At 38.1% G+C, this 288358-nt stretch overlaps 1 protein-coding gene across 2 annotated transcripts; it reads right to left on the bottom strand.

Moving 5' to 3' along the window:
• Nucleotides 1-63506: 63506 nt before the first annotated feature.
• Nucleotides 63507-226889, bottom strand: Nek7 (NIMA related kinase 7). 2 transcript variants are annotated; one of them, XM_045138193.1, is made up of 10 exons: nt 226783-226889; nt 154983-155067; nt 137571-137711; nt 122314-122376; nt 119128-119238; nt 103127-103235; nt 102341-102448; nt 89020-89114; nt 85053-85166; nt 63507-66554 (listed from the first exon to the last, which is right to left on the bottom strand). In XM_045138193.1, exons 2-10 carry the CDS (start codon nt 155037-155039, stop codon nt 66444-66446), a joined length of 909 nt encoding a protein of 302 aa, XP_044994128.1. In that variant the 5' UTR covers nt 155040-155067; nt 226783-226889; the 3' UTR covers nt 63507-66443. The 2 variants fall into 2 exon arrangements, with proteins under 2 accessions (XP_044994128.1, XP_044994123.1); XM_045138188.1 differs by lacking the exon at nt 226783-226889 and adding an exon at nt 226049-226345.
• Between the last annotated feature and the right edge of the window lie 61469 nt (nt 226890-288358).

Below are 288358 nucleotides of genomic sequence, written 5' to 3' on the forward strand. Positions count from 1 at the left end.
ATAAAAAAAAAATTTTAATTATTTATTTATTTATTTGAGAGCGACAGACACAGAGAGAAAGACAGAGAGGGAGAGAGAGAGAATGGGCGTGCCAGGGCTTCCAGCCTCTGCAAACGAACTCCAGACGCGTGCGCCCCCTTGTGCATCTGGCTAACGTGGGACCTGGGGAACCGAGCCTCGAACAGGGGTCCTTAGACTTCACAGGCAAGTGCTTAACCGCTAAGCCATCTCTCCAGCCCCAAAATTTTTTTTTTAAAAAGAGTGGTGACAGCAAATTATTCAGGTCCATCAAAGACAGTATTGGCCACTTGGAGAACTCAATAATTACAGGCCACACATTGTCAACAATTATTTCTATAGGAAGTAATATCAGCCTGTTTTTACAACAATGATTTCACACCTACAGAAACATTCTTCATCTGCTTCAACTGTGTATAGCCTTGTGATTAGGAAAAGCCAATCTCTCCTAGCCAAACATATGACTAAAACTTTCAAGTACTCAAGTGAGGATAGAGACCGGTTAACATCTCCAATATGGTGGGCACTGGTCCCATGCGACTCCTGAACACTTCTGATCTTCTGGTCTGAACTGAATGTGCTGCAAGTGTAAATACACACCAGACTTTGAAGTCTCCATCTGAAGAATGTAAATATCTTTATATTGTCTATTTAAATGGTATATGTGTTAAATGTGTTGTTAAAATTAGGTTCTTTTGCCTTTTCTTTATATCATGGCTTCTATAACACTTAAATTACCTTTGTCACTCACATTCTATAGATGAGCCATTCAGTGCCCAGCAGTGGCCATTATTCTCAGTGAGGGTCACTGCTTGTCTCACAGATTCCTTGCTGCCCATCGTACTTGCTACTACCATTACATGGCTGATTAAATAGTAAAATGTGATAGAAAAGGCTATGCCATTTCTAGAAAAGACTTTTCAAAAGTTGATTCTAAAATAATTACTATAAATTAGGCATAGATGTTAAAAATAGGAAAAAATCATGTATACCCATTGTAGATCTTAAGAGTTAGAGTGTTGAGTTTCTTTTATAAGAGTCTCTTTTATTTCCACTTCATGTAAATCACAACTATATGCCTATATACTAGCTATCATTTGGATAAGTATTTTCATGCTAACCAGTAAATCTTATACAAAGGGTGGCCATAGGCTTGGCATCATATTGTTGAATGATTATATGTTTAGACACTCTAGTTAACATTAAAACCTGCATCGTATAGACATAATTTTTCTGTCTCTCTACTTAAGTTACTGTTTCAATAATGAACAATAACCAACAAGTCGTCTTATGTAGGATTAGAGCAATCTTCTCATTGCTACTGGCTGAGACAATGGGAACCAAACAACTTGCTGCACTGGTCCAAAGATGCTGACTCGTGCAAATGGAGCCAAAGGCAGCCCCAAGTCTCTATGCTCCAAAGCAGGCTACCATCAGGCAGCAGTATTATTTGCTTCATAAAAATAACCTAGGCCAAGATTTATAGTTGTGTGAAAATAACTAGTTCATCCTAATTCCTCTAAAACCACATAGATCTCTAATAGGATTAATTCATGTGATCCAAATAAACCTTTGGCCAGATTTTCAAAACATAGTCTTGATTTACTATAGAAAACTAATTTAAAAAAATATTCTCCAAATGTGACGGAATTTTCCCATTTGGCCATTTCTCTCTCATTTAGAAAATGTAAGCGGTCAATACAGAACATAACTAAGCCCAACTATTGACCTCCACTGGTCGATATGGATGTTCAATATTAGTCAGACATAGCTCAGCTGTCAGACATGCACTTGAGGAAAAGATTACTGTTTCAGTTCCTATTACTTATGCTAGGAACCACCTGACTCCCTGTGGTCCTTTGTGTAACCTATCTGTCATATTCAAAGCAAAGCTGCTTTCAGATGCAATACTGACCTTCGAAAGCAATCCTAGAGACAGAGATATCGCTTTTGGTCTGAGTATTTGTGCTTCAGCTACACATTTATCCTGACTCTTGCCAATCACCTGGCTTTGGAAGAAACAGATGCAGCCATGCCCCAACAAAGACCTGTAGGATAGGTCAAGGCAACACTATCAGTATAAACCTTCATGCTCTACGTTTGTGTGTTTTTAGCGAAATCTAATTGTGGGTTGTTGTTTTTTTTTCATTCTAGAAAACAACTGTGATTTTCAGCTGCCAAGTGAAAAGGTTGACAAAGTGAAGACAGAGAAATAACAGCAGCATTATCTGGCCAGTGACTCTTGGGGGAGTGAGACGACGCAATTCCTTCTTCCCAGGCACAGAATTCCTGCTGTGTGGCTCTTCATGGCTCTGTTTTGCCCATCCACAGACACAGCATGCACACAGGTATGCACACACAGAGCAGTGTGCTAAAAACATCATCAAACAAGCATGGCTTTCCAGTCCAAATTATACATCACAAGTGGCATATCTTAGTAGAGAGTCCTAGCAGAAAACTGCATAACAAGGTGGCTTCACCTGTAAGCTCAAGACACTTTATCCATTCCTACCAAAGCAGACAATAACAGTGTCTCTCCAGATAAATCCTTACAACCTGAGGGTTTATATGTGACACTGACTTCCTATATAGTCTTTTAGAGGAGTTATTTTAAAATAGTAAAATAATTTCTTTTTTATTTTTGACACTTTCATATATGTATATAAGGAAATTTTATCTCACTTCCCCACTAATAACCCTATCTCATCCCCTCCTCATTCCACTAAAATTCCTTTTTCTACTTAATCCTCATCTCTACTTTGATGACATTTTTTTTTCTGTTGCTTTGCTTTTTTTTTTTTTGCTTTGACCATTTGGTTAGGTTAAGATCATTTATGAGTATGGGTAGGAGGTTATTTACTGAAGATTGGGCAACTCACCAGTGGCTCCACCACTGAAGGACATGCTTCCTCTCTTCCAGTAATTATCAATTGTCACTAGCTACTCTGGGAGGTATGAGGGTTTCATGAATCATTGCCCAGAATGAAATAGTGATAGGCTCAAGAAATCACATCTGTTCTGAGTTCATGAGTATAACAGCCACATTTCCAGAAGACAACATTCTGCAGGCCCCATTCTCAAGTTCCTGCTTTCACATTCTTTATGCCTACTCTTCTGTGAGGGTTCCTTAGCCTTGGAGGGGTGAACAAGATATTACATTTAGGGCTGACCACACACTACTCACTTGTTCTTCGTGACTTTGTCAGCTGTGCATCTTCGCATTTACCTCTGCCATTTGTATGAAGAAACTTCTGTGATTGAGGCTGTGAGCTGTACCAATCTAGAAGATCAAACAGATATTTAAAAGGCAGTTTGACATGTTTTCCACTGAGCATAATTAGAATATTGAATTCATCCTTAAGGCCTAAGACCACAGCTATAGGCTTTGGATCAGATTTATGGTACCAGGTATGATTTCTTTCCTGTGCACTAAAACTCAAAGATACTTGGAGAGCAGTTGGTTTCTCCCATAACTTTTATGCCACTATTGCATTAATGGGCACATCTTACATTGCATATTGGCTATGAAATATATAGGGAATATGGCTGTGTAGGAGTTATAATGATTTTTCTCCCCCAGGAGCTTCTATAGAACCTTCTGGCATAACAAAAGCTAGCAGCCAGGAAGGAAGTTTCCAGCTTAGTTTGAGCTTATTTTCTTAATGTCTTGCAATTGGAGCATGTGGCTTCCTCAACAGGAAGGACTTATCATCTAGTTTCGATGAGCTAGGGGTAATGACAATAGGAAATATTTTAGGGTCCTCTGTAGACTCTCTGTCCAACAACTCATTGGGAAGTATATTATCCCTGGTACTATGGCTTCTGAAAGTAGTTTTATTCGCCCATAAATGGGACATTTTTTTTTTTTTAAGAAGGGCCTCATTTTAATCCAGGCTGACATGGAATTCACTATGTAGCCTCAGGCAGGCCCTAAACTCAAAGTGATCCTCCTACCTCTCTCCTGAGTACTGGTATTAAAGGCATGTGCCACTATACTTAGCTTGTTTTAACATTTTTTAAATTTATATTTTATATTTATATTATAATTTATATTTTAAGTTGGCCTATCTAGTAGGTTTCCATATGGCTTATTCATATGTCCTTAGTTTTAGTTCACTTCCCTCTACCCCTTCCCTCCCTCATTTCTCTGCCACATCCCTTCCAATTGATAGTCTAGTTATTCAGTCATTGAGCCAAGTGTTTAGTTTTTATTGGACCAGTAGTACTTTCTAGTAATGAGATAGACATGAGGACACAAGGACAAATGAGACATATCCTCTGATCTCAGAGAGTTCTGTGATACAAGCCGGATGTCTATAATGAGGACATGATGATGAAAACCAGAAGCATAAGCAAAATGTTACAGTAAAGATTAGCTTCAGTGAAGATGGAAGATTTAGTTGTAAAGGATACATAGAAGTGTTAAAGGAGATAGAAAAAAAGGGAGAAATGAAAGGAATAAAAGTGTTGGAGGACTGTATATAACATGCTGTGGAGTCTCATTATTTTCAAAGGCTATGCCCACTAGCATAAGTTTACTAGCTCAGAAACATAGAAGAGAATATCAAATATGTGTTTTAAGAAGAATTCTAACAATATCTGACACTTATGAGTGCTCAGTGTATTTAATAATGGAACATGAATACAGAGGTTACATTGGAAGAGAGACATGCTGTAAAAAGGGAAACTAGTGTCACAATTGTTGAAATATATATGAGAGAAATAATATCAACTTATAGGCAAGAACAGGTTAAGTTAACAACAGAAAGTGACCCAACACTCACTAAGTAAGTATAATTTGCTAGTGTAGAAGTTAGCTGATCGGGAGAGAAATAAAATTTCTACAACTCCTAGGTTCCATGCTTGAGTGATTTGATTGCTGATAACATTAATAAGCATCAAAATAAAGATAATAGATAACTTTGTATTATAAAATATGTGTATTGATAAAATAGATGTATACCTTATCTCTTCCATAATACATTGGTGTTTATAAAATTATGTGCTTATTTACTGTTTTATGGTCCATAGTTCTTGGCATTGACCAGTACTCAGTTTCCATTTTAAAAAGAAGGGACCAGAAAGGAGGAGGGGTGGGGAAAAGAGGAGCAATAAGAGAGGGAAGGAAGGAAAAGTGAGGAAGTGAGGTGAGACTGAGTGTATCTGGCTCAGGAGAGATGCACAGAGGTATGCAAGCACAGCCGTTAGAATAAACCACAAATCTGATGTGTGCATTATAGAATCAGTTACTCACAGCCTTACCTCTTCTACACCAATAGTAACTGTTTTAATCAATAAATTGCTCCTTGATTGAATGGCACATTTTAACATAGTCTTGTGTCTATTTCCAGTGATGGTGCATCAACATTACTGATGTGTCAGATAGTGTCTGGAATTTAAGTATGTTTTAAAAGCATCCTATAGGAGTAGCCACTTCACAATTCTTTACTTGAGTTCTGATAGACAGTGCTATAGTGTCTCCAATATCACATTTCCACTGTCCATTTTATGGGATACAACAGAAAAATTTGGAATAGTACAGACAGTGTAATGGCCACAGAGAAATAATTCCCTGAAAATGAAATTATTGGGCTTACAACAAAAATAAAATGTAGTGTTTTCTAGTAATAACTATTAATTGACCAATTTAATGTTTACATATTGAGCTCATATCTCATAATTTTAATGCCAACTTTATGAACTGTTTTGAATAAGAATTAAAGCTATTAGTATATCATAGGAAGGAAAGGAGAAATAACAGAAGAGCAAGAATCGCTGCATGTTTCAATATGTACTGTCAAATATAATTCAACACTTAGCACAATTTTGTCTTTAACAGAGATCTGACTTAATTTAAGATGATTGACATACTCTCCCTATTTCATCTATTGTAATGTTCTTCAATTGCCCAAGCATTTCTTAATCAAAAGCCAAGTTCTGCACTGCCTTTGGATATCAAAGGAGAAGGTTTCTATAGCTATTACTGAATCAAAGACCGAGTCTTTGAAGAACCTAAGGTGAAACATTGAAAACTCCTTCTGGGATACAGATAAAACATGCCACATGCGTGTTTCCGCAAGTATCCCGGGCAATCCATCAAAAGACTAGTTAAAACACAGGCCCACACTCACTCGGTGCATGGATTCATCTCTCCTATTCTTTCCCTGCATTTTCTTCGAGGCTGCTAATTTACTAATCTTACGCACACAGAGTATCTAGCTGGACTAAGGAGAAAATGCCAGTCTTGATTAACGAATCAGGTGAGAAAATGACCCGTGAAATGCTTTCATTTCAGTCAGCCTTTTATGCTAAGGAGCGAGGCCAGGGAGGGGGAGACATCGTCATGGAAGAGCCAAAGGTACATAATGATGAGATTTCCTGCATTAAGTCATGTGCCATAATGTCACTCGGTAAAAGTTATTTAATTACTTTGTTCATGGAAACTCAAGCCTTTTTGGTTCAAAAGAAGACATTTATAAAGCCTACTGAGAATTAAGGTAATTAGCACATATCCTTTTATTTGAAAGCTCAGTTCTGTGAGATGAATTATATTATTCACATCAGAAATGACTTGACTTTTTTTTGTATGAGAGCTAGTAAAGAGTCTTTTTTAAAAAAATCTTTTAAAGATGGAAACCTACTTATTTGAAAACAGAAGTTGTTAGCTTGCTCCTTGAATTTAACATCTGGTAACATTTTCATCTTTTGCAAACTAGTAAAATGTTATAGTTTTTTTGACAGTGGGAGCTCAGTGCCAGGAGAAATTTTATCAGTACAAAGAGACTACAAAATAGGTTTCTTACTGGGCCACAGGGTTTCCTAATCCTTATCTTACAACATAAAAGGTGCTGTGGGGAAGGTGCTATTTGCCTATAATTTCTCTAAGAATTAATTTAGGGAGAACTTAATAGCAAAGAATGGGATACAAATTATTCCCATATACTGTGTTAATACGTAGAGTGAAATCTGATGTTTTAATGTTTTAGTTATTGAAAAACTTTATAAGTATTGCTATTTCACTGGTATTGCTTTTCATTCTTATTCAATCAGTTGTAGCAATCTTTTATTGAGCTGTATTTATCATTTATTGATTTGGTTTTTCAAGCAACAAGATAATTTTATTACCATATGCTATTCAAAGACAAAATAGTAATGCTATCAGCAAGCTTTTAATAAGGAATAATGAAAACATTTCAGGACCACTGAGTAGAATATCTCCTGGTGCTCAGTATACAAATTCTGAAGGACAGAAATGTTTACCTGAAGCTGAAGTATTTGCAGAGCATAGGGTAGGTATCTCAGGCTGGGGCTTTAAGTCTGGATTTATCTTTTGGTTCTGGCACTTAAAGTTATAGAGATTTGTTCAAATACTCTAAATTCTCAGTCTATACTTTCTCTTCTATAAAACCATGAATTAAGATGTTAAAATTAACAAAAGTTATGAGAGGCAAGAAGTGCTATATGGAGTGAAAGCAGTTTAAAAGTTATCTAAAAATTTCAACCTGCTGGGCTGGAGAAATGGCTTAGTGGTTAAGGTGTTTGCCTGTAAAGCCAAAGGACCTTGATTCAATTCTGCAGGTCCCACATAAGCCAGATGCACAATGTGGCACATGCATCTGGAGTTTGTTTGCAGTGGCTGGAGGCCCTGGCCCGTCCATTCTCTCTCTCTCTCTCTCTCTCTCTCTGTCATTCTCTCAAATAAATAATAAATTAAAAAAATTCAACCTGCTCATACACAAATGTGTGAATGTCCATACATGCACACAGACCTGAAATAATTTAATATTTGACCATGGTGATACAACATAAGAAAATGAAACATTTATCGAATTTGTATACAAATAAATTACTCATCAAGGACAAAAAAGCAGATAAGTTTGGGTTAAGAATTGTGCCTAGGCCTGATTCATCTGCTGCCTCATAGAAACAATTAACAAGTCAAAAAAAATTGGCATATTTTCAAAAGCAGGCTAAACAAAAGCTATTAAAACTTTTGAACAAGGAAAAAACAAACCACAGTCTCATGTTTTTTACAACACTTGCATGAAACAGAAGCAAGGAACTCACCTGGATAGCTGTTATACAGAACAAAGAACCATTTCATTTTATTGTCATCACAATCACATGATTGTTTACATTGTTTGAATACGTACTCCGTGACTAGCATGTGGTAAGTGTTCTTCATATATTATCTTACTATATCTTCAAACTTCAAGAATGCAATGGAGGCAAAGAAAGGTATGCATTTCCCCCAATTCTCACTATGCTAAAAAGAAGTATTAACCTCACACCACCAGTTTATCTAACTGCAAAGCAAACAGCTGCTCAATATAAGATGGACCTCTAAAATCTATTCTATTTAAGGGTCTACAAAATTATAACAATTAGGACAGCTACCAAAACCAGGTGTTTATGAAGAAAATATATCTACATGTTCCCATGAATTAGAAGACAATATGTGACTATTGCCACAGTTTTATTTTTCACAACAAAAAGTACTTGTTAAGGGATGGAGAGATGGCTTAGAAATTAAGGCACTTGCTTGTGAAGCCTAAGGACCAAGGTTTGATACTCCAGGACCCAGCTAAGCCAGATGTACAAGGTAGCGCATGCACCTGGAGCTTGTTAACAGTGGTTATAGGGCCTGGTGCACCTGTTCTCTCTCTCTCTCTCTCTCTCTCTCTCTCTCTCTCTCTCTCTCTCTCTCTCTCTCTCTCTCTTTCTCTCTCTCTCTCTGTCTTTTTCTCTCTCACTGTCTTTCCCTCTCAATCTGCCTCTCTCTCAAATAAATAAAATATTAAACAATATTTGTTGAAATAATGAAAATTGGAAAACTTGAAAATGTACAGTTAAGCTTATAAATACAATGGTTACAGTAGTGCAATATTCACTCTGAGAACACGTACCACTAAAGTGAAGAATGAGGATAGATTAAGTTAAATTTACCTTCAGAATGTCTAACAAAAACATTAACATGACTTGAACCTAAAGCTTATCAAACCAGAGATCTATAATGACAAATCCCTTACATGTTACATCAATAGGAATGAAACTTCACTCACTGGTTCCACAAGACAAGACAGAAAAAATATTTGTCTTTCAAGCCTTGAGCAAGGGGAAGAGGATGGAAAAAAATTATCTGATGTTTAAAAATACAACAGTCACTTTACCTCTCTTAGTTTTTAATAGTTGTTAGCCACAACTTTTACATAAGAAAGTAACAGCCTTGTGGTCATAACTCTCCCAGTCTAGATGTGCCGCTCTGGGCTATTCCTTAATCCCAAGAAGGATGACATGATTTGAAAAGCACCCAGAACAATTCCCAGCTCCTAGTAAATTAGCTTTCTGATTAGTATATCTTTTATTTGCATATTTAAATGGAAATCCTTGTATTAAAGGTAACTGAAATATACCGGCTGGTTACCATATGCCATGTGGTGAAATAAATTCCTTCTGTGACTTAACTTATTTAATACTTGAAGTACTTTCTGAGGTAAATATTAGGTGAGAAAACTGTGGTTAGAGAAATTAAATCACTTTCCCAAGGTCACATGGCTGATATGCTGTAGAAGTGAGACTTAGCCTAGGCCATCTGGCTCCAGAGACCCTCTACTTAATTAGAGCACTGAGAACTGCTCTCCTAAGTACAGGAAGGAAATCTCATCATTAACCCACTGGGGAATTGGTTAATGATAAACATCAAATGGGTCCTTAAGTTTATTTTTAAATTAATCAACACAAAAATATCTTATAATGCCATCAATTCAAGAGGACTCTGTGTGTGTGTGCATTTAATTTGTCAAAGACCATTAATTTGAGTTTAAAATATATATTCAAATTTTTGTGCACTTTCAATATTGATCTATTTAACTATAAACAAAAGAAAAAAAAATAACTACATGGATTGGCCATGACCTTATTATGTTACTTCATTCCCTAAAGAAACGTTACATCTTAATTATCAGCTTTTTATGGGACTAAAGGCAATCACTTCTACCCCTAGTTATCCTTATGCTGTAAACCTAGAAAGCCATTGATAATAGCTATCATGTATTGCAATCTATCACATTCCATGTAGTATACTAGCCCAAGGCATCCCAAATCATAAGATAAAATATTCTATAGGAGGCAATTAAGAGCAGCAAGGAAAAAAAAAAAACCTCCCTAAACCACTAGGTTGATGCATTTAACTGTTCACCAGGTTTCCTCTTTTGGGTTGCAGAATTTCTCATAACTATTAAGAACTTTGCCAGTGAGTATGCTGTGAAGAAGGGGGCTTAGCAAAGTGGCTTTTCCCATGTTTATTTGGCCATGGAGACTTTAGCTGGTAAAGCACTGGTTTATGCCTCCTGGAGTTAAGTGATCTCTAGAACACATGGGGCTTGTATATGATCTTTGTTTTACATGTTTACACTTTTCAAAGACAGTGAGCACAGCCTTTGTTATGGAACTGAAACTAACGCTGTAAATGCCAAGTCACTTTGCTGAGGCCACAATTATGATGTGGCTGTGGATTCAAATCGCATCCAACTTGGTAGAGGTTGTGCTTATTCCACCACACCATGCCGCTTGCCTCACAAAGAAATGGAGCAATGCTGTCCGGAAGGCTCCAGAGCCCTCTCTGTCCCAACACTGCTTCTTACCACCAGCCCACAGGGCAACATTTGGATGCCAAGGGAAAAAACAAATACTTGATTTGTACCCTTAACACTTTTTTTTTTCTTTTCCTGACCCACCATCCCAGGGAAAATACATCTCATACATTTGATGCCTGACTTTTTTTTTTCTTTTTCTTTTTTTATTAGTTTTCTATTCAGCAAATACAGGCAGTTTGGCTCCATTATTAGGTTCATCCGAGACCTACCCCCTCCCCAGTGGCCCCTCCTTGTTGATGTATATGGGTCCTGCATTGTGGAGTTAGCCCACAGTTATTGGTACAATAAATGTCTCTGCATATCATGACCCAACATGTGGCTCTGACATTCTTTCCATCCCCCCTTCGGCAAAATTTCCCTAAGCCATGTTGGGTTCATTTTTGGTCTGCTTCAGTGATGAGGTGTTGGAGGCCTCTGAGGCTCTGGCTCTCTGATTTGGTACAAGGTGATTTTTCTCTGTGTTGGTCTCCTTCCCCTTGTGCTGGTATACCTCCAAAGGGCCCCCGACTGAAACTAAGGAAAAAATGATGCCTGACTTTTAATTGTAAGATTATTGGGGGAAGTTCTGATCTACCAGAGACTGAGCACAAAATTCCCTTCAAGGACACCAAGAAGTACAAACATAATTTTCCTTTGGAGAGATATGGGCCCCGTGACCTAATTGAGTCAGAGTTGGGCCCTTTCCAATCCTGGGAAGGCTGTATGAATCTTGTCCCTCTACATACAGCATTTGTTGGAATTAAATTAAAGCCCTTCCCTATTCCATTGTACTCATAAATACACCATTTAATGCATTTGAAAGAACTCTGTAACTACTTTATGTGCTCTAATACGACACAAACTTTTATCTTCTCATTTAATATTATAACAGGTAGACATGCTAATTTTATACTAGGTGTCAGATGCTTTCTTTTGCTTATGCTAACAGCAACTCTATAAGGCTTGCAAAGAAAGAGAAATTCCTAACTTCTCAGGATTTCATTTATTTGTGAAATAGTTAATCCTTGTCTCTTTTATTCTTATCTAGAAATTGGTGGTTATTTAACCACAGAAAATAAAAATGTATTAAATGCTTATACAATCTTGAAAATTTAAGTATAGTGCACTTGTTTTCTCTTATGAAGCCACCATTGTGTTTATTTCCATACATGCTGGTAGCACTAGTCAATGAAGGTAACTGTTATTATGGCATGAGATTATACAGAGGGTTTGAAACTTTCATGCACTGTCTGTCCACCTCAGCACTCTCTTAAGATGTCATTAACATATTTACTTTAGTCAAATCAATGCAGTTCTTTCTAAACTGTGAGGTAACAAGAACCAGATCCTAAACATTATGTAATAAAATAAATCATTTTCTCCTTCTGTGGCATTTCTTACCCCTTTATGTTTAAGATTACACCATCATTTAAGTGGATACCATTTCTTATTTTCTACCTCTGATCTGCCTGAACTTCTGAATTTTTAAAGTAAAACTTCTTAAAATTGTCCTGGGAATAAAGCTGAAAACAATACTTAAGGAACGAAACTAAAGCCATGTCAATTTTCCAAGCTGTTCATCCTAGAATTATCATCTAAATATGTGTGGCTCACAACTCAGAAAACAATAATAGAAGGCAGAGAGCATGAATTCCCCTCAAAGCAAGCACTCAAAACATTTTAAAAATATTTTGTACAACAAATGCCAGCACATTACATTTCACTGTACTAGAATGCCCATGACATCCCATTACATGTGTGTACTTGAGGGATGCTTTTAGTAAGCATGAATATTGATATATCTATAAAATTATTTGTTCTAATTGGCATTACCCAAAGAAATTTCTTGCTTCATTTTCTGTTGTCATGTTTATGTTTATGGAATAAAGAATGTAAGTCAGTATGATGTTTGAATTTTCTCAGTTACATAGAAATGGAAAGCAACTGAATTCAGCCACAACCTGAGTAAAGAATGCACAGAAATAACAAGAGTAAAAGAAAGATGAAAAATACATAGAAATACCCTAGAGTTCAGCATAAGATTCCAGCTATTTCCACTAAAAGCTTTATATTTGATTAATAAATTCTTCAACCTTCAAGATGAATAGATCTTTTAGCAAAAAAAAAAAAAAAAAAAAAAGAAGAAGAAGAAGAAGAAAAAAAGAAAATGAATGATTATTTAGACTAGGCATGGTGGTGGCACATGCCTTTAATCACAGCAGTTGGGAGGCAGAGGTAGGAAGATCGCTGTGAGATTGAGGCCACCCTGACACTCCATAGTGAATTTCAGGTCAGCCTGGAGCCTGAACTAAAGCAAAACCCTACCTCAACAAAAAGAGAAGGGGGGGGGGGGTGGGAGAGAATTATTATTTAAAATAAATTCATGATCAGGGATGTCAGGAATGGGAGGAAAGCTCAGTGGATAAGACACACTGCTGAAGCCTGAGCACCCAAATTGAATCCTCATGGAAAACCTGGAAGCCACGATGAGCTTCACTTTTAGCTCTCTGATGGCAGGGTGGGAGTTGGAGACAGGAGAATTTCTTAAAAGCTCTAAGCAAGTACAGCAAAAAGAATAATAGCAGAGCAAGATCAAGAGAAACCTTGCTTCAAATGCGGTGGAACTATGAGGGACGGACCCAGTGCTTGTCCTCTGACCTCCATAGGTGCGCCACCGCACAGGCCTGCACTCACATACAGGGAGAGATGCACAGACATGTGCACATACATTCACACATGAAAAAAGCTTTTGCTTTTGATAAAATTTGGTAAAATGACATGTTGATTTCTAGGATGCACTGCAGTGAATGTCAAATCCAATTACTGCTAATAGGGAGATTACAACAGGCCACCACTTTTGTGTTGGGGAGGAAAGATGGTTAAAGGTTAAATCTAATTCAAATAAAAAAGAGGTAAAACGGGAAAGTGTGGGGGTGGGGAGGGAGGGAATTACCATGGGATATATTTTATAATCATGAAAAATGTTAATAAAAATTAAAAAAAAAAAAGAGGTAAAGGTCAAGCATATAGGATACAGAAGACATAACAACTTTAGGAAAATCAGAAGTACATGTTTTCCCGGGAGGTAAGCTACGACAGAATACGATAAAGCATTGGCTTGACCATGAAGCTTGGGGTAAAAGATCCATCTTTTGTTGGAGCTCTTCTAAAATCTGGGCTGATTGGTAAGTCATTTTTCACATTCTGTGACACAATACATGACACAAGCAAGTCACCATCAGGGAAGACTTACTTTGGTTCATGGTTTCATAGGTTTTTGCCCTTGGTCATGTGGATCTCTGGTTTCTGGACTTATGATGATGCAGTGCTTCATGGTCAAAGCACACGGTAGAAGAAATCTTCTCACTTCCTGGCACCTAGGAAGCAGAGAGGTATAGGGAGAGAGGGAGGAGGAAGGTCAGGGAGGGGGAAAAAAGAAGGGGAATGAAGGAACAAGTGCAAAAAGTAAAAGACACCCCTCCCCCCGGCAAAGACAGAAAACATTGGGCAGAGAGGTATAGCCAAGGAAGAGTATCCCTCTCAATGCTGAGATCCAGACCTTGACAAAAAGGGCCTAGCCATGTGTCACAACCACCTCGACCAGCAATAATGACACGACCCAAGAGCTCTTCTTTAAGCAGTTTATTCAGGAACCCTGAACAATCTTCTGACCCAGGGGAGAGCAGACCCACAAGCTAAGTAGTCCTGCGCTAGCCAACCCTAGTGAGCCACGTGGCCCATGCAGATAGGTCCATGATTAAGGAAGCAGAATTAGTTAAGCAGCCTCAGCCAAATAAGGACTTGTTTATCCCAGAGAGCGCTGCTATCGGGCTAGCGGAAGGCGGAAGCCGGCACCATCTTTAGGGCGCGGCACATCGCAGCTCTCCACAGTTCCCCCTTTTTGTTTTAAACGAAACAGGTGAGAGTAGAGGTCTGAGCTCTGTAGTGAAATCCAGTACCGATTTTTCCTGAGGCGGGAGTAAGGATGGATATTATGGGGAAAGGACGGTACTAACCCGCTTTCTCTCAGACATGCTCTCGTCTAGGCTGCTAACTGCAGGCGGCATACCTAGAGTGCAGTGCTTTGCCTCACAACCTGAACGTGCTGCGTATTCTAGCTCTTCATGACAGCAAGCCATGCATAAGGGGACTGTCCTGCCTCAATGGCTGTAAAGGCCTGAATAATCGTAGCTGCATTCCTTTGCTGTGTGACCCTCATCTTGCATAGACACCACAGGCCCACCAAGAAGGCCAGCACTAGGAGACCAGCCATCGCTCCCAATAGCACCATGACAAAAGGGAGCCCACCTAGGCTGAGGGGGAACATCCATGCCATCTCCATAACTCCAAGGCCATCGACCATTAATCCAGGAGGCATTAACTGAAAATTGGCCTGGGCTCCAAGGGGCTTTCATCCAGGCAGCAGACTGATTATAAAGCATCACACATGGGCTTATTTGACTAATATTACCTACCAGCAAAAAGCACAAACTTCCCACTAGTGGTACACTAACATTGCCTTCAACGGGACTAATTTCCCCATCCAAGGGCAAATAGGAGGGACCTAGACTTTTATTGCTAGCAAAAAAGCAAGGGAAAACTTGGGCATTATATTGAACCGGAAGAGGCTTTGGAAACACCGACAAGATCCCCCATCGAGGTTCCGCCTGAGTCAGACTCCACCTCAGGCCTATCAGCATCCATAGCGGAAGGATCTTCATGTTGGACTTTTCTGGTCAGTCTCTCGGGCACCAACACTGGATGCTGACGATCCTGCGGAAAAACACAAACAGACCCTCTCGTCCACGTCAATACAGGATCAGGGCCATGCCACATCTTTCCATTTAACATACCCTTTCAGGGATCCACCTTGACGTTGATGACGATCTGCCGTGGAAAGGCCATCCACGTCCAAATTTTAAAAATTAAGAGTAAAAAGAGCTAGAGATATTCTTTCCTTGGGGATGCAGCCTTGGCCTATTCCCCCTTTTTGTTTTTGTAAGCATTCTGTTAAGGTGTGATGAGCACGTTCCACAACTCCTTGTCCTTGAGGATTATAGGGTAATCCATGATTAAGCTGTACCTCCATCTGTTTGCAGAAGGAGGTAAAAGTCTGAGCCATGTAGGCTGGTCCAATATCTGTTTTTAGTTGTTGCAGCTTCCCCCATGCCGCCCAGGCTCCCAAGCAATGTTCTATGACATTGCGAGCTTTTTCTCCACTCATGGGGGTAGCATAAATGACACCTGAGCAGGTGTCCACAGAAACATGAACATATCTTTAAGTTTCAAATTCTGAAATATGTGTTACATCCATCTGCCAGATCTTAAGCGGCATCAACCCTCCAGGATTTACCCCTACACTGGGAGGATGATGGTGAATCACACATTGAGGGCAATCTAGAACTACCTGTCTGGCATCCGCTCGAGACAGATGAAATTTCATTTGTAAGGTCTTAGCGTTGACATGGAAAGTCTGATGAAATTGTTTGGCTTGATCTAAAGACGAACTCAAAAAAATACATTCCATCCTGGTCCATTGGTCAACCGCATCATTTCCTTTACTTAATGGCCCAGGCAATCCTGTATGCGCTCTAATATGTTGAATATAAAAGCAATGTTTTCTATGCCAAATCAAATTTTGTAACTCTTGTAATAAGGCATATACAGTACTGTTATTCTTTATAGGGCCTGCTATTTCTAAAATTTTTACTGCATTAACTACATATGCTGAATCTGAAATCAAATTAAATGCAAATTGACAATTTTTAAACACTTCTAACACGATTTTCAATTCCACAATTTGAGGAGAGCCTGGTTGGTTGGCAAACCTTCCCTGTCCTAGCAACATATCTCTGTCCCAGACGGGATTTCCATCCCTAGCATTGACAGCAGCCTGCTCTGTAGCAAATTCAATTGTAAAGGCTCTCCAATCTAAATATTGTCCTGGACTCAAGCAGGCTCAGGCTAGTCCACCCCAATCATTTGGGGTCATGCAGTGCCTGTTCAATGACTCTACTTGGGCTATGGTGAATGCAGCAGTTATGCCATATGTTCTGACTGACTCAGCTAGGGACTTGATGACCTTAAAATCAAGAGGCTCCTCATAGTGGTTACCCTGAGCATCTTGAAAAACTGGACAAGCAAGTTGTAGCTCTGATCTTACAGCTCGCCACACTTACGGGCAAAAGGGACATCCTGAACCTCCCGAGGGAGCTGGGTTGCCTGACTCATCGTACAATGGCGGAACAGAAGGGATCTTGTTCAGTTGTCCCGCTGTACTATCAGGCCCTGACTTTTCTTTTTCCTTCTTCTTATCCTTCAAAGAATGTTTTTCCATGCTCTCTACCAAAGCTTGCAGCTCCTCATCTGTATCAGAGCAGTCCGTGTCTGTTGTTTCCCTTTCTCCTGACTTCTCTGATCTTTCTTCCTTTAACATTTCTAAAGCTGTTTGTCCTTCCTCCACTGTTCTACAGTACCTCTGGTTCTCGAGACAGCATCTAATCAGCTTCCAGATTGGTCTAACTCCTGCCTTTAAAGTTCCCTGATCCCAAGCGAAGTCCAGATCCCTCCCTAACTTATCCCAGCATGCAACTGTTAGGTTACCCGACATCGCAAACCAGAGGGCGACAGTATCGCACTCATTCAAAAATCTCTCTAGGTTACTTTTCTTAACTTTTAAATTCTTTGACAAAAGCAGCTCCTGAAGAGCCAAAAAAAATTGGGTGCAAATGAGAAGCGCCCATAGTTACTTTTACCTTTAACTCTGCTCACTGGTCCGCAGTGACTTTACTTTCGGTTCGCTATCACCGCGAACTCTTCTTCGCTCTCTTTTTATCTACAGAGTAGAGCACAAGTTGTCGCTTCCCCGCGATCTTTATTGTCCCACCTTACCTTAGGGAACTTACCAGTGCTGCCCTGACTGCAAAAAGTTCTGAGCCTCCTTCGAGAGAGAGGTTCCCCGTACGGGCCACCACTTGTCACAACCACCTCGACCAGCAAGAATGACGTGACCCGAGAGCTCTTCTTTAAGCAGTTTATTCAGGAACCTTGAACAATCTTCTGACCCTGGGGAGAGCCGACCCACAAGGTAAGTAGTCCTGCGCTAGCCAACCCTAGTGAGCCACGTGGCCCATGCAGATAGGTCCATGATTAAGGAAGCAGAATTAGTTAAGCAGCCTCAGCCAAATAAGGACTTGTTTATCCCAGAGAGCGCTCGCTATTGGGCTAGAGGAAGGCAGAAGCTGACCATCTTTGGGGCACGGCACATCGCAGCTCTCCACAGCCATGGTTTGCTGAATGGCAGTGAAGTTACTATGGTACCATGCTGGTGGAACTTGTGAGGAATCAATACTTCATGGTGTCAGGGAAAGCTGTAAGGCTGTGACTGAGATGATGTCGTGAGAAGGCAGTCCACTATGAGCCAAATGGTGTATTAACTCCTGGTAATGGGGCCAGTGTGCAGTGCATGTGCCTAGTAACAGAGAAGTAGGCAGGGCTGCAGAGCTGAACTGGTGAAGTGTCTGCCCTGCTGTAGCTGGGGGCAGCTGTACCTCCCTATGAGGCACACTAGAAATGGGAAACAAAACCCTTTCTTCCTGCAGTGTTTCCACTATTAGAGCTTAATATGCTAACAAGTGTCCAAAAAAAATAACCCAAAGGCCAGGTCCTTTTAAGTAGAGCAGGCATTGAATTTACAGCTGAAAAGTAATAAGTTTATAAGTGGCACAGTCAACTGTTTTGCCTACTCAGCTTTCTCTACACATCCACATTTGTAGCCATTATTTTAATTCCAAAACATCAACAAATTGACTTTCTACTTTTACATTAAGAGATCTCTATCTTGTACTTATAAATTTCTAACTCTTCTCCCAAAATGAGAACCACCATCCAGTCTTTGTATTGCCTCCGCCTTTATTAATTCTCACTTGTACTCCTTTGCCATCATACTGCAAATACTATTACCTAAACACTAAATTGTAAAGCCAACACCCATCAAATTGAACATAAATACAAACATGAAGGAGCAAGAAGGAAAAAGAAAGTAAGTGAATAAACACATATATGTTGGGAAAAGGAAATCTGGAAACTACTTTGTTTCTCTAATTGGTCCTGAGTTTTTAGCTGGTATGTAAGGCTTCTTATTTAATATCCATTCTGTATTTTCCTTGTCCTGGGGTTAAAAAGTTGGCTAATCTGGGTTCTTTACCTGATGGCATGTGGAAACATTCGTTGCCGACTGTCTGAATATTTCATTTTCCAGCTTGGTGCTTGTTGCGGTTTTCCATTAGTATTTGTTACAGGGCATAGAGGTACTAAAAGCACCCTAAAAAGCACCCAGACAGCATCCTCTTTGACCTCCTTCTGTAACAGCAGCTCAGTTTATCCTGTGCAGCCAGGTATAACCAAACAGGTCACTCATCTTTGTTTGCCTGTCAGTTCAGTATGTAAAGAGGTCCAAATATCCAGGTGACAGTCTTCCAATTTTGTGGAATAAGTGAACCATCCTCTACAGGAAGTATATCCACCTCAAAAACTAAGACTCATAAACAATCACAACTCAGAGTTTTCTTCTGGGATAAAAAGGAAAAAAGAAGATATTTGAATAATGTGGATGGATTATAGTAGCTTATCCAAATGTAGTACCTACCACCTCAAAGATTTTTTTTAAAAAAAGATTCTATAGGTCATGAGTAATGTAAGAGAATTGTTTTTCACTTTGAAGGACCTCTCAGTGTGCTTCAGACAGACAATTGAGCTCCCAGAAACCCTACTGAGGCAGCAGGTTCTTGTATATCTGGGAGACTCCAAACTCCTATTTACATGATCCTATTAGGACATCATCATAATCCTTGCTGCTTCCTTCTCATAGAATCCACCTTACAATGTAGTATGCCAGGAGTAAGTAGATATGCTTGTGTGGTGCTCAGTGATTTCCATACTAGACATACAGGTCAGCAATCTTATGCAGAAATAACTTCCAAGTCTCACTGTGCCTGTTCTCAGAACACAGAAATGAAGAGATAAAATATGCAAGAGCAGAAGCCAATTTTGGGAAATTCTTCCAGTTGTCACATACATAATATGTGCAAGTAAGATTCAGGTCTCATAGACACAATCAAATGGAAGGCCTCATTTGTTGATAAAACATTTACATTTATACATATGTGATAGATTCTGTCTATGAGAGTTTAGTGAAACAATCCAGTAAGAAGTTTTTGGTTCTAGGTAACAAATCCATACTAGTAGTATAAATAACAAGAACATTTGTGATGTGTTATGCATCCATCTAACAATAATTTTTAAAACATGTTAATCATTAAAAAAGAGATAATTTTCTCTGTTGTCTATTAGAAAGATAGCATTCTTTGTCATTAAAAAACTAAGAATATATGAACAATTAATTAAGGAAAATATTTTTCAAGATTTTGTGATGGCATCTGCAAAACTTAGATTTAACTCACTTCCAATATGCATTTACTTTTTTTTTTTTTAAATTTATTTATTTGAGAGCGACAGACACAGAGAGAAAGACAGATAGAGGGAGAGAGAGAATGGGCGTGCCAGGGCTTCCAGCCTCTGCAAACGAACTCCAGACGCATGCGCCCCCTTGTGCATCTGGCTAACGTGGGACCTGGGGAACCGAGCCTCGAACTGGAGTCCTTAGGCTTCACGGGCGAGCGCTTAACCGCTAAGCCATCTCTCCAGCCCTGCATTTACTTTTTAATCTAACTCTATTTTTATCATTTTCCATGTTCCTTAAAATTTTGGCAAATTATATAAGCCTTGGGCCACTCCTACTTAATCCACCCCTACACAGATGGGACATGCAAAGATTGACCTTGTAGCTGGCCAAATACATTTGCTTTAATACTGACTTGTATTTAAAAGGAAGCATTATTCATGTGAATATTTATATATCAATCTGAGATTTAGGCTGTTTTCATCCTGAGGCAATGGAAACAAATCTAAAACTGCTAATTATTATAGAAATCCTCCATCACAAATATTCTTTGCCAAAACCACTTACCTCACCCCTCTCACACAAAGCAAAGGTCTTTGCTTTCATTCAATTCCTTATGTTACAGTAGTATGTTTCTAGAAATTGTTTTATCTTTATTAAGCCCGAAGAGTAAAACATTGTTTTCTCAGGGCTGACCTCTGGCCCCATAAGCAGTTGTGCCTGAGATGTAGCAATCATAGACCTGTATATTTCTTGTTTCAGAAATTGACATAAAGTATCTTGTCCTAAATTAGTTATCTTATTAATAATTGTTTTCAGAAAGATGAATATCAAATAAAATATCTTGGTGACAAGGATTCTGGTTATCTGATTTATACATGTGTTATATGAGATTTTGGTCCTCTGTTATACAAGGATTCCAACCTAAATCTTCAAAGCACATGGAATCCTACCAGCCTGTAAATGGCAGAGCTACCTGGCATTGGAGATTATGTTATTCAGGTAGACTTTGGAGGAGGACAGAGAACACATAGGAGCAGCAACATACTGTGTATTCAAGAAGGAATTTGGGGCTGCCTCCTTGCTAAAACAATATACACACAATCAAACTTTTATATGTTTTTTTAGTCCTTACCTTTTCTTAACTCGCTTTCAATATATATTCACTTTTTAATCTAACTCTATGCTGATAATTTTCCATATTTTTCTTTAAAGGCTTTCAATCTTTCTCTCTCTCTCTCTCTGAAATCTATTAGCATCTAATGACTAGTCACCCTTCACCAAAACATCCAGTGATAAGGTTAAAGTTTAAAACACTTTAGATAATGTAGTCCAGGGGGAATACCAGTTTGGACCTGTGGTTGGTGTTTTACTTGACGGTCCAGTGTTTATTTAAAGCTCTTTTCACATATATACATATATGATTATATGCACATATATAGGAACGTAGAATTAGATAGATGAGCTCAAAACTCAGATTTTATATGTTAAAAAATTCTTTCAGGCTGGAGACATGGTTTAGTGGTTAAGGCGTTTGCCTGCAAAGTCAATGGATCGCAGTTTGAGTCTCCAGGACTCATGTAAACCACATGCTCAAGGGGGCTCATGTGTCTGGAGTGTATTTGCAGTGGCTGGAAGCCCTGGCATGCCCATTCTCTCTCTCTTTATCTCTGACTCTTTCAAATAAATTATATATATATATATATATATATATATATATATATATATATATATATATATTCTTTCAAGGTCCTATAAAAAGGAGTTTATATAGAACTATGCTAAACCTTGAGGTATTGGGAGAGCATGAGTTTAAAAGCATAGCTGACAAACACTGGGGTGTGACTTAAGATTCTGTGTGCAGCTGAGAGTCTGGAGAATAACACCAAGTGTATAGAAATGAAAATGATTTCATATGTTGCAAAGGATTAGACATCATCCTTAACTAAAAGGCCATGATGGATGTATTGGATAAGTCATACTTTTAACTGAGGATTAATACAAATTGCATCCTTATTTAAACCACATTAAATAGAACCTTCACTGGCATGCAGTATTTAACAGATATAGCTAAAAAGTCTCATTCCACATGAAAACATATGGGACAGGAGAGTACATCCTGAAGCCAATTTCTTTTGGCCCCAAATTCTAAAAACAGTACATATTGAGCCATTTATACTTAATTTTCATTTTTAATTGGACTCTTTTTAAATTTACCTTTAGCACATAACAAGCATGCATATTGATATAGTATATTATGACATAAACTGATCCAATCTGTCAGTAAATAAGGTAAACTTTCTTTGAGAAATTCTCTCTTTCTGTTTTGTGAATCTATCTCACATGCAATAACTATCAAAACATATAATCTTTATAGTTGTTTGTTTTGTTTGGCTTGGATTTTGTTTTTGTTTACCAATTGTATAAATTGAGGTACTACTATGAAGTGAATATTTCTGTCCTCATAGATTCACACCTAACCTCATACACAACAGTTATTAGGAGTTGAAATTTTGGAGTTAATTATATGTAAATCAGTAGCTCTCTCCACATCCCTAAGCTGACAATGCCTTGCTCTTGGACACCCTGGACATCTTTTCAGAATAGGAGGAATTCATTTGTATCATGCTGGCTACTCAGACTGTTATATATTTGTTATATCAGCCCAAACTGACTAACGTAGCTATTTTGTCCCAATCCCTTAAAGTCACTGCCTATGTTTACTTTAATCTCCTTTCTGTCACATCTCCTTCCAGGTAAACTAGTGTGCTGGGATGTATTTGAAAAGAAATGGATCTAAGATTTGTAGTGGGGGTTAGAGAACGTGGTTATGTGGATCTCAAACTACTTCTATTTCTACTTGAGCTATTGCTAGCACACCTGCTTTAGTAGAGATAATTTTATGACTATGCATAATACCTAGTACCACAACACATTTAGATGTTGACCTTGGTGCTTCCCCAATGACTCTCCACCTTATTTGGTTTTGAGATAAGGTCTCTCAGTGAACTTTATTTGGCTAGAAAGTCCTAGGGATCCTTGTGGTTCTGCTTCCTCGATGCTGGAGTTATAGACACCATCTTGCACACTGCTGTCTGCACTATCTCCCCAGCCCACTTTCCAGTTTTCTCTTCTCTTGTGTTCTCTCCTGTACCCTTCCCTCCTCCTTCTCCTCTTATTCCTCCTTATTCTTTTGTCCTCCCCCCCCCCTCTTTATCTTCTTTATGGAAAGGATTTTGTTATGCAGCTTGGGTTGGTGTCCACCTCCAAGGTAGCCCAGGTCGACCTTGAACTGTCAATTTTCCTGCCTCAGCTTCCCAAGTGCTGGAGTAACAGGCCTATGGTATTACACCCAGACTTTACCATCTTTGTAAATGTTATAATCTGTGATTTATTTTTTATTTTTAAATAAGCATTTACTTTTTAACTTATTTTTGCATTTTCATTTATTATCACTCACATTGTTCTATGTGAAGGGCATGAGAGAGCATTATATGACTAAATAATATTTGATAAGTTTTCAAATAAAGGTATCTTCTTTGGAAGGCAACTATACTCACCACTATACTTCTAATGTTTCTATTTTAGAATGCACTCTGTGACAATTTTTACTTCTCATGTGGAAAAGACACACCAACCTCACCAAAGTTTTACCTTGCTACCTTGTTCAGTGAACTCTCTCAGTTGTTGCCAGAATAAAATTCCAGTATCTCTGCAAGCAGAAAAACTTCTCAATAGAAAGTTGTTTCTCCCTGAGGGTTAAGAGACAAATACATTATGAGAGTTTTATAGAGGCTTGATACTTTAGCTATATTGGTCAAGGTTCACAGAGCAAGGAAGTGAAAGCAAGAGGAGAGAAACAGAGAACGAGATCATGGAATTGGCTCACACAATTATGGAAGCCATGAAGTCCCATGATCTGACATCCACATGCTGAAAAACCAGGAAGGAAGTACTGATAGCTATGTAATTATCAGGAGCACTAATGTCTGATGACAGGAGAGGACATATAGTACAGCTCAAACTAAGAGCTCCACCTCCTTTTCCTAATGAGGTCACAATGGATTGGACAATGCATGTCTGCATTAGTGAGGCTGGATTGCTTTTGTTCAGTCCATCAATGCTAATTTCTTCCAAAACATGCCCGGTGACAATGCTTTATCAGATATCTGAGCACCCCTTAGTCCAGAAAAGCTGACACATAATAGGAACCACATGTCAGCCTTGCTCAGCTATGATGAAGATGATTGTTAGGGAGCATGGATTGGAATAAAATATAAAATATATATGTAAATGACACTGAGATGCCCATCAGTCTGTACAGCTTAATAAAACAAAATATAGTAGAATCACTGTTGATATAAATTCAAAACTTAAATTCAAGCTTATCTAAAATTCTAAATGTATGAACAAACAGAAATTAGTTTATTTAGTTGAAATTATGTAATTCCAATTAAATCTATTTTCTTTGCAATTGGGTTTCTGTCATTTTGCAGATCTATAATAGACTCTGGTAGTTTGTGGTCCTGAGTTATTAAGGACTGTGGTACTCAGCATTAAGTGGCACAGAAAATCTGGATTTTTCTTTTAAAAAAAGTAATTATTAGTTTTACAAAGCAAATATCCACTATATTAAAGAAAGATATTTTTTGCCACTTAATTAAGGGCACCAGGAACCCAAATTATCCATGTGTTAATCTTATCTTCTGTTTCATAGAGCCATTATTATTTTTCTTCCTTGTTCCAAATCTAGACTAATCTAGACATTCTGGCATCTTCTCTCTGAGATATAATGATTCCCACAAAAAGAGACTTGAGAAGCTCTGAGAGGCCACCATGGTATAACCTCTGGTTAATGGTCTTTCTACATAGAGACTATCATTTCCACACTGAATTCTGAGAATCACATGCTACTATCTTTCCTCTTTAGGTAGCCTTCAGTATATGACAGTAGACCACCAAGTGAACATCAGGTTGGACAAGCCAGTTATATAAGATCCTTGCTTCTTTAGTCATCCTATGCTCATTGTCTAGAAACCACGAATGTTGGCAGGATAGAGTCTGGTCACTAGTAGGGACTCCACCCATCCAGTCCTCATCCATCTAAGAGGATAGAAAGTTGGCCCTTATCTGTATGAACTATGTTGAAAGCAAATAATTTTCTAGCTTTGTCAGTCATGTAACGGGTACTATGATAGGGTCATATTTTGCCCTCACAGCCAAACTGAATAAGAAACTGAGGCTTAGAAAGTTGACTCAAGACAAATAAACTCTAGACAACAGAGAAAGAAATAAGAAGCTGACCTGATAACAAAACCTGGACACTCTTTTCCTCATATCTTGTCAGAAATATATAGCAGATGATAACAAGGTACCACTCACAAATTAGCAATACTTTGAAAGTAGCATTAACTGTTTGAATTAGATGCTTTTTTTCTGATTATTTAGGGTGACTCCTACTATAAAAGTTTCCCTCTAACTTCCCTATTCAACCTACTTATATAGAGTACAAATGATTTTAATGGCATCTTCAGTATAGCACAATCCTTATAAAATGTACATAAATTATTTTTAAAGGTATAACAGAACCTCCCCAGGACATTTTCATAGATTAAGTGTTAGAAATGAAATACTGCATTCCTACGTCATGGTCCTTTTAGGGAAGCTATAATGATGATAATTGAGAATTCTGCAAAGTACAATTTATGATACTGCAATTCTTTAAGTCAGTTATTTTTAGTAACATTTTTAAAAAGGCACAATTTGGCTGCCTAGAGTGGACCATTCTTCAGATCCTATCACCTAGCAATAATGTCCCAAGCAATCAGGAATATTTGTGAACCAGATGATTGACAACAAGAAGCTTCCTCGTTGTAAATTCCTCTGTACTTTGGAATGGAGTATAATCTGTAGTAGAATATTTTCCAAGTCCCTTGATCTCATCTTTAAATGAAAGGATTCTTTAGAGATCCCGATGTTTTAAAAAGGGTGATTATCAATAAGGAGAGGTTGACTTGGACTCATGGGTAGTTCTTTAGAATGCCAGCAGCCAGCATGGCACTTCAGAGATAAATGGGTGAAAGAATCAAAGAAGAAATGAGATCCACTCCTGACTCCTGCCTAGCAGAGCAAAAGGCGAACACCTGCTTGCTCAACTTTTCTGTATTCAGTAATACATACACAAAGCTCAGTGGTCTCTCGGCAGCAGGTGATCTGTAAATTCCCTCATCTGTTTGGTTCTGCTTTAGGAGCAGCCTTACTGAGCTCTATGATATTGCTGTTTCACAATTTCCTATCCTGCTTCTTAGCCCTTCAAAGAATAAGGAAATCAATAAAATTTTTTCTGTTTGTTTATGGCAATTGGGTCTGCAGTCATTTTAAAGCCTGCTTTCCACACTGGCACCAACAGCTAAGGGAAAGTAGACAGGCAGAAAAGCATTTCTTTCGTCGGGAGCTTCGTTATGTCTTTCCTTATTCCCTGTGGCTGAGTACAGGATGATTTAGCAACACAGCACAGTGAGGGGGATGTCATGATGGGCTCTGACATTGTCTGCCTGGGATGAAGTGAGGGCCAGAATTGTGGTGATGGCTGATCACGCAGGACAGAAGTCATGCTGGCATCTCAACAACAGGACTTGTTTGCCTTGTTTGCCAGCAAATTCTGGGCTTTGTAAATTTGGGGAGATAACATTTCTAGCAGTAATGTTTATATGTTGTCAGGTTAGGCAAACAAATAAACAATCTTTTTTTTTTTTTACTGTTGAAGATCCCCAGCCTATGACTATCAGAAGTTTTCTTATAAAGAAAGATACTGATACAAGCTACAACTTATAAAACTCATTGTTACTTGATTTTGCATTATGCTTTACATCATTCCCTATTTTCATAAATATGTTCAATTGGAACTTTGAAGAATATTTTCCTTGAAAATAAATACACTAACTTGAATACAAGCTTAATTTTTTATTATTTTATTAGCTACAAATGGGAAAAACAATTGGTTTGCACAAGAAAACCCACATGAAATGGAAGATTTCTCCTTGGGTGCAGACAAAGCACATAAAATGTCTTGTTCTATATCAGGGCTGAAAGTAAAATGTACAGCCATCTTCCTTTCATTTTATTTTTCATTGCAAGAGGATTCACAAATATTTACTATTCTTATGTTGAAAACAATGTTGTTCTAGGGCTCATCCATAACTCCCTTGGGGAGATTGGAGTTGTTCTTCTTTCTGGCTGGGTGGCTACAGTTAAATAGGTATGAATAGTTTAAAATACTCAAAGAGTGCTAAAAGGAGACATGGGAGGGTTTTCTATGGCTCTCTCCTAGGGTTCAGAATTATAAACTCAAAAGTTGCTTCAGGCAAATGGAAAGAGGACTTCCTCAGTCTACTTACCCTGGGCATAAATTGTAGGAAAACAGTAGTTAGAAAAGAAAAATACTGCTTACTGACATGAGTGTGTTAGAGACAGAAACAGACGTCAAGTTCTTAGTGATGAACCAGAGCAGTAAAGATATGATAGAATTGGTATATACATGGATGCAATAAAACTGTGCCAATAAAAGATAGAAACTATCAGGATTTGAAAACAGAAATCAGAATTAAACTATATCATGGTCTAAAAGTGTAAGTGTTATGTGCCTCATTAGCAAATCAAGAACATCCTTTAAGCTACATAGTGTCAATCATTTGCAACTCTAAAGAAAAATTTTGGAATAGCATGACATGGAGTCATGAAAATGGCCAAGGAGATTTGAACTGGTTAAATGAATAGTGTTTTATAATCTAATGAGAAAAGAAGAGGAAAAGAAATAAGTATATCTACTTCCCAACATTTTGAGGGGGTTACTTACAGAATTTAAGAATATTTTTATGATATGCTAAGAAAATATTTAGTAATAACTTTAAGTTAGAGTTGTCAGTTATTTGTTGAGGACGGACTCTTGTAGATGATTACTGGTCCATTATATACACTGGCTTTTACAAACATGTACTTAATGTATCAGTGCTTATTTGATGACTTCTATGTGTCCACACATGCTGAGCTGTGCTACAGCCTCAGACATTTTCCATCGTCTCTGTTGGGCCATACCATTTTCCCCCTCCACTTCAGCCCTCTTTGTGTGAATATCTGGCATTGCCTAATGGTGGCATACCCCAATTTGTCCTGTTTTACACACAAGCTCTCTTTTCCTTCTCCATTGTATATTCCAAAGTCATATATTTAGAATTAAATAAATATTCCATCATAAATATCTTCCTCTGGGAAGTGGCATAGAGAAAATTTAAGTTGTTTGTTTCAACAACATAAAATGTATTCATTATACTCTCATTTAGTTTGGTGGAACTATAGCTGTTTTACTACTTCTGCATGAAGATTTTCATGGTTAAAACTGAAAGATCAGCTACTTAGACCCAGAGTACAAAGAGCACACACTAAATACAACCCTGATAGGAACTTCCATAGAAATTGGACAATTATTATTCAGCTGAATCATGATTTTTTTGTGACAGGGTCTTTTGCTCATGTAGACCAGGATGGCCTTGAACTCACTATGTAGCTGAAGCTGGCCTTAAGCACTTGATCTTTTATAAAAAAAAAAACAACTTTTTATTCAATGTTTATTTATTCATTTGAGAGAGACAGACAGAGAGAGAAAGAGGCAGAGAGAAAGAGAGAGAGAGAGAGAATGGGCACGCCAGGGCCTCCAGCCACTGCAAACAACTCCAGGTGCATGTACCTCCTTGTGCATCTGGCTAACGCGAGTCCTGGGGAGTTGAGCCACTGGGGTCCTTAGGCTTCACAGGCAAGCTCTTAAATGCTAAGCCATCTCTCCAGCCCAACCTCTTGATCTTTTTGAGTCAAGCTCCCCAGTTTTGGGATCACAGGCATGCAAAATCAGATGATATAACTATGACTCTTTATGAGGAGAAAATATCACATGTCTTTGACTCAGATTCCCAGATGGACAGTAAATGGCTCCTGCTCTAACTTGTGGGTTCATGTGAAAGTGAACTGGGGGGTGGAAAGGTCTCCATTAATTAGCCTTAGATGAACACTAAAAATCAGATTGTACTTTTCCATAAAGACTAACCAGCAAAAAAGTTGGCTTCTTTTCAGAGTCAGTTTTTCTTCATTGTTGAAAAGAAGATATGGGGATGGAGAGTTGGTGTAGAGGTTAGGTGCTTGCCTATGAAGCCTAAGGACCCTGGATCAAGGCTCGATTCCCCAGGACCCACGTTAGCCAGATGCACAAGGGGGCATATGCATCTGGAGTTAACTTGCAGTGGCTGGAGGCCCTGGCACGCCCATTCTCTCTCTCTCTCTTTCTCTCTCTGTCGCTCTCAAGTAAATAAATAAAAATAAACAAAAAACAATTTTAAAAATAAGAAAAGAAGATATAATCTACGTGCAACACAAGCAGAAGAATCAAGCAGGACCACATATCTGTCTGGGTTTGTGAAGTAAGCACAGCATTAGTGTTAGTCATCATGATCTCACAACATGGAACATGCAATTGTTGCCTTCTTGTTGTTGGGGCAAACACTTGACCAGATGCAGATTATGGGAGGAAAGGGTTCATTTCAGGCCTACAGTTTTGAGGAGAAGCTTTATCACAGCAGTGATAAATAGCTTACATCATCCCACATCCATAGCAGAGACAGAGAACAGTAAACTTGAACTGTCTCTGAACATCTGGTAGGGTAGGTTAGACTCATCAACCCCAGGGTCTACCCCTAGAATGACACCCTGTCTAGGAAGGCTCCTCTTCCCAGTGTTCTGCCAGCTGGGGACTAAGTAGGATACTTAATCACAAGCACATGAGGCCATGGAGGACATTCACATTCACACTGTCACACAGCTTACGGGAGAAAAGGACTTCTTTCAGGCATACAGTTTTGAGGACAACTTTCATCATGGTGAAAAATCATAGCAAAGCAGGCAACCAGCTTACACCTTCATATGTCAGAACCAGGGCAGGAGCAGCAAGAGTGACCTAGCACTGGACTCATAAACCTCAAAGCCCACTCCTGAGTAACACCTCCTCCAGCAAGGCTCCAACCCCCAAAAGCTATCTCAGCTGGGGGTGAAGTAGGAAGCTTAATCACAAACACTAGAGGTTACAGGAGATATTTTACACTCAGATCAACATAGAAAGTGTACCCTAAAACAATGTCTCCACGTGCCTAGTCATCACATCCAGCAAGAAAACTTGTCTCCTCATGCTAGTTCCCAACTTTCTGTGGACCTCTTCTCTCTTCTTTTTTATGACTTCTTTCCTGTGTCTTCTGGGTCCCACATTAGAAAGAGCTTACCATGTAATTTATACCTAAACAGGATTTTATGAGGCCTCTTCCTCTGGTCTCCTCCATCTTCTCAATCACCATGTGGAGTCTTTTCTATTGAATGTTTCTTCTACATAAGGCTTTCCAGCAGGTACGTTACACACAGTATCTCTAAGTTCCTGATATATTTCACAGAAAAGATTTTTAGCATTTTTTGCTGAGGGTTGTGGCACACCCCTTTAATCCCAGCAACTCAGGAGGCAGAGGTTAGAGGGTCTCCATGAATATAGGCCAGCTTAAGGCTGCATAGCGAATTCCAGTTCAGCTTGGGCTAGAGGGAGACCCTACCTCACAAAAAAAAAAAAAAATTAACCATTTTTATAGTGTGGAAATTGAGCCTGAGAAAGAGTAAGTAAACCAGTAACTAAAACTTGAAAAACTTGAGAGGATACTAACTTACATTTGTGCAAAGTGGTCCCTTCTTATTCACCAAATATTGTATATCTGTTTAGAACAAATTCCATTACTATATAGAAAAGGAAGAGGCTTTTAGTGGAAGGGAAGTATTGAAAACTAGGATAAAGAGAAGGCACAAGTCTGTCTCCCTTCCCCATGTGAAGGCACTGCCTTGTTCTGTCGTTTATCAAGCAGGCCTGGGAGAGTATATTGTCAGTGGTTCCAGGCAGTCTAGACGTGCACTTGAATCATCTGTAAATACCAGCTTGCCAGCAACTGAAGAATTCAGGACTGTTCCAGTATAGCACATCAGCAACGAGGAAGCCCCTGAAGCAGTGAGAAGTTGATTTCTAATACGTCCTTTCTTACTGGGACAAAGTGCAGACAATCCACAATGATTTCAGAATCATCTCTGAATAACTACTTGTTGTACAATACTGACAAGGTGACTCAGTGACAAGAACTCCACACAAGCCCTCCCCCATGCCAGTGACACTGCTTCTCAGAAGTGTTGTCAGCCTATGGCCTACCACACACCAAAAATCCTGTACTCTGCCCAGACTTGCATGAAGGGTTTTGTTGTTGTTATTATTTTATAAACAACCACTTCCATTAGTAAAATTCTTACTTCATGAAACTTTAATATAGGTTCATTTCTTAGTCAATTATGGATACTAATATGTAAACTTAATTTTAATGGCTAAGAGGGGGTTTAGTGTCAAACAGAACCTTGTTATATGGCTTTTTAGTAGCTCCACTGGAAAATTCCTAGACATATAACTTTGGTGAAAGCCAAAATGCAGGATCCATTCTGACTTCTATAAATAAATTGCAAGTCTTGGGTCCATCCACACTCCACAGAGAAAACTCACATTGTTCAGGTGTATAAGGTACCACTAGTAATAAATAAGGTAGAACCTGGGAGATTCAGAATCTTTCTGGGCTCTACCTGACAATTATTTTCCAAAACAATGTTAGCAGATCCAGGTAATAGTTATAAAGGGACTAACCAGCAATCCAAAGTTCTATAGTTTCAGGGTCTAAGGTCGACTCGTGTTCCCTTCATGTTCATTCATTAGTGTGGCACCCAGCTCCCTGTTTCTGAAATGAATGTCCAACCAAACCCAGTTTATGGGAGGAAGGGGTTTATTTCAGCTTACGGATCCAGAGAAAGTTCTATCAATGGCAGAAGCTGGCTCCCTTTCCTAGATCACAGCAGAGAGAAACCACCAAACATCCAACACCACAAGCAAGCTTGAACTCGCCATAGCTCAAACTGCTCTCTCCACACCTTAGGGCTAAACTTCAGGATCTGCCCCCATTGACACCTTCTCCAACCCAAGGGCTGGAAACCCAAGTTACAAAGTTTAATATCAATAAAACATCTGAGTCTATGGGGCCATACATTTACACTATCAATTTCAAACTACCACAATTAATAGCAATGACTCCAACTGGGATGCTAGTGACATGGCGGAGTGAGGATGAACAGAGATAGAGACAGAACAGCCAGACCCACCAAATCTGGAGATTTGTAGGGAGAATGGTAGACATGCCTTTGGAAATGGCAGAGGAGCACAACAGATGTTTAGAATGACTGACTAGGTTTGGTGATTAAAATTAGTGGGATAGCTCCATAAGTCTTTGTTACTTACTACTATTTAAAAAAAATTTTTTTTTAATTTATTTGAGAGCGACAGACACCAAGAGAAAGACAGATAGAGGGTGAGAGAGAGAATGGGTGCGCCAGGGCTACCAGCCTCTGCCAACGAACTCCAGACGCGTGCACCCCTTGTGCATTTGGCTAACATGGGACCTGGGGAACCGAGCCTGGAACCGGGGTCCTTAGGCTTCACAGGCAAGCGCTTAACCGCTAAGCCATCTCTCCAGCCCACTTACTACTATTTTGAAACGTCTTCCATGAGTATCTATTTGCTCATTGCTGTAACTATGAATGTGTTAATGTACTTTCCAAATAGGTATTTGCATACAAGATTAAGGACTTTAATCTGAGAGGAAGTGGCTGGATTAGCCAGGTGGACACATCATAATTCCAGGAGCTTTAAGAGCAGAGACTGCTAGCTGCAGAGTCAGGGAGACTCTGGAATAAAAGGCTCTGTTTACTCTTTCTGACTCTCAAGATGGAGGAAGGGGCCTGTACAAGTCAGAAAAGGCAAAGGAATGTCATCTCCCCTACAGCTTCCAGAATGAACACTGACAGGTTGACACCTGTGAAACTCCTGTGGGTCTTGTAACCTACAAACAGTAAATAAAACATTTCTATCTTTTAATTCACTACAGTAGTAGCAGGAGGAGGACATGAATATAATACTATCCTGGGCTAAATACTAAAGCTATAATAGTCCACATAGTAGACTCAACAAGGTGACTAATAATGTGAGAAGGTTAGAAATTACAGTGTCCTAATCAGGTGAAAAATACAGTTTATATGAGTACATGATAGTGAGCGAGCTGCTTGTCAAGGGAATTCCTTTCTATTGTACTGTCTGAATCATAAAGGTAGACAACTCCTGAACCTAGTTGTCTACCTATACAATGTGTTCTTCACAAAATTACAAGGGATTGTATAACTTCAGTACCTTTAACTACTGAAATAAAGTAGCACTCAAAAGTCAATTTTGAAAAGGATAAATCATGCTGCAACATTGTTCAGAAAAACTGCTAAAGGAGATGAGCGAGACAAATCTCTAACAATGAATTAGGTAAAGATAATAAAACAAGTGTCATAAGGAAGTAAATACAGAAGACTGACATTTTTGAAAACTTGGTTATTTATGAACCATTACACATAGATAGATAGATAGATGATAGATAAATATATAGATAATAGATGATAGGTAGATATATGGATAACTTTGATGACATATGAAAATAATAGAATGATAAGTAGATGATAGGTAAAGAGGTGGATGGAGAAGATAGATGATTGATAGACAATAGATAGATGATGTATGGGAGCTACATGACATATAGATGATAAATAGATGATAGATAATACAAGATAGAGGACAGATAGATGATAGATGTTAGAAAGATATATGCTAGATACATGATGGGGAGATAATAAATAGATGATGAATGATAAATTGCGTCACAAACACCAACAAATAAAACATATGGCTGCATTAGTTGCTTTAAAAGTATGAATTTTGTTTTGTTCTGTTTTTGTTTTTTGTTTTTTGTTTGTTTTTTGGTTTTTCGAGGTAGGATCTCACTCTAGCCCAGGCTGACCTGGAATTCACTATGGAGCCTCAGGGTGGCCTCGAACTCATGGCAATCCTCTTACCTCTGCCTCCCGAGTGCTGGGATTAAAGGCATGCACCACCACGACCAGCTAAAATTATGTTTTAATGTTCAGATTTTATACAAAATACTAAGGTGGTTGAAAGAGAGAGAATGGGCACACTAGGGACTATAGCCACTGGAAACAAACTCCAGACATATGTGTCACCTTGTGCATCTGGCTTATGTGGGTCCTGGGGAACTGAACCTGTGTCTTTTGGTTTTGCAGGCAAGAACCTTAACCACTATCTCTCCAGTCTAGGGTCTGTTTTTAAATATATAACCATAGCCTTTACTGATCTTTCTTTGGACACTACTTCCATGTATGACATCAACCTAGTTCTCAATGTCATGCTTCTCTACTATCTATGAGGATTTCTTAGTTTTTCAGTTTTTGACTTTGGAAGCTGGGCAATTCATTCTTGGGGGCATTCCTATGCAACACAATGTTTATCAGCTACTCTGATTTTGACTCATTTAATGGTAGTAGTCACTTCTCCCTTCCCACCTCTCTCTCTACTTTTGAAAACCAAACCTACCTCTAGACAGTAGCAATATTGAGGGGGAAAGGATTGTAAACCTTACTGGTTCAAAATCACTAGCTTAAGTGACTAGTAATCAATGCAAAATAAAACCATTGAAAAATATATTCCTTTGGAGGCAGAAAATTGCCTTATAATTCATGGTTGGAATGTCTGTTATTGACATAAGAAAGAAAAAGGCTTTCATTAACAGAGCAGGGGGAATAGTCTCATTGTGTAACCTATTGTCTGCCAATGTGGTGCACACAGGTCTTTCACTGCAATATCAAGCCTATTTCACCTTCATAGATAGAATTAAAACAAAAATTTTTAAATACTTGTAATTTCTAGAAAAGACAAAGTATTTTGCCAGTCACTTTTCTAAATAATTTTATAGATTGTACAACTCTATATGATTTTAAAAGACAAATCATAATATAACTCCAAAATCATATAGCTATTATTTCAACCAAGGGTGAGGATTTTAAAAAACTCACAATATAGTAAGTGCAGAGAGACTTAAGAAGATGATAAAATTAATCCTGTACCATGAGAAGTAGCTTGTGAAAAAATTCCTGCTATGTAAGGTGTGTGGCATCACATAAGATACTAATGCTACACAACATTCTACTTTAACTTTCTAAATTTATTTGGAAAATGTTTAGCTCCCAGAGAGGGAACAGTTAGAGAAGAAGAGTGGAAAAGGGAAATCTTTTTAAACAATACTATGGTTCCTTTTTATTCTTACCATGTTCATGTAACTTTGGGATTTATTTGCAGCACATATTGACAGTGGTTTTGAACAATGACATGTGTTTGATATTTTAAAGGAAATATAATTTTGAAATTTCTGAATTTTTTGAAGTGAAAATATGATGAATGAAATATGATAATGAAAATTAAAAATGCCATCATATAAAATTTAAAATGGATTCAAATCTCTAAAGGCTTACATAAAAAGTAGAGCTGACAGACTTCTGTGGTTAACCTGTGTTATGCCTGTGGGACAAAATGGAGAAAGCATCCTTGGCTCTTTGAGCAGATGATGTATTAGAGAACGGGTGGCATGCATAAAGCCCATAGTAAGCTGGCAAAGCACCTCTGCTTTATAACCACATGCCTTAGGGGTTGGCCATAGGTTCAGCATCTGCATCACTTACAATTTCTGGTATTTTGAAGTTAGCATGGGCCGGAGAAAAAAATATATTTTCCTGAAATTTTATGAAGAGAGATCAGCACCTCAGATTTATGACTTACACATCCAAAATCATTCTTCTCTACAGTTGTCATCAAATACTCAGAGGGGAGCATGGCTTCTGTAAGCTTGTGGAACAAATCTTAAGTTGTTCATTCCATAGCCAACCTGTGATGTGTAATCCTAGATTTCTGGGGGGGGGGGTGGGGAGGAGATGGTGTTTAAAGTATACTAATCTCACTTTCAGAAAGTGAATGCATTTGAATTCCTCTTTTTTACGTTACTATATATGAATTCACGTGGACTAATGTATTAAAAGAACAAACCTCAGAGTACAACACACACATGTGCGCATGCACACACCTGCATATACAAACGTGCACACACAAGAAGGTCATATGTTCTTTTTGCCATGGAGAGTATGAAATTACATTTACCAAGTGAGTGGATAGGTTGGCAATTGAAATCACACTGTTCTCTGCGTCTCAAAACGCTAGCATGAGGGTCGTTTCTAGTGATTGGTCGTCCCTGGAGAGAAGCAAAGAGCAGAGGGGGAAAGCGCTCTGTCCAAACGCACCTGAGCTGGCTGCTGGATCAATGGTCAGTAGCAGCAGGGCTCTGCTTAATGAAGCTCTCCCGTGTCACCGTCTTGCTAACAACAGTGGGTAGCGCTGGTGCCGACGCAGAGGAAGCAGAATCTATTGGAAGACAAAATAATTGCTTCATTTTCTGGTACAAAGATAGAAACCTGATTTTTTGTGTACATGAGAGCGAGCCTTACATCCTTCGCTGGAAGAGAGCCTCACACAGAATAGAGTCAAACATGACAGAACTGGTGCAGGCCACTGGCTCAGAACTCCAGGGGACTGGCTAGCAGGGCTTTGCAGTGGGAATCACCGGCTCTGTGGGCAAACACTTCCCCAAAAGCGTGCTGTCTTAACTACTGAGAGCAAATTGTTTTCATTTGTGCTTTGCCATGAGACAGTGTTTTGACAAATCAGCAGAAACAGGGGAAACCCCTACCGATGTGACTTACACCTAATTTATCTCCTTATTGCCTCATTATTATGGGGTACCCTCAGCAGGGAACCCCTCCTCAATGCTGTTGCTGGCAGAGTTTTCAGAGATAGGAAGAGAATGGAAGTGGCAGGTGTAACTCAGTATCCACAACATGTTTACATTTTCTTGAATTTCCTTTCTTGCCTTTGAGGCAACAAGCAAAGTTTAAGGCAATTATTTCCTTTTATTTCTTTTTGAGGTGTTCCCCCCAAGTGTCACTAAGATTTAATTAAAAATAGACCATCATTTCTCGGAAGTGAAGCCTAAAAATGCTCCGTATAGTCTTCCCAAGTTTTCGGAGTTCTCCACTGTAGGCGCCTTCAATCTGGATCAGGTAGAATGCACAACAATGGCTCGATGCCTGGCTAGGCAGCTGGGAACTCACCACCGCAGGTTCTGAGTCTCCAAGCAGCCCTGGCATAATAGAAGAGCCTAGAAATGCCCTTGTCCTGACAGGCTTAGTAGAAAACCGATGGATTCTAATGGATGGCTATCCAACTTGCATTGCAAAAACTTCATGGCACAATCAGTACTTTTCAGCCATGATCTTCCTACTTTTTATGCTAGTGGGGGATGAACCGAGATCCTTGCACATGCCAGGCAAGTACTTTACCACTGAGCAACATCCCTAGACCCCATTATTTTAAATGAAATATAATTCTTCCAAAATGTCCTTTTCCCTTTAATTTTTTTTAAAAAAAATAGTGTTTATGTGTTTGTATGTGTGAATGGATGCATTGGGTATGGGCAGAGGTGATACATGTTACATCATGTATGTGGAGGTCATTGGACAACCTAGGGGCATTTGTCCTCTCCTTCTGTCTTCTTTTGAGTCAGGATCTTGTTTATTCCACTGTGGGTGCACTACTCTAACTGGCCCATGAGCTTCCAGAATCTCCTGGTTCCTCTTCCCATTGCCATGGATGTATGTATGTATGTATGTATGTATGTATGTATGTATGTATGTATATATATATATATCACAGAGGATGTGATCCAACTACTTTGCATCCAGATTAACATGGAATATATGGGATTGATCTTGGGCCAGCCTGCTCATAAGCAAGCACCTTTAGCTGCTCAGCCATCTACCCAGCTCTGCTTCTTAATTTCTTTTTCATTGATTTGCCGCCCAAGTGTTTATTTTGACCACAGAACAGACAAGAGTCCATTTTCTCTGCCATTTATGTCTAGGCTGTGGGTACTTGAGAATATCAATATTTTGAGCTTCCTTTGCCTAATCTTTTAAAAAATATTTTATTTTAATTTATTTGATATAGAGAGAAATTGGCAGAAAAAGAGAGAATGGGTATACCAGGCCCTCCAGCCACTGAAAATGAACTCCAAATGCATGTGCCCCCTTGTGCATCTGGTCTACATGAGTCCTGGAGAACAGAACCTGGGTCCTTTGGCTTTGCAGTCAAATGCCTTAACTGATAAGCCATTTCTCCAGCAGCCCCTTTTGCCTAATCTTGTTAAAAATTTGAGTAATATTTTTAATTCCTTAGTCAAGTATTTATGACAATCTTTAAAAATGAATATAGGGCTGGAGAGGTGACTCAGAGGTCAAGATATTTGATGGCAAAGCATAAGGACCCAAGTTTGATTCCCCAGTACCCACATAAAGCCAAATGAACAAGGTGGCACATATATCTGGAGTTAATGTCAGTGGCTAGAGGCTCTGGTGCACCCATTCTCTCTATTTGCTTCCTTCCTCTCTCTCTCTCTCTCTCTCTCTCTCTCTCTCTCTCTCTCTCTCTCTCTCTCTCTCTCTCTCCCCCCCAAATAACTAAATAAATTGAATTGGGCTGGAGAGATGTCTTAGTGGTTAAGGTACTTGCCTGCAAAGCCAAGGAACCCAGGTTTGATTCCTCAGGATTCAGATGCAAAAGGTGGCACATGCATCTGGAAATTCATTTGCAATGGCTGGAGGCCCTGGTGCACCCATTTTCTGTCTGTCTTATCTTTCTCTCTGTGTGCAAATAAGTAAATAAGATTTTTTTAAAAATTCATTATGAAGTTAGTCTAATGTCAGAAATATATACATAGATACTCTTGGATGTGGAGAAAAGATTGCATTTCCCTGTGGCAATTGAGGTTTAAAAAATATACATATTTCAGTCTGCTGAGGTTACATAAGGGATCAAGAAAATTATGCACATCAACAAATACTGTGTATTTCTCAGACATTACTAACTAAGAATTTATTGTTAACTTCCATTGTCTTCTCCATCCTTCCATCATTCACTAAAATAATATGTAGGTAGCTTTCTTCCAGGAATTATGTTTTCTACAACTCAATTTGACAAAATTGTGAAATTCTACTTATTCTGTCTATCCTTCCCCACGTTTCTGTTTACTCATCCTGTGTACTTCCTTTCGATAGAAGCACAGTCCTTCTAGCTATTTTCCATTGCAAGAGTTCATTTAGCACATGTATTTTTACAACAAAAAACCCTGTAGCTTTAGTAGCTGATTTCCTTTGGATATTAGGGAATAGTTGAGAAGTAAAAAGCACTTCATGTGCCTTCTGCAAGGGGCCAGTCTTACACCCTCTTGGACTACCTGGAATTGCAGCCATACCCAGAATCACCCATTTCCCCCAATAAAACCTATAATTCCTGATCTCTGCTGCTGTGCATGACTAGGGATGACTGACCAGGGCTCCTCTGTGGTAGGCACACAGTGCCTGCCAAAATCTGCCAAATACTCACACATGCAGGGGATGTGAGGTAGTGCACATCCCAGGACCTGAACAACACAGCCCAGTGCAATACAGGACAGTGTAAAATACTTCTCTCTTCCATGATTCAGGTAGTCAGTTCAGGTGTGCATCCCACAGCCTAAAAGTCTAAGCAGGATCAGCTCTCAGTGGCTTTCTCAGTGGCCCTCCCTGTATTGAAGAAGTGCTCATGGACTGCCCTCTCCTCCTTTCTTTTCACACATTTGTTTGTCCCTCATTCTCATACCATATGATCACTTGCTAAAATAGACCACTGGCATGCCACCCATTATCGCAAAGTGCATTTGAACCAGGGTGCCAGGCTAAGGTATTTATATAATTCATGCATGTGCTTGCATAACAAAGGAAGATTTTTAAGATGATTTCAGGCTGTGGTACATGCTTTAAAGAATTAACAAGTTAGTGAGGTTAGGGATGCCCGTGGAAGAGTGAGTGCCATAAGCTCAGGGAGAACTCTTAAACGACACAGTAGTGAGAGGAAAGAGGTGGCTGTTTGAAGGTCTGAGGGCAACAAGTTACTACATGGCCTATGAGCATGTACAACATCCCTGAGGAAACTTAGGGATTTGTGTCCTAGAAAGGGAAGAAGTGGCCGTACAGGTGGAGCACAGTGAGTGAGAGAAATAATGAATGACCATGTCGTCCTTTTGACCTATTCGGGCCATAGCACTTTGGATTGCATGTTAAGTACAACTAGAATATACAGAAGCATCTTAAGAGGTCTGAATAGAAAAGGCTAAACTGTATTTACTATGGTTAAATCATAATGATTGTTGCATGATGTAGCAGTTATTTTCTCATTGCTGGAAAATCATCCAACCATAAGCAAATTAATGGGAGGAAAGGGCTTATTTCAGCCTTACAGAATCTAAAGGAAACACCATTAAAGACAGAAGAAGCTGGCTCGCTTCCATAGCAGAGAGACATCACCAAGCAGCAAGCATACACCAAGAGCCAGAACTCAAGTGCTCTGAACACACCATAGGGCTGGACATAGGATCGAATCCCCGTGATACCTCTCCCCCAGCAGGGCTGTGCTTGCAAGGTCAATGATAAGTAAAAGAAAATGAATTGTGCCACAATAATCATGGGCATGCATATTATGAATCTTTTTGTTGTGCTGATTTCATTTTGTTTCATATATGTGAGCAGCTGGATAGCTGGGTCCATATGGCTGATCTTCTTGTAGATTTTTTTTTAATTTTTATTAACATTTTCCATGATTATAAAATATATCCCATGGTAATTCCCTCCCTCACTTCCCCCACACTTTCCCATTTGAAATTCTATTCTCCATCATATTACCTCCCCATTACAATCATTGTAATTACATATATACAATATCAACCTATTAAGTATCCTCCTCCCTTCCTTTCTCTACCCTTTATGTCTCCTTTTTAACTTACTGGCCTCTGCTACTAAGTATTTTCATTCTCACGCAGAAGCCCAGTCATCTGTAGCTAGGATCCACATATGAGAGAGAACATGTGGCGCTTGGCTTTCTGGGTCTGGGTTACCTCACTTAGTATAATACTTTACAGTTCCATCCATTTTTCTGCAAATTTCATAACTTCATTTTTCTTTACCGCTGAGTAGAACTCCATTGTATAAATGTGCCACATCTTCATTATCCACTCATCTGTTGATGGACATCTAGGCTGGTTCTATTTCCCAGCTATTATAAATTGAGCAGCAATAAACATGGTTGAGCACGTACTTCTAAGGAAATGAGATGAGTCCTTTGGATATATGCCTAGGAGTGCTATAGCTGGGTCATATGGTAGATCAATCTCTAGCTGTTTTAGGAACCTCCACACTGTTTTCCACAATGGCTGGACCAGATTGCATTCCCACCAGCAGTGCAGAAGGGTTCCTTTTTTTCCACATCCCCGCCAACATTTATGATTATTTGTTTTCATGATGGTGGCCAATCTGACAGGAGTGAGATGGAATCTCAATGTAGTTTTAATCTGCATTTCCCTGATGACTAGTGACGTAGAACATTTTTTTAGATGCTTATATGCCATTTGTATTTCTTCCTTTGAGAACTCTCTATTTAGCTCCATAGCCCATTTTTTGATTGGCTTGTTTGATTCCTTATTATTTAACTTTTTGAGTTCTTTGTATATCCTAGATATTAATCCTCTATCAGATATATAGCTGGCGAAGATTTTTTCCCATTCTGTAGGTTGCCTCTTTGCTTTTTTCACTGTGTCCTTTGCGGTGCAAAATCTTTGTAATTTCCTTAGGTCCCAGTGGTTAATCTGTGGTTTTATTGCCTGAGCAATTGGGGTTGTATTCAGAAAGTCTTTGCCAAGACCAATATGTTGAAGGGGTTCCCCTACTTTTTCCTCTAGCAGTTTCAGAGTTTCCGGTCTGATGTTAAGGTCTTTAATCCATTTGGACTTAATTCTGGTGCATGGCGAGAGAGAAGAATCTATTTTCATCCTTCTGCAGATATATATCCAGTTTTCAATACACCATTTGCTGAAGAGGCTGTCTCTTCTCCAATGAGTATTTTTGGCATTTTTATCGAATATCAGGTGGCTATAGCTACTTGGGCTTACATCTGGGTCCTCTATTCTGTTCCACTGATCTACAAGTCTGTTTTTGTGCCAGTACCATGCTGTTTTTCTTACTATGGCTCTGTAGTATAGGTTAAAATCAGGTTTGGTGATACCACCAGCCTCTTTTTTGTTGCTCAGTATTATTTTAGATATTCGAGGTTTTTTGTGATTCCAAATGAATTTTTGGATTGTTTTTTCTATTTCCATGAAGAAAGCCTTTGGAATTTTGATAGGGATTGCATTAAATGTGTAGATTGCTTTAGGTAAGATTTCCATTTTCACAATATTGATTCTTCCAATCCAGGAACAAGGGATGTTTCTCCACTTTCTAGTGTCTTCTACAATTTCTCGCTTGAGTGTTTTAAAGTTCTCATTGTACAGATTCTTTACTTTCTTGGTTAGGTTTATTCCAAGGTACTTTATTTTTTTTGATGCAATTGTGAATGGGAGTGATTCTCTGATTTCATCCTCTGTGTGTTTGTTGTTAGCATATATGAAGGCTACTGATTTCTGTGTATTTATTTTGTATCCTGCTACATTGCTGTAGGTTTTGATAAGCTCTAACAGCTTGCTAGTAGAGTCTTTAGGGTCCTTTATGTATAGAATCATGTCATCTGCAAATAATGATAACTTGATCTCTTCCTTTCCAATTTGTATCCCTTTTATGTGTGTCTCTTGCCTTATTGCTATGGCTAAGACTTCCATAACTATATTAAATAAAAGTGGGGACAGTGGACACCATTGTCTTGTTCCTGATTTTAGTGGAAAAGCTTCCAGTTTTTCCGTATTTAGTAATATGTTGGCTGTAGGCTTGTCATAAATAGCCTTTATTATATTGAGATATGTTCCTTCTATTCCCAGTCTCTGTAGGACTTTTATCATGAAGGGATGTTGGATTTTGTCAAATGCTTTCTCTGCATCTAATGAGATGATCATGTGATTTTTGTCCTTCAACCCATTTATGTAATGTATTACATTTATACATTTGCATATGTTGAACCATCCCTGCATCTCTGGGATAAAGCCTACTTGGTCAGGGTGAATGATCTTTTTGATATACTCTTGTATTCTGTTTGCCAATATTTTGTTGAGAATTTTTGCATCTATGTTCATGAGGGAGATTGGTCTGTAATTTTCTTTTTTTGTTCTATCTTTGCCTGGTTTTGGTATCAGGGTGATGCTGGCCTCATAGAAGGAGTTTGGTAGAATTCCTTCTTTTTCTATTTCCTGGAAAAGCTTAAGAAGCCATGGTGTTAGCTTTTCCTTAAAAGTCTGGTAAAATTCAGCAGTGAATCCATCCGGGCCTGGGCTTTTTTTAGTTGGGAGATTATTGATAACTGTTCGGATCTCCATGTTTGTTATAGGCCTATTTAAGTGATTAATCTCATTTTGATTTAATTTAGGTAGGTCATATAGATCAAGGAAATCATCCATTTCTTTCAGATTTTCATACTTTGTGGAGTATATCCTTGTATAGTATGTCCCTATGATTTTTTGAATTTCTCTGGAATCTGTTGTGATGTTACCTTGTTCATCTCTGATTTTATTAATTTGTGTCTCTCTGTCTTTCTTTTGGTCAGATTTGCTAAGGGTTTATCAATCTTGTTTATCCTTTCAAAGAACCAACTCTTTGTTTCATTAATTCTTTGGATTGTTCTTTTTGTTTCTATTTCATTAATTTCTGCCCTAATCTTTATTATTTCTTCCCGTCTACTGATTTTTGGTTTTCCTTGTTCTTCTTTTTCTAAGGCTTTAAGGCGAAGCATTAGGTCGTTTACTTGCGACCTTTCTAATTTCTTAATATAGGCACTCAAGGCTATAAATTTACCTCTTAGAACTGCCTTCATTGTGTCCCAGAGATTTTGGTATGTTGTGTTCTCATTATCATTTGACTCTATAAATTTTTTGATTTCCTTTTTGATTTCTTCATTGACCCATTCATCATTTAGTAGTGTATTGTTTAGTTTCCATGATTTTGTGTATGCTCTATAGCCTTTCTTGCTACTGATTTGTAGTTTAATTTCATTGTGGTCCGATAAAATGCAAGGAATTATTTCAATTTTCCTGAATTTGTTAAGATTTGCTTTGTGTCCTAATATATGGTCTATTTTAGAGAATGTTCCATGTGCTGCTGAAAAGAATGTATATTCTACAGCCTTTGGATGAAATGTCCTGTATATATCTGTTAAGTCCATTCCTTCTATGACCTCATTTAGTCCAGATGCCTCTCTGTTTATTCTTTCCCAGGATGACCTGTCAATTGACGAGAGTGGGGTGTTAAAGTCACCCACCACCACTGTGTTTGGTGTTATCTGTGGCCTTAGTTCTAATAGTGTTTGTTTGACGAATTTGGGAGACCCCATGTTAGGTGCATATGTTTAGGATTGTAATGTCCCCCTTTGGAGTGTGCCCTTAATCAATATAAAGTGACCTTCCTTATCTTTCTTGACTAACGTCGGACTAAAGTCTACCCTGTCTGATATTAGGATAGCACCCCCTGCTTGTTTTCTAGGCCCATTTGCTTGAAACACCATCTTCCAACCTTTCACCCTAAGATAATGTCTATCCTTTGTAGAAATGTGAGTTTCTTGGAGACAACAAATTGTAGGATCCTGCTTTTTAACCCAGTCTGCAAATCTATGTCTTTTCATTGGGGCATTGAGGCCGTTGATATTAAGAGATATTATTGAAAGGTGTGTATTTACGTTTGCTATTTTTTTGTGTGTGTGTGTGTTTCTGGTTCTACCTGCGCTCTCTTCTGTTAACTAGTATTTGAGTATTGCTTGTTTTTTCTAGGTTCCTTATATGTGTGCTTTTCCCTTTCTTCAGCATGGAGGATTCTATCAAGTATTTTCTGTAGAGCTGGTTTTGTCTTCAAATACTCCTTTAACCTGCTTTTGTCATGGAATGTCTTTATTTCTCCATCTATTTGAATGGATAACTTTGCAGGATAAAGTAACCTTTGTTGACACTTGTTATCTTTCAGAACTTGGAATATATCACTCCAAGCCCTTCTGGCTTTAAAAGTTTGTGTTGAATAATCTGCTGTAATCCTGATGGGCTTGCTTTTGTAGGTAACTTGATTTTTCTCTCTAACTGCTTTCAATATTTTTTCTTTGGTGTGTGTGTTTGGAAGTTTGATTATAATATGGCAAGGAGAGGTTCTTTCTGGGTTTTGTCTGGCTGGGGTTCTAAAGGCTTCCTGTATCTGCATTGGCACCTCTTTCCCAATTTGGGGGGAATTTTCTCCTATGATTTTGTTGAAGACGCCTACTATGCCTCTGGAGTGGAGTTCTTCTCCTTCTACTATGCCCTGAATTCTTATATTGGATCTTTTCATAGTGTCCCGAATATCTTGAAATTCCCACTCATACTTTTCTATAAGTTTGTCTTTCTCTTTGTTGGACTGCATTAGGTCTGCCACCTGGTCTTCTAGCTTAGATATTCTGTCCTCTCCCTCATCCATCCTACTGGTGAGATTTTCTACAGAGTTTTTTATTTCATTAACTGTGTTCTTCATTGCTAGTAATTCTGACTGGTTTTTCTTTATTATTTCTATTTCCTTATTTATGTCTTGTATTGCCTTCTTTATTTCATGAAATTGGTGACCTGCATCTTCTTTGATTCCTTTGATTTCCTCTTTGATTTCTTCTTTGATTGTTTTGATGTGTTCTTTGACCTCTTTGAACATATTTATAATCATTCTTTTGAACTCTTTCTCAGGCATTTCCTCTAACTCTTTCTCACTGGAGGACATTTCTGATGCATTAATACTTTTAGGTGGATTTATATCGTCTTGCTTTTTAGTGTTTCTTGTGTTATAATGTATATATTTTTGCATCTTGGATTAAGTTAATGCTTGGATTTTCTAGCTAGCTGTGTATTCTTAGCTGTATCAATTGATTTGATGTAATATATTTTCAGGGTAGGACCTTAAGGTGTTAGGTGTGGCTCTTAAGACTCTCAGAGTATCTACAAAGATGTTATTAGGGGTTGAGTTTCCCTGCTATAGGAGTATTCAAGCAGGCTGAGTGGAATAAAATACAGGTAGATTCTAAAATTTAAGTAAACACTGTACACATTCAATCAAAAACATCCCCGAGTATGTACGCAAGAGTAGTTATTATAACGACCAGATCCTCTGTCAACAAAGAGGTTAAGATTTCTGGTCTGTTGAGGGATCCAAGTCAGCTTGTGACCAAGTGAGACCCTTCCCTGGTGCAATCCCAGTTACCTTGGATGATTTTGGTCTCAGTCAAGTTGCTGCCTGGGTCGTCGGGCTGCTGTTCTGATTTCTGGAGCTGGGCACTTGCTTTTCCTGCGGGGCAAACGGAGCCTGGCAAGTGTGGCCCTGCAGATCAGCACCCCTGCTGCTGGAACTGCTGCTGCTCAAGCTGCCCCTGCTGGGTCTGTAGCCACTGCTGCTGAAGGTGTTGCTGCTGGACCCACTGATGCTGCTGCCTCTGCTGCTGCTGTAGCTGCCACTGCTGGAGCCACCACTGCTGCTGAAGCTGCTGCTGCTGTGTCCACTGCCGCTGCTCCCCCTGAAGCTGCTGCTGCCGAGTCTGCCGGTGCTGCCACTCCTGGGTCTGCTGCTGCTGGGGCCACTGTTACCGGTGCTGGAGCCGCTGATGTTGCTGCCAAACTGTGCTCCTGCTTGGGTCCCGCTGTCAGCCCAAGTTGGCGTGGCTGGGTCCCGGGCCGCTGCTTTGTTCGCTGGAGCTGGGCTCAGGCGGTAGGGGAGGGGAGGGAGCCGCAGCTGCTCTGGTTCTCTCGCTGCTCCAAGCGTTCTTCTACCTCACGGTCTGCTCCTCTGTTGCTCGCTGCCGCTCTCCCCTCACGTTTCCTGAGTTGCGGAGAGCTCCGGTGTGAGGGAATGCTCCGGCACTTGGCTTTTCCTGCGGCTGGAGCCGAGCCTGGGGGCTTTCTGGTGCGCCGTGGCTGCGGTGGTTGGCCGAGCTGCCGGAGCTGCTTTTCCCGCCTGTGCAGACTCTGGATGCTCTGGAACTCTTCTACTTCTCCGCTGCCACTTCAATTTCCTATACACCTCACTTTTTAGTAAAAGTGTGTATTTTGCTGATTTTTTTTTGGTCTTTTTTCCCCCCTAGGCTGCTTTGGCGTGGTACCTACGCCGCCATCTTAACCGGAAGTCTAGTTTTTTTTTTTTTTAAATAAAGTATTTTTTTTAATTTTTAAAAAAGTATTTATTTATTTATTTGAGAGTGACAGACACCGAGAGAAAGACAGATAGAGGGAGAGATAGAGATAGAGATAGAGAGGGCTTCCAGCCTCTGCAAATGAACTCCAGACGCGTGTGCCCCCTTGTGCATCTGGCTAACATGGGATCTGGGGAACCAAGCCTTGAACCGGGGTCCTTAGGCTTCACAGGCAAGCACTTAACCACTAAGCCATCTCTCCAGCCCTCTTGTAGTTTTTTTAAGAACCGTATTTATTTATGTATTTATTTATTTACAAGTAGACAGACACAGAGAAAGAGAGAGGGAGAGAAAATGGGTCTCTAGCCACTGCAAACAAAATCTAGATGTAAGTGCCACTTCAGGCATTTGGCTTTATGTGGGTACAGGAAGATTGAACCCAGGCCATCAAGTTTGCAAGCAAGTGTCTTAACCACTGAGCAATGTCTCCAGACATCTTTTTGTAGTATTTTTGAATATCTCCTCATTGTTCTCCATAGTGTCTGTCTGTTCTAATACATAACCATTCTTTGTCTCCATAAGGAATCATCTCCAATGTGTTTTGTTTGTATGAAAGTCATTCCAACTGGTGGACATGCTATCTTACTCTAGTTTTGACCTGCATTTCTCTGGTGGTTGGTGATATTCATAAGCATTGTTTCATATATGTTAGTGTTCTTTTGAAAAGTGTCTGTTGTGAGCTGGAGAGATGGCTTAGTGGTTAAGTGCTTGCCTGTGAAGGACCCCGGTTCAAGGCTCGATTCCCCAGGACCCACGTTAGCCAGATGCACAAGGGGGCTCATGCATCTGGAGTTCATTTGCAGTGGCTGGAGGCCCTGGCGTGCCCATTCTCCCCCCCGCCCCCCGTCTTTCTCTCTCTGTCTGTCGCTCTCAAATAAATTTTTAAAAAATTAAAAAAAAGAAAATGTCTGTTGTGATTAGCTCATTTTTAAATTGGAGTAAAGGGGAGTTGTGTTGTTAAATTCTTTGAACTCTTCATATATTTTGGATGTTAACTCTCTTTGGATAGTTGGCAAATATTTTTCTCTAATTTTGTGTGTAGTTTCTGTATACTGAATGTTGCTGACTGTTTCCCCTACTCAGAAAACAGTCTTTACCTTGATGTCATTCCATTTTTCAATGCTTACCTGTTTTCTGTTTGGGTTTTCTAGTCAGATAATTACTACCTACAACAGCACCTTGTGTTATTTCTCACATTTTCTTCTAGTACAGTTTCAGTTCTCACATTTAAATGTTTGATCAGTTTTAGTCGATTTCTTTGTGCATGATGAGAGATGGGGTCAAATCTCCAGAAGGCATGTAAACAGGTAGGTAGGTATGGCCATGCACACCTGTAACACTAGTCCTATGAGGAACATAGGTTTGGGATAAACACACACACACACACACACACACAGAAAGTTAAGCTCCAGGATCAGCAAGAGACTTTATTTTTTAAAGTTACTTTTATTTATATATTTGCAAGTAGAGGTGGGGGTGGAGAGAGAGAGAGAGAGAGAATGGGCATCCCATGGCCTCTAGGTGTTGCAAACGAACCCCAGATGCAAGTGCCACCCTGTGCATCTGTCTTTATGTAGGTACTGAGGAATTGAACCTAGGACATTAGGCTTTGCAGGCAAATGCCTTAACTACTGAGCCATTGTTCAAGTGCCAAGACTCAATTTTTAACGTGGGTTTAGGGGAATCAAACTTGGATCCTCACATTTAAAAAGCAAGTACATTACACACTGAGTTTTTACTCTTGCAATGTCTTTACTTCTCCATTTCTGAAGGTTAGCTATGCTGGGTAATTCTTGGTTGCAAGTTGTTTTATTTACTTTTTTTTTTTTTTTTTTTTTTAGGACTTATAATAAGACATTCCATCTCTTCTTATCCTGTAGAATTCCTGCTGAGAAATTTGCTACTACTTTAAAAGAGATTCTGTCAAATGTAATTTGGTGCTTGTGGTGGTTTGTTTTAGGGGTCCCCCATAAACTTAGGTGTTCTGTATGCTAGGTTCCCAGCTGATGGGAGATTTGGGAATCAATGTCTCCTGGAGGGAATGTATTATTGGGGGTGGGCTTATGACTGTTATAGCCAGTTCCCCTATGCCAGTGTTTGGCACACTCTCCTGTTGCTATGGCCCAACTTATGTTGGCCAGGGGCTGATGTCCACCCTCTGCTCATGCCATTGGTTTCCCCTGCCATCATGGAGCTTCCCCTCAAACCTGTAAACCAAAATAAATCTCTTTTCCCCACAAGCTGTTTTTGTTGGGTGATTTCTACCAGCAATGTGAACCTGACTGCAACAGTGATTTTCTTTTACAGAATTGTTTGTTTCTTGAATCAGAGTCTAGACTCAACTCCATGATCCTTCTGCTTCTACCTCGTAAGTGCTGGGATGACAGGCATGTACCACAACATCTGGCTTTCTCTTGAAGATTTAAAATTCATTGTCTTGTCCATTTGATAGTTTAAGTATCATATGATATGCTGAGTGTCTTTTCTCATCATGTCATGTAAGATTTTTTGATACTCCTATATGTGAATGCCGATATATTTCCTTAGATTTGGGTAGTTTATGCTTTCATCTTATTGAATTGTATTTCTATGCTTTTAAACTTTTAATTACTTACAATTTTGGGCATTTCAGCAATGTGAATGTTTGTTCATTTAGTGGTTTCCCAAAGATCTTGAATATTCTCATTATTTTTCTTATTTCTTCTCCTCTTCTTTTTGTGGGTGGGGGGAGAAATTATTTTAAAAAATGTTTCCTAGTTCAAATATATTCTTTCTCCTATTTGACATAGTCTGTTGTGGGCTTTAAATTGCTATTATTATCTAACTGATATATTTTTGTCTCTAAGATCTCTTATTAATCATTTTTCAAACTCTGTTAAGATTTCCTACGTGTCATGTGTTTTATTCATTGTTTTATTTAATTTCTCACCTTTATTCTCTTAATTCCCATTTTATGTCTGTGGAGGGGGGTGTATATACATGTGTATGTGTATATGTATGCATGTGGAGACCAGAGGATAACCTCAAGTGTTACCACTCACTGTTTTTTGAGACAGGATCTGTCATTGGTCTAAAGCTCAGCAAGTAGGCTAGACTCACTGCCCAGGGAACCCCAGGTTATCTCCACAAATACAGCACTGAGATCACAAGTACATGTGCCCATGTCTGGCTTAGTTTATGTGGGTACTGGTAATCAAACTCAGGTCCTCATGCTCACAAGGTAAGCACTTTACCAATTGAGCTGTCTACCCAACCTGCATTACACTTTAAACAATAATACTACTAAATTCTTTATCAGGCATTTCATTCATCTTGATCTCTTTTTCATCTATTTTAGGAAATTTTCTTTCAGAATAGTTAAGTTACTTTGTTTTTTGCATATTTCTTGTACTCCTACAATGCATTACATAAAATGTATATGACAATTTAATCTTATAGATCAGATATCTCTATTATTTTTATTACATGGACAACTTTGTAAGAAGCGTTCTTCTGAGGCTGGTTTTGGGATATCAGTTATAATGCTGTATTAACTTTGATTCTATGTAGGTGCCATAATGCAGTCTCCCCATTCATTTCATGACTTTGTATAGTTAGCATGAGCACTATGCAAACAGTATTAGAATCAAACTGACCTACTATCTTTGTAAGGTACACAAGACAGGAGATACTCTTTGGCAGTTTAGTAAGATGTGGTGTGGATAACAGTGAATGTGAGGTCTTCACTCTATAGCTGTTCCTATAATGGGAGTGACAGTAAGATTTAGTTGATGTGAACAAGGTCTTCAGCTACTATTACTGTTAGTTAGAACTAGCAAGGTTCTTGGACACCAGCAATGCTGGTAATGGTAAAAGGTCTGAAGTATGTGTTCCCACAGCAGTCAAAATGCAGTGTTGGTCAAAATGCTGCATGACAAGGAGAGGGCCTTGTAAGAACTACAGCATCCCCTCAGAATGTCTTGGAAATAGAACAAGGTCAAAGTCAAGTGGGTGATACAGTGGTAACAAAGGCAAATGTGAAGTTACAGTAGGTACTATGTAGTTATTATTATTATTATTATTATTATTATTATTACTATTATTTTGGTATTTCTTCTCTCTGTCTCCCTCTGCTTGCAAATAAATTATAAAAGATCCTTAATATCTGCCAGGCACAAAGTTGTGCACTGTCTCCTCACATCATCTGTGCCTGTAGGTAGAGTGATTTAAAATCCCCATAACCACTTTCAGCTGTAGAAATGTTCTAAGAGCAACTGCAGGACATGGCAGATCCAAGCCAAGTGGCTCACAGTTCATCCCTGCTCTGCATGTCTGAGGGACAAGCAACAGCAAGAGAAAAGGAGTTGTTCATGGCCAACTCAGCAGGTCCTTATCTACGAATGGAACATCTTCACAAATCACAGAATGTCTAGCTCTTCCTGTCGGTAGCAGGTGCTTGAGTATGACATAATGTAGAAGGGTGGCAAGAACACTATGAGCATCTTTGTCCTGGTACTGGTACCATACCACAGAAAGTAAGGCCATGCCATCGATCTCAGAGAAAAAGCACTCCAGTCACCTGGTTCTCGTAGGTGGTTCTCTATTCCCTTCTATCACAGCACCCATTCACTGTACTGCTGGGCCCCCACAGAGCTTTCTACAGAGATATGTTGCTTCATTGAGTTTTTGAGGCAGCTAATCCACATATAAGTGAAGTAGAATGTCTGCAGAGTCCTAGAAATGAACATATGCATAAAAGTCTAACTCCTACAATAGTCCAAGCTCAGATAATAGCTCACACCTCATGATGGCTCTTAGATGTAATACCTTGGATGTTTGCTAGAAGATGTTATTAGATATTTCTCCAAAGCAGGGTATTATGACAATTGCAGGTTATTATCTAAGCAAGCCCATGAATATTGTAAAACTACAATAGTTAAAGTTAGCATTCACATTGATTGTTTGGTGGGAACTTTTTCACTATTACTCCTACCACAATCTCTGAATTTTAAAGGTTCCATTTTCTCTTGCTGTTTTCCAGTGTTTTACCATCACTCACTTCACAATAGATCTATATAGTTGTTATTTTGGTTCTTTTTCGGGGGAGGGAGTGTGCAGTCAGCATATTTATTCCACCATATTGACAAGACACTTCAGGTCTCCATTTCTACATACTATTATCCAAAATAGTAAAGCAGGAGCCAGTCTGTTGCCCCATTTAGGAAGGGGAAAACAAAAATATAATATGATCTTTCAATATTCTGTCAGAAAGTAGTAAAATACTTAATGGTTGGAGCTCACTAAAGAACTAAAGGAGCCTTCACCAACTGAATAAGGAATAACTGATATCTAAACGAGTATTGATAGCAACATATTAAAACTTTCTAAAGAAAGTAAAGATTGGGCTGGAGAGATTTTTCAGTGGTTAAGGCACTTGGCTGCAAAGCCTAATGTCCTTTGTTTGATTCCCCAGTATACATGTACAGCCAGATGCACAATGTAGTACATGCATCTGGAGGTCATTTGCAGTGGCTAGAGGCCCTCGCATACCTATTATTTTGGTATTTCTTCTCTCTGTCTCCCTCTGCTTGCAAATAAATTATAAAAGATCCTTAATAATAAAATAAATATTCCCATACTGTGATAAATATTAAATAAATAAGAGCTAGACGTGGTGGTGCATGCCTTTAATCCCAGCACTTGGGAGGTAGAGGTAGGTGGATCGCTGTGAGTTCAAGGCCACCCTGAGACTGCATAGTGAGTTCCAGGTCAGTCTGGACTACAGTGAGACCCTACCTCAAAAAATCAAAATCAAAATAAAATTAAATAAATAAAAACATAAATTTGATGAAGATAGAAAGTAATTCCTTAGAGTAGAAGGTGAACAAATACATGTAAAAGGAAGATGGACTTGGAAAGTCACTATTTGCCAATAACTAATTACACTTAAAGAACATTCAGTGGATATGAAAACCAATTTCTTAGAAAACAAAACATTTACATATTCACATGTCACTTATTACAAAGAAAGAAGAATAACTTTATAGTTAAAGTCAGTAACAGTAATGGATGATAGACATGGACTTCACCAGTGACAGAAATTGACAGTCTTGCCTCATGATATGTTTCACTGGGACAAACTCAGTATTGCTTCTGTGATAGAGCCGCCAGCATCTAATCATGAGAAAATGCCAGGCTTTCCCAAAGTGAAGGGCATTGCACAAAATAACTGGCTTGTACTTTTCAAACTGTCAAGGTCATGAAAGGTAAAGACTAGGCTGAAGAACTGTTCCAAATTGAAGGTGAGTAAAGAGATGTGACAATTAAATGCATTTTATCCTTCATTTAATTCTAGATTGAAATAAAAACCAGAAAAATTGGGCTGGATAAATGGCTTAGCAGTTAAGCGCTTGCCTGTGAAGCCTAAGGACCCCGGTTCGAGGCTCAGTTCCCCAGGTCCCACGTTAGCCAGATGCACAAGGGGGCACACATGTCTGGAGTTCGTTTGCAGTGGCTGGAAGCCCTGGCGCGCCCATTCTCTCTCTCCCTCTATCTGTCTTTCTCCCTGTGTCTGCTGCTCTCAAATAAATAAATAAAAATTGAACAACAACAACAACAAAAAGAATATTCAATCTTAAGTATTAAAAAAACCCAGAAAAATAGAATGAAAGGAAACTAGTGAAGTCTGAATATTATGCATAAGATAAATTTATACTGCATAGATGTTGGTTTATTATGGTTCTGTGATGATAGGATAGGGTTCCTGAGTGTTAGCAAAGAAAACTAACACACTTGAAGACACTGGCATTATGTGTGCAGCTCCCTTTCAGTTAGCTCAGAAATAAACACAAAGAGCTATAAAGCAATGTGGGAAAATTTTTACTTTGTAGAAACTGACTCAGGATTCATAGGAGTTCATTGACTCAGTCTTTTGATTTTTGTACAAGTTTGGGTTTGTTTTTAAATTAAAAGTTGAGCTAAAAGGTGAGCATTGAATCAAATGAAATAAAAAATAGTTATTTTAATGAAAAAATCCTTATGTCTTTGAGCAGGAGCTGCTTTCTTGGTGAACCTGGTACCAGCACAAGGGTGAAGGAGACAGACATAGAGAACACTCAACTCCTACCAAATCAGAGATCCAGAGACAGAGAGACTCCCAAGATCTTCATCACTGAAATAGACCTAAAGTAACCCAACATGGCTCAGGGAAATTCGTGGAAGAGGGGGCCAGAAAGATTGTTGGGTCATTATGCACAGAGACATTGCCTCTCCCCCATAACTGATGGCTAACCCCACAATGCAACACCCACAGTTCCCATAGGGGGATGACAGGGAGAAGGCTAACACTGGGACCATCATGGCTGTATACACATTATATACATAACTAATAAAAAATAAAATAAAAAGAGAGGCTGACTTTGATATAAATAGCATACAATGAGAGTTCAGGACCAAAAAGAAAGGATTTATTTTACCTTAATTTCTACTGGAGGCATTGAGAGGACTAGTGTTCAATTAGTAGGTTTTAGTGAATGATATTTTATTTCATTGAGACATGGAGTCCCATGTACTCCAGGATGACCTTGAACTTGCTATGTAGCTGAAGATAACTTGGAACTTCTGATCCTTCTTCCTCCACTTCCAGATTGCTAGGAATATAGGTGTGTGCTACCATATTCAGTTTACATAGTACAAGTCCTCTACTAACTAAACTAAATCTCCAGCCCCAAGAGTATTCTGCCCTGGGTAGGGAAATACAGGTGAGTTTGATCCATCCTTTTGCTTTTGTCAGCTATGGTATGAGAGCAGGTGCTTTCAATCTCACCACTTCTTAGGTATGATAATTCTTTGTTGTAGGCTCTATCCTGTGTGTTACAGGGGGTTTATCAGAGCCCCCTACCCCTTATCCACTAGAGGCCACCAGCACGTGACCTCTAGTTATGACAACCAAAATTGTCTTTAGGTATTTAAAAGCCTAGAGGCAGGTTTTCAAGAAAAGCTAAACATGTGGGCTCTGTGAGATATATAGGGATAGATTTATTAAAAATATTCATTGTGCATATTAAATCCAAGTTTAACTAGACACCTGCATTTTTATTTATCTGGCAACTCTACTTGTAGAGCAAAATTGGCCTCTTGGTAGCATTACATTAGAACAAGTTGGGCATAATTTTTGAAACCCAAATGTAAAAATAAAACCAAACATAATTCAAAAAAATCCTTATGGTTTATATAGTTAAAAAGATAACTGTGCATATGGGCTAATAATTGAATCAGCCACCCTCTGCTCTTTTGTTTTCCTAATGTGATCAGTGTCAGCAGCCAGTTTCTACCCTTCCTCATCTTCCTCCATGTTGATTTGAACTTTAAATTAAAGTATGCACATTCTTAGAACCTCATTTTTAAAAGTAAAGACAACAGACAATTGACTGGGAACTCATTAAGACTATGAAGTATTATGGACTTTGGGGATCAGATTGAAAAATCAATCCCTTTTTATTAATTGTAGTATGAGGAAAAATAAATTATTCAAACAACACCCTATTTAGATATTTGTAACTCTTCTTCCACTATATAGCATGGTTCAATAAATATCTTCATCAAAACATTGAATCAATATAGTTCCTTATAAACAGCTGTTTGTTGCTATGCGGCAAATTCTCCAAACTGAAATTATTATGTTAAAGTGGATGTATGTATTTATGTAAAAGTTATACCAGATTAATTGCTTTTTACTTAAACTTGTTTGAACTGATATTTAACATGCAAAAGTTATATATACTAATGGAGTAGCATATAATGTTTCCATATATAAATACATTGTCTACTATTTAAATCTGTTTAAATATATCTATTTTAGCCAGGCATTGCGACACATGGCTTTAATCCCAGCACTTGGTAGTCAGAGGAAGGAGGACAGCTGTGAGTTCAAGGCCATCCTGAAAGTACATAGTGAATTCCAGATCAGCCTGAGCTAGAGTGAAACTCTATCTAAAGAAAAACAAAAAACTATCTCCTCCAACATTTATCATTTCTTTATGATTAAAATTTTTATTAACATACAAAGAATTAAGTTTCAGTATGGTGTTTTTCAAAGAAATTCTTTATTTTCAATCGCTTATCTTTTCCTCCTATTCCCCATTCTGTCATACCCTTTCCCACCACAATTTTCCTTCCACTTTCATATTAAGAGTCCTCCTGTTTAACCTACCTTTCTCTATATGTCTTGTTCTCCTTTCATGCTCTTCTATACTGTTGCATCCTGTACCCACTCTCACATCCCATAATTACATACATAGAATTATTAAAAGATCCAACTATGAAAGAGAACATGTGATTTTTTTATCCTTCTGAGCCTGGGTTACCTCTCTTAGTATAATTGTTTCCAGTTCTATCCATTTACTTGTAAATCCCATCAGTTCATTTTTCTTTATACCCAAGTAACATTCCACTGTGTATATGTACAATTTCAGTATGCAGCCATGCTTTTTGTCACTATGGCCCTGTGGTATAATTTCAAAACAGGGATTGTGATGTCTCCATTAGTATTCTTTCTGCTTAGGTTTGATTTGGCTATGCATGATCTTTAGTGTTACCATATGAATTGTTCTTTTTTTTTATTATTCTGGGAAGAATCTCATAGTAAGTTCTATGGAATTGAATTGAATCAATAGATTGCTTTTGGTAATTGGCCATTCCCTCAGTTTTAATTTTTTTCTGATCCAGGAGCATGGACATTCTCTCCATCACCTGGTTCCTTTTTTATTTCTGTTTTTGATGTTTTAAGTTTCTGTGTAGAGAGGTCTTTCACATTGCTGGTGAGATTCATTAGCAGGTAATTTATTTTTCTTGGAGACTATTGTGAATGCAGTATCATTCCTTGTTCTTTCTCAGCAGGTTTATTATTGGAATATATGAAAGCTAGTAGTTTTTTAGATGTTGATTTTTTGTGCCTTTTGACTGGTGAGAGTGCTCATTAACTCTCAGAGTTTTCTGGCAGATTCTGGAGTACTTTTGAATAGGGATACTTCTACTTCTTCCTTTACTAAATTTATTCCTGTTATATCTTTCTCTTAGATAATCTTGTTCTAGCTAAGACCTTAAATGCAATATTGACTAAGAATGGGAATAAAGGACACCCTTGTTCCATTCCAGATTTCAGAGAAAATGTTTTAGTGTTTCCTCATCTAGTATAAGGCAAGCTACATGTTTGCTATATATAGCTTTTATTATTTTGAGGTATGTTATGTTTATTAGTAATTTATGTAGGTCTTTCATTAGGAAGCCATGTTGTAAAATGCAGAAAGCCTCGATAAAGATGAATGTGCAATTTCTGACCTTGTTTGTTTATATGGTTTATGAATATATATGATTGTCATTTATATCATATATATATATATGTATGTATGTGTATGTATGTACGTATCTATATATAAATATAAATATATAAATGATATACATATATACACACAATTTGTGTAAAAGTATGTACATTCATATGTTGAATAAATCTGACTCCCTGGGGTGAAACTGACTTGGTCATGATATATTACCTTGAATACAGTTTGCAAGCATTTTTTTAAAAAAAATTTTGTTCATATTTTTATTTGAGAGCAACACAGAGAGAAAGACAGATAGAGGGAGAGAGAATGGGCACGCCAGGGCTTCTAGCCACTGCGAACGAACTCCAGACGCGTGCGCCCCCTTGTGCATCTGGCTAATGTGGGACCTGGGGAACCGAGCCTCAAACCAGGTCCTTAGGCTTCACAGGCAAGCACTTAACTGCTAAGCCATCTCTCCATCCCATAGTTTGCAAGCATTTTGATGAGAATTTTTGTTATCTATGTTCATCAAGTAAATTGAACTGTAGTTTATTTTTCATGTCTTTATCCAGGTTGTTCTTTTTTGAAGCAGCATCTCATTTTAGACCGACCTGGAACTCACTATGTATTCTCAGGCTGGCCTTGATCTCACAGAGATCCTCTGCCTTTGCCTTCTGTGTGCTGGGGTTAAAGATGTATGCCATATGCCATGGTTTTTTTAATCTAGTATTTGTGTTAATACTGGGCTCATAGAATGAGTTTGGTAGTGTTACCACCTTTTATACTTTGTGAAACAGTTGGAGAAGTGTTGATCTTAGATCTTCCTTGTTTGACAGAGGGGCTGGAGAGATAGCTTAGCAGTTAAGCCCATGCCTGTGAAGTCTAAGGACCCAGGTTCAAGGTTCCATTCCCGTGTCCACACAAGCCAGATGCAAAAAGTGGTGCATGCCTCTGGAGTTCATTTGTAGTGGCTGGAGGGCCTGATGCCCTTATTCTCTCTCCTCTCTCAATCTCTCTCTGTCATTCTCATATAAATAAATAAAAATAAACAAAAATAAGCAGTAAATAATTTTTTAAAAGAAGTTTGACAGAATTCAGAGGTGAATCTATTTGGTCCTGGGCTTCTTTTGGGGAGAATTTTAACTACTATTTCAATTGTGGTGTTTCCTATAGCTCTGTTTAAATGATTTATGCCTTTTGCCTTTCATGTAGATAGGTCATATGCATTTAGAAATTTCTTTCATTTCATTTTAGAATATAAGCCTTCAAAATGTTCCCTAATGATCTTCTGAATTTCATTGGGCTCTGTTTTGTAAAAAACTCCATGTTCTTCTCTAATTTTATTTGAGTTACTCTCTCTCTGACTTTAGCTGAGTTTTCAACTTTGTTACTTTTCTGTTGTTGTTTTGTTTTGTTTTTCGAGGTAGGGTTTCACTCTAGTCTAGGCTGACCTGGAATTCACTAAGCATTCTCAGGGTGGCCTTGAGCTTGCGGTGATCCTCCTACCTCTGTCTCCAAAGTGCTGGGGTTAAAGGAATGAGGCACCATGCCCAGCTGAATCTTGTTAACTTTTTCAAAGAGCCAACTCTTACACTGATTCTGTGTATTGTTCTTTATTTTATGCTTCATTGATTTCTGCTCTAATGTTTATTATTTCTTTCTACGGGGTCTGGCATTGATTTCTTCTTGTTTTTCTACCTGAAGTTTCATTACTTGTTTACCTAAGATCTTTGTAAATTTCTAATTTGAGTACTTTACTATAAAGCTTCTCTTAGGATTGTTTTGTTATCATTTTAGTTTGTTTCTAGAATTTTCACTTCCTCTGTGATTTCTTCCATATCCTACTACTCATTGAAGTGTCTTGTTCATTCTCCATGTGTATTGGTTATTTTCTCATTGTTGGCACAAAATACCTGACCACAAGCAACTTAGAAAAGAGTTTATTTTGGCTTACAGTTCTAGAAGGTAGAGTTATCATAGTGGAGTAAACATGATAGAAACAGGAAACAGGAAATAGAGAAAGAGAACAACAAGCAGGACCAAGTTCAGCACCTCAAAGTTGGCCCCCCCAGTGACATACTTCCTCCAACAAAGCTCTGCCTCCCAAAGATTCTACAACCTTCCCAAACAGTACCACTTTGCTGGGGACCACATGTTCAACCACATGAGTCTCTAGTGGAGGGAATATATCCAAACTACACCACTAGGTATTTGTGTAGTTTCTGAAGTTTCTTTTGCTATTGATTTCTACTTTTATTCCACTGTGGTCTAATATAATACAATTATTTCAATAGTTTTTTGTATGTGCTAAGGTTTGCTTATAGTCTATGATGTGATCAATTTTTAGGAAACTTCCATGAACAGCCAAAAAGAATGTATACTATTTCATGGGCAGAATATTCTATCTATCTGTTAGGTTACATTGCTTTATGTTGTAAATTAGCTCTGAGATATCTATGCTGACTTTTAAAGTACTTATCTAGATATGTGATTGGGGTCTCTCACTAATAATTGTGTCAAGATCTATGTGATCTTTTATGCTTTTCAGTGTTTTATTTATGAAGTTGGGAGCCACAAAGTTTGATGCCTAAAATGTTAAGTCGTTAGGAGCTTTTTTTTTTTTTTAAATTTTAATGAATTGTTCCCTTTTGGGCTTCCTTTTGTCTTTCGACTTCGTAAGTTTCAATCTACTTTATCAGATACAAGAACAGCTTGCTACACTTGCTTGTTTACAGTTTCCCTTTGCTTGGTAGAATGTTTTCTTATATTTGGTCTTCAGTTTTTGAACAACTTTGCTAGGTAGGTAAGTTTTTTAGGTAAAAGTGATAGATCCTCTTTTTTAGTCCAGCCAGTTAAGTATCTTGTTTTTTTTTGTTTTTTTTTTTTTATGGAGGGGGTTAAGGACATTTATATTAAAATTTATTATTGTCTGAAGTTTGCAGTGCCTGGAGGCCTTCGTGCCCCATTGTTTCTCTATCTCTATACCTCTCTTGCTCTCATCATCAATCAATACAAAAAGTTATTATTGCAAGAGGATTTTTCTATGATTTTTGTCAGTCATGTTCTGATTGGCTGGGTTAGTAATGTTTCTCTTTCACCTCCCCTATTAGTTTGAGGAGTTTACTGGTTGGATAGGATGAACATGGTTGGTTCATTACGAGGTCTACTTTGTTCCTCTGTTCTTTTCTTGGTGAGTATTCTTACATTTGTTCTCATGGTGGAGACTGGTTTGCTTTTTCCTCCCTCTGTAGAATTACCTTACGAAACTTCTATAGTGCTTGTTTAATCTCCTTAATTTGTGCTTTTCTTGAAATAACCTAATTTCTCCTCCAATTTTGAAGGACAACTTTGCTGGGCATAGCATTCTTGGTTGGTAGTTATTTACTTTGAGGGATTGAAATATTTTGCTCTATCCTTTTGACTTTTAGGGCTTCTGATGATGGATATTCTGATGTTACTGCCTTTGTATGTGAGTGGAAGGGCTTTTGTTTTTACAGCATTTAGTAGTCTTTTATTTTGTATTTTTGCCATCTTGACTATGATGTGTCATGGATGAGTTCTTCTCTCGGGCTCTAAATGCCTGTTGTGTTTATGTATCAACTTCTTTCTCAAGGTTTGGGAAGTTTTCTGCTATGATTTCATTAAACAATCCATGTATTTATTTATTTTTTTTTTTTGATGTTCTCTTAGTTCACTCTTCTACCTCACAGATAGTAAGGTTTAGTGACAGTTTTGTTTTTTCATAGTTATCAAAAGTCATGTCAAAAAATAACAAGGAACATTTATAGCCACATCTTCAGTATTAATGGTACCACTTTTCAAATTCATTGTTTTCTTCAATGGTGATAAGCAATTGAACTTCCATTAATTCTCTTGTTTGAATTTTTACTCATGAACTTGGAAATATTCACCTGTGTGTGGTGAAGTTTATTTCTATTTTAATTCTGTTAATATTGTGCATCAATATGTAGTATATACTGCCATTTATGACTTGGACCCAGGTTTGATTCCCCAGTACCCACATAAAACTCAGATATATAGTCTTGAATTTTTTGCAATGGCTAGAGGCCCTGGTGTGTCCATTCTCTTTCTTTCTCCCTTTTTTCTTTCTCTGTCAAATAAATAAAATATTTTAAAAAATGTTTGAGAGAGGGAGATGGAAAAAGAGAGAGAGGAGAAGAGAGAAGAGAAAAGAAAGAACTGGCATGCCAGGGCTTCCTGCTGCTGCAAGTAAATTCCAGATATATGTGCTACTTTGTGTCTGGTTTTACATGGTGCAAGCAAGCACCTCTAACTGCTGATCCATCTTTCTAGCCCCAAATATGATTCTCATTGAGCCTCCCACCTAACATTGTTATCTTGCCTTTTAAAAATGATTTTCCTTAACATATTAATTGTACATGGTAATAGGGTATAGTACATAAATCTACCCAAACATACAATGTGCATCTATCATCCCAAACACCATTTCTCCATCCTTCTCTGACTCAGCCTTATACACACAGACCTACAACACACAATAATAAATATTCTAGTTTCAGGTCCAAGTTATTTAGACTCAACACATAAGGAAGAATATGTGACATGGTCCTGAGTTCTGTGTGAGTGACTTCTAGTTTTGAATAATCTTTGTTCTTTTCTTTTTCCTTCTTTATCTTTGTGGCTTGAATTACTGTGCCCCTCAGAATGTTTGATTACTTTCTGTTTCTCTTTTGTACATTCCCTCTTCTGGTAGGATTAACTCTTTTATATGCTTTCAAGATGGGGTTCCTTTTCTCTCACGTTTGGATGTAGAAATCCCATAAAACTGTTTAGTTAAGTCAGAGCTGGTGGCCTTGAAACTTACCCAAGTCTCTATTTCTCTGCCATCTCTGAAGGTTAGTTATGCTAGTTATAGTGACCTTGGGATGTCAGCTATTTCATTCAGGACTTGAAATGTGTATCTCTTGGTCTTTAGGGTTTCTGCAGAGGAAGTTGCCCTTTTTTAATGGGGATACCCTCAAATGTAATGTGCCAGTGATTTTTCTCTACCAGATTTTAAAATTCTTCACTTTCATAGCATCCAATAATCTGTTAAATCATTAATTTACCATGAACTCACATACAATTAAAAACAATGTGAAAATTTCATGAGTGTCTTTTGAAAATTTAAGGATTTATCTGGAATGTTTTTGTTATATTTTGATTTAAAAAGTTAATTGCACTGATGATGGCTGGACTATTTATAAACCTATATGCCTAGTACTTACTTTTCCAACTAACATATAATTTTGAAATACCTTTTATCCTTAAGGTCTGCATGCACTAGAGCAATCCTCATGTGAAAACATAAAATATACAACCTGTAATATTGTTGACAGTCCACTGCAGAGACAATAACTGAATCTAAATGTTTAAGTTTTAAATTCTAAATGTTCAAACCAGGAAAATAAACATTCCCTTTTCAACTTTTAGAAGATTTCTTTGATTCAACAACAAAAAAATGAGATCCAGAAGGGACTCACAAAACATGCTTTCTTATATCATACATATTCAAAACCTATTTCTCAAAGTCTGCCAGTGTTATCATTCTTGCTGTCTCATTGCTTAGGCTTCTTCAAAATGGCAGTTATGGTAACAGTTAAGAACTATTTTTGTAGATTAAGTGAAACAATAGTAGGCACTGGGGGAAAATTATAAACACTCAAATTTACAGTATTCATTTTTTATTCTTATATATTTATATTATGATATTGTACAGCTTTCAAAGCTAACAACTGAATCTTTCTGTATGTGTATTTAAAGCATAACAAAATAAAAGTATTTCACAAAAGAAGTTCATATTACAGTACTATTGAGATATAAGGCATAGAGTATGCATTTGTGGGTTATAAACAATACATTCATTTTAAAGAATAAACATTTAATGTGAATAACAGCATTCTGGTTATAATAAATATAGTAAATGTTAACAGCAACACCTGCAATGTATGGATACAAGAAAGGTGCTTTGTAATAGATACTATGTAGGATGGCAGAGCATTCATGAGATGGCTGCAGTATTTTACATCTCTCCAGCCCTCTTACTAAATTTACAGTCATTGCACACTGTTCAGCACTTTATTTATATAGGGATGCCCTTTGTTCAACAACCTCTAAACCTCAGCATGCAAAACAAAGTTACTCCACATTTTCTCCTGGGTACCTGGTACCAATGTTTGAATAAGGTCTAGAATAAGTAGAACATTTTGTTTTACCTGCCACTCAAATCAAATGTTTACTTAATTTAAAATTTACTTGTAAGTAGAAATATAAGCAGAATATTGGTGATTATAAAGATTAGAACTTCCATAATTCTTTGAAATGATCCCATTCAAAGCTGAATTTGGTTTTACACAGCGGTTTCTTAAGAAAAAATATGAACTTGAATTTAAAAATATAGCTGAAATAAAGTTTACACATGTATGAAATAATAATGGATTTCCAGACCATTAACTTCTTCAGCTATTGCTTTTTAGTGGACAGTTTTACTAAGAAGAGCTTTACTCCTTACTTTGAAGTCACTGTGAGGGGTTAAGGTAATGAATACTATATCCACATGTTCTTAATGGGGGCAACAAAAAGAAGACTATCTGTTCCAAGTAGAGGACATTGGACCTCAGCTAATTCTATTACATTAAACAAAATGACACAAATGGTCAATACATGTAACTCTACTCATCCTTCTGGGATAGTCAACGGATGTTCAGTGAAAATGTAAAATCTGGGATATATCCAGCCTTTATTAACAAAATTAACCACATTTCTTTTGTTTATTCCAAGATGAGATTACCCTTCAGATATCACACATAACAATTAAAATTTTAAAATGCACGGGTATTTTGAAAACTTCCAAATTACTTAAAATTATTCAAATAAATGTAGGAATAAAAGTATGTGAAAAATCAAAACCAGAACTTACATCTAGTACAGCAGGTATTCGCTAAATGTGAGGTTTCTAAATCGGCAGGATAAGCCGTCCTAAAGTTCCATCATGGCACATACAGTGTTCTATAACAGTGACTATCACTCAGCCTTTTGGCTTCACGCTTCTGTGAGGAACCTGGTTGCTATTAATATGAAGGCATCTAGGGAAAACTTATCTCCATAAGAGCATTCACTAGACTCTGCCCATTTCCTTCAACTAAAATAAGCATTATCACTACTGTCCTCTTCATGCACAGACCCAGTATTTTGCTCCAAAGCCTCTCAAAAGAAATGTTATTTTTAGAACAATTCTGGGTGCAGTAATGGCCAGATTTCATGTCCTTATGCATATTCTAAAACTATAACCTTATCGAATGACAAAACTCTCAACATTCACAGGCACATTTTAACATACATCCCTTCTCCCTCTCTGACAAGACAAAACACAAGCATACAGAGTGACCCAAATTTTAAAGTTAAAAAAGAATGTTTCAATCCAAGAAAAGTGTTGGCATATCAAATATCTTTTAAAAGAATTATGTTCTCAGGAAATTAGAAACATTAATGAATAAAATGCACACACAATATAAATAAGAAAGTAACTTGAATATAAAAAAATTTCTGTAGGGGACCAATCAAAACTTCAATAAAAATCTATGAATAAAAACATATGCTTACAGTATAGTGTACAATTATGAGTTAAAATGCACTTATATTTATAAAGAAACTGAAGTATAGTACTGCAAGATTATTCCAAGAATATCTTTCAAATGTACAAATAATAAAAGCACACAAAAAAGCCTTGGGCAATGTTCAACTTTAAAAATTACTACCACACCAGCCCAACAAATCCTTAACCACTTTTTAAATGGGTTCATTTATACCATTTGAATGCAAAGAGAATATCAAAGATATTAAAACACAAGACTTTTCAGTGTCTGACTTACATTTTGTAGCCTTATCTTTTCACATTTAGTCATTGAATTTTGAATGTATCAACTAAGAATTTCACAAATAAGTGTTTCACAAATAGTTTATGTATACATAAGAATTATATGTGAAAGGTATAATGCTAAGAACTAAAACATGTCCCTCAACCCCCACCCTCCAACAAAAAGAAAGAAAGAGAGAGAGAGAGAGAAAGATAGAAGGAAAGGAAGGAAAGGAAGGGAAGGAAGGGAAGGAAGGGAAGGAAGGGAAGGAAGGGAAGGAAGGGAAGGAAGGGAAGGAAGGGAAGGAAGGGAAGGAAGGGAAGGAAGGAAGGAAGGAAGGAAGGAAGGAAGGAAGGAAGGAAGGAAGGAAGGAAACAAACTCACAAAAGTTCACAATTGTGTTCACTTCAATCTGACTAAAAGCCAACAAGCCAAAGGGTGACTTTCCTCAGGTCTGTATATCCATGTGCTGAGGTGGAGCTTCAATATTTGACACTAACAGTACATCAGAACACAATTCATCAGCAGAAACCTCCAAATAATTCTAAAATTTTTAGCCACTGAGAACTATCATGTTACACTTGTCATTCTAACATGCAATATAATTATATCAAAGTCATTTGTTTGGGTTTGCAAGGTGGTTCAGACTGGTAGAAAAATGAAGCTTATATGAAAACTGGTTAAGGATTAAAAGCATGTGAGCTCTGAAATATTCATTGTAACACCCAGACAATATTGGGGAGGTATGATTTGCACAAAAATACTTTAAATTATTTTGGTTATGTTCTTCATGAGCTTGAGAGTTTAGCTGCTTGCAGTGCATGCGTGCATCCTTTTTGCTACATCATAAACATAGGTGATATCTGGTCGTTTCTCAGGATCTGGGTTGATGCACACATTAACTAACTGTCGTAGCTGAAAGAAAAGAAAAACAAGAACACTTAAACCAGTCTTCTCAGTTTTTAACAAGAAATTCTCAAAAAAATAAGAAAAATATAAACAATACATTTTCTATTTCTTTTTTTTTTGTTCATTTTTTATTTATTTATTTGAGAGCGACAGACATAGAGAGAAAGACAGATAGAGGGAGAGAGAGAGAATGGGCGCGCCAGGGCCTCCAGCCACTGCAAACGAACTCCAGACGCGTGTGCCCCCTTGTGCATCTGGCTAACGTGGGACCTGGAGAACCGAGCCTCGAACCGGGGTCCTTAGGCTTCACAGGCAAGCGCTTAACCGCTAAGCCATCTCTCCAGCCCCATTTTCTATTTCTTTTAGAGATAGTATTGTGGCCAACAATTTCACAACCAGGCAAATGTTCTGAGAGGTATTTTCAGTGGGGTACATTAGTGTCAAAGAAGTATTTTCCAAAATGTTAAGTGTTTACATGGATTCTCTCCTGTTGGGGGACGGTGGGGGAGGGCTCATTAATCCAAAGGTACTAAAAAAAGGTTTTTAACTATAAGACTACATGGCAACTATAGATATACACATATATTTGATCTAAAATTTCACTACATTAGCTCTGGTAAGTCTAAATTTTCATGAAAGGAAATTAAAGTAGATGTTTATAATACACTTATCCTGAGTCATTTCATATATACATATATATTTATATATATGGATATATACATATAAACAATATTTTATATGATGAAAATATTCCTCTTAACTAAGAATACTAAATGTTCAGCAAGGTAAATTCTTTTTTGGTCCAGATCTAGCCTTCAGAAGAATATTGAACTTTATTCTCAATTCTGATAGCTATGAGTTTAAGAAATAATTTGTGTATTTCTAACATTGTGTATAATCTTTCATATTCAGATCCTTTTTCCTGATACCTTTGTCTTCAGGAATGATTTAGATATCTTGAAAACTTGTACTAACTCCAGCAAATACAATACTATAAAACCTAGTAAATTATCAAATTCCAGTAATTTCTTTCTTTTTTTTTTTTTTTTTTGGTTTTTTGAGGTAGGGTCTCACTCTGGTCCAGGCTGACCTGGAATTAACTCTGTAGTCTCAGGGTGGCCTTGAACTCATGGCGATCCTCCTACCTCTGCCTCCCAAGAAATTCCAGTAATTTCTTTAGTCCCTAACTTTTACTATAAACCAATTTTCAAACAGAAGAAACAGAATTTATTAATAGTGATCTTAAGTAGGCTAAAGCCAAAAGAAATGTGCAGGAAAAGCCTGCCACAGAGGGCTGGAGAGATGGCTTAGTGGTTAGGCACTTGCCTATGGAGCCTAAGGACTTCAGTTTGAGGCTTGATTCCCCAGGACCCATGTAAGCCAGATGCACAAGGTGGCGCATACATCTGGAGTTCGTTTGCAATGGCTGGAGGCCCTGGGACGCCCATTCTCTTATCTATCTGCCTCTTTCTCTCTGTCTGTCACTCTCAAATAAATACATAAATAAATATATATATATTTTTGAAAAGCCTGTCAGAGAAAGGGTAAGGAGACAGTGGAGTAAACTGTAGATCAGCCTTACTGAAGGAACTTTTCAGCACAGTGCCATGAAGGGTATCACTGTTTCTCCAAGTTTACTTCTTTACCTGTTAAATAGGGAGGCTAGTCACAGTTCTCATAACTCCTAAACCTTAAATTGAATTATTTTATAATGATCTAATCTCAGCCTCTCTTGGAAATTGAACAGTATTGGATGGTGATATAATACATGTTACGAAGGCCTGAAGTTTCAATTTATGTTCCTTGCAAAAAAGTACAGGATAACATTGAAAGGTCTAACTATTAGAGCAAATATAAGACATTTTATGATGGTGATCTGAGACATACAAAAAAGAATGTCATGTTTCCAGTTCAAAATACCCAGTCATGAACAATTCATAAACAGTAGGAAAAGCTCTCAGATAATCATATTTATATTTAAAAAGGTAATATGTTTTAACAGGTCATAAGCTGTCATATGCTTAAAAATAAAAATGATACAGGCAGGCAGCAGAAAGGATAGCAGGAAAAAGAAACTGTGATACAAACATTCATTGTATTTAAAAAGTCTGGTAGATAGAGTGAGCATTATTTCCTTTCTAACACCTCTGCATCCTCCAGCCTTGTTCAGGAATCTCACCTGTCCTGCACATTAGCTCACGATAGGGCAGATTTGGCAGCCTACTACATCACTGACTAGCCCCAAACGCTTACCATGTGAAGAAAAACCGCTGGAACATAGAGGTGTACCTAAAGATGACAGATTCTCAAGCTCTCCACAGAAAGGACAAGGGCAGACAGACAACAGGAAAAAGGACCAACTGAGAGATGGTGGAACACCAGTGAATGGGTTAGAAGCCACTGTTTCCTGCAGGCGGGGGCCTTTACAAGGGTGAACAGAAGCCCTCTGCTAGATGGAGGCAGTGTATAGCAAGGCAAGTTTTGTTTTTCCCTCTGTATTTGTCAGTCTAATCTCTACCACATATGAAGATTATTTTGTCATAAAATTTTCTTATTCACAGGAATTACTGACAGATTTATCACTGTAAGATATCAAATATGCAAATGATGGGATGTACATACTTTACATATTTATACATGGAATAATCTGTCACTATCTTTCCTAAACTATTTTGTATTGCTACCAAGTAATAAAATATGTCATGTAATAAATTAAAATGCGCAAATAAAAGCAGTAATACAAAATGCAAATGTGTTTATATGGTGACTCTTAAAAACTGGGACTGCACCAACACTTCTGAGGATAAGCTCTGCCAGAGTCACTGTGTGGGCAGCATCTCTCAGGGAGGGAACTATCCCAGAAGGACGGCTGACTGGCCAGTAGGAAAAGTGAGTAACTCACTGAGCTCTTTATTACCCAACTCTTTCCATCCTTTCTTTCAGTCCATACCCTCCTTTCCCTTTCCCATTGATTCATTCATGTATTCACTCAAATTCTTAATAGAGTCTTGTTATGTACCAGTTGCCTTATTAAGTGGAAATGATAAAACAATCAGTGAAACAGACATAGTACCTGACCTTATACAGTTTACAATCTAGTAAGGGAAGACAGTAAAAGAGCAACAACAAAAAGATATTGAGGAAGGGATGGAGATATGGCTTATCAGTTAAGCGCTTGCCTGTGAAGCCTAAGAACCCTGGTTCGAGGCTGGATTCCCCAAGGACCCATGTTAGCCAGATGCACAAGGGTGCGCACGTGTCTGGAGTTCGTTTGCAGTGGCTAGAAGCTCTGGCACTCCCATTCTCTCTGTCTCTCTCCCAATCTCTCTGCTTCTTTCTCTCTCTCTGTCACCCCCAAATAAATAAATAAATAAAAATGAAAAAAAGACATTAAGGAAATAAACATTTATATCATACAAGGCAAGGTGATACGTATCTCAAGGTATTTATGAGATAGAAGAACAGATTATATGCCGGGCGTGGTGGCGCACGCCTTTAATCCCAGCACTCGGGAGGCAGAGGTAGGAGGATTGACGTGAGTTCAAGGCCACCCTGAGACTCCATAGTGAATTCCAGGTCAGCGTTGGCTGGAGTAAGACCCTACCTCGAAAAACCAAAAAAAAAGAAAAAAAAAACAGATTATGTGTTGCTTTACAGAAAAGAGAATCATTTTCTTGTTCTACAACATTTTTAACCTAATTTTCTCACTTCATGCACTAAGGACAGCCAGGTGACATTTGTCCTTTACTTGGATGTACCATCCTACACAAAGCTGCTTATTACTTGACCTTCATCTTTACTGTCATTCTGTTTTAGTTTCTGCCTTCTAGGGACAGTGCCTTCTACCTCATCAGATATGGAATCACAAGCCCCTGTTCTCCAATGTCTCATGTTCCCTTCTTTCATCATGTTCAATAGACTGACATTGCTGCTAAGCCCTTTCATTTTAGTTAATCCTCTCTTGCATTTACATCACATAGTAGACCTTCATTTTTCCTGATGTTTCCTTCCTAGTTTTCTTTTAGGTCTGTCTTGATCTGACAATCTCTCTGATGTGTTCCAATGTTCCTTTTCCTCTCAATCTCATTTATTTCCCTGGCTTAAGTAACACATATATGTTGAGAAATATAAGCATGTATTTAGCTAAGACATCTGTGTGGCTCCTTTACCATATCTCTAACTGCCTTCAGCAGTTATGAATTATGAAGTTATGAATTGTCATAAGTATACTCATAAGTATATTATTTCTTCACTTACCCAGTTTCTGTCCTAAATAATGTCTCTAATTTCCCAAGCTCTAAATATGAAATTCATACAAGAAACCTCACAGTTCCTTCTACAACAGCCACCAAGTCCTACTGATCCAGACTACTCCACTCTCCCGTCATTCCAGCCGAGTGAAAAGCCTGGAAATGCACTGAATTGTCTTCCAACTGACAGCTTCCTTCCAAGCTCCTTAGCATTTCCTAAATAGTAAAGCTGACTGAATTTCTACTGTAACAATTTCAGGTTATCCACTGCTCTCTCCATCTTAGCATAGAAAAACATGGACCTCTAAGTGTTGGTTTCTACTACTTTTCTAACCTCATATTGAACCCTAAACTTCTCCTGCTAGTCTTCGCTCTAACCCAAGTCAAGTTCTTGTACTTTAGTACTTATCGAACTTTTCCTGCTTCCATCTGTTTATGTTGGGTCTCTCACAACTGCTGGCCCTCTTGCCTTTCCTCTCATCTCATGGTGCTTATCTCTTCTCTAAAGCCTTTCCTCACACCCTACTTGCTGCACAGAAATTATTTTCTGTTTGGCCTCTATTGTGTTTCAACATATTTGTGTTTACAAGCTGGTTGATGAATGAGAGAATTAATGGGTAACTTCTGGCTTAGAGGAAAAGGAGAGGTTTTGTGGAGGTGTCTTCAGAGCTGAGATCTAAACTGTGAATACAATCTTAATAGATCAAGGTGGTGAAAAGGAGCCCAAGAAGGGGTAACAGATTCAGCAAAAAGAGATTTGTTCAGCAAAGAAGATGACTTTGGAATGGTTAGAGAGCAATGAGAAAAGAATAAGTTGGGGAAGGGAGAGAAAGAAATCAGAGACAGAGGCAGACTTGGAACTCATTCTGCAAGCAAAAGGAAATTGGTATTTAAACCATGGCACAGAGATCATTAAAGTTCTGTGCCAGTACATAGTTTCTTGGTAGAAAGAGGAAAAAAAAAAAAAAAAAGGACTCCACAAAACACTCCAGTAACTCTAAGACTTCAAAGAAGAAATATTACTCAGTTTAACAGGTATGTGAAAGAAGAATGTGGCCAGTAACAGAAGAGGGTAACCCACAGGTACTGTCCTTGAAGAAGAAAAGGGACATTGAGCTTTGAAGATGTCACATTTAATATATTTACATTTTGAAATCTGGACGGAAATATCCTAACTTTTGAGTTGAATTTGATGTCCATACCTAGATAACTGAACTGATATGTTAAATAGGTTTTGTGATGATGTCTGGATCCTAGCTTCTTAATCTGAGTTAGGAACCCCATATAGCATCACACAACTGAATAACTAAATGTTGGTGTTGCAAACATATTTGTCAATAGTAAAAGGTTTCTGAACATGTAGTGATCAAAAGTTAATTCAAAACCAACTGAGTAATGTGTCTGAAGTATTTTCAGTAGCACTTTGTGCTGCATCCAGCAACCTCGCTGCATTTGGTTCAGCATACAACATGTGCACTCTCCACTGCACATGCCATCATGTCCCAACACCAGAGAATGCTGCCTGGAACTGTATGCTATGACTTGCAGTGGTTTTACCATGCTACAGTTTAACGTTCTCATAGAAGCATCACTCACTGTTTGATTACAGAAAACCTAAACTTAACAGTTCTTACCATATAAGTTCCAAATTAGTATATCTTTCAATTGTATTGTGTCTAAATGTTTGATTGTAAAAACTGTTGGTTTTAGTTACTGACAAGTTTCATTGAAACAAATTGCTAAGTGAATTTTGGCTTAGTTATATGAGGTCAGGATTTCTAACAATTTCTGAAATAGCCATACACATAGTCTTGTCATTTTGTATTATATTAAATATGAAGCATCATTCTTAGGCTGACAATGATAAAGTCAAAATGTCAATCAACTCTGAAAAATGTTGAAGATGCTCTATGGCTTGCAATATCAAATATTTAGCCAAGATTTCTTTATGTAAAACTAAACAAGCACATCCATTTCACTGGAATGCAAATATTACAAAGAGTTTTTAATATAAATGCCTTCATTATTAGATATCAGTGTTTTATTTATATACATATATGCATGTGCATATATATTTCCTAGGCCACATAAAAATTCCTGAGTGGAAGGAGTTTGAGTGAAAATAGGTTAAGAATCCTTGACCTGACTATGAAGATAAATGAGGTGGCTAAAATAAAAAGTTGATTACTAATAGCAAACATAATTTCGTGATGTATGGTTCTCTTAAATATTCATGGGTTAATGTGGCCTTAAGTGTAGGTATATGTTTTAGTTACATGACTACTATTTAATTAAAATTTAACATTTTTTACTCCTGATTTCTTTAAAACACTATAATTTTTCACAAAATCACATTTTACAGAAAAACTTAAGAGCCTAACATTTTGTGCAAGCCTTTTCTCATGTCCATTGTGGAAAGCTTGGTCGCTTACTTTGCATTTTGTTTAGAATTCCTCAGGCATTCCAACACAGCTGTGCATGCATGAAGATGGTCCATGACACTTAACTGGTTACATGCCAGTTGGGTTGGGGAGCATCTGAGCTCCAATTGGGATGATTCAGTTACCATCAGATCATACAAGTACCAGGTTGTCACCAGAGTGGAGATGGAGAAAGCAACTGCTCTCATAGTTGATTCCATTGGCAAATTCATACATCCCCTGAGCACAAGGATGGAATGCTTCAAACTTCATTAAAGTGCCAATTGAATTGGCTACTGATATTCCATCATCAAATCATCAAAATAGGACCCCGCTCTCTGACAAAAAGTACATAAACTTGCATAACATATCACATGGTGGTCCATTAAGTCTTTTGCTAATATAACTTATTATTTACATCTTTGGGTAATCTATCAATTCTGTCCTCTATTCAGTTTAATTACCAGAGACAGCATTTCAGAGAACACTACTTCACCCTGCTGTCAAATTATTTCCCAAACTGTTCTCATGCTTACTTTTAGATTTTCTCAAGGAGCACTTAGGGAACTGTATCAAAGCTGCTGCAAAGACAGTGTCTCGTATACTATACATGGATCACATGATGGAGAGTGATGCTATCACTGAATAGAGAAAGCACTGTCTTAGCAGAAACAATTTGGCATGTATGTCAGCCAAGAGGGTGAGTGTAGACATTCCCTTCCATCCGTGGCATCTGTCTGTCTTTTTGAATATTCAATAAGCCATGTTTTCTTACTTTTTATTGTCTCAAAACTTTTTAAAATAAATCATTTTTTCAAATGAGCTCACAAAGTTTCCGGTATAATTCTAAATTGCATAGGTAAAGATTTATATATGCCAAATTCTCAATTTGATATAGTTGAAATATAATTACTGGTTGCCCAGTATTATTTGCAAGCAGAGAGAGAGAGAAAGAGAGAGAGAGAAAAGGAGACCCACAGAGAGAATGAATGAATGTCAAAATGAGTATATCAAGACTATTTGCTTCTACAAATAAATTCCAGATGTATGTACCACTTTGTGTATCTGGTTTTATCTGGGTTCTAGGAAACTGAACTCAGATTGCCAGGCTTTGTAAGCAAGCACTTTTAACCACTGAGATATCTCCCCATATCTGGAAAAAAAAAAAAATCTTTATAAAGAACTGCAATTCTAGAAAAAATAAATTGCAGTGGACTTTTTGTATAGGAAGGGGAGAAAATCTCAACAAAATATTTTATTGTATGAAAAACCACAAACTGCTTTATGTCTAATTTTAATAAATTGGGAAAGTGAAAATTCATGTGGATACATGAATACTCATTTATTAAACACGAAATAAAATTTAAATACATGCACACCTTATGTATTTTTCTTTCGGTGTAAGTAAAATTATACTGTCATTTTTAGATGCTATTATTGCTTATATTCCTGCCTCTGGGATAAAATATTTTAGTATCAATCCAAAACTTCGCAATGACTAAGTACCATACTATTAACCATGTTCAAGCAAAGTATGTTCATATAATGAAGTAAATAATTTTACCTATTCCTTTATGTAAGAATGTTAGGCGGGCTGGAGAGATGGCTTAGCAGTTAAGTGCTTGCCTGTGAAGCCTAAGCACCCCGGTTCGAGGCTCGGTTCCCCAAGTCCCATGTTAGCCAGATGCACAAGGGGCGCACGCATCTGGAGTTCGTTTACAGAGGCTGGAAGCCCTGGTGTGCCCATTCTCTCTCTCTCCCTCTATCTGTCTCTCTCTCTGTGTCTGTCGCTCTCAAATAAATAAATAAAAAATTTTTAAAAAAAGAATGTTAGGCAATTGTCTGTTATTTATTTATTTTTAAATGGAATAACGTTAACCAAAGAAGTGAAAGATCTATACAACAAAAACATAAAAACACTCAAAAAAGAACTTGAGGAGGACTTGAGAAAATGGAAAGACCTCCCGTGCTCCTGGATAGGCAGAATTAACATTGTGAAGATGACAATCCTACCAAAGAAAATATATAGATTTAATGCACTTCCAATTAAAATCCCTACAATGTTCTACTCAGAGAAATAAAAAATGATCTCAAATTTCATATGGAAAGGCAGAAGGCCTCGCATATTCAAACATATACTCAGCAAAAGAAATACCTCTGGTGGCATCACCATACCTGATCTAAAGCTATATTACAAAGCCACAGTAATAAAAACAGCATGGTACTGGCATAAAAACAGGAGTATAGACCAATGGAATAGACTTGAGGACCCGGACTTTGGGTCAAGCAACTACAGCTACTTGATATTCGACAAAGGCCTGAACAATATAAGCTGGAAAAAAGACAGCATCTTCAACAAATGGTGCTGGACAAACTGGATAACCACATGCAGGAAACTGAAACTTGATCCACTTGGTACCAGACCCATAGCTGGAGCTGGGAAACAATTCAGAACCATATCCAAACATAAGACCACTCTCCAATATCAAGCTACCATCAATCATGGGCTACAAGAGGGCCTATACCTATTAAACTCTCTATAGAAAAGTAAGGGCTATCTCATTTGTCCTGGTGCTAACTTACTCTCCGTTGGAGAGTCTGCTTCTCTTTTTCAGATAGATGCAGATCCTAAAGAGACAGCCACCCCATCATACCTCAAAAGGGCCCCGGCTGAACCTAAGGAAAATTTGTGAAACAAGTAAGGGTGCTATTTTCCTGATGAACCAGATACCAGCACAAGGGGGAAGGAGACCAACACAGAGAAAAATCACCTCCTACCAAATCAGAGAGCCAGAGCCCCAGAGGCCCCCAACACCTAATCACTGAAGCAGACCAAAAATGAACCCAACATGGCTCAGGGAAATTTTCCAGAAGAGGGGGTGGAAAGAATGTCAGAGCCACATGTTGTATCATGATATACAGAGACATTTATCATACCAATAACTGTGGTCTAACTCCACAATGCACGACCCATATACCTCAATAAGGAGGGGCCAATGGGGAGGGGGTAGGTCATGGATGAGCCTAATAATGGTACCAAACTGCCTGTACTTGCAGAATAGAAAACTAATAAAATAAATAAATAATTAAAAAGCAGATACATTATGACTAATAACTTGAGAGGGAAGATCAAAATTTACTTTATCCAATTAAATTATCAGAAAAGTCATAAAATCGCACAACATGTAACTATGGACAGGAGATATTGCTCAGTGGTTAAAGGCAGTAGGTTGCAAAGCCTGATGTTCTGGGTTTGATTCCTCTGTACCCACAAAAAAACAGATCCACAAAGTGATACATAAATCTGGAGTTTGTGTACAGTGGCAAGAGGCCTTGTCACATGCACCCTTTCTTTCTATCTCTCTCAAATAAATAAATAAATATTTTAATTTTTTTAAAGACTGTAATGAAAAAAAGTCTAAACCTGAATTGAGGTAAATAGCTTTCCATGTTTATGTATTAAATTATAAAGACTAATATATTATCAGTAGATATCATAGCATTAATAAAAGCACAAATGAAAAAGCATCTTAGAAAATTTACTTGGAATGCTCTTCACATACTGTACTTGGTTGCTTTGAATATAACTGTCACAAAAGGCCAAACATTTTGTCACAGGACACTGCTAAATTTGCATGCTTCTGAGATATTTAAAAACAACACACAAACTAGCGGAATTAAATAGATTCAATACATTTCTAAAGGATTATAAAATTGTTGTTTGCAATAAGGAAGATAAAATGTTAATATATCTTGATCTACATATTTCCGAAGAGATATCAAAGCACATGGCTTAAAAGCTGAAATATTAAAAATAGTGGTAAGAGTCATTGTTGTCAGGGTGATATTCCAATTACAGTTCCACTTTAGTCACATACAGGTAATAACAACAGGGCTCTTTGTATATTATGGCTTTAGGTCACTACCACAATTCTCAATAGAATAATAAAGACTAATGCTATTGCTACTGTTTCTTTATCACCCTCATCTTAATCCCTCTGAGATCAATTATGTTACACCATCCTCCCAGATATACCCAATTTCCGTCACCCAAGCACACATTTTAGCACCCCAAAGTGGGCCTAATAACATTAAAGGACACTGTATTTTGGAGCTTTATATATTCACATTAAAAGATTAGGCATATCCAATTTGGACACCAAAGTGTCACTAGTGACTGACTTGGGTACAGGGAGAAAAAAAGCAGGTTATCTCACATACATATAGGGTAGTGTAATGTCACGCATATAAGATAATGTGATGTCTCTATTTCACAAGTGAAGGTCATTTAATTTCTTTTAAGAATGGCAAGTCTTACAGAAAGTTATATGGTTTCCTAGGATCCCACAGTATATGTGGAATACAGGGCAATGTTTAGATTCAAGTCTCTTAAGATGCAGAATACCTCCAGTGTTACTTGTGAAGCATATGTGAACAAAGAGTCTGCTTAAATGTATTTTTTTAACTTTATTTTTATTCATTTATTTGAGGGGGGAAAGAGAGGCAGAGAGAGAATGGGCACTACAGGGCCTCCAGCCACCTCAAAACTCCAGATGCATGTGCCCCCATGTGCATCTGGCTTACATGGGTCCTGGGGAATTGAACCGAGGGTCCTTTGGCTTTGCAGACAAATGCCTTAACCGTTAAGCCACCTCTCCAGCCCTTAAATGTATTTTTAAGTAAAAATGGATCATTTAAAGTTGAAAGAGCTAAACTTACAAAGCAACTTTTAGTTAGGTAGGCAATTGATATTATAAGTGATGAGAAAAATCAAACTTACTAAAATAATCTTTGGGAAAAAATAAAATGCTAATAATAGCTTTTATAATAACACTGGATACCAATTTTAAGAAATAATAGTACAACTGTATAGCAGCATTGTATATTAAAATAGTTCATATTGGGCTGGAGAGATGGCTTAGTGGTTAAGGCACCTGCCTGTGAAGCCTAAGGACTCAGGTTCAATTCTCCAGTTTCCAGGTAAGCCAGATGCACATGGTGGTACATGCATCTGGAGCTCATTTACAATGGCTAGAGGCCTGGTGCGCCTGTTCATTCCCTTTCTCTCTTTCTCTCCCCGACCCCCGTGTCTCTGATAAATAAATAAATAAAAATAAATCTTAAAAAATAGTTCATATTCTTTTCTCACTTGGCATTTGACTACAAAAGGACTGTAGAAACATTTGAATGAATATACCTATACCTTAAAATAGCATTTGTGCCACATAGTATCATTCATTCAGGTATACTTGGGATGATATATAGTAGAGCAACTTTTCCAAAAGATTTAAGGAATGCTGATTTATTTTCAGTAACAATTCTATAGAATTTATAGAAGTCTGATATGAGAGGCTACCAACTATAAGATAAAAAATGTTTAGACTCATTTAGTTATTTATGACAAAAGTTCTATAAACTTATGCTAACTTGAAATGGAAAAAATAATCTTTATTGGAGGCTTTCATCTTTTTTTATAAAAATGTAATTATTGGGCTGGAGAGATGGCTCAATGGTTAAGGTGTTTCCTGTCAAACCTAATAAGCCAGGTTCGATTACCATGTACCTACATAAAGCCAGATGCACAAAGTGGCTCATATATCTGCAGTTTGTTTGCAGTGGCCAGAGGCCCTGGTGCATCTATTGTCTTTTCTTTTCTTTTCTTTTCTTTTCTTTTCTTTTCTTTTCTTTTCTTTTCTTTTCTTTCTTTCTTATTTTCTTACTCTCCCTCTCTGCTTGCAAATAAATAAAAATATTTTTAAAATATTATTTTATTAACATAAAGTTCTCTAATGAGGAAAAAAATTAAAAAGTCATATTTTTGGCCACCAACTCCACTTTCTTTAAAATCTTGTTTTAACATATTCTGAATTTAAAACATCGTCAGGTTAACATTTGTTATGTTGTTAAAAGATTTCCTTAGATATAATTCTTCCCTTAATTAACATGTAGAAAATCAATATAAGTAAAATTATAACAAACTCTAGTAACTTTTGGTCAGCATATTAGCAATCAACACATCTGATGCATGCAGTATGCAGAGATAATTCCTGCCTTCCAGTTTACTCACTCCTTCCCTTCAGGGTGGCACAGACCCCTGCTTTCCATGAGTCATCACTGTGGGTACACATCTGCTTTCTAAGTAGTCACCTCTCTGGATCCCAGACAATGTGCTAAATGAAGGGGTTAAGAATTGAGAAGTCAGTGGAATTCAGGAGGTGCTGGTGATGACCACCTGAGCACTGAGGCTGTGAGCTCCTGTAGCACAAGGAGGGAGACTGAGGCTCTCAACACTTGAGATCTCCACTAGCTCCCTTGTAAAATGGGAATAAAGCCACCGCCTTGATTTTTCCACATGTACGTAGAGGACAAAGGACAACTTCAGGCGCTGCCGTCTATCCCTTTATTTTATTCGAGACAAGGTTGGCCTGTAGATTGCCACATAGGCCAGACTGGCTGGCCAGAAAGCCCCAGACAACCTCCTGTCTCCACCTCCCCACAGCTGGTATTACACGTGGACCCCAGCACACCTGGCATTTTTACATGGGATCTGGGGATCAAACTTAGGTCTCAAGCTTTCATGGCAACCACTGTGACAGAAGTATCCTCCTACCCTCCTGCCATTCTTTCTTTAACCAAAAGGTCATCACATGGATTAAAGAAAATGGTGCTTTCAAAAGTTGAAAAAAACCCAATAGCATTATCAAAGAAACATAAAACATATTCTCTCCATTAACCTAGAAATGCCTAATCAACAATAGAAAAAAAAAAAAACTACACTTTACCCCTCTTTTTTAAATACTGTGAAAAATTAAGGCTATTTTTGTTCTGAGAACAAAGATGATACTGCCAGCTCTGATGCATGCCAGCGAGGTCCATGACTGCTACACTACTATCCCATGGATGGCCAGAATAAAATAAAACAGACAAAAACTTTGTTCTTTTGTCTTTTATTTCTATAACTTGCCATAAAGCAAAATAAGAGGCCAGGATGAAGGGCACAGTACTACTAGGGAGACAATCTCCAAGAGTTTCTGATAGATCATTGCATTGGTTTGATTCAAGTGTCCCCCATAGACTCAGGTGTTCTGAATGCTAAACTCCCAGCTGGTGGAGATTTGGGAATTAACACCTCCTGGAGGCAGTGTATTGTTGGGGGTGGGCTTATGGGTATTATAGCCAGTTTAACCATGCCAGTGTTTGGCACACTCTCCTGTTGCTATTGTCCACCTGGTGTTGGCCAGGAGGTGATGTCCACTCTCTGCTCATGCCATTGTTTTTCCCTGCCATCATGGTATTTCCCCTTGAGTCTGCAAGCCAAATTAAAACCCTTTTTCCCATAAGCTGCTCTTGGTCAAGTGTTTTCTGGCAGCAATAAAAAGCTGACTTCAATCATTTCACTCCGTTCTCATTAATTCTTTGGTTGGATATGATTTTTTCAGATAGATATTTTAAAGGATAATTTCTGAAGAGGAGACATAGGAGACACAGTCCCAATTAATTTTTTTTTTAAAAAATACTTTTCTATACTTAACCTAAAGACTTAAGATCAGAAAATGAATGGGCATTTAATGTAAAACACAATGAACTAATATGAATTCAATGAGTTAATAATTCTTATTACCAAATTACATTATTTTAGTTGTAAAAAGCAATAGCACTAACTAGCGAGTTTTTAATGCACAAGGACATTGGTTCAATCCTTAGTACTGTCAAAAAGTAGCTAATTATGGGCTGGTGAGATGGTTTAGCAGTTAAGCGCTTGCCTGTGAGGCCTAAGGACCCCGGTTCGAGGCTCGATTCCCCAGGACCCACTTTAGCCAGATGCATAAGGGGGCGCACACATCTGGAGTTCGTTTGCAGTGGCTGGAGGCCCTGGCATGCCCATTCTCTCTCTCTGTGTGTGCAGGGACAGGGAGAGAGCCATTTTGGGGAAAAGATTAAAATCTTTTTTTAATAAACCCAATATTCGTGTAAAGCCAGGTGCACAAAGTGGTGCACACATCTGGAGTTCATTGGCAGTGGCTGGAGACCCTGGAGCACCCATTCTCTTCTCTCTCTCTCTCTCTGTTTGCAAATAAATAGATAAAATATTCTTTCTAAAATGTTTTTAATAAAGAGTAGTATATTTTAATACACTACTTTAACAGTAGATTTGAGCTGATTGTTATGCAAGATCTTATTTATTTAGCATTTTTTATTTAACTACTTTTTAAAATATTTATTTTTTTGAGAGTAACAGAGAGAGAGAGAATGGGCGTGCCAGGGCCTCTAGCCACTGCATATCAACTGCAGAGGCATGCACCACTTTTTGTACCTTGTCCTATGTGAGTACTGGGGAATGAAATCCAGCTTTGTAAGAAGTGCCTTTAACTGTTGAGTCATCTCTCCAGATCCATAAATCTTGACAGATGAGCCTGGGTCAGGTTATGAGCAGCCTTTTGACTTATAATTCTTTATACATAGCAAATGTTGAACAGGTATTTGCTTTACAATCACCTGCAAGACACTAAGCTATCTAGGGGAAGGTATCTGTTGTAAACGTAAGACTTTTTTTTTTTTTGATGATTTTATTTTTATTTATTTACTTATTTATGAGGGACAGAGAGAGGAAGAGAGTGAGTGAGAATGGAGACTCCAGAGCCTCTAGTCACTGCAAATGAACTCCAGACGCATGTGCTACCATGTACATCAGGCTTCCATGGGACCTGGAAAATCAAACCCTGGTCCTTAGGCTTCACAGATATACATCTTAACCACTAAGACATCTCCCCAGCCCTCAACACAAGATTTTTAAGTGCATTGATTCTCCACTCATATATGGATGAGCTTGTTATTGAGAAGGTAAAGAATACAGAACACATGCAGACCATAACAAAACAGTTCAATGCAAAAATCATAAGATACATTTCCCAATCTTTCATGCATAGCTAAAATATTTAAATCTATAATCCTAATTATTATATGCATAGCATAGTAACACCAGAATTCAAAAGTAAATTTGGTACACACTGGTTTCCCCCCCACACACAATGGCTTCACATTATTCATTATTGGCTTTAATGCTAAACTGTACTTATGTTTTAGGACATTAAAAAAATGACAGCTTTAAGCTCTTGAGTTTTTTTTTAATGCAATGATTATATTTTGAAATAAAACTTGAAGTTTCTTTATAAGTACTATCTACTGAGAACAGTTGGTAAGTATAGCTGGCATTCTTAGGAAATGATCCTTATGAGCTTTTCTTTTTTGAGCAGGAACCTTAAAATGTTAATAGTACCTAAATAATAGGCCTCAACATACTAGGCAGATTAATTTGCTTTTGCTACAAAACAGACAATGAACTGGTCTTTGAGTTACTAGTTTTTTGTTGTTGTTGTTGTTGTTATTTATTTATTTGAAAGGCAGAGAGAGAGAGAGAGAGAGAGAGAGAGAGAGAAAGAGAGAGAGAGAGAGAGAGAGAAAGAGAATAGGCACGCCAGGGCCTCCAGCCACTGCAAACGAGCCCCAGACGTGTGTGCCCCCTTGTGCATCTGGCTAACATGGGTCCTGGGGAATCGAGCCTCGAACCAGGGTCCTTAGGCTTCATTGGCAAGTGCTTAACCACTAAGCCATCTCTCCAGCCCAACAAGTTTAATTTAAATGAAAAAGTCTGTACCTCAGTTTTCATTGGTTTCTAACAAATTAAATACCAATTTGAATGTGTAAAATAACTAAAGAGCCGACCCCATAAAGAAGTACTTAAGATATCATATGGTAGCACTAAATCTGTTTGGGATTTTATTGCTACCACAAATTCTGAATAATTATTTTACAAACAAATTTAGTTCCTATTTAATGAGAGAAAATATTATCACATCTGCATTTCAAAGCTCTGGTTCTGAGAACTCTTCCACATAACTGTTCTGATTAAAGTAACATTGTTACACAGATTGCATATTTTTAAATTCATTTCTTCAGTGAAAATTATTTTCCATGTTTACATAAGATATTATAGCTTCTTATTTCACCAGGGCATGACTACAGATGTTACCAATATGAGGAATTGCACTGTCTTTTTTTCTGGAAGATATACCACATAACATGTTTTGCTTTATAGCTCTTTTCAAAACTGGTAACTGTAGAGAGTGAAATAAAAAGTAGAATCTATTTTCTTTTCCCAACTTGAAGACCTTCTATCTGGGCCAGACTTTGATATCTGCCCCTTGGCTGAGAACCCGCATCTCCAACTTCACACTTAGCTGCAGTGAAGTAGCCCTGCAGGCAGGCCTACTTCAACGAACCACTAGTGGTATCATCATTAAAATCCTGCTGAAGGTCACCATGGTAACCGCCTGCTGAGGCTTCCCTGCTGCACTCGCATCTCCTAATCAGCTACCATGTGAAATGCAAATTCAGACAGTCTGAAAATTAGTCAAGAAGAATAGGGGATGAGGATGCAGATATGTGAAATATTCATGTGCTTCATGGAAAAAAGAAGACAGCATGAATGACACAACAAAGAAAGGCCCCTGACATTCTTGCTATCATTTTGCATTATTGTTCACACCCTACTGTATTTGCAGGCCTACAGTTCTGAAGTTGGTTTTGTGAAATGCCATATTTATATTCCATACCCAAAATAATAATTAAAAATGGCTAACATAAGAGCATTAACATCAAATAAAGATAATATTTTTCAATTATCACTTGTTGTTAAGAGTATATTCTAATTATCTAAATACAAATGCTATGAAGAAAAAAAATTGGCATCATTGATTACCAGCATCAAAATTATTAGAAGAAAATATACTTGAATATTCTAGGAACAAAAATGTTTTATATATAGTAAAAATTCTTCAGAGACATTTATTACTCAAATTATATACACTCCAATTTTCCTTGCAATATACTAAGACTGGATGCTGCTCATTTCACTATAGAAACAATTAGAGGATCACCTAGTACGTGAAAATTATAATTGTGTTGTATTTTTTCCTTTGCTACTTTCTAGTTTCCTGGGGCAAAAAAATCTGTTGCTCATGAGGTGAGATGTCCTATTGAAAGACTGAGCTTTCTCTGAACAGGTCCCAGATAGGAAGTTTAAAAAAAAAAAAAAAGACAGAAATGCTTTATGAGAAATCGTAGAGAACCTGACACATTTCTATCATACATGCTTTCTCCTTAGCTACTGTTACAATAATTGTACTACGATTAAGCGGAAGATACACTGTTCATGAAAACCTGGATGTGGATACGCACCAATGCAACTCATTCCAATGGGTCAGTAAGGGGAGACAGGACTCAGTCCCTGGTCTTAGAAAATCATCAGTCCTGTCCAGATACATTTAAGTCTATAATGGCAACATGAAAACACTCACTTAAAACAAGCAGATAATAGCAGTAGAGGTGACAGACAAGTACCATCGACAGAGAAAGTAGTTTAAAGAAGGCCTAAAGGGCTAAGAGATACACAGTTAAGTTTTAGAAAACATGGATGAGAAGGAAGTTGTGCTAAAGTAGGTTTCAATTGTTTTGTGGCCTGAGAAAGCAAGGATGAGGAGTTGTCCTGTCCCCAGACATGCAGATGAACTAGAGGCTGGATCTGAACATTAGCTCTGGCTTTCCAAGTTCAGTCTGCTGTTGTAAAGTCAGCTCCTAATATTGTGATCATACTGTGTTAGGTCCCGTTCCACATTCTCAATTGGAGAGTTAACTCCCTAAACATCAAGTTTCTAAGAATGAAAACAATGAAACCTGCTATTTCTGCCAAGTACATGATTTACTTATATTTCTGAAGTAAAACTCCTTAACAGAACATATTCATGAGACAAACATGCAGTCCGAGAATTACTCACTTCCTCTGAGTAGTGATCTGAAGGGAGAGGTGGGTAGTCACACTGCTCTATCTTCTTACACAATGAGTATAAATTCATCTTGTCACCATAGAAAGGACTTTGTAATGCAGCCATCTGAAAAATCAAGCTGATATAGTTACACAGTAACTTTAAAGGTATAATCTGTCTGTACTTCATCTATAACACTGGGGTAAAAAAGGATTATAAATACTTTACAATTAACTGAACATTTAGATTTTACAATATCATTTTCTAAAATTTATTAAGTTCCAAAAATTTTATTTCAAGTCATGGGCTTTTTGCAGCTTTACAAATTCCCTAATAGAGAAATAGCTTATTTCTTTATATACAATGTAAAACAATATTAAGAAGCAATATATAATAACAAGACTTCCTTGTATATATAATGCCATAAGATCGGTAGCATATGTCATGGCACAACAGATATCATAAGGAATAGCTTAACCATGGGATGGTCAAAACATAACATAAAATTGAAGCTACAACTGAATTACAATCTAGAAGTAGTTTAGGGGAGACAGTGCAGCCTTTTCTTACAAAATATAATTCTTCAAGACTATGTTTTTGAGACAAAGTCTTATTTTGAATCTTGTAACTGATCTCCAAATAGTTTATTACCAATTGCAATTTTCTTTTGACAATGTCTCAAAAAATGCTATGTTCCAAACATCTGCAAATGATAGGTGGAAGCCAAGGCATCTGAATAAGTTTTATGCAAAAAAAAAAAAAAGAAAAAAAGAAAAAGAAAAACATGACTCAGGAGACTCTTTAGAGAAGACATTACAAAATTTAAATTTATTTTAAGACAAGGTTCTAACTTGACAATTAAAAGTGCAAGGAACTACTGCTGTAAGCAAGGTTACAAACTAAAATTCACGTTAAAATGTTCGCATCCTATTCAAAACCTCCCAAGTCTTTGAACCACAGCTGCAAGAATCCAACATAGAGTGTGAGGCTGCCCCAAAGTCAGTCACCCTTTTCTACATGTGCTAATAAGTTTGATTTTGGAAGGACAATGTGTACATTCCCCAGACAGGCAGAGTGTGTGTGAAACACGCTGGTCCATGCTGTGCTACTCAGTGAGCGTCAGTGGGGACAGGACAAGCTGAAAATGGCTCTCATCTGTCTTCTGTGCACCACACAGGCTTTAACTCCTTCCCAGCCTCTGCGGGAGGGGCAGAACTATGAAGCAGCTTTTCAGATTTCCACCTAGCCTGGATTGTATTTCAAACCTACATACATCTACACAGAAGAACCTTGGAATAGTTGTTCCATATGGTGAAAAAAAAAAAAACAAAACTTGAATATCCTAAACGTAGAAAACACTATGTGAGAGGAATTTCTAAAGGAGGGCTACCAGAATATGCATAGTTTTTATTTAAAATGCAAGGACATTTCATGATAAAATAACGTTTAAAATGTCACCTTAAAAAACAATGAGTATATAAACTATAGTTCCTCCATACTTGTAAGACCTTAAGTAAACATACTTACATTCACTATCATATACTAGGAGTTCATTAGAGTACTTTTGTTTCAATACTGCAGAGTGTTAAATAAAATCTGAACGTCCCCTAAGGAGTTAAACAGGAATAGTATATTTTCATGCATCCCCTGCTTTGACAGATGAAAAATGTCAACTGTCCTGTTTTTATTTTCAAGCTTTTGCACTATTCATCTGGTTCATTAGTGCATCTCGATGCTGCCCCTGACAGCTGCTCGCCCTCTCCTCCCAGCAGCTGAATTTTTCAGGCTAATTTGATCCTCCACACTGAGACGATCGCGAGAATGATTGACTTGCTCCCTGACCTCCAGGGTCTGACTTTCCTGATTAGTATTCTGGGGGTGTCGGAGGGACGAAAGCCCACTGTCTGTCTTCAGGGCTGGTGGCAGCTCTCTTTTTTTTTTGAACTGTAAGCCACCAACCTACAACCCTGTAAGGATGCAATTGCTGCGCTGAACAATAAAGGAAATGTGTAAAACCTACTTTTCCATGTAAAGGTCCATGTAGCCAAAGCACAGCATCTTGATTTTAATTAGTAAAGTCTACTTTGTTGCATATCAATTAAAACTGTACTGCTAGGTTTTTTTTTTTTTTCTTCTTCTTCAAAGGTTTCAGGAACATTTGAAAGTCTAATTTTCTGAGTTTAAAATACGTTTTCAAAAAAGGCTTCCTACTCTTTCATTGTTAATAGTAATGTCTAGTGGGCTATAGTACAAAAGATATATGTGATATTAGGACCAATTTTTAAAGATAAACTGTTGGGTATTTCTATTCACATTTCATTTAAAAATAACTAAAGAGATACAGCATAGGTGGGGAAGTTAAACCATGAGATATACTCTCCTTCCTGAATAGAAGAACTGAGAAATGCACTGAGATGAAAATGTGTCAGCATGGCAAATGCTGTACCTAGAAAGCACCCCAATGCTTACAGCTCATGAATGTATAAAGGTCCCTACAAATAAGTTTCATCTTGCTTATCATTTGAGGCACACAGAAAAAAGGGACCTTCCCTCTCAGAGGCAAATTTAAAATGTGAAGAGTTATTTCAATTTTGAAAGTTTCATAGACCTGAAAGATTTATGCAAAGTTACCCCCAAACCACCTCAAATGAACTTTATTTTTCATTACTAAATTTCATCTCATTATTAGAAACTAATTTGTTGTTTACTTTTATGTATTTAAAGAACTGTTTCTTTGGTAATATCAGACTGTTGCCTGAAGGACTCTAAATTACCAACACAAATAAAACACTTTAAATATACAAAGTAATTAAATCTTAAATAGTAAGAGTCAAGCCAATTTCTCTCAATGATATACCTTATTACTAGCAAAATATAATATTGAGCACAAACCTTTTGTTATCTTATACCTAAGCATATATTTTGATAAATTACCAAATCATGCTTTATAATAAAAACTGAGATGGGTTTACTCGAGTATATTTTTTAAATCCTTTACTTTTGGGAAGTTATTACTAGAAAGAACACAATATATATTTTCAGGCCCCCTAAATTAATGGAAATTAGAATGTATACACAGTACAATAACAAAAAGTCACAATGCACATTTTAAAAAGCATGTCTTGATACTCCACTTCCAAGGATTGGTGGTATAATTAAAATAGGCATTTATCACACATTCATTCAGGCCAGGACAAGGGAAGAAGAAATATACTGCTTTTTATATACCCACTTTAAACTTCCTGCTAGGACATGAAAAGTACTCTGACTTCCATCTCCTCACTTCACTAAAACTTACTTAGATGTCAACATCTTTGACTCAAAAGTCTGTATTTTCCTTTCATTCAACTAAAAATTATATAAGTCCCTTGAGCTACTCTTTTATATGACTGTTTACAAAATAGTACACACTATATTAGCAATATGTTTTTTATACATACAAAGTACTACAAGCAATATTTCTAGAGTGCTTACCTGTATAACTCTAACTTTCTGTGATAAACATCATTTTCCTGGAACTTTGTCAATACAAATTGTTACTCAAGCTATCTAAATGGTAACCCAGAAGAAGTGTCTATGTGCATGGTTATCTTTAAGCTGAGTTAAAGTGTAAATGAGAAACAGAATACTGGCATTTACTATGCCTTCATATTTTAAATGGATTTATCTATTTGCCTACAATGCACTTTTTCACAAGTGATCAAATATGTTGTAAAAAAGAGGCAGTAAAGCATTATAGTAACATGAAAGTTAATATTCACAAAGTAAAATCCTCATTAGAAAATACAATTTGAAAACATTTTAGGAAATAAGTATGTGGAAGCATTATACAAAGGCCATTATTCCAATAAATCAATCCATCACAATTTAAAAGCTAACTCTAATACATCATCCAGAAAAAGAGGTGTAAGCCTTAAAGACAAGAGAAACAAAGTAAGAGAAAATTCATCAGTACATGGAATTTATCAACACTGCCTACCTCATACAGTAGACAGCCAAGAGACCAGATGTCAGACTTGAAGTTGTATCCATTTTCATGTATTCTCTCAGGAGACATGTAATAAGGTGTACCCACTGGTGGGGGGGGGGGCAAAATAAAACAAGATGGGTATAAGAATGAAGATGTAGCTATGGTGAAAAGTTAAACACAAAATTTTATATTAGAAATGTCATTAGGATCACAGAATTATTTTTGAGAATACTGAAAACTTTTAAATTTCTTCCTTACTCCTAATAAAAAGTACATAGTGGTTTAAGCTCTAATAATATACTCTTTTGATCAGGGAGAATTTAAGGAGCATAACTAAAGGGAAACATGAAAGGAATTTTAACAAGAAAAACCTATGAAAATGACTCACAAAGACATTTTAAATATGACTTTTGTATCTCAAATAATTAAGCCTGCTAATAATTTATTCTAAAACAAAAGTATTACATGCCAATTTAGAAGAGTGCATATAAGCACTTTAAACAGAAGCATCCCGAGAACATAGTTCATAAGGTAGCTGTTCGCACTTGCTCTCGTACACGTTAGAAGGAATATGGGGGTCACTGGTACAGCAAGGGTCATGTGAGAAAGTAAGTGGAGGGGCACTAGCACTCTGGAATAGTGTCTTAGTTCCTGCCACCATGGACACCTTTGACAAATAAGGGACTTTACATAATTTTGGTTTTGTTTGTTTAAAAGTACAAATTACGTTTTTTCTCCTTTTGTGGCCACTTTTCAAATTCCTAACATTTTTAAGTAAACAAAAGCATATATTCTGAAGTACAAAAACATTTTAGTGGCTTCAAAAGTGAATATATTTAATTTCAAGTTTCCTTTTATTTCACCATTAGCCCAATGCCATTTATTAAACAGAAAATCAAGGTTTGCAAACAATATTTAGCAATCTCAGTTAGCACCAGCAATAACTACTAAAAATATTCTGCTACACATGGAGAAAAATACATTTTTCTTTCTTTTTTTTTTCTATGAATTTTCAAGAAAGAACTCCTCAGGTGCTTCCTGTAAATTTTGAGATATTTCCTAATAATGAACAGGAATCTTCATTCAAAGACAACCAAAATAAAATGTGCCATCTAAAGCATGTGTGGGAACTAAAAGTATATACAAGAAATCTCACCTATAATGGAATCCACTTTTACCAACAGTGCATGACCCTGGTCAGAACGAATGAAAAGGAAGTACTTATGACAGGAAAGGAGGGACAATAATACTATGCCATGATAATGATACAAAATGTAAATAAAATCTCAACAACTCTGAAAATAAATCAAGGAAACAAATTTTAGGTAATTATTTAATTACAGCATTTACCTTGAAGACAAATTTGTCACTAAGTGTCAGTAAAGCAAGGGAAATTTAAGAATGGATAGACTTAAAGCATTGTTATTGTGGAAAATAAATACCAGCCACACAGCTTTGGGAGGTCTAACCACTTTCTCATAGTTTGCATAAGCAGTAGCAATTATTGGCAAGATTTCCACACTCCTTCCACTCAAGGAAGGGTGAGGGGCACTGCTGGAATAATGAGCGAACACTGCATAGGCTTCTGGTCTCAGGACAGAACACAAGTGACTGGCAGTGAGGAATGTGCAGGGAGAGGCTTCGCGGAATCCACAGGGGGCAGCTGAAAACACTAAGGCTTCAAGGTTCAGAGTTTACCAAAAGCAAAGGTAATTTTAACCAGGAGCTCTGGGAAACCTGCTGATACATTAGGGGTTTGATCTGAGTGTGAAAGATTGATGATAGGGACAAAGAAGAACAAATGCTAGCATTTTATAGAGATTAGCCCCAGCACAACACCAACTGTAACACAGGCTGTTCTCACCAGTGAGGACCTGTGAGTAAAGGCAGAGGAGGAGAAGGATGATGAGGAATCCCACTACACTCACTTTAAAATGGACACAATCTGAACATTAAGAAACCTCTGTAAGTGAGTTGCTGGAGATCATCAGAAAAACTCAAGACTTTGTACTGTTATTTGCAACTTAGATTCACCTTCCTAAAGAATTAACAACCTTATACCATATATTCCTATTTTCTTTCAATACAAATATTACAAACATATTGATAGTATGTTACAATATGAAGCCAAGTATGCCACTCACAACCCTGACTGACACACTGCAGGAGTGAGGATTGAAGAGTGAGGGTGGCCCTACAATGGGCAGTTGGGCAAATTCATAATTACTGCTAAACAGAGGCCTAGAAGGGAGCTTCCACTGCCTCTGCTTCTGCTCTGGACCCAGCTCTGACACTGACTGACACTGAGCCCTACCAAACACAGCCAGGCTGCTAGTCCTTACTACTTGCTACCCACCAGAGACCTCAAAGTTGAAGCACTTAGCAACATTTACAATGTATTTAAACACAGTATTACATTTTCAACTTTTGACTTAATGAAGATATATTACCTAAAAGCATTTTTTAAACTCTATGACAGTGGCCTCTATAATAATTGTTGCCTCAAGAATGCTGTGACTTCATTTAACAGATATACAAAAAAAAGAGGTGTGGAGTAATATGACCAGATATTAAGACAATCATGCAAATTACTGTGTATTGATGAGCTTGAAGTCTGCCAGGTATATAACTCCAATTAACTTTCAAGAACTTCCACTTGTGGGGAAAATAAGAATACATTTTATAACAGCAGACAGGTAAATTGTTTTAACCTCTGGACATTAGTACAAGTGGATAAGAAATAGATTATATCTAAAAGAGGAAAGGCTTGGCATTATAGGGAAACTGTTAAGAACGGAAAATGTTATCTGACCTTTCTTCCATCTACATTAATAGTCTATCATGGTAGCCATCTAAATGTAAAATGAAAACATTATCATCACATTAATTGACTTGCTAGCTGTATAAGAAGAGTTTTACATGGTACTTATTCCATATAAAAGAAAACTTAAATTCCAAAGTTTGCCCTGAAAAACTGAAGACTTGTTCTATCCCAGGATCAAGATCAAGTACAGGTGGCTATGCAGTACGATAGAACGAACTAGGCCTTATTTCGTTAGAAGATGCCAGCATTACCAAAGTCCTCTACAGCTGAGCCAGAAGTTTAGCACTTTAATCTCATTAAAGGCTTGGATGAGCCCAGCATGGTGATCCACACCCTTAATCCCAGCACTTGGGAGGCTGAGGATCCCTGAGTTCGAGGCCATCCTGAGACTAAATCTAGGTTAGCCTGGACTAGACAGAGCAAGATCTTAACTTGAAAAAAACTAAAAACAATATAAACAAAGGCTTGAATGAAAAAAAAATAATATAACTAAAGAATCTTTACGATATGGTTAGTTTGGTTGTTTTTTAGTACAGGGAGACAATATGGAGTCAGTTTCACCTCTTGCCCTTGTCTCTAGTTAGGACCACTTCTTTATTCACTTTTTTCATCTGTGAGATGGGGGGATAGGCAAGATGTGATATCTCTGGGACGCTTAATATTCCAGTATTCTATAGCACTAGTAAAAACTCTACAAAAATCCATATGGAAAATTATATAGATAAAAAAGCTCATTTAAAAACTAGGCCAAGTGAGAAGGTTCTAGGTCACAGGAATAAGCTCAGTTCAGAAACATTGCTTCTTTCCTTCAGAGTTAGAGGAAACTGCAGAAAACAAAGCCTTGAATAATACTGGTGGGAAAATGAAGAAGGAAGAAATCATCTTATACTTCAGTTTGATTTCAATACACATACATAATTTTGAAGACTAGGCACTAATTTTTATTTTTCCTGTATATTCACGAGTCAACCAAAAATTCTGGCAAACTTAATGGAGACCAAATTTAGTTCATTATTGAAAATATTACATGAGGCCAATATGGCATGTCTGAATGCTCAATTTGTTATGTTTTAAGCAAACTTAATAATTTTTAAGAGCTTGGATAATGCTGATGAAATCCTCACCACAATATATTGTTATTGTTCCTCTGCTCCAGGCACTGTATTAAATGTATTACAGGTACTACCTTACTGACTTTTAACCCATGTCTCCAGGGTGCTGCTCCACAGCATACACTGTTCTAGGTACTGGAGGGACTGAGATAAACAGGCCTTATCCTTGTGCTTGTAGGCAAAAATCTAGTGGTGTAAGTAGCTGTGAGATATACTAAAATCCTCTTTTTGAAAAGAGTCATAGGGAATTCTGTTAAATGGCCAAAAAGCACAGAACTGGAAGGATCATTAGTTTGGGGCCCTTACAGCAGTGTTATTTCACTAAAAATTAACCCCTGTGATATATGACTGAAAAATTGTCTATACCTTCCTAAATAAAGAAGCAGAGAGCTGGGCGTGGTGGTGCACACCTTTAATCCCAGCACTTGGGAGGCAGAGGTAGGTGGATCGCCATGAGTTTGAGGCCACCCTGAGATTCCACAGTGAATTCCAGGTCAGCCTGAACTAGAGTGACACCCTACCTCGAAAAACCAAAAAAGAAGCAGAGAAACAGGCTGGAGAGATGGCTTAGCAGTTAAGGTGCTTGCCTGAAAAGCCCAAGGACCCAAGTTTGACTGTCCAGATCCCACATAAGCCAGACACACAAAGGAGAGGCAAGCACAAGGTTGCATAGGCCCACTAGGTGGAGCAAGCATCTGGAGTTTAATGTCAGTGGCTGATGTCCTGGCATGCCAATTCTTTCCCTGTCTGTCTCTGTCTCTCTCTGTCTCTCAGTCTCTGTCACTCTCTCTCTCTAATAAGTAAATAATAAGATATTAAAAAGTAAATTAAATTAAATGGCTCCCATAGCCTCAGATATTTTTGATTAGCTTCCTACTTAGTCTCCAGCAGGTGGAACTCTGCTGGGGGAGGTATGTCACTTTGGGTGGATCGTTATTCCAGCCCTGTTTGTCAAGTGCCTGAGTTCGGACTTCTCTTTCGCTGTTCTCTGCTATGGATGTATGATGAAGTGAGCTGGCTTGCTTTTTTTTTTTTTTTCCTATGAAGAATTATCCCATGAATATCTAAGCCTGAAATAAACCTTTTCCTCCTATAAACTGCATCTGGTCAATGTTTGTCCCAACCATGAGAGGGTAACTACAGCTGAGTGCTTGACCTGTAAGCATGGGGTCCTCACAGACCAAAGACCGCTGAGTTCAACTCCTCAGAACCCATTAAAAAGCTGGGTCTGGGTCTGGGGCTGGAGAGGTGGCTTAGCAATTAAGGTGTTTGCCTGCAAAGCCAAACAATCCCAGTTCGATTTTCTAGGACCCATGTTAGCCAGATGCACAAGGGGTGCACGCCTGGAGGTCGTTTTCAGTGGCTGGAGACACTGATGTGCCCATTCTCTCCCTCTCTCTCTCTGCCTCTTTCTCTCTCTAAAATAAATTACACACACACACACACATACACACACACATAGACACACACACACACACACACACACACACACACATATATATACACACATACACGCATACACACACTATATACATATATATAAGCTTGGCCTGGCTGCACACATAACTTCAGTCCACAGGGGGGTGGAGGGAACCAATGAGTTGCTGACCAACACCGTGTCCAGGTAGAAGGAGACTTGGTCTCAAGGAAATATGCAGGTAAGTGATAAAGGTAAGAGAAGGACACCTGACACACCCTCCTCTGACCTCCACATGCATGTGTATGGGACACACATCTGCACATATGCATGCATATACCATAAACACACACATACAGGTAAAAAAAAACTCATGGTACAAACAAGCACATGCATGTGCGAGCACGCACACACACACACACACACACACACACACACACACACACACACGGCCAGAATGAAGGACCTAGTTGCCTGGGCCACATGTGAGAATTATGCTACTCTATATCCACTCGTTCTAAATACACACTTGTCCTGGTGGCTGAGAGGTTAAATGTAGCATTGAAAATTACAGAAGAGCTTCTTCCAAAGCAATTTCTTAAGTCAAGAAAGAAATGAAGGTTAAAAATAAATCAGCAAAAACAGCCTGTGGTACTGACTGAACATATGCTGCCTCTATGGCTCATGCCACCTTGAACAATGAAGGGTACATGCCAAAGACAAACCCATAGAGAGGTGCTAGGGAAAGGTGTGGGAAAAAACAAGTATGTGACCTCAGGTAGCACCTGGCACCAAAAATGAAACTGTTTTAATGCATGGCTCAAGAACACTAATCTTCCCAATTGCAATCAGAGGCTGTGTCACACTTGGAAATAGTGTGGGGAGCATGAATCATTCACTCAGGAGACTCCAGTGTGAAGATTCTGATCTGTAGCTGGAATGGTGGGCGTGCACTTACTCTGCTGCAATGTAACTAAATCAAAGTCATGTGTCTCACTGTGAAAGGTAAATAAGAGTTCAACACAACAATAATACATTTCTTCCCAGGGGCTTTCATATATTTGTCTAGAACAAGGACAAGTATCAGAGCATTTTAGTTACATTTTATAATATTATTTCATTTTCAGGGTATAGAAAAACACTAGCAAATGTACATGCTAAAAAGAAAGCCTCCATCTTTCTATTATGAAAACAAGTAAACTGCTAATAAAAGTACTGCCAATCTAACTCTGTTCACCCAGTGTTCTCTTGCCACTGGTAATCAGGCAGTAAGCACTCCAATTATGTGCTAATACAGTTTGGGTATCAAAAGATTTTCCTGGATAGCAAAGAACTATCCCAATTACTTATATTTGCCTTTGGAATACATAATATTATTTAAGTGGTGAAACTATATGTCTGAGCATATTATTATTTATATGGCAAAATTTTATAATTTGCCCAGTTAAATTTTGCCCAAGTTGCTTTTTTCTCCTCTTCTATGCCACATGCCATGTTAGGGGATGCCTCTGAGAAACATGACTGTTAGTAAAGTGAGAAGCCTCCTATAGACTAAATAAACTCTTGGAAATACTTTTTAAAATATCAAAAGCCTGTCCAAAAAATCCTACTTTACTTCAATAATGAAATTTAAACCATTAAACCATTATTCCATTAATACGTTAACCTTGAAGAATTTCACCTAATCAAGTTTTAGGACAAAAAGCAACTGCCCCTCCCAGCTTTCTCAAATCTATTATAGTAGTGTGATAACAGCATTCGGCCTGTGATCTTTCTCCTGAGTGCTAATGTGTTTGTGTCACAACACATGGCAAAAGATGTTGCAGATGTAACACTATGGGTGCTAAAATAGGGAGATTATCCTATATGGTCAGTGAGAGAAGGACATGATAGAACCCAATGTAGGAGGGACTCCTTTGCCACTGCTTGGTGGCCTCAGTCATAGTTAGGAAACAGGGACCTTAATTTAATAGCAACCTACAGCCAAATTCAGCCAGGGACCTGAACAGAAAAGAAATAAATTCTCTCTGTAGCTTCCAAGACTCCTGTGGTTCTACAGAGATACCCCAAGGTTAGCTTGATGACAGCTACATTGGACCTCTAATCTATAAAACTGCAAATTAAGTTTTTGCTGCTCTGTCTCACTAAAGTGGTAATAATGTATAAGGGTAGCAGCCAAAAACACTAATATATTAGTGATCCATGCATCATATGGGAAAGAAGACACAATGCCCTTGCAAGAACCACACTAACTATTGAGAGCATACAGTCTAGGGCTCAAAAATATTTGATGTCTGAGAACCCAACACAATAATGTTTGCATGAAGGTTTCTTCCCCCAGTTTTCTTTGGGGTGTGTAGAAGAGCAAGGGAAGCAAATATTCTCAGAACAGGAATAATAACATGGAACATACTGTTTAAAAAAAATGAGTCTTTTGTAACTTATATGAACATTGCTTGGTCACTAACTGATGTGAATCTAGGTGATTATACCTATTTCAAAGGTTGAATTAGAGATAGAGAAAATGGTTAACCTATCACACAACATTTAGTATAGAAGTAGTACTTGAAACTTGACAAAAATAGTTTATTATACCTACTTAGATCGATCAAAATAAGATATGTATCACAGGGATAATAGTAAATATACTCATCCAGAAGTCACCAGGGATCATTAGGAACCCATGGATCATTCTGAAGTCAGAGATAATCACAGTGCTCAGAATCTCTATTTACAAAGATGATGATTTCCTAAGGCATATGACCCTTACTTCCTTCACTACCACTCATTCCATTAGGAGAGCTAATTACTCTTTGCTTATAGTAGCTAAAAATTTGTCACAAAAAATAAATAAGTAGAATACAAACAAAATTTTAAAAATAAAACTAAATGTGGTATATTTTATCTTAGGACCAACAACATAATCACATTCATTATTTCCAGTTTTCCTCTTCTGGACACAAGAGAGAACTACATTCCCCACCTCATTCAGATAGTCATTTCATGAGACTTGTTTTGGATTATGAAACTTGAATGGAAGTATTCTGTGTTAGGTTCATGAAGAAGGGCTTAATTAAGAGCCAGCACGTGGCCCTGCATGTTCTCGTCCCCTCATGAAGTCTCCAAATCAAAGGTTGATATGAAGACAACAGAAACTTGAATCTACTTGAAATGCCAAATCACTTTGCAGAAGGAAGACAGCTACCCCTAAGAGCAGCACAGGTCTGCAGCTGATTTTGGGTGCCCAGGTAGTGTATATTTCATTCTGTAACATAATATTACCTATTGAGTTCAACTAACTCTTTATGTGAAGGGGATTCCAGGGATGCAGTGGGAAAGGAGGGAAATAGGAACCACATGGCACAGAAAAGGAAATATGTATTAAAGTTGCCTAGACAATGACACAAATGTGTGAAAATAACATAATGAAGCTTATTACTTTATGCTAGCCTAAAAAGTCAAATAATGCTACAAACATATTCACTGCTATTGTTGTTGATCTTTTGTAGGCTAGATAATTCCTTTGGATCATTACTACAGACCATATAGTCATACCTGACTAGAGACTGAAACAGATACAAGGATTACATATTTTATTCTGCTGCTTGCTCAAATATTCCAAAGAGAAAATACCTGATTCTTAGCAAGCTGCCTCTGAAATGGAATATAATATTTGCTGTAAGAGGGCCTCATAGCATATCAAGAGAAAAATGAACCGAAAGTATACTTTGTCTCTTATGAAATGGCAACAATTACAACTTGACCATTGTGTTCCAGTTTTTCACATTGTGGTAAATTCTAGTTTTCAGTTTGGCAAACTCAGTTCTTTAAAAATACTAGCTAAAGCTGCAGGTCTGCAGAATGTTAGGATGGTTATGAAGGCAAACTTCAATGCCCTGCAGCCCTATTTTCTTGTTTTGTTTTTTAAATTTTTTCCCCTATATCTTGAAGCAGCAGACATAGTAAAGTACAGCAGAGAGCAGACTACACTTTCATTCAGAGTCCTGAGCACAGTAACTAAACAGTATTTCAAACTGCATACAAGTCAGAAAACAGTGAGATAAAAATGCCACCGAGCACTGATAGGACAGAAAACCACACGTGTGACTGACTGTAAGTTCATACAAGGAAACGACAGAACTACCTCTATGCTTAACAAAGGTGCTTAGACCATTTTCTGAGTGAGTCAATTCAGACATTTGGACAGACTAAGTAAATGGCACATGAAGAACTCCTCTTTCTTTACCTTCACCATGGGGCAGTTTAACAAGAGGCATCATTCGTAATGTACATCAGTTTTCAGAAACACTTTTAAAATCCTACCAGTACTTGATTAGAGATTGATGGGAAACTGATAGCAAACAAAAGATGGTTACTAGCCATACTGTATTTTTGTAAATTTAGAGACTGAGTTCTACAAAAGTGAACACAGAAGTGAGCATCCACTCCAGATTGTCATCTTGTTGCTCATACCCAGAGCAAAACCCAAGAGAACACGTGGTATGCACTTAGTGAAGGAGGAAAGATGAATCAAGAGAGGAAAGTTGGAAAACACTGTACTCTAGAAGACCTGCATTTCAGGCCAAGGACTGTGAAGACAGTTGTCAAGCAACAACAACTAGTTCACCAATAATTGGGTGAAAGTAACATAACTGAATGTCTTGGAGGAAAACAAGTCCAGTGAAAATATTCAGGATGATAAAAGGAGAGTATCAAAACAAAAAGGGCTTTTTCCATAATCCTGAAGGATTCCAGATTTAGGAAGTGACATGGCAGTAGAAAGGGTATAGGACAATGCCTGTGGTGGGAGTAGACAAGGACATTACAACAAAGAAAGTAAAGGCTCCAGGGCATTTGCTGTGCTTTTTACTTTAAAGAACTGTTCATGGTTTATACATCCCACATCATCAAGTTCAGTGCTTGTCATTTTAAACCCTGCATTCATAGAATTACTAATATCCTACACTTCTATGTTGTCAGACTTTGAATTGGTTCTGAAAACTGACTGGGAATGTGGCTATCTCTACAACTTTATTTGCCAAACAAGGTGTGGCAGAACTGCAGACTTCAATACATGCTGGTTTGTTATAGACTCAAATAATACAAATAAGAGAGGTAAACTGATGATAAATGAAAATTCAAAGACTCTTAAACACTAAAAAATACAAAATATTCTGGAAGTACTATTGCTATTAATGAATGAAAGTTAGAAGAGTTCCTTTATTTGATTTCTGAACAAACATATATTTTGACAATGAACTAATTATATAAATACATAAAGATTTTTCCCCTGAAACCATACATCTTTGCATTTTTAAGTTATATTCCTAGAGACATCATTTTTACAAAGATAATTACAATTTGATTCCAAGACGGACTTTAAAGTAAAACCTACTCATATTTTTCTTTATGAAATATACAGATAAAATTTTTTGTAGTTTTGCTAAAATTTAGAGATGTTGTATAGATAAATCATGCCACACAGACTTTACCCTCAGTAGTATCATAAAATAAACATATAGCCTTATCATATTTTCTGGAAGCAAAATAAATTTGTTAAGATGGCCATATTTTCAACTACTTTTAATAAAAACTATTAGGGCTAAACAAATCTGCTTGTTTTAGAAATAAAAAATATACAACAATAGTCTAAGAGATGATTACTGCTCTAAAGTGAAAACTAGGGCCACCTTCCCTCCGACAACAAAAGTCTGTCAGAATTTCTACTCTTGCTATTGTACATAGATGCTTTATAGCAGAGATAACTGCTTTTACTCTGAAGGGGTTTTTTAAATATATTTTAATATATTTTATTTTTTGTAACTCCAAATAACATTTGTCAGCTAGTGGTCAAACTTTATTTCTGGTGTTCAATGTCCTTTGCTCAGGAAACTTGACTATCACACCATTAAAATCTTTACTTTGAGGTTGGAGAGATGGCTTAGTGGTTAAGGCACTTGCCTGCAAAACCACAGGACCCAAGTTTGATTCCCCGGGACCCATAATTAGCCTGATACAGGCATATGTGGGTGAAGTTCATTTGCAGGGCTGGAGGCCCTAAGTGAGCCCATTCTCTCTCTTTCTCTTCTTTCCCTCTCTCTATTTATGTTTCTTGCTCTCATACACACAAATAAATAAATAATATTTTTAAAAATGTTTACTTTGTAGAGAGAAACAAGGATTTAAAAAAAATTCTCATATTTTACAAAGTTTCTCCTCATAATAAGGAAAGCAAAAAAATGAAAGAAATCATTTCATTAAGGATTCACCCATCAAAGCAACAGTGTAGTTTCTTCTTCCTCGCTGTCTACACTTTATGCATCTTCAAATGTACACTGATTACAGCATTGCTGTGTGTTACATACATATATCACCATAACTGAGCTCATTTGAATAAAACTTGGTACTACAAATCCTAATTTATTATTCAAGCCATGACATTTTATTTCATTTTTCATATCACATAATTTGGGCCAGCACATCACCTAAGCTTGGAACTTGTAGACCTTGTTTAGAACTTTTGCAAAAGGCAGACCAGGCAGACTAACAAAGCCCATTTCCATAATTGTGACGATATGAGTTTCATATGATGTACTCTGTCTTTAGGTTTTTACAACTCCAGAATGTGTAACATTAACAACAGACAAAATGGTACTTAAACAACATACATGTGTGTGGACAGGCATGTGCAACTGTAGCTCTGTGTATGTTAAATCATAACCTAGCATTTCTAAGTGAATTAATGACAAAATGTTGCTAAGCCCTTTAATCAGGTGAATAACAAAGTAACAATATGTTACCAGTGATAACTGATGACAGCTCAGAAGTCCCAAATAAAACCTTATTAAAGTGTCAAACAAGTTTATTCATTTCTTATGGAATTTCATTTCAAAATTTTGTTTATAAATTGTTATATAAAGGTAAAGTAAAATGGGAAAATATTAGCATCAATGTAAAACTATTTTCTCCAAACTTGACAGTACTGATATTCTGTGAAAGCCACCAGATGAAGATTAATACTGTCCTAAAAGGAGTAGGGTGAAATGACAGGTTTAAGACCATGCAGAACCTTAAAACAAGGCCAGAAAACTTAATTTGGATGCTCATTTAAATATTTTCTAAATTAATATAATTCATTTATTCCTTAACATCCCATTCAAAAGCTCTGTTTCACATTTAAATGTAATATTAAAAAGTGACTGTTACTGAAATTATGACACCAAAGACGCACACAATTAACTTAAAGCCAACTAATTTTTTGCCCCAATTCTTAATTCGTCAGCATTTCATTTGTCGTGTGTGTGTGTGTGTGTGTGTGTGTGTGTGTGTGTGTGTATGTATATATGTGTCAATATAAAAATATATTTCTTCCTAGGAATTTCTGCTTTTTCTGAACTAGACAAATTTCTTTCCACTGATAATAAGATGTTGTTACAGTTCCATTTTAGGTAGAAAAGACTTGAATGTACTGTACTTTAGAGTAAATAAACTTCAGGTATTTCTTCTCTATAATTTGAGCTCTTTTCCTCATTTGTTATATATTATCTTTAACTTTTTCCTCTACAGTAATTAAAATTATATGCCATTTTGATAAATTAAAAATTTCAAATTACTACCTATAACATTTTTAAATGTTAGGTGAATTCCCACCTCTTCATCAAATTATCTTACTACTATTACATAGAAAATAAAAAGGATATTCCATTGCAATAGAAAAAGGAAAAAAAGGATTTACCAGACTCTTAAAAAAAAAAAAAACCTCAGTGCTGCTTGAGGTCAATCAAAAAGAAGTAATCAACAATCATGTAAAACGAAACATACCTCATAGAGAAATGTAGGTATGGGGACCTTAAATATCTAGAAGAATTCTATAAAAAAGAAAGTAACAAATGGTGTGTAACTTCCATATGTCTATTTTTAAACCATGTCCAACACAAACAGGAAGGTAAGCCACAGGCAGGATCTCGTGTCTCTCACCTAGAGAATGTGCAGCTGTAGTTTTTGAGCTGAAAAACCGACCAAGACCAAGATCTCCAAGTTTAACCACTCCAGCGGCTGTAATGAACACATTAGCTGGTTTTATATCTGTGAATAAATGAACAGATCAGACAGATGATGATATAATTTTAATTTTAGTAATTGTGAAGAAATATAGAATTTCTTCCCCTGGAATAATTCAAAGATATGTTAAATATGAAAATATAAAATATGAGCCATATCTTGGTTTTAAATGTATATTTTCCATGATTTCAAATTTTCCAGTCTTCCAGTAGAGAATTATCAATGAAACATAATCATTTCCATTTCAGTACTTCTTCTTTTCCAAAAAGTTTTATGAAATTCAAAGGAAAAAAACCCTGTACTCAATTTTATGACCATCTTTAATAATATATATCACTAAAGACTAGTTTATTGGGATATTTATATCAGTTATAAGATCATGATTTAGTGAAATTGTACATTTAATTAAATGGCTTTAGAAATCTTAATTACATAAATAAATTGATTTGAAATTGTTATATCCCTAAATCAATGGATAAATTACTTAATGACATAACCTTACATTTTCTGTCCAACAACTTGACTGGTAATCAAGAGCTCAGCTAATGCTGAAGACTAACAATAAATATAAGTGATCATTATGCAATAAATTACACAAGAAAGGGTGAGACAATATAATGAACAGAAGACATTTATCATCAATTGCTTAATAATTTCTATTATTTAGGATGATACTGAAAATCCACAGTGATTTCACGTCACCTCTATGCATGACTCTCCGAGAGTGCATGTGCTCCAATGCACTGCACAGCTGAACGAAGTACTTCCAGACAGTTCTTTCAGGAATCAGCCTCTTCTGTTTCTTAAAATGCTATTAAAAATTAAAAAATAATGACCATGAGAATAAAGCTAGATTCTGGCATGCATAAAATCTGTAAGTTAGACAATCACCTATATCAACCAAAAAAGCATAGGATTTTCCGTAATAAAATGACTCAAGAGATTTCTACCTCACAAAACAGCTTAAGTTACTTTCTAGTTTATTCATGGTTAATATAAACTTGTGATGCTACAGCTCTGTAATGTTTAACTACTTACAAAAAAATAACAGCTGCATAAGATAATTTTTCTCAAGAAGTCACCACATTTCATTTTAAGAAAAGTACGGGGGGGGGGGGCGGAATCCAGAAGCCTTAAGGTCATTATACTCATAAAAATGTGATTTTTATGGTAGAAGGTTTCACTACAGAATGGATTTTAAATATTGAACTACTCTGGTGATGTGAATTAACACTACTTGTTTAAAAATAAATAAAAATGATTTTGTAAAACAAAATCTTCATGAGTATTTCTACTACTAGTATAAAGCAAACCTGTGCACTGCTTTGAATGAATGAAACTGAACTCCACAGAAACGGAATGTTCCAGGAGAGCTGGGGCAAGAGGCTGAAAGCACTGAGGAACTGCAAAGGAGAGTGGCCATGCTATTTCTAAATGAAGCTACTAAATTAATTGTTGCACCACAGTTTTGCTCATTTTTCTGTATGTAATTTGTTAGAAGCAGTACATTTTCAAGAACATAGTTCCTAGCTTCATCAGATGTTCTTTATATACAAATGTCAAAAAATATAATTGGAAGAAATAATCCATTTAAATGGTTTTGTCAGACAATCTTATCTATTTAGTAAGAAATGTTAAATTTTAAGTATATCTTTAATGTTTTTTAATAGGGAAACTTGACATTTTGAGAAGTTCATCTAAATTTTTATTTATTTTTTTGTTACTGAATGCAAAGAAACCTTACTTAAGAAAACTCAAAGCTAGCACTTACGGTTGAGACCTGTGGCCATGAGAGGTCAGGCAAAAAGGCAAGCCAGAACAAGGAAGTATGCTGATCTCTCTTCTTACTTAACACAAGAGTGTATCTACTACGTCATATACACCTTTTTGCAATTTCAGTAACAAATCAGTAACCTTATATTCTATAAACCAAAAAAAATTAAATGCCCTGATATTTAAAAATTACATCAGGGTATTAGTAAAATCTTGAAAATCTAGCTTATCATGTTTTAATTTATTTTTTTTTCCCACAGCAGACTGTGTCAACATCAGTTATCTGTCATTCAGAGACAATGCTGAAATTTCAGTTCTTTACACATAATTTTCCTTCAGACTTGGAATGCGTCCAAATAATGCCTGTGTATGTGTCTTCCCCAGTGCCAGATTAGCATATCAGAGGACTGTTTGATGTCAACAGAAAGATGGGGACCAGGTTTCTTTTCACTCAGAAATAAATATACCATATCATATAAGTATCAGACCATGAAAGAAAAATTTAATGTTTTAATACAGACTATATAAATTATCACATGTATAATGAACTTAGCAGTTTATGTTGCAAGTTTCATTATTAAAAACCAAACATAAAAGACACAATGAAAATAAATGTCATCCAAACACACATTATGACATTATGACATTATGAAAGATGCTATCAGACCAATATGACCTATTTTTATGTTTTTATCCTCTTCTTTGTCTCTTATAACAAATTTAAAATGATGAATAAATGAGTCAATAAAATGCTATTTAGGCAGAATAACCTGGCAAGAGTTAAGGATCCAGATTACTAGCAGGACACTGAAGACCATGAGGTTGATTTTATCATAAAATAAATTAAAGCCAATTTGATTATGTTGCCAGTATTTATTTTATTAGTATAAATATATGTGGTCTGTCAAACATTCTTTGAAGTATACATTGTTGTTTTCAGAGAAAAATCAGCAGTTACAATGTTAAAAGCCTGTCTGTTCTGATGGGGGCACTGTTGGTTATCTCTTAAGAGGATGAACAGACAAGCAATGAAAAACAATTATTTTCAATATTGGTGAGGTTTACATCCACACTACAAAGAAGAAACTTCAATGTTTAAGAATTTAAAACACCCCAGTCTCTTAAAGTATAACACATCAGTTTCAAAATTTAGTTACCTAACAAAAAAGCATGATGGCTCAAAAACCCTATTTTCTCTAAACAAAACATCCCTACCAAATATTGAGTTCTGTATTAGAAAAAGAAAACTAATGTAAAAATGTAAAAATTAAATTTAGGCACACATAAACAATAAATAATACAACCAAAAATATTTACATTAAAGATTATGTGTCATGGCACTTTTATCATGCTTATGTTATTTTAAAAAATGCCTATTTTAGAATTAAAAAGAATTATCTAAAATTTTGTGAACAAACAGAAATTAGCATGCAGGCTTAGTGGATCATGAGCACTGATTTTTGTTTAGTTGTTTTGTTTCTTTTTCTTTAGGTAGGCTAGCCTTGAAATATATTTTTTAAAAGTAGTTTCTATCACCACAATCATCATTCAAATAAACACTACGTATTATTCAAATAGAAAAACCAGATATAGCAAAAAGTCAATCTGTTCATAAACTTGTTTATAAAATGAGATTACATTATTTTCTCATGTGAAAAAAAGATTACTAAGATTTTACTTAGGTAAAATTAAGCACACCAGGTAAAGTGATTATTAATATGAAAGAGGTCAGCTGAAGCAAGCTACTCCATTTAAAGATTTATTTTTATTTTTTATTCATTTTTATTTATTTATTTGAGAGTGACAGAGAGAGAAAGAGCAGATGGAGAGAGAGAATGGGTGCACCAGGGCTTGCTGCCACTGCAAATGAACTCCAGATGCATGCGCCCCCTTGTGCATCTGGCTAATGTGGGTCCTGGGGAATCGAGCCTCGAACCGGGGTCCTTAGGCTTCACAGGCAAGCGCTTAACCACTAAGCCATCTCTCCAGCCCCATTTAAAGATTTAAAAAGAAAATATACTTCAATCATCATATCTTTGCTTCTACAAAATGCCAAGACCAAGTCCATTCATATAATAAGCACTGAATATATAAATTCTACTTTTTGGACTCAAGCACCTTGGCTATGCATTCTAGACACTACAACTCCAGGTAGAACACACTGCTTACTTCTAAGTTGTGCAATCCTAGCATTCTTCCTCAAGAAACTCTTCAAGAGCTTCAGCGACATCACCAGAAGAGATCCATCCACAGAGAAAGACAGAAAGTGAAATGGCTTGTAAAAAATATTAATATGAAGAGCACATAAAAATATGTAAGCCTACAGTTAGGTATGTTAATCTTAAGATGAAAATTCCAGGCAAAACATCTAGAACTCTCAGAGGCAGCTGCACAGCAACACAACCTGCTCAGATACACAGGTCCTGCACTTGCCACTTGGCTTAATGACCTCTTAGTGTTACCTCAAAGACTTTTCATTTTTTTGACAAAGGGACCCACCATTATATAACTGCTCCTGGGACCTATACAAGGCATCCTTTAGAAATGCACTGCTGTGGTTACACAATAAATAACAAAAACAGCAAATATGATCCTGGGGTGCAAGGCACTTTTGATGAGGATTAGAAAAAATGATAATTAACTGATAGAAAATAATGAAGTTATAGGAGAACTGTAATTACAGGCACCAGCTGTTCTCCATCTCGTCCAACTACTTAACAAAAGGAAGTGAGTCATGCTAAATATCAGGAAATATTTTCTGCTTTGGGAGCATTGTTAAATGTTTAAATGTGCTGCTAACACAACCAATTCCATCTTTTAACTACAGAACTAAGTAGAAGGTTTGATAGTAAGCAAGTGGTTGTGCAATCTTGGAAAAGTCACTCAACCACCTTGGGTTGGGTTCTTTGTGACATAAAACAGAGTTTGGGTATGATTTTGGAAGTCCCTGCCACCTCCAAGTATGACCTATACTTCAAAACTCTTAGGTATGAATAAAACATAAATAATAACTGTCTGGCACATTGAAAGTAAGTGTATATTAGTCTGTGGTACCCTATATAGTACTTAGAAGTCCGAGATTCCACCCAATTCACACAGTACTACACATGGTCTTCAAGTAAGGCAGACAAGTCTTTCTTATAAACTTGAAATTAGGTCAAACATTTACATCAACAGCAATATGATGTTCCCAAGCACTTTTGTAACTACAAAACATACTCTGTTATAACATTAGACTCTGAAGTTATTTCAAATACCTTAATGCACACAGACTGGCAATCAAAAAGATAGGCTGCTTCTGAAAATGTGAGTGTCCTAAGTGTGTTTTTATTATAAATTCATCTTTCTGCAGAAATAAGTTTTCTTCTAAAGAAAGAATGACGTACTCACAAAGCTCCACAAATATTTGCTATCTATAATTTGGAGAAAATTTTACATGGAAAACATATTTCAACTAGAGTTTTGGTATGTAATACTACTATGTTGTGTGTGAGTACTTTCATTGTTTATAGTCTAGATAAAGCTGACATCTTAAATTGCCTTAGAAGATGTGATGATGTGGGCTTGGAAGCCACTCGGTCACTGAATAACCATCAATGGCATCTCATTTTACCCTCTTGGATAAACTCTTTCTCATTCAAGCTCTACTTTTGTCTTTTACCAACTTGTTGCAAAACCTCTTAAAACTACTCAGCTCTCTAGATTATAAATTTTAAAGATATAAGTATAAAAAGTTAATTCCTCAAAGTCAAAATTGTTTAGGTTACTAATGGAAACCAAAAATGTATTTCTCAGGACTAAAAATGTGAAATACTAATTACTTATTCTAATTAAACAAGCTATGATCAACAAAATAAAAAGCCTTCGATTATGTAGCAAATAAGAAAAATAAACTGCTATAAAGATATAACATACATAGTATTCTTTCCCCAGAAAATTGCATTCTAAGCACTGATAAATTAATACCAAGGAAACTTGTTCAAAAGGAGGTCACAAGCTGGAAAGATGGCTTAACGGTTAAGGCATTTGCCTGCAAAGTCTAAGGACCCAGGCTCAATTCCCTAGTACCCATGAAAGCCAGATGCACAAAGGTGGCGCATACATCTGGAGTTTGTTTGCAGTGGCTGAAAGCCCTGGTGTACCCATTCTCTCTCTTTCTCTCAAATAAAAAAAATTTTTTAAGAGATCAGAAAAATTCTTACTGTAATGGTCTTTGTATTATTGCAAGCATGTGACTAGCTCTTAGGAGAGGGTACCAGTACTAACGCAAAAGAGAGATGTTTCCAAACACTCTAATATTTTCTGCCATGTACCAGAATGCTGTGAATAAGGGGAGATTTAAGCCAGGCAGAACCTGGAGCAGTGGAGATAGATGACACAGAGGTTAAAAGTGTTTGCTTGCAACAAGAAGCACAGCCAGGTGAACTGGAAAGCTCACAGGCCAGTTAGACTGACACACATGCAGCAGCAGCAATGTGAGAGACCCTGTCTCAAGCAAGGAAGAAGAGACAAATCCCCTCAGGGTGTCCTCAGACCTGCAAACATATGCTATGGTGTGGACATGGCACACAATGATACACACATACTAAAATGCAGAAGCTGGGGATGGTGGTGGGAAATGCTTATAACCCAAGGATTTTAGAGATGGAGTTGGGAAGATCAGGATTTTAAGGTCATCCTTGGCTACGCAGGAACTTTAAGGCCACCTTCAGCTACAGAGACATTGAGTTAATTAATTTTAAGAGGTGTGAAAGACAGCTTGGTCTGTAAAGGGCTTTGTTTGCAACCATGAGGATTTCAGTTCAAACCCAGGCCTTTTTAAAGAAAAATAAATAAATAACAAAAAAAAAACATGAACTGACAAGATTGCTTAGTGGTTAAAGCTCTTGCTTGTGAAGCCTAAAGACCTAGGTTTGATTCTCCAGGTCCCACATAATCCAGATACACATTGTGGCACAAGCATATGGAGTTCCTTTGCAGTGGCTAGAGGCCCTGACATATTCATTCTCTCTCTCCCTCTCTAATAAATAAGTTAAAAAAAATTTTTTTTAAAAATCTGGTGACACATGCTTGCAATCTTAGGGGAGGGAAAGACAGCTGGATCCCTGGAGCTTCTTGGCCAGCCAGTCTAAATATAGCAAACTAACTTCTTTTGAATACACACACATGTACATTTATTATGCATAGGAACCTATCTTTATAGGAAGTATCACTAATCTCAACCTTCAGAGCAGAATAACTTTAAAACCAACATAAGACAGATGAAAGTCATACACAAGACTCAATGGAAAACAAGATTGTGCTTGGCACTATACACTGAGCAACAGACTGAAACGGAAGTGTAATATTCTGGTAAAAAAAAAACAAATCAAGACAGATGTACCACTGGGGTACTGCTCTAAGGATCAAAGGTCAAGAGTGTAAGACATTTCAAAGTGTTTTAGTTCTTTAAATTTGGATAAAAAATGCATATTCAATGCAAAAGAAACAAATTAACCAAAAAGGTACACAAGTTTCATATGTTTTAATATATAAAAAAACAATTATCTCAAAATACAGTTGATATTCTAGTTAATTTATCAAGGTATATGTTATTTTAGGATATTTTAGGATATATCTATCTCACTCCCCAAATTCCCAAGTCCTGGTGCATAACTTCATTCCCTAGAGGTTGGGTTGAGCATGAGACTGTTATAAAATATCCCCAATCCAGGTGTCATGGTTCATGCCTGTGATCTCCACTTGGGAAGACAGTCAGGATACTGAGTTCAAGATCAGCTTGGGCCTCATAGTGAGATGCTGTCTCAAAAAAAAAAGGGAGGGAGGGAGAAAGGGAAGGAAGTAAGGAAGGAGAAAGAGAGAGAGGGAGGGAGCAAGAAGGGAAATATCCCCAAATTATATTGTATCCCATGGCAGAAAAGAGTGTTCAAATGTAAAGTTTCCTAATCACACTGAGGTAATCAACAGGCAGGCAGTGGCAGAAGCATCTACTGAGTGTGGACCCCGGCTGATAGCAGTGACTCAAGAAACTAAATTCTCCTCACAAACAGTGAGCACAGAAAACCTGAAATTAAGTGTGTTTTCAGCTAACATTCCAACCTTAATTTCGTAAGATTTTGAACAGATAACCTACTAATCAGTTCCTAAGCTCTACCACAGAAATCACAAGTTAGTAAATACCTGTTTTAACTTACTAAATTTGTGGTGATTTTCTATGTAGCAAGTACAACAACAATAACAAAAAGAAACTATCAGTAAAGTGTATTTCTAAATATTTAAAAATAAGTATATAAAATTAATTTATGTCTGCATAAAGAAAGAATTTTGAGGTTCCCACACATTTAAAACAATGACACACAAGTTAATTTAAGAAAACAACTGGTATCTAAATATATTAGAAATAAGATAAAAGCCTATATTAATTATTTGGAACAATTCCAAACTATTGGACAAAGACACTATTTATTTTTTGAATGATGAGTATTATACATTTCATTAAAAACATTTATAAAAATAATATGCACCTCATTCTTAGGCATTGTGATGTGGTTAAAAAATTCTTTCTGGGCTGGAGAAATGGTTCAGTGGTTAAGACACATACATGCAAAGCCTAATGACTCATGTTTGATTCCCCAGGATCCACACAAAACCAGATGCACAAACTGGAGCATACATTTATTTGGTGTTCATTTGCAGTAGCTGGAGGCCCTAGCATGCCCATATTATCCCTCTCCCTTCCTTTCTCCCTCTCCCTTCCTCTGCCCCCTCTTTTTCTCTCTCTCCTTGCAAATAAAATAAATAATATTTTTAAAAATCTTTTAGCAGGTAAATGGCTATATTTTGTTTCACTGGTAGTCTAGGGGAAAAATACCTATAAACTTTCTTTAAAAATATATAAATATAGGCCCAAAGAGATGGCTCACCAGTTAAGAGCACTTCCAGGGCAAGCTTGAGAGCCTGAGGAGGCTTGAGAGACTGCTTGAGTTCAATCTCCAGGGTCCACATAAACAACTGGGCATGGCCACATCCATTTGTAACCCAGTCATGTAAGAGAGCAGAGACCCGAGAAACCCCAGAGTTCACAATAAAAATGACAGGCTTCCAGACCAGAAAGAGACTGCAGCTCAAACAGGAATGGGTATCAAAGAGATAAGAGTGAGTCATCCAACATTCTGCTCCCTATTACCTCAGGCCAGTGCGCCCTGCTACAAAGAAGCACACAGGGCGCCATATGAGCATCTATACATTCATGCATCACACATACCATATTCACACAGCACATTACATACATGAAATCTGGGAGAAGGCTAGGTCAGTAAAGGGCTTGCTATGCAAACATAAATTCAGATCCACACCTAGTCTAGCCAAATCTGTGAGCTTCGGGTTCAGTGGAAGACTGTTTCAAATGTAATGGAGAGCAAACAGAGAAAACACTTAGAGACTGCCCACACATGTGCACACACACACACACATAAGTGTACCAGCAAACACATCAACATGTGCAAAAATATGGTCACGCACAAACACATGCACACCCACAAAATATAGAGGCACATGTTTTTGTCTCTTTTTCTCAAATTGATTTTCTAATAGATACTGAAAATTATTAGTTACAATAGTTTAAAGAAAGAAGTACACTTTACAAAAAGGGTCATTTAGAGTTTAACAGTATTATCAACAAGTTGAAATACAACTCTTTATGTAATTGTGAGATTACATTTGAATCTGCATTAGCATGAGTCTTGATATTATAGCAGTGAAATAAATGTGCAATATTTTCACTATAAAATGGAGTATATATTAGTCCCATTTTACCTAAAATAAAGCAACTTGTAGCAAACAGCACAACTTAAGTGAAATCAAGCTGTTTTCTAAGGGTCTACTTTATTTAAAAATTCTGATTACTGATAATGAAGAAATCTGTGATGAAAAGTTCCAGACTTCCTTTTATCCTAAAACTCATCTGGGAAGCATTTCATCTGACCACAGCCTCAGGTACTCCTTTGTCACTAATTAGAGAAATACTGAGTATTTCAACTGTAAGTTGCTTAATTATATTTGTCAGTCTGCTCTAAACCAATTAATTATTTACTTGTAAAAATCTTTGATGTAATGCTATCCAGAGGTTCATTTCTGGAATACGGACCAGAAACTGTATTGCCTCCTCTTTCCCAATTAGGCTGAAGAGTTGAGAGAGTAAAAGATGTTGTTGTGATACAGTTAATCTTAATATTTATATAATATGAATCATGCTCTTTATAATTCAGGCCTTTACTTCTATCCTTTATGAAGTAGTAAGTCACTGTCATGTTCCCCCAAATAAATCCCTACATTGTTATTCTTGTCTTTTAGGAAACGTGACTTATGAAACAAGGGTTTTTAGAAAACAATTTTAGAATTTTAGTATCCTCACCACAAAAACCCTTTCACATGCCTCCTGCATGAGAACACTGTCTTCTTTCCTGCCAGCACACCACTCATTATCTTAGCAAGCCTGGAGAAGACCAGCCAGTAAAGCAGTGGAAAACTGCCACCCATGTCACACACTAGTCTCTGAAGCAGGGAAGAGTAAGCAAGATAAAAGGACCAAGTTTTCTACACTCATTTATCACATACAAGTGGAGCTCCTGCCCACACCAAGTCTGGCCCTAGAAACTGAGGAGAGCCTGCTAAAGAAAGTGGACACAGACCCTATCCTCAAGAGAGCCTTAAGCCTAAAGCAACTGAAAGTATCAACAAAATAACCCAGTAAGCATCACATTACTAAGTGCTATGAAAGAAGGGTAGGAAAGACCTGGGAAATGTTTTCAGATACACTGAGATGTGTAGATTCAGTATTTAGAAATCTAAAGATAAAATGCTGGGAGTTGAAAAAAGGAATAACTGAACTCACAGGTAGGAAGATCAACTCCAGGGTGTATCCAAAAGGAACAGACAAGATTGAAACCCAACAATTCATCACCAGGCACACTAGCAGATGTCTCTAATCCCAGGACTTGAGAGGTGGAGGCAAAAGGATCAAAAGTTCCAGGTCAATCTCCACTACACTGGAGTTGGAGGTTAACCTGGGCTACATGAGACCCTGTCTCAAAAAAAAAAAAAAAAAGTCCGACGAGAATGACTCAGTTAAGAAACATGAGGACCTCCAGAAAGGTAAGTGGTAAACCAAGGCACTCTGCACTCAGTCAGCCGTGCTGTGAGAAAGGAATGAAAAGCAGAGCCAAATGGCTGCTGAGAGACTCACAGCACTGGAATTTCAGGACAGAGGTCGGTCTTGAGGTTTTCATATAAACTGAAGTAAAAGGTAAAGGTGAGGGTGGTTAAGGTTTAATCAATACAACCTTCGCAGATCACCTCACCGAGGAGAGCAACATCCTTCCCATAACTTCACTGTCCTTACTTTCTGCAGCTGGCATGTCATGTATTTGACTTCATTTTATTTATCTTTTCCATTAGAAAATAAATTTTTGAATTTGTAAATTAATAAATAAGGGACATGTGTTTATATATGTGTTTACATTAGAGCATGCTTTAAGAAAATTGTTATGGGGCTGGAGAGATGGCTCAGTGGTTAAAGAGCTTGCCTGCAAACTCTAAGCATCCAAGTTCGATTCCCCAGTACCCACGTAAAACCAGATGCACAAAAGGGGTGCATGTATTTGGAGTTCATTTGCAGTGGCTTTAGGCCCTGGTGTGCCCACTGCCTCTGTGTCTTTCTCCTCCCCTCTCTACCCCCTCAAATAAATAAATAAAAATACTTAAAGTGTTATGATCATATACAAATGATTATGGAAGAAATATATAAGATGCACAATGACTATAGATATAGGACTGGTATTAATGGTTTGGTTTAACCTTTCTGAGCAAATGAGCAAAGAAAGGATAGAGAACTCAGGCAAAGGCTTGCATAACAACAGGAAAAGAGAAAATAACAACCTCACACAAGTTGACATCACAGACTTGGCCACAACAAAGTAAACCATACAACAATCTTGCCTGATGATTTCCAGTTACTCAGTGATACTGGAGGTCTATATAAAGGTGGGGTAGGCAGAAAGTACTCAGAGGCCTCAAGGAATAAAGACTATGACTACCTACGAGATACCATACACTCAGGCACAGATAGATGCTGTATGCCTAGAATTATACAGGTCTAGAAACTGTACATCCAACACACACATATAAATTTACTCTCATAATAATACTGAGACAAGTGTTATTAACTCAATTTATAGATGTGGTAGCTATAGCTCAATCACTTGAGATAAGTAATTAAATCAAGGTCATATAACAGCATTGCTTAGAATCCTCTTATTGCCCAAGAGGTTCCCAATCTATTTTCAGCTATCCTGGTATTATATCCATCCATTATAACCCATGTTCCCTTTAAATGCCTTATTTCAACAGAGGTTATAGAATTTTCTATGAGAGCTAGCTATATAATTGTCTTATTGTTAGACACTCAATTCCAAGAGGGTGTAAATCATGTACCTGGCACACACCAAATATCCAATAAAGGGATAGAGATTTTTTTTTAAGCTTCAACTTAATGTAACTATTTGAGAGAGTACGTTGGTTTAAAATGTGCATACTATATTACTCAGCAATATTATCACACACAACAGAGATATTTGACAGGCTGTATACAGCTGCACTGAAATATAAAGAGCTTTTTGTTGGAGTACTGCCTGGATTAATACAGGAATAAATAAATTGTGATTGTCTGAGATAGAATGCAGATGTTGTCACAAATTGCTGTATTTAAGTGTGTGCATGTGTAAGCATAGAAAACAGAGTTGAGAAGATTGTAAGTGCATAAAGTTAGTAGTTATCTCTGGGACATGTGAATGTGGAAACAAAGGAAAAGACTTTCACCACCTGAGAAAGCTGATGTAAGACAAGCCTTTTATTTTCTATTTAAGAAAGAAACACAAAACTTAAATCATGTGGAAGAAAAGCCCTAACTATGTGCATAACTGAAATGCTACTACTTGAGAAAGAACTAAGGAAGATCTCCATACAGAGCCTCCCAATCAGTTAATTATTCCTTGAATACAACTTAATTGGGCATTGGGTGAGGTCTAAAATACCATAATTTAAATTTTAAAAAAAATACAAAAGCATAACCAGGATTCAAAGACAGCCTATTCACAAGAAACTACTGATCAAACTTTGTTATAGCTATTGCACCATGGAGCTTAAGAACCACAGTTTGTATACTATCTTTCAACTTTTTTTTTTTTTTTTTTTTGACTATCATTAAGTAAAATATTGTCTTTCAACTTTTTAGAAGAGTTCACAAGGCCTCAGGAAGCCTGGCCCACAATGCCTTATAAATGGACTGAGCAAAATTTGACAGAATTTATTTAAAAAGGACAGCACCAATGTAAAGTTTACATACTAAGGGCTGGTAGAGGGACTGATAAGCAAGCATAAGGACCTGAGCTCCATCCTCACAACCCACATAAAAAGGCTAGGTGTGGTAGGGTCACGCTTATAATGGGATGGATTCCCTCAGGCTTGCTGGCCAGCCAATCTGGCCTGTTTGAGAAGTTCCAGGCCAGGCCAGTGAAGGATCCTGTCTTTAAAAGAACAAATAGTGTATGTACCTGTGAGGAACAAACATGAGGCTGTACCCTAACCTACATATACATACAGAGAAACGTAACAAAAGCTTGTGTACTACTGAAGAAAACTAGATGTTACTGATTTTCCAAGAAACAACTATGGTATCTTACCCAAGTAGATTGAGTTGCTGTGTCAGCTTGTAATTTATTTGGAATAAGTTACAAAACTTAAAAAAAAAAAAAAAAATTTCCCCTAGAGCCAGTCATAGTGATGCACGCCTTTAATCCCAGCACTCGGGAGGCAGAGGCAGGAGGATCTCCATGAGCTCAAGGGCACCCTGAGACTACATAGTGAATTCCAGGTCAGCCTGAGCTACAGTGAGACCCTACCTCAGGAAAAAAAAAAAAAAAAATCCCCTAAATAATCCTTTATACAAAAGGCATCTTCCAATTTCAGGCAGGTATCTTCAGCGTATTCCATGGTACACCTATCAAAGCTGTGACAGTAGTTACTGCTCACTGTCACAAAGACTCTGTTGTTCCCAATCTAACTAACCGATAAAGACCCTGTTTGCCATGCAATTGTGCATTTCCATTTTTAAGTACATTGTTATAGTTCTTTAGTTTGCAAGAACATATTTTCTTGGTGGTTAGCTGCTTAAGCAAGTGGTGAGAAGTCCCTAGAACAGAAAACTAAATAACTATTTAGACGTGATTCATTCTATCTATGGGGCTTTGTCATTACCTTCCTTTCTTAACTTTCCCTGGGACTGTGAACTGAGCATCTTAGCAAGGGCTTTACCACTGACCTATACACCCAGACTTTTAAACTTCTCTTTATATAGCTCTTTTATAAACTAGTAAACTAGGCTTATCTTACAGATAAGGAAATTAAAGAACTTGTATGATATGAGTTACAGTGATTGATACTGAAGTCCTATCCAAGAGCCAAGTTCTTAATTACTAAACACCTCAATCAAAAAAAAGTTGTGAATGCTTGTTAATGAATGATAAATTGTGCAATCCCTTTCACTGGAGAGAAGGTCAAGGACTTTCATCTGATATTTAAAGGAATACTGCCCTACCAAAATCCTTAAGGGCCATTAAAGGAAAACACATGGACTGTTGTATCAAATAAACCTAATTTTAAAAATATTGTTCTGGGGGCTGGAGAGGCAGTTAAGTTGTTTGCCTACAAAGCCAAAGGATCCTGGTTTGACTCACTAGGACCCACGTAAGCCAGATGCACAAGGGGGCGCACACGTCTGGAGTTTGTCTGCAGTGGCTGGAGGGCCTGGCGCGCCCATTCTCCCTCCCTCCCTCCCTTCCTCCCTCTCTCTCTCTCTCTGCCTCATTCTCTCTCAAACAAATAAATAAAATATATCTCAAAAATTAAAAAATATATTATCCTGGGCTGGAGAGATGGCTTGTGGTGGTTAGGCACTTGCCTGTGAAGCCTAAGGACCCCAGTTTGAGGCTCGATTCCCCAGGACCCACGTTAGCCAGATGCACAAAGGGGCACATGCATCTGGAGTTTGTTTGCAGTGGCTGGAGGCCCTGGCGTGCCCATTCTCTCTCTATATATATATATCTGCCTCTTTCTCTGTCGCTCTCAGAAAAATTAAAATGAATAAAATATTTAAAAAATATATTGTTCTGCTATTTACTGGCAATGATACTTATCTTTTAAAAGTGTCAAGTTTGCATCTCAGAATCCTCATAAAAAGTGAATGCAAGCAGCACTTTTTTTCTAATCTCCTTGCAGTAAATAACTCCACCACGTAGTAACAGAGATTACTAGTTATGTATCCATATCTGCTGAGAGATTTAATACACATACTGACAATATCCAGACCACACACAAAGATAGAATTTAATCGACAACATACAGCAAGCTGTCCAGGAAACTTGAGAACAAATACCTTCAGAAGCATCCTGCTGTCAGTCAGACTTGCAGGAAGCCAACTGTTATCTTCAGTGAAAGACCAGAAGGTAAAACAATAAATAACTTCTCTTACAAATTACAATAAGCCCCAAATGGCAAAGTCTTAACAACTGAGACCTCCCCTAGTTTGATTCTTACTTCCCTACAATCAACCACAGAAAGCCAACTAATCACAAGAAATGCTTTATGTCCATCACAGTGGGTCACGTGGAACGTACAGTCAGTGCACCAACAGCTTCCCTTTGCAACTCTGGGCATACCTGAAGCCTTCTCCCTCACTCTATAACTCTCACTCCTCCATATGTCCTGAAGTCTGACACAATGCAAGGGAGGGTAGATGAGACTTGGGTCACAGAAAATTCTAAATAAACACCCCTTTGTTCTTCTCCTTTGGTTGGTCTGACTGCCACACTTGCATACTGTAAGCTAAGTTTAGTAGGAGCACACAAGCCACTGAAATACAGAGTATATATTTCAGCAATTCTTACTGAGAAACAGGTTCATGAGATGACATCTGGTCAAGGGTTTGCTAAAGCTGAAAAGAGAACGTAGCAGGCAGAATTCATAAGGATCTTCAAGATATAGCCAGCCAAATAATCAGTATCTCCTTCAAGCCAGTAGCTTGAGACACTGGAAATTGCCTTCTCCTATTATCGTAGTCACTCCCAGAACAGACATTTAAGAGACAGAGAACAAAAGCAATAATGTGACAGTGACAGCTACCATTTACATAGTCTAGGTATGTGTCAGACACAATTCAAAAATCTTAACAGATATTATCTGATTTAGCCATTTCAACTATCTGAAGTTTGTCATATTGTCATTTATATAATAATGTATTTTATATATTTAAGAGGGAGAGAGAGAGAATGAATGAATATGAGTATGCCAGGGCCTTCAGCTGCTGCAAACAAACTCCAGAAGCGTGTGCTACCTTGTGCATCTGGCTTATGTGGGTCCTGGGAAATTGAACCTGGGTCCTTTGGCTTTGCAGGATAGCTCCTTAACCAAGCCATCCCTCCAGCCCCATATTATTACCACTGCAAATGAACAGCAGATGCATATGCTAACTTGTGCATCTGGTTTATGTGGGTCCTGAGGAACTGAACCTGGGTCCTTAGGCTTCACAGGCAAGTGCCTTAATCACTAAGCCATCCCTCCTGCCAGTGACACTCAATTTTTAATTTACTCTCATTTCAGAGTTTCTAGGACTTGCAGTTGAACATAGACTCAGGTAGAATGCTTAGGAGAGAAAGCCAGACATCTCTGCAGTGGGAGAGTCAGAAGTGCCTGGGGTGAGCTTCCCCAGGAAACCTGAGCCCAAATCACACTCACCATTACTGGCATTGTGGGGCTGAGGAATTTTAAGTTTCTGATGTGCAGACAACTCTGGAAGAGAAGCATAAAGTAATTCTTACCTTTATCATTCTGGAGAGATCGCCAGCATCTGCCAATTCCAAAACTATGTTTAATTCGTTATCTTCAATGAATGATGCATAATATTTAATTACATTTGGATGGTTCAGTTGCTGAGAGAGAAAAAAAGCAGGAATGAAAACATTTTCTTACTTTAAATCCCAGAGTCATTTATAGTTTTGTAACTTCATAATTTTAATTTAGCTACTGTAATTCACTTTAACTTATAGAAATCTTAGCATTGGCATATTTTTCCTATGAATTTTGAAATACATTATAATTACTGAAAGTAAAAATAGATATGCTTTATTTTAATATTTTTATAATAAGGAAATAAATTATGTACTTTTAGGAAGTACAACTATGCCCAGTAGGCATGTAAATAAATGCAGTAAGTGACTAGAAAAATTAAATCATCATTCATTAAAAATTATTACATTTTTCAACATGAGAACCGTCATATAAGGATATTCAGTTGTAAAGGTATTTCTGTGCTCTTAAAGTTACTGGAAGTACTCCTAGGAAGTAATATACAAGGTATACCCCCAAACAATTAGTATCTTCTATATGTAAATATTGGTGTTATAGCAAATAATGTAAGCATATGGAACTTATCTATGCAAGTTGATTTATAAAATCACCCTTAAGAAGGATTTCACTTTGTGGAAATCCATACATCAACTCACACGTGTTTATAATTCTGTTCAATCTTTAGACCAATTAACACAAAAATCACCTCTCAAAGGCAATTATTTGTAAAGTTGGGTGAATGTTTTTTTTTCTTCTTAAAAAAAAATATTTATATATTTATTTATGTGTGTGTGTGTGTGTGAGAAGAGAGAGAGAGAGGGAGAGAGAATGGGCATGCCAGGACCTCTAGTTACTGAAAACAAACTCCAGATACATGCACTACTTATGCATCTGGCTTACGTGGGACCTGGAGAATCAAACCAGGGTCCTTAGGCTTCTCAGGCAAGTGCCTTGATTGCCAGGCCATCTCTCCAGCCATAAGTTCTTTTCTATTTAAGTTTTTCTTTCATTTTTCTAGTAATATCAGTTCTACAACAATAGCCTGTGAATGTCTTTGAAGGTCATCCTTTTAAGTACCAAGAAATAACCACAGCCACAGCCAGCAGAAGCCAGGAGCAGCTTTGACATCGCTCCCATCCTTAAGAACAAGCCAATGCATTTAAGAACTAAGGCAAGAGGCAGCAAAAAGTACCAAGGCTGTTTTGCTTTTCTTTCAAAATTAAGTTCTTGGTGTGCAACCCAGGCTGGCTTTGAACTGTGATTCCCCTGGGCTCGGCCTTCTAAGTCCTGGAATGATAGATGTGCACCACTATACCGGGCTGAAAACACTAAGTCTTAAAACTAATACATAAGCTGTTGCATAGTCAACAGCACTGCAGAGTTAACAGGAATCTCAATCATGTTCTTAAGTGGATGAAATATTGCAAAGTTAGTTTTTGACATATTCTTTACATTTACCTTTTCTAAATTTGAGAGAAAAGATCAATAAATATTGTATTAACACATGTGAAACATCTGAATTAGTCCATAATCTCAATATAACACATCTTGAGATTGCCCTTATGTTAGTTAGCCTTTAGACTATATCTAGATGAAATGATCCAGACAAAAAATTTCAGTGGTGCTGAGGAATGGCTTAGTGGTTAAGGCATTTATGTGTCTGCAAAGCCAAAGGACCCAGGTTAGATACCCCAGGACTCTCGTGAGCCAGATGCACAAGGGGCACATGCATCTGGAGTTTGTTTGCAATGGCTGGCGGCCCTGGTATGCCCATTCTCTCTCCCCCATCCCTCTTTCTCTGTGAAATAAATAAAAATATGATGAAGAATGGAATTTCAAAGGGGAAAGTGCAGGGGGAGGAATTACCATGGAATATTTTTTATAATTATGGAAAATGTTAATAAAAATTGTGAAAATAAAAAAAAAGAAACAAAACAAATTGAACTTCCAGGGTTGGAGAGATGGCTTAGCAGTTAAGGTGCTTGCCCACGAAGCCTAAGCACCCATGTTCAACTCTCCAGATCCCACATAAGCCAGACGCACAAAGGTGAGGCAAGCGCAAGGTTGCACCTGCCCACTAGGTGGCACAAGTGAATGAAATTCAATTTCAGTGGCTGAGACCCTGGTGCTCCAATTCTCTCTTTCTCTCTAAAGAAAAAATTGAGCTTCCTACTTAAATCCCCTGCAGGTGGACCCCAGCTTATGGGGCACATCACTGGGAGTGATCATAAGAGTCCAGCCCTAATGTGTGTTTTGGGGGGTGAATATGAATTCCGGCCCAAAGGTATGGAGAGAGAAGTGTGATGGAGTTGGTTGGTGTCAGCTAGCTGCAATTGTTTCGCTGTACCTGGATCTATATAAACAGCTTCTTTTACCCCTGACCGGGTTTGCCCTGGACTTTGTAAGCCTGAAATTAACCCCTTCCTCCATTAAGCTGTGTCTGGCTGTTTGTCCCAGCAATGTGTGGCTGACTGTACCAGCAAGTCAGGGGAGGCCCTTAGCAAATGCTTTAGGCTGGGTTGCTGAAGTGGTGGTTTGTTTTCACTGTGCTTGGTTCATGGGTAGAAAAACAATATTGAGTAATACAATGAAATTTCTTTGTTTTTGCCCATCTTATTGCTGAGGAGAATTAAACCTTTTTTTCTTTGTTGTAGTAAAAAAAACCAAAATTCAGTGTTTGATGCTCATTTGTATTCCCCACTTTGAAAAAGCTGATTCTACCAAATATTCTGATTTAATTCTTTAACCCTAAATCCTAAAGGTAAGAACATTCTTCAATATACACACATTCAATTTATGCAGTATTATTTAAAACCAGCATGGCATAAAATCTTAAAGTTTGTTGACATGGGGGCTGGAGAGATTGCTCAATGGTTAAAGGTACTTATTTGCATAGCCTGACGGCCAGGGTTTGACTCCCCAGTACCCACATAAAGCCAGATGCACAAAGTGGAACAGGCATCTGGAATCCATTTGAGGTGGCAAGAGTCCCTGATGCATCCATTCCTTTTCTCATATTCTCTTTTTCTCCCTCTATCTGCTTAGAAATAAATAAAACATTTTAAAGAGATTGTTATAATTATAAATGTAATCTTTTTATAATTCATTTTATCAAAATATTCAGTAATACTCAAAATAGTCCACAGTTCATTATTTACCTTTAAGAGATCTATTTCTTTGATACAGTCAGCACGTGCTTTGGCATCCATTAAATCAAATATCTAAAAATAGAATTCAGAATTATTTAGTAAAACAGTGACCTTTTCACTATACCTCAATGTATATTCATTATCATACTCTACATATAACCACATGAACATAAGAAAATTGCATTTGAATTTATTTTCTGTGACAATCTGCAGATGCTTTACGTCTTGTTACAAAAATACCTTGTGTGTCTTCTTTCCAAAGACAGACAATAGTCAAAATGGGAAAGGCAAACTGCAGATATTTACTGACACTGTTTCTATGTGAAGTGACCACAACAGAGACATGATCATTAAAATAACAAAACAGGGTGGAGAGATGGCTATCAATTAAGGCGCACTTGCCTGTGATGCCTAAGCATACATGTTTGATTCTCCAGATCCCAAGTAAGCCAGACATACAAAGGTGAGGCAAACACAAAGTCACACATTCTCACTAGGTGGCATCAAGTATCTGGAGTTTGACTACAGTGGCTAAGGCCCTAGCATGCTAATTCTCTCTCCCTCCCTACCTCCCTACCTCCCTCCCTCTCTCTCTCTCTCTCTCTCTCTCTCTCTCTCTCTTGTTCTCTATAGACTAAAATAAAATAACAGAAAAATAGTTAACGTACATTGATGAGTTAATGTATACTAAAGGTATCTCATGAAGTACTTCATCTGGTTCTTATTTAAAGTCTTTATGAGGATGACCACATCAATCCCCATACTACAAATGACCATTAAGGGTGACAAAGCATTAGGGACTAAAGATCATCAGTGCAGCAAACGGGATTCATTTTCAGTTGCCAACTAGAAACCAAGCTCAGAACAAAGTACTCTCTTCTGATATGTATAAATCATGCAGTCCTGAAGGGGATAATGCTGTGCAAAAGGAGGGAATTGGGTTCCTTGAAAAGGGAGGCACACTATTTATTCTTTGAAATGTAAAGGACATATCCACATACACACAGTCAGATATTCCATAACTTTTCAAATTAAAATTTCATGATAAGGAATCAGGGGAAAATGTCTTAAATGCTCCTTGAACAATATAATGTAAAAGGGATAAGGAACATCAAGTGACAAACACAAAAATATATGTTCCATATGTCTTAAAGACAAGAAACTTCTAAAGTTTTAATGTTTGCAAAAAAAATTAAATCTTAGTTGTTACAGAAAATATGTGAATAAGTCAATACCCCAAACTGATTAAAATCTTACACTTGCGTACATTGCAGAAACACTCCACTGAGGGAGGGGATGGGGGGACCCTCCGACCACCTGCTTAGATAAGAAACTGAGGAATCTCCACTTCAAGTACAATGGAGATGACTTCATCTGCCTGGAGTGCCCCTAGCTCCTGCCCCCAACTTTGCCTGCTGAAACTCCAAGCCAATCAGAACTATTTAAATCAACCAATCATGTATCTATCCCCTACTTCTTTGTTAGAATTCCTATATGAACCCCTTCTCCCAAAAGAAAGGCGCTCTCTCCCTCACTACCGCTGTGTGAGACTGTGGGGACGGAGCCCAGGCCTAGGCTTGCAATAAAGAAACCTGTTGCTTTTGCAAAAAAAAAAATCTTACACTTGCAACAATTTAAAAAACCTTAATGATATTTTTAGCCAACAACTGAAATCAAGTTTTTCTGCTCTGGACAGCAATATGTTAGATGCATCTTTTTATTTTTTAAGTGGGGTAAGGGTTTGGGAGATTATTCAGTGGGTGGAGGGACCTGTTGCCATGCAAGCACAAGGGCCTGAGTTCTGACCTCCAGCATCCACATAAATGCCTAGCATGACTGACGACCAGCTGTAATCCCAGCCCTTTGCAGGCAAAGACAGGAATCTTCAGAACAAGCTGGCCAGCTAGACTAGCTCTGTTGGTGGACTATGAGATCAAGTGAGACACGGTGCCTTAATACATACTGTCAAGAGGTATTGAGGAAGACATCCCAAGTCAACCTCTGACTATACAAGCATGAGCATACATACATGCAGTCACACTCACACAGTCACTCGTCAACACACATGCACACACAAAGAAAAAAAAGGCAGCAGAAAAAGCAGAGCAATTTGAATCTTTTCATTTGGAAAGGAATTTCTGACCACTCACTAGTAAGGGCTGGCCTCTTTTCATGAACTGTTTTATCTTTACCACAGCCTTGTAAGACAGAAACTACTGGCTCCAAAACAGACACATGAAATGAGGCACAAAGTGTGTCAATGCCCTGCTCATAGTCATAAGGAGTGAATCACATGTGTGTGGTAAGTACATTATTAGAAACCTAATGAAGAAATCCCCATGTGGAAAAGGGATGAGAGGATTCTCCTAGGCTAAGATAACAGTCACCTGACTCATGAAAGTAAACAGTGGATAAAGGAATGTTTACAGCTTGCAATTAGATGCAACTTTTATTGGATATCCTTGTTAATATTCAAAGGTGAACAAGGTTATTTTTTTTTTTCTTAATCAAATCAGTGTAACAGAGAAAATATTGGTCACTCAGCATTAGGAAGTGGGTACAGAATAGGTAATGGGTAACCAAACAGGCATTTAAGGGATATATAGTCTAATATTCCACAAAACAGCAGGATGAAGATTACAGCTCATAATAATTTACTATGTATTTTAATAAAAATTATAGGGAGTTTGAAGCTTGCCAACAGAAAGAAGTGATAAATGCCTCAAGAGGATAATTATTAATCTGATCACTTCATATTGTATATTTAATTATCACATTGAATCACCATAAATAAATTATCCATCAAGTAAAAATACAAATCTGCATGAGGATATTAAATAATTTTAAAGCAAAAAAGGTCCATAAACCTACTAAAGAATTGTACTTTTAAGAAGCCGGCAAAGAAACAAAAACAAAAAAAATGAAAAAAAAGCCAGGCGTGGTGGTACACGCCTTTAATCCCTGCACTTGGGAGGCAGAGGTAGGAGGATCACCATGAGTTCAAGGCCACCCTGAGACTGCATTGTGAATTTCAGGTCAGCCTGGGCTAGAGTGAGACCCTACCTCGAAAAACAAAAACAAAGAAACAGAAAGAAGCTGGGCGTGGTGGCGCCTTTAATCCTAGCACTCAGGAGGCAGAGGTAGGAAGATCGTCATGAGTTTGAGGCCACCCTGAGATGACAGAGTTAATTCCAGGTCAGCCTGGACCAGAGTGAGACCTTACCTTGAAAAAAACCAAAAAAAAAAAAAAAAAAAAGAATTGTAACTTTTGCTCAGCCCCTTCCATCTATTGTACCAATTTATGCAGTTATTAGATAGGAGACATGAAGTGAGAGGAGGGAAGAAGAGGGTTTTTTTTTTTTTTTTGGCAATTATCAAACCTCTCTAGACATGAAACACTTGTAAAATGAGGAAACAGACTAGATATAAATGGATAACAATAGAGGAGTAAAACAAAACAATGACCATATTTAAAGTGTATAGAGTATTACACTACTTATGGAAGGAATGTAAAATCTTATAAACAAGAACTCTCACCAGAAGCATCATCGTTTTGTCATGCACAGAAAGGATTAATCTAAACTACTAGCTCCTGCATACAGAGAAGCTTAAACTGCTCATATCAATCTTGTCACTTATAGTTATTTTGGATGCCAACAGACTATCAGGGTTCAACACAGAACCAAACAAGAAAGCAAGCTTGCAGTCCTCTAAAGACACACACTGTGGGGTGTACAATGATCAAGATTAGCACGGGGGGGCTGGAGAGATGGTTTAGCGGTTAAGGTGTTTCCCTGCAAAGCCAAAGGATCTCAGTTTGACTCTCCAGGACCCACATAAGACAGATGCACAAGAGGCACATGTATTTGGAGTTTGTTTGTGGTGGCTGGAGGCTCTGGTGTGCACATTCTCTCTCTCCCTCTGCACCCCCCCCCCCATTTCTCTCAAATAACTGAAAAAAAAAAGATTAGCATGGGACATAATGACTGTACACAGTGACACAAGAACTAAAATGGATGTGATATGGCTGGCAGGGCTTTCAAATACTTGATTTATAAAATATAATACTCTTAGGATTTCTATTAAAAATCAGCAAACTTAGGCTGTAGAGACAGTTTAGTGGTTAAGGCACTTGCCTGGAAAGCCAAAAGGCCCATGTGTGATTCCCTAGGACCCACATAAGCCAGATACACAAGGCGGCACGTGTCTTCAGTTCATTTGCTGCATCTGGAGGTCCTGGTACACCCATTCCCTCTCTCTCTTTCTCCTCTCTGTGCCTCTTTCTCTCTCAAATAAATAAATTTTTAAAAAGTAAATAAATAAAATGAATCAGCAAACTTAAAGTCATATACTTTACAGTTAGGAATTCACTCCAAAATTGCTAAAATAATAGACACCAAAAAAATGATATCAGTGTATGTCATGTTAATATAATCACATACATGAAAAAGCTCAACAGATACAGGTAGAAATTAACACATAAAGCGGGGACTGGGAATGTGGTTCAGTGGACAGAAAAGTATTGCCTAGCATCCACAAAACACTGAGTTCAATCCCAAAGCTGTATATGCCTGGTGCAGTGGCACACACCTATCTTATAATCTGAGATCAGGAAGCAGAAGCAAGAGGATCAAAAGTTTAAGATTATCATTATCCTTGGTTGTTAAAGCCATCCTGGGCAACAAGAGTTCCTGTGTTAAAAAAAAAAAAAATCCAAAAAGCAAAACAAACAATAAATTCTTGCCAACTCATTAATGCTGGTGCCATTTTCAGAGACCAAATCTCACAGGGAAGTTATGTGTCTCAGAGCTTAATGAGTTTAATGGAATCCCTGGGGAAAAACAATTTGAGAGGAGAAAGACTGACAAAGAATAGCACTAGATTTAGCTGAAGAAAAATTATCACAATTTAGGGACATATAAATTTCTCATGAATCTTTTTAAAAATTTTTTTTATTTATTTTAACATTTGGCCATATTTTTATTTACTACATATTCTATAAACATACAATACATGCTACAAGAAAAACATTTTAAAAAATTTTACTGTCAAGAAAGTGTATATACTACAACAGCACAAGTTCATATTTCATTTCAATTTGTTTTGCTTATCACTGATTTCAAACCACTAATAGTGAAATGTTACTTGTGGATAATTAAAATTATATACTTGCTTTATTAAGTAAAAAGCCTGGGCTGGAGAGATGGCTTAGCGGTTAAGGTGTTGCCTGCGAAGCCTAAGGATCCAGGTTCATGCACAAGGTGGTGCATGTATCTGTAGTTTGTTTGCAGTAGCTAGAAGACCTAGTGCACCCATTCTGTGTGTGTGTGTGTGTGTGTGTGTGTGTGTGTGTGTGTCTCAAATAAATAAATAAATAATAAATACTTTTAAAACCCTATTCTTTTTTTCTTATATCCTTATATATTTTTATTTTATTTACTTATTTAGGTTTTTTTAAATTCCCATGATTATAAACAATTTATTTATTTAAGAGAGAAAGAGGCAGCTAGAGAGAGAACAGGCATACTAGGGATCCAGCCACTGCAAAAAAAAAAAAAAAAAAGCTAGACACAAGTTGTACATCTGGCTTTACATGGGTACTGGGGAATCAAACCTGGGTCCTTTGGCTTTGCAGGTAAGTGCCTTAACCACTAAGCAACCTCTGGGGCCTCAATTAATCTTTTTATATTTTTAATTTTATTTATTTATGTGCAAGCAGAGAGAGAGAGCGGGGGGGGGGGCCAGAGAGAGAGAAGGGGCACAGAGAAAGAATGGGCAGGCCAGAGCCTCTAGCAATACAAACAAACTCCAGATGCATGTGTCCTTTGTGCATCTGGCTCATGTGGGTTCTGGGAAATCAAACCTGGGTCCCTTGGCTTCACAGACAAATGCCTTAACCACTAAGCCATTCCTCTGGCACCAAATGAATTTTTTGGTTGAGAAATATATTTTTAAAAACAGTGTATCCTGAGACCATGATATGTGTAAGAACTCCTATCTCTTTACCTATGTACATACTAAAACACACATACACATGCTACACAGAAATCATAAATCTTTAATTCAACTGAGAATTACATTTTATTTTAACTAAATTTTCCAACACTATCAAAAACCACGCCATAAGCATTGGAAAAATAAGCAAATTCTGATTTAAATGCAATTGTAAACATGATGAACTGAAAATGTCCCAGTTGCTTATCCTTCTCTAAATCAGCAAGACTGATTCTTTAGAATCAGTCATTATTCAGTATAGATTCAAAGTTCCTGATAATTTCATGAGCAAGAGAAAACAACAGAAAGCAAAAAAAAAATGGACTTTTAATCAGAGAATTTCACATAAAATGCACAAGAAAACCTTCAGAAAGTTTTTTGCCCCCCCCCCCCGCTCTACCAAGTTCTTTCATAGAACCAAATTATTAGCAATGGTTACAAAGTACTACTGACTGATAAGTTTTCTGTCATCTTCAAGTTCTGACAAAATTTGGCTAAAAAAAAAAAAAATCAAAAGTTAACACCAGATATCTTAAAGAAACACAATTCTTCAAGTAACTTAATAAAAGTACCCCTTTGATGGCTTAAGTTTACTGTCAAATTGACAAGATCCAGAATCACCTTTGAGGAATTCTCTTGATTAGGCTAGGTGGGGTGGAAGGAGCCATCTTAATTGTGGGCAGCACTATCCCCCTAGGCTGAATCCTGAAATGTATAAAAAGAACAAAGACTGGCTGAACAACAGCACTCCTCCTCACTGTTGGACTAAATGTGACCAGTACCTACCACTATGCCTTCTTATCATAATGGACTGGAACCTGGAACTGAAGGTTGAAATAGTTAAACACTTCCTCCCTTAATTTCATTTTTGTCAGTTATTTTGTCTCAGCAAGGAGAAAGGTTAACTAATGTAACCCCTAGAATGATAAGCGTCAAAATGTTACCAAAAAAAAGTAAAATGTTAAATGTTGCAAAGAAATTAACATATATTACACACCCACACACATACATACACACACACCTACCTCACTTTAAGCCTCATCTGTGTAGAAACCACCCCTTGGCCTTACCAGAAAACCTGAATAAATAACTGAACAGCTTATCCCTAAGTGAGTAGCTCAGTTTTCTCTTATGAAAAGTCTTTACTCCTGTCTCTCTCACACTTAAATATGCCTCTGTGTTTACCACTTATCTATCCCTTTTAATCTCCCCCCTCCACCGCCCCCACTGCCCCCCCCACCTGGCCAGGCCTCTACCTCGTCAGAAAGATGCTGCAATCCTTCTATTCAAACTGCTCAGTGACCAACCAGACTCCAGGAACTTTTATTAAGGGGAGGTCTCAATACTCTTTTTTGGTGCTTTTCTGAAAATTCCTGTTCTTTCCTGCTGACCGTTCCCATCCAAAACCTATTTTACTTGAAGAGGTAGAAAATGAGTTTGAGGATTTGAAAATGTATGGTTTAAGGGCTATGGTCTCCAAAGATAAAAATTATAATCAAGCCGGGCATGGTGGCGCACACCTTTAATCCCAGCACTGGGAGGCAGAGATAGGAAGATCACAGTGAGTTCAAGGCCACCCTGAGACTACATAGTTAATTCCAGGTCAGCCTGGACCAGAGTGAGACCCTACCTCGAAAAAACAAAAAACAAATAAATTATAATCACTGAGCCAACTTCCCAATACTTCACCTCTATTGCCAGCCCTCCCCACAGAAACACAACAGCATTCTACAAAGAGCAACTACGTGGAGTAAGGTAGCAATGAAACCAGGAGAGTCCAGGAAGAGCCCCATTCCAGTACCAGAAACTGTGCTTCCTCTAACACCCAGTCCCTACCCTAAGTCTGTCAGTCGTCTTCTTTCACTGCACGGCACCAGCACACCTAAATTAGGAATTAAAAGATAGGGCCCAGTTTCTTTCTCAAAGAATCCCTAAGGACCTGGAAAGTGATTGGCCAGAACTAGACACCTGTCATGTCAAGAATTATTCCATAACTGTTATGAAATTAAAGATATGAAAAGGTGTTTCTAAAAAGGTGCTTTTAACTTAACAGGCTTATATTGTATTAATATAGTGATCAGCTCCTGAGAGTCCACCAGTAAATTTCATCCAGTTGTTTTCTGGAAAGATATTGTGAAAGTTATCTTTCTGAAGGTAATAGAAAAGACATCTAGAGAAGCAAGATTTCACAGTTAAATAGGAGAGGCAAGTTTGAAAACCTCAACAGAAAACACACTGGTTGTATCTATAAACAATGGTGGGTGGCTGATGAGGGGCTGAAAAATAAAGGCACAAAAAAAGGCAGAAAAGTGTGCTCCAATGCACAGAAGTTAGGGAAGGTGTGCTAGGTTAGCAGCATCATGAAGGCACACTGATAGCAAAAATCATCTGTCAAAATAGAGGCGCTGAGCTGTTCAGCTTAACTGTCACTCCAGGCAGCATACACCTATACTAATTGCTTTGAGGGTTTATTACAATGTCTTTAGAATATACTCAAGTAGGTAGTGTTAAGTATATACTTCTTAAGAAATTAGTGGGGCTGGAGAGATGGCTTAGCGGTTAAGCACTTGCCTGTGAAGCCTAAGGACCCCGGTTCGAGGCTCAGTTCCCCAGGTTCCACGTTAGCCAGATGCACAAGGGGGCGCACACGTCTGGAGTTCGTTTGCACAGGCTGGAAGCCCTGGCGCGCCCATTCTCTCTCTCTCCCTCTATCTGTCTTTCTCTCTGTGTCTGTCGCTCTCAAATAAATAAATAAATAATTAAAAAAAAAAAAGAAATTAGTGTGTCTCCCAGAAATAATCTTAACCTTTCTTGACTAATTAATCTGGAAAAGTGATTGCCTGTAAATAAAGAAATACACACTGGAGAGAACCCAGGACTGGGAATCAGATAGAAAAAAAAAAAAAAATGAGCAAAAGGGACTGAAGTCATGCAGACCAGCATCAAGGGATAAGGTTAACACTGTCTTCAAAACTGAGAAGTGTGAGACTATTGGTATGGAACATGGTGTGAAGTGGACATGGTGAAAATGTGTCTAATTCCACTGGGCCTAACTTAAGAAAAGAGCACCTTACAGTGGGAAGAGTTGTGACAGCATTCAAAGACTAGGCATGAACAATGAAAAACTGTTTGTATATAAGGCACCGTCTCTTCAAGCCTACCTCCAATGTGGAAGACATAAATGTTCCCTTCACTTACTGTTATATAGTCCTCTGACTAATGTTTACCAAATATATAAAATCTCGTATCTTCATTTTTATTCACAGTATAAGCAATCTTTAACAGTTAAACATCTGTAATTATCAGTTTACATCTAACTGTGTAACAAAGATGAATCCAGACTTTTACATAGCAGTCTATAAATCTTTAAAAAAAAAAAAAAAGGTCACTAGCCTTATAGACCCCTTATAACAACATATACCAATAAGCCTCTTTCCACAGCCTACAAACAATCCCTCCAAAGTCCAAGTCCCTTCACTGAGATCACAGGATGTGCTAAGGCTACTCTAAACCACCCTCCATACAGGAGCCTTGGTCCTGCTTTTCTATATTCCTGGAACTCCCCTAGTACTGCTATAAAGATGACTAACTCTCACCTTCTTGCAACAAATTAAATTTTACAACACCAGAGAAGCCTTGGCTATACTCTATCCAGAAAGCTGTCCTAGTACAAAGTCATTTCCTTTTTTGAACTATAATACTATGATTTCCTGTCCATCTTGCCAAAAAAAAAAAAAAAAGTTGAAATTAACTACTGTGTCCACATATAGTAGCATGCAATAATAAATAAATAAACATAATAAAACCCCCTGGACTATAGATTAAAAAGTTATTTCACTACATTTACTCACTGGGCCTAGACATTAGAAAAGTTTATAACTTTCAAGCTGCAGGGATGGCTTAGCAGTTAAGACATTTGCCTACAAAGCCAAAGGACCCAGGTTCAATTCCCTAGGACCCACGTAAGCGACATGCACAAGGTGGCACATGCATCTGGAGTTCGTTTGCAGAGGCTGGAGGCCCTGTTGTGCACATTCTCTCTCTCTCTCTAATAAACAAAAATAAAATACAATAATATATTAAAAAGTTTGTAACTTTACAGAGCCTCAGAGGCCCCCAACACCTCAGCACTGAAGCAGACCAAAAATGAACCCAACATGGCTCAGGGAAATCTTGCGGAAGAGGGGGCGGAAAGAGTTACATGTTGGGTCATGATTTTCAGAGACATTTATCATACTAAAAACTGGGGGCTAACTCCACAATGCACGACCCATTTTCAATAACAAGGAGGGTCTAATGGGAGGGGGTAGATCACAGATGAGCCTAAATAATGGTACCAAACTGCCTGTATTTACTGAAAAGAAAACTAATAAATTAAATTAAAAAAAAAGTTTATAACTTTAAAGATAAACCTATAAATGCATAATATGTATAAGCATAAGTTATAACCATAAGGTACCATAAGATGCAAAAGAAAACAAATTCTAAAACACCCTAAGAAAACCCAGACATGCATGGTGGTACACGCCTCTTAGCACTCGAGAAGCAGAGGTAGGAGGATCGCTGTGAGCTCAAGGCCAGCCTGAGGGCTATATAGTGAATTCCAGGTCAGTCTGGGTTTGAATGAGACTCTACCTTGAAACAAAGAAGCATGAGACGACAAAGGACAGTACTGTGCCATTGATAGCCATGGTATCATTTAAACATTTTAATATTAGCAATTTATTTGTGCCAAATGTAGAAACATGGCATAAAGTGGATATAATGATTACAACTTTAACACCACAATGTTGCTAACTATTCAATGAGACTAAAACAATGCTACATTTTAATGCATAAAATGATTTAAGACTGTGAACATAAGCATACTAAGAAATTTTAACTTTTAAGATAAAAGCCTAAGTTACCTTTTCAAGTATGCCCAGCATCACTTTACTAAATTCTCTAATTTAGAAAATATTGGTATGAATTATCTTTATAAATACTTCCTAATTTTAATTTATACCATTAGCAACTCTAAATTCAGAAGAAGTATACAGAGATTAAATAATAAGAGTTATAAGATACATTTAGTAGTCATGGTGAGCACTGACAGACAGTATGTGGCTAGAGATGTTATGAATACATTAAAATCAAACTGTGTACTATGGAAGGAGCCACCACTGACAACCAATTTTTTGCATGTGCATGTGTGTATTGTATGTGCATGTATGTAAGCACATTCATTTATATGTGGGTACACATAAGAGTATGCAGCTGCCAGAGGCCAGATGAAAACGTTTGGGAAGCAACTTTAGGAAGGAAAAGGGTTTATTTTGTCTTATAGTTTCAAGAGGAAGTTTTGTTTATAAAACCATGAAGGCATTTCCATAAAGCAGAGCTGTTCACACTATAGCCAGGAGCGGCACAGGTCATGCTGTGAAAACTCAAGGCCTATCACCAGTGTGCCACTTCCCCCAGCAAGTCTCTACTTCATACAGGTTCCAAATATTGCCATCAGCTGGGAACCAAGTATTCAAACACATGAGCCAATGGAGAACATAATATTCAAATCACCCATACCAATATGCCTTTAGATTGAAATAATAAAAATCAATTCAAATTATGTAGCTTTAGTCAGTGAACCAAGCATAATCAACAGACTGCAGGCAGCAGAAGCAAACAACTTTTCAATAATCTTCAGCATGAAGTACAGCCGGTCGGATCTCAGGACACTCCTGGGAAAGCTGCCCTGCCCTCTCACTTATGCGTGTGTTCCATAGGCTGCTGCTGAATCACCATTTACCATCAGAGTCTCATTAAACCCTAGTGCATCTATCTTAGTGTCAAAGCCTTACACTGACCAATAACACTAAGTAATCAATAAACACTGGTGGAATTAATTGAACAGTCAGCAGAAAGGGAAGCAGTAAAGGAGTGAAGCAGGAAGATAGGAAAGAACAATCACTCGATAGAAATTAAAAACTGTTACATTAGTTAAAAGGCCATCTTAATTTTTACAAAGAAATCAGGATGGTATGGAAATAAATTCCTAAAAAGATTGGTTATAGTTTTAGGTTTTCCAATCTCTTTGTGATTTCAGGAAGTAATGTTTTCAGTACACACATGCTTCTTTCCACTTACAAAGAATAGTCAAGCTGGTAGGAAAGTAAGGAAGGGCACTAGAAACTAAGCTCCAGAATAAGACAGTAGTCCTACAGCATGCCAACAGGAATCTGAAATCAAGTCAGTCAGTTGTGAAAGCAGTATTTCTGCAGAGAAGCACACCTATAGCATTCAGAAAGGACCTCAACAGCTAGGAACAGCTCTTAGGTGATAGGATCTTAAAGTTCAATATTTTGTTCTTTGGGAATATTTGAACACTTGCATTGTGAATCATCACAAAAGGATATCATTTAGTTAACAAAATTTGAAAGATTTTAAACTGAGGAAGCAATTTTTAAATGGAAGAAGCAGTTTTTCTTGTTCAACACAAGTATAATAAAAATCAATAACATCTGAAATGCAAATACATTTTTCCTCACAAAGGCTTTAAATATTGTTCACTCACTAAATAAGCTAAGTATAGCTTTATACCATCATTTCTCTTTTCTAAAAGAAGTTATATTTAACTGAGAGATGCCACAATACTGACATTAAACCAAGAAAACAAGAAAGAGAAAAATCCACAAAATAAACTGTAAATTCTTACAAGAATCTGAGGCAAAACCGAGGCAGTTAAAATCAGAGGGGACATTTGAGAAGGACAGACATTCACACACAAAAACTCACTCAGGCTTCCTCACACTTTAAAGCAACAGAAAGAAAAGTATAATGAGAACAATCCAGACCATGCTGTAAGACACCTGAGAGAGCATGTGTTCTTCCTCCCACTAGCACTCCCTCCCCTCTTCCTTTCTCCACCTTTCTTCCTATTTCTAACAAGGTTCTGCAATGAAAAAATAATCACTGGAGAGAATTGAGCCCAGCTCCTTTTCTATACTTGCAATCGGTGAAAACAGTGAAAAATGAGCAAGACAGCCCCAGTATTCCATGGGTCTATCTTCTGGCTTCCACTACCTCTGGCAAGTGTCAGGAAGTCTTTTCACTCCATGACATTCTTAGTGGAGTTTTGAACTGCAGATGAAAATACTGCAATCTGAAGATTAATACCCTGTTTCAGAATCTTCAGTGAACTGGGAGTGGTGGTGCACGCCTTTAATCCCAGCACTCAGGAGGCAGAGGTAGGAAGATTGCCGAGAGTTCGAGGCCACCCTGAGACTACATAGTGAATTCCAGGTCAGCCTGAGCCAGAGTGAGACCCTACCTCGAAAAACCCAAAAAAAAAGAATCTGATTTGCCTACTGTTTACATTTCCAGCCTTGTCCCAAGCCCTCACCTTTCTAGCTTGACTTAAACAGCAACTGCTAAAACTGATGTTTCCATTCTGTGACCTCTTATTTAATCAAGAATCCATGCCACAGGATGTAATATATAATTGCTATAGACTCTTTTCCTCCTGGAAGATATCATGTCACTAATTTTTTTTTAATTTTCCTTAGTGATCAGATATATCTATCACTAAAAAATTATTAAAGAATTCTTTTGTAAAAATTCATTATGAATGTCATGTGTTTCATAAATAGTAATATCTGCATTAGTATATTGATCTCACTGTGTAGCTTAATCCTCCTGCCTAAGCCTTCAAGACTGTGATGCTTGTAAGCTGCTCAGGAGAAAGTACACTAAGGAAGCTCGAGAAAAAAACCCTATGGCTCATCTTCTCCACTTTTAAAAAGAAAAAAAAAAATGCATATTATTTATTTGAGAAAAAGACAAAAAGAAACACACACAGTGAGAGAATAGGTATGCCAAGGCCTGTAGCCACTGGAAATAAATTCCAGATGCATGTGCCACTTTGTGCATCTATTTCATATGGGTACTCAGGAAACAAATCGGAGGTCCCTTAGGCTTTGTAAGCAAGCACCTTAAACACTAAGCCATCTCCCCAGCCCATTTTCTCCACTTTTGAAATAAGGGGCAATTCCTTGCATGCATACCAGGAAGGATACACACAATTATCATTAAAGTATTGTTTACAATAGTAAACTGCAAACAACCTAACTAGCAAAGCAGGAAGAACCACACAGCAGGGAGGATAAGCCATAGTAACATGAGTTCACCAGTACAAGTTGATGTGGTGTTGGGAGAAAAAAAAAAAATGTAGGCCACACATTTGCTTCCCTTTTACACAGTTCAAAAGTGCTAAACATAGCCGAGCGTGGTGGCACACTCCTTTAATCCCAGCACTCGGGAGGCATAGGTAGGAGGATCACCATGAGTTTGAGGCCACCCTGAGATATACATAGTGAATTCAGGTCAGCCTGAGCTAGAGTAGGAAACTACCTCGAAAAACCAAAAAGAAAAAAAAGTGCCAAACATGAACAATGGCTGTTACTTTAGAAGTTCATGAAGAGGTAGGTGAAGACTATAGAGAAGCCAAAGAGACAAGCATACCATAGTGATGACATGATCATTCATTCTAAGAAAGCAACAGAAACAAATCAGAAATATTGCCATGCTTTTTCATAGCAAGTGTTTCACTAACTGACCAATTGAACTGTTACCCCAGGCCCTTGTGAATAAATTTCATTTATTTATGTATTTGTTTGTTTGTTTGTTTGTTTGTTTGTTTTGAGGTAGGGTCTAGCTCTAGTCCAGGCTGACCTGAAATTCACTATGTACTCTCAGGATGGCTTCGATCTCACAGCAATCCTACTACCTCTGCCTACCAAGTGCTAGGATTAAATGTGTGCACCACCACACCTGGCTGTGAATTAATTTATTATTGAAACTATAGATACAAATCTTAAGCCAGGACATTCAACCTGAATGTCCAGTTAAAAGTAATGGTGACAAGTTGATTTTACCTCTTAGAACCCAGTCATGAAAGCTTGTCCACCATCTCTCCAGTCATAGTTGGTCATGGGAGAAAAATATGCAAAACACTGCACAGCCTAGAAGAAATGTTTCAACCACCAGGTATGTTCTATGTGTGCATAAGCCACACACACACTACAATTGGAACAAGACAGAATTAGCATGGCACTTGTGCAAGAATAACAACACAAAAGTTAACTCCTACTCCCTATTGCACACAATGGTGTTTTTTTTTAAATACAATGTTCATTCCTTTTGCTGTTAGAGCCCAAAATCATCCCAGAAAATTTTTCTCTATCACATTTTCATACAAGATAATTTGACATTGATCCAGAGAATAAAAATCATCTTACCTGCACTTTTTTTAAAGCTACTGGTACTCCATTCAAGAGACAGGTTGCTCTATAAACTTCACTGAATTGTCCACGACCAATTTTCTTTTCTATTCGGAAGTTGGCTAATGTATTGTAGCCCATATCCGGTCGTAAGGCCTTCTGTAATTTAACATGCCAGAGAAAGTTTCAATCACCCAGTATACACAAAATCACTGATCATGTAAAACTCAAGAATATTTACTCAACACCTGGCATTATTCTGAGACGCTGAGGATAGAGCAGCTAACTAAACAGACAGTAACATCTGCAGAGGAAAAGTAGTCAACATTAAATATGCATGTAAGACTGGAAAGCTAAGAAATGTATTAGTCAAGGGAAGGAACCAGGGGGAGGAGGTAGGATTTTGAGATCTTGGGTTACAAGCTCCTGTAGATTGGGTAAAGTCTACAGAGCATCTCCAGTCTCAGTAAACCTCAAGTTAAAATGGACTATATTCACTTAGTCTAACCTATCACTAATACATAAAAATATTTCTAACATCCTGATAGTTATTAAACTTGTACAACTAGTGAATTAATAATCCCAGTGTCAGGGAGAATATTATCACACTATAGCATTTTTAAATATGACAGTATTGTCTTTTGGGAAAAAATACCCTTATATTTTTAACTAACTTTCTTTTATTTCAGGGGAGGGGGTACTTAGTATGTACAAAGTACTCTACCTACTACTGGGGAAACAGATGAATGTGAAATGGTTTCTGTTCTCCAAATCCTTGCCCAAATCCATGGAAGAGGCCCTACACTGGGTTGCAATACACAATTCCAGCTTATCTGGGAAGTGACACAGTTGGAGTCCTTAATGGGAGACAATATTTAACTTACACAATTTTTCCACTGCCTCCTTCCTTTTCCTTTAATCATCTATTTGCTCACTGACTCAGCCAGTGATTCTTTCGTTTAGTTATAAACACTAACTGTCTACTACTTGCAGTTTGCTTAGAATGCAACATACATCCAAGAAATGTTTTCTATGCTCCTTATGGCCCTCATGCAACTCTACCTATGTAAAACATAATAAAATAGTATTAGCTATTATATCCCCTTATCTCGTTTTTGGTAAATATACCTGGGGCATATATATATAAAATTCTAAATTATTAGTGAGTGAACCTTTCCATGATACCGCCTTACTCACTTCCTGCTCTATGCACTGACTGCAAGTAAGCATGACAGTCTAGCAGTGCCTGACTAGCACACCCTCTAATAAGCTGAGAATTAAAGACCTACTAATGCATTCAAAGATGGTATCAGTTCATATACACATTAAATTCAAGTTGAACTCTAGGCCATCAAGTGAACTTTTGGTAGGCCTGATAATTCCATGCCCTAGTCTTATTTAAAATGCTATTTTGATATATGAGCAGAAATTTAACCCCTAGGAACATTTTGTCTTGTTAATTTCACTTCATATATTATGCTTATAAAACCTGTGAAATTCTTCTGTGTTTGAGAAACTTTTCTCAAAAAAGGAAAAAAAAAAAAAACAACAACATTAGAGCTGAAGCAATAGCTTAGTGGTTAAGGTGATTGTCTGCAAAGTCAAAGGATCCTGGTTCAACTCTCCAGGACCCACATAAGCCAGATAGAAGGGGGCACAGACATCTGGAGTTCATTTTCAGTGACTAGAGGCCCTGGCATGCCCATATTCTCATTCTCTCTCTCTCTGTTTTCCTCTCTGTCAAATAAATAAATAAAATAGATTTTTAAAGAGAGCAATAATTTCTGTTATTGTAGATTGTTTTCTTCTAATGAAAGTCCATACAATTTTCAAAAAAGATACCATTCTTTAAACGTAAAAAAAAAAAAAAACAAAACACATAAACTTCACAAATTTGTTTCTTTAAGGTAATTGTTATGATCATAAAATAATCACAGTAGCAACATCAATTACGACAATAATAGAAGGTTCCATTTTGGTGCTATTTTAACAGGCCCTACATATTACAATTTAGTGTCTCAAACAATTCAGTTTTCATGTGTAACTTGTGATGCAGATCATATCAAATCATACCTATGTCTAGCTGATTCCCAAATATTAAGCTCATCCTGTTCTGCCATTGAAAATCAACTACAATAAGACTTGACATTAATTATGATAATGCAAAGATACTTTAAATTTCAAGTTTATTGTTTAAAACTTGAGAAAACAGATTAAAATAAAAATTAAATTGAACACCATAAAGAAAAAAATGATCACTTAGCCATTATGCTATCCATTTACAATTGGCTTTTTAATTGTTAACTGAGACAAAAAAAAAATCACACTATTTAACAATTTTACAAAGTACCACTTCTCAGATATGCTTAATGGACAGCAATTTTTTCATATGCTCAAACTCTTTTTGTAAAGGCTCCATGTAAAGTATGGGCTTCACTGTCCATGCATTTTCCTAAAATATTCAAGATTCCTGAATTATTGGTGAATACATATGTTCACACCTTTTCCTGCCTTCTTCCCACCCTTTGTACCTTCTCTAACTATGAGTTAACTATGAATAAACATGTCATTCCACTAAGGCCTGACTAGTGTACTTTCCAATGACCTGACTATTAAAAGACTATCCATGCATGCATGTGCACACACCACATACAAGAACAGTCTGGAGCAACAAGGAACTAGAATGCCTTCTTTTCCCTTACGCAAAGACAACTCTTTCTCTTGATGAAGCCTTGTCAGTCCCAACAGTAAAATACAGCTTCATCATTAGGAACTCCATCATATAATCCATCTACTTGAAATCTGACTGGGAATCCCATCTTCTGTCTGCACAGTAACTGACAAATATTAGCGTGAATTGCTAAGGCAGTGTGACAACCGCATGCTGAGAGCAAAGTCTCACTAATGTGTTTTGGCATCCAGGTTTGTAATCACACATTTACATATGCAATGACCTACATTTGCATGTCAGATCACACACTGTCTTGGTTTATTAAGACTGGGCACCTCCCTGTGCTTGGCGGCCAGAGTGGCGCGAGAGGGCCAGAGGGCGGTGTATTTTGGCAGTTGAGGGATGAACTGCCACCAAGGATTAGGTTGATATGGCCTGAGCATTAGACACTTCATTAGACGTAATCTGTTTAACAGTGGGCAGTGTATGTAAACTTCACAGCCCATTTGCGGCACCTTCTTCCCCCCATGGTCTATCTTCAAAGGGCAGTGTGGGTGAATGACAGCTTGTCTCATCTGCTCCCATGTCCTGTCACTGAGTGAAGATGTGGAGAGCTGACATGAGAAGGGGCATAGCTGCACATCTCCAACTACCCTTGGGTCTCTCGGTCACACTGCAATTTGTATAAAAATAAATTCGTGTAAGATGAGGTCCCCTTAAGGAGACCATGGGGCAGGTAACATTATACTTCAGTAATGATTACATGATATTACAGTCAATGCCATACTTCATTTTGATGAATTAAACAGGTAGCATTATATTAGTGTTTTAATAAAAGATAATATCATCAAATGAGGTCCACTAAAGAACTATCATTAGAAAAGACTAATATTCTCCTTCTTCAGTGATGCCCAGTTGCCCTTATACATCCACATAAGCTAATGTTTTCAGTTATACTAGAAATAAAATGACATGGCAGAAAAATGAAATAGAAGCCAAATAAAATCACTTAAATTGACTTTCTGCTATTCTCAATATAGTGTCAAGTGAATCTTAGTCTTCTGGTTTTTGCAATACCAGTGTTGTTCTCTGCTTTGGGATTTGAAATGTATCACCTAGTGGATCTTCAACTCTTGCCTTTATGAAAGTAAAATTTACTTAGTTTCTTCCACTATGAAATGAGGATAATGATGCCATATGCAGGGGATTGGGCTTTTAAGATCACTTTTGCAACTTTGGTCTCCATGAGCTTTGGTCTCTTGATGGCATTACACTGCTTGTTCCCATATCCTATGAACAACTTCTCTCTTTACATGTGGTAAACCATAACTACTCCTGAAACTTGGTTCCATTGTTAGTATGTATAGAATGTCATCTTTAACTATCTCCACAGTTTATGTACTAGGCCCAGTCAGAGCAACTGAGAACAGCTATTCAATTCTATAAAGAGGTCCTAGGTATTAATTATTTGCTTAGGCATGTGTATTTGTTCCTGTTTGAAATGCTGAGCATCCCAAAGGCAGAGACCAAGTTGCTAGCTTTATAACTAGATGCCATTAGGTAGATAAATAATCATTAAGTGACTGTATTTGAAAGTTGTTACGTACACAGAGCACAACAGTAACTATGGATAGGCTATAATCACAATCTAGTACAGAAACCAGGGCAGTGGAAAGTAAAGAACACCAGTTCTTCAAAGCCTGTGCATCTAACAGTTTCCCAACAGATGTGTTCAAGATATTTATTTATTTATTTGAGACAGAAAGGAAGACAGAGAGAGAGAGTGAGAATGGGAGTACCAGGGCCTCTAGCCACTGGAAACGAACTCCAGATGCATGTGGCACCATGTGCATCTGGCTTACGTGGGACCTAGAGAATCAAACCTGAGTCTTTAGGCTTCACAGGCAAGTGCCTTAACTCCTAAACCATCTCTCCAGCCTTTTTTTTTTTTTTTTCAGTACTAGGGATTAATCCCCGGGGACTCTTGCATGCTAGGCAAGTGCTTTACCACAAAGCTACAACCTCAATCCCCTCATTTGTTTCTTATTTATCATTTATAGGTATTCATGGTATTTATTTATTTATTTATTTGTTTATTTATTTATTATATAAAAAGCTAGATAGAAAATAGTGCAGCAGGGGCTGGAGGGATGGCTTAGTGGTTAAGCACTTGCCTGTGAAGCTTAAGGACCCCGGTTTGAGGCTCGACTCCCCAGGACCCACGTTAGCCAGATGCACAAGGGGGTGCATGCATCTGGAATTCATTTGCAGTAGCTGGAGGCCTTGGCGTGCCCATTCTCTCTCTATCTGCCTCTTTCTCTGTATGTCACTCTCAAAAAAATAAATAAAAATAAAAATATAAAAAAAGAAAATAGTGCAGCAATGCCTTCAGCCACTGCAAACAAACTCCAGATGCATGCAACACACCTTATGCATCTGGCTTACATGGGTCCTGGGGAATTGAACCTGGGTACTTTGGCTTTACAGGCAACTGCCTTAACCACTAACCCATCCCTCCAGCCCACATTCAAGACTTTCCATGAATGACAGACCCTATCAGAGGAATGAGAAAAGCACTGAATGCCACACTTCCTATCAATCTTGTTAGAAAGCCTGATCTAACATAGATTTACAAAAGAATCCACTGTGTTTTCATAGAACCACATGGAAAAGGTTCTGGAGTAAGTCAGCAGGGCCTGAGCTCAAATTCTGGTTTTCAAATTCATTCTGATCTGAGCAAGCACCTGTTTTATGCTTTCATGAAACAGAGGAAGCGTACTTGAAAGAACTGCATTTGAGAGAGGTAATGAATATGAATGCCCAAAGATAAAACCAGACAAGTGCTCAGTCACTTTCAGTTTGTTCCTTCCCCAAGAGTGTCAGCAGTGATGAATCTGCAGCACTTCTTTCTCACAAGATGGCCACCTTGTTCACAGATCCTCCTTTAATAAACTCAGGCTTTCATAAAGACTAAAACTCTTCTCTACTCTCAACCTGGATTTTCTTTTCTGCTCTCTCTGTGTGTCTCTATCGTATGTTCCTAGACTCCACATATGCAAATGGCATACTGAATAGGGGTTCCATGTATCACCCAATCACTGGCTAGGTTTTCCAACTGGGATATTCCACTTGCCACCTGGAATATCCTCCTAATTCATGAATGAAAAGAGCTTAGCCCACTACTTATATAACAAGATGCCCATAAACCAAAGAGTTTAAGCAACCATGTTCTCCATTACAAATGAAAAGGGAAAAGGCATCACTAGTTCAGCACAGCATCTTTTAAAATTAATAAATAAATAAAGTCTGCATCCCCCATATAAAGGTTTTCAAACACTCATTTTGGAAGAAGTTCAAAATATAACTAGCATGAGGGCTGGAGGGATGGCTTAGCTGTTAAAGCATTTGCCTGCAAAGCCAAAGGATCCAGATTTGATTCCTCAGGACCCACATTAACCAGATATACAAGGGGGTGCATGCATCTGGAGTTTGTTTGCAGTGGCTAGCGGCCCTGGCACGCCCATTCTCTCACTCTCTCTCCCTCTTTCTCTGTCAAATAAATAATAAAAAAATAAAATATTTTTTTAAAAATATAACTAGCATGAGTAACATATGTATAGGCATACATAGGTACTTTTTAACATCACATTACTTATTGCTATTAAATATTTACAACTTATTTAATGGACATAATTAAATCTGATCTTAGAAGCACTCACATTACATTCTATGGTAAATTATTAAGTTTACACTCTTGATATATATTTACTAATAGCCTATACTAAAAAAGAACTCTTAGAATTCACAAACAAAACATTCAAAAATCACATATGGAAATGGAAATTAAACACTGGAATGTATGTTCTAAGTTAAATCTTCTGGGTTCTCACTAGCAGATGTTTACTGTCTTGACTACACTCTAAGCATTCACACCTAATCTTGCTAATGGCAGCAATTGCAGTTACCGCCCACATGTACAGTCCATGTCAGCGGTGCTTCCTTCAGGTGAATACTTTTCATTGTAAAATAAGATGCATTCTGTGTGGCACTGACCTATTTCAATAATTAATAACTTACTAAGATTAAATTAATTTCTTCAATTTGCTTTGAAACTTGAAGGCAAGCACATTTACTGAGCAATAAGGTAATTCAGGAAGACACTGTAATGATAATTCTCTGTGGGAAACTTAGAGTCACAGCATAGACTCAGTAAATTCCTCACAGAGAAAACTGAATCCTGATAATTCCTAGTGGTATTACCAGTGATCTAATACACAAGCCAGTATTAATTATAATATTTAGCACCACTAATAAGATTTTTATCATTATTATAAATCCTTCTCCTCCCTTATTGGTGATTTTTACTTTACCACTTACTTAAAGTAATAAACTAGTTTATATTTTATAGTAAAATTATTGAACTCAAAAATTTTAAAGTAAAAAGTCAGTGAAATGTCCCTTAATTTTATTTAACAATGATATTTGTCCTATAGCCTGTTATTTTCTTTAAAAACATACTACTCACCTCAAACTACACAAATCAGAACATCTTTTCTAATAAAATCTACCATTACTCTGTGATATATTCTACAGACCTCACTAGAAACCAAAAGAAAAGTTAGTTATGTGTCAGCAATGGCTAAATATCTGTGCTACTTCCAACTTGAAAAAGCACTGCCCTAAAATGTAACCACTTTAAAAGTAGTATAGTACTAAATACTCATAAGTGCTATAGGCTTACATCAATTCAAACATGTCATTTGTCCTTATCACTAGCTTTTTATCAAATAAAGGAGAAAATTCACTACAGCATAGGAAAATGAGTGACCAAACAAGCTCACACACATTGCCTAACAATGACCAGACCTGGTATTGGTCATATTTAATCACTGGTTATATTTCCAACCTAAGTCACTTTCAATGCTCTATCTTTCTCCTAAGTTATCATAAACAAGTTAATTTATCAATGCCAAAGACATTCCTATCTCCCACATTTCCCACTAAGTATGATGAGCTATACCTAGCAAAATTATATTTGAGAATAGAAATACAAGTTTCTTCTTGAAAAGACAAACTTGGAGAGCAAAGGAGGAATTTAAGTTTATTCATTTGTCCACAAATATTAACATGGGGAGTTCACAATCAAATATGTAACACAAAAATAAAATGGTTACATACAGACAATAGTATTTATTAACATTTATTCTGGGGCTGGAGAGAGAGTTCAGTGGTTAAGGTGCTTGCCTGCAAAGCCTAAAAAAGCAAAGTGAATTGATATTTTTAAGGAAGAATTAAGAGAAAACCAGGGCTAGAGGAACTGAGCAAGGTAAGGCAGACAGTGATACAGCTTAAGTTTAATGAGGTAAGAGCTAAGGAAATAACTCCAGGCTCTGATAAGAGTGAGGATTTGGGGTTTAGGCCAAGGAGCACTGCGTCATGTTCTAATACACACTTTACATGAATAAATCACAAGGAGATACGGAAAAGGAACTGGAAAGGAAGATGAGTAGAGCATGGTTGGAAGCAAGAGGACTTGGCAGAAGGGAATGGACTTGCCCTGAGAAGTTATAGTAAGAGGAGAAGGGGTGCTATCAAGAAGTGTCAAGAGATTTGCCAGTGAGCTAAAATGAAGACTGAGGGATAGAGAGAAACCAAGCATTACAAACTCTTGGCTGTAACACCTAGATAGACTTACTGGAAGAAGCTAAAGGAGAAGCAGATTGGACAGACGGTAGATAATAAAAATGCAATGAATAAACAATTTAGTATAGCAGGTGACAAATCTGTGGGTCGAGGTAATAATTGGGGCCAGGAATGATAACAGACACCTGTACACCCAGCACAAAAAGACCAGGAATTTGAAACCTACAGAGAAAGCTACAAAGAGCAGGTCATCAACCTGGGCTACATGAAGCCCTGTCTCAAAAAAAAAAAAAAAAAAAAACTTTTTCTTTCTCTCCTTTCTCTCTCTACCTCACTCTCAAATAAATGACAATACTTTTTAAATGGGCTGGAGAGATGGCTTAGTGGTTAAAGGCACTTTACTACAAAGCTTGATTGCCCAGATTCAATTCCCTTGTACCTACATAAAGCCAGATGCACAAAGTGGTTCATGTGTCTGGATTTCATTGCAGGGGCAAGAGCCCAGGTGTGCACCCATATATTTATTCATTTTTCTTCCTCCCTCCCTCCCTCCATTGCATGCTCACTCACGCTCGCTCGCTCTCTCTCTCTCTCTCTCTCTCTCTCTCTCTCTCTTAAATAAAATATTAAAAAAGCTAAACAAACGAGAGACATCAGTGACCACATGCTATCACTGTTACCATTATCATTAATAAAGATTAATTAGGTACTGAGCAATATACTAAAAGAAAGCTCCACATCAGCCCTGAGGTAAAACTTACTCTTCTCCCTTATTGGCAAGAAAACTGGCTTATAGAAGGTAAAGAAATTGCCCACCAACTAGAAAGGGGGAAGCAGCCTTTCATCTGAGGAAATTTGACGTTAGAGCCCATGCTCAGTGTCTCCACCCTGAACAGTAACCCTATTTCCTTCCAGCTCCTCAACACAAACAGTGCCACTGACTGCCTGAGGGGAGAAGGCAGATCAAACTTAAGACCTTCTACTTGCTAGACAGGTGTTCTACCTCTGAGCTATGTCCTCAGCTCCTGATCTTTTGGAAGAGTGTCTTACTTTATAATTCTGTCTGTCCTTGAAGCCATATGTATTCCAGATGGTCCCTAGAGTTTCTCATAACTACTGACTTCTAACAAAGCAACGAATACATTGAATGCTGCTCTTCACAACAGCCATCATGAAAGGCTAATTCCTACCCAGAACACTTTCTACCTCTGAAGGATATGTCTGAAATTCTAGTTATAGAACTGTAAACAGAACTAATTTGTGAACCACATAAACATTATTAGTATTAATTAAGCAGTGTGTCTCATTTTTTAAAAAGAATTTTATTCACAAAGTATATAAAGCTCTAAATGACTTTGGACTATTGTCAAATGTCAAATTCACCCTCAAAAGTAGAGTAATTTTAATATATACTATATCTTAAATTTTCAAGTCAGTTCCAAATTAAGTTGGAACACACAAAAATAAGACAATGGTAGTTCGATTCATGTTAGCTTCATCTTTGCCACATCATTCTGAACACTGTTCAAATAGAAATTCCAAGAAGCAGACAGAGAATCCACACTGTTCTCAATATTCACTCTCAAGTAACTACCTTTGAAATATGAGGAATACTTACCCCTAAGTATGTAGACATGAACAGTTAATCTGAAATCGAACATAACTCAGTCACACTTCCAATATTTTGTAATCACTTCTCACTTGACAGCCTTCTTAGTAGTGTATAATCCCATATGATCTTTTCCTAAAATAACCCTAAGTAACTGAAGTTCACAAGATATAACATAAATAAGTGTATCTGTATTTAGCTGAAAAAGTAAATTCTGTAACTCTCAAAGATAATTACCTACTTTACAAGTACTTGCTCGGTACTCATTATCAACTACTTATTTATATAAAATATGGTAAGTGAGAACAAGACAGACTGGTCACTCAGGCCTGTAATCTCAGCAACTTAGAAGACTACAGTGGGAGAATTCCCAGGTCAAGGTACTCCTGGGCTGCAGAGTGAGTTGAAGGCCAACCTGAGCAGCTTAATGTGGTTCTCTCATGAAATAAAAGAAAAGATACAAAAAGGGCTAGAGGTGTAATCAAGTGGCAGAGCATTTGCCTAGTGTGTGCAAAGCCCTCAATCCCCACCACATAAACGGGATGAGGAGACAGTGTAAGAACAATACTAAAAAATATATTCTTATTTACTGCAAGAACATTCGTATAAGGAATGACCCATAATCATTATTTTTCTTTGAGAAATCATTTTATTGTCTTCTAAATTATCTATTTCCTCTACTGTAATATTGCCCCTAGAGTCTCCTTTGTTGAACCATGTTTATAAAATACAGTAAGTATTTTGGGTCATTATATTCCAATAGTGACAAAATATCCTTGAATACCACCTGAGACCATAACCCCTACCACTTAAGATTTGGAGACAAAAGTGGACATGCTATTGTCAAGATGTTGCTAAATCCGAGTCCAAAATAAGGAACAAAATAGATGTAACTAGAAACGTAAAGGGTGACCAGGTAACACAGGTTTTCTAAGTCATATAAAAATGTAGAATTCATCCCCAACACAAGAAGAAGTGAAAAGGACTAAGGAAAGGAATATAATCAAGTTAGCTCCTGCTGCAATGCAAAGAAGGGACTGGCAGGAATCAGGCACCAAGAGACAAGACTGTGAACTAGAGTGCCACTTGGGAGCAGGAGGCTGAGCTCATGCACTAGCTAGGAGGGGTAATCACGAGAACAGGAAAATGCCTAAGCATGAGGTATAAAATTCCTGTTTCTAGCTTTAGTCACTACATGGATGTACTGGATTCTACCTGAGCGTCTGAGGCATTACAAAAACATTAGACATTCCAGTAAGATAGAGAGGCTACCAAGAAGGAAAAGAAAAGACAAATATCACATGCTCTCCCTCACATGTGGGACCTAGATTTAAAAAACAGAAAACAATGTGAAAAGAAAAGGAAGCTAATGTTAAGGAAGGGGGATGATGGATAATAGGGAACAAATATGAGCACAGCACAATAAAATACATGTGCCTAATTAGATGTCACAAGCAAATTCTGGATTTTGAACATTTATTAAAGTTTCTAATTTAAAAAGTTAGAGTCACATGAAGCAGTAGGTCTGGGCAAGAAAAGTTTGAGGAGACTCAAAGATTTTAGAAGAAATAAGAAGCATGAGTATTAGCTGCAAGTGAGGTTGGGGGATTAAGGGGAGAAAATTAGGAAAAGAGTTTGGGAAATGAGTGGGAAGCTTATGGATTAAAGGAGGAAACTACTGGAAAACAGCAAGTTTACTAAGGTTCATGAATCTGAACTATGGCAAAAAGCTTCTTCCCTCAAAAAAGCTACTGATCATTCTCCTGTGCTTAACCAGTGAAACAAACTGCTACAATGAGATTAGAATATCTAAATTGCTATGAGGACTTCCAAAATAGCAGTTCATATTCAATGTTATGTGACATGTACCTTTACAAAGTGAATTCCTCAAAGGAACCAAGCAAAATGAACCATGTCACCTAAAGAACAACTCTGGATGACTACTGAAAGAAGAAGGAACTACAGTGACCATGTCCAAAAACTTTACCCATTCATTAGAACCTACCACAGAGTGCCCACAATGATAACTAATTAGACCCTGAACTTGCTACATGGTAAACATACAAAAATCCTAAGGGATGGAAGCTTGCAATGCCACAAAGCTTCAAGGGACAGTCTATATACTCATACCAAAAAAGAAAAAAAATGACTTATTTATTTATTTATTTATTTGAGACAGAGACAAAGAGGCAGTAGGCAGAACGAGTATGGGTATGCAAGGCATCCTGCCACTACAAACAAACTCCAGGTGCATGCTTCACTTTGTGAATCTGGCTTTACAAGAGTACTGGGGAATCAAACCCTGGCCACCAGATTGTGCAAGCGAGCACCTTTCAATGCTGAGTCGTCTCTCTAGCACAAGAGTATTTTTCTATGTACAGATCAGGGTAGTAGTCTTGTCTTTCAGCTATTACCTCAGGTTCTCATCACCATTAAAATCAATCTTGAAATGCTTAGAATTGAGCTGTGATAAACATTTTATATTTAACTTTATATGAAAACAGGATGTGCCCTCCCCACTTAAAAACTATGAAGCAAAATAGTCACTAGCTGTCAGAAAACTCCTAAGACTTAAAGGCAAAATCTCACTGTTATTTCAGGGGGTATCACTATACCTGATTTTAAGTTATACTACAATGCTATATAGTAATAAAAACAGCATGGTACAGACACAGATCAATGGACTAGAACAGAAGATCTAGCCCTGAGTTCAAGCAACTACAACTACCTGACCTTTGACAGAGGAGCCAAGAATGCACATATTTTCAACGAATGGTACTCCAGAAACTGTATAACCACATGTATAAAACTGAATTTAGACCTATTTCTCTCACCTTACACTAAAATCAACTCCAAATGGATTAAGGACCTAAAGATCAGGGACACAGCTCAGTGGTATAACACCTGCCTAGCATATGTGAGGTAATAGGTTTAACAAAAGGTTTTTTTTTTTTTTTTTTTAAGGGAGGAGGAGGTTAAGCATGTTTTTTATATTTTATTGGTCATTTGCATTCCTGTTTAATGAAGTACTTAATCAGACATTTCAACCATCTTTTTATCAGGATGCTTATCTTTGTCATACTGTTATATAAGAAACATTTATTTTTGTCAGGTTCTGAATCTTTTGTTACTAGGTGTTATAAATACAAGGTGTTATAAATATTAATTGTATAGCATATCTTTTCATACTTTTTGATGTCTTCATGAATAAAAGTTCTTTTATTGTACCATATTTATCAATAATTTTGGCTAATCCTATTTTACAAAGCCTTCTGTTTTCTGAGGATTTTCTCCTGTATTTTCCTTCTATAATTTTTTTATAATTTTCTTTTCATAGTAGTTCTTCAATAAACCTGAAATTGATTGTTGAATATAAAGTAAGAGTTATCCTTGTATTTTTTTTTCTTCTAAATGGTATCCAATTGTGTCAGGCATGGAGGAGCAAACATGTAATCCCAGCTCTCATGATGCTCAGGCTGGAGGTTCCTGAATTTAAGGACAGATTGGACTACATATTGATATTTTTGTCTTGGGAAAAATTATTTATTTTAATAAATTACATTGTTTGAAATTGGTCTGGAGAAATGGCTTAGCCGTTAGGGCACTTGCCTGCAAAGCCTATGAACTCATGTTTGAATCTGCAGGTCCCAAGTAAGCCAGAAATAAGCACTCAATGCTGTACATGTGCACAAGGAGGCACATGCATCTGGAGTTCATATGCAGCAGCTGAAGTCCCTGGTGCACCCATTCTCTCTTGCACGCACAAATTTAAAAAAATGAAAAAATTACATTGTTTGAAATTAAGTCTCTTACTATGTTACTTTTTCTGTCACACCTATTACAAAGTCTTAAATAAAGTGGGGGAGTAACTGTATTGTTTTGCAAGTAAGAGTCCAAAGGCAATGAAAATATCCAAGACAAAACTCAAGTCAAAACGTCCATTCACTTCCCTCTAATGGGTGGAACCAAGGGAAGAACGGGGAGAGAAGGCAAAGAGCTAACTGAAAATAAATTCTCTTCAAGTTCATGAGAATTGAACAGTCACACAAATAATAATAATAATAACACATAAATTTCACATTCTATATAAACCTAAAAAACAAAGGAATTCATACTGTACTAAAAAAGGAAACCACATATTATGCATTAGAAGTGTCTAGTATCCATCTCAAACAAGAAAAAGAAAAGACATGCTAAGACTACATCACTCATCATTATAACAGAGAATTGGTATTTGACACTTAGAAGGTGAAGGTTTTTAGAGTTCTGTTTATGCCCAGGCTTATATTAGCATTACAAAAGTGAAAGAAGTCACTGATAACCATATGTTGCCATATCACCCCCATGATTCAGGCCAATGGTGTGGAACAAAACAAAAGAAGGTTGTCAACCCTGAGCAGAGGATGTCCTTTCCCAGTCTTTTAAAATAATGCTACCAAGAGCAGTAACATTTTTCAAAGACTTAATAAGCAGTAACGTCTATAAGCTCTTGTCAGGTAATCTTTCTTTCACTGTCTCACAATATCAGTCTCGAAACAGTAGAGAAAAAAAAAAATATATATATATATATATTCTCCCTTCCCCCCACATGATACAAGGTTGCTAGAGCCTGGAATGGCACTTGCCTATTTCTTCTAACAGGGAGAGAGGTTTCCCACAGCAGGAGGTATAAATGAAAGGAAGAATGTGAGAAGAAATTTAGAGCCATTTATATAATTTTTAAATTTATACTGTCTGCCAGTCTAGTTTCTCATAAGAAAATAATTACTTTCATTGTCTGCCTACTACTGCCACTCTGACCTTTCTGGGTTGTTGAATCAGTAGGAGGCAAAAAAAAAAAAAAAAAAAAAAAAGTGCTCTTTTTTTTTCATTGAAACATAGGACTCTTCAAAACTGTGAACTTCACAATCATCTAATCTTTATAGGTGTTCTTTTATTGTTTTGCTAGAAACAATATAATAAGAAATAATAGTGTGTCCCATATGTGTGAAAGGGTACTTGAAATACAGTTGATATAAGCTGTTTATTACAATCTTGGTCATGTAACTATACCTATTGCAAAAAAGACAGACTTAAAATCTTCTTGAAATTAAAGTCCTATCTTTCCTTTCAACTAAAGGGTCTCTTAATGCAAATAATTCCAGCAGGTAGAAAAAAATGAAGCAATGAAGCAATGTAAAAGCTCATTAAGTATGTCCATTTTAAGGAGCTCCTGACGTATTTTCACTATATATTCTTATTCCTATTACATGTTAAGTGTGAAGTTCTACAGGACATCGAAGGTAAATAAGACAGTCCTTTCACACAAGAAGATTTTAACATAGTAAAAAAGAGATAGGGAAAATGCTTGTATAAAAATGACACAAAGGTGCCTGAAATCCCAGAATAGAAATTCAAGTATTCAGACAAGGTCCCATGGCAGAGATGGCATTTTATGTGAACCTTGAATGATAGATAAAAAGTAGAGGGAAAGAAGGAGTGTAATATGAGAAACTTCACATAAACAAAAAAGACAGTCTTCAGAACTGTACTTCAGGGATAAGTCAACAGATGCTTAAAGACAAAAGGATTTTACAGATAGGATAGTTTGGAAACCACACCATATGTACTCTCTGAAATTCATACTGTTCACTGGTATAAGAAAGGTACTATGAAAGTAGTGCCATGAGTACCTGTTTACCTGAAGGATCCTAAACCTATTTCAGTTAAAAGAACTTCTATCAAGTCTTCCAATACTTAAGACTATCATTTGAGCAAAACCAGGGCAATACCACCAGAATATATTGAAGATTGTAGAAGGCCTCTGTGTGTGTGGAGGGGGGGCAAGAATTAAATGAGAGAGAAGACTCTGCTCAACATCAGAGACAGACTTTATTCAGGGAAAGCCTGAGAAGGGCAGTCGCCTTGCCTCAGGGTATAGCCACTTCAAGGAAGTGATAATCTGACAGGTGGTTTGAGCTATTCCAGGAAAGTGATAATTAGGAGGGGTGGTCTGGGTCACTCTTGGGAGACAAGAGTTATAATGAAATGGCAAAGTCCAAAAATAGAGATATTCTGGTTTTAATAGCCTCAATTATCACACTGAAAAGTTTTCTGTTGTGGTTGTTGCTTTTTGTACTGTTTATGTGTTTGTGTGTTATGCACACACATATGTATGCAGCTGCACATACATGTATATATGGAGGCCAGAGATCAATATTAAATGTCTTCTAATGCTTTCCACTTTATTTATTAAGGCAAAGTGTGATGTTTAAATTCTCTTGTCAACTTTATCACGCTATCCGATTACAAATCAAGTTAAGAGGAACATCTCTTGGACAAGTCTTTAAAGGTGTTTCCAAGAAGGATCGAGTGAGGAAGACCTTCACTCTGAGTAGGAAGCCCTTCTGGTGGTAGACTATATATAAAGAAGGTCCAAGAGATGATGGAGCCTTTTGCCAGGCTCTCTGCACTGCTAAGTCACGCAATTTGTCAATGCACCCTGTTTGTGATATCCTTCTTAAATTTCAGAACCCAGCTGCATCAGCCTTCTAACATGGACTGAAGATCAGCAACTCTCCAGGAACACTCAACCTTCAGTGCCAGATTGGGATTGCTGAAGCATCCATACTTGTCGATGAGCAGCTACTGGATACTCCTATTCTTCATCCTGGAGGCAGCTATTGTACAGCTTATTCCTATAAACTACTTTCATAAACCCTCTTTATAACACTTGCTCATTTTATGAGTTCTGTTCCTCTAGAGAATTCTGACTAATAAACAGTATCTCTCACTGAACCTGGAGTTTACCAAAAACAGCTAGTCTAGCTAGCCAACTTGCCCAGGCATCTGGCACTATGATTCCAGGAAAGCACCACCATGCCTGGCAGTTATGAGGATGCTGTGTCTCCAAAGTAAATTCTTCAATCTCCCTACACTCAAGAGACAGTTTTCATGAAAAACAATGAACATAAGGTGCTAATCCCACATGATGACGTTTATGATTTTAAATGTGTTGTTACAGACTGAGCTTTAAGATGAGCCTATATGACAAATGAAAGATGCAACAGGATGACTGTCCATGGTGTATATATACATTTGTTACTTAAGCATTCTTTGTAATTCATCATACAAAATACTAAGGAACTACATAAGAAGAGAAATACTGCTAGTACAGGAGGAAGGCAGAAATAGAAAGTGAAGATCATCCAAAGCAGAAACAAGTACAAAATACATAGGTATTCCCCCCCAAACCCTGAATGTATTTTTGCCTTTTCCTACTCTCCCTACATTTGTTAGTAACTCTCAAAGTCTATAAGTCACTCAAATGAAGTTGCAAGCTATGTCACCCTTTTGTTAGCAAGTTTCTATCACATGATAACTGCATAAACTATTTAAAGCACAACCTTTATTGAAACTTGAAAATTCAAAATTAGCATTTTCAGCACCTTTATGGGAACTAAAAATGTTTCTAATCATATTTAATATAGATATGTAGACTTATACCTCCTGAATCAAAATAAATTACCTGTGGTTGAAACTGAGGAACAGGTGGCCCTTGCATGCCTTGTGACTGCTCATCCATTGTCTGAAACAACAGGAACTTTACAATTCTGCAAGAATAAAAAGTTGAAATTTAAATAATGCAATCATTATCAATTCATATCACTCACCATATGCCTGACACATGCATTCAAATATGGTAAATTTACATGATGCATCAAGATACCCTACACTCCTATCTCAGCCATTAGCTAAACCAAAGCTGTTTAGTTTACAATCACTCACAGTCTTGACCACTTCCACTTCCCCATGGTAGCATTATATGCTTAGAAAATTCCATTTCTGCCTTACAGATCAATGACCTTTCCTGTTGTTCTTGTGCTTGCAACAGGATAAATCAGAGTAAGCTCCTTGTAATCATGCTCAATGTTTGACTTCCTAAAAATGTGCCTTTTGTCACAGTCTACTTTTAGTACTAGAATTAAAATGCTCACTTTATTATACTCTTTAAAAAGCAATTCTGGACATATATTTATTTGTACTGTAACTATCTTCAGCTATGTGAGTTATATTTTTAAAACCTTCAATGGTATTTTATATGGACAGAACATATGGTCTAAGAAATCAAACTACTTTATGATTAATGCTTTATACATGACTTATAAATTAGTTTCCTACTAAGTTCCCTTACATTACTTTCTAATGTAAGATTTCTTCTGACTTTCATATTTAGACCTATAGATGTCTTGGTATTAAATATTTTCTATGTATTTTAAAAGTTAGTATTTGCTTTTCAGTATGGTATCTAATGATCTCAAATTGTATACTGAAAAGAGTATCCTTTACCACACTATACTGCTGCCCTGCTGTCTGTGCCATGTACTGAGTTGGTGTGTAGATACATATGCAAACCTGTGTTTGCACGCACACCATATACAATGTGTAAACAGGGATATGTCGGCTCTAAACATGTATAGATTGTTTTGTTGACATTTTTAAAGGACATAATGTAACTACCATTTGCACAGCATATACCTTGTATTGGATCTAAGTAACCAAACAATGATTTAAAGTACATAGGACAATATGTATATGTCTTATGTAAGTATGTAAGGGACTTCAGGGGGCTGAAGTGATAGTTCATCAATAGACTGCTTGTCATCCAAGGCATGAGGACTTGCGTTCAACCCCCAAAACCCACATGTAAAAAGTCAGGCATGGTGGGATGTACTGGTAATGCCAATCCTGAGGAGGAAAGATAGGTTTATCCCTAAAGCTTGCGGGTCAGCCAGTATAGCCAACAAATTTCAGGCCAGAGAGAGATCTTGTCTCAAAACAAGTTGGACAAAGCCTGAGGAAGAACACCTGAGGCTGTCCTCTGGCCACTACATTTACCACACACAAGTGCACTACACCAGCACATGCACAGGCACACACACACATAAGAAAAATAAGGGACTTGAAATAACTTATCCCTATTTTATATAATTTTTATTAAGTTGTTAAATCAAAATCTGAGTATCATCAATTTTGGAATCCATGGGGGTATGATCTAGGACCAATTCCTCAGTAATGCCAAAGGACTATATCTGTTTTAAAATATTTTATTTGTTTATAGATTGACTTATTGATTTGAGAGAGAGAGAAAGAGGCAGCTGAGATAGAACAAGAGAGAATGGGCACACCAAGTCCTCTAGCCACTGTAAAAGAACTCCAGACCAATGTGCTACCTTATGAATCTGGTTTATGTGGGTAGTACTGAGAAATTAAGCCTAGGTCCTTAAGTCTTCTTCACAAGCAAGCACCTTAACTGCTACACCATCTCTCCAGCCCCTATACCTGTTTTAATCTGCATTTTCATTGGCTTATTTGTCTAGGCTAAATCCTTTTGCTATCCTGAATGAGTACCCATACTATCAATATACTACAGTATATTAGTCATATTGCCACTAAAATAAATAATAAAATATTAATCAACAAATCTTCATTCTAAAGTCTTTATAAGCAGGTGTCATGGATCATACTTCTAATTTCAGTACTTGAGAGAGGCTGAGACAGGAGGATAGCCACAAATTCAAGGACAGCATGGGCTACACAGTGATTCCAAGACAGGTTGGGCTACAGCATCTTTTAAAAAAAACACAAGTTTTTATATCTGCTTGATTACACATTTGATTTCAATATGAATTTTAGAACCAGTGTTCGTTCCTGTTTAGATTAAAAAAAACAATACCAATATTTTTGATTGAGATACATTAACTATAAATGAACTAGGAGAAATATAATAATAATATTCTCTTTGAATTCATAGGTATGGAATATTTCATTTAATTTCTTTCAAAAAAGTTTTTGGTTTCAACATTGCACTAGGTCTTTGATTGAATATTTGATTGTAATATGAATTTTAGAACCAGTGTGCCTGTTTCCTATTTTGGGTTTTTTTTTTTGGGGTTTTTTTTTTTTCCTCCAAGATAGAGTTTCACTCTAGTTCAGGCTGACCTGGAATTAACTACATATTTCAATATATAACCCCTTGACTGATTCCAGGAATACAATGAAAAACTCTGTTAGGTTGCAATAAAAAGTGCTTTTACCATATCAAGCAGCAATATCCAAGTAAATACTGGTAAAAAAGCCAAGGTAAAAGAGATGCATAAATTAAAGAGATGGAAAATGATTTAAAATAACAAACTGCCTAACAGAAAGAACTTATATTAACAAAAACTCATAGTTTCTGTCTGAAAATAAAAAAATCTGTATCTTTTCCAGATTATACATAAGCTTGCTAAGCACAAAGAATAAAAAGCAACAAAATTTTCTCTGCATAATACATAACACAGCTGTATGTGTCATCAGTCTGTTAATGCCATTATGTGTGCTACTAATCCCTGCCTGACTGAAGTGAAACCCATTTTAAGATATAAGATATATTTAGCATGTATTCAATCTTCTAGATCACAAATCCCATGTTTCATGTACATATACTGTATATACCTCTATTCCTAATGCCTGACACAAATGGGTAGTTGAATGGATATATATTTATTGAATTGATAAGTACATCCACACCTATTATAAAAACATCAAATGATTATTGCTACAGTCACTGCTAAAGTCAATAATAAAAAAGCTACCATCAAATTCAACAAATTTTGTATTTGAACCTTAAGTCAACAATGTTTTTAAAGGCTGCTCAAATAGCCTGAGCAAGATTTAAATGGGAGTTAGGAGAAACAAAAACTCTAAGAAAAGGCAAGACCACCCCCCCAAAAAAAAAAATCAATATATTATACATGATCCTAAATTAAAGTCGGTGGCTGTTGGGGTCTGGAAAGATAGGTCAGCAGTTAAAGGCATTTGCAAAGCCTGCCCACCCAGGGTTCAATTCCCAAGCCAACCTGTAAGTAGAACACAAAAAGTGGCACAAGCACATGGTGTTTATATGCAGCAGCAAGAGGTCCTGTTGCACTACACACACACACACACACACGCACGCTCACGCATGCAAAAGTATAATGCAATCCAGATCCCACTTAAACCAGATGCACAAAAGTAAAGCAAATGCAAGGTCGTGCATGCCCACTAGGTAGTGCAAGCATCTGGAGTTTGATTTCAGTGGCTGAGGCCCAGGTGCGACATATCCTCACTCACTCTCTCTCTCTAAAATTAAAAAAGAAAAAGTTTAAAAAGGGGGTGGTGGACCACTTGAGGATTAATAGCAAAGAGCTGCTCTAAAATATGTGTCAGTTCACATACAAACCAGTTCTGTTATTCTGTTCATTATTTCTATTGGTTTGTTTACGACTGCCTTTGAAAGATATTTTAACAATGAAACAAACCAGAGGAGACACAATCCCAAACGAGAAGGCCAGTTAACAGGCTAATGCAACCACCTAGACCACAGGCAAGGAGGCCCTTCACCAAGATCCTCTTGTTCACCCTCTACAGCACTCCATAGAGCTGACCAGGCTGATTTACAGTCTCCCATCACCCCATAGCCTCCACCCTCTTCTCCTATGTTGTATTAGTTCCTTTAGTTCCCCTGCCTAACCTTGTATATGTTGGAGTGTTCCAAGACTTGAATCTTTTCGTTTAAAACTACACGTTGTCCTAAACCAACCCACCAATCTTCAGGGCTTTGAATTCTAGCCAAATACAGTGACTATCTAACTTACATCTTCACCAAGCACAACTCTCCAGAGTTCTGAGCAACAAACACCCGTATCCAGCTACAAACCAGGCATTTCCATGTGAAGAGAGGATTCCATCTTTCGTGTCCCTATACTTTGTCATCTTCACATGTATCACCATCTACTGAATTAACCCAGCCCCGCAATCTCCAACCATTCGTGTGCACAGACTGCTTTCATTGAGGAGCCTAAAACCCTTCTGTTTTTGTAGGATGCATTTTTCTATATTCTCCATAGTAGGAAATAAAATTTTTAAAAGCACATTATTTTTTTCAAAATAAACCACACGCTATGTGTATATATAACACATTTTAATAAAAAATTTACAATATCAAAAAATTAGTTATAAGAGCAGCATCATTTTATATTTTACAGAGTTATTTGATTCTATACCAATAGAAGCAGCTTCTTAATTGAATCTGATGAGAAATGTTTTGGTAAGTAAAACTTAAGGAACAAAATAAACTGGCCTTCTGAAAACATGAGAGAGAAGAGAATCTTAAAAACCATTTCATATTTTTGGATATTCCTTGTGGATACACTAAACTTGGCAGATGATAAATTCCTTAAGGTTAACTGTAGTTTAGACTCTCCAACAATGAACTTTTATTTTCTGTGAAAATCCAATGATCTTGCCCTCTGACAAAATCATACATTTTATGACATTGTGAATTGGCCATCTGGTAGTTTTTAGTTCACTAAGTTATTCACATCTATGCTGACCATTCTTCTATGCTGCACTTTAAAAATCATACTCATTAATATCACCACTAATTTTACCAGAAAATATATAAAAAACAATAAAATGCCACAATCACCATAATAAACAATTTTTCCAAATATTAATTTTCACTTTAAAAGGTCAACTTATATTTGGCAGAAACAATAATAGCTTACCTTTAGAAAACTTTTCAAAACAATATAAAAATCTCTAAAAATAATCCCAAGTTCCTAGTAAAAAGTAAAAGTGCTGCCCCATGAGAACAGTGGCTACTCCACTTGGTTTCCAAATAGCTGCAGATGCCTTTACCCTGAGATGACTTTGATTTGCTGCAGTTATTTCAATGCAAGGATTTTTCATATCATTTTATCACACAGCATATCAAGAGATACATATTGAAAGGTCAAGATTTGATGACACTCTTTTTTATTTTATCAAGGACTTGGGGGCAAGGGCTCCGGCATGCTAAGCAAGAGCTCCACCATTAAGCTACACCCCCTAGCCTCAACTAAGGACATTTTTTTTAAATTTTTTAAGGCTTTTTAAAATTTTTTTTTTGTTTATCATTTTTATTTATTTGAGAGTGACAGACACAGAAAGAGGCAGGTAGAGAGAGAAGAGAGAGAATCGGTGCGCCAGGGCCTCCAGCCACTGAAGACAAACTCCAAATGCGTGCACCCCCTTATGCATCTGGCTAACGTGGGTCCTGGAGAGTTGAGCCTCGAACTGGGGTCTTTAAGCTTCACAGGCAAGCGCTTAACCACTAAGCTATCTCTCCAGCCCTCAACTAAGGACATTTTTAAGTAAATTAAGAAACTTGTATTAAAAAAAAAAAACTACAAATAGATAATACAAACATAAACCGGGCATGGTGGTGCATGCCTTTAATCCCAGCACTCGGGAGGCAGAGGTAAGAGGATTGCTGTGAGTTCTAGGCCACCCTGAGACTCTATAGTGAATTCCAGGTCCCCCTTTATAATATCTCAAACAAATGAAAATTCCCTTTTATAATGCATGTTTATTGTATCCATTCTGCTCCTCTAGAGAACCTTGTCTAGTACATATGACCAAATGGTTATTGCACTCTAAATATTTATGTTCCTGTCCATAGAATGGGCTAGAGTGAGACCCTACCTCAAAAAAATCAAAAAAAAAAAAAAAGAAAGCATACAAACATGAGTATAGTTTTGTGCCAGTACATTGACTTGAGCTAAAACACTAGTAATAGGTAAATGATGTTTTTGTATTAAGCATAAAACTCATTGATCCTGAAGATTATATATAGGTCTCAATGACCTGACTACACCTCCCTTGCTTCCATCCCAAGAGTCTGTACTCTACACTTTGACAAAAGCTGCTTTACTCAAAATTCTAAAATCTAACATTTACTATTCACATTTCTTTACTCTGTTCCTTCCTGTGTTAAAGCCACTTGTCCGTGCCATTTGTTCTTTCTAAAATCTTTATTTGTCCATGTTCCTCCATTACCACTAATTTTACTTTACAGCAAGTTATCATTATGTATCCTTCTGTACTATGATAATATTATACCAGTTGGTCTCTCTTTACAGTCTATTCATTTTGAAAACAGGAATCCCACTATGACAATTCCATTGCTCTTAAAATAATATCAAAATTACCTGGCATATATTACAGGGCTCCATGAGGAATCTTCCTGCTTCTCCCACTATATCTCTGCCCATTCCCTCTCAATACCTTCCATGGATACTGAACTCCCTCTGTTCCTGAAACCTGCTGTTCCCAGACCCAGGATCCTGCATCAACATCATCATTCTTTTACTTCTATAGAGCATTAAAACAGCATGTTATGGTACTGTTGTTCTGGTTGTGTCACACCTCTACTGGTGTGTCAATAACACAAGGCTAAGACCCCTGTCAGGTAGGTATACATACCCTCCTGTATTTCTCAGCAATTACCTGGCACAGAAAGAACACTTGAGTATCTGCTGAGGCATGAAAACTGAATGGTAGTGAGGAACAGAAGACAGATTTTTAGTTGCTTATGGGCTTATCATTATACTTTCAGGGCTGGGACTGAATAGATTTGGCTAGTAATGGAAAAGGAAACTGATTCCAAGATTTTTAGCTAGTGGAAAACATCACATGGTGGTAACACCAACTGAAGTAGTAACAGATGGGAAAGAAAATCAAAGTGTTTAGGAAAAACAAAGAACAAGAAGAGAATGATAACAGGAAAAATGAATTACAAACTAATATGAGAAAGATGGCATATTCAAAATTTATAGATTTGTCTTATAATTCTCAAAACATTTTTGCTTGTTATTAGCTAAAACTCAAGTGTGTGATAGCAACAGAGATCTCCTCGATGAACTAAAACTTTGCTGACAAAAGCCATACTTATGGTGAAGATTTAACAAAGTAGTTGACTAATTAGAACTGCCTGACTGTGGAGAGTTGGAAAGTTTCAAATCTAGAGCTACTGTCACCCACCTTATATCTAACCTAACATTCATTTTGACTACTTGGTAAAACCTTTGTAATGTTTTCTTAGCAGATTACTACCTTCCACCTACACAAAAGCTTAAGAATATCATCAGATAACATCTGAAATCTGTAACATGAGTCTTAGCTTTCGCATGCCAGAAAACACTATGCAGATTCCTGAGAGAGAAAAATAATCAACAGTCTTAATCAGCAGTTGATCATGCAAGCTACACAACTGACCAGCAGGCAAGATGTGCCCACTGATGCAACAGTGGTATGACTATTATGGGGGCAATCAACAGCTCTCTGATCAGATTTGAGTCACACTCTTCAGGAAGAAATGAATTCTTATTACTGAAAACCTACTCAAAAGCCTACAGCTAGGTAGGTCACAAGCCCTAGTGTGGAAGATACTACTGTTGTTTAATGTTAAGTTCTCTTGTCAATTTGATCAGATTAGAAATTAATTAGGAGACACACCGGTTGGACATGTCTGTGATGATATTTTCTGGAAGGACTGAGGTATGAGCCATAAAGACCTTAACCCAGATCAGATGGCCCTTCTCATGGTGGGCTATATATAAAGAAGCTGTAGAACACAATATCTTTGCCTGTCTGCCCATGCTAGTAGGTGGTGCTTGCATCTACCCTGTTGCTGCTATCCTACATGGACACTGGAACCCAGCTTCATCGGCCTTCTAACGTGGACTAAAGATGAGCTGCTCTGAAGGACTCCTCCAGGTCTTCAGTGCCAGAATCAGATTAGGAATGCTGAGGCACTCAGCCTCATGAACTGAGCAGCTACTGAGCTCTCTAACTCTCCAGCCTGCAGACAGCTATTGCCAAAATGCCCAACCCTATAAACTAATCCAAAAGTTTTCCATTAGGATTGGAAAGATGGCTCAGTAGTTAAAAATCTGCCTGTAAAGCTTAACCTGGGTTCAATACCCCAGTACCCATATAAAACCACATGCACAAAGTAGTATATCCATCTGGAGTTCATTTCCAATGGCTGAGTCCCTGGTGTATCCATATTCTCCCCCCCACCACCACCACCACTACTCACCCTCCCCTCCTCCATTTCTCTCTCACCGCCCACAGCACTTGAAAATAATTAAAAATATGTTTTTAAATTCACTTTTGGGAAGCCAAAGGACCCAGGTCCCCAGTACCCACGTAAGTCAGATGCACAAGGTGGCACACGTGTCTGCAGTTTGTTTGCAGTGACTAGTGGTCCTGGTGTGCCCATTCTCTATCTGCCTCTTCTTCTTCTCTTTTTTTTTTTCTCTCTCTCTCTCTAATGAACAAATAAATTAAACATCCCCTTTTATAATATCTCAAACAAATGAAAATTCCCTTTTATAATGCATGTTTATTGTATCCATTCTGCTCCTCTAGAGAACCTTGTCTAGTACATATGACCAAATGGTTATTGCACTCTAAATATTTATGTTCCTGTCCATAGAATACCATTGCTCTCAGCTTTGCTCAAAGGTTCTTTTTGCAGATGGCAGTGACTACTGGAGATACTCAAAACTCATCCAAGCACTAAGAAAAAGTGACTATTGGAGTGCTCAACACTAAATTAGACACAAGGCTCAGTGTAATTTTGTAGAAGAGAAAAAAGTATGATAGAGTCAGAGAATGAGAGGAATGCTTTGAAATGCTGTCTTCTGGACTTGAAGCATTAATTGTCATTAACTGCACATGACGTACATCAGCATTTTGCCATGGATGATAGAGAAGGGTTTTTACAAAGAGGTGCTTGGGCTAGAAGGATAGCTTAGCAGTTAAGGCACTTGCCTACAAAGCCAAAGGACCCAGGTTCAATGCCCTAGGACCCAGGTAAGCCAGGTGCACATGGTGGTGCATGCTTCTGGAGTTCATTAGGTTGAAGGCCCTAGAGTGCCCATATTCTCCTTCCCTCTCTCCCTCTCCCTCTCTCTTTCTCTTTCCCTCTCTCTCATAAGTAAAATAAAAAAGAGACTAATTGGGCAAAAACAGTGAATCAGGAAAAGGAGGAAGGGGGAAGAGGAACAAAAGAAGGTAATAGTAAGCGATTATAGTCAAAATATATTAAGTACATTGTGAAAATTGTCAAGTTTACAAAAGAAGTCTTTTGCACTTTGCTGTAAGTGGTTTACCTGCTGACTCATCATTGATTTCTACTGTTTGCTCTGTGACAAAACTGTAACACTACTATGGTAGAAAACACAACTTGAATTCATGTTCCTGGGTGATGGTCATTCATATTTGGCTCAGAAAAAAACTCTTATTCTCTGTAGAACAATGTTATGTTTACATCAACACCTCATAATCACATTATAGTTGCCCCAAATCTTTCAAGTATCAAAAATACGCTCACATATATCCATAACCTCAGTCCATATAAGTAAAATTAGCCTATCCTTTATTCTTGTGGATAGCAACATGTTTAACAAAAAAATAACAGTACAAGGTTAAGTAACTAAGATGTGAATAAACATAAAAGCTGACTCATGGATGAAACCATTAGTTTAAGAACTCATGTCTGCTGTGAACTAATTTTAATTCACATGACCCTAATAATTTCATAACAACATGCATAATAATAAAATTAAAGCATAATATACATATTATAAAAGGTAGTCTTCAGTGACACTGTATTAGATAACCATCTTAATTTGGAGACTGAGATAACATCAAAGTGCCATTTCTTATATAAAATATTTCCTAGATCCAAAATTTAAATAACTTGTCAAACTTGTAAAAATTAAAATCACGAAAAAACTAAATGAATGCTTTTGCCTGAAAATGATTTGAATGAAAAATTACAGCTAATATACTCAGTCAAAATCTTAATGATCTACAGATACTACAGTGAATTTCATCTTTGAAAATTTCATTGTTGCCAAAAATTGATCAAAAATAAACCAGTATGTTTCAAAACTAACCTAATTTTTGGCCAATTACAAAATACAGCTTTAAAATGTATTCTTCAGACTTCAAAATAAAACAAAGGGCTGCAGAGATAGCTCAGATGATAAAGTTCTTGCCTTGCAAGCATGAGAACCTGAGTCTAATCCTCAGAACAAACACTGAAAACAACAACAAAACAAGCATGGTGGCACATACTTATGAACCCAGTGCTGGGGAAGTAGACAGAACCCTGGGGCTCACTGCTTAGCCTCACTGCTTAGCCTACCTACTTGGCAACTCCTGAGCAACTAAACCCAAAGTTGTCCTCTGGCCTCCATACACATGCACATACACATATACCTGAACATGCACACACACAAAATATGAAGTTTTAAAAATTCATCTGAAAAATGAAAACTCATTTTCATGCATTCCGCTTTGATTTTTGTAAAAAAAAAAAAATTAAAAAGCAACCACCTTTTTTCTCAGCAATGATGGTTTATCAGTATACATTTACAAAAAAGATGCACCATAAGCATTTAATAAAAGCATTTTAACATTATGCTTAACTAAATAAAAATACTTCCTTCATTGCGTAACGATGAAGAAAGTAGAAAGACTACTCAATTTTATAGCTGCTCAAAATCGCCTACTTCTAAGCTTAAAGAAAATCCAACTCAACCAACAGAGGACACCATAGACTCTACCTTTTCAAAGGACTTTCTTCTTCTGTTTTCAATTATATATTATGGTGATTCCATTCTATTTCCATAGCTCCTACATGCAATATAAAACTTTAGATATAAACCTGTGCATATGAATTTGAAGACAAACTTCAGAAAAGCCATTTCAAGTGACTTATTTTTTTTTTATTTTTCAGAATTCCAATGAGTTAAAGTACATAGGGCAAAGTTATTATTTAATAATTTGCTTTCCTTAAATGAATTTTCCTTTAAGGTTGGTTAAAGATGTTCAGTTTGGGGCTGGAGAGATGGCTTAGCGGTTAAGCGCTTGCCTGTGAAGCCTAAGGACCCCGGTTCAAGGCTCAGTTCCCCAGGTCCCACATTAGCCAGATGCACAAGGGGGCGCACGCGTCTGGAGTGCGTTTGCAGAGGCTGGAAGCCCTGGCGCGCCCATTCTCCCTCTCTCTCCCTCTATCTGTCTTTCTCTCTGTGTCTGTCGCTCTCAAATAAATAAAAAAAAAAAGATGTTCAGTTTGCCTTTCTGTGTATTAGTAAGACATGGTTTACTGAGCAAAGTAACTATAGCTTAAGAGCTACAGAACAGAAAGCAGAACAAAAATACTTAAAATTAGCAGCACACTACTCCCATCCAAAAGAAAATGACCGACTTGGTGGGTGGGTGGGTGTGTATAAAGGAACATAATGGAAATTTTAGGGTAACTGATATTTGGCAGAGTCTGAATACACCAATAATCCATATCTAAATATTTTTCTTGGCTCCAAGTCACCATTCAGCAGGAATATTCCTGACCTCACCCTCCTTTCTCCATTTAACTGAGTCATCCAGTATTTCCCATAATCAAGAAAATGACATGTCTATATCAGCCAATGCAAAGAAAGTGCTTAGCATCACAAATTTCTCATGTACTTCTGCAGTGAATGAAAAAGTTTTTAAATGCCACTAGGATAATAATCAGTTCTTGGAAGAACAATGAATGTTTCTAGAGCAAGCCAGACTCAAAATTTTAAGTTAAATACATTAATTCTGCATCAAACGTGGCTTAAATTCACCCTCCCTTTAAAGGAACTAATGTTCTATGGAGAAATGGGTGGTGTCTGCACCGGAGCTGGGAAAGTACAAGCTGAGCCTGAAACATCTTGTGCCAGAACACAGTGTCATGCTCAAAGGAGAATGGGATGTGTCAAAGGGATACAGAAGCGGATTGAATGGGCTCCCTCTGGCCATGATTTGGACAACTTGTAAATAACAGATTGTACTACACTATTCCTTACAAAAGGTTGCAGCCTAAGAAAGAAACATTAATGGACTTCTAAAATAATTTGCAGCTTTGGGGGCAAATCAGGGTGAACAAAGATGTAAGATTATTGCCTTAACTTTGAATTTCTGTCCATTAGAACTATTACTATCCAGAAACATGCTGTTCTTAAATTCTTCAATCACAACCCCAATTTGACAGTCTATTTCTCATCCTTCCTATGCATGCTGCAACTGTTTCCTAAAAATCATTCTTTATACTAGCTTGATCACTACAAATCCTTCTAAATGGGAAGCACCTCAGTAACCAAAAGAAGGCTCACGTGTCCACACACCACAAATCAGAATGGCCTACTTTGAAGTGCCCAAAATATCCTAAGGTAAAACTAGGTAATCAGTGAGGGTAGCTGATGGGAAAAGAGACCCGCTTACAGTATTTCCATATCATTCTCCTGTAACAATGGCTACTACTTTGTTCTTTTTCACACATAATTTCCTAGAACTCTAGAATTTTCTGGTATTTACTACAAAAGTTATTTTTTAAGGATTCTCAACAAAGGAACAAACTAGAAATGGCAATCCAAGTATAAAATAGTAAAATCATAATTCTAGAAAATAAGTGAGTTGTTGAATATGTAACTCAAGATAAATTCTAAACCCATAATTGTCTGCACCAAATAAAGTATACTGTTTTAATGTCGCTTCCATTCTAATAGGCACAAATGAATGGATGTTAGTAATATTTAGGCAGTGCATTACCCCTATCAAAATGATACATGTTATAAAAGTCATAAGTATTGTTTACATGAGGACATAAACTAAGAGAAATATTTTTTAAAAAAATCAAAAAAAATTTTAGGTCCTTTTTTTCTTACTGGATACTCCTAATCCCTTAGTTCCGCCCTAAAAAAAGAAATCACTGGGGCTGAAGAGATGGCTTAGCATTTAAGGCATTTGCCTGCAAAGCCAAACAACCCAGGTTTAATTCCCCAGGACCTGCGTTAGCCAGATGCACAAGGGGGCACAAACATCTGGAGTTCATGTGCAGTGGCTGAAAGCCCTGGTGCACCCATTCTCATTCTCTCTCTATCCCTCTCCCTCTTTTTGTCAAATAAAAATTTTAAATATATTTTTGAAAAGTTTTTTTTAAAAAATCAGTAATTTAATTTTGGATTATGTACAAGAATGTACATTACAAAAGTATCATAAAGAAAAACTGGAAGCTATGTAAAGGTTGGCTAAGAAAGTACATCAATCAAATAAAATGGGGTACAATGTTATCAAAATGATCACTTTATGTGACACTTTAAAATATATCCAATATAATGTAAAGTGATAAGCCAAGCCTCAGAAGACAAGTTTTCATGAAGATTACCCTTGTATCAAAGTATAATTAACTAGTTAAATCTAGGAAATCTGTTTATACTACTTACTCTGCCAAGACATATGCCAAACAAGGACAGAAAATTGATTGACAGCTGTACCAATATAGAGACCAAATAAGGTTAGGGTACTGTATTTTTTACACATCGCTTTACCACATAGTGCTTGGCAAAGGTTTAAAAACATATAGCAAACTATTATTTGCCTAATGGTTCTAATGTGTATATATTAAGTACATTTAAAAGTATTCTAACATGTGACTATATTAAATAAAAATTAGCATTTTGCACAAAGGTGTAAAATTATCTTAACATTCCTTTGTATATGTATGGTATGCTATTGGTACAGGGAACCTGTACATCCATCCATAATGGTAAAATGATGGTTCTGACTAGACTCCCTTCTGAGGACAACTGTCTGCATTGTGTATGTACAGGTGCAAGTTACATGAATGCAGCATAAGTGAACAACACAGTGAAGCCCAGTAAAGGATCCCAGGACAAGGAACTGAGGGATAAAAGGAAACCAAGGAGAATGAGCCTAGCACCTAAGCATGTATGGCCAGTAAGTGTGGTGTTGACAACATGGACACAGCGGAAGTGCTAAGAGGTCATACGTCATTTCTTTTGGACATCTGGAAATAGAAAGCACAGCCCAGTTGAACAAAGGCTATGGTGAAGGCCCCAGGATGTTGGTTGGGATCTTAGAAACCTTGATTCTAACAGCCTATAGGTCTCAGCATTCAATCAGCTCAGATCCTGAAACTGAGGTAACTGGTAACTGTTGCCCCCAGGCTCCTGGCAGACTCTCTGGGAAAGATAGTATCTTAGGCTCCAAAATATTTTGACAAATAATTTTCCACATATAATATACAATACTTATTAAAAAGTAATCAGGCATTCAAGTCACTTACTCACCAACCAGAAACAGCAGAGAGAATAGCTAAAGTAATAGTGATCTCATAGAAAGCTAAAGAAACAGGAAAAGATGCAAATAAAGATTAAGCAGCATTAGAGATGGCTCAGGGGTTATGAGCACTTCCTCTGGAAGCATGAGCTCCTGAGGAGACCTAAGTGACTGTTTCAGAGGATCATAGTGCACTGGAGATGGCTCAGGGGTTATGACCACTTCCCCTGGAAGCATGAGCTCCTGAGGAGGCCTGAGTGACCGCTTCAGAGGATCATACTTCACTGGAGATGATGGCTTAGGGGTTATGAGAACATCCTGTGGAAGCATGAGTTCCAGAAAAGGCCTCAGAGAACACGCCGGTCTCACCCCTGGGACCCACATAAACAGCTGGGCATGGCCACACAGTTCTGTTAACCCCAGTCCTGTGGGGAATAAAGATGGGAGAATCACAGGGGCTTGCAAAATTATAAACAAATCAAACAGCAAGGTTTAGAAATAGTGAAAGACTCCATCTCAAGCAAGAATGAGTGTAAAAGAGCCACAAAGGAGTTTACCAGATGTTTCCCTCCAGACACCAAACAAGTGCACCAGGCAACCACACTACATGGGATGTCCCATGGGTGGTCCGCGCACCGCACACTCATGCGCACACACACACACACACACAGAGTATGCAATAGCAATGAAATGCTTAAAAGCAGAACACAGCTAACCAGAGAAATATTTTATAAGTTAAATATAAGAGTTTTTTAAATTATGCATGTGTGTGTCCTGCATTCATGCATGTACATGCCACAGCAGCCACGTAGAGTCCTCTTGCAGTCAGGTTCGCATTGCTGGTAGCAATCACCCAACCAAGAGCAGCTTGTGGGAAAAAGAGGTTTATTTTGGCTTACAGCCCCCAGGGGAAGCTCCACAATAGCAGGGGGAAATGATGGCATGAGCACAGGGTGGACATCACCCCCTGGCCAACATAAGGTGTACCATAAAAACAGGAGAGTGTGCCAAGCACTGGCTTGGGGAAACTGGCTATAGCACCCATAAGCCCACCCCCAACAATACACTGCCTCCAGGAAGCATTAATTTCCAACTGCTGGGGAACCTAGCATTCAGAACACCTAAGTTTATGGGGGACACCTGACTCAAACCACCGCAAGGCCAGAGAAGAACTTCAGGTTGTCTGTGCTCTACCTTCTTTGAGACAGTGTATCTTGTTGCTGCCAACACCAGCAGACTAGCAGGACTCCAACATTAGGTGGCCACAAGCTTCAGATTCTCCAGGTTTAGCCTCCCATAGTCATAGGTGTTGGGATCACAGATGTATGCACCACTTTACATCCAGCTTGATGTGGGTGCTGGAGAATTGAACCCAGTCTGGGCAGGCTTTGCTACCACGTACCTTTCACTGTTGAGCCAATCCCCAACACAGCCCAAGGGGTTTTTTTTGTGTGTGTGTGAAATAACTGGCTAGAGTATTTTAGGCACAAGGAAAATTTTAGGGTGCTTGACAAACATCCATTTTTGAATTAAATCTTTACAGAACTGTTGCTATACTTCCAAAATGCTTTCTAAAACATTTGGTATCATCATTTCCCATTAGGTTTACAAGCTTAGAAAGGATTCCGTGTTAAAAATGCAGATTAAGTGTATAATTATCATTTTAAGGTTGTTTTAGTCTGCAGCAATCTAAAAAGTAACAAGACTAAGGTCATGATAATCTAATGGTTTTATTATGGCTCTTACTGACACCTGCTGGGCTTTTATCTACATTGGTAATGTACATGGATATTTTACAAGACTTGTAGAAAAGACTTGCAACATATCAAACAGAATCCTTACACCAATTAATCAAGGAACCACTGACCTAAAAACTAAATTAGCTTATATCATTCAACCAATCACTTCCTGTGTCCACAAGTGAGCCTGTGTCATGCAACCAATCACTTCCCATGTCCACTAATTTTTATTAAAAATTGCTAAGACAACTACTATTCTGACTTCCCAATAAATTTACCTAACACAAATTCATTGTTACCTATTATTTTCATTTTCTTATTTAAGTATGAGAAAAATTTGAAACTAATATTTTTAACTTAAACTGCAAACATCAGTATGTTGAACAACCAGAATTCAAAAGTGTAAAAAAGTAGGTGTCCTTTAAAATATTATACAAAGTGATGGCTTGATTTTAGCAAATTCTATATCCTATGCTGGTAAATTTGAGATAAGAAAATATGCAATCCCTAGTAAATCCCCATCCAAATTGTTATTCCCACCAGCTATTCTCTTTTACCTCAAACCCACTAAAATATAATATTAAAAAGAAGGGGCAATATTCTCTTTATAGACATTTGTGAATGTTTCCTATTCCTAAATTTAAAATTCCCTATTTTTAATGTCTCTAAGTGATAAAAAGCTACACTAGCTGTCTTTTTGTAGCTTAACAAATCTAATAAGTAAAAGGCTCCACTGGACCCAGGAAGTTGCTTTGTTTTTTGTTTGTTTGTTTTGGTTTTTCTCTAGGTAGGGTTTCACTCTAGCCAAGGCTGACATGGAATTCACTATGTTGTCTCAGGGTGGCCTTGAACTCACAGCTATCTTCCTACTTCTGCCTCCCAAGAGTTCAGGGATTAAAGGCATGCACCACCACGCCCAGCTTCCCAGGAAGTTTTAACTCAAATCTAAGAATGTGCTGGGTGTGGTGGCCCATACTTTTAATTCCAGCACTTGGAAGGCAGAGGTAAGAGGATCTCCACGAGTTTAAGGCCACCCTGAGACTACATAGTAAATTCCAAGATAGCCTGGGCTAGAGGGAGACTCTACCTTTAAAAGAAAAAAAAAAAAATTATAAGTATGTATGAGAGAAAGTAAAATAAAATAAAGAATATAATAAATGTCATTAGTAGACATCTGTCCTTCCCTTCATTATGTAGCAGCCCACTTCTCCCATAAGTTACTTAAATGAAGAAGTTATTTTATAACCGATCATTTTAAAAACAAAAACAAAAATGTCAAGTACTTAATTTGAATCAGTAGATGTAAACCTGTGTGGCTATCAGAATCATCTGTTCAAGTGCTTTGTTGTTGTTGTTTTAATAGATTTGCAGGGGCCACCCACACTGCCATGTCTAGATGATGACTGAATAGATATGAAGTGGGACAAACATTTCTGTATTCAAGAAGGGATGCATAAACAGGCACATAAAAGACTGAGGCACTTGGTTAGGAGTACTACATGGCACTTTACTAAGTAGTGGTTTTGGTCTACTGAACTTCAACTCTTTGCGTCCAGATGTATGGCTACAGACAGTGCGCACTTGGCAGCCAAAACCTGCCAATTGTGTCTAGCCTCATGAAAGCACGTAGCTAAGAATATGAAATACCTGCTCCTGCCCAGCCCTTTTCTGAGACTAATTTGGATCCATATAAAAGGAAGTAATGGAGTCTCATTCAAGGACATTTCTGGAAGCCGTAGCAGGAAGAAGACAAGGGGGTGGGAGCAGCAGCACCAGCAGGAGCCTCGGCTCTCCTGGGCTTTTAACATCTATTGTTAGGTTTTAAAAGAAGGAAAATTGGGAGGCTGCACAAACATCCCTCAGACATAAACTGATATTCAGAATACCTCCCCACTGTATTTTAAAACATCTAAAGTCACCCATTAGCTTAGAATAAAATTAGTTTATTCAATTTCAATATTTGGATTCATTATTTTGGGCCATATCTTTAAATGAAATGCCTGAGAATGTATTAGAAATGTATTAGGAATATATACATATATGCATATTATACACACACATATATAAATAGTATTTATAGTGTGCATATATACTAATTAACTTTTTTAAGTTTTTTTTAATTTTTAGTCTATTTATTTATTTATTTATTTATTTATTTATTTATTTATTTATGTGAGAAGCAGAGAGAGTGAGTGAAAGAGAGTGAGAGAATGGGTGCACCAGAGCCTCCAGCCACTGCAAATCAACTCCAGATGCATGCACCACCTTTTGTATATCTGGCTTATGTGGGTCCTGGGGAATCAAACCTGGATCTTGTACTTTGCAGGCAAGCACCTTAATAGCTAAGCCATCTCCCCAAGCCATATATACTAATTAACTTTAAAAAAAAGAGAGAGAAGAAGGAAATCAAGTATCTCAACATTTGCCAACTTGAGAGGTTTGACAGGTAACATTACAGTGCAACTAAAAAATAACCATTATGTTCTCATCTTTAGCACTTTACACTGTATCATAAAGATACCCAAATACTACTATTGCTTAAAAAAAAAGAAAGAAAGAAAAAGAAAAAGAAAAAGAAAAAGAAAAAGAAAGGTCTATGAAGAATAATTTCCACAAATGAAAACATGATAGAAGAGAAGGAAATCAAAACCGGCCCATTGAATTCAACCTTTGGCCCTTTCAGTTATGGGGCCAATCAAGGCCTTTTTCTCTGAGCTCCATGATTAGGAAGCAAGCCACTGCTTAAATGTAGGTCTTGCTATTGTTGTTTGTTTGTTTTGTTTTGTTTTGTTTTAATTCTGGGAGCCCTATCTCTCCATTTCCTGTCAAATACATGATGTTCCTCTTTATAATCCCTATCTGAAAAACAGATTTTTCAAAAGTCTACAGGATGCTAAAAACACAATCATCTCTTTTCTGCAGTAGAGGTGGCCATGTCCCTACAGACAGAAGCTATTCCTTCCTGAAGACCTAAAAGTAGCAGAAGTCTGAGTATTTGTACCATGCAATGTTTCTCAAACTCCCCTATGGTCCTTGAAAGTGACGCCTATCCTTGGAACATGGGAAAGTGACAAGAAACAAGTTCATATTCAAGTTGAATCTTTGAAGAGATGAAGACTTTTTTATTTTCTTCATTTTATAAAATATTTTTCTAAAAACATAAAATAAAATAAAATAAAATGACCCTTCACTGTAATAGAAAATGCACCAAGGATGGTTTCCAGTAGCAGGCTCGGAAGACACATCCTAAGCAAACATAACTGAAATGACATGACTTCACAATGAATCACAGTATTTCAAAATCTAAAGGCAAGTAACTATACCACCTCTTCCAACCTCTTTTCAATTTGTATTAATACATTCAAATCACAAAAACTAACAGACTAGAAATTCCTAGCAGTGGAGAGGAATGGTTATAAATGCCAAGTGAGAATTCACAAAAACGTATTAAATATTTTACTTCACTAAAAAGTCACTTTTAATTTAAGTTTGTCAAATCTACCCTAGAAAAAGAAGTGGCAGAAAGATTTTTCCCACCAAATCATTGTTTACTTGAGCCTGCCATTCCTGTCTCTATAGCAGTCTTTGTATAAAGGAGACACTGCAGGAGTACACCAGGAGCTTAGCCCTCCTAATGGCTTCTGGCAACACTGCAGTGAACAGGAAGAGCATGGAAGCTGGGCACCACCTGCCTGAGAGCCTGTGCACACAGCATTACATAGGTGCTATAGTCATCGGCTTCCAACCCAAAAATAACACCTTTAGCAGAATGAGTTTCCACTGTGGATTTCAGGCGAGTTACTCAGTGATTGACAGAGATTGCTGAAATGATGAGGGCACCAAACCAGCCCTCTCCAGTCCTCCTTACGAACAAAGACTAGGTCACACACACCTACAACTACAACAGCACTAAAACTTTAATATGATGATTGATGCCTGTGAACATTTAAATCCTAAGCCAGTGGGACTAATGTGGAACTCTAGTGCTGCCGAGCCGACGTCTGAGTTATTTCTGGTTTGGAAACAGACGCGATGAAGTACCTCTGACTTCTTAGGCACAGCCAGAAAGAGTCAGCAGACCAGATGTCCTAAGATGAATGATTGTATTAAACTGTCCTCAGCCGAGAAAGTTTAGCTTGGTGCTAAATCCGAACTACAGTGTTCTCTGCAATTGCCACACACTTTATTAAAAGCCTTTGCTGAACAAAGGGCTCCCCATTCTGATGGCTTTGAATCAGGATTTATGTTTCAAACCAATCTCATATATGCTGTATTTTTAGATAATGCTTAACTGTGACCTTCAAGTGTCTCCTTTACTTGGTACTGTGTGAGAACACACACCGCCCACTCAGTACACAAAAGCAGAAACCTGAGTGTGTCTCTATGTCACCTGCATTAGACTATCAAAGGGATATAAGGTTCAAAACTGCTATATTAAAGACCTTGTAAAGGCAGAAATAGGGAGAAAAGATATATTTATTAAGCTACGCCAATTTTTAGAACATTAATAAAGAATCCTATTAAAATTAATTAAAGCACTCTAGTTTGCTAATCTGAAATGGAGAGAAGCAGACTTTCCTAAAAAGAACCATGCAGTAAATGTCATAAACTTCACATGGTTTCTTTTGCAACTGTTCTGTTCTATAATGGCAAAAACTCCCAGATGATATTTAAAACAGCAGAAGTGAGTATGGGCAAGCAAAATATTTATACAGGGCTAGAGAGATGGCTTAGCAGTTAAGGCTCTTGCCTGCAAAGCCAAAGGACCCAGTTTTGATTCCCCAGTACCCATGTAAAGCCAGATGCACAAGGTGGCACATGTGTCTGGAGTTCACTTGCAGTGGCTAAAGGGCCTGGTGCACCCATTCATGCATATTCATATTCATTCATATTCATATTCATTCATTCATTCTCTCTCTCTCTCTCTCTCTCTCTCTCTCTCTCTCTCTCTCTCTCTCTCTCTCTCCCTCCCTCCCTCCCTCCCTCCCTCCCTCTCTTTCTCTCTCTCTCTCTCACGCACACACACACAAATAAATAAAAATAAATAAGGGAAGCGTGCCCTGGCGCAGAAAGGTGGTGAGACCAGAGGAGATAAACTACCCTTGCACTTCAGCCAAGCCACAGTTGAATCCACAGCAGAATAGGGAGATGAGCAAAAGAGCTGCTTCCATGCTGTCTCTGATAATGAGTGCCAGGGCATAGGAGACAGACCCTGAGGACACTCAACACCTACCAAAGCAGAGACCCAGAGACTCCAAAGAGCTCATCACTGAAGTAGATTTAAAACTCACCCACCATGGCTCAGGGAGGTTTGCGGAACAGGGGGCCAAAAGATTATAAGAGCCACAGGTTGAAACATCATACCCAAATGCATTCCCTCCCCCCAAAAATAATTGATTGCTGCTCCCATAATGCATAAACGACAACCCCACTAAGGAGCGTCCCCAGCGGAATGGGGGCAGGGACGAGAGAAGAGGGTATCAACACATGATGTATCCATATGGAACATGTTATTAATAATAATTATGATAGTAATGAAAAATTTAAAAATAAAGATTTATACAAGCAACCTTCAAGCTTTATTCTCTGCTCCTGTTTTGTTTTGATTTTGTTGTTGTTGTTTGTTCATTTGTTGTGGTGGCCCAGGCTAACCTGGAATTAACTATGTTGTGCCAGGGTGGCCTCGAACTCAAGGTGATTCTCCTACCTCTGCCTTGAATGTTGGGTGAAAGGCATGAGCCACCATACCTGACCTCCATTTCTGTTTTTTAAGTAAAATTACTAAAAATACTTTGCAGCCTTTCAACAGCTACCAGAGAAATTTGGAGATGAACTATGGAATAAGCGCTGATGTATGTTGCTGACCCCATTTACTCATCACAACACAGAGATAAGCCCTCTCCCTCTAAAAGTACACAAATTAAGAAGTTACATAAAAATAAAAACTGTATTTTATGCATTACATATCACAAGAACCACTCTCTACTCAAAATGCCATGTATCTCAACAACCCAACATTATAATTTAAAAAAAAAAATCTCCAGAAAAAAGCATCATTAAGTCTAATATCTCAAATGCTAAGAAACCAAAGAGAACAAGGCTGCTACCAGAATAAATGCCCCATGTAGATTCTGGCATACTCAATGTCAGGAGACAGAAAGCATAGGACAGGTCTGGGAAAAAGCTTTGGGACTCAGTAAGGACCTCAGACACAGATCCAGCCTCCACACAGATTCAACCTCCACTTGGTCAAAGTTACAGACTATGAGGAAAAAAAAAAAAAAAAAAAATACTGACTCCTGTCTACATGGAGAATTGATCTATCTAAAGCTTCTACATGTTTTCATGTACAATGACTGGTATAGCAAGCTGGTCAGTAAATGAGCTACATGAACAGCAGAAGGTAGACCTATCAAACAAATAAATAAAATTCCAAATTTAACATTGGCAGAGTTCAAAGAGTATTAAATCTCAATGGTGTCCACTAACAGAACAAGAAATGAATATATAACTATGATGGAACTAAGGCAGGAAAAGACAAAATGGCTTAATTTTAAAAGGCAGGCAAAAATGCAATAAAGAACAGTTGACAACAGAAAAAAAAATGACAGATTTAAATGCTCAGCAGTGGCATTAAATGTAACTTAAAAAAAGGTCCAGGGATAAGAAAAATTTAGGTTACAATTTTTCACCAATCTTAAGTTGTTTACAAAATTCACTATACATTTTAAATCATTAGAAACAGTGCTTTGAAAAGAATAAAAAAGAAACACAACGTAGACACTGGCCAGAGGAAGACTAACAAAGGGGAAAAGAGGGGGAGGGAGGGTATTACCATGGGATACTTTTTATAATCATGGAAAATGCTTTAAAAAATTGAGAAAAAATAAAATTAAATTTAAAAAAAGAAAGTTAATTACAAAATTACAAGATTTAAAAAATCTCTATCACTAACAACTAGAACAACAACAACAAAAAAAAAAAGAGCCAGGCATGGTGGCACACACCTTTAATCTCAGCACTTGGGAAGCAGAGATAGGAGGATCGCAGTAAGTTTGAGGCCACCCTGAGAATACAGAGTGAATTCCAGGTCAACCTAGACTAGAGTGAAACCCTACTTGGAAAAACAAATAGAACAAGAAGAAAAAAAATCAAAAAACAAATTATCAGCACAGAAAGAGGAGAGTTAAATCATAACTACCTGGTAGATCTGTATCAAATGTAATCTCTTGAAAAGGATTTAAAATCAATGTCTAAGTTGCAGTGCTCTATACTGTGTGTACTATTTAGATCACCCTTCAGCACTGAAAAACTCAGTCTTACCTTGATTTGCAATCTGCATGCTCCACAACTAACCAGCCAGTCAAGTTGTACCCACTGGTGCAATAGTAGCATAACTGGTATTTGGGTAACTAATTGCCCTTAGTTGGATTTCAGGCCTATTCCACAGAAGAGAATTTATGCTTGATAATGTAAACCTGGCCAAGACACCATGAATGGTATGTCACTGGCCTAGGGGAGAACCTAATACTGCAGTTATGTTACATGGACAGGTTTCAGACTGCCTCTAAATATTTATGGTTATACCCATAGATTAGTATTGCTCTCAATCTTAACCACAGAAATTTCTGCAGTGGGCACAGGCTAGTTCAGAGACATGGACACAGGTGACAAAAGTGCAGAGAATAAGTGATATGTATTCAGCCCTAAATGGGACTTTTATCTCATAACTGTAAGGCTTAGGGAACAGTGAAAACAAGGAAGCAGAAAGAATGTAATACTCACATGATGAAAAAGAATGACATGGAATGCTGTCTTATGCATACTGCATGGCCTTCATATTCGTAAACTCATAGCAGCTGTTGCTTTCTGAACAAGATACAGTCCATGAACATTCTATCATGGATGGGAGAGGGGCTCATAAGAGCCCATTATTCCCAGAGAAGCTATTGACCATTAATGGTTGCTAGGGGATTGTTCTCATTGTTCTTGAATGTTATTGATAAATTGCCCATAATCCAGTAAATAATCCCACACACCCATGTTCACACAATAAACTCTAATTTAACTCATTGGGTCCAATCCACCCAAAAAACATGAAAGTAGAAAAGGCAGTGTTGGGAGAATTGAATGGGAAAGGGTAAGAAAAGGTAATGGGGTGAATATGTTCAAAACATATACATGTGGGCTGGAAAGATAGCTTAGCAGTTAAGGCATTTGCCTGCGAAGGACCCATGTTCAATTCTCTAGGTTCCGCGTAACCCAGCTGCACTAGGCAATGCAAGCGTTCAAGGTCACACATGCATATAAAGGGGCACACATATCTGGAGTTCAGTAACGTCTGGAGCTTAATATCAATAGCTGTAGGTCCTGGTGCACCAATTCTTTCTCTCATAAAAAATATGTGTTTATATAGATAAAACTGTCAAAATAGAACAGGTTCTATGGTGTGATGGTTAGCACTCTGAAATTGTCAAAATAAATGAAAATTTAAAATATAATAACTCCCTCCACAAGCTATAGGGAGTGATGACTAAGACCCTCTCAAGTGACTAGTCCATGTAAGAGTACAGAAGTCCCAATCTCTAGCACCAACCTGGTCTAATCTTCAAGAGGACTTGCTCCCAAAAGCTCCATGGGACTGGCTGAGGCCTCTGTTGCAACTACATGGCAGTTCAGGTTCCTCTGCCTCATCCTGCTTTCCTCGCCCAAAAGTGTTATGCAATGAACACCAGGTATAGAGATCTCCATTTCAAAGTCTTATTTCCTGGAAAATGCAGCCAATGTCAGTTGTTCTGCAATGTAAGCTCCAAGAGGTAATTTGCAGTTCAATTACTGTTTAGCAATGAAGACATCCAACCCTGACAGTAGATGAAATACGAATAAACCTCACAAGTAGAAAGGTAAACTATTAAACTTTTCGTAGTGGAAGGAAATTTATTAAAAGCCAAGACTGACCAGAAGTAGTAATTACAAGACTATGGGTTGCTGATAAATAGTTGGGGTGGGGGAATGATTTGAGAAGGCATACCAAAGGCCTCTTCAAAGAGCACAAAGAGAGGATCATTTTCTTTTGACAGTGAGCAGGACTCAAGGTTCAGACTCAGGACCTACAGAACTAATTCAGAGCAGCAGCAGAGGAGGGTGTGTGTATATGTGTGAGTGGGTAGGTGGGTGTTGGGGAGAGATAATGGACAGACAGAAGGAACGGGTAGAGCCAAACATATTAAGACTCAACCCTGACAAGCCTGTTATTGTGAGGTCAGGATCCTGACTAATAATAATAGATTTGAGTCAAGGCTGTGTGCATCAATAAACTGAAAACCCTGAAACCCCAAAATGCTTAAAGTCTGTGAGCCTGCAAAAAAGATCTACCCAGCCTTCAGCAGATAATAGCACCACAGCTCCTACCTCAAGAATATGTAGGTCCCCACCAGGGTGTATCCCACCTTTCCTCCTGCCTATGAGAACAGCACCTAACATCAAGTAGAGGTGGTTATGATCAAAGGGAGGCACAAGGAACAAGGTTGTAATGATCAACACATTCCCTGACTTGGTAATCATGTGAGTATATTTACTTTGTAAAAATGCACAGAGCTGGATGCTTACACATTCTATACTGTTCTATATGATGCATTTCAATAAAAAAAAGTTATATTCAATTAACATCTTCAAAGAAAAATGTTTTATTAAGAAGCTTTCATAGAATCTTATATTGGTATTTGTATGTATGCCTATCTCTTTGTCATTCTAGTAAGATACCATAATGATTATCTAAAGTTGTTAACTGTCAAGAAGCCAATGAAACTTCAATATCATGAATATATAGTACCTAATATGAAAATCACAATTAAGTAAGTAGAACTGCCTGTTTATGATTCCGTTTATGCTTATCTAACAAATCAACATATTTAATCACTACACAGAAAAGGCAAAGCCAAATTAGACAGCATTTATAGATTATTCTGTGCCAAGAAATGGGCTAAGTACCTTTACATGTAATTCTTATAATAATTTTCACTGACTAATCACAACTGTCAGAAATTGTTCTACATTCTAAAGATTTAACAGTACCAAAAAGCCAAAGTCCTCTTCCAATCTCAGCTTCTACTACTGTAACCAAAAGAAACAGGTTTACTCAGATAGCCTATGGTACCCAGGATCAAAGATGTAGACACTACAGACCAACTCCACATCCTAAGACAACCTCTTCTGTTCATGTCTTCACTACAGACACTGCAGAGCTAATTTTGTGCCTGCCAGCTGTCTCTCAACTAAAACTAACCATGTTATCTACAGTAGTCAAAGCTGCCTTGCTCTCCCCCCATAGAGTAGATGCCATAAACTGAAGCAGCCACATTTTTTTCATGAGGAAAAAAAAAAAAAAAAAGACCAGACCAGGTGTGGTGGCACACACTTTTAATCCCAACACTGGCGAGGCACAGGTAGGCCTGCCATGAGTACAAGGCCAGCCTGGAGCTGTTCATACTGGAATGGAATGGGAACCCATCGGAGGGCAGAGGAAAGCCAAAGAATTACAATTTCCAGCCCTGACCTCAGTGAACATTATCATCACTGAAAGTGTGGAAGCAGACATCAGCAGCTATCTACTTTGAGATTTCTTATTATGTGAGGAAAATACACCCCTTTGTAACAGCCCCAATGCTGTTATCTGACAGCTAAATCATCCTAACAGATGTCACACAGCTAGTAGGTAGGGATCCAATACTTGAAACTAGTTCTTTCTCTTAAGCATCAAACTGGGTAATTCATCTTTGAAAGTTTACTCCCAAATTATGAATATAGTTTCTACAGTGTTTATTCCAAAACCAAATGGCTACATTTCATGGAAAAAAAAAAAAAAAAAAAAAAACAGGAAGACAAGGTACCGAAGAACTCTTCTCTTTCAGTTTTTACTTGACCACTATACTGATAAGCTGCTAATGACCCTTTCCTAAACTTCAATTACAGCTGCTTGGACTCTGGTCTGTAAACAGCCATGCCAGAGGAGCTTTTCAAAAACAGAAAGCTTTAGAATTAACAAACATAAAACACCACAACATTCCCAGAATATAAGAAAGGAGAAGAATTTGAATCATCTTCAACTGATAAATGCTAAGTTCACCTTAATCTTCACATTTAGGCATAATTCTGAAATGAAAAATGGCATTTGGGGGCTGGAGAGATGGCTTAGCGGTTAAGCGCTTGCCTGTGACACCAAAGGACCCCAGTTCGAGGCTCAATTCCCCGGGACCCACGTTAGCCAGATTCACAAGGGGGTGCACGGTGTCTGGAGTTCGTTTGCAATGGCTGGAAGCCCTGGCGCACCCATTGTCTGTCTCTATCTACCTCTTTCTCTTTGTCTGTCACTTGCAAATAAATAAATATTTTTTTAAAAAGAAAGAAAGAAAGATGGCATTTGGTTAACAGGAGCTTTAACAGAAAAATTATCTATGAGCTGGGCGTGGTGGCACACGCCTTCCAGCACTTGGGAGGCAGAGGTAGGAGAATTGCCATAAGTTCGAGGCCACCCCGAGAGTACATAGTGAATTCCAGGTCAGCCTGTGCTAGAGTGAGACCCTACCTCAAAAAACAAAAAACAAAAAACAAAAAACAAAAGAAATATTATCTATGGATAGATTTTCTTTATAAACAAATGCTCATATCATTAGAAAGCCATTTTTTGTTTGTTTCTCAAGTACATTCTGCTGATTAAATACTTCAAATAAAAATACCTACTAACTCATGTTCAAGTTAAATTTAAAAATCAAATTAAATCCAGATTTACAAGGATCTCTAGCATCCATCTAGTAAAACAATCATCTCAGCAGCTCATGAAATAGTATATTCTAAGTACATATTAACCTTACAAAAGCTTAGGTCACCTAAAACACTGAAGAATAATAGTTCAACCATCTACCAGTTTGGGCTGGTTTACTTACTGGGTCAGCAAAAGTTAACAGTTTGGATTTGAGAAGATGTGGGTATGTTGTAGTATAAAGGCGTCTATGAGTGTATGTCTCTGTGTATGTCTGCTGCCCTGTGTAAGCGCACCATAAGTGGGACCCTGACAGATTTTCACAAGGGATAGCAGTTGTGATAGGAGAAAAGAACCCTGAGAAAAAAATTTAAAGATTTGCAGGAATGTATCAGGGGCAAAGAAAAACCTCTGGATTTTTTTTAAACAGTCCTTAGGAATATAACAATACTAAATTAATATTTCCATCTGATTCACCCTCAAGTAAAATACAAGTATCTTGGATATGAATTATAAAATTTCTAATAGTACAGGAAAGCAATGTTTAAGGTACTGTACCCTTAAATGGACACTTGTTTATACACCACCACAAAATGATCCTTCCTCCCACCCAAAACAAAGTAGAGATTAAGCTTAACTAAAATCAATCATACAAATTATTCATTCAAATATAAATTTCATGAGAGCAACTGAAGATTGTTTTACCTCATAATAGTTACAATTTATGTTTATATATTTATACTTTTTAAAGTTTATTATCTGAAGCTGATAGCTATTCTGACTTCAATATTAAAAAGAATGTTCTCCTGCAAGGAATGAATGAAATCACTTTAGACTATTGGTTCTACAACACAGAATGCACCTTCATTTTAACCATCCTTGCATAAATCAAAATGTTTAAAAAGGCCTGAATGTGGGTCATGAGATATTTGTTCTTAGGCTGAGTCTGTACACAAGTTGTTCCCTGGAAAAAATTTTCAACCAAAAGTTTAAAAATACCAAAAGGAAGATTAGTAATGGAAAGTCTAACCCAATATTACCTTGCCTCCCATGATGCTACACTCAGGAGTACCTTACTACCTGACTGCTGTGATACTCCACTCAGTACTACCTACGACTTGCTGATCATGCTACTCAGAAACAAGCTAGTTCTTTTAGCTTGAAAATTACTACTTTTTTCTCTGTGGTACTCTAAGTATCATACATGTTATCTAACCGTAGGATATCAACTACAGAACTGAGAATGTATGACACCAAAATAAGGCAAAAGCAACAAACTTTTAAAAAGCTGTTTCAATAATGTCATTTTCTTCCTATTTGACACTAAATAAATAAATAATGTCATTTTCTTCCTATTTGACACTAAAGCCATTAAAATATTAACTCAATATTATATTCAAAATATGTAATAAGGCACCTACGAATTGTTAGCACTGATGTCTTTCCTAAACAAACTGTTAACAGGATTTAGAAACCTCTAGGGAGTAATTTTTACTAAAATATTCACGGGCATGCAAATATTAGATATAACCTAATTTCCTCCTCATGCAAGCACATTCCATTCAGGGCAGCAGGATAAAAACAGATATAGATCTACGTCTGTCCCACTACATCCACCTACATAACCTGCCACACGCCATCACTTAACCTCTCAAAAGCATCAGTTTTCTCCTTCACAAAATGGAGATGATGTCATGGTCCTGACCTACTTCACTAAGCAGGCAATGACTTACTGACATAAATTATGAAAGTATTTTATCAACTCTAAAAGTAGATCTAAAAATATAACAAAGAGGGCTGGAGAGATGGCTTAGCGGTTAAGCGCTTGCCTGTGAAGCCTAAGGATCCCTGTTCGAGGCTCGGTTCCCCAGGTCCCACGTTACCCTGATGCACAAGGGGAAGCACCCGTCTGGAGTTCATTTGCAGAGACTGGAAGCCCTGGCGCGCCCATTCTCTCTCTCTCCCTCTATCTGTCTTTCTCTGTGTCTGTCGCTCTCAAATAAATAAATTAAATTAAATAAATTAAAAATATAACAAACATATCACCATACTATTGCATACCTATTATTTAGAAAATGCCTATAATATTTTATGTTTTTTATTATTAACAATATCAAAACAGCCAAATGTCCCAAGTGTATGCCAAACTACAAGGCCTGCTGCAGAACCCTTTGGCTGCTCCAGAGCCCTTCTGGATAGTTAATATCCTTGACATAGTAATGTCATGTTAATCAGAGAATGGTATCAGTGCATGGGCTTACTCCTTGTGTTCAGGTGACAGGTCTGCTTACTACTGATTATAGAAAGGAGTGAGCCCTGAACCCTGAATTCCTAAGTTGCAACCCAACTCGCTGCAGGCATAGGTACCACCCAGGTCCCTATGGGCAAGAGAACCAGCATTACCATGCTAATTTCCCAATGCATGCTATGCTTTCAACAAATGTGCCTCTGATCTACTCATCTACTTTGGTCACCTATGAAGTTGTAGGAAGCCAATGTGATAAGCAGTCATTTCCTCTTGGAATCTTGTTACTCATAATCTCAATGAAGTCTGGGTTCTTCCCTTAAAAAGAAAGTACACCAAGCATAATGCTGAGATATAGTGTTTTATTGGACTGTCTTTCCAAAAGACTGAACTAGAAGCATTATGTATGCAGCTATTATGGTGCCAAAGAAATGTGCTCCAGAAACTGAACTATGGAAGCAGCTGGCTGAAACAAAGGCATGATAGTTAAACCACAAGTGCTTCTACAGACTTAGTCCCTCCATAGAAGCCAATCCATCTTTACTGAAAAAGGAGCAGACAGGCAGGCAACCTTAGGACAAGCCATTGCTTCAGGACCTCCACTACCTAACCCTGAGCTTCAGTATGCCCTGATTTGTTAGCTTTTAAAATAAAGGGTACTGGAGATGGGATGAAGCAGTCCCCACATACAAGGAAGAATGGGCAGAGGGAACTTGTTGTTCTAGATTCTGGTGCTCATATGACTATGTTGTTGGCTTCTCTGGAAGGGAAAAGGCCACACATTCAACTGTCTGGCCCTGGAATTGAATGAAAGAATAGATGCTATCCAGGTCTTATAAATGGAGCCATGTGAGCTGGTAGTGTGCCTCACTGTTGCAACCACCTAAATATATCTTCAGGGTGCTTGCCAGCCATGTATTGTACTGTGAACAAGCTTTAATCCACAAGGTATCATCTCAATTTAGAAAACCCACCAGAAAGGATTGACTGTACATGACAGACCACTCAAAGACTTGTCTACCTTGCCAGACACAAAACAATACAGAATTCCAAAAGAAAGAAATGATGCCCACTATTAAGAACTTGAAGGCAGCAAGAAATGCTGAGACATGCAGTACCTCATTAAAGTCACTGTCTTGGCAGGTAACAAAGGCTAGCAGGCACTGTCAATCTATAGTGGATTTGCACCAAATGGATTCTGTTGTTGTTGCCACTGACCTGTCTATTCCAGATATTGTGGCTGAATCAATCACCTGGACAAACTAATAGCTCCCAGTATGGTATCTTGACCTCCAATGATGGCTCTTTTCCAGTCCTTAGGGTACCAGAAGATCAAGATCATATGGCTACAGACTGAAAGGCTTGCTGAGCTGCCACAGGAGTACTTACACCCTCTTGCTATCTCTCTACCAAAGCACAGACATGGAACAAGCCCCTCTCCCTTCAGGAATGGCCTGGTCCTACTACATCAATGATACCATGGTGAACGACAGATTCATATAATTGAGAGATGGTGAGGACTCTGCAAACAATGCTGACTCACAAGACAGCCAAGGTGTAGCTCACTAATTCTATCAAGACACAGGGAATGCCAACCCAAGTCAAATTATTCAGAGTAATCTAGGTTACTCTGAGGTAGCAAAGAAAACTTACCTTCCCACCCTACCTTCAAAATGGAAGTCTGGCAGTTAAGATAGACCCTCTGGGAACCAAAAACCAAACATGCCTCATCCAGGCTACACTATCCACAATGGCTTCTGGTTAAACAGAGCATTCAAAGTTTCTTGATCTGGCAGTGGAGGACAGGCCCCACAGCATATGGCTAGAAATGTGTCCTCACCTTGGGGTGGTCTAAGTCCTAGAATATCATTAAGTCTACTTATAAACACCCCTTTATTAAGTAAAAGTGGACAATATGTGGCCTTAAACTATAATGGGCCAAGCAAGATATGTCTGAACCAGTAATACTGGTCAGGTAAAACCATCCGTACATCCTACTTGAAAGGAAACCTACTGTGCTCTCTGGGGCTTCTTCGATTTGCTGAGTGCAAGACCCTAGGAACAAGGCAGAGTGAATGCTAGTCATCTTGTCAATAACAGGTCACATCGTGTGTTGTCCAAGTAAGCTGAATGGATTTGGTCTTGGCACCTGACCTCCTACCTTATCCAAGTTGTTGATGGGTTTGTTGGTATACTCACTCTTTTGAAAATGTTCATTTCTCCTCTCCTCCCCCTCTCTGCTTGCAAATATATATGTATTTTTTTTAAAAAAAAAGAAAAGGCTGGGGAGGTTGCTCAGTGGTTAAGGCACTTGTTTGCAAAGCCTAATGACCCAGGTTCAATTCCCCAATGAACACGTAAAGCCAGATGCACAAGGGAACACATGCATCTGGAGTTCATTTTCAGTGGCTAGAGGTCCTGGCATACCCATTATCTCTGTCACTTCCCCCCCCCATATAAATAAATAAATCTATTATTTTATTTTATTTACTAATTTACTTATTTGAAAGGGATAAAGAGGCAGATAGAGAGAGAATGGGCACATAAGGGCCTACAGGCGCTGCCAGCAAACTCCAGATGCATGTGCCACCTTCTACATATGGCTTACATGGGTCCTGGGGAATCAAACCTGGGTCCTCTGGCTTTACAGGCAAGCACCTTGATGACTAAACCATCTCTCTTCAAAACTGTTTTTTAAAAAAAGTGTTCATCAAGGCAAACCAAAAATCAGTAGATGGGAAGAAATAATAAAGATTAGGGCAGAAATTAATGAAATGGAAACAAAAAGAACAATCCAAAGAATTAATGAAACAAAGAGTTGGTTCTTTGAAAGGATAAACAAGATTGATAAATCCTTAGCAAATCTGACCAAAAGAAAGAGAGAAGAGACACAAATTAATAAAATCAGAGATGAACAAGGTAACATCACAACAGATTCCAGAGAAATTCAAAAAATCATAGGGACATACTATAAAAGCATATACTCCACAAAGTATGAAAATCTGAAAGAAATGGATGATTTCCTTGATCTATATGACCTACCTAAATTAAACCAAAATGAGATTAATCACTTAAATAGACCTATAACAAACATGGAGATCCAAACAGTTATCAATAATCTCCCAACTAAAAAAAGCCCAGGCCCGGACGGATTCACTGCTGAATTTTACCAGACTTTTAAGGAAGAGCTAACACCATTGCTTCTTTAGCTTTTCCAGGAAATAGAAAAAGAAGGAATTCTACCAAACTCCTTCTATGAGGCCAGCATCACCCTGATACCAAAACCAGGCAAAGATAGAACAAAAAAAGAAAATTACAGACCAATCTCCCTCATGAAGATAGATGCAAAAATTCTCAACAAAATATTGGCAAACAGAATACAAGAGTATATCAAAAAGATCATTCACCCTGACCAAGTAGGCTTTATCCCAGAGATGCAGGGATGGTTCAACATACGCAAATCTATAAATGTAATACATTACATAAACAGGTTGAAGGACAAAAATCACATGATCATCTCATTAGATGCAGAGAAAGCATTTGACAAAATCCAACATCCCTTCATGATAAAAGTCCTACAGAGACTGGGAATAGAAGGAACATATCTCAATATAATAAAGGCTATTTATGATAAGCCTACAGCCAACATATTACTAAATGAGGAAAATCTGGAAGCTTTTCCACTAAAATCAGGAACAGGACAAGGGTGTCCACTATCCCACTTTTATTTAATATAGTTTTTTATTTAATATAGAAGTCTTAGCCATAGCAATAAGGCAAGAGATACACATAAAAGGGATACAAATTGGAAAGGAAGAAATCAAGTTATCATTATTTGCAGATGACATGATTCTATACATAAAGGACCCTAAAGACTCTACTAGCAAGCTGTTAGAGCTGATCAAAACCTACAGCAATGTAGCAGGATACAAAATAAATACACAGAAATCAGTAGCCTTCATATATGCTAACAACAAACACACAGAGGATGAAATCAGAAAATCACTCCCATTCACAATTGCATCAAAAAAAATAAAGTACCTTGGAATAAACCTAACCAAGGAAGTAAAGAATCTCTACAATGAGAACTTTAAAACACTCAAGCGAGAAATTGCAGAAGACACTAGAAAGTGGAGAAACATCCCTTGTTCCTGGATTGGAAGAATCAATATTGTGAAAATGGCAATCTTACCTAAAGCAATCTACACATTTAATGCAATCCCTATCAAAATTCCAAAGGCTTTCTTCATGGAAATAGAAAAAACAATCCAAAAATTCATTTGGAATCACAAAAAACCTCGAATATCTAAAATAATACTGAGCAACAAAAAAGAGGCTGGTGGTATCACCATACCTGATTTTAACCTATACTACAGAGCCATAGTAACAAAAACAGCATGGTACTGGCACAAAAACAGACATGTAGATCAGTGGAACAGAATAGAGGATCCAGATGTAAGCCCAAGTAGCTATAGCCACCTGATATTCGATAAAAATGCCAAAAATACTCATTGGAGAAGAGACAGCCTCTTCAGCAAATGGTGTTTTGAAAACTGGATATATATCTGCAGAAGGATGAAAATAGATTCTTCTCTCTCGCCATGCACAAAAATTAAGTCCAAATGGATTAAAGACCTTAACATCAGACCGGAAACTCTGAAACTGCTAGAGGAAAAAGTAGGGGAAACCCTTCAACATATTGGTCTTGGCAAAGACTTTCTGAATACAACCCCAATTGCTCAGGCAATAAAACCACAGATTAACCACTGGGACCTAATGAAATTACAAAGATTTTGCACCGCAAAGGACACAGTGAAAAAAGCAAAGAGGCAACCTACAGAATGGGAAAAAATCTTTGCCAGCTATATATCTGATAAAGGATTAATATCTAGGATATACAAAGAACTCAAAAAGTTAAATAATAAGGAATCAAACAAGCCAATCAAAAAATGGGCTATGGAGCTAAATAGAGTTCTCAAAGGAAGAAATACAAATGGCATATACGCATCTAAAAAAATGTTCTACATCACTAGTCATCAGGGAAATGCAGATTAAAACTACATTGAGATTCCATCTCACTCCTGTCAGATTGGCCACCATCATGAAAACAAATGATCATAAATGTTGGCGGGGATGTGGAAAAAAAGGAACCCTTCTGCACTGCTGGTGGGAATGCAATCTGGTCCAGCCATTGTGGAAAACAGTGTGGAGGTTACTAAAACAGATAGAGATTGATCTACCATATGACCCAGCTATAGCACTCCTAGGCATATATCCAAAAGACTCATCACATTTCCTTAGAAGTACGTGCTCAACCATGTTTATTGCTGCTCAATTTGTAATAGCTGGGAAATGGAACCAGCCTAGATGTCCCTCAACAGATGAGTGGATAATGAAGATGTGGCACATTTATACAATGGAGTTCTACTCAGCGGTAAAGAAAAATGAAGTTATGATATTTGCAGAAAAATGGATGGACCTGGAAAGTATTATACTAACTGAGGTAACCCAGACCCAGAAAGCCAAGCGCCACATGTTCTCTCTCTATGTGGATCCTAGCTACAGATGACTGGGCTTCTGCGTGAGAATGAAAATACTTAGTAGCAGAGGCCAGTAAATTAAAAAGGAGACATAAAGGGTAGTTAAAGGAAGAGGGGAGGATACTTAATAGGTTGATATTGTATATATGTAATTACAATGATTGTAATGGGGAGGTAATATGATGGAGAATGGAATTTCAAATGGGAAAGTGTGGGGGTGGGGAGGGAGGGAATTACCATGGGATATATTTTATAATCATGGAAAATGTTAATAAAAATTAAAAAATAATTAAAAATAAAAATAAAAAATAAACAAATAAATAAAACATTTAAAAAAAAGTGTTCATTTCACCAAAATTTGTATGAACAAAGAATAGATTGTTGGAAAAAGCTGCTCTAGTCCTCAACTTTCCCTGTACATACTCTGCAAAAGCACCAACTCCTCCTTGTATCCTTGAGCCATTTCTATAGCAAGTTATATAAAAATCAAGCCAAAGTAAACTGAATACTATGAGACACCCTGCTGCATGATTGAGAAAACAACTTGTTTACCACTTGTTCAAAAGATGTTCAGGGGCTGGAGAGATGACTTAGCAGTTAAGGCACTTGTCTATGAAACCTAAGGACCCAGGTTCAATTCCCCAGGACCCAGATAAGCCCAATGTCCAAGGTGGTGCATGCATCTGGAGTTCATTTGCAGTGGCTAAAGGCCTTGGCTGGCCCATATTCTCCCTCCGTCCTTCTGTCTGTCTCTGTCTCTCTGTCTGTCTCTCTCTCTCTCCCTTCCTCCCCCTCTCTTACCCTCCCTCCCTCCCCCCCCTCCCCTCCCTTTTGCTCTCTCTCTCTCTCTCTTCAATAAATATATAAAATATTTGTTATTTTAAAACGGTGTTCAGCTCTTAGCCTTGGATTCCTCATCTGTGACACAACTCACCTGCCCATCCAAGCAAACCCCACTGCTCGGAACCAAGCACTATCCTGCTTTTTATATTCCTGCAGTTTGTACTTTTCTTGCTGGGATTAAGATCTATGGCAAGTCAACCTGTATGTTTGCTCCATTATAGTATTAGTACTCCTTGTCATTCAATGTGACAGCTAACAAATAACAATTAAAAATAACAATAATATTATATTCTTTACACTGTTTCCTATAGCTGCAATGCTTTAAAGGAAATTACAAGGATTAATTTTTAAAAGGTCAAAAAACCTGAATATTTGAAGGATTTAACATTATTTTGCCAAGCATTTCAAATAATAGGATTTAACATCACCTAATTTTATTACAAAATGGAAAACAAAGGAGGGAGAAACATGATATTTCAATAGCTATGATGATAATATCAAATACATACTTTCACAAGTAAAAACAATTTATATTAAAATTTTTTACTGTTCTAAGCATATCTGCCATAAGTTTAAATCCAAATGCCATTAAAAAGATGACCTAGGACAATGATTCTGTGTAACAAACAAGGCAATTGATAGATTTTCATCTTCACATTTAACATTTCAGTGTGTTCTCAGCGGCACAGCCTCAGGAAATTGAAACAATAACTAATCTGGAAGACAAACAGCAGCCAATCACCACAGTGAATGAGCTCTTTCTCTGTCATAAAATCTGTATTATAAACATATTCTTGAAAAATGTGCTTTAATTTTAGTTTATACAAAACTAGTAACAAGCCTGCCTTTCTCCTACCTCTGGTCCCTTTAATCCAATGTTATTCCTTCAACACTATGTATTTAAGACTTTAACATCTACCATACAATGTGATGAAAAACATACTGTAGTTAGCACTAGGTGAATAAGGTATGTATCCTCATCAAACTCAACAATTTACAGCTTTCTGGCACCGCTTTTCCTGGGTGACGCATCACAGTCAGCATGACTTTGTGCTCTCGGGTTTCAAGATTGCAAGGAAAATAAGTACATGAGCTACTTTATTCCTTATTGTGTGTTACTTGCAGGCATACTATGTCCTCAGTACACTTTCATTAGTGTGAGAAACTTTTCAGAATGGTTTTGATATAACATCAGTTTAGGCATAATTAAGAAACAGAAAAGGCAAATGTAAAAAACAAAAGGAAAAATCTCTTGAGCTGTGTTCCTGTTAGGTCTACAGCAGCAGTCCTATTTCCACAGCTCGCCAACATCAGAAAGCCTCTGTGAACCTGGAGACAGTGACTGTTTTCATACCTTCTTCAGGGAAGAAGGGTATCAATGCTTTCCAAGAAACGAAATCAGAGCCATGGCACCTGATCGGCAGGCAAGGCAAAATCACATTTACTCAAAAACTAGATCAGTATTATGAAGACAACCTATCTGTCATTTTAGTTCATTTACTGCAGTCACAGCCACATAGTTAAGATAGATAAAAATAAAGCAACTGCAACTGACTTGAAAGAAATTCTTGGAAATTTTGTATTTAATTAGATTAAATCCTCAAGGGGAAAGTCAGTATAATTACTGGTGAAAGCTTCAATTTAGTATGTCTTTTTCAACTTCTGGCAATTTAGTGAATTCACATGTCACATATATCTATTTCTTTCTATTAAGATTAACTTGATTTGTGATTCATCCTTACCATTGACACTACTTTTTTCACTACTAGTATTTCTTCACTACAAATATGTTTACATCCTTACAAGATTACCATTATTTGCCTGGAGAGATGGCTCAGCAGTTAAGGCACTTGCCTGCAAGGCCAAATGACCTAGGTTCAATTTCCCAATACCCAAATAAAGCCAGATACACAAAACAAGCACATGTGTCTAGAGTTTGTATTCAGTGGCTAGAGGCCCTGGTATAGCCATTCTCATTTTCTCTCTACCCCTCTCTTTGCTTACAAAATAAAATATTTTTTAAAATTAAGAAAAGATGATTATTTACTGAGGACTACTGTATACTAGGCACTGTACTAGAGGGCACCTGGACAAACTGACATGGACTCCACCCTCACAGACCCTGAAACGTAGTTAAAAACATTATTTTGATGTGTTACATGTTATAAATAAAAAGTCCAAGGTAACAGCAGGAACATATAACATCAAGAAAGTTTTCCAAGGCACTCTTCCTACCATGGAAGTGATTTTACCCAAAGCCTTAAGGATAGCACGTTCACTACAGACAGCAAGATTTGGTTTTGTTCATGGCCGCAGTGGGAGGCAACTTTCAGTATCTAAAGAGGAATTTCTGGAATTCCTAATGTGCTTATACTTGTTCACTGTAAGAAATAGTTTTCTTAGTTCTGTAAGAAAAAATATTTTGTAGATCTACCAAGAAAACTCTAATAAGACACATTTAAGATTTGAGAAAACCTACTGTAATCAGTGTTGGAGACCTTTGCTAGTACACCAATATGCTAATGCACCAATACATTTAGGATATCCCCAGGTCCTTGTCTTATGAATTTAAGAAATCAAAATCCATTGACAGGGTGAGACTTAGATAGACTTTGATTAAGAGAAGGAAAGAGAGCTGGGTGTGGTGGCGCATGCCTTTAATCCCAGCACTCGGGAGGCAGAGGTAGAAGGATCACTGTGAGTTCGAGGCCACCCTGAGAATACATCGTGAATTCCAGGTCAGCCTGGACTAGAGTGAGACCCTACCTCGAAAAACCAAACAAAAGAGAAGGAAAGAGCAAAGAAGGTACACTGAGTTCCTGCCACATATGTGGAAGGCAGGAGGGGATAGAGAAACCACGTGGGAGTAAGGGTTCCCACATAAACACATCTCAGCCCAGCCAGGCCAAGTCAAGGGGAGCATATCAGAGTAGGGACCTGGAAGTTCAAGAGGAGTGAAAAGCTACAAACAGAGAGGCCTGCCTGCCTGGTAAGCATCTATTGATAATCTTATTGTGATGGGCTCTATCCTCAGGCTCAGGTGAGTCTGAGAGAGCTGCCTGGTCTGGGATGGGGGTGGAAAGGGGACGGAGGGAGGGGTGAAGAAGACTAATTGAGTGGCTAGATCAAATGCTGAACTCTAGTTCTGCTGAAGCAGGCAGTGTAGTCTTTCCTCTTTGGGCCCTCTAACGGATTACCTAAAAATGAAACTACCTGACTAGTTCCTCCTCACCATTGCTCCCCCCTAGAGAAATGTAAACATACTTTATGTGTACTTTCACAAACCTGGGCCACATACAAAAGAAGGAGAGGGCTGGGGAGATCGATCAGTGCTTCTTCCACAAGCATGAGGACCTGAGGAGGCCTGAGACCCACACAAGCAACTGAGTATGGCCACATGCACCTGTAACCCTAGTAATGGGGAGAGCAGAGAGCCAAGCTACAGGATCAGGAAGAGAGTCTGGCTCAAGTTAAGAACTGGCTAAAAGCCGGGCATGGTGGTGCACGCCTTTAAGAGGTAGGAGGACTGCCGTGAGTTCGAGGCCACCCTGAGACTACATAGTGAATTCCAGGTCAGCCTGAGCCAGAGTGAGACCCTACCTTGAAAAACCAAAAAAAAAAAAAAAAAGAACTGGCTAAAAAGCCAAGGGGTGGGGTGGGATACTGCATACTGCAGCTGAGCTCACAGGGTGCTACAGGGCACATACACAAAATACCACACAATATACACACCACTTACCACCCACCACTCTCTCTTTCTCCCCCCTCCACACACACACAAACATGCACAAAGTTAAAAAAAAAAAAAAAAAGGAAACAATCAGTGACAATACTTTTTCAAGGCTGGAGAGATGGCTTAGCAGATAAGGCACTTGCCTGTGAAGCCTAAGAACCCAGGTTCAACTCCACAGAACTCACAAAAGCCAAATATAAGTGGCACATGCACACAAAGTGGCATATGCATCTAGAATTCATTTGCAGTAGTAATGACCTGGTGCACCAATTCATTCTCTCTTTCTCTCTCTCTCTCTTCCTCTCTCTCTCTCTGTCCTGCACATGTGCATGTGGGCCCTCTCATAAATAATTTTTTAAATACTTCTTCAAAGCACAAGTGTCTGCCAGAAAAATTGGCTTAACTCAACTGATGGACACAATTCCCAATCATAATAGAACAAAGCTCAAAGACAGATTCAGCCTCTGTAAGAAAAAAAAAAAAAATACAGATGTAGATAGTAACTACAAACAAAAAAATGCATAGGACATCTATAATAGTATGTCATGTTTCTGTATTAGCACATGCCATCTGTAGTCTGGAAACACAACACTGAAGGCAGTAGTTTCAATGGAAAACTTCCAATCATTCAAAAATTGTCATGCCACAGGACTTCCCCAGAATCACCAGTCATGCTGTGGTTTGGTTAATAGTATTTTATTAGCTGAGGTAAGGATCATCTTGCTGTCACTGTCCTTACCATGGTCATGTTATTTGTATGTGTGTTTTGATGTTGATAAAATGCTTCAAATATAAAACAAATTTCAGTTAGAATTCTTGTTAACATTTGTCACAAATCTTCTAGTCTCTATAAATGATCTACAAAAAATAATGATCAGGTCAATGAGTATGAGTCATACAATTATTTAAATTAGAAAATGTATTCTGCATTTTCTGACAGCCATACAAAACTTCTTTTATGTCAAATACATTGGCAGGAAATAAATCAAGCCTATCAAATGAAGAGAGAAATTCAGAATTTACAAAATGCTATTTTATGTACTTGAAAAAAGGCACTTAGTCATAAGTCATAGTCCAATTATTATAAAGGGTCTTTTATGTCAAAATAAATGAAACAGTAGGCACACTTATTACAAATGGTAAACACATTTTCAAATTGGTCAATGAATAAAGTCAGTTTTGTATGCTATTTAGGAATTATGAGAAAACAACGAACATTACCAGAAATAACAATAAATTTTTTACTTTATACTCTCATACATATGTATCTCATTATAAAATCATTTTAAAAAGTTATTAAATAAGCATCAGATTGCTAAATGGTCTGGGTCCCTCCAATATACATAATGCCCAAGAAAGTCCAATGTAGTTCCCTACATTCTGATTTGCATGTGTGACACTCTTTAAGATAAAATGCAATGAAAGGGACTAGAGAGATGGCTTAGCAGTTAAGGTAGGGTGCTTGTCTGCAAATCCAAAGGACTAAGGTTTGATTCCCCAGGACCCACATAAGCCAGATATACAAGGTTGTACATGTGTCTAGAGTTCGTTTGCAGAGCTAGAGGCCCTGGCGCCCCCAATCTCTCTTTGTCTCTCTGCTTCTTTCTTTCACTTCCTAACCCTCCCCTCATAAATAAAATGAAGTATTTTTTAAAAACATAATGAAGGAAAGAAAAAAATGTTTTAATTTTTCATATGGGTGGCGAACCATTAAAAATGCCTCCTGGAGCTTGTTTGCACTGTGTTCATAACACTAAAATCACCACAGGTACATAGTAGATACTCAAATGTTTGCTGAGTGAATGAAAGACTAAATAGTGCCTATATAATACTGCTTTATTTCAGTAAACCTGAAAAATAAAGACAATGACTATCGCTAAATGCTAACAGCCAAACCAAAGTAGCAACTCTTCAAACCCTCGTTCCATTAAATGATTACCACACACTTAGGATACTTTAAATTATAAATTATCATTTAATATAACTCAGAACTAATTAAGAAGGTTAACATGTACAGTAATTCACTGCAATTAGTCATCCTCAAATCCCTTTTTCAATGTATCAACTGTATCAATTGTTCTTTTTTACTGATATATATTGTACATAACGCTGTGTTCCACAACTTCTTTTAAGGATACCATGTACTTTGACCATATTTAACCTTCACCCCTTCTACTCCTATATCATTCTGTGTTTTAAAATTCTTTATTGGTTTTCAATGATCTTTAGCATAAAGTTCAAATGCCTTATCCTGGAATCATAAGTCCCTATTTATGCCAAAGAGATTTACTATATTCCTTCTTTGAAGGAAGCAGACTGTGCTAAGGATAGAAAAAACAACAATGAACACTTGCATTAAAGGGCTCCTACTCTACTTAACCAGACTTCAGGAATATTTACCAGAGTAATAGACAAGAGAAAGAAAAAGAAAAAGAAAAACTGTTTCAAGTCTGAACTATCTAATGCAACTCAAAGGCTGACTCTCAGACAGTGCCATGGTCAGTTTTTAGTTTACAAGTACTACCACTGTGGGAGCTGTAAGGTGAATGAATCAGAGACCCATGCTCAGTTATTTCTGCCAACCATGCCCATTTCTAAGTTGCAGAAATCTTAATTTCACCCACAACAATAGCTTTCTCCCAAATCTAAGAACAAATTCATTCACTTCTCTGAGTAAGACTCCACTTCCTTCTGTGACCCTATAGTTGCCCCACACTAGGCTTGTGACATTGAGGACCTTTCTTGCACTGCTGATGGCAGTCCAGTCCCCTCACTCTCCCAGGGTGCCTGACACAGGTCAGTTCCCACCATGAGTCTTCCTGGAATACAGTAAGAAACTGTGGATCATCAAAGAACTCGTCTGTGATGTTAGAAGGAGATAGCAAGCGTGGAACAAGGAAAGAAAAGAGGGCTGGAGAGATGGCTTAATGGTTAAGGTGTTTGCCTACAAAACCAATGGATCCCAGTTCGACTCTCCAGGACCTACATGAGCCAGATGCACAAGGGGGCATGCACATGCATCTGGAGTTCGTCTGCAGTGCCTGGAGGTCCTCGCCCATTCTCTCCCTCTTCCTCTCTCTCTCTCCTTCTCTCTTTCTCTCTCTCAAATAAATAAATAAAATATATTTGAAAAAAATTGAAGAGACTAAAAGTGAAAGACTCTAAGCCAGGCGTAGTGACGTGTGCCTTTAATCCCAGCACTTGGCAGGCAGAGGTAGGAAGACAGCCATGAGTTCAAGGCTAACCTGAGACTACAAAGTGAATTCCAGGTCGTCCTTGGCTAGAGCGAAACCCTACCTCGAAAAAGCAAAAAAAAAATAAATAAATAAATAAACAAAATAAAATAAAAGTAAAGGCTGTAAAATCCAGAAAGCAGAAGCAATATTTAAAAGTGGGGGCTGATACACCTATTAAATTCTCTATAAGAAGCCATACGTGGTGCACGCCTTTAATCCCAGCACTTGGGAGGCAGAGGTAGGAGGATCACAGTGAGTTCAAGGCTACCCTGAGACTACATAGTGAGTTCCAGGTCAGCCTGAGCTCAGCCTGAGCTAGAGTGAGACCCCACCTCAAAAAAAAAAAAGAAAAAAAAAAAAAAAACCTCTATAAAAAAAGAAGGGTTATCCCATTTGTCTGGTGCTAACTTTACTCTCTGTTGGAGAATCTACTTCTCTTTTTCTTTTTATTTATTTATTTTTTTGTTCATTTTTATTTATTTGAGAGAGAGAAGAGGCAGATAGAGAGAATGGGCATGCCAGGGCTTCTAGCCACTGCAAATGAACTACGGATGCGAGCGCCCCCTTGTGTATCTGGCTAACGTGGGTCCTGGGGTATCAAGTCTTGAACTGGGGTCCGTAGGCTTCACAGGCAAGCATTTAACTGCTAAGCCATCTTTCCAGCCCTACTTCTCTTTTTCATATACATGCAGATCCTAAGGAGAGAACCACCCCTTCATACCTCAAAAGGGCTCCAGCTGAAACTAAGAATAATTGGCGAAACAAGCAAAGGTGCTGTTTGCTTGGTTAACCAGGTACCAGCACAAGGGTGAAGGAGATCGACACAGAACAATCAGCTCCTACCGAATCAGATATCCAGAGAGACAGAAGCTCCCAACACTTCATCACTGAAGCAGACCCAAAATGAACCCAACATGGCTCAGGGAAATCTTACAGAAGAAAGGGCAGAAAGAATGTCAGAGCCAAACGTTGGGTCATGATACGCAGAGACATTTCTCCTACCCATAACTGTGGGTAACTCCACAATGCATGACCTATATACCTCATCAAGGAGGGGCGGGGGAGGGGGTAGGGAATGGATGAGCCTAACAATGGTACCAACTTGACTGTATTCACTGAGTACAAAACAAATTAATTTTTTTAAAAAAAAGTGGGGGCTGAAATTCCTGCATGGCTATTTTTCAGATTACATAATTATTTGGAGTTCATACTTAACTCAAAGGCCACAATCCTGGCAGTAAAAATACTAACAAAAAAAAAGAACTTTGGATTCTGGTTTATACCCATGGTCTTGGTCTATAACATAAAAGCAGACATACAAAAATTCTCTGTCTCTTCTTCACTCTCTCTACCTCTCCCCCACCATCTAGCACTCATATGCACACATCCATGCTGTCTCTCCACTTCAAAGCCAAACAAATTAAAAATAGGCTTGTCACCTATATATAATCTAAAATATACCTACTTACTAATCTCTGATTTAAGCAAAGTGGAAGCATTATTAAGGCACATGTCAAAAAACAATTTGCTAACTGAAAACTGACCATCACCATGTGCATCTCTATTCTGGGATTTACAGTCTTAACAGTGAAAGCTGTTCATTACAGTGAACTTTTCAGAAACTGAACATTTTGACACGTGCTATTGACTTCTCTCAGTTGTCCATCCTTCTTATTTCTACAAAGAGTTAAACATCAAGAACACACACATGGGCTGGAGAGATGGCTTAGTGATTAAGGCACTTGACTACAAAGCCAAAGGACCTCGGTTCGATTCCCCAGGACCCACATAAGACAGAGGCACAGGATGGCACATGTGCCTGAAGTTCATCTGCAGTGGCTGGAGCCCTTGGAACGCCCACTGTTTCTCTTTCTCTCTTTCTCTCTCTCTCCCTTCCAACCCCCCTCCCTCTCTCTCCCTCCCTCCTTCTACCTCGTTCTCTCTCACAAATAAATAAAAATAAAAATGTTAAAAAAGAATATATACACATTTATATTTTGTTTAACATATTTAAAACATAAACCCATATTTAAATACACATTTTATTACTTTTTTATATTAAATGAGAAAACCTAGGGTCCTAAAATCAAAAGTATTTTATTAATGGCAAAGTGTACTGATGTCTCTATTTCACCACTTATCCTTTTGCATGTCATCTGTTTTTCATGGGTGTGGAGTATGTGAATTGTGATGTGTAGCTAATGCATGTGTACACATGTATACACGTGTGCAAGCAGAGACCAGGAGAACTTAGGGTTCCCTTCTCCACTGTTCATCCAATATTTTCTTAAGACGGGGTTTTACCCTCAACCTAGAGTTGCTATTTCAGTAATGAACCCAAGAGATTCTCTGGTCTCTGCACTGTGTAGACTAGAGTTACAGACCTGGGTAGCCACACACAGCTTTTTATGTGAGTTCTGGGGAGTCTAACTTGAACTTGGTGGTCTCTGGCCCTCACCATCTCTCATACTTCATGTTTAAGTGGCAAGTTCTCTGAACCACTGAGCCATCTCCACAGCCCTCAAATGTCACTAATAACCACTTTGCTTTCACCCTGTTAAATGCAAAGAAAAATATATGTTAAATTCAGATTGTGGATTCACCTGCCAACAAAGTAAACTTTTCAAATAATTATTTCCTCTGTAATCACACTGAATAAAATCTGTCTTACAACTTTACAGAGTAGGTCCTACTCATTTAGCTCCTCCTCAAACATAATGCTACTGAAGAGTTTCAACAACGCACACAACAGGAAACAGGCATTAGATGCTGATGGAGAACACAAGATACCAGGTCCACCAAGGACTTTATTGAAACATCTGATGAATCTCTCTGAACCCAAGTTACCTCAAATCTCAACTGAAACTACTGAATTACACAATCCCCATAGTCCTTTCCAGTCTCTAAAGATCATGTAATGCTAATCTCCTCATAAATAAATAACTCATGTTACACAAATCAGCTTATTAACATTTTGAGTCAAGAGCAATAGCTACAAAGAATGTTGTGGATTAGCCACCACCCATAAACACAAGTAATACCTGATTATTTCTAAAGATACCATCACTGGAAATTTTTTTGTGAAAAGGTATTGAAGGAGACTCAATGATTAATTCAAAATGTAAAATGTCATGAAGACATTAGTGTCATAAAGTTTTATTTGCTTAGTTACACATTAAGTACATGGCTGACCTCATAAAAGACAAAGTTACATGCTTAGTTTTATTCAGCTTGTTATTGTTTTTTTGTGAACTATTTAAAGATAAAACAATGCTCTAAGATTTCAATTTGTAAGTACTTATCTCAGCAAAGTAAGATGGGCAATATCATGCAGTTAAAGTTAATGAGAAAACTATAAAAAATAAGTGACCTCAGTTCTAGAACTTGTCCCCTTAGCCCTTCCCATATAGCTATTTCTCTTACAAGAAAATGAAGTCAATCATGAATGTATATTGAGAGCATCGCTTCATAAAGTGCTTCAGATAGATTTTCTATTCTAAGTCAACACTGAAAAATGTGTGAGCTATAAGCTTATTACTTGTTCACACTTTATTTTTAGTAAATGACTATATGGATGTAATTTATTTAATAAGGATGCAAATTTGTTTTCTCCAAGTTAAAAATTAATACCTTCTTACTGAAAATACTCCATGTGTGTTCTCATTGTGATTCTTCAGTAAACAAAAGCAATACATGGGCTGGAGAGATGGCTTAGCAGTTAAAGTGCTTGCCTGCAAAGCCCAAGGACCCATGTTCAATTCTCCAGGTCCCACGTAAGCCAGATGCACATGGTGGTGCATGCGTCTGGAGTTCCTTTGCAGTGGCTACAGGACCTGGTACACTCATTCTCAATCTCTCTATCTCTCTCTCTAATAAGTAAATAAAAATAAATTTTTTTAAAAGCATATATTTATTAGACTACCTTCCTGAAAAGATTAAATTTTATTGTAATAATCAAAAATTATTATAAGATCATAATTATCAACTATAATATGTACCCAATAGGAGGGGCAATGTGTATTAAGTAATAACAAAAATATGACTTTTGGCTGAGATTCATCACTTCTAAGCCAATGCAAGCTTAGGAAACCCTTGTGCCTCCATCAGTACCCTTCCATCCCTTGCCATCCTGACAGGAGAGGAAAAGCTTGCCTGATCTTTAAGAAACTGTTTCAAAGAAAAGAAAACACATCCAAAACTGAATAAATTAAAAGTAAAAATGCTATGCCTGGGCATGGTGGCACATGCTTTTAATTCCAGAACTTGAGAATCATAGGTAAAAGGATCATCATGAATTCCAGGCCACTCTGAGACTACATATTGAATTCCAGGTCAGCCTGGACTAGTGCAAGACTTTACCTTGAAACCACCCCCCCCAAAAAAATAGATAAATAAAATAATAAATAAAAATGCTAACACAAAAAAATTCTGAATGATGACACATTGCTCTATGTGTAATGCAAAAAGCTTTTAAATAATAACTTCAATGAATGTATATTTTTAAAGGAAAAGAGAAGAGAAAAAGATCTTCATGTTTCTCTATTACCTTCATGGTTAATGTTTATAAACCTTTGTTTAGGGTTGGAGAGATGGCTTAGCAATTAAGCACTTGCCTGTGAAGTCCAAGGACCACAGTTCAAAGCTCAATTCCCCAGGATCCACATAAGCCAGACACACAAGGTGCACATGCATCTGGAAATCGTTTGCAGTGGCTGGAGGCCCTGGTGTGCCCATTCTCCCCTCCCCCCCATCTCTCTCAGAAATAAATAAATAAAAGTAAAAAATAAACCTTTTTTGTATGAATTCTTTCAGAAAAATGACCATCAACGTGCTTTACTGATATCTTACACATACTGTTTTGTGGTTTTCAACAAAATTTCAGACAGCTTCTAAAACAATTATAGTAGAAAAAAAAATCACAGTAGAATAAGAAATGATTTCCATATGCTGATAAGAAACTCAAAGGAGAAAAGTTATACCTAAGACTTCACAAAGAGAAAATAAAAGCTGATTCCCTTGCTTCTGTTATGCAAAAAAGTGCAGTGTGTTGTAAATATACAGACACACAGACACTGAGGAAGCTGCATGTGACTAAAGCTTTGTCCTGGCAGATCAGCTGCAGAATTCTGCATATGGAAAAGTTTCTCCAAACTCTGTGCAAGGTAGGGTTTCGGGGACTATTAGCACCAAGACTGCAGAAAAGCTGTGTTTAGTTCAAAACCCAGTCACATCCTAGAGAGTTCTAGGACAGCCTTGGATCCCTAAACCCCTTATTTTTTCCAATGCATACACCTCTATTGGAGTCTTCTCCACCTTGCTCTATCTATGTACTGGATAATTCTTGTTTGTTTTTTAATTATACTCCTTTACTGGCCAAGAATCTTTAACAATACTCAGTCATTGAAAGATTAGACAAAATTGTAATGCATCTTATGAACTGAAGACTTGCTGGACAAACAAACCAAGCATAAAGCCTACCTCCAAAAAACAAGGTTTTCACTGAACAACTGGCTGTCTAGACCACTGGGTCTTTAAATCTACAAGCTCCTTTATTAGAATAAGTAACAAAACAATTGTAAAAATGAACATATTTCTAACCCTCAATGAGCTTAAAGTATAGTAATTAAGAGTACAAATTTCAATGAGCTTAAAGTACAATAATTGAAAGTATAGATCTACATGAAATTATAATATGGTATTGACCATATCCCATACCAAACGATAATTTCAATTGTAAGAGGAATTTTCTTTTCAAAAAAATAATAAAATCAGGCATGGTGGCACACGCCTTTAATCCCAGAATTCTGGAAGTAGAGGTAGGAGGATTGCTATGAGTATGTGGTCACCATGAGACTACATAGTGAATTCCAGGTCAGCCTTGGGCTAGAGACCCTACCTGGGGGTGGGGGGGGGGGGTGGAGGAAGGGTGAAGAATGGGGAAAGAATAGAATAGAGAAGGTATTAAATGATATCAAATGTTTTCCACTAAGCTTAGCATACAAATCTTTTTACTAAACCAACCAAATGAAAGAATAAATGCCTTTACTGATTTTTTTGGAAAAATCATCTTTTCATGGTCATGATTATTTTTCTGTTGTTAACCATAATTACTTTTTTTAATTTTTTGGTTCATTTTTTATTTAATTTAGAGCGACAGACAAAGAGGCAGAGACAGAGAGAGAGAGAATGAACGTGCCAGGACTTCCAGCCACTGCAGACAAATTCCTTGTGCATCTGGCTAACATGGTCTTGGGGAATCGAGCCTCGAACTGGGATCCTTAGGCTTCACAGGCAAGCGCTTAACCGCTAAGCCATCTCTCCAGCCCCATAATTATTTTTTATTGTTTCATTTTATTTTGTTTTATTTTAGTGTAAATTTATATAAATCTGTAAGAACTACATTATAGACTATAACATAGGAAGTGCTCATTAACCATATATTATGACAGTACAGTTGCATAAACTATGTCATTTTATTGTTGCCTCTATTGAAGATTTATATATGTCTATTCAAAAATATTTTTCAGCCGGGCATGGTGGCGCACGCCTTTAATCCCAGCACTCAGGAGGCAGAGGTAGGAGGATTGCCGTGAGTTTGAGGCAACCCTGAGACTCCATAGTGAATTCCAGGTCAGCCTGGGCTAGAGTGAGACCCCACCTCGAAAAAACAAAAATAAATAAACAAATAAATAAGTAATAAAATAATTTTCAAACACTGCTTTTAAAAACACCCAAATTCGCTGGGCATGGTGGCACATGCCTTTAAATCCCAGCACTTGGGAGGCAGAGGTAGGAGGATCACTGTGAGTTTGAGGCCACCCTGAGACTACACAGTGAACTCCAGGTCAGCCTGGACTAGAGTGAAACCCTACCTTGAAAAACCAAAAAAAAAAAAAAAAAAAAAACTGAGCTAAATAAAGGCAACAGTTCTTTGCTGACAGACATTTCTGGAATCCTATAACGCTAAATCTCACTATGGACCTTCAGAGGACCCAATATTCTATTTCCAAACTTCTCTAGCTATAAACTTCTTTAACAAGTGTATTATGACCTTGGAAAAGCTTAGCAACCTATTGAGCCAATGGTTCAAATGTTTCTTTGAGTCCAAATTTTGGTAGGTGTTGGCATTAAGATTACCATAACTCAAAAGCATGAATTTGAATATCCCTATTCCTTTAATTTTAAAAAGCACAAAGTATAAAACTAGCTTTAGAAGCTTAATTGTGAATGCAATTCAAACCTTTTAATTCTTTCACTTTTAGTGTGTTATGAGGGCACTGGTCAATTTATAAAGTCTCTACCTCATTTCATGACTGTTTTCATAAAATTCCACTTCAAATTCAGATTTCTGTCTTTTCTGTTGTGTTTTTCTTATAAATCTTGGCTTACCTTTTTTTTTCCCCTTTTTTGGGTTTTTTTTTTTTTTTTTTTTGGTTTTTCGAGGTAGGGTCTCACTCTAGCCCAGGCTGACCTGGAATTCACTATGGAGTCTCATGGTGGCCTCGAACTCATGGCACTATACTCAAATTCCAGATGTGTGTGCCACCTTGTGTGCATGTGCAACCTTACATACTTGTGTCACCTTGTGTGGGATCTAGAAGGTCAAACATGGGTCCTTAGGCTCCACAGGCAAGTGCCTTCACCACTAAGCCATTTCTCCAGCCCCAAAGACAGTGTATTAATGAACTAGTTATCTGTCCATCTGAGATCCTACCCATAAACTAAACACTTGTACCAACAGTAACATGCAGCCTGAATGTTTCTTATTTCTATACCTCCAGTACACAAACTCCAATGAATATTTGAACAAGCCAATTTCAAAGATGAAAAAAGCAACTGTAAAGGCTACAGGTTAAACAGAGAGGTCAGTTCAAACTGATATGGACAACTAATTTTCATTGACTGAAGAAAAGGCATCTTTCCTCTTTTTTCAATCACTCCCCATTTAAGAGAGTCATGAGAACACAGACGCAGAGAAAAAGTAAGTTCTCAAATAGTTATCCCAGAAGCCAAGTACAAGATACTCTCCATGCAAAAGGATAAAAAAGGACTGGACCTCCTCAGGTTTTAAATGGTATGGGTATTATTTCTTCTGCTTATCAGCACAGAATTTCCCTATGAAATGTTAAAGGTAAGTAATTCCAATTCACACTTTTTAAAGAGGTTTGTCAAAAACTTTCAGAATTTGTGTTTGTTCACATTAACTATGGGCACAGAATGCTGTTATAAATTTTCCTTACACAACTGCTAAGCCAGTCATTTACTCACAATGCTCACTATCCTTAAAATTAAGGATGTAAGATAAAGCCATAGAAATCTACTACTTTTTAAACACTATAAAATATAAATTTAAAATAGAACATTTAAACAAAGATCATCTGCATCTACTAGGGTCAATAAAGTTTCTTACAGATATCTTAAGTTTATCAAAAACAAATTTGGCGTCAGGGATGAGATACCTCCCAGTGAGTTGCTGGTAAGGTAGATGACAGAGGCTCCCTAAACAGTATAGGCTATTACCAACACTCTTGGTTGCCCAACAACACTGGTCCCTATTGCTAAAGACACCATACATTTGGGATCCAGGATACAGAGAAATCAAGTAGGCACTGAGCTAGAAGTTTCTTCTCCACTGGCTACCTTTCATATAATGTTAAGCAGGCTCCTGTGGGAGAAAAGTCACCAACAGTCTTTCCCAACTCTGGACCCTGTGTGCTCCACAAATAAATACCACTACATTACAAACACCAGGAAAAATGTGCCCACTGATACAAGGGTGGCATGATGGCATAGGGGTAACTAACCACTTTCTAGCTACATTTGAGTCCCACCAAAATGAAAATCCACAGCAGGTACTATAAACCCAGTGTAAAGCACATGTCTAGAGAGGTCATAGGCCTGGGGTAGGGAACTTACTACTGCTGTTATATTAAATGGATATGTTATCAGATGGACTTCCAAAATATTTATGTTTATATATACCCTGTTCTCAACCTTGGTCACAGAAATTCCTTTTGGCAGTGAGCAGAAGTTAATGTAGAGAAGCATACATGGTGAAAGTGCTGAGGAAAAGTGACTACTGGATGCCCTAATGGAACATTTAAACCACATCCCACCCCCACAGCTCAGAGAACCTTATAGAAACAATGTAAGAGCTAGAGGATGGCAAAGGCTATGAAATGTTCTCTTATGAATATAACACTCCATTACACTCATATGCTCACAGCAGCTGTGATTTCCTGCACAATACTGAGCCATCAGCATTCCACAACTCATCACACCCAGAGCAGCTATTGGCAGTTAATGGGTGCTGGGGGAGAAGGAGTCATTTTCATCAATGCTATGGCTACTAGTGAGTAGCTCATATACCAGTAAATAACCCACAACTCATGCTCATACAAGCAACCCTGACAACTCAGTGGCTTACCAAAAACAAAAAGGCATTAAAGTATAAAACAGATCAGTTGGAAAGAAAAAGGGATTTAATGGGAATGGAAGAGAGGAAAGTTAACATGATATATGATCAAAATACATGTATAAATTGATAAAAATAAAATATTATGACAAACTCACATAAAACAGAGTTAAGATGAACAGCTTAAACCCATCTTTTAAAACTGACTATATTTTAAAAACTACTGAATTCATTGTACTAAATAATTCATAGCAGTGAACTATATATCACAGCAAAGTTGATAAGGCCCTGTGGAATGTAGGCAAGTACCAAAAAATACTTAAGAGTCATATGAGTTATTATAAGGTCACTTTTTTGGACAGCTTTTGGTTTGTAACAAGTATACACTAACAGGAAAATCACCAAAAGGCAGAAAAGCACATTTAAATAAAATAAAGAGATAATTTAATTGAATTTCTTGAAGTAACAAATAGTTTTATATTTTGTCCTTATAAAAGGAGTATTACTGCCCATACTTCTTAACATTTTATACAAAGCATCCGCATTGTAGACACTACTCTATACAATATTTCTGAACTTCCAAAATCCTTTTTTAAGTATTATAATTTATAATAATTCACAACGTAATTATAAAAATCTTTCCCCAAAAAATATTCTTTCCATGTATTACTTCATCTGATACTTCTAAAACTAGAAAAGAAAACAGGCCTTCTGCTATGAGGAAAAGCAAGGACTCTAGGCCTTCTCAAGTTCATTCCAGTAACTTTTTCACTAGTCCTGGCCCAGCCCTGAATCCATGCTTGGCACCTGAGTCATACAAGTCTGTTTAATGAATAATTAGGTTAGTAGGACATGAACAATTATGAGAACAAATCTAGTTCATTACTTCTAACAAACCTTTTGCCTTCTCCTCCTACCTTTACAACATATAAACATAAAAGTGTAATTGTGTTTTTGTATCTTTGATTTTGCTAGTTCTTCTTAAAAAAAAAAAAAAAAAAAAAAACAAGCATATTCCAATGCCTACCAAGACTAAGAGAAGAGAAAGTTTGTGTGACACTAGTCATATGGTAGCAAGCATAGCTGCCTTCCTTAACATATTAGGAAGGAAAAATGCAAGTACATAAAAGCTACCCAAACTATCCTCACTCTTTACAGCAAGATTTGTCCATGTATTTATAAGACAAATCAGTGTTATACATTACATTATCAAATTTATTTACCTAGAAAATTAATTCAATTGCTCTTATATTATTCTTTATATGCCAAAGCCAAAATATTCTTTAGATATGCAAAGTTAACCCGGGAGATACTTTCTCAAAAAACAGCCAAATTATGTAATCCTGACCTACACCATCTTGCCATGTGCTCTTTTGAGTGAAGATAAGTACCATGTTACATGTTGTTTAACATACACAAAGATACACTAGAAATGGACTTTCTCTACCACTTATTCCATAAAACCCTGATTTTAATAAAGACAATATTCAGTGAGCATTAATGGTTTTAAATTAATATTAGGAATAATAATCTTTATGTTATACTGATGGAAGCTATCTAGGATGTTATATTAATAACAATTTAAAGGAGTCAAACCAAAAAGACGAACATCTTTGCTTACATTCGAAATGAAGTTATGTAACTGGTATCCAGCAAAATCCTTTCAGAAACATTCTGAACATGTTAAAACCCATTATCCTAACTACATAATGATAAACTATTAGAATTATGGCACATACTATGTTGCTTTAAAATAACAGATTTATTAAGGATGGAAATGAGATTATCTGATAAGAAAAATATCTTGAGTAATGTATGTAAGTAGATGACAAGTTACCTATTAGCTGCACCCAGTATCCACCAAGTATTGATTTACCTGCTAATCAAACTGTTATTTTAAGTGTCCCTGGGCAATCAGAACCCTCAACACACCTTCCACATACCGACTCATTCACTATCCCATGAGACTGCGTGATATATACACATCGCTGGATCTCCACACTGCGGAACAACTCAACTGTAGACTATGAAGCTCAAAACACATACATCCAACTGCTACTAGTGTCACCTGGACACTGACATCCAGCAAGCACGCCAACTCACTACGGGAGATTTATCTCTTCCCCACAAACAAAGAAAGAATTATTTATATTTAACTTGGCTAGTTTTAATACATGTTTACTCACCATGCTTACATAATAAGACTCAATTCTACACTAATATAGCTAATTTCTTTTTTTTTCTTAATCACTGGATATTATGACAAACATCTATGGAAATCCTGTAGTTTCTTAAAAAAAATACTTCAGTTGGGAGTGGGGGAAATGCCTCAGTAGTTAAAGAGACCTGCTTGTAAAGCCTGATGCCCTGAATTCAATTCCCCTCAAAAGACCCTGAAAAGCCCATAATTTCCTCTCCTTGCCCTTTCATCTCGTAACAAATTAATAAAAATATTTTTAAATATATTAACTACTGCTTTCCCTAGGCAATAGGTAGGGACTTATACAACTTTTCAGATTTAAAATAACTATATATGAAAGGAACTATATGACTGTCTTAGAATCAAAATTGTATGAAAGCCAAGCTGCAAGTGTATTCTATATAAAGTTATTAATTTTTGAAATCATACTGAGATAATACTTGCTCCTTTTAACACTCATGATTGCTCTATGAAAGACTACAAAGATTTAGAAATGCATAAGAACTAGAAAATATTCCATTAGAGAAATCATACTTTATTTCTGCTGAAAAGACATACCATTGCTTAAGTAAAAGGTACTGAGATAATGCTAGAAAACTATCTTTATCACATTCCAATATAGCCACAGTTCCTCCAAGGAAGACTGATAAAAATAAAAACAATTAACACTCATCTATTCACATCAATCCCACATCTAAACACTGTCCAAACTTAGTGTTCATAGACTCCAACTCATTCACTTCAATCATCTTTGAACACACCTGATAGATTACCACTGAGCTGCTAAAAATACAAAAATGAGTAGGGTCCAATGACCCCTGGCATTATTCACAGGGCAGACACACATTCACTAACAAGGAAGCACGAGCAGAGACAGGAAAACCACCACAGAGCACTGCATTAGTCTATGTAGGCTGTGAGGGTCAGGCCTCAGAGACAGTATGTCAGGTAAGTCTTAAAGGATACAGAGGAATGGAGCAATGAAGAGGGTGAGCATTCCAGGCTCAAGAAGGAACCACCCAGAAACCATAAGTAGTACTGGAATCCAGGATCAAGGGCAGCCAAGGCTCAAGTCATTAAGTATCTTAAAGGCAGAGGAGTTAAAAATTATTCTGAAATAATAATTAAAGCTTAAGCAAGGAGAGTGGGGGCCCTAGCCAAAAGCAGGTAGAAGGTACTGGGGCATTTCTTTAAAAAAATGCATATATTAATAAATTTAACTCAGCAATCTTAAAATTTTAAAGAGGGGGAAAGGGACACTAAAGAGAACTATTCTTTAATAATTAATAACTCCTTTCTCTGGCAACTTAAAAGTATGTATAAAATTTCCAGCCTGACTTTAATTGCTTTATGAGCGCTATGAATTGAACTTATCCTCCTATTCTTTAACAAGTGCACCATTCAGTCCCCTTCACAGTATCCTTGATTCTGTTTCAAAACTAGCTTCTGCTCTGCCATCAACTGAGAACCAAGCAGACAAATGAACAAGCACCATGGTTCTCACTACTTTTACAATAAAAATTTAAGAGAAGAAAGACACAAGTAATTTCAGAATCACATCACAGGGATAAGGAAGATCAGTCTTCCCTCTAAAGGCCTTTCATAATGCAATCCTTGGAGACATTTCTAAGTTCATTTCCCATGTACTTCATTAACTCAAAAACAGGCATTTCATCTTTGAGCACTGGCACAGACCCACTGTAAGTACTTTAAATGTTTTTAAAGCTATTTATAATATCATTATTATTTAATTAACTTTATAGCAATTTTTTTGAGGTAAGGTTTCACTCTAGCCCAGGTGGACCTGGAATTCACTATGCAGTCTCAGGCTGGCCTCGAACTCACAGCAATCCTCCTACCTCTGCTTCCCAAGAGCTGGCATTAAAGGTATGTGCCACCATGCCCGGTTTATAGCAATAAAATCTATGTAAAGATACTTAAAATATTTATCCTGAATGAAACAACCTTTGACTGACAGTAATAATTTCAAGTTTTAACACTACACTTTTTCTTACTAAATACATTTTTTCCTTCATAAGAGGTTTGAACACTAGGTCATGAAAATGGAATTAAGTGAGGAACTTTTTTTTTTGACACAAGCATGAGAGTGAAAGGGAACTGGTATGCCACAGCCTCCAACCTCTGTAACTGAGCTCCATATTCATGCACCCCTTGTACACATGTGTAACTTTGTGTGCTTGTGTCTCTGTGCAACTAGCTTACATGGGACCTAGAGAGTTGAACATGAGTCCTTGGGCTTCACAGGCAGTGCCTTAACCACTAAACTCTCTCTCCAGCCCTTACTAAGGAACTTTTTGTTGTTGTTTTTCAAGGTAGGGTCTCACTCTAGCCTAGGCTAACCTGTAATTCACTATGTAGTCTCAGGGTGGCCTCGAACTCTCGGCAATCCTCCTACCTCTGCCTCCCGAGTGAGTGCTGGGATCAAAGGAATGTGCCACCATGCCCAGCTCAACCTAACTAAGGAACTTTTAAGGGTAGAGAGAATGCTATACCTTTAACAGACAATCAAAATGCTTAACTGGGACAAGGAATGAGCTGGATTTCAAGAGAAGGAAATCTAAGGCTAGCTGGTGAGCAGTTTCATAAGACAGCTTCAAGTCAAATGAATCTGACTTCTGTTTTTGTTTTTGTTTTTTAACCTCATAGCCTAATTCCAGAAACTTAAACCTCTCACTTTAATCTAGGTTAACTTTTTCTCTAAACATCAAATCACCAAATTAGTGTCTTGTCTTGATTCTATATCCTTCCCCATTCAAACCAAATCCAGGTCTGATATACATAGCTGTGGTTCCTATCTCACCCTACTTAAGATATTTCAGAACTCAGAACACAAAATTCAAATATAAAGTCCAACTTCTTCACCTAGACCCTTCAGTGTCCTGGAAGGGACCACTCACAGATCAGACCTTCACCTATTCCACATAGTAAGACCTCCTTCCTACCATGCTGTGTGGGCCTTGTAGGGACATGTGCTCAACTGCCTGGACATTCATCTCTCACTGCTGGGACCTACCCAGACCTCCTGTGCCACAGTCTCTGGACACAGACACCTCGGCCATTCTCTGATGACCAGTTCTGACAGGAATGAAGCTAGACCTTATAGGAATACAAATACATACAGGACATGATGATTCACACCTTCCAGAAGCTTATATTCCAGGGAAGACATCAAGACAAGCACTTCTACAGTTAGAGAAAAAAGTTCTAAGGCCAACAAAAGCAGAAGAAATAGAGGTTTCTTTATAGGTTTTGTATAAATAAAACAAGCAGAGCTTTTAAAGATGAACTGTGATGAAATAATGGAAACATGGGAAATAGGCATAGAAGCAGTAAAAAAAAATAATGTATAAAGACACAGCAGAGGAGCCACAAAAGATTGTAAAACTCTAAACATTGATAAATTGTTAGATTTGACTAAAAGTGTGAGAAAACAGAAATGAATCTAAAAAGGTAGATCAGGTCAATATCAGTCTGAACAGGTAAGTCAGGCAATTCTACCCAAAGGTCAAATATTTATTTACCCTCATATTCTGAAAGCAATACAAGCTGAAGCAGTATACACAGTGTAAGTTTGGAGAGATGGCTAAGGGGTTAAAAGAACTTGCTTGCAAAGCCTACCAGTGCAGGTTCAATTCCCCAGTAGCCATATAAAGACAGATGCACAAAGTAGCATGTGCATCTGGTGTTTCTTTGCAGCCCTGGTACACCTCTCCCTCGCCTCTCAAATCAATCAATAAGTAAATATAAAACATTTTAAAAGATAAAAATAAAAATCTTAAAGCTATTTGCTTTAATCTGAAACGTAATTCCACAGAATCAAAACCACAACCTAAATACGTGACAATGATTTCTACTTGTGAAAGGTTGACAAGTAACTTTGGCATCTCCAAGCAAAACTGGACAAAACCTCTTCTGAACACGAGTGATTAAAATTTACCCTCTTGCCATGACATACAATACAAACAGGATTGGTGGGCAGCAGTTATAGGTAGAATTCATAATCAAACACTCTAAGAACTAGTGTACATGCTGCACTGGGGAGATGACCCCAGCTGGTAGACTGCTTGCCTAGCATAAAGCTTCATGAAGCCCTGTGTTGAATCCCAGAAGTACATAAAAACCAGACTTGGTGTACATGACTGTAATCTTAGAAGATGGAAAGATGATGACGAGGAGTTCGAGGTCATCTTTAGCTACATATGAAGTTCAAGGCCAGCCTATGCTACATGAGCCCTAATCTCAGAAAAATATGTATTTGTATACATACTTATCACCTTAATTTCAAACTGTAAGAATACTACCCATCTATGACACAAATTATGACTCTCAGAATAATATTCTGCAATGAATGAATAGCATATAAAGGTACTTTTTTCCTACCTTATCCCAGTGATTATCTCTAGCTATCTTCTCCTCCCAAAAATACCACTGCTGTCTAGGTCTGTATTCCTTGCTTCCTCTATAGTCCTTTCCTTAAATGTAATCACTTCTGCTCACTGTCAGCGAACTACCAACAACCTCCAAATTTCTCTTTGGCCAGGTACTAGTAGGACAAAGTAGGAAAAGAGGTAGAAAAGATAGTTTTTTTTTTTTAAAAAAAAAAAAGCCTAATGTGAATGTAATTGCAGAACCAGTCATCTTAGACTACTGGAATGTTCCAGAGATCACAAGTTTGTCCTGTGCTATAAGCAAACATGACTCCAGGTTCAGAAAAGCCCACCTTGACACAAATCTGAGTTTAGCAGCAAACTGTGTATGTGAATATGGTCATCTTTTGAACATTTTTTTAAATACACATGTAAATACCTTACAATGTTCACAAAACCAGAGGCAGAACTACTGACGCCACGAGCAAAACAGGCCTTAGAGTGGTGGCACTGCCCTGTCAGAGTCCAAGTCTCTCCAACAGACAAAAGTCCCAACATTTCTTAAGTGGATGCCGTTAATGGATCATTACAGCCCAAGCTCTGTTTATGACCTGAACCATTAAGCACAACAATTAAGTACTCCCAAAGACCAGACACTACCTGAGTTCCATGACTGTTAATTTAACTTATTGTTTGACATATGGGGAAAAATATGTAAAAATGAACCTAGACTTAATCTAGGATTTCAAAACCCCCCATGTCAATCGACCTCTTCTATCAGTATGTGAAAAGGAAAGGGAGGGAATGATCATAAACAAAACGACCTGTAGTGCTTGGAAACAAATTTTAAAAGGAAATCTCTGATAGAAAACTTTTAAAAGTACCAAATAGACTTTCTTGAATGAAGACTATCATTTGTATGCAAAAGCCCCTAGCTATTGACAGGGAAGGACTCAAGTACCAGTGACCTGTTATCAAAGCACCACATGGAAATAAAGCAGTCGTGGAAAAAGGAGCAGGTTACTCATATCATGTTCTTGAACATTTTCCAGCATGGCCCAATAGTCAAGACAGAAAAATATGGTTAAACTAGATAGAACAAGACAAAGAACCACAAACAGGCCTCAGGCCTTGGTAATGAGAGCCAGAAGCTCTATAGGCAAGGCAAAAACAGTTTGCCCTTATGCAAAAAAAAAAAAACAAAACTCAAGAGCAAGGGAAGTGGCAAGCTTTCACACTGAGCTAAGAGAAATACAGTAAAAGTGCCAAAAATGGTGAGAACAGCATGCAGCATAAGCAATATGCTAACTAGGGTCTCTTAGGTGAAGATGCAACTTAAGCAACACCTAGTATTTTCTTTCACCTTGTTTGAAGTTGTGCTTTTCTCTGCTTTACTCAGTTGTTATGTATAAAATATTTATCTTTATTCAGTAAGTTAGGTTGATTTCTAACATTCATTTCAACACATCTGTCCATGTTTTGAACTGAAACATTGTTGACAATGCTACAAGGGTGGTTATTGAGTACAAGCTCCAAGACCCCTGCTAGAAATGCTACTAATCTAACACAAAGCAAAAGAAGCAAAAAGGATTTTAAAAAGGTACATGTGGGCTGGAGGGATGGCTTAGTGTTTAAGGCATTTGCCTGAAAAGCCAAAGGACCCAGGTTCAATTCCCCAGATCCCACATTTGCCACATGCACAAGGGGACGCATGCATCTGGAGTTTGTCAGCAATGGCTGGAGCCCTGACATCCCCATTCTCTCTCTCCCTCCCTCCCTCCCTCCCTCCCTCCCTCTTTCTCTGTCAAATATATAAATAAATAAAAATAAAAGATTTTAAGACATAAAATGTACATGCTTTGGAGTGGCCTGAAGAGATCCAGTGTTAGAATCAGCTGTACTAGGGATTATAACCACAAAATGTGGCACACACACACACACACATCAGCACTCAGGGTTGTCAAATCACACTGGAATTAAAAGAACTACGCAAAACTTTCAGAGATAAGACTACTTAAGGGGCTGGGGAGATGGCTCAATTTTTAAAGGCACTTGCTTGCAAAGCTTGCTGGCCCAGGTTCAATTCACCACTACCATGTTAAGCCAAATAGCAAAGTGCTGCATGCATCTGAAGTTGAGCTGCAACAGCAAGATGTCCTAGCACAACGACACAACTATTTATTCTCATTCTCTTTCTCTATTTGCAAATAAATAAACAAAAATATTTTTTAAAAACTACTTAAAGGAATTCTGACATGAATTCCGCAGAATTGACTTAAGCAATTTTTACTCATTGTACTTTGCAAGGGAGAAGTGTCAGCACACAGGAAGCAAACATGATAAACAAACCCAAACCAACTTCTGAGACAGAAGCATGGCATGGCTACAGAGGTGGAGGGAACTGTGGTGCCCATGGTGTCTGAATCATACTCAGAGAAGAAATAAGGAAATAATCAGTGGTACGACCCAATTTCAAGTACACAAGAACCAATGATAGGACAGAAGTTAGTTTCAATACACTAATGAAATTCATAACAATGCATGACTTGTGAACCAAAGAATCTGATATCTACAACCTTGTAAACACCTGTGGACTTTTGGACTTTTACTATTCTATCCACTCCATGTATGTCAGGATTCCTGCCTAGGACTAGCCTCCATAGTGATAACTTTTGCTCCTTCTTGAATATTTCAAAGTAAAAATATAAGAACAAGCCCAAATGTTTTCCTTTTCTTTCTTTTTTTTTTTTTTTCCCCCTGAGGCAACAGAAATAGTTCAAGAGTGTACAAGTAGGTACTCTGAAACATCTGCTGACCTAATAAAATGTTCAAGGCCCTGGCATTGACAAAAAAAGATACAGTGTCATCCCTCCATCATCAGATCCTTACTGAGCAAACAGAAACCATGAATAAAACACAACTCGCAAATTCAGGAGGAGTGAAAAGCACACAGTGCCTACTGTCAAGTACAACACAGAACAAAAAGAACCCTAGGCTGAAAAATCAGGAAACTGTAATCCAGGGAAACATAGATTAGCAAATCTACATATTTAGATTCCAATTTATCCTCACATTAAATGAAAAGTCCAGTCTAGACAATATATCTGTTTCCTTCTAGTTCTGAAAGTATTTGATTTTGTGAGTTATGCACTTACAGTCCTCTTGGGGAAAGTAAAGTCAATAATGTTAAATGGGAAAGTTGGGTTTTGGGATGTGGACCATCCATTTTATAGAATCAATGAAACACTAAGTGCATTATTAATGTATACAATAAGTCGGGTGTCTTTATCGCTCAGATACAATCCTTGCACAAATTTAAGTTCTGCTGTTAACAAAAGCATCAGAAAGCTGAAAGTCTTGAGTGAAGAACCTACATGAAAAAGTACAGATATTGACTGCTAAATTTGATGACTACAGGAACATTGTGGGACTGAACTCCTTGAACAGACCCTGAAAGGCTAGTATGTAAAGCTGTGAAGATGATGTCGAAGATGTAATGAAGACACTGGGGTACTGGAGAGGGCAGGATCATGAGGGTCTGGTGAGGAAAGCTGCATGTACCAAGGGTCTCCGTCAAGAGAATGTGCTGGGAACAGCAAAGCTACAGAGGCAGGGCTACCTAAGTCTGAAGATGCCCGCTTGATGCCACCACAAGCAGACTGCTGCTGCGGGGTTTTACTTTGTAGTCCCAGGCTGGCCTTGAATTTATAGTCATCCTCCTATCTTTGTCTCCTACTCCTCCCATTTGGAATGGGAATGTTTACTTGGTGTCACTTTACATTGGAGGTACATAACTTGGTTTCTGATTTTACCAGAGACCACAGCACAGTTTGAAAATGTGAATAATTTTGACTATTAAGACTATGGGAAGTAGAGGTTGGGCTGGATGCATGTTGAATTATGAGATGGCTGTGAGTCCAGGCGGCCAAGGTAGAATGTTCTGGTTTGATATGAAATGTCCCCCACTGGTTCCTGTGACACCTGGTTCCTAATCGGTAGTGCTATTTTGGGAGATTTGGCCCTCTGTGACATAGGCCCTGGCAGGTGAACATATCTCACTAGGGGAAAACCTTAAGAGCTGTGGCCTGACCCTGCTTCTGTTCCCATCTGATCTCTGACCCACCAAGACATAACAAAGTTCCACCTCAAATTCATGGTCCAAGGCAGTACAATCACCACGCCTTCCCTGCCATGTACCCTCTGGGACTGTGAGCCCAAACAAACCTCTTCTCAAGCTTAAGGACAAGACAGATGACCAGAGGCAGACAGGAGCTCTTCAGTGTGCCCGTGAGGAAAATGGAACTGGCTCAGAACAGCACACACACACAACCCCCACATACACACCCTGTACTGAAGCTGCAACCTTTTCTTCAAATATTGTCACTTATTTGTGAGGAGAGAGAGAAAGAAAGTGAATATGGACATGGCAGGGCCTCTTGCTATTGAAGAAAAACTCCATATTCATGTGCCATTTTGTGCATCTGGCTTTACATGTGTACTGGAAACTTGAACCCTGGTCGGCAGGCCATGAATATGTGGTTCTAGACTGGCAACATTCAAGTCACAGGAGAAACAGCAACTTTTTGATGGCTTAGTGCTGGGACACTTAGCTAAAAATTTAAATCCCTCATAGTCACATGCTATTAAATACTGTGTGGTAAGTTACTTCCTAGTTTAAAAAGAGAGGATGAGTAAATACAGAAATAAAGTAGAGGACTGGGTAACAAAAAACAGTATCAAGAGCTGACATTTGAAACTCTCATAGTTATTAAAAAAAACAATTACCATTCAAATGTAAATTTATCAAATTTAACAATCTTACTGAAACTTTTGAAAATAGAAAAGAAATACCAGTTTTCAGTGAGCATCACACTGGCCATCTTATATCCCAAACATGTTTAAACACCCAGCACTGTAGAGAAGGCAAAGTAAGTAAATTGTCAATGGCCACAAGACATCTTTCCCCAGAATCAATGAAAAAGTAAAATAAAATTCAAAAATACCTTTCCACATAGATGCATGTGTTGACTAACAACCATGCTCAGAAATAAAGCATCCAGAAGGAATATGTGCTACCATTGTCCAACTCTGGGTCTGCCAATTACAGTGCACAGAAGTACCACATTATTTTACTATGCAGTCTATCAACAAGATGTAAAGGTGACTGAATAATCATAACTTTGAAAGCATGAGAATTTTAAACATAACTATTCAGTTTTTACAATTACAGTATGTGGCATGATTATAAAAACAAGCACAAGAAGAATTATAGTAATTTACCTAGGTAAATGTAACACAAGGGTGGGTATATATTCCAATGATTAATGAGTTAAAATTGTAACTATACTACAAAGGATGCTTTAAAATTTGTTATTTGTGAATCAGTACTTGAAAACCTTTCTGAAGTTCCCACTTTCCTAATAATCTAGAATATTGCCCCAAAGCCACATTTGATTCTATCTGCTTGAGAAATAAGAACTATAACTTCTTTCTATCCTCCAAAAAGAATTATAACACAAGCAGGGCATGGTGGAACACACCTTTAATCCTACCATTTGGAAGGCAGAGGTAGGAAGATTGCTGTGAGTCTGCGGCCAGCCTGAGACTACATAGTGAACTCCATGTCATACTAGGCTAGAGGGACACATTACCTCGAAAAAACAAAAAAGAAACCGAAATAAGATCACAACACTATCTAAAATGTGCACAACATTAAATTATCAATATAGAAATCACAGAGCAAAGGGAAATAAAAATTCAAATAAAGAGAACAGAAAATGCAGACCAGTGAGGCACCCTATCCAGACAAGGCTGAGCCATGGCAGAGTGGGGGACAGCACCTGACATCAGAAGAATCTAAGAGTGCTATCCACCATGAAGGTCCTAAAAGCAGAAAAATGGGTGAAGTGAAACTAACACTTACTGAGCCTACCACATACATTTACAAAGCATAGTTATGTGGGCTGATATACTCTGAACAAATTAAAGTAATTCAATTATAATCATAAAAGAGGAAACAAACCTAAAGCATTGTGCCTAGTCATTTTCACATCCTGGTAAATACAGAAAATGATAATTACGTGCAGGACTTTTAGATAAAGAGGTCACTTGTAGCTAGCTGAGGGCATCCAGCCAGGAAGCTCAAATGTCCCAGTTCCCACCTGGCCTCCCTGAGGGCTTAAGGAGTCAAAATTCCCATGAAACGGAATCCACCCCTGGCAAAGGCTAAGAATCGCTGTGTGATTTCCAAGGTGTTTCATTTTCCATTCCATTCCACTGCTGCTCAGTAGCTGTACTTCAGTCAGCCTGCTGCTAATTCTCAGAGCAAAAGGAGGAGGTACTTCTCGCCAAAGCCACACATCTCTTCCTCTTAGCCATGGGCTCTATCCCATATTATCCACCCTTCCTTCATTCCTTCCTTTCTTCCTTTGTTTAAGGGGCTTTTTTGCTGTTGTTTGAGACCTTATGTAACCCATGCCAGCCTCTTCCCTTGGCTTTCCAGTAAAGGGATTATAGGCATGTGTCACTGTGCCTAGTTTTCCACTTTTTTTAACAAGTCCCTCTAAAAGGACAGAGAGAGTCATACCAGTATGTTTAAAATACAAACTAATTAATACACCAAAATTCATTTCTCCTGAGTACTACTAATCAGGTAGATAAATGACTCACATCAGATTCTATGTTGGTTTCCATAAGGAGGAAACAGGAAACCCCACATGCTCTTTTCAGTATCACAAGATAGGTCTGCACCCCCACACCAACACAAGGGCTTTTGAAGAAAACTGAAAGATGTCTATCCTAACTAGATCAATAAAAGGGTCAAAAATAAAATCAGAAATTCCCACACTTTAACAGTCAGACCTGAACTGCTTAGAGCTGGCTCAACAGTCTATCCTCCTACCCAGACTTCTGAAGCCTAGCTCCGTGTAATCCATAGGCCTTCCTCAAATGGCCAACCTCAAGAAAGGTGCTATAAAATTTCCAAGTAAACAAGAGAGTGTGATGCTACTTATCCAGATATTAACCTCACACAAATAACACACAAATAACATACAAGGCAAGACATAAAAGAAAAGAACTCCCCTCCCTCTGGGGGAACCCCCTCTCAGATATTTGCCAGATGTAGCTCTGTCTCTCCTTGCTGAACAATTTCTGCAGTAAATTTTCTTCAAAAAATCCTTTCTAAATCTGTTCTGATAAATTCTTTTTTCCAAGGACCCTCAGTTTGTCATTGTTCAAAGCAGGACACTAACCTAAGAGGTTCATATGTTTACGAACACTGAAACACAAATGTTGGGCATGCACAGTTGGATATTATTTTAGAAAATTCCAATAAATTGCTACATGAGATCTAAGAACAAAAATGTCATAGAACACTGCTGGAGAAAAATCTTTATCAACTCAAACATCAATAGCCTAGAATCATATGTAGGCCTTTGGCATTATCTTCTAGAGTAAAAATTAGAAAATAGCCTATTTTTATAAATAAAGTGTTATTGGAAACCAGCTACATCAAAATGTGCAGGTATTTGTGGCTATACAGACAGGAGCTACAGCAAAGACTGTATAGCACACAAGGCCAAAGACATTTGCTAGTTGGCCTTTTAGAAAAGATTTTATGGCCAGGTGTGAAGGTCTTTAATCCCAGCACTCAGAGGCAGAAGTAGGAGGATCACTGTGAGTTCCAAGCCAGCCTAAAACTACATAGTAAATTCCAAGTCAGCCTGAGCTAGAGTGAAACCCTACCTCAAAGGGGGGGGGGGGGGGGGGGCAGGGGGTTAGAAAGGATTTATGGACTTCTGTTCTATACAAAAACAGCATAGATTTAAAAAAAAAAAAAAAAAAACAGCCCCTGAGTACTATCTACAGAAGAGCACTGGCAGTTTACAAAAGGACCTATATGCCACATGTAACAAAAAACATACATTAGGTACATGCACAAGGTGGTGCATGGTCTGGAGCTCATTTGCATCTGCTGGAGGCCCTGGCATGCCCATTCTCATTCTCTCCCCCCCCTTCCTCCTTCCTCTCTCTAACAAATAACTAAAAGGAAGAAAAAGAAAGGAAAGAAAAAATGGAAGGGAAGGGAAAAGAAGGAAAGGGACTCAACATACATTACTAGATTTTTATAATTTACATAAGTTTTGTCCATCTATACTGTTGTGCTTAAAACTCTGGGGAGCTATTACTACAATACAGCTTATCATACAAGTTCATTACATAAATATTGTGACAGAGCTGTTGTTTTGACAAAGATTAAAAAATAGTTTATCCTACTCAAAATAAGTAAAGGAAAAGTTTCATGACCATCTATCCTCACCCCACTGCTCACGAAAAACCATCAACTAGAAGGAAAAAAATTTTGTAAAAATATGTAGCACATAGGGATAATCAACTAATTACTAAATGACAAATCAGCACCTTAGAACTTTTATAACTCAAAAAGTAAATTGTTAGATTCTCAGCCAAAAATGATAGCTCATGCCTGTAATCCCAGAACATGTGAGACTGACGCAGGATTGTCATAAACTAGAGATCAATCTGGGCTACACACAGTTAATTTCAGGCCAGTCTGAGCTGAAGAAAGACCACTGTCTCAAGGACTTTTGGGCTGGAGAGATAACTTAGTAGTTAAGGTACTTGCCTGCTGCTGCAGTCAGGTTTGCATTGCTGGCAGCAAGGGGAAGCTCCATCATGGCATAGGAAAATGAGGGCATGAGCAGAGGGTGGACATCACCCTCTGGCCAACATAAGGTGGACAATAGCAACAGGAGTGTGTGCCAAACACTGGCAAGGGGACACTGGCTATAATACCCAGAAGCCCACCCCCAACAATACACTCCCTCCAAGAGACATGAATTCCCAGATCTCCATCAGCTCGGAACCCAGCATCCAGAACACCTAAGTTTATGAGGGACACCTGAATCAAACCACCACACCTGCAAAGCTAAAGGACCTAGATTCGATTCCCCAGGACCCGCTTAAGTTACATGCACAAGGTGGTGCATGGTCTGGAGCTCTACTGGAGATTCCACCCACTGGAGGCCCTGGCATGCCCATTTTCATTCATATTCTCTCTCCCACCCCCTTCTCTAACAAATAACTGCAGATATTAAAAAGGGGAGGGGAGAAAAGAGTGGGGAGTGGGAGAGGAAGTGGTGGCTCACGCCTTTAATCCCAGCATTTGGGAGGCAGAGGTAGGAGAATCACAGTGAGTTTGAGGCCACTCTGAGACTACATAGTGAATTCTAGGTCAGCCTGGACTAGAGTGAGACCCTACCTCAGAAAACAAAAAAACCTATTCTGAATGGCTATTATACAAAAAGGGCATATGTATGGCTATATTTTGCAACGAAATGTTATTCCATATTCTCCTACATGAATAAAAGTTGTGGGAACAAGAATTAATCCAAAATGTCAAAAGTGCAAAAATGCTTCGTAGCAAGTTTATATGTATATATACACATTTGTTTATAGAAATGGAGATAAACCATGGCTAATAAAGCAATCAGAGTAAATAGCAATTGTGTGTGCCATTTCTAAGAATTATAAGCATGCTACAATGAGCTTTATAATGTGAAGTATCTGTGCACGTAACACTCAAAGGCTTGAAGACAATTTTGGTAAACACAGGACAGCAACAGAGACTACTCTGCACATTTTAAAAACAGCAGAGCTAGGTTAGAGAGATGGCTCAGCAGTTAAGGCACCTGCCTACAAAGCCTAATGACTAGAAGTCAATTCCCCAGTACCCACATAAGGCAGATACCCAAGGTGGCACATACTCTGGAGTTCATTTGCAGTGGCTGGAAACCCTGGTATGCCCATATATTCTCTCTCTCCCTCTCTCATATCTTCCTCTCCCTCCCTCTCATCTCTTTTTGCTTGCAAATATAACCTATTTTAAGCAACATGATTTTATTAATCTTTCAGTGAATATTGCACATTTATATTTGTGCAATAAACCCGAACTCAATGGGTGTGAGGATGGGAGAAGTGTCTTGAGATTACTTACTAAGCAAAACACAATCACTCTGTGCTTCTGATTATCTGCAATAATGCTGATTTTTAACTTATTAATCAGGCATGGCAGTGTACTGGCCTCAAGCCTCCCCTCTTCCTCTAGTATGTAACCATCATACTAGACATGCTTTCCTCATTCTTGGGAGTAAGTGCTGTTTTACAAGGCTGGACGCGAACTCTTTAAAGTGTCGAGCCAGGAAAAAGTATAAAGAGGAAAGCAATCGAAGTTGAGACGGGTGCTAGGTACATAAATAAATCTGAAGCAGAGTTTATAAAGCAAGTCTGTTCATCTGGACATGAAGGTATGGTCTCCTTTTTTAAAATGGCGACGGCCAACGATGGTAAGATTCTCAAATGTCTGTGAAAATGTCTAACGATTTATCTTCTAACATGTTTTGGCTCTCATTTTCAGGTAAGTTCACAGTAAAGCCTCAGCCAATGACTATATTTAATTTGATCAGCTTCGTTTCTAGTCTTCTATGAAGTTTCAGTGGAGGTAATGAGTTCAAGGAGCAGCTGAACGTCTCAGCATGGAGGAACCTAGAGCTCCCTCCCTCTTTAGTCCAGGCTGGCTGGACTCCTCAGACCCCCATCCTCCAAGGAGAAACTGGATCCTTCTCCCAGACCAGAGCAGCCGTAGGAAGTACCCGCCCTCCTGCGCCTGGAGCGGTGATGTTCTCGCCGCTCATTGGCTGGAGGGCAGTCAGTACTCCCTCCCGGAGAGCTGAATCTCAGGCTAGCGGAGGGTCCTCCAGGATCCCCTCATTCCAAAAATTCTCCTTGTTATCCTTCACGTCCTCCTATTACAGCCCCCATCCATTTTCCTGACGCTCTCCCACTCCTCCACCAACAGGCAAAGCGTTTTCAAATCTCACCCCCAGCAAGATCCCAGTCCAGGACAAATAGAGGATGCTGCGGTATTAGGGGTGAAGCAAACTATGGACTGGATTTTCCATAGTACAGCAGAGGATACTGAAAACGCAAAACTGCTACCCTAGTATGTTAACCTATGCAAGTGCACTGGCTGTCCACCACGCGTTACACCCAAGCATACTGGTGTAAATGCAAAGTACCAGAGAGTTCACTGTATCTCTTCTATTCGTCATTTTCAGGGTGCGTTCAATTATTCTAAACATCTTATAAATTTTTGAGCTCGTGGACTGGTCATTCATTTACCAGCAGCAGTTGTGAGTCGGGAGCAGAAAAGACTTAACCACACCCGTATTGTGAACCTTCTTGTGTAAAGCAACCTAGCCGGACATTCCTGTAGGGAATGTGCATACATATCCCTGGAAACTGCCAATTCCTCGGAGGAGAATCAAAAAGTGGCCCAAACTATGTGTATTTTCAATCACATTCTCTACTAATCTCAAAGAAGAAAGTCACTTCGTGACTGTATTTCTGATATTCAGTTGTCACCAGAATTGATAAAGAGAAATAGATCTTACTGCAAAAGTATTCCTGGCATTGCTCCTTAGCAAAGACTTAAGAGTACACACATTCACGTCTCCCAAGGCCTACAGAACGGAGGAAATGGGGCCACGGGGTCGTCAGGAGATCTCCTGCAGCATCCTCGAGGTACAGTTCGCTTCCTGTCAGCCGCGGGCCATGTGCTCTGGCTGGTCGACTCTCCTCCGACCTCCCCTCGAATCAAACTTTGCTCTCAACTTTCGGGGCGCTTCTTCCCCAGGGGTTCCATCCCTGCCGCCGTTCGCCCCCCGCTCCGCGGCCTTTTTCAGGCCTGGGTCGGGGTGACGCTCACGGCCTCTCCAGTCTCGGGCTCCCCCGGCGCACGCCCCGGCAGCCGGCTCTCCCTCCTTCAACACTTTCCCAACTTGAGCCGAGGACCCTGACAGACGCACAGAGCCAATCCGCGAGGAGTAAATAACCGAGGCGGCCAATGAGCATCGGCCGGAGGCGGGCCTTCGCCCAAGTTCCTCGGGTCCTGAAACCGAGGACCTGTTGCCGCGGGCCGCGGAGTTTCTTGGTTACAGGCGGGAGTCCACGCCGCCCGCCGCAGGCCGGACCTTCCTTCCTCCCTCCCTCCCTCTCCACCTCCGTCCGTCCATCCTTCTCTTCCTGGACGGAGCCCGGTCCCCGGGGCCGCCTGCCCGCGCGACCCCGACCGGCGTCTCCCCGCCGCCTCACCCACGCCGGCCCAGGATCCCGGACGGCCACTCACCAGGAAGTGGAGACTTCTTCGGGACTCGAGTCCCCGACGGACCGCAGCGCGGGCGGGCGGCTGGGCCGGGCGCCGGCGCGGAAAGGCCCTGGGGCCGGGGGCTGAGGCTGCGCCGCCCCGAGCCGATCGGCCACCTCCCGCCGCGCCGCCCCCGCGGACGCTGGCTGCCGGCGCGGGCACCCACCCTGCACGGCGAGGCGAGGCGAGTGCGAGGCTAGCGGCGGCCCATCCTCCCCGCGCCCGCCCGCCGCCGCCGCCGCCGCCCGCTGCTCCTCCTCCTCCTCCTCCCCGGCCGCCGCTGTCAGGACTGTAAACATCCCGGCATCCCCGAGGAGAGGGCGGGGCGGCTGCTGGCTCCTCCCCGCGCCGCCCGCCAGCCGGCCGAGTCCCGGACTCTACTCTCGCTCGCGGCTCTGCCCGCGGTCGGACCAACTTTGCACCGAGCCTGGGCGACTAGGCGGTGGAGGAACTCGGGTGCTCGTCGTTGGTAGTCCAATGCACCGCCTCCGGTGCTCGCGAACCCACGTGAATTGAACTGCCTCCACGCTGCCTGGTCCCGCTGGGAGATGAGAGTCATTTTCCTAACTCTTGTGTCTTATAAGGGGAATGGCCTGGTAGGATGTTTGGTTTCCCAAAGGGGAACTACCTGGCACAGAGCGCAGGATCTTTTGAGATATAGACATGCTTATAAAACAATAGATATACGCGTGTGTACATTTCCCATATCACATATGTGCTACGTGTATCTCCCAGAAACCTACAGGAAACTGCTGCCAAAGCAGTGCTTGGAATGCCCTGCTTCGCTGAGCAGACATGAACTACTGAAGGGGAGAGCAAGAAGGACAGTAGAGAGTCTGTTCTAATCAGCTCAGTGATTTAAGTTATGACCTGGTGATGAATTATTTAACCTCTCCAAGTTCAACTACTCCACATCATTCTAAAGGGGTAGTCATAATTCCTGTCTCAAGAGCCACAGGTAGAGATAAATGAGATAAAATAAAATGCCTACCCACAGTGACTAGAATATAGAAGTACTCACTTAATACTAAGTTGCTTCTCTTTCAAGGCCCTCCTCTGGTTTCATTTCCCTGGGAAACGAATTAGAGCCAAGAATTAGTAGATTATAGCTCAACCATTTCAAGTGTCAAAAGTGGGATAAAGATTTGGAACCTTAAATTTTGGAAAAGAAAGATCTCAAAAGGAGACTGATAGAGTGACTTAAATATCCACGAAGCCACTGCCAGGTGTTCTTAGATGAGATCGCAATGATTGCCAAGAAGCTAAGGCTCTGCTTTCATAAACTTGTATTGAGTGGGAAAGATAAAAAAAAAAAAATCCAGTAAATATCTATTAGGTCAAATGGTGAGTCATAGAAAAATAAAACTGGGGAAGGCGAGTGCTATTTTAGATTTGTTTATCTGGGAAGGCCACCCTGACATTTAAGCAGAGAAGTGAAGAAGTGAGAAAATGGGTCATGTGGCTATCCAGGGTAAAAGTTTTTACAAAGGAAATGCAAAGACCCTGAGTGGAAGTGGGCTTACCACACTGGAGACCAAGCCAGGAAATCTGTGCGCCTAGAATCCAAAGAGCAAGGGCATAACTGATGAAATAAGATGGGTGGGGAACAAGAAGGTGATAATGTACAATGGAGAACCATTAGAGGGGTTGGAAATAACTGTAGTGTGGAGAATAGAAGTGGAAGGTGGAAGACCATAGTAATGGTCCAAGAACAATATGTTGATGACTTAGACCAGAGACCTAACAGGAGAGGAAGGTAGACTTCAGACTTATTTCTAAGCTAGAGCCAGTGAGATTTGCTGGCATCATAAATGTGGAATATGAGAGAGGGATTAGATGAAGTCAATAAATTGGCATTTTAGCCAGGTTATGTGGTCAGGTCACACCAAATTAAATCAATCAGGAACAATATAACGTGAGTCATACACAGGCAAACCTTGTAGAAAAAAAAAGTCAACAGAAGCTAGAGAGATGGCTAAGCCGTTAAAGGCCCTTGCTTGAAATGCTTGATGGCCCTGACTCAATTCTCTAGTACCCATGTAAAGCCAGTTGCAAAAAGGGGCACATGAGTCTGGAGTTCATTTGCTGTTGTAGGAGTGCACTCATACTCACTGGCTCTCTCCCTCTGCCTCTTTCTGTCTCTCTCCGTCTCAAGTAAACAAATTTTAAAACTGAGCAGATATATCTTCATGATAAAATTCAACCTGAGACAAGAGGCATGGACCAGGTTTTTTCCTATCTTGTATATTACCTTTTAGAACATATAGATGGATGAAGGTAACCCATAAAATTGCGACTTTAAGACACAGATTTATCTGGAGGCTAAATATTCCACTGATATATGCAAAACATACCTTATATACTCTTAGCTTGATGAACACTGACTTGATCAAATAGATCAAAAATGAGTTCATTAAAGCCTTGATCAATGGGCAGTGATTAATGCAGAGATACATAGTTGGCAAAATTGTGAGAATGTACGTGTGTGTTCAGCCTCAAACAATGCATCTAAACCACCTCCTGCAAGGCTCAGGGAACTTTGTGGATGAAGGGGTTAAAAGCATGTGAGCGTGGGAGGAAGGCTATAAAATGCTATCTTCTGGATATTACATGGCCATTACACTCATGAATTCACAGCAGCTGTGGTTTCCTGCACAAAGCTGAGTCTGTAAATACAATACATTGGACAGGGCGAGGGTACGTGAGACCCCAGACCTTCCAGGATAGCTAATGACAACTAATGGTTACTAGAAAAGGAGGAGTGAGGTTCATCAGTAGTGTAGCCGCTGACAAATTGCTCATTCCATTTCTCATGCAATAAATAAACTTCCATCCATAATCATGCAATCAACCCTAATTTAACTCAATGGGTTAAAAACAAAAAAGCATGAAGCGCTGGAGAGATGGCTCAGCTGCTAAAGCTGCTTGCTCACAAAGCCTAACGGCATAGGTTTGATTCCCCAGTACCCAGAGAGGGGAAAGACAAAGAGAAAGAGTAAGTATGGGCATGCCAGGGCTTCATGCCACTGCAAACAAACTCCAGACTTTGTGCATATGGATTTGTGCATCAGGCCTTCTGGCTTTTAGGCTTTACAAGCAAGTATCTTTAACTGCTGAGTCATCTCTCCAACCCAATATTTTTAAAAGTGTGAAAGTAGGATGGGAATTAATGGAAAGAGAAGGGTGTTAATGGGAGAGGCAAGGGCTGAGGGGAGTAATTGGAGGGATCGATATATATTGTATGCATGTATGAACATGTCAAAAACAGAAAAAAAATTTAAAAATGAAATTATGAAATCATAGTGGTTGCAAGACTTTGCTATAATGAATCTGATCATGGCTATGAGATGAAGCCTGAAGTACTGAAATCTGATATTTTAGGTCATATATTTTTTTCATTTGTAAAGGATTTCAAAGCTACAGACAAAACTGAATGCTCTGTGCTTTCTCTTTGTAACTTTATACCACCTTTGTCATGGGTAGGCAAGGTTGTTTCCAGCCACTGACCTCCCAGCCTGGAACACTGCTAAGGGAAAAGCAGAGAGACCTGCCCAAGGAGGCTCCTGTGGTCCAGGATCTTTAGAACAGAAGCCAGCATTAACTGCTTTTCCATGCTCTCTAGCACACTTGTCCAAAACTAAGGGTTTAGCTGCATGATGTGCATTAATTACTGTGCTTTATGTGAGCTACCCAGTGTTTATACCTAATTACCATGCAGTACATATCATTATCAGATTAACTTTGTTGTAACTGGTATCTGGTGATTATACTTAAAATCTCTCCGTTCATACCAAGTCTTCAAGTTTTGTTGCTCATATAGTTCTGGTAGCCTCTTACAAGTAAAAAAAAAAAAAAAAAAAAAAAAAAACACCAGTAATATTCATCCTCAAAACTATTTTTCTACATAAACTAACCCAAAACAGATGTTACCTACCAGATTCAGTATAAACACAACTTTTTCTATAAGTAGGAAAGCTTACACGAAGAAAAAAGAAATGTTTCCTTAAAGAAGAATAATGAAGTCATATTAAAACTAATTCCCTTTTGAGAGAGATCCAGGCCACTTGTGTAGACCAGAAAGGTCTAGCCTTCTTGATTCAAACATAGTGCTGGCAACAGGTGTGCTTATAAAGCTCCGAGTGATCTTGGCAGCCACTGAACTTGGCAGCTAAATGGTGATGAGGCTTAGTCAAGCTGTTGAAATGTCTGGACTAAACTGAGCCAAGAGGAGGAAGTCAAAGTGCAGACTACAGACAACCCAGGGGAGATCACTTTTCTCTAGCCCTGGCTGTGGTCAGTGTATAGTGTCAGAAAATAAATATCTCACTTTGAAAACACCCATGAAAAATATTAGAAAGTTACTTTTTCACTTTGAATCACCCTTCTTGTTAATGTATCTCACAGATGAGCTTCCAATTAAAACCAGCAAAATCAGCCAGGTTTGTTTTCACATCAAATCCTTAGAGTTCAGAATCAAACTACTATGTCCCCAGTACCTAGTTATATGTTGAGGGTACAATTCATGACTGAAAATGGTGGCAAACCCACAGTGCCTTTTTCCTGACTTTTTGCAATAATTATAAACCTGAAGAGGTACAACTAGCAGTAATGCATTTATAATATCTTTGGTCAACAGAATTCAATGTCTATCTCTTGCCTCTTGCTATGAAACTCAAAAGGGCCAACTTACAATGGACAAAAAGAGGAGTTCAGGAAACATCCAGAAATTGTTTTCCTTTTTATCCTTGAGAAGTGCAAAATGAAGCCATTTTATAGGACAGAATTTCCTCAGCTGCAGTAGCATTTTCCGTCACCACCAGTGCTCACAGTACCTCTCAATTATCTCTTCTGACAGAAACTTGGACCAATATAGTGATTAGGTATTTTAATATTTTCACCCATTTATTTGCAAACAGAGAGAGAAAATAGAGAGAATGGGTGTGCCAGGACCTCTACCCCCTGCAAATGAACTCCAGATGCATGTGCCACTTTATGCATCTGGCTTTATGTGGGTACTGGCAAACTCAAACTCAGGTTGTTAGGTTTTGCAGGCAAGCACCTTAACCACTGAGCTTTTTCTCTAGCTCCTAAATAAGTATTTTATTTATTTTTATTATTAGGTATGGACATATTTTGTATGTAAACATCACATGTTAGTATTATCCTTTCCCTCCTCCCTGCCCCTTTTCTTTTTTTAAACAAATATTTTATTTACTTATTTATTTGAGAGAGACAGGAAGGGGCAGAGAGAAAGAGAGAATGGGCAGGCCAGGCCTCCAGCCACTGCAAATTAACTCCATACGCATGTGACCCCTTGTACATCTCGCTCCTAGAGAGTCAAACCAGGGTCCTTAGGTTTTGCAGACAAACACCTTAACCACTAAGTCATTTCCCCAGCCCACCCTGCCCCTTTTCTGAAGAGGCCTTCCTCGTTGGTGATGCAGGTCAACTACATCAGGGTTGTGGGTCATGCACTGTGGGGTGGTGAGGAGAGGCAGAGGCAGTGTCTCTGTACAAAATGTCCCAACTTGGTGGCTCTAACAATCTTTCCACCCCCTCTTCTGCAAAAATCCATGCTGGGAGCATTTTAAGTCTACTTCAGTGATGGACACTTAGAATCATTTGGATCTCTGGTTTAGTAGGTATTGAGTGTCCTCAGTATCTTTCTCTATCACCCTTGTGCTGATATCAGCTTACCTAAGAAAGCAGCACTCTTGCTGATTTCCCCAACTTCCCTGTGGTTTCTAAATAAATATTTTTAATAGAAGATTTCTTTGTAATATTTGATATGTACATGTATATATGTATACTTGTAAATAGGATATTATGAATGCCCTATAATTTCACACAGCTACATGGAAAGATCTCAAAGAATTGTGCTGGGATTTTCTTGCTGTGTCTCAATTTACCTTTTAGAGAGCTCAGCTTCTGCACCCTTCACTGCAGCCTTGGAATCTACCAGGTCCCCTCAGGTATGAACATTAGGAGCAATGGTGTCTATTTCCTAACAGGAAAGAAAATAGAAGATAAGTACTTTTGTTTGGTTTTAGTTTTCCCTCCTCTGTTAAGAGACTACACTCTAGTTCCATGTCCAAAGGCATGTCCCTAACATAGTCAGAGGTGGAGAACTGCGCTAAGTATTTTCATCTCTGTAACCCTTCTTTGTTCATACCTACTGACTGCTTAATGTGCATATTTCTTTGATATTTTTCAACTGTTCTACTTTATGACAGAAATGTATTTTAAAATGCCTCAGTAAAAGTTTTTTTTTTCTCCAGCAGTGCAATTGCAGTGCTTATATTCACTCCATTTGGAATTGCAGAGCATGAGTAAAATCAGATGTGCAATAATGCCACATCAAATTCAAAGGTATTATGGAAAGCACTCTCCATACTCTGTCTAACAATAAGCCTAGTTAATCATAAACAGACCCGCCATCCTCCCAACTTCTGCTACTGAATTCACCACCAGATAACATTCAAATGCTCAGGACCTTCTGCTGCTATAATCACGGTAATATCACTCAGTGCAGGCAACGTGACCACTCTGAAGAGAAAGGAGTTCCTGGAACAATACTGATATAAAACCATAAACCAGGCGTGGTGGCACACGCCTTTAATCCCAGCATTTGGGAGGCAGAGGTAGGAGGATCACTGTTGAGTTTGAGGCCACCCTGGCACTGCATAGTGAATTCCAGGTCAGCCTTAGCTAGAGTGAGACCCTGCCTTGATTTTTCTTGTTTTTACAAGAAAAAAGTGTTGTTTTCAAAGCCTGAAAATTTGGCAGAAAAGTAAAGAGATGTGTTTGAAAGCTTCCTCAAGTGCTGGCTCTTCCTATAAGTCAGGGCTAGAACCTTCCAAGGCACACACCATTCAAGCACTGCAGAAGGCAGGCAGTTTTTGTTCATACACCTATGGGATAGTGTGTTCTCTGAGAGGTAGAAGACAAACTACACTGTCCACCTAGGAAACTAAAGAATCCCATTTGAACAGCATAGTTATATTTCCTCATCTGTGTTTTTTATCATGACATAATTTGTAGGTTTACCTAAAAATTTAACTTGTTTTAACAGTATATGTAACTGTTCTTTATTTCTTTTTATTATTTTAAGATTTTAATATTTTGTTTATTTATTTGAGAGAGAGAGAGAGAGAGATACAGTGAGAGAAAGAGAGAATGGGTGCATCAGGGCCTCTAGCCACTGCAAACAAACTCCAGGCACATGCACCACCTTTTACATCTGGCTTTATGTAGGTACTGGGGAATTAAACCTGGGTCCTCAGGCTTTACAGGCAAGTACCTTAACTGCTGAGCCGCCTCTCCAGTCCTCTTTTCAATTTTTTTTATGCATTCAAAGCTTTATTTAAAAAAAAAAACTAACTTCATTAAAAGTTTAAAACTATGAAAAAGCTCCTATTTACCATACCAAAGAGTTGATGAACTCGATCAAACTTTTTCTAAGACTATTAAAAATGTAACAATTATACTTTTAACTTTTTAGAAGAAGTGCACTCCTCAAGTAGTCATTTTCAAGATTATCAAGGCTGCCTTAGTCATCTATATTTATTGCTTAAATTCTCCACGTAGGTCCAAAGCAGAAAAACTAGATAGTGTAGCACAGGAAAAACTGTTCTCAACTAACATTCCTTGTTGGATTCCCAAATTTCCCATGTGAAATAATGTCGGGTTTGTCCTTCTCAGTGGATCTTAGGTTGTTTCTCTAAAAGAACTGTTATTATTATCTACCCCCCCCCCTTTTTTTGATAAGCATGAAAATAAACTTTCTTTGAACAGAGCATGGTATTGGGACATAACTGTAATATTTAAAATCACCAGTTCATCTGAGATTAACCTTTCTGTGGGAATGCCCTCTATCTGAGTAATGATGGAGACGATGAATGGACACAAAAAGCACTAGATGCCCATTAGGCATGACTGAGATTGTCATTGCCTCAGCTCACAAACAGGATTAAAACAGGAACAATCTGTCAGTACATGAGTTGTCATTCATTTTAATTTAGTCCTATATTTATATGGATTTTGTATGTATGTGTGTTTTGATCATTTTCACCCTGTTACTTTCTCTTATTCCCCTTTTCTCCCATTGAACCCCATCTTCTTCCCAATTAGTCCTTACTCTACTTTTATGTCTTTTTTTTTGGTGACCCACTAAATTTAGTTACACTTGCCCACAGGAACATGGTCTGGGGGTTATTGACCTGAGCATTGGCACCCTCCAGTAGCTATTCCACTGAATAAAATATCTCCTCCAATAAAAACATGTTTTGTTAATTTTTTAAGTTAGCATACAAAGTAATGGGTATTTTATACACATATGGCATTATACCGTGTTTCAATTCCTTCTCTTCTCCACTGCCTTCCTTCATGGCCTCCTATCCCCCCTTTTTTTTAAACTTTATTTATTTATTTACTTATTTATTTGAGAGTGACAGACACAGAGAGAAAGACAGATAGAGGGAGAGAGAGAGAATGGGCGTGCCAGGGCTTCCAGCCTCTGCAAATGAACTCCAGACACGTGCGCCCCCTTGCGCATCTGGCTAACGTGGGACCTGGGGAACCGAGCCTCGAACAGGAGTCCTTAGGCTTCACAGGCAAGCGCTTAACCGCTAAGCCATCTCTCCAGCCCTCCTATCCCCTTTTGACTGGTTCCCTTTCTTCTCTCCACACAGTCCCCCACCTCTGTTTTTATCACAGCTATTGTATAGCCCTCTAAATAAAATAATAAATTTCTCAAAAATAATTTCAAACTACTTCTATAATAATTTGAACAATCAAAAGATGCAACTACTTAAATTCTTTTTTTTAATTTCCCCTCTCCTCACTCTAATTTAAGATAAAAATTTCTGAAGCTAAAAATAACTAAAGAAATTACTTCTTCGTGACTTCATGTTCTAAATTAAATTAATAGTTTAACATGAAATTAAGAGTTTACCCACGATTCTTATCTCAAAATATTTTAATATTTATAACAGGAGGTTTATAGTGAGAGAGTTAGGGTGACTGGACCCCTGAAGATAAAGAGGGCAGAAAAGTTTGCACTTGCTAGAAATGAAAGATGATTTGACTTCTTATCTCTTGCTTAGTTTCCTAGCCTGTTTTTCCATAAATAACCTGGATCCTTCCTGGGAGGGAGGTCTTTCATGGGATTTAAACATTGAGGTTGATCAAGTTCAGCCCCTGGAACCTGGTGTCGGGGCTAGCCTCTTCCTGAGAAAGCCCCCAGTCCTAACCAACCAGCTGGCCCTCTGGTTCACCTGAGCCAGAAGACAGCCCACCACCATAAGGTCATAAATACCTTTGCAATGGGAAGGCAGGCTCTCTGACCACTTGGGAACTTCCATCTGTAGGTGAGTTTTTCCTCTGCTGTGCATGGGCTTCTTATCCCAGGCCCAGGGCCAGCTGGGAAGCCCCCTAGCCCTTACTCTCTACATGGGCTTTTTTCTCTCCTCTAAGTCCCTACATAGCAGGAGCCCCTTGAACTTTCTTCTGTTTTGCATGCTTTTTTCCCTGGCCTCCATGTGGGATCTCTAGCGATGTAGTTGCCTTTTCTAGGCTCTGTATTTCCCTCAATAAATATAGTAATTTAATAATTATTATCCTCCTCAGTCTTGTTTTTTTATTCAATTCTTTGATTAAACTTAGAAACAGAGCCAGGCATGGTGGTGCACACCTTTAATCCCAGCACTTGGGAGGAAGAGGTGGGAGGATTGCCATGAGTTCAAGGCCACCCTGACACTACATCATGAATTCCCAGTCAACCTGAGCTAGAGTGAGGCCCTACCTCGAAAAAAAAATATAGATAGGTGATAGATAGATAGATTAGAAACAAACCCAGGGTTTGGGGTTCAAGTGTTTTCCTAGATCTCCTAGCACTCTATTACAATATTAATATAATGTAATCTCAGATTTTAATTTTTTATACATACTCTTCCCTGTTTATGATTACTTAAGGTTATACATGCAGAAACAATGAAAACGTAAGTGCCAGTGGTCCCTCCTGTGTATGAGCATACAACAAGATGGTCAGTGACTATATGAACAGATTTCCATGCCTACCCTAAAGAAGTAGCTTTGGGGTGGAATGCTAGCAGAATTTTGCACTGGGGGGACTTCACCTAGGATGACAGTTGTGAGTAGATGAAAAGGTGAAGATCAGAGTGAAGAAGGGGATGGAGGGATCAAGCAGATATGAGAAACTACCTAGAGGCCTGTGCAGTAGCAAAAGCAGAACGAGATTAAATATCAGAGGCTCACAATTCTCCTTCACTGGTAGAGGGAAATAAAATCAAGTGAAATATGAACAATTTGCCAAAAAATATGTTCTAGAACTTACTGTAATAAAGCATTCCTAAGAACACAGGATATACTGTAAAACATCCTTCTTTAATGAAGCATTTGAATAGAAAATGCACCATCTCTCTGGTCTAGTTTCAATGTAACCTTTCCAGAAACAAGAAAATGAACGAGAATCATATAAGTTCACATGTTAGCTTCTTTGCAGTGCAGTGCTGGGGAAATGTGGGAGTCAGTCAAGTTTATCCTTCAGCAATTCTGTTGCCCTGGGGACATAGTTGTGCTCTCATTTACCATCATGTATTGACTATAAATTTCTAGTTCTCTAATTTTAAAGTTAAGAACTCTTTGAGTAAATGTTTGCTTTTCAAACTGAAACTTGTAATTAATATGTAGGCTTTCATTTATTTGGTTTTAAGTGTTTTTTGATCTTTGATATCTCTGTCAATGTGTATACACTTTTGAAAATGAGTTACACATTAAACCAACTTAATGAGCACCCCATGGGGATAAGTAGACAGCCAGAAAAGAACAAAGTATAAGCTCCAAAGAGAGTAACAACAGGAGAACTTCTGCAGATCACATCCCAGGAACCCCCTCTCTGGAAGTGGTATGTAAAGGAAGACCTGAAATTAATGAAGGAAATAGCAACGTGTGTACCTGTCCAGAAGCATAAATATCTGTTGTCCTTCTGTTGTGTGCTTGGAAGAAAAGCATGCAGGAGCTCATGGGCCTAGAATACAAAAATGTATTCACAAGGTCTTCATTTTTATTAACTTGCTAGCAGCAAAATTATTATTTGACAAATAAATTTCTGTATGTGTGTTAACTAGGTTCCCATTTCTGTTAACAAGTACTTAATCAAGGAAAGACTGGCTTTGATTCACCCTTTGGAGGCTTGTAGTGGTACAGTGCATCACAGTAGAAACAAATGACAATGTGGGTCTTTTTCCTCATGACCCAGTGTGAAAGAGAAGAGGGAAGGCGTTCAGGCTCTTACTATCCTTTCCAGAGCATGCCCTTTATGACCCCAAACCTCTCTCCAGACCATACCTCTTAATAAAAAAAATCTAAGCTTTAAGCTTTCAAAGCATAGACCACTGAGAAATATTTAAGATTCAAACCATAGTAAAGTGTAAAAAGGAAAAGTGGAAAATTTTCCACTTAGAAGTAAGCCCATGCCTTGAGAAGGACATATTAATAAGTCTTCCCTGCTCTTTCTCAGTTTCACTGTCTTCCAAGCCTTACAACCAGGAACTCCTTTCCTCCCTCTCTCCATTCTCTCATTTTCCTCCCTTCCTCTCTCCCTCCCTCTCTCATCCTTCCTTTTCTGCTTTCTTCCCTGAGACATATATTGGAAATGCAACAGGCTTACATGTTTCTAAAACATTTTTCAGTACTGAATATCTGTGAGCCTCACATATACTTCATATTCAACAGCATCTTAAAATTAGCAAATTAGCTTGGGGCATGGCTCAGTGATAATGTGCTTGCCTAGCACATGCCAGATCTCAGTTTCGATCCCTAGTATCACAAAATATTAAAAAATTGAGTGAGGGATAAAATTAGAAAATTACCATACACTGAATGGTACGTAACAATCTTTTTTTAATTTACTTTTTTATTAATTAGTTTTGTACAAAGTGAATACAGTGAAGTTGGTACCATTGTTAGGCTCATTGATGTCCTACTCCCTCCTTCTGGCCCCTCCTTGTTGAGGTATATGGGTTATGCATTGTGAAGTTAGCCCACAGTTATTATGGGTAGGAAAAATGTCTCTGCATATCATGACCCAACGTGTAACTCTGACATTCTTTCTGCCCCCTCTTCTGCAAAATTTCCCTGAGCCATGTGGTACATAACAATCTTATTTTAAGGGAAGCAAAAAATTTTAAACACTATCTGAGTGAAAATGCAAAGTTTTTCATCATCAAGGATCAATAATGAAGGTAGGCAGCAATTGAATTTGCTCATTTCTATGCATGCTGTTTCAGCTAGAACTATAAACTTGGCAGCTCAGTGTTTGCTATATGTCATGGTTTTAATGATTTTTTATAATCTGAAAACAATGAAGAACTAATTTAGGCAAGATCTTTAAAATAACATCTGGGAATTTGGCCATTTCAAATAAAGCTCCTATCACCACCAAAAGGTTTTGCAGCTTAATTACAGGGAAAAGTGCATAGAAATAAAATAAACATAAAAATTTAAAAAGATTGCCAAGAAGATGATCATCCAGGTGATAGGCAATAAGGAAGAGAAAGATTGTTACATTCATACATCCAACAGAAAAATAGGAAAAATAGTTAGGTTAATGATGCAGACTTCTCAAACTAAAAGTTAATATTCCATATGACTCAGCTGTACCATTTGTGCATATTTACTCAAAGGCATCTAAGTCAACACATCACAGAGATAACTGCACGTCAAAGTTCACTGAAATGTTACTCACAATAGCTAAATTATAGAACCTTCCTAGGTGTTCAACAGCTGATGAATGAATAAAGAAAAAAGTGGCATATATACACAATGAATTTTGTTCAAGTGTGAAGGGTGAGATCATGTCATAGTGGGAAGACAGATATAGATAATCATATTGAGCAAATTAAGACACATAAAGTCATGCTTATATACACAAATGACATGAATGTAGAAGTAAATGTAGAAGTAAAATTATCTAGGACACAAAGGGATCTAACAGGGGAGAGAGAAAGAAAAGAGATGACAGCAATAATGTGGGCAATGCTCGGCATATATTCATGTGTGAAAACTTAAAAATAAATAAATTTTAAAACAGAAAATAATCTGGAGAGATACCTCAGTGATCATTTTCTCTAACTCTTTGAAGAATGATGCTGGTATTTTTTATTGGTTTTGCATTAAATCAGCACATTGCTTTTGGTATAATTTCCATTTTCACAATATTAATTCTACCTATCCAGGAGCATGAGAGGTCTTTCTATCTTCTCAAGTCCTCCTCTATTTCTTCCTTGAGTATTTTTATGTTTTTATTATATAGGTTTTTCCACATCTTTGTTTTGTGTTATTCCAAGTGATTTAATTTTTTGGCTGATATTGAAAATGGGACAGCTTCACTGATTCCTTTTTCTGTATATTTGTCCTTTGCATATAGAAAGGCTATTGATTTTTGTGCATTGATTTTGTATCCTACCACTTTACTGAAGAAATTAATCACCTTTAGAAGTCTTATGATAGAAGCTTTCAGGTCACTTATATATAGAATCATGGCATCTGCAAATAGGGCTGACTTGACTTCTTTCTTTGCAACTTGTATCCCTTTTGTTTCTCCTGTCTTATTGCTTGGGCTAGGACTTCTTGTACTATGTTAAAGAGCAGTGGTGAGAGAAGCCAACACTGTCTTATTCCTGATCTCAATGGGTACTCCTTGAGTCTTTCCCAATTAAGTATTATTTGGGCTTTAGGTACTTTACATATAGCCTTTATTTTGTTGAAATATAAACCTTCCATGCTTATTCTTTCCAGTGGTTTGATCATTAAGTGGTTTATTTTGTCTAAGGCCTTCTCTGCATCAACTGAGATGATCATGTGATTCTTATGGTTACTTTTATTTATGTGGTGGGTTATGTTGACTGATTTCCATATGTGGAACCATCCCTGCATCCCTGGTATGAAGCCTACTTCCAACTTCATTGATGTTTCTTGTGATCCCTCCTTTTTATTTCTGATTTTGTTAATTTGAGACTTTATTTTTCTTTTTTGCTTGATCAAATTTGCCAAGGGTTTTTATCAATCTTGTTTATTTTTTCAAAGAAACAACTCTTCATTTTAGCTGATAGGCAACTCAAGTCTCAGACAATGGGATTGAAGGGTCTGGAAGGAGGGAAAGGTGGGGGGGGGCAGACAAACACAAAATTAAATCCAAAATGAACTGATACCATAGAAACCTTTATTCTTAGAGATTGCTTAAAAGATATAATCCTCCAAAGGAGTAAGTAAGCACCTGAAAGGTAGGGCCTTGGTGAGGGTGGGATGAAGCCTAAGCTTAAAAGAATTTTTTTTTTTCTGTCTCTGACCTATAACTCCCAGGATCAGAGATTGGTTCCTACCCACATTAAGCTGTTGGTCATAGAGACCTACGAGGTCCCCATATCAAGACAGCTTTCTGTCAACACACTCCATCATCCACCTGAGGAAAGTGCTAAGACCCTGTTGCTGAAGACACCATATGCTGCTGACACAAAGCACAGAGAGACCTGGCTAGAATTCAGAAGAAAGCCAGTCCACAGAATATTAGCTTGTCTAATTCTGGAAAGCACTACATGAGCTACTGGGGGGAAATGGCCAACAATGGTCTGAGCAACCTGATGTTTAAGCACCTAAGAAGCAAACACCCTGACAGGATGTACACGCCAGTGCAATGCACACAGTGCAGTGGCACACAGTCTCAGTGGGTAACCAAAAGCTTTCTGATTGACTAAGAGATCTGCTTAATGTAAAGGAACTCACATCTGGAATCAGGAACCAGATCAGAATACTATGGAGACAAAGACTATGTTCTCCAGTATCAAGCTATCACTAATATTTGGCTAAAAGAGGGGTTATATACATCAAATTCTCCCTAAATTAATAATGCTTATCCCATTTCAACTATGATGACTTCACTCTCTGTTAGAGAATCTGTTCTTTTTCAGAAGGTAGCAAGACCAGAGGAAATAAACTACCCCTTGCACTTCAGCCAAGCCACAGCTGAATCCACAGAGGAATGGATAGATGAGCAAGAGTGCTGCTTCCATGATGAACCTGATGATCAGTGCCAGGGCATAGGAGACAGAGCCTGAGGATACTCAACACCTACCAAAGCAGAGACCCAGAGACTCCTAAGAGGTCATCACGGAAGTAGACTTAAAACTCACCCACTATGGCTCAGGGAATTTTGCAGAAGAAGGGTGGAATGATTATAAGAGCCGCAGGTTGAGACAGCATGCCCAGAGGTATTCGCTCCCCCGCCCCCCCAAAAACATAACTGACTGTTGCTCCCACAACACATCAACCACAACCCCATGGGGAATACCTGCAACTTCACTAAGGAATGTCCCCAATGTAATAAGGGCAGGGATGAGGAAAAAGAGGGTACCAACACATGATGTATCCACATGAAACATGTTCATAATAATAATAATAAACATTTGAAAAGAAAAAAACTACTAAGAGACTAAATGCAGCTAAATGCATGATGAACTGAAAAAGTGTGGAAATCCCTGCTTCTGTTATATTTGATTGCAGCTTACCTGAGTTAGATCTGATCTTAGAATTAGTGTTCCTAACAGAGGTTATTTTTTAATTTTAATATATTTATTTATTTGTTTAAAAGAGAGAGAGAAAGAGGCAAATAGGGAGAGATAATGGGTGCATCGGGGCATCCAACCACCACAAACAAACTCCAGATGCATGTATTACTTTGTGCTTCTGGCTTACATGGGAACTCGGGAATTGTGCCTGGGTCCTTTGGCTTCATAGATAAGCACCTTAACCACTAAGCCATCTTTCCAACACCTTAACAGAGATTTAAAACTATCAGAATTTGCTATGTTTTCATTTAAATTTGTTTTGTTTTTCCACTGAATATTTACTAAACACTTACTTTATTTTAAAGTGCAACCAGGGACAAACACTAATGAATGATACAAGATGTTCTAAGCATGCTTGGAATTTCCCTACACAGATACATGTCATACAAAATGAAATATTTAGTTATGAGATATGTCATATCTGTAACATGTGAATGAATGTCATTTTCCAAAAGGAAGAATTAGAAGAAAGACTGATTCTACTATGTTACTATTTTCTACTTCCAAAATTATGCAGATTTATCAATAATTCAGAAAACTTCCTGTGCAATGAATGCACTGTGAAGCTGTCAGAGTAATGGCTATAGACAGAGTAGCAAGGTGTCATTTGTGACTAAAGAATGGGAAGGCAGAGTCAGCGTTCAGAAACATGACTATTTTCCTTCCAGGGTAATCATTTGGTCTTTAAGAGAGACCCATTAGATGTAGTTGGAGTGCCCCACTAAAGATTCGAAAGTATTTTTTAAGGAAAAGGATTTTTTTTTTTTTTACAAGAGGAAAGGTGAAATATTTTCATATATTAAAAAGGTAATATATGAAAGTGTTGATTATTAACATAGTCACTTTTAAGCCAGGCATAGTGGCCCATGCCTTTAATCTCAACACTCTGAAGGCTGAGGTAGAAGGAATGCTATGACTTCAAGGATAGACTGTAGAGTGAGTTCCAGGTCAGCCTGGGCTAGAGTAAGACTCTGCTTCAGAGATGAATAATTTTATATTTTACCTCAGAGCCAGAGATAACATATTATGGTCAATATATATCAAGGGTTTATTGACACCATTCATGTCTTCAAATGTGTCAATGCTTCTTGCTGGAAGTTCTGCATCTTTCCCAATATTTTGTGATTGTTTTTTCAATGATACAGGTTTAGACTTAAAGGAAAACGCTGAAACAAAAAAGGGCATGTTTTTTCAAACACTCGTCAACTTTCTCCCACCATTCTCTAGCTAGAGTCATCAGAGAGACAGCATGGTAGAGTGGAAACAGCAGGACTACACGTCTCTTACCAAAATGGCATTCTGCATCAGATTAGAGATAAGCTTGCAAATTTTTTTTTAATTTTTTTTTTATTGATTTATTTGAGAGCGACAGACACAGAGAGAAAGACAGATAGAGGGAGAGAGAGAATGGGCGCGCCAGGGCTTCCAGCCTCTGCAAACGAACTCCAGACGCGTGCGCCCCCTTGTGCATCTGGCTAACGTGGGACCTGGGGAACTGAGCCTCGAACCAGGGTCCTTAGGCTTCGCAGACAAGCGCTGTCTTTTTTCTTTCTTTCTTTCTTTCTTTTTTCTTTTTGGTAGCTAAGGGTCAAACAGGGTTTTGTGCATACTTGCCAAACACTCTCCCACTGAGCTACTATTCCAGCCCAAATTGTTACTTCTGTTAATACCAAAACTAAAGAACATGATTAAGTAAATAATGTATAGTACTGTATCTTAGGTCAGAAGATAGAACTATGGAAGCATGTAAGATAGAGCATGTAAGTGGGATTGCAAGGGCTGCTGGCAGGGCAAGGGGTGAAACCGTAACCTTGAACAGTGTGTGAGGCTGACATGCAGGAGGCATGTCTGCACTAAGAGAGCCAACTACTGCTGAGAGACAAAGGCAGGAGCTTAGTTTTTTATTTATTTATTTTTTGTTTATTTTTATTTATTTATTTGAGAGTGACAGAGAGAAAGAAGCAGAGAGAATGGGCATGCCAGGACCACCAGCCACTGCAAACGAACTCCAGATGCATGCACTCCCTTGTGCAACTGGCTAACATGGGTCTTGGGGAAACGAGCCTCAAACCAGGGTCCTGAGGCTTCACAGGCAAGCACTTAACTGCTAAGCCATCTCTCCAGCCCAGAATTTTTTTTTTTTTTTTTTTTTGAGCAGGATTTGACTCTAGCTCAGGCTGACTTGGAACTCACTCTGTAACCCAAACTGGCCTCAAACTCAGGGCAATCCTCCTACCTTGGCCTCTCTAGTGCTGGATTAAAGGTGCGTACTACCACACCTGGATTAGGAGTTTAGGAATTTGATGACCATGTTTGAAAGGCAACCAGAAGCAACATTAATAACAAGAAGGGTAAGAGGAGAAAAAAGAGGATAAGATGAGATCATATTTAGGAGAGGAAGCAGCAGAGATCAGTAAGGACTGGCAGAATCTTGAGAGGTCTGGGTTTTGACCCTGACTCATTTGGGAAGTCTGTGAATGGGTTTGAGTATAGACATGACAGTATCTTTCCAACATGTTGGAAAAATCTCTCTGGCTGCTTTGTTTGACCAACCTGCTACAGGAACAGGGTAAGGCAGGGAGACCATCTGGGAAGCTATGTCTAAAGTTTAGGGCAGAGGCTACAACAGTGGAAATGATAGTGAGAACTGTGTAGTCACTGAGAAGGAGTGTAATTTCTATGTAATACAGCATTACATAAATGCAGCCAACAAAATTTTATGATGAATTTGATTCAAGTAAGTAAAGGAGAGATATGACTGATAATGCAATGATTTTAGTCTCTTTGTTCCTTTTCAGTAAATATACTCATACTTTCATCATTGTTTTTTATCATTGTAGTAAACATCTCATTGCCTATACTCACATTGCAATATCCTATTTGGGAAGCAGTACAATGTTGGTAACAAATTCTCAAATGTGGGAATCAAAATCCCCATTTTTCTTGTAAGTACAATAGAAATATGTGACCAGTTTCTGGTAACTGGCTGCACCTTTTCCAAGTCTCAATGGTCCCTGATAACATGAGAAAAAGGAAAACAGGATGGTAGTGGATGTGAGGGTTTCATTGGTGATAACAGTGATTGTGGGGATAAAGTATAAGAACAAAATGTGAGAATGAACTATAAGAATATTTCTTAGCAAAATTTCTTACTTATAACTTGCCCTGAAATTATTCTTAAATTCTATAATCCACCCACTTAAAGCAATATGACTAGGTTTCCTCTGCCTTGGTATAATTTTGGCCTGAATAGCACAGATAACAATGTTGACAAGTAATGCATTGAGATGCTGGCTGATCTTAAGCTATGCACTTTTACTCAGTGGCCTGGTTAGATTCTGAACTCAGAACAGGCACACATGCATAAGAATCATAGCACTGGAGACAATGAGGTCAGTAACCATGGGCCCGCAGATTTGCTGAAGACAAGTGGGCCTAATGTGATTGCATTTGTGATTGGGGTGCATGTGTGTTCTGGATCTGCAGAGTCCAGCAAGTCATATTCTTAAATCCCTTCTTTTAAGAAATGTTTACGGATAATCCAAAGTTGAAAGTTCCTTACCCTTTGCTCATATAATGTCCTAGTTGTTCATGTATTGCTGTTTTTTGGCTGTTCAATAAAAATGCCAAAGAGCACCTGTATGCAGAGGAAGCCATGGCCACAGTGACAGCAGAGGCAGCAGGTTTACCAATGGCTTGAACTAAACTTCTTTTCAGTTTCCTTTTTCCTGCTGCTAGAGTCAACTAGTCCACTCCTGGGATAAGGGTACTAGGAGTTAGCTCACTCATTTCTCAGCCTCTGCTTCTAAATAGTTTGCCCATCACTGGATAGGAAATATCCATGGTTAGTCTTCTAAACTCAAGGCTGGGCCCTCCAAATAGGGCAAGTTCTCTAGTGTGGTATGATTGAATTCCTAGCACAAAAGTGTAATTGGTTGGCCAGTAGAGGCCCTTTCTATTACTGTTCAAGAGACAGCACCAACGGTTTATTTTATGCCTGCTTTACAACATACTTTTGGGTATTACTCTTGGAAACAGCCTTGAGCTGGGTTTTTTTTTGTTTTTTTTTTTTTAATTCTTAGCCTTCCCAAAGCTCAATTATCATTGTTAGCTTTCCAATATAATTTTACTAATCTCCTTTCTGCTTATTAATGTCAAGTTCACTTCATATCACTTGTATCTGCCACACTAGATAAATTTCAACAACTGGAAATAGCATCTGCAGCTTGCCTTGTCTATTTTTTATTGCTACAAAGTAAGTGATTTATCAAGAGCATAAATTTATTTCTCACAGTTCTAGATGCTGGTAAATCCAAGATCAAACTACTGGCAGGTTGGTCTCTGGTTCAAAGTTGGTGCATTGTTACTGTATCCCCTGGAAAGGAGGAACATTGTGTCCTTACAAGACAGAGGAGCAGAAGTCAATGAGCCCTTCTTATAGTGGTATTATTCATACATGAAGGCAGAGCCTTTGTCATCTAAACACCCCAAAAAGCTCTACTTCCAGAGCCAGTCCCCAGACAGTTAGCCTGTCTACTGCTGGAAAGTGCTTCATGAGCTACTGGGGGAAACTGGCCAACAATGGTGTGAGCAAGCAGGGATCTATGTCATTCAGAAGCAACCAGACTGACAAGAAATACACACCAGTGAAATGGTGGCACACATCCTTGGTGGGCAATCAAAGGCTTTCTGATTGGCTAAGAGATCTGCTCACTGGAGAGGAACCCATATCTGGAACTGGGATCCAGGTCTGAATCCTATGACAGCAGAGATTATGCTCTCCAGTGTCAAGTTCCCATTAGTCTGGCTAAAAGAGGGGCTACATCCACCAAACTCCCCCTAAATTAATAACACTTATCCCATTTAACCTATGCTGACTTCATTCTCTTTTGGAGAATCTTTTCTTTGTCAGAAGGTAAAGAGACCCAAGGAGATAAATCACCCCTTGTACCTCATTCAAGGCCCCGGTGAAACCACAGAGGAGATGGGCAAGAGTGCTGCTTCTATAGTGAACCTGACAATCAGTGCCCCAGTAAAGGAGACAGACACTGAGGATATTCAACACTTCCCAAAGCAGAAATCCAAAGGCTCCTAAGAGCACAGCACTGAAGTAGACTGATAATACACCCACCAAGGCTCAGGGAATTTTGCAGAAGATAACAGTAAGATTGTAAGAGCCACAAGTTGGGACATCATGCCTAGAGGCATTTCCTCCCCCAGTAATTGACTGCTGCTCCCACAATGCATAACCCACAACCCCATGGGGAATACCTGGAGCCCTATTGAGGCAGGCACCCTGTGAAATGGGGGTTGGGAGGAAAGAAAAGATGGTACTAATACATGATACAGCCATACTAGTATGTGTTTGTTTGTTTTTTTAAATTTGGGTTTTTCGAGGTAGGGTTTCACTCTAGCTCAGGCTGACTTTGAGTTCACTATGTAGTCTCAGGGTGGCTTCAAACTCATGTGATCCTCCTTCCTCTGCATCCCAAGTGCTAGGATTAAAGGTGTGTGCCACCATTTCCAGCTCCATACTAGTATGTTCTTAATTTTAAAAAGAAACTCTACTTCCAAACATTGTTCCAATGGGGACTAAATTTCTGACATATGAACCTTGAGAAGGACATGACATGGCAATATCTTTTAAAATATTTTATTTATTTGCAGGCAGCAAGTGATAGACAGACAGAGGATGGGAATGCCAAGACCTTCAGCCACTGTGAATGAACTCCAGATGCTTGCACCACGTTTTACATCTGGCTTTATGTGGGTACTGGGAAATCAAACCTGGGTTGTTATGCTTGCAGGCAAGCATTTTAAACACCGAGCCATCTCTCCATTTGATTGCCCGTTTTGTAGGGTGAAGATGCCAATGACTTTATCTTTCTATCAGTGTTACTATCTACCTTTTTACTTCAAAAATATAAACTTTAATCTTTAGAGAATCAAGACTGATTTCTATCTTAATCAATTTAAGTTGCTGTAACACAATACTGGACAATATATAAACAATAGGAATTTGTTTGTAACAGTTCTAAAGGCTGTAGGTTTTTCAGTCCTGTAACTAGCATTGCATTTGGTGAGGACATTGTTCCAAGCTGGAGACTACAGACTTCTCTTTGGGTCATCAAATGACAAAAAGCACAAAGGGACTGGGGGTGTGGGGGATGGCTTAGCAATTAAGGTGTTTGCCTACAAAGCCAAAGGGTCCAGGTTCAATTTTCCGGGACCCAAGTTAGCCAGATGCACAAGGGGGCACACTCATCTGAAGTTTGTTTGCAGTGGCTGGAGGCCCTGTTGCGCCAATTCTCTCTCTCTCCCTCTTTCTCTGTCAAGTAAATAAATAAAAATATTTTTTTTTAAAGCACAGAGATCTCTGGAGTCTATTTTAAAAGGTCATTAACTCTATTCATGGAAACCCCAAACTCATACCTTCATTACTATCCAAAGTCTCCACCTTGAAACAATATCACATTTTGTATTATGATCGCAATACATGAATTTTAGAAGCACACAAGTATCTAGTCAATAACATTACATCTGAACCTATAGCCATAACTAACTGTCCCATGCTTTGTCTGTAAGTTAATTCCATAAGTAAAAACATCAGTGGTACTTAAACTCTCATTGAGTTATTATAAGTCTTATATCAGACTCAATTAATGTAGCAAAACTGTGCTAGAGATCTTATATATCCTGGATTATTCAAAAACCTTTCTTTGCTTTTTGTATTGTCAGTAATCACTTAATTTTTTCTTTTTAATCATTGTAGCAGTTATAGCACATGATCAATTCTCTGGACTCTGTATTTTTCCCTTAGGGCCTCTCAAAATTCTTTTCAGTCCTTATCATTTTTTAAGTTCTCTTATTTTATTTTATTTAATTTTTTTTGTTTTTTGTTTTTCAAGGTATGGTCTCATTCTTGTCCAGACTGACCTGGAATTAACTGTGTAGTCTCAGGGTGGCCTTGAACTCATGGCGATCTTCCCACCTCTGCCTCCTGAGAGCTGGGATTAAAGGCATGCACCACCATGCCTGGCTTAGTTCTCTTACTTTTGAAAGCATGAGTACATGTCTAAAAAGACATTTTTATAATTGTTTTAAGGTTCACATATTCAAATATGCCTTCTTTTTATGTTTTAAAATATTTAACTAAACCAGGCATGGTGGCACACGCCTTTAATCCCAGCACTTGGGAGGCAGAGGTAGGAGGATCACTGTGAGTTCAAGGGCACCCTGAGACTACACAGTTAATTCCAAGTCAGCCTGGACCAGAGTGAGACCCTACCTCAAACAAACAAACAAACAAAAAGTACACTTAACTAACTGATTTATTTGAGAGAGAAAGAAAGAGAGAGAGAAAGAAGCAGATATGTATATATAGAGAGAATGGATGCACTAGGGCCTCCAGCCACTGCAAATGAACTCTAGACACAGATACTGGGATATTGAACCTTCGTCTTTTGGCTTCGCAGGCAAGCACCTTAACCACTAAGACATCTCTCCAGTCCTAAAATATTTTTATTTTACTCTCAGAATTGGTTGATTTTTTTTTTTTTTAAGGTGGGGTCTCACTCTAGCTCAGGCTGACCTGGAATTCACTATGTAGTCTCAAGGTGGCCTTGAATTTACAGCAATTCTCCTACCTATGCCTCCCAAGTGCTGGGATTAAAGGCATGTGCCACCATGCCCCACTAATTGATTGCTTTTTTTACTGGATAAAGAAATGTGATTTAGAAATAATTTTCTTACTAGATTTTTAGGTCATTACTCAATGCCTTTTAGCATTTATTTACTAATAATTCCTTGCAATACTCATTCTTATGAATATACCCTACTCAACAAGAATTCTATAAGGTAAGGTATATGTATATTCACAATTTTTTTTTTAATTTTTATTTATTTATTTGAGAGCGACAGACACAGAGAGAAAGACAGATAGAGGGAGAGAGAGAGAATGGGCGCGCCAGGGCTTCCAGCCTTTGCAAACGAACTCCAGACGCGTGCGCCCCCTTGTGCATCTGGCTAACATGGGACCTGGGGAGCCGAGCCTCGAACTGGGGTCCTTAGGCTTCACAGGCAAGTGCTTAACCGCTAAGCCATCTCTCCAGCCCGTATATTCACAATTTATTCAAATGTGGGTAGGCTGGCTTTAGAGACAACATGCCTACCTGCCATGTTATATTAATGTACTTCATATATGCACACAGGATTTAGTGTTGGTCCAAATCTGTGCAGGAAACTGAGAGGAGAAAGAACATAGATTATTTCCAGAAATGCAGCCATTAGAATGGCAATATTTCTCAATAGACAAATGACAGGAGTGAAGATATGCTTGGCACATAATAGTAATAATGTATCAACATGATCTCCTACTTCCATGTGGCCAGATCCAGGAGATCCTTTTCTGCTCTAAATGTACTCACCCTATTGATATCTCCTCCTTAAAACACTTGAGACATATCTTAGCTAGTACAATCCCTCCTTCTCCTGGTTTTCCTGTACTCCCTCCCCCAACTCCCAGGACAGCTCCTTGTTGGTCCATTTGAGGCTCATTCTTCATAATTCAGCCTCTGCACCATTTCTCTCTTCTGTTTTAGGACTGCAAATGACATCCTATACTGAGTCACAAATGTATTTCATTAGTCCATATTCTTCCACTGAGTTCTTGATTTATTTTTACCAGTTCTTCTTGAATTTCTATTTGCATGCATTGGAGGCATCACAAAATTAGCATTCCCCAATTGAAACTGTTGATTGCTTCCTGAAACCAGCTCCTTGTCTACCCACTTGCACCCATAGTTTTCATATTCGCTTTCCTGTACTTCCTATGACTTTAATCAATTACCAAGTCTTGTGGGTGAAATCTACAAGATATTTCTAGAATTCATCCACCCCAGGTCATTGCTTTTACTTCCCCTAGCATCTGCACCCTGAACAAAACCCTCCTCATTCATTCCTCAGATTTCTCTGGTGTTTCTCTTACAGCCCATTCTCTACACAGCACTGGAAAGGAAACCTTGAGAAATGAGTGTGTGTGTGTGCATGTGTGTTCTATCCCCAGATCTTTACTTTCTTCTTTGTAATAAAATGGAAACTTTTCCAGGACTACCAGGTCATTCAGGTCACATGGGATAATTTAGTATTATTAAAAGATGATTTTTGACTAATTAGAACGAAGTAGACTAAAGTGGCCAAGAATGCATATAAGAGATGAATAAGTAAGGCTTGGCAAAAGTCCAGGCTGCACTGATGGTAGAGCCTTAGAAGTGGGAATGGTCTGAGAAAATGGGCAGATTAACAATACACTTAAGGGGATGAAGAGATTACTTAGTGGCTAAGGTGTTTGCTTGCAAAACCAAAGGACCCAGGTCGAATTCCCAGGACCACATAAACCAGATGCGCAAGATGGCACATGTGTCTAGAGTTCATTTGCAGCAGCTGGAGCCCCCAGTGCACCCATTCTTTCTATCTGCCACTCTCACTCTCAAATAAATAAATAAAAATAAAAATTGTGATAGAAGTGTACCAACGTGTAAAGGCACTCACAACAAAATTGAAGAAAAGAACAAGGTATGGGGAGATCAAGCTAATTGGAAAAAGAATAATATTTACACAGGCTAAGACTGGGGACATGGAAAACTATGAGCCTTGGGTGGAGCTTCTTGAAGACAGGAAACTCACAGCTTCCCCACAGATTTCCTGATAAATGTAAAGAAACAACTGTATCTGATCTGATGCGAATTCCTGATCTGTCTTATGCTCTGACTCCCCCATAGCTTTGACTGCCTGAATCTAAAATAAAAGCTGCAAGTACAGTTGGGGGGTGCTTAAACACATCTCCCTGACCCTCCATTAAATCAGATTTTCCTGGTATGTGTTCACTTAGCGTTTATCCAAACACCACTGGACAGTGTGTACAAAGGTGTCTGTTCTGAAGCCATTGTTATCTTGAGGCTGAGGTGCCAGAGTAGCAAATCCAAAACCAGGCACCACCTCATTCTGTAATGTAGAACACATGTTCTAAGTAGCTTTTGAAGCAGAAAAGAGCCAAAAAGCAAGCAAACAAACAGAAAAAAAGAAACAGAAATAGGGAGCAAAATGTTGACTGGTCATCTCAAATTTACTTTCTTGGTAAAGGTTTAAGTAAAGGAGACTGCCTAGTCATGTCAGTTAAAACTGACCTGTTTGTGAATTTGACTGTTCTTTCTCTCCTCAATTTGTTGGAAGGTCAGATAAATAACTGAGCATTGGCTTGGTGACGTGGAAGTGTGAGTAATTCCAATTTGGTTTGGTCTGTTGGGCCTAGCACAAAGCAAATGGTCTACTAGAAACCTAACAATATACAGTCAGTACTGATTTTTTTAAGACAATTATGAAGATGGTAAATGAAGGTAAAAGCTAGAGAATATTGTAAATGGCAAGGAAGTTGCAAAGAGTTGCCACTCAAGAATGCCAACATATAGAGCAAGATCTGCGTTTCTGATTCATGTTAATACTTTCCCACTACACAGAAAATTCTAACTGCTGTATTCTTGACCAGTTTTTCAGGAAACATTTAAAAAGTCTCATTGTTTCAATCCATAGTTCTTTGAGTATTTTCAAGTTGTATATATTTTTTCATCTTTTTAAAAACTTATTTATTTATTTATTTCAGAGAGAGAGGAGAGAGAGAGAGAATGGGTGCACCAGAGCCTTCAGCAGCTGCAAATAAACTCCAGATGCATGCACCCCCTTGTGTGCATATGCAGCATCACACTTGTATCACTGTGAGTCTGGCTTACATGGGACCTGGATATTTAACATGAGTTCTTAGGCTTCACAGGCAAGTGCCTTAACCACTAAGCCATCTTTGCAGCCCTACTTTTTCCATCTTTATCGATAATCCATGCATATTTTCACCATAGATTAATCTGCTCCTGTCCTCATTTTCAAATTGTACTATACATTTTTTTCACTAGCTAAAAAGGAAATATGTATGTATGTGAATATCCTGAAAAACAAGCCAAATTCAACTTTAGATAAGTACATATTTTATCTAAACTTACCACTTTAAAAGGTAACACATTTAATTGACAAGACAGATATGAAATGGTAAGTAATTACATGTTTAAAGGACAAGAGAACTATTTCTAAAACTTCCTGAATAAAACTGTCTATTGAAAATCACAGCTGCACTTTTATGAAATTAATCCAGGCAAGTAATATAAGAATCATCTTAACCCATAATTCTGTGGTACATTCACAATATAATGTGATCACACCACATAAATATACATAGTTTATAATAGGAAGAAACTTCAGAAATATATGCATTCAGTACACTTCAAATACGTGGAGTACAGTATATTTTGTTCTTTGTGGGTCAGGAATTATTATATTGGATATCATAAATAGTGTAGTATTTGGCATTAACACATAATCACTCAAAAAAAAAGAACATTCCTCTAATGTATCTAAAATAAGAAAGAATATGGCAAACTAGAAAAGTTAAGCTATCTTCTCAAGATCACTCAGGTAACAGAAGGAGCTGTAAATTCCTAAAAATGACTACTAGTTAAACCTGAAAATACAGGAGTAGTTTTGAGCAAAACATTTAGCCAAAGTGACATTCTAAGAGTAGCTACAAAGCACTGGGAAGCAGTATAATAATACATTGCTTCTTCTTTCTGTCCTTTGTTATAAGGTGACTTTCCCCCATTCAATCAAAGGGCACTTTTGCTTCAGGGGAGATTAAAGGTGGAAACAGACAAACAAACAAAACCCTTCAATATTCAGGTTTTCAGTACCAAAAATGGTCTTTGAAGTCTGTGTCAGTTGAAGTAGATAGGAAATCCAGGTTTTCAATTCAAGACCAAGGTGATTACATCAAATATTGACAAGGGAGCCATGTGTTACCTAATTAATGGAGTAAATGCCCTTTTTTGGTTACATTTTAAAATCATCCATTGCAACATTAGTTTTGCCTCCTCTTTTAAATTAGTTATGTATATAGTGTGTATACAGCCGATGGTGACATCGTTAGCCTTCTCCCTGTCATCACCCTATGAGGACTGTGGGTGTTTTATTGTGGGGGTGGTCATCAGTTATGGGGGAGAGGCAGTGTCTCTGTGCATATTTGACCCAACTTATGGCTCTAACAATTTTTCTACCTCCTCTTCAGTGAATTTCCCTGAGCCACGTTGGGTTTATTTTAGGTCCATTTCAGTGATGGGGTCTTGGGAGTCTCTGTTTCTCTGGATATCTGATTTGAGAGGAGTTGAGTATTCTCTGTGTATGTTTCCTTCACCCTTGTGATACCAGGCTCACTGAGAAAGCAGCTTTTGCTCATTACCCCACTAACTCTATGGCTTCAGCTGGTGCCCAGGTGAGGTACAATGGGCTGATTCTCTCCTCAGGTTCTGTGTCCATCTAAAAAAGAGAGGCAAATTCTCCAATGGACAGTGAGGTCATTGCAAGATACATGGATACCTATTATTATTTTAGAGAGAACTTAATAGTTGCAGGCCCTCTTGTAGCCCACTATTGGTCAGAGCTTGATATTGGAGAGCTGGCTTGTTTTTGGATATGGTTCTGACTTGTTTCCCCATAGAGCTTGATATTGGAGAGCTGGCTTGTTTTTGGATATGGTTCTGACTTGTTTCCCCATTCTAGGTATGGGTTTTATTCCACTGATCAGATCTGTTAGACAAATCAAGAGCAGTTGATAATCCACCATTGCTGTGTGCCACTATTGCACTTGTGTGAGCATCACGTCAGGTTGATTGCTGCTGAGTAGCTTAGACCATAAGTTGCTTAGACAGATGTTGGTCATTTTTCCCCAGTTGCTCATGTAATACCTTCTGGCACTAGAGAAGCTAACTGTTTGGGGATTGACTCTCTTCCATTTTCTAGCCAGGTCACTCCATGTTCTGTCCCAACAGCATATAGTGTCTTCAGCAGTAGGGTCTTACCATTAACCTTTGGTGGGTCATCAAGTATTCTGACAAAATTTTCTCTTCTTTCAGGAAACTTTGTGTGTCTCTCTGATAGCTCATTGTGGATGTTATCCACATGCCGGTACTGGGAGTTATAGGTCAGTGCCAAAGGAGAAGATGGAAGAAAAATATAGGAAATATAAAACAGAAAGAAAGAAAAGAAAGAGAGAGAAACAGGAGAAGACTGAGGATAATCTTTATCATACCCTCTCCAGGCCCCTGTGAATAAGATATATTCTTTAAGCCCCTGATGAAGGTTTGACTTTTTAGTATGTCTTTCATAATGTAGGATTTTATGGTACCATTTCCATTTGGGTCAAGCTTTTGTCCCCCTCCCACCAGCCTGCACTTTTCCTCCTCTCCCTCCCCACTGTCCCTATTGTCCAGTCCTTGAGATGTTTATTAGGTATGCCAGCATTTTAGGCAGCTTCAGGTTAGGAGCCACAGATGAGTAAGACCATGTGATTATCTTTCTGTGATTGGGTGAGTTCGCTGAAAATGATCTGTTCCAAGTTTGACCATTTTTCTTCAAATTTCATTGTGTCATTTTCCCTTACTGCTGTGTAGAATTCCATCCAGATATACCATATCTTGGTTATTCATTTGTCTAATGATGAACATATGGGTTTATTCCAACTCTTAGCTATTATAAATTGAGAAGCTTTAAACATAACTGAGCAAATATCTCTGAGCTGAGATTTGGAGCTTTTAGGGTAAATACCCAATAAGGGAGTAACTTGTTCTGTTGATACCTCTATAGTCATTCTTTTTAGGAGTCTCAATATTTCTTTCCATAGTGGTTGTACCAACTTACATTCCCACCAACAGTGAATGAGGGTTCCTTTTTCTCCATGACCTCACTAGAATTTGTTGTCATTAGATTTTGCCTCCTTCTTGAGTTAGGAGAGGAAACCTGGAGTCACAGGGAGAAGAGAGAAGAGAGAGAGAGAGAGACAGAGACAGAGAGAGAGAGGAGATAGAACATCCCTAGAGAAACAGGGAGAAGAGTGGAGAGAGAGGAGATAGAATGTCCCTGGAGACACAGGGTGAAGAGAAGAGATAGTGTCTGTGGAGACACAGGGAGAAGCATGGGGAGAGAGGAGATAGTGTGTCCTTGGAGACCCAGGGAGAAGAGTGGGGAGAGAGGAGATAGAGTGTCCCTGGAGACACAGGAAGAAGAGAGGAGAGAGGGAGACAGAAGATGGAGTGTCTCTGGATTTCGCAGAACCTGGACTATTTTCTTCCCTATAATTGACAACACTAGAAGGGCATCACTGAAGAACGCTGAATTAATAGAAAATAAGGGTTTGTTCCTCCTTCCTCTTTGGAGTATGGGAAAAGAACCACCAAATCATTCATAATAATATGAGAAAAACCCAGTCAAATATAATTAGTGGTTTGGCAGGACATGGAAAGAGGTGTTGAGGTTGCCACACATCACCTCACACGCCTGCCCCAAGCCACTACACACTAACCCCAACCCCTGGGAACCAAAAAATGCTAAGGAACACTGTTTATCAAGAGGTCTAGATATGGGTAAGAGGTTAGAGTGTGGAATATACCAATTGCATTTGAATTTCACATAAAGAACAATCATAAAAGTATAATCATTATATAATAAATACTTATACTAACATATTTCTATGAGTTTTTATTAATTGAATTTGGCAATGCTTGAGTAAAAACAGTTGTAAGCCTGGTATGTAAGATTCTTTTTAAAGCTGGAAAAGAACTAAAAACTGTTGGCTGGAAAAATAACTATGCCTATACTATATTGGGCAACAGATCATGTTTCTAATTAAAATTCCTGCTCACCAGTAAATTTAATATTTACCTTCTCTGTGCTTTGCAAATTTTGAATTTTGTAATTGTATAGTTCTGGTGTTACTAAGAATCTGTACTTTTTTAAATGGAAGGTGTGATATTAAGAGAGATGTAAGTTCATATTTACCTGTAGGAATAAACAAAAACAGAATTTTCTAGGTTCACTGACTGATCTTTCTAAGTTATAAAAATGCAAAACCATTTTAATGTTTTATAAGGTTTGGGTTTCTAACCCCACTACTCACTGGTTTTTAGAAAATTCTTGACCTAGGGGTCATTATTATTATTGAAAGTGACTTTAAATTCATAGCAAAAATATTACATAATCAATGATTTATGTGTTGAAATGTGAGACATTGAATGGTCACTTTCCAGCAGATTCTGTATGGATTGTACTTCTCATCATTTTTTTTTTTTTAAATAGTCTAAAGAGTCACCAATTAGTAAGCCTTCTGCAGTAACCAATGGGAAAGCAAGGTTTAATCCTCAACATTCCAGTAGGTTTATAATAGTCAATAAACCTTGAGGCTACTACTTTTCACTAGCCCTTCAAATTAGCTTGTCTACATATAGGCTGGAAACTGAGCCAAGAACTGCGTGCTAAAAGAGTTAAAATGGTCTCTATTTCACCTATAATTTCTGCAGACCATACTGCAGAACTGTTAGGAACAAAGATAGAGTCTTACCCAGCTCCATGCTTTTTACCCAGGATAGTTTGCCTTTGCTGTTTCCTGGCTTTGTCGGGTTGAGTTATTGCATCCAAAGCCCCTGGTATTTAAGTTCATCCTTCATAAGCCTTCTGTATTTTGTGCTATTTGTGAAGATTTGTGGGAAAAAAAAGCTTTTACTCAGAACTGCTTAGACGCTGTACACCATTTACCATTTATTATTTGGAGCATTCATATTATTCTCAGGAGACTGTTTACTTGATGGAAAAACTAGCTTTCTATATTTTCCTCATTTTAGGCATTTAAGATAGCATTTTGGGATAAAACAATGCACTATTACTTATGGGTGACATGTAATGTATAGGTTAGATAATAATAAACATGGTTATAGAATGATAATATCAACTCATTCATATGAATTATAAATTATGCTAAGTTCAGAAAATTAAGTTCATTCAATTAATGTATATTGAATCTCTACTTTTACTACATAATATTTTATAATTTACTTTAACATATTGCATAATGGTCATATTCCCTTTGGGTTTTACTCTTATGTTCCCTTTCCCCCAACCTCGTTCCACTAAAGGGCTTCCTCAATGGGATTCTTGGTATTCACCATGGGATCATGAATGCACCAGTTCAGCTCTATGAGGGGACAATGCCTCAGGAAATTCCTTCCCACTGCGTGCCTCTTACAATCTTTCTGCCCTTTTTCTGCAGGGCTCCCTGAGCCTTGAAAGGTGTTTTTAAGTCTACTTTAGTGTTGAGTTCTTAGCTGTTACTGATTTTCTGCTATGGTGAGTTTTGAGTCTCCTGAGAGGTTTGGAGAGAGGGGAAACAGGCAGGGATGAGAGGAGAGGAGTGGAAACTTGAAAGGCAAGTGGAGGGCAGAATTCAGGGCTGGAAGAGTCTTCAGCGGTAATAGGGTAAGGAAGGCTGGGAAGGGGAAAATACACAAAACTAAGGATGGCATGAATCAGTATCATAGAAACCTTCATCTTGGAAAGCTAATTAATATATATAATTATTATTATTATTTTTTTTTTTTGGTTGTTCAAGGTAGGGTCTCACTCTAGCCAAGACTGACCTGGAATTCACTATGTAGTTTCAGGGTGGCCCTGAACTCATGGAAATCCTCCTACCTCTGCCTCCTGGGTGCTGAGATCAAAGGCATGGGCTACCATGCCTGGCTAAAAGATACAATTTTTTTGTTTGTTTGTTTTTCAAGGTAGGGTCTCACTCTAGCCCAGGCTGACCTGGAATTCACTATGGAGTCTCAGGGTAGCCTCGAACTCACAGCAATCCTCCTACCTCTGCCTCCTGAGTGCTGGGATTAAAGGTGTGCGCCACCATAGCCGGCTAAAAAATATAATTCTTAATACAAGTGGGGAGATACTTTGTACAGAAGCACCCTGTAGAGGGAGGAGCAAGCTTTATCCTAAAACCATAGATAATGGCTGGTAAATCCCAGGGCCAGAATTGGGTTCCTTCTCACCACCGTGAGCTATTGGGCAAGGAGGCCCAAGAAGCACCCAAAACAATGCAGGCCATTGCCAAGGTGCTTTGTTACCCACCAGATCTAAGTGATGAGACCCTCTTGTAGAAGACACTACTGACTTCAGTTGAAGGACATCAAGAGATCATACTAGAACTGGGATGGAAGCCAGCTCACTGCTGACTAGCCCTCCTAGTGCTGGAAAGTATGCTGTGAGGTGCAGAGGGATAATGTTCGCTAACAGCATGTATGTACTGCGTTAGTAGTGTTGTAACAAGACAAATAAAGAGCCTCATTCTGATAAGTAGATAGATCTTAGATGTGTATTAATTGTGCCCTAGAATTGAAAAAGCTGTAATAAGTTAGGTGAGTTGTTTAGAATGGTGACTGTAAGTGATTAGTCATAGATAAAAATGACAGTATTTGGGAAACACTCTCATTGCCTAAACAGACATACTCAATAGTTACATATAAGTAATACCCATCATTGGCTCTGAACCTGAGCATCTTGTATGTTTCCTGTGGGCTGGTATGCGTAGCTTACCTGCATGCTATCATTTCAATCACATTAGTAGAATTTGAATAAGGGCAAAACTTATTTTTGCAAAGACAAATGCTATATGTTTTCCCTAGTCTGTGGTTCCTAACTTGGAAGAGATTGAGTGGCAGGCATACCTGATAGGCAACTCAAGGGAAGATAATAGGAATGAAAGTATTTGGGCAAATAGGGATGGGAGGTCAGGGAGTGGGGAGAGACACCCAAAACTAATCCAAAAGGAATTGGTACCATAGAAACCTTTCTCTTGGACAGCAGACTAAAAGATATAACCCTCAATAGGAGTAAGGGGGATTGTCTGCTAAGAAGGGCTGTCTATAGAGGGCGGGATGAAGCCTATCCTTAAAAAATTTGGCTCTGGTTTGCAACTCCCAGTATTAGAAATAAGTTACAACCTACATTAGGCTGTTTGCTTCTGTCAAAGCACTTAATTACTCAACTGAGGTAAAGGTAAGACTCTATTGCTGAAGACATTACATGCTGCTGACCCATATTATTGAGAGATGTGGCTGTAGTCTGAAAGGAAGCCAGTTCCCAGATGGTTAACCTATATAGTGCTGGAAAATGCTGCATGAGCTACTAGTGAAAAATGGCCAAGCAAGTTGTAAGCAAGCAGGGGAACCTGCTATATGAAAGCAACCAGCCTGGCAAGATGTACACACCTGTGCAATACTGGCACATAACCAATGACTCTCCACCTAAGCGATCTGCTTAGTGGAAAGGAACCCCTAGTTGGAACTGGAAATTGAGTCAGAATCCTATGGATCATGTACTCCATTGATAAGCTTCCACTAGATTTTTGGCCAAAAGAGAGGCTACACCCATCAAAATGCCTCTAAATCAACAATGTTTATCCCCTTTACCTTGCTTGTGCTGATCTCACTTGCCATTGAAGAATTTGTTTTTCTTCTTCAGAAGGCAGTGAGAACTGAGGGCAAACAAAATCTATCAACAAGACAAAAAAAAAGAAAAAATTAGCTGACTCCCTGGCAGGAGATGGACCACCACTCACACATCAGCTAGGGTCTAGGTAAAACTACAAAGGAATTAAGGAGATGAGCAAGAATGCTACTTCCATGGCAACCTTGACAATCTGCACCCGAGTGAAGGAGACAGACACTGAGGTTACTCAACACTTACCAAAGCAGAGATCCAGAAGCTGCTGAGAGCACAACTAAAGTGGATTAAAACATACCCATCACGGCTCATGGAATTTGTAGAAGAGGGGGTGGAAATGTAAGAGCCACAGGGTAGGAGGGAATACCCAGAGTTATTTCCCACCCCCACCCACACACAATTACTGACTGCTGCTCTCACAATTTATAACCCACAAATTTTTACTACAGAAGGCCCTCAGTGGAGTGGGGATAGGGAGGAGAGAAATGGTGCCAACATATGACATGTCCATACAAAGTTTCTACTTGATAAAAAAATAAAACTTACCCTATGGAATCTCAACCAAGCCCTCTGAATTGTTTGAGATACCAACATGACAGTATAATTTACAAGAAAATTAAACATGAAACATTCTTCCCTAGTTTAAAGTCAGTGAACACCTTCTGTTGCAGTCCAGTTCGCATTGCTGGTAGAAATCACCCAACCAAGAGCAGCTTCTGGGAAAAAGAGATTTATTTTGGCTGGCTTACGGGCTCAAGGGGAAGCTCCACAATGGCAGGGGAAAACAATGGCATGAGCAGAGGGTGGACATCACCCTCTGGCCAACATAAGATGGACCACAGCAACAGGAGGGTGTGCCAAACACTGGCATGGGGAAACTGGCTATAAAGCCTTTAAGCCCGCCCCCAACAATACACTCCCTCCAGGAGGCATTAATTCCCAAATCTCCATCAGCTGGGGAGCTAGCATCCACAACACCTAGGTTTATGGGGGACACCTGAATCAAACCACCACACCTTCATTACTTTTCTTGGAATTATCTAATGTAGTTACCTAGAGAAAAGAAAGTCTGCATGAACAGCTTGTGCTTTTTTGAAGCTTTTTGTAATTTTTAAATTATTTATTTGAGAAAGAGGGAGAGAGAGAGAGAGAGAGAGAGAGAGAGAGAGAGAGATTGGAAGTGCCAGGACCTCCAGTCACTAACAACAAACTCCAGACGCATGTGCCCCTTTGTTCATCTGGCTTACATGGGTCCGGGGAAGCCAACCTGGGTCCTTTGGCTTTGCAGGCAAGTGCCTTAACTGCTAAGCCATCCCTCCAGCCCCAGTTTGTGCTTTTTGATTCAATCCATGAAATGTTATACTGGTTCTTCTATTTCTTTACCACCTCCTTCATTTGACAGGGTTTCTTCCAAGTTACTGGCTATGTAATAAATGAAGAATAGTCATTGCTAATACCACCCTTTTTTCAACAATTAGTATTTCTTTTTTAAGCTTTTTAAAATTTTTATTTGTTTATTTCTTAGAGACAGAGAGGGGAAGGGGGAGGGAGAGAGAGAGAGCAAGAGAGAGAGGGCATGCCAGAGCCTCTATCCACTACAAATGAACTCCAGATTCATGTGTCACCATGTACATCTATCTGGCTTACGTGGGGTTTGGAGAACTGAACCTGGGTCTTTAGGCTTCACAGACAAGTTCCTTAACTGCTAAGCCATCTTGCCAGCTCTCCTTTTTTTCTACAATTAGTATTTCTAATCACATTTGACATGCTTTTAGTATCCAGAGAGAATGCTTACTCCCTACAGCTATCATGAACCATTAACTTTAATTAAAATTTACAAGTCTAATGTTGTTACATCTGCTAAAAGCATTAAATTCCATGTTAATTACCAAAATGTTAATGTTGCATTAAAATAATGTTCCCTTTTGACAGTTCATCTATAGTTTAATTATTTATTTTGTTGGGGAATATATGTTAAAAGTTGAAAAGAGAAGAGACGATGGAGTCCAATTAGAAAAAATGAGATGGTGTAGAACACTAAGGAGGAAACATGAATCAGGTGACAGTGAAAATACTTTTCTCTTCTGACAAGGAAATCCATCTTTTGTGCTACATTGGAAAAACTTTTTAATAGGGATAACACTACTATTTTTGCCCCCTCTCTACATTCCCAAGTGGTTATAAGATGACACAATCCTTAATCCATGCAAATTATTTAAAAAGAAAACTTAAGCTTCAAAAACCAGCTTCTGTGTTTTCTGTTTAAATATTTACATTTTCTTTAAAATGTGTTTACTCCAGTAATTTTTCCAATACACCTCTGAGCAAATGAAAATGTACCAAGGAAATTCTCAGTGATCTACATGGCAGCAGTGAGTGACCCAGCGTGAATGCTGCTCATGAGCCTCATGCTCATGAAAGGAATCATATATTCTTTCATAGTATGGATAACATTTTCTCCTTGTGGGCCTATTTATTCCATGCATATAAGGTAACTTGAAAATAAGGAGCATCCTTCTGCAACAGAGCTACTTGTGCAGTTAAGGAAAATGCCTAGCCAGGTTACAGTTAACAGAGATCTTCATATGTTTTTCATCAATGTGTCTACATACCTAGAACTATGACTGGCATCTACTAGGTACTCACAAAACATTACATGGTTGATGAAATGCCACTTTAATTTTTCTTTATTTTATAAAATATTATGGCATACTTTTATCATTTTTCTATATGACTATATAATTCATTTAACCATATAAGTCTATACTTGGTCCTTTCAAAATTATAAGCAGTGAGTTTACATGAGAGCATGTAATTCCTAAACACTCTATGCACATCAAATGAGGTTGATTATTTGGGTTAAATCCACAAAATAAAAATTCTTTGTATATGAGACTAGGAAACTAATTTTTATGAGCAATTCCATCTTTCTTGAGCTTCTGGGCATTGAACACGGAGCTTGTGGAGGTCCTGACTTCCTTGGAATGTTGCTGCTGGTAAAGATAGGGACTTGCAGAGTTCTGTAAAGTTCTAGTCTGAAACATTATGAATCTTTTTACATTTATACATTGTGCTCATAAATGTCTCATAAACAATATTCCTGATTATGTAAAATCTTGTTTCCCCCCAAAAGGATCTGGAACAACTTACTGAAAACACAGGCAAAAGCTACACGTGGTGGCTTATGCCTTGATTCCAACATTCAAGACGATTAGGCAGGAGAATTGCTGTGTGTTTGAGTACAACCTGGGTTAGAGAGTGAGACTCTATCTCAGGAAGGAAGAAGAAAATAAAAGACAGCCTGGATTGGTGGTGCACGCCTTTAATCCCAGCACTCAGGAGGCAGAGGTAGGAGGATTACCCTGAGTTCAAGGCCACCCTGAGACTCCATAGTGAATTCCAGGTCAGCCTGGGCTAGAGTGAGACCCTACCTCCAAAAAAAAAAAAAGAAAGTAAAAGAAAGGTGAGGAGTGGGGAAAGAAAAGAAAAGAAAAGAAGGAGAGAAAAAAACACCATAAAATATCTGGGTCAGTATCAGGAAAAGCAGACTGAGTTGTCAAAGCTGAAAGAGAAAAGAATGCAGCTAGGTAAGCTATAAAGTGCTTACTGACTCAGACTCTGGCTTTGAACATTCACAGTGGCAACACAGATGGTTGCTGTCATCAACTTGCAGTTTTCATTGACCAGAGAAGAGACAACATAGACTTGTCGAAGTCAACAAAGCTGACTTGCTTTCCAAACCCATGCTGGGTTATCCACGAAGCAGTTCCTTACCTCCTTCCCCAGCTTCCGAAGAAATAAATCTGGTGTGACATTTACTTATAAAACAGAGACCTGGGGCTGGAGAGATGGTTTAGCAGTTAAGCGCTTGCCTGTGAAGCCCAAGGACCCCGGTTTGAGGCTCGATTCCCCAGGACCCACATTAGCCAGATGCATAAGGGAGCGCACACATCTAGAGTTCCTTTTCAGTGTCTGGAGGCCCTGGGGTGCCCATTCTCTCTCTCTCTCTATCTGCCTCTTTCTCTCTCTGTCACTTTCAAATAAATAACTAAATAAAATATTTAAAACAAAAAACAGAGACCTGGAGATGGGCTGAAGGGATGGCTTAGTAGTTAAGGCACTTGTCTGTGAAGCCTAAGGACCCATGTTCTATCTCTTTCCAGAGGCCATGAAATCTTATGGCACAATTCAGTATGTAAAACAGGTAAGAAGGCAAGTGTGGTGGCGCATGCTTATGCCTATGAGCCCAGCACTTGGGAGGTGGAGGCAGAGGGGCTGGAAGTTCAAGATTATCCTCAACTACATAGTGAATTTGAGGTGAGAATAAGCTATGTGAGATCTTATCTCTAAATAATAATAATAAACCTAGTGTTTTGGAGTCATCAGGGCAGATAGCATTGTACTGGACAATCCAACAGTATTTGTCTATAGGATAAATAGTCTGAGAAGCTTCTCAGACTATTTATAAGGCTGGATTCCTCAGCAGTCAAATCTGGTACTGAAGTCCTGGAGGACTTCTTGAAAGCCACTGGTGTTCAGTCCACATTGCAAGGATAATGAAGGCGGGCTCTAATGTCCATGAAGGAAGGCAATGACAGAGCGGATGCATGCACCAGACAGTAGTACAGACAGCCAGGCAAAAGACCCGTGTTCACTTGAAGCTTCTTTATGCACAATCTGCCACCACCGAGGGGCCACCCACTCTGGGGAAGGTCTTTCTTAGGTAATCCTTTCTGGAAATACCCTCATAGACCAGCCCAAGAAGCATGCCTGTTACCTGATTTCTAATCTGATCAAATTGACAACAGAGCTGAACTGTCCTGGGCACTGAGCAGCTGCCATAACACTGGTATTAGGTTGGATACTACCACCTTTCCTGATTCTACATTGATTTTCATACAACACTTCTCCATTTGGCCAAAGAAATCATTCAAACCCAGCTTTGCAAAAGAATAATGCTATCAAAAGCAATGTAGCTGGATCAATTACTGAAATTGTGAATGACTTTTAGCTAACAAAGCCTCTAGGAGAACTCATTTCTGACATATATCACTGTATTTGCCTTCAAATTATTAAATATCTCAACATACCACCATGAGTTTCATTCACTGTTTCAAACTATCTTGGCCAATAGTTTAGGAAAGAGGCATATTATATGATATAGAGTTAGAATAGTATTAACATTACAGGGAAACATCAAGAGGTTTTAAATGAAGTAAGCATACTTTTTAGAAATATCAATGTAGGGAAGATATTAAAAGAGAGACTGCCACCTTAAAGGTGAACTTTTCCACCCAATCTAGCCCAGTCCAGCCACCCCAGCTGATACTACATGGGTGTAGTAGTTTCAATAAGGTGCCCCCCTTAAACTCGTGTGATGTGAATGCTTGGATCCCAGCTGATAGCAAAATGGGAGGTGGAAACTTGGTAGAGGAGGTGTGTTATTGAGAGTGGGCTTAGAGATATTATAGCCAGCTCCCCTTTTCTAGAGTTTGGCTCACTCTCCTGCTGCTGTTATCCATCTGATATTGGCTCTACCCCATCTTTTCCCTGTCATCATGAAGTTTCCCCTCAAGACTGTAAGCCAGAATAAAAAAAAAAAAAACTTCCATCAGCTGATTCTGTCAAGTGCTCATCTCAGCAACACAAAGGTAATTACAACAATAGTTTTAATAGCTGGAGAGATGGCTTAGCAGTTAAGCACTTGCCTCTGAAGCCTCAGGACCCCGGTTCGAGGCTCGATTCCTCAGGACACACGTTAGCCAGATGCACAAGGGGGCGCACACATCTGGAGTTCGTTTGCAGTGGCTGGAAGCCCTGGCGCATCCATTCTCTCTCTCTCTATCTACCTCTTTCTCTCTCTGTCACTTTCAAATAAATAAATAAAAATTAACCAAAAAATTAAAAAAAAAACAATAGGACAAAAATAAGTGATCCTCTCTGGGCCTTGCCTAATTACAAAATTTTGAGCAAACAAATGAGTGTTGCTTTATAACCACCAATTTAGGGAAAAGTAGATAAATGACATGAAGCTAAGTATATTTAAGGCATAATATATGTCAAGTATTCTTTAGTCTTCCTTAGTAAATGTTACAAGTTATCTCTGTTTAAAAATATTTTCATTTATTTATTTGCATATGAGTGTGTGTGTGTGTGTGTGTGTGTGTGTGTGTGTGTGTGTGTGTGTTGGGGGAGGGGTGCCAAGGTCTCATGCGTACAAATACCAGACATATATGCCACTTTTTTTTTTTTTTTGAGATAGGGTCTCACTCTAGCCTAGGCTAACCTGGAATTCACTGAGTCTCAGGGTGGCCTTGAACTCATGGTGACCCTCCTACCTCTACCTCCCAAGTGCTGGGATTAAAGGCCTGCACCACCATGCCAAGAGCATGCCACTTTTTGAGTCTGATTTTACCAGAACCAACTTTCCAAGCAATTGCCTTTAACTGTTGAGCCATCACTCCAACCCATTTAGTATCTCTGTTTTTGATATGAAGAAACTAAACTAGTTTTTTTTCGAGGTGACACATTATTTTGGAAATCAGTAAGATCTAGGGAAGAAGAGAGGGAAGTGAGAAAGCTGATGGTGACTAACTGGTGGTTAAATTGAAGTTAGTGGTGCTATTGTTTGACACAATAAATATAGGAACAGTGGGAACAGCAGGAAAGGAAAGAAGATGGTTAAATGAGGCTTTGAAGGAAGATGGTTCTTGTTGCAGTAGGCTGTTAGTTAAATATGACTAAAATCCTTTGGCTCCAAGAGTTTAAAGGAAGAGAGCTAGAGAGATTAACACAGAAACTATTGGGATAAAATTGATCATTTAAATTTTGACAACTGATGAAACCACCCTAGAAAAGAAGGTATATTTGGAGAATAAGGAGAGAATGAAATATTATTAGGGTAGGAATTGATATTTCAAGAGGGAGAAAAAAAAATTGAGAGAGGAGGAAAACTAATCAACAATGAAATGAAATTCACAGGATAAAGTCATTTCAAAAAAAGGAGAGACTGGCAATATTTTCAGATTCTACAGACAAGTGAGAACATGCTTAAGAAATAGAAAATGAGCTTAGTGTGGAACTTTTAATGGTGCAGAGAAACTAGGTGACGTTTGCCATATCTTAGGCATCAGTGAGAAGGGAAGAATTGGAAACTGTGAAGGGTACCACTTATGACATTTTTCTTTGAAAATAAGGAAAAGAATTACAACTAAAATAGCTCATGCAAAAAAATCTATTTGTTAATGTAACTAAAACATCCACGACTATTTCCTGAGTTGGTCATGGCTGAATTTAGCAGCACACTGAGGTCATCAGGATTAAGGTTCTCTCCATTTCTCTCAATTTCTTTTGTTCCCTTCTCTGCTAAACTCCCTCCTTTGTGTTGGCAGGTAGCCTGTTGGAGCTCTAATGTCCAGGCTCCACACTTTGAAAAAGAAGAAAATCCATTTTTTTTAATTGAAAAAAAAAATCTGGAGTCAGATTGATGCTAATTTAGCCTGTTATGAGTAACGTGTTCATTTCTGAATCAACCAGTATCGTGGGGGGGGGGGGAGGTGAAGAATTAGTGAAGTGAGTTCACATTCCCAGGAAACAAGAGGGACTGGTATTAATCACCAGAAGAAGGAGGAGGAGAGGCTAGATACAAGAGTCAGTCATGGGGGATTATGAACTACTAACTACCTTAGTGACCATTACCTCAGGGATGAGAAGAAATAGAGAACTGTGGTCATAGGGGGGCTTGACTGAGAATGTCAGGACAAAGACGCAGCTGAAACAGGGAGGCTGGGGATGTCAGAGGGAGATGGAATGCGTGAAACATACCACTGGGGGAGGGAGGAGTAAATTGATCACAGAATGAGCTCTTAGATCAGGCAGGAAGAGGTAAGTGTGGTACACATGGGACTTGATTTTGAGTGGAAGAGCAGGAGTTTCAAGAATGTATGCCTTGGGCTGGAGAGTTGGCTTAGCAGTTAAGCACTTGCCTGTGAAGCCTAAGGACCCCGGTTCGAGGCTCGGTTCCCCAGGTCCCAAGTTAGCCAGATGCACAAGGGGGCACACGCGTCTGGAGTTCGTTTGCAGAGGCTGGAAGCCCTGGCGCACCCATTCTCTCTCTCCCCCTCTATCTGTCTTTCTCTCTGTGTCTGTCGCTCTCAAATAAATAAATAAAATAAAAAATTAAAAAAAAAAAAAGAATGTATGCCTCATAGCCTCTGTTATGTTTATGACTTAAAAATGTCATGTGCAGAGACTGGGAAGCAGGAGCTACCTGGGGAAGGAGTGCAATATCCCAGAGAGAAGAGGAAGGTAAATCTATTGGGCAAATTGCTGATGATAATGTTGTTTTATTGGGATACAATTGATAATTTAATTTTGTCTAAACATGAATGCCATTAGGAAACTCAATGACCAAAACAGCATGTAGACAATGGCTTATAATATTTAGTCGAAACTTGATAGGAAAATTCTGTAATATTTGAAGAGACTGTCATAAGCTTATTGGTTAGCATGGGGTTATTTTACTGAATAATCATTGATGGGGAAATTGATAAATTAATTTACTCAGGATTCTGAGGCCTCTATTGTCTTCTGAATGGGTGGAGCTGATCTCATGACACCATAAGGATAGGATTCCCTTTGTTTCCTGAGGAATAAGGAAGGAAATGGGAGAAAAAGGAGTAAAAAGAAGAAAGAAAACTAAGAAAAATGAGTTCTTTTTTATATGATATTCAATTCTTTAGTAAAATTCATAACCTTTTAACATAATTATTGCTACAGCTTGGATCTTGCATGTCTCCTAAAGGCCTGTGTATCAAAGGTTTGGGCTCCAGGGCGACATGTGGTTGGGGAGGGGTAGCACCCAGTAGATGTGCTCTTGTCAGAGGTCCTTAGGTCATTGTGTACATAATCGCCTTGAAGGAGATTATGAGACTCCTCCCTTCCTTCTTCCTTGTTTTGCTTCATCCATTGAATGTGGCTATTCTTGTGACTTGGTCAGACAGTACCTAAACTCAAAAGGCCCTAGTTTCCTTCTGGAGCCTGAAGGAGTGCTCCTATGCATGGACACATCAAGGGGATTTCCAGGCCAGACCTTAAGGTCGAGGAAGAGCCCTGCCTGTCCCCACTGAGCCCAAGAAATGGAGTATAATGAATGAACCCAGAGGAAAGTAGCAACAGGAATTTCTAGCTAACCTGCACCATGTGAGAAATCGTTGTTATGGTCAGAAGTCATGTATCTGGCAGTTTCACTACATAGCAATAGCTGACTAATGAACTCTGGGGAATGGAGATGCTCCAGATGTTTACAGAGCTGTCAGTTTTTGATGAGCATACAAGAAGCTTTCCGATCCTTGGAAGACCATAAGTACCACAATAACATTTTCACAATCTTTTCATATGTCATTGAAACACTTGGATTTCTTGACCTTTTCTCCAAATCACTTTCAAAGATGCAAATATTTTGCTTTTGGAAGCATTTCAAACTCATACCATTTATTAGAAACGGGAAAAATATGTATAACTTAAGACTCTAGATTTTGGCAATGAAAAGACCACTGGGAACATGTACATAATTTCTGATGGGCCAAGGAGTTTAGCCAAGCACTACATCTTTTTCTTAATCTTTTCTTTTTCCTTTCCACCTCCTCCTCTTGAGACCCCTTCCCCCCAATCATCTGTACTCCAGTTATCATCTTCCTTAGAACTTCCATCTTGTTTAGAAAGGGTACAAATGGTGGCTAATTTGTTTTCTTTTACATAAATTTTTGTTCACTTAGGCATCATTTTACATATCTTTAGTGTAGAATAATATTTAAAGACATAAATTTCAAGAATAGGGTAAGAAAGCAAGTTCTTAGGGAAAGCTTTTTCTTGAAATAGGACAGCCAAAGGCAGCCCTGTTCCTGGGCTTTGTTAGGTTACTTAGCTGTAATTGCCTGCAGCAGGTCCTCTCAAGTCAACTTGACTAACATGTTGACCTTTGGGAGCATATCTCCTGGCAAAAACTGTTTTTCAAACATCTCGTTATAACATAGTTGCATCTGGACTGTGCAGTATATGAATATTTTAAGAAATAAACTACTGATCAGAAAAGAAGCTGATATCAAGTATCCAATTCCTGAAAGTCACCCAAATTAAGGTAATTTTTTGCACATTTAAATGTTACTACCTTTCCTAACTCATTTCACCCCCACTCCTTGAGCCGCGTAGCTCTTAAAACTGTCTGGAAATCAAACCATACTTTAAAAATCATTTTTATTGGGGAAAAATGAAAACACATTTCACTTTTCTTTATAGGAGATGGTGCACCTTCCCATGACTCCTGTAGTTTGTGCAACTAGAAGTGGGCCACACTCCTGCTCGCTCGCTCTCTCCAGGAAGAGACAACACTCAGAAATCCATCATTTCCTAACTTTAGGATTCTCCTTGGAAATTATCAAACTATCTCATGACAATTGCAAATTCAACTCTGCTCCTTTTGGTGGTAGTCCCTGATGAAACATTTTTCAAGCCCACAGGAGTTTATGTATCTTATTTTAACTCTTCCAGAACATTTCTAACCCTGTGTCTCTGATCAAACTCTGGGGTGGGAGTAAAGGTGCTGAGTACTTGTCAGAATAAATTACAGGTTTTGGCAAGCAGCTGTACCTCTTAGCTGCTCAGGAACTAGAATATTGCCTTGTAAAACAGTGCAGCCCTTCTATTAATACCTAATTATAAGGCCAAAATAAGGACACTGTTTTATAGGCTCTTTTAAAGCATGTGCACAGGATTTTCATCTGGGAAAATATCAAAAGATTACATTTTACCTAGCTGCCAGTGGGCTGGCTCTGATGACACCAGCCCAGCTGGGCCATGTTTGGTCAGGAACTCAGATCTTGAGAGCCTAGGGAAAATTCTCCTCGCATTTCTAGTTCTGCATTCTTCTATCCAAAACGGATATGTTGATCACAACAAACATAAGGCAGAAAGTCACAGTTCCCATTCTTACATCATAATCCCATTAGGGTCCCAAGAGAGTGGCTCAACAATTAATCCTGCATGTTGCCTCCTTGGCTTGATAAGGAACTTCCAGTAGGAGGCCATGTTCTCACTTCTCTTTTATTTTTCTCAACTCATAGTCATTCACAAAATCTTCACCTAATCTGCTCCCGGAGTTACCTGAAATGCCTGACCCTACTTAGACTCTTAACTAAATTATGCTATGGTATTTTGTACAAATATTGGGTTGTATAATTGTACTGGTTGACATTTTGGAAAAGATTTAAGATGGTTGATACATTGCTGTAGGTTAAGCTTCATCTCAATCTATCTTAAATTTCAGTAATTTCTTCATGATCAATAAACCTCAGAAAGTATGCATAATAGACATGATACAGAACATACATTTGCCAATCCATGCTCAGTACAATATCTTTCCATTCATGTGTTTATTCAGGAGACATAAACTTTAAGGCCTTGGGTCTGATTAATTTAGGTATCTTAGACTAGGGGTGTAATCTACGTGTGAGAGATACTTATTGTTCTTGAATTTTGGATTCCGTTGGGTAATTTTGGGGGGGTTAAAAAGAGTAAAGTTTATTTCCAAGTAAGAGGTAAAGGAAGCCAAGAGAACAGGTTCCTCTGGGAGGAGGGGATCTGCCCTCAGCAATACATCTCCTAGCAAGTCAAGCTCCATCTCTCAAGGGCTTCACCAGCTGAGCACCAACCAGGAAGCTCAGTCACATGTCAAACACTGATTTTTAATGTGGGTCCTGGGAAGTTGAACTCCCCAACCCTCATTGTTAAACAGCAAGTGCTCTAATCTGCTGAACCTTCTCCCCCACCCACCTTAGGAAAAGTAATAATTATATGAATTATATTAGACCTTCATTTTTTCCCTCTTTAACACAACTTCATTATGTGTAGCTGTCACATGTACTAAGAAACTCACAGAAGGATAAAATAAAACACAATAGTTAAAGTTTCCTGGGATCCTATGGCCACCAATATGATTAATAACAAGTTTAATAGACCCCTGTCAATACCTGATTTGAACTCCCAAGAGTTATGAGACAAGTGTACTAAAGATTAGATGTCCTGTACCCCTTAGCAAGTCTTGACCCTCTTCAGTGGACAATATGAAAGTAAACCTCACTAATTGCCAAGAGCCTGCTGTTAGATTCTTTAGTTTCATGGTATTTGGTTTAGTTTATCTAGCCTTTCCCACTGATAGCATTATGAGAATGACAAAGTCAGCACTTGAAATCAGAGCTTCTATCTCAGAGCTCTGTGTCACCTCTTCTATGACCGCATTTTTGTTGAAGTGTTTAAAATTCACAAAGCATTTGGGACATTCTGAAGAAGCTAAGGTTATGCTTACCTTCTCCCCAAGAAAAATTCAACCCTAATTTCCAAGAATATAAGTACACTTGAAGAACCTCCATATTTACCCTCTATTATTTATAGTCATGGTACTTAGCAATGCAATGTCTCCACATAGTAGCTATATGAAATGAAAAATAATTGGTGTGTGGCCCAATAATAAAAGCCTCCAGGATAGTGCTAGGAGAGTAAAGTTGGATCGAGTATTGCACTGGTAACTGTCTCTCTTGTGCTCCAACAATGAGGCAGTCCTTTGGCTCTCTCTGTTTTGTTTTTTAATTATTAATATTAACATATTTCATATGGATACATCATGCGTTGGTATCCTCTTTTCATCCATGCTCCCATTCCAATGGGGACGCTCCTCAGCGGGGTTGCAGGTATTCTCCATGGGGTTGTGGTTGATGTGTTGTGGGAGCAGCAGTCAGTTATTTTTTTGAGGGAGAGGGAATTCCTCTGGTCATGATGTCTCAACCTGTGGCTCTTATAATCTTTTTGCCCTTCTTCCACAAAATTCCTTGAGATGTGGTGGGTGAATTTTAAGTCTACTTCAGTGATGAGCTCTTAGGAGCCTCTGGATCTCTGCTTTGGTAGGTGCTGAGTGTCTTCAGGGTCTGTCTCCTTCACCCTAGCACTGATTATCATCAAGGAAGCAGCACTCTTGCTTGTCTCCCAATTCCTCTGTCGTTTCAGCTGTGGCTTGGCTGAAGCATGAGGAGTGGCTTTTCCTCCCGTCTCCTTTTCCTAACCTTTACACTCCACATTGTTACCTAAAATTTTTGTTTTGCTCATACAACATTGACTTAAATTTCTGTTTAGTAAATGACATGGTATCAAAATGATAAAAGAAATAACTCTTAACTAGGTAAGGATTGGACAAGCACATCCTTTTTTAAAAATTTGAATGTTTTTAGTATTTTATTATAATTAATTAATTTATTTATTTGACAGAGAAAGTGCGGAGAGAGAGAGACAATGGGCATGACAGGGCCTCCAGCCACTGAAAATGAAGTCCAGATGCGTGAGCCCCCTTGTGCCGCTGGCTAACATGGGTCCTGGGGAATCAAACCAGGGTCCTTTGGCTTTGCAGGAAATGCCTTAACTGCTAAGCCATCCCTCCAGATACCCCCCTCTTTTTTGTTTTTTTGAGGTAGTGTCTCACTCTAGCCTAGGCTAACCTGGAATCACTATGTAGTCTCAGGCTGGCCCCCAATTCACAGCGATCTTCCTACCTCTTCCTCCCAAGTCCTGGGATTAAAGGTGTGCGCCACCACGTCCTGCAACACATACTTTTAATAGAAAAGTAAACTACTTAGTGGGATATAAGGGAGTGGTTAGCTTAAGTGATACAAAATAGGTAGCCAAAACTTTCATGCTCTACTTTTTTGTGTGAAACTTTTTATGGGAAGATATGAACAAATGTTGATTGATCCATGGACAGGGTGTTGACCACAGACCAAAGTATTGATTATACCAAAGTACAACTTGGTGAACCAACGAGTTTATTGGTGTTTCTTACAGTAGTATGGATGACTCAAAGGTATCTGCCTCATCAAAAAGCCCATCCCATCACAGTGGTAACTCATGGGAAGTTGCATCCTGGGAGCTCACGGCTCCACTTCAGGTAGCTCTGCTGGTGGCAGAATCGCTCTCAAGTGAATTGTTCTCTGTTTTTATAATCTTGAGGAGGGTTTTGTACATCTTGTAAATTTTGTCTTTCCTGGATTTCTTTACTTCCTGAGTCTCATGAGCCTCCCTTCTCTCTAAAGAAGGGAAAGTTTCAATCCTGGGGAACTTTCTATACAAGCTTGGATTACATAATATTCCTTGTATACAAAGCCATGTCCTCATGGATGAATTTGAAAGTTATTGCTTTTTTCATTGATGAGTAGATACCAGGTTTTTACAGCACTGAGCACATTTTTTAGTCGTTCTAGTGGGGAGTGTTAGCATGCTTGACTTAGCCAAATTGCATCACAGTGTCTTCTTTGCATCTTTGCTTTAATGCCCTTCCCTTGCCACATTGAAACTGCAGTCCTACTTCCTGGCAATATTCAGCATTTCCTTGAGTTATCTGAAAGTTATGGCAAGAGTTAATGGTTTGGAAATGTGGTTAGCAGTATGGTATAACTGCTTTCAGTTGACGTATTAAAACTGCCAGTAAGTCATGAAAATTAAAAAAAGAGCATTTTCCCAAAGCTCAAAGTAGAATTTTACCAAAAAGAATGATTTTCAGGACTTAGGAAGCCATTAAATTTTTCTTTAACAAGTATTTTTATGCTTCTTTGAAATTTTGTTCACTGAATTCAGATGTTTGTAATATCATGATGATTCAAGCAATCTTCAATTTTAGAATAAAACTCAAGGTACCTTCCAGCTCAAAAAAATAATTTTATAATCTTCTCTTAATAGATCTGACAAGCATTTTCAAGTTTACAATGTGAAACTGGGTCAGACGGATGGGTAACATAAGTCTCAAAAATTCAAAATGTGCTAAATTTAATTACCCCAATAGTATATTAACAAATGTTCAGTTGAACTTTTATTTAAACAAATACTTTTAAACCATCAATCTATGCCAGTTAGGAGACTGCAAAGACATGGTCCTTGTGCTATAGTTGCTCATAGTTAAATGCCAAAGTCTTCACTGGTCTTTAAATAAATGCTGCTCATCTAGTTTAAAATTTTGGTGTGATTAAAATCCATGATTTCATCCTTCACTGGATATTACCGCTATTCCCAGAAACTCTACAAGCCTAGGTTATACTAGCATTTTGTATTTTGGATTATTTCAATGTGATAAATATGGAAACCCCCCCCCCACTTTTCTGTGGTTCTGATTTTTATCACCTCCTCTGAAGACAAAGAATCAAGACCAATATTTCTTTCCCCACAAAAGTGCCCAGAGACTGTTAGCTCCCTTGGTAATGTAAGGCTCTACTGTTTGGGTGAGTTAAACACTTTTGAAAAAGAAAAGGAAAGGATCATCCCTTGTCTTATATAATTCACAATCACTTGGTTTTGTCATATTCATGCCATTAAAACAGCCCTCTTATAGATCATCAAGGGCTTAAGGAGCCAAACCTTTGAGCTGACAACTTACAGACTTTCCTGGATGTTGAAACAGTGATTAACCCCTATCTTCTCCTGGCTACCTTGATGGACAGTCCTTTTACTCTTAGTGGAGTCTCCTAGTGGAGACTTCTTCCTTTGTTTAACCCTCAAGCATAAGTTTTCAATCAAACAAGTGAACAAAATTATGTATCAGAGATTGAAGTTAACAACCAAAATATTTCCTTAAAGCAGTATCTTTTCGTTTGGTAACACTTTGTTCTATTTTTTTTCTAATCAATGTAATTCCTTCATTTTATCTTATCACAATAATTCATGCACATGTTTAAAAACTAAGTAGCATAGGCTGTAACTGGATAGCCATAGAGACAGTGTCATAGCAAGTGAGAGCAAGACAGGTACTGGACGACCCTGTGTCTCACTGAGGAAAAGTACATGGGGGCAGAAGAGATCCTCAGAAGCCCACAGGCCAAACGCATTCCTTGTGCAAACTTGCTGGGAAGAAGGAGCATAAAAAGAAACACCCAGATGCTTCAGTCAGCTTATGGTCTCTGCTACTCAGAAGGGAAAACCTGAAAGACATGGCAAAGGCAGGCAAAGCTTGTTATGAAAGAGAAAGGAAAGCCTAGATCCCTCCCAAAGGGGAAACAAGAAAGAGGTGCAAGGATTCCAGTGCACTCAAGAGGCCTCCTTTGGCTTCTTCTTCTTTTATTCTGAGTACCTTCCATAAATCAAAGAGCACCCCATCCACTGGTGGTGCTGCAAAGAAACAGATGTGGGATAGCTCTGCTCATATGACAAGCTGCCTTAGGAGAGAAAGGTGCTAAGCTGAAGAGAAAACATAAACTGAATAAAGGGAGCCTGGTGCATTACGTAAAGGGGGTGAGGGTTATTGAACTTGAAAACAAAGGAATAGAGGAAGATGACAAACATGAAAAGGATGATTCCAGCGCAGATTTTGATTCATTTATTTGTTTATTGATTTGCTTGACTGTATGACATTTACCCCACCCCATATGCAACTAACTCCATTTCCAAAAAAAAGCAAAATGTGAAGCTGTGATATTTTAAAACTATGTAATGTCCTTTGTTTTCTTTTTGTACCATTGCCATATTACTAGATGTATATTTAGATTGCTCTGGAATTTTCAATAACCACAGGCTTACCTGCTACACATAGGGGCTGAGGATCAGCATGGAAACTTACAGGTTCTTGTTGACATACAGCACAATGAGTTATATATGGGGCTATTAGTACTTTTTACCTTCATTTATTTCTGATGAGGCCAATGTGAAATAATTGTTCTGTTATTTGAGTATCACTTGGTAACTGCAAAACAAACAAACAAACAAAAAAAAAAGTTATAGCTGTTGGGCTGGCATTCTGAATGCTTCTAAAGAAGTAAACTTTTTTTTTTTTTTTTTTTGAGGTAGGGTCTCACCCTAGCCCAGGCCAACCTGGAAATTACCATGTACTCTCAGGGTGGCCTCCAACACACTGCAATCCTCCTACCTCTGCCTCCCAAGTGCTGGGATTAAAGGCATGTGCCACCATGCCTGACTAGGAAGTAAAATTTCCAACAGGAAATTAAATAGCTCAGAAGATTTAAATTAGAAGGAAATGCTTATCTTTCTTTCAGCTACACGCCCATAGTACTCTTATATTTTAAGTGTTTAAAAATATTTTTAAAAATTTATTTTTGTTTATTTTATTTATTTGAGAGCAACAGACAGAGAGAGAGAAAGAGACAGAGAGAGAATGGGCGCGCCAGGGCCTCCAGCCACTGCAAACGAACTCCAGACACGTGCGCCCCCTTGTGCATCTGAGTAACATGGGTCCTGAGGAATTGAGCCTCGAACTGGGGTCCTTAGGCTTCACAGGCAAGCGCTTAACCGCTAAGCCATCTCTCCAGCCCTAAAAATATTTTTATTTATTTATTTGTAGACAGAGAGGGATGGGGTAGGGGAGAGAATAAGCATGTCAAAAGCCACTGCAAATGAACTCCAGGTGTATGTGATACTTTGTGCTTATGGATTTATGTGGGTACTGGAGAATTGAGCCCAGGTCATAAGTCTTTGCAGGCAAGTGCCTTAACTGCTGAGCTATCTCTTCAGCCCTTTTAAAAAATTAATATGTTTAACTTAATGTCTGTAAGTATTAATAAGGATATGATGCCAGTCAAGTCGTTCTAACACCAATCCCAACAATATAGTGACATAAATGAGACAAAAGTTCTTTTTGTGTCAAGTATGAGCTCCAGTAAGACACAAAGGGGAACCTGATAGTGGTGGGGCCCACATGGCCTTCCATCATGCTGCTTGGGATTCCTTGGGATAAGGACAGAGTGAATGTACAGAGGCCTGCCACCTCAACTACAACCCAGCCTGTGGAAGGCAGAACCCTGCAGGAGGTGAGTCCACACTTCTTTTATTCTAGGGACCTGATCTAATGGCTGCATACTTTATTTCAGCTCACATCCCCATTGGCCATACTTAACTTCCAGAGAATTGCAATGTTCAAATGAATGGCCATGTACCCTGGTTATATTCTACAAAAGAAAGTTAGAATGAATATTAAAGGATTAACTAAAAATACTGGTTTTATATAGTGTTCATTTTGAAAAACCATCTATAGGTATTACTATCTGTTTAATTCTGCAATGTTTGATCTAGATCAAACTTATCTGTTACTGCTTCTCTTCTTCTATAAGGAAAAAATATTTTCCCCAAAGATGATATCATTGACATTAACTCCTCTGTATTTTGAGGCAGAGTCTTATTCTAGTCCAGGTTGACTTGGAAACTCGCTCTGTCTTCCAGGCTAACCTTACACTCACAGTGATCCTCCTACCTCTACCTCCCAAGTGCTGATATCAAATTCTAAATGATTGGCATTTGTTTTTAAACTTTGAAGAACTTGCTCCAACTAATTTTCTAGGATCCATTGTTTAAATCTTGTAACTAATCCATGCTTTCAACCCCACTTCTCTGGTCCTCCCTCTGGCAAATCAGGCCTGACAATAGTTGGGCTAGCTTCTCCTCTCTCCCCTGCTGCAGCCTTTCTGTGGGAATTTTAAGCTCAGCACTACTTGTCAGCCCTTTCTGAGCACTTTGACTTCCTTTACATCTTCTGATATCACCACACTTCCCACTGTTGTATGTTCACCTCAATGTTTACTATAATTTTAACTAGGTTTCTTAAGGATAATCCAACATTGAAAGTTCCTTATTCTTTGCTCATACAATGCACTACTTGTTTACATATTAGGTTTTTGGTTGTTAAATTAAAAGCCAATGAGCACTGTAATGCAGAAGCCACAACCGCAGTGTGATCAGAGCAGTGGTGACAGCAAATGCATCGGAATTGCTAATGGCTTAAACGACACTTCAGCTTCAGCTTCATTTTCCTCAAGCTGCTGCTAGAGGCAGATAGCTCACTCCTCAGTGAGGTATCCTGAGTTACTTCTATTTCCAGTGATCTTCTCCTAGAAGTCTGCCCACTTCTGAACAGGAAAATTCCAGGAGGGTGACTTCTATAAATTCAAGGCTGGGTCCCCCAAATAGCAAGAAGTTGAAATAACAGCTAATATGGAACTCATTAATATCTCTTTCCCACTGATTTCAAGAGCAAAGCACATGTCTTCTTCATCATCCCTACTCCATTCATCATTTATTGCTTAGGGGCTCATAGATATTTGTTGAGTTAAATAATCATACATATATATATATACAAACATATCTATATCTATATCTATATCTATATCTAATATATAGTAACCATCTGTGCCAACCAAAAAATTGTATCTTAATAATTTGAAGGAAAGTCATTTAGAATTGGCATGGGATCAACAACTGTAGTAAATATAATTTGCCTTTTTCTAAGTAAATTCTCATTTTTACATAATCTTATCCAAAATAGATAATTCACTGCTATGACATGCTTATCCATAATCAACCATTAACTGTCAAATTAGGGGAATATAAATTAGACCTGCTCAGTAGAATCCTGAAGTCTTGACTTTTCAACTCAAATAATGTAATTTCTATGGTCAGTAGAGATTAATAATTCATATTAACTAAATGAAATGTGAAGAATTAGTTAACATTATGCTTCCAACTCATCTGAGTATGTATTCTTCTAGGACTTCCAGGAATTTAGATTTACCGACAGGGAGCATATGTTTTGTTTTCATGACATTTTGCAGGAATATGCCATTAATCAGCATTTTGTTTTTCATAAATCTGAAAATTCATTCCAAAAGAGTTACATTGACACTCTTAATTATAGAAGTCATGATTCTGCTACTGCAGAATGTTCTGAATAATAAATATAATAAAATGTTATACTTATGGGGATTAATTATTAAATCCATGTAGGAATTATCACTTTCTAAATGCAAATAATAATAATTGGCTGTAATGATGTTTAAGCTCTAGGAGGGGTACTGAGAGCACATTAGTGCATGGAAAATAACAGAGATTCTATGACTCACAGTAAAATAATGTGTAAAAATATAGAAGTAACTATTGGTAAAACTGATAAGAATGAGGAATATTTAAGAAATAGTTTATTTTTACTTATTTGTCTGAGAAAGAGGCAGAGAGAGAGAGAGAGAGAGAGAGAGAGAATGTATGCACCAAGGCCTCCCACCACTGCCAATGAACTCCACACACATGTGCCAGCTTGTGGATCTGACTTATGTGAGTCCTGGGGAATTGAACCTGGGTCCTCTGACTTTGCAGGCAACATGTCTGCCTTTCTTCTTTAGTAATTTGTATGGAAAATCTCTTTCAATCTTATAATTGCTATTTCTGTACATGAGAAATGGCTAAGATGAGAACAGGAAAACATACTGCTCTGTGTTCACATTATATTGACTTTTGGTACTAGCGCCAAGTTCCACTCCTACTAGCTGTGTGACCTTGATCTAATCATTTATCCTTTCTGACTTAGTAGAAGAAACATTACCTGTGTTAGGTAGCTGATTAGGAAAACCTTCATATAGAGAGGGTCTTGAAAGGTCTAGAGTGATATAAAGAGTTAATGAATATTTCTAAGTGCCAGAGGTTGAAGAAATGATTATTTCTTTTTCTGTCTTGGGACACTACAACCTAATCTCTAAGGGAGGTGATACACCCATAAATAGTTTCTTATAACTAATAAAGTACTCAAATAAATCAATAAAAAGTAAAAAAACAAAGAAACAAAAATATCTAGTATAAAGTCAGGTACGATGGCACATGCCTTTAATCACAGCACTTGGGAGGTTGAGGTAGGAGGGTCACAACAAGTTGAAGGCTAGCCTGGGCTACAGAGTGAGTTCCAGGTTAGTCTGGGCTAAAGTGAAATCCTGTCTCAAAAAGAATCAAGTATAAACCCAATTTATACAAAACTACCCAAATTCATATGTTGAAATATTAATCCTCAGAGTGATGGTTTTTGGTGGGGCTTTTGGAGGAATCTTAGGGCTAACACTTTAGCTTTCCCACACATGAGGTCACAGTAAAATGGCACCATGTTTGAAACAGGAAAGAAGTCTTTCAGATTGCAGACTTATTTTTTTCTGGCTCTTCAAATTGTAAATTCTCCAGCATCCAGAACTGTAACAAATAAATGTCTGTTGTTGATAAGTTACCTAGTATATGACATTTTTTAAAAAGAGACTGAATGGACTAAGAAAGTTGGTAAGCACAATAAAACACAAGTAACTTCTCTCTCTTATAATATCAAATATTGTCATTTTAAAACCTAGGAGATGCCATTTTCTCATATCAGAAATATAAATACAAAAACCTGGTGCTACCCAGTCCTGGAAAGAGTGTGTAGCTGGCTAAAACCTTCCAAACTAAAGACTGTTCCAGTAATCCCACTTCTGACAATTTAGTCTATGAGTTTGCTGTTATAATGTTCCCAGAATATGCAAGCATATTAATAAAATATTAATCATAGTGAAAATAAACAGGTAGCAACAACCAGTGCTTTTATCAACAGGAGCCAGGCTAAAGTATAGACTATGAATATGATATAATGCCATACAAATTTAAAACACTATATATTTTTAAATTATATGGGGCTGGAGAAATTGCTCAGTGATTAAGGTGCTTGTTACAAAGCCCAATCAACTGAGTTCAATTCCTCAGTGTCCACATAAAGCCAGATGCACAGGAGGTACATGCATCTGGAGTTCATTTGCAGAGATTGGAGTCCCTGGCACACCCATATTCTCTCTCTCTCTCTCTCCTCCATCTCTGCCAGTGTAGTGGTGCACACTTTAAAAAAAAATTGTGGTTTATTTTTATTTATTTGAGAACAACAGAATGACAGACAGAGAAAGAGGCAGAGAGAAGGAGAGAGAGAGAATGGGCAAGCCAGGGCTTCCAGCCACTGCAAACGAACTCCAGACGCATGCACCCCCTTGTGCATCTGGCTAACATGGGTCCTGGGGAACCGAGCCTCGAACCAGGGTCCTCAGGCTTCACAGGCAAGCGCTTAACCACTAAGCCATCTCTCCAGTCCATGGTGCACACTTTTAATCCCAGCATTTGGGTGGCAGAGGTAGGAGGATCACTGAATTTGAGGCCATCCTGAGACTACATAGTGAGTTCCAGGTCAGCCTGGGCTATGGCAAGACCCTGCCTCAAAAATATTAGGTAAATATTTTACCTTTGTCTCTATAATTAAGGGGAATATGACATGTTTATAATATAGTCTTTCTAATCAAATAAAAATTTTATTCTATATCTAATTGAACTTTCTTTTCTATGCTTTAGTAATATTTTTCTTTAAATCTTGTATATTGTATTTTAATCAAGTTTGCAAGTTTTTAAATTTTGTTTACTCTTATAAATTATCTTCTTTCATTTTAATTTCTCAGTTGTTTTTTAATGTATATAGCATGAGTTAACTAACTGCCAGCAGGCACTAAATCTGATCTCCTGTTTGTTCTAAAAATAAGGTTTTATTGGAACTCAGTAATGCCCTCTTGTTTACACACTGCCCATGGCGACTTTTTTTTTTTTTTTTGAGTGGAATTTTTTTTTTTTTTTTGAGGTAGGGTCTCACTCTAGCCCAGGCTGACCTGGAATTCACTATGGAGTTTCAGGGTGGCCTCGAACTCACGGCAATCCTCCTACCTTTGCCTCCCGAGTGCTGGGATTAAAGGCGTGTGCCACCACGCCCGGCCTTGAGTGGAAATTTTATAAGGACACATCATATGTTGGTTACCATCATTTCCTTCCTCCCTGCCCTCATTCCACTTAGGGTTCTCCATAGTGGAATTGCTCGTATTCACCATGGAGTTGTAGGTTATGAGTTATAAGAGAAGCAATCAGTCATTGTGGGTGTGTGTGAGGGGGTTGTCTCTAGATATTCCCTCCCGCTCTGTGGCTGTTACTTCTTTCTGCCTCTTCTCTTCCACAGAATTCCCTGAGCCTTGGTGGGTGTCTTCTACATTAGTGAAGAGCTCTCAGTGGTTTATGGATTTCTGTTTTGGTATATTTTGAGTATCCTCAGTGTCTGTTTCCATCATCCTGGCCCAGGTTGTCAGGCTCTCCATGGAAATAGCACTCTTGTTCATCTCACCAATTCCTATGTGGTTTCACCTAGACACTAGCCAGGCCAAATGAGCCAATGGGTACAATAGTGGTACGTCTGTCATGGTGGAAACCAACTGCCCTCTAATTGGACTGGAGGCCCTCTTTATGGGAGGGAATACATCCCTGATACTGAAAACTTAAGAAAGGGGTAGTCATGAACCTTAGGGGTATAACGTCTGCTGCTGTCTGGCTAAATGTATATACTATGCTTATCAAACTGCCAAGTAAGCATTTCTCTTAATGTTCATACTCATATATTAATGCTAGTCTCACTTTTGGTAGAGAACCTTCTCTTTTTAGATGGCAGTGATCTTGGGATGACTCAGAAGGCATCATGGTGCTGGAAAGAAGTGACAGGAGTGCTCAGCACTGCAATGTCTCTATTACACCTTCCAAGGCTCAGGGTCCATTGTGGAAGAGGTAGAAGAAAGAATGTAAGAGCCAAAGGAAGAATAGGGCTGTTTACAATGTATCCATGACCTTGCAGTGCCTAATACTACATAGGAGGAAAAGATAATGATATCAAAATAAAAGAGAGACTAATGGAGAAAGGGAGGGGATGGAGTGTGGATTTGAAAGTAGGGGAGGGGAGGTTATTATTATGGTTTATTTTCTGTAAGAATAGAAGTTGTCATTAAAAAATGAAAAAAATTGTTTTCAATGCTTTTAGATATTTATATTCAAAAACTACATCATGTCTAAGCATTGTACAAGTAATAATGATACTGCTCTTTATAAAAGTTATTTGAATTTTTTCTTTTCCTTTCTTTTGATTGCATGAATATAAATTTCCTGGGAACTATAAAACAATACTTCTGGTAATAGATATATGACTTTAATAAAACTACCTAGTACAATGCTATGAATTGTGATCCTACTTTTGATGTGTGTATTTTTAACACATTGAGTAAGTGTCAATCAATTCTTTTATTTGAGTTATATATTAGCCAAGCATAAGCACTGGCCTTTACCAAAGAAACTTTGAGGTTTTATCATCTTTAAAAAAGTATCCCAACTTTGGGGCAGAGGAAATGCATCCCAAGAATTCTTGTGTGTCCAGCCCCTCAACACTGGGATTGCAGGTGTGTGTGGTTATGTCCAGGCGTTAAGTGGGTGATTGGGGATCAAACTCAGGTTCTCTTGCTTACATAGCAAGTGCTTTTACCTACTGAACCATCTCCGTAGCTCAGGATTCATTTCTTAATAATATTCAATCATTTAATCACAATAGCATCCATATGTAGTAGACATTATTATTAAGCAATAGTAGAATATTACATACCTCATAGGATAATTTTGATTAAAAGAGCTCATATCAATCTAAACAAAGCAATCAGTGTACTTGGCACAACAGAATTACTTTTTCAAAAAAAAATTGTTTTTTGAGGTATGGTCTCACTGTAGTCCCGGTTGACCTGGAATTCTCTATGTAATCTCAGGATGGCTTTGAACTCAAGGGATAGAGAGATTGGTCAGCAGTTAAAAACATTTACTTACCTGATGGCCTGAGTTCAGTTCCCCAGTACCCACGTCAAGCCAGATACACAAAGTAGTGCATGCACCTGGAGTTTGTTTTTGGTGGCAAGGGACCTTGACATATCCATTTTCTCTCTCTCTCTCTCTAAGTGATTAATTTAAAATAATGTTTCATCATTATGTACCTTCAAAACAATACATGATGTTTTGTATTTTAATGAAATGTACTTCACTCCGAAGGGAATGACATGAAGAGAGCAGAGCTTTGTTATTGGGAAGAAGAAATTATTAGAATACAAACTGGCAAATAATGTATGATTTTGACCTCATAAAAATTTATTTATATTTTTATTTACTTAGGATGAGGGATACAGACAGAGAGAGAAAGAGAGAGAGAGAGAATGGGCACACCAGGGCCTCTAGCCACTGCAAATGAACTCCAGACCCATGTGCCCCTTGTGTGTCTGGCTAACGTGGTTCCTGAGGAATCGAACCTGGGTTCTTTGGTTTTGCAGGCAAATGCTTTAACTACTAAGCCATTCCTCCAGCCCTGATCTCATAAAAATTTTGTAAATAAAGGTTAGAAGAAATAATTTGATCTGTTGTTAGTGATTTATCATTCATGATTATCTCTGAGTAAAGAAAAATGCATATGACTTAAATACATTGCTAAATATTAAATTTTACAATTGAAATGCTATGATAAATTATTTAGATTCTCTTTCAGTGATACCTAATTTGATCATGTGTGTTATTATTTGAACCTCTGGACTTCATGTTATAGGACTCATAGAGACTACTTAATAAAGCAGTTGCCAAGTTTTTAAATATAAATTGTCATTTAGTAAGAGGTTTAATATTTGATATTTGTAAATTGCATTTTAAAACATTTAATTTGGGCTGGAGAAATGGCCTAGTGGTTAAGGTGTTTACCTGCAAAGCCAAAGGACCCAGGTTCAACTCCCCAGGACCCATGTAAGCCAGATGCACAAGGGGTGTATGCATCTGGAGTTCATTTGCAGTGGCTGGAGGCCCTGGCACACCCATTCTCTCTCTCTACATATTTCTATATCTTTCTCTCTTAAACAAATAACTAAAAATAAATTATTTTCAAAAATAAAACATTTAATTCATATTGTATATCTAAATTTGTTTTTTAATGTTTTATTTTTAGTTATTTATTTGAGAAAGAGAAAGAAATAAGTAGAGAGAGAGGGAATGGGCATGCCAGGGTCCTTGGCCACTGCAAATGAACTCCAGATGTGTGCACCCCCCCCCATTGTGCATCTGGCTTACTTGTGCTCTCGGGAATTGAACCTGGGTCTTTTGGCTTTGTAGGCAAGTGTCTTAACCACTAAGCTATCTCTCCAGCCCTCTAAATTTATTTTTAAAAGCAGCTTTGTACCCAATTTTACTTTCGTGTTTATATTAATTCTTAATTTTCTTAAGTAAAGTCTACTATTTCATTTCATTTTAAAATAAAATATGTGTCCTGATAGATTAGAGAAAGATAGGTAGTTTGCCATTAAATTCTCTCTTTGAAATGCTTTCTGATAAAAGTACAATTAACTGAATATAGTTCTAACACCTGGGTCTATATCATATACATATTATATATTAATTATATATTATTTATTATATATTATATATAGTTCTAACACTCATGAGTTATTTCTCTAAGTAATTAGCTTATAGAATATTTTCTTTGAGAGATATTTTTCATTCTAATATTTCTTTATGTTTTTCCTTTTGCATAGTGGTCAAAATGAGTGAAACCTATTCTCTCAGCAGTGCTTATAACTATAGATTTCAGAGCAATCTATACAATAGAAAATAAATAAATAAATACACACACACACACACACACACACACACACACACACACACACACACATATTACATAAAATATATACAAGAGGAAAGATGCATACACGCATGCACACAGTCTATCAATGGTCACTGAACATCCCAGTGAAATAAACTGATGTTTGTTAACTGTGCGCACCCTGTCAGGTGGCTGCCACAGGAAGATGCTAGTCCCTTTCTGAAGTCTTGGTCCTACGTAATGCTTCCAGGCCCAGTTTCTATTCTACCAGAAACTCATGGGAGGGAACTAAATTCAAACTATGTGGTCAATTATCCTGACTTCCTCAGTGTTTGTTTGTGCTTGTAATTGTGATAATAAAGGTTTATTCATCACATAGAACACAAGAGCTGCTAAAAGGAAGAAATAATGACAGAAAAGAAAGAAAGAAAGGAGAAAAAAGCAAAGGCGAAAAAAGCAAATCCTTTGATCCGCTTCCTATTATTGTCAAATATTCCCAAAGAACTTCTTAGCTTCCTAGGTCAGTTGTATTCCAGATATATTTGACCATGGGGCACTAGAAGAAGACTGGCAGGTCAGAGGAAAGAAGATGCTAGGGTATGTCTCTCCCTCTGCATCTTCAGCAGGGTCCCCAGCAGCAGCTCCATCTCTGCCATGGTTCCATCCGATGGCCTGCCATGGTTCCATCCGATGGCCTGCCATGGTTCCAGTTTCTGTCAGGTGACCTGGTTCCCAGAATCTGTTAACACTCACTCTTTTCGTTTTGCCTCCAGTCCAGGGATGGAAATAGATAAGTTCTGTTATCAACCCCAGAGCTGTCTCTCTATCTCATTTGGATTTCTCAGCACTCCCATCTTTTATGTAACCAATCCTCTCAGTTAAGTTCTTACTTTGCAAATATTTCTGTTTTCCTATTTAGATTCTTCATGAAATGGTAGTTTTATGTTCTTACCACAAAACACATGCTTCCAACTATATTGTCTTGTCAGTCCTTTGTACTGCCTCAAATATTTCCAATCAGTCCTTTTTCTGCTTTAGCCACAATTTGCTTTTTTTTATTTGCATCTGAAAATCCTGGTAACAACAGTGAGCAAAGATGTGCTTGAATCAGAATCTCCAGTGAAGAACTACATGAGTAGTTTTTCTTTCCAGATATGTCTCT

Source organism: Jaculus jaculus, chromosome 1 (assembly GCF_020740685.1).
Source record: "Jaculus jaculus isolate mJacJac1 chromosome 1, mJacJac1.mat.Y.cur, whole genome shotgun sequence".
In the NCBI taxonomy this organism is placed as follows: Eukaryota; Metazoa; Chordata; class Mammalia; order Rodentia; family Dipodidae; genus Jaculus; species Jaculus jaculus.

Bases quoted from the DNA above. Each gene is read 5' to 3' on its own strand.
- Nek7 (XM_045138188.1), bottom strand. From the start codon at position 226,068: ATGCCAGGAATACTTTTGCA. The intron at 85,167-89,019 runs GTAGGCAGTGTT...TTGATTTTTCAG, and splicing joins TTGGCTGTCTACTGTATGAG to ATGGCTGCATTACAAAGTCC. The intron at 66,555-85,052 runs GTGAGTAATTCT...CTTTTCTTTCAG, and splicing joins CAGATCACTACTCAGAGGAA to CTACGACAGTTAGTTAATGT.